General features: G+C 44.0%; 4 protein-coding genes and 2 pseudogenes across 5 annotated transcripts; 4 read left to right on the top strand and 2 right to left on the bottom strand.

Moving 5' to 3' along the window:
• The first annotated feature begins 7199 nt into the window (after window positions 1-7199).
• LOC120025620 (soluble lamin-associated protein of 75 kDa-like) lies at window positions 7200-23207 on the top strand. Its single transcript, XM_038970167.1, has 13 exons — window positions 7200-7334; window positions 8903-9002; window positions 9326-9411; window positions 17891-18062; window positions 19187-19366; window positions 19888-20010; window positions 20380-20477; window positions 20706-20748; window positions 20892-21003; window positions 21304-21442; window positions 21722-21880; window positions 22107-22301; window positions 22440-23207. Exons 1-13 carry the CDS (start codon window positions 7200-7202, stop codon window positions 23205-23207), a joined length of 2310 nt encoding a protein of 769 aa, XP_038826095.1.
• A 114898-nt stretch (window positions 23208-138105) lies between these two features.
• LOC120025491 (LIM/homeobox protein Lhx5) lies at window positions 138106-154093 on the top strand. The gene is made up of 5 exons (XM_038970055.1): window positions 138106-138278; window positions 140595-140818; window positions 142520-142797; window positions 151811-151976; window positions 153747-154093. Exons 1-5 carry the CDS (start codon window positions 138106-138108, stop codon window positions 154091-154093), a joined length of 1188 nt encoding a protein of 395 aa, XP_038825983.1.
• Window positions 154094-176964: 22871 nt separating this feature from the next.
• Window positions 176965-194094, top strand: LOC120026434 (annotated as a pseudogene).
• LOC120025619 lies at window positions 193037-198172 on the bottom strand (annotated as a pseudogene).
• Window positions 198173-207286: 9114 nt separating this feature from the next.
• srek1ip1 (SREK1-interacting protein 1) lies at window positions 207287-214769 on the bottom strand. Its single transcript, XM_038970546.1, has 5 exons — window positions 214464-214769; window positions 212918-212965; window positions 212566-212724; window positions 207662-207734; window positions 207287-207571 (listed from the first exon to the last, which is right to left on the bottom strand). The coding sequence occupies exons 1-5, from the start codon at window positions 214474-214476 to the stop codon at window positions 207397-207399; spliced, it is 468 nt and encodes a 155-aa protein (XP_038826474.1). The 5' UTR covers window positions 214477-214769; the 3' UTR covers window positions 207287-207396.
• Window positions 214770-215017: 248 nt separating this feature from the next.
• Window positions 215018-271096, top strand: cwc27 (CWC27 spliceosome associated cyclophilin). Of its 2 annotated transcripts, XM_038971120.1 has the most exons (14): window positions 215021-215262; window positions 215409-215505; window positions 215731-215843; window positions 216040-216183; window positions 216281-216379; window positions 216512-216615; window positions 216732-216801; window positions 216915-216994; window positions 217110-217146; window positions 217297-217472; window positions 234437-234543; window positions 254172-254281; window positions 254625-254737; window positions 270377-271096. In XM_038971120.1, exons 1-14 carry the CDS (start codon window positions 215221-215223, stop codon window positions 270537-270539), a joined length of 1455 nt encoding a protein of 484 aa, XP_038827048.1. In that variant the 5' UTR covers window positions 215021-215220; the 3' UTR covers window positions 270540-271096. The 2 variants fall into 2 exon arrangements, with proteins under 2 accessions (XP_038827050.1, XP_038827048.1); XM_038971122.1 differs by lacking the exon at window positions 254625-254737 and having other exon boundaries at window positions 215018-215262; window positions 270377-270511.
• The last annotated feature ends 17262 nt before the right edge of the window (window positions 271097-288358 follow it).

Below are 288358 nucleotides of genomic sequence, written 5' to 3'. Positions count from 1 at the left end.
TTGGCCTAGCATTGTCCGGGTTAGGGAGGGTTTGGCCGGTAGGGATATCCTTGTCTCATCGCGCACCAGCGACTCCTGTGGTGGGCCGGGCGCAGTGCGCGCTAACCAAGGGAGCCGGGTGCACGGTGTTTCCTCCGACACATTGGTGCGGCTGGCTTCCGGGTTGGAGGCGCGCTGTGTTAAGAAGCAGTGCGGCTTGGTTGGGTTGTGTTTCGGAGGACGCATGGCTTTCGACCTTCGTCTCCCGTACGGGAGTTGTAGCGATGAGACAAGATAGTAATTACTAGCAATTGGATACCACGAAAATTGGGGAGAAAAGGGGGTAAAATTTAAAATAAAAAAAATATTTAAAAAAACATAGTGGCATTGTGATACAAGTGGCTAGTGATACATGTATTACATCAAGATGGCAAGATGCAGTAGATGGTATCGAGTACAGTATATACATATGAGATGAGTAATGTAGGGTATGTAAACATGATATTAAGTGGCATTGTTTAAAGTGGCTAGTGATACATTTTTTACATTCATTATTAAAGTGGCTAGAGTTGAGTCAGTATGTTGGCAGCAGCCACTCAATGTTACTGGTGGCTGTTTAACAGTCTGATGGCTTTGAGATAGAAGCTGTTTTTCAGTCTCGGTCCCTGCTTTGATGCACCTGTACTGACCTCGCCTTCTGGATGATAGCGGGGTGAACAGGCAGTGCCTCGGGTGGTTGTTGTCCTTGATGATCTTTATGGCCTTCCTGTGACATCGGGTGGTGTAGGTGTCCTGGAGGGCAGGTAGTTTGCCCCCGGTGATGCGTTGTGCAGACCTCACTACCCTCTGGAGAGCCTTACGGTTGTGGGTGGAGCAGTTGCCGTACCAGTCGGAGATACAGCCCGACAGGATGCTCTCGATTGTGCATCTGTAAAAGTGTGAGTGCTTTTGGTGACGAGCCAAATTTCCTCAGCCTCCTGAGGTTGAAGAGGCGCTGCTGCACCTTCTTCACCACGCTGTCTGTGTGGGTGGACCAATTCAGTTTGTCCGTGATGTGTACGCCGAGGAACTTAAAACTTTCCACCTTCTCCACTGTCCCGTTGATGTGGATCGGGGAGTGCTCCCTCTGCTGTTTCCTGAAGTCCACGATCATCTCCTTTGTTTTGTTGAGTGTGAGGTTATTTTCCTGACACCACACTCCGAGGGCCCTCATCTCCTCCCCGTAGGCCGTCTCGTCGTTGTTGGTAATCAAGCCTACCACTGTAGTGTCGTCTGTAAACTTGATGATTGAGTTGGAGGTGTGCATGGCCACGCAGTCGTGGGTGAACAGGGAGTACAGGAGAGGGCTCAATGCACCCTTGTGGGGCCCCAGTGTTGAGGATCAGCGGCGTGGAGATGTTACCACCTGGGGGCGGCCCGTCAGGAAGTCCAGTACCCAGTTGCACAGGGCGGGGTCGAGACCCAGGGTCTCGAGCTTGATGACGAGTTTGGAGGGTACTATGGTATTAAATGCTGAATAACCTACTATAGTTACGCTGAGATTAACTCCCCCTGCGTATTAACTCCCCCTGCTTATTAACTCCCCCTGCTTATTAACTCCCATTTCCCCAGTGTGACAGGAGTGTGTAACATGTGAGCAACCATAAATGGTTCACAGGAGCAGCACAAAATGTCAGCAGGGACCAGGGCAGGTTTTTTTAACACCACACCCCCACCCTGGCCTAATGGAGCACACAGCAAAGCTCTGGAATGCCATGGTAAAGTTATGTGGGTGGGGGGGCTATTCAGAGTGTGTTTATGATGTTGATGTGTGTGTCTGTGCGAGAGAGAAAGAGACCTACCCCAAACCTGGATCATATTTTTATTTGACCTTTATTTAACTAGGCACGTCTGTTAAGAACAAATTCTTAGTTAACCCACTGTTCCCTGGTAGGCCGTCATTGTAACGGCCTTGTTTAGAGGCAGAACGACAGATTTTTACCTTGTCAGCTCGGGGATTCGATCCAGCAAACGTTCGGTTACTGGCCCAGCGCTCTAACCACTAGGCTACCTGCTGCCCCATGTAGGCGGGGCGCTGAGCCCCCCGAGGTTATAGGTGTAGTGACCCGTGCCAGCACAACCCCAACATGTTCGGCTGAAGCCAGTTGGAACCAAATCATTCTGGTCAAGAAAAGGGCTAACATGCTGACCAGACTGCATGCAAGTTGATTTTGTCCACCCAGATCAGGACACGCAGGTTGAAATATCAAAACAAACTCTGAACCAATTATACTAATATGGGGACAGGTCCAAAAGCATTAAACATATATGGCAATTTAGCCAGCTAGCTTGCTGCTAGCTCACTTGTCCTGGGATATAAACATTGGGTTGTTTATTTTACCTGAAATGCACAAGGTCTTCTACTCCGACAATTAACGGTAAACCGAATTTGTTTCCTTTCGTCTCCTCTTTCCTTCAGGCTTCATCTTTATATGGCAGTTGGCAACCAACTTTAGGTCCATTACCACAACTGACTGGAGTGTGGACCTCAGTTTCTTTCAATCATGCTCCTAAAAATGAGGAGATGGGAGAGGCGGGACTTGCAGCTTGTGGCGCGTCACAAATGGAACCAAGTTCTAATTTAGCGCCTGGCCACGCAGACGCTGGCTGACCCATGCAATGATTGAATAACATGTATGTGTAAATGTATTTTGCAACGCGAGCGTGGTCAGCATGTGAGGGGGAGCACAGTTGTAGTGCTAGCTTCAAGAAGAAAGGCAGTAGGGGGCTGCCTCAAGTTGAGGGATGCCTATAGGGAAACGCACTCACCCAAAGTAACTAACATGTCATAAGGGCTGTAATTACATGAGGACCCCAAGGTCTGGACCTCTGTAAAAAATTGTTTTATATATATATATATATAATTTGAGAAAAAAAAGGATAAATGTGGACACAATCAATTACGGGTCAACATCTACAAATATTACACCCAGAGTTGATCAGAACCCAGAAAGCTTATATTCTTGATCGGACTGAGTTTTAATTGCGTCTGCCTCTTTGCAAATGAGTGGAATCATGAACAGTGGTTTGTTTCGCCTGCATCCCCCGGATTTGCCTCAGCAGCACATTCACCATTCTCCCAAATGGCTAACTCCGCTCTCTAGTGGCACAGGCTGAGTGCCTGAGACATGAAACGAACTACCCCAGCTCGGGATGGCTCAATTGGGCAACTAGAGACGCTGCTGACTGTCTGTTGGCGAGATGCCAGACAAAAGGCCATTTTAAAACAGTCCCAAGACTCCTGCAGTGTCTACAGCAGTGGCGATTTTAGCGTTGTAGTATGCATGCCAGCAAAGCCACAATGCATTAATTGCACTATAACGGTGACGAACGGTGCCCACAAACGGCCTACATAAAGCTGTCCCAACATCTTACCACTGCTACACCTGGCTATCAGCAGAGCCTTGTCTGTCAGAGAAATAGTTCATTCAACCTCATTTACTACCTTTAAAACAAAAAAAATGGCTGACTTGCTTAAACAAATGTGGTTTCTAATGGTAATTGAGATGTACAAACTATTGCATAAGGGGACAACAAGCGGATAAGGGGCAATCCGTAATTTCAATTAAGACATTAATGAGCGAGCCAGGACAGACGTAGTCACCTATTTTAACCCTTTTGAAATGTAAACCAAAATAATTCAGAACATGGGACATTCTTACTGTGTTCTCCTTGTACTCCAAGGATAAATAAAGGGGGCGTATAAGCAGACAATTAATGCTCAATGACTACATTTCCCTAAAACAGGGTATAGGCTACATGGGCTACTAACATCTTACTACACAACATGGACTGAGTATTACTTTCTTAGCTACAGTATGCATATTACATCATTTATAAAGCAGCATACAATACATTTTTGGATTCACCTTGTTGTGCTGTGCTTTCTTGAACATGATCAGTCCAATCAAAGCTACTGTAGACATAACGTGATTTGACGCCGTTTTATTTGTGGCCAATGACCTTGAGCCTTCTTTGATGGGAACTTCTAATGTAACTCTATGGCAGCACCCAAGGGGCTAGAATTTTCTAGCTCTTCCCTTGGACTTGGCAGTGACGTAGTGTCCCCATGAGTGACAGAACGCTGAGCCAATGACGGCGCAGCACTCTATTTTCTGCTGGCTGGCCCCACCACCACAAAGCACTGAGCTAGGCTGAAACAGCTGCATTTTAGAGCCGCCTTACAAACGTGTTCTCCTTTTCATTTTCTTGAGTATGTGGCTTTAACTTAATTATATATATATTTTTTTTACATTGTTTGCAAACTGATATGTAACACGTATCATTGCCAAAATAAAATGCAAAACAGGCAAGCCCCCCAAAAATAGAAAAAAATACACATTTGACTGGTCGCCGCCGGTCTACAGATATCCCCCAAACAAAAAAAGAGAAGAGTGCACAACTGGTAAATAGTCGCTCATACAGTGCCTTCAGAAAGTATTCGCACTCCTTGACTTTTTCCACATTTTGTTGTTACAAAGTGGAATTAAAAGGGATTTAATATTCATTTTTGTCAACGATTTACACATTGCTCTGTCAAAGTATTCAACCCCCTGAGTCAATACATGTTAGTACCACCTTTGGCAGCAATTACAGCTGTGAGTCTTTTAGAATTTTGCAAACTTCAAGCTCTGTCAAGTTGTTGATCATTGCTAGACAACCATTTATAAGACTTGCCATAGATTTAAGTAAAAACTAACTAGACCACTCAGGAACATTAATTGTTGTCTAGGTAAGCAGCTCCAGGGTATATTTGGCCTTGTGATTTCGGTTATTGTCCTGCTGAAAGGTGAATTTGTCTCTGTCTGTTGGAAAGCAGATTGAACCAGGTTTTCCTCTGGGACTTTGCCTGTGCTTAGTGCTATTCTGTTTCGTTTTATCCCCCACAAAAAACTCTAGTCCTTGCTGATGACAAGCATACCCATAACATGATGTAGTCACCATCATGCTTAAAAATATGGGACGTGGTACTCTGTGATGTGTTGGATTTGCCAACATAATGCTTTGTATTCGTGACAAAGTGAATTTCTTTGCAGTATCACTTTAGTGCTTTTAGTGCATGTTTTGGAGTATTTGTATTCTGTTCAGGCTTCCTCCTTTTCACCCTGTCAATTAGGTCAGTATTTGTGGAGTAACTACAATGTTGATCCATCCTCAGTTTTCTATCACAGCCATTTAACTCTAACTGGTTTCAAATCCCCATTTGCCTCTTAGTGAAATCCCTACGCGTTTTCCTTCCTCTACATCAACTGAGTTAGGAAGGACGCCTGTATCTTTGTAGTGACTGGTTCTATTGATACACCATCCAAAGTGTAATTAATAACTTCACCATGCTCAAAGGGATATTCAATGTCCGCTTTTATTTTATTTTTTTACCCATCTTCTAATAGGTCCCCTTCTTTGCTAGACATTGGAAAACCTCCCTGGTCTTTATTGTTGAATCTGTGCTTGAAATTCACTGCTCGACTGAGGGAACTTACTGTGGTATGCAGAGATGGGGTAGTCATTCAAAAATCATGATAAACACCATTGTTGTACACAGAGTTAGTCTCTGCAATCTCAGACTTGTTAAGCTCATTTTAACTCCTGAACTTATTTAGGCCTGCCATAACAAAGGGGTTGAATACTTATTGACTCAAAACATTTTATCTTTTTATTAAGTTGTAAAAAGTCAAGCGATGTGAATACTTTCTGAAGGCACTCCGGTCAATCGGGTGTCTAGCAGCAGTGATTCTTGTTGAGTGTGAACCTGAAACTGGGGGAAACAAAAACATGAAAAAACAACTAAATGGAATATGTGGAAAAAAACAAAACAGAATCAGGCAACAAAGTGTCTGAATGGGGGTTCTAGTAGCCTGTTGGTTGTGTGACTCCTCCTTTTAGTTCTCAGTCTTCTGTCCTCTTTTTCTGTCGTTTTTCTGTGTCGTCCTGGTAGTGTGAGGCTGACAGATCGGGGGTGACAGACAGCCACAGAACATCTCAGGATGGCTGGGACTACTGCCAACTCTCTGGGACGGGGGGAACCTGTGTGTGTGTGTAGGCTAGTGTACGTGTGTCCGAGAGAGAGTGTTTGCCTGTACACAAATTTGTGTGGTTGTCTGCACCCCTTGAAAGCCTCTGGTGTGTGTCTCTGGTGTGCGCCTCTGAGTTGTGACAGTGTGTGAGGGGTCAGTCTGTAAACTGGCAACAGGCCAGCGTCACAGAAGACATGAACTGGTTTTCATTAGTGCTGATGTGTGTGTCTGCTTCGGCTCACGGGAACAGGCCCCGAGCCCGACTGTAAAGTCTCCTCCGGTGGACGTGGTCCTTCCAGTGTCTAATAGGAAACCGGTGAAACAGCATTGGTAGAAAGCACACACACACTCTCTTTTGCTCGTAAAACCTACTGTGCAGTAATATCTAACTTATCCTGAAGGGGAAATATTGCCTCATAACTTTTAGCACAATGGACCCATTTGTTTTCAATTTCCATATCTGATTATTTGAATGTTCTTTTGTTTGTCCCTTTAATTCAATAGCTGCTGACTATTCATCTATAACATATAGTCTTGATCTCCTTCATATTAATAATCATCATGTGAGGGACCTTTCTGCAATAAGACCGTGGTGACTGTCATTTCTAGATACTATAAATAGTACGATTAATTTGCTGACAAAATGTCAGTGTTTTTCCTCCATCCTCTTCAGTGTGCATGTGGTTGGTTGTGTAGTGGCCAGATGGAAGTAGCCTGTTCTCTATTGTAGTCCATGTTGAGGGTTCTATACACAGGTGTTTTGTCCTTCAAGGGAGGGCAGCATTGGAAGTGTGTCACTGAAATAAGCATTTGACTGTTAGTCTGCACCTGTTTACGAAGCATGTGATGAGTAAAATAACAATTGATGTCATGGTAACATCAGAATAGCATGTATTTTATTGTGCAGGCCTTGTCTGATGACTGAGCCACAGAGTTTGTATTTCAGCACTTTATGCATTGTGCGACTCCATTTTCATTGATTTGGGTTTATTTTGGATATGAAGAGGTGGTTTTACGTTGGGCCTAGGGGAAGACAGAATACAGGTGTAAAGTTAGGCTTGTTTTAAAATAATCCATTCCCAGTGCGTTCATCAATGGGACCAGACATTGTATATTTTATTTGGCATGATGAGTGACCCTGTGACTCCTGACCTTTGCCCTGTAGGGATGGAGTTCCCTGTGGACGTGTTGGATTCAGTGAGGCAAGAGGAGGAGGAGCAGGCAGCAGAGGGCTACATGACCCAGCTGCGATACGTCACCCTCGACAAGACCGAGAGCTTTACCCTGCCCAGCCACAGAAAGGTGTGTACTGGAGGTCAACCGATTATGATTTTTTCCACACCGATACTGATTATTGGAGGACCAAAAAAAGCCGATACCGATTCATTTTTTACATTTTATTTATTTGTAATAATGACAATTACAACAATACTGAATGAACACTTATTTTAACTTAATAGAATACATCAATAAAATCAATTTAGCCTCAAGTAAATAATGAAACATGTTCAATTTGGTTTAAATAATGCAAAAACAAAGTGTTGGAGAAGAAAGTGCGATATGTGCCATGTAAGAAAGCTAACGTTTCAGTTCCTTGCTGAGAACATATGAAAGCTGGTGGTTCCTTTTTAATATGAGTCTTCAATATTCCCAGGTAAGAAGTTGTAGGAATTACAGGACTGTTTCTCTCTCTACGATTTGTATTTCATATACCTTTTGACTATTGGATCTTCTTATAGGCACTTTAGTATTGCCAGTGTAACTGTATAGCTTCCATCCCTCTCTCCTCGCTCCTACCTGGGCTCGAACGAGGAACACATCGACAACAGCCACCCTCGAAGCAGCGTTACCCAGGCAAGGGGAACAACTACTCCAAGTCTCAGAGCGAGTGACGTTTGAAACGCTATTAGCGCGCACCCCGCTAACTAGCTAGCAATTTCACATCGGTTACACCAGCCTAATCTCGGGAGTTGATAGGCTTGAAGTCATAAACAGCGCAATGCTTGAAGCATTGCGAAGAGCTGCTGGGCTTTTTTCGCAAATGCTCTTTTGTTAAATCATCCCCCGTTTGGTGAAGTTGGCTGTCTTTGTTAGGAAGAAATAGTCTTCAGAGTTCGCAACGAGCCAGGCGGACCAAACTGCTGCATATACCCTGACTCTGTTGCAAGAGAAGTGACACAATTTCCCTAGTTAAAAGAAATTCAAGTTAGCAGGCAATATTAACTAAATATGCAGGTTTAAAAATGTATACTTGTTTATTGATTTTAAGAAAGGCATTGATGTTTATGGTTAGGTACACGTTGGAGCAACGACAGTCCTGTTTCGCGAATGCGCACCGCATCGATTATATGCAACGCAGAACACGCTAGATATCATCAACCATGTGTAGTTAACTAGTGATTATGATTGATTGTTTTTTTATAAGATAAGTTTAATGCTAGCTAGCAACTTACCGTGGCTTCTTACTGCATTCGCGTAACAGGCAGGCTCTTCGGAGTGCAATGTAAAGCAGGTGGTTAGAGCGTTGGACTAGTTAACCGTAAGGTTGCAAGATTGAATCTCCGAGCTGACAAGGTAAAAATCTGTCGTTCTGCCCCTGAACAAGGCAGTTAACCCACCGTTCCTAGGCCGTCATTGAAAATAAGAATGTGTTCTTAACTGACTTGCCTAGTTAAATAAAGGTGTAAAAAATAATAATTTAAAAAGAAATTGTTAATCGGTGTCCAAAAATACAGATTTCTGATTGTTAACTTGAAATCGGCCCTAATTAATCGGCCATTCCGATTAATCGGTTGACCTCTAGTGTGTCTACACACACTGTTAGTTTAGTCAACTCTAACACCATGTCACTCTCTCTCTCCCTCTGTCAGATCAGTATCGGTCTGTGTAACGTTGGTTTTGTTCCCATCTATGGAGGAGACCTGAAGCACAAGGTTATGGCCCTGTTCTCCCCAGATGATCAGCTCACAGGTACACAACACTATTACCCCCCCCCCCCCCCCCCCCCCCCCCCCCCCCCCCCCCACACACACAACATCGGCACAGTCTGAAAACCCATCCCGAGCCCCCCTGTCCCTATCCTTTGACACAGTCAGAGTGTAAGCTGATAGTTTCCACCACATTGATACTGTAGGTGTAAGCTATTTTGTTTGAAACGACCAGCCTACACACATCCGATCCCTTCAGATCTGCTAGAGTTTAGGTTATGGTCTGGGGGTTTATATTTCCTACAGCGTAAGTTTGGATTCTAACCATATGTCATACTCATCGAACTCTATTCTCAATGTCTCCAGCGGTAGCTCTGTACCTGGCAGGACAGTGGTGGTCAGTAGAGGACATCCTCAGAACCTCAGACCCCTCCAGAACTGGCCTGGTCAAGGTACACACACACTACAACACAAGATTAATGTAAAGCTAGCACATTGAAACACACAAATGCACTCTGTGGAGGTAGGATATTGGTTTTGTCTGGTGTAAGGAGAAGCTCAATCTGACACAATGTGAGAGGACACACAGGATTAGGGCTGTCCCCGACAAAAAAAAAACCTTGGTCGACCGAAAGTTGTCTGTCCAATCAATTGGTCAAAATTTTTAAACGTGAATTTTAACCTTTTTATATAGACCCACAATGTTTTTAATAAAATCAACTATAGGCCTATGTATTGAGATTGTCTGGTGCGTTAAGTGCACTGTTTGATTAAATGAGACACAAATGACTCAAGAGGGAGCCAGAGATCAAGATAACCAGAAGACCAATAACAAAACTCAGTTTCCTGTGCCAGTGAGCTTGGGACAGACACAGCTGTAGGCTATTTGCGCAAGGGATAAGAAATCATCAGGTAGGCCTTTTTTTATGACGTTTTCACTGGATCAGAGCATGACATTTCTCCCTTTCACGCAGAGTGGGAAAGGAAGAGAACTGGTAAGTTTTTTTTTTTTTTTTCCAAATACATTGAGGAACTATTGTCATTCTCAATGGATGTAAAACAGACTTAGTTTGTTTGATGGGAAGAACACATTACTTTGAAGCTCCACAGCTCATTAGTGGTGGTGCGTTAAGCCAATCCAAAATACTATCAGATTCCCAAATAAGCACATTCTATATGCAGGCCAGGTAGCCTATAGGCCTAATTCTATCCATAGTCATGTGCGTGTCGTTAATTGACATGAGCGCTCCAAACAAAAGATGATGACTAAATTGACAAAGGTCGTACAGTGCATTCGGAAGGTATTCAGGCCCCTTGACTTCTTACACATTTTCTTACGTTAGTCTTATTCTAAAATGGATAACATTCTTTTTTCCCTCATCCATGTACACACAATATCCCATAATGACAAGCCAAAAACAGGTTTTTAGAAATGTTTACCCCAAAAATATCAAATTTAATTAAGTATTCAGACCCTTTACTCAGTAATTTGTAGATGCACCTTTTTGCAGCGATTACAGCCTTGAGTCTTCTTGGGTATGACACTACAAGCTAGGAACACCTGTATTTGGGGAGTTTCTCCCATTCTTCTCTGCAGATCCTCTCAAGCTCCGTCAGGTTGGATGGGGAGTGTTGCTGCACAGCTATTTTCAGGTCTCTTCAGAGAGGGTTGATTGGGTTCAGGTCCGGGCTCTGGCTGGGCCACTCAAGGACATTCAGAGATTTGTCCTGAAGCCACTCCTGCATTGTCTTTGCTGTGTGCTTATGGTCGTTGTCCTGTTGGAAGGTGAACCTTTGCCCCAGTCTGATGTCCTGAGTGCTCTGGTGCAGGTATTCATCAAGGATCTCTCTGTACTTTGCTCCGTTCATCTTTCCCTTGATCCTGACTACTCTCCCAGTCCCTGCCGCTGAAACCATCCCCACAGCATGATGCTGCCACCACCATGCTTCACTGTAGGAATGGTGAACGTTTCCTCCAGATGTGAAACTTGGCATTCAGGCCAAAGAGTTCAATCTTGGTTTCATCAGACCAGATAATCTTGTTTCTCATGGTCTGAGTCCTTTAGGTGTCTTTTGGCAAACTCCAAGCGGGCTGTCATGTGTCTTTTACTGAGGAGTGGCTTTTGTCTGGCCTCTACAATAATGGCCTGATTGGTGGAGTGCTGCAGATGGTTGTCCTTCTGGAAGGTTCTCCCATCTCCACAGAGGAACTCTGGAGCTCTGTCAGAGTGACCATCGGGGTCTTGGTCACCTCCCTGACCAAGATCCTTCTCCCCCGATTGATTAGTTTGTCCGGACGGCCAGCTCTGAGAAGAGTCTTCGTGGTTTCAAAATTCTTCCATTTAAGAATGATGGAGGCCACTGTTTTTGTGGACCTTCAATGCTGCCAGAATTTTTTTTTTGTACCCTTATCCAGATTTTATACCTCGAAACAATCTCGTCTCGGAGCTCTACAGTCAATTCCTTCGACCTCATGTCTTGGTTTTTGCTCTGATGTGCACTGTCAACTGTGGGACCTAATATAGACAGGTGTCTTAACAAATCATGTCCAATCAATTGAATTTACCACAGGTGGACTCCAAGCAAGTTGTAGAAACATCTCAAGGATGATCAATGGAAACCGGATGCGATGCATCTGATCTAAATTTTGAGTCTCAGCGGTTGGAACCAAAAATCTCCAATTTGTACTCATCAGACCAAAGGACAGATTTCCACCGGTCTAATATCCATTGCTCGTTTCTTGGCTCAAGCAAGTCTCTTCTTATTATTGATGCCTTTTTAGTCAAGGTTTCTTTGCAGCAATTCGACCATGAAGGCTTGATTCTCCTCTGAACAGTTGATGTTGAAATGTGTCTGTTACTTAAACTCTGACGCATTTATTTGGGAAGCAATCTGAGGTGCAGTGAACGTTTTAACAAGGCACACCTGTTAATTGAAATGCATTCCAGGTGACTACCTCATGAAGCTGGTTGAGAGAATGCCAAGAGTGTGTAAAGCTGTCAAGGCAAAGGGTGGCTACTTTGAAGAATCTAAAATATATATTTTTAATTTAACCCCTTTTTTGGTTACTACGTGAATCCATATGTGTGTTCATATTTTTGATGTCTTCACTATTATTCTACAATGTAGAAAATAGTAAAAATAAATAAAGAACCCTTGAATGAGTAGGTGTCAACTTTTGACTGGTTGTGTGTACAGTTGAAGTTGGAAGTTTACGTACACTTAGTTTGGAGTCATTAAAACTAGTTTTTCAACCACTCCACACATTTCTTGTTAACAAACTATAGTTTTGGCAAGTGGGTTAGGACATCTACTTTGTGCATGATACAAGTAATTTTTCCAACAATTGTTTACATACAGTAAATTTAAAGTGAAATAATCTGTATCACAATTCCAGTGCGTCAGAAGTGTACATATGCTAAGTTGACTGTGCCTTTTAAACAGCTTGGAAAATTCCAGAAAATTATGTCATGGCTTTAGTAGATTCTGATAGGCTAATTGACATAATTTGAGTCAATTGGAGGTGTACCTGTGGATGTATTTCAAGGCCTACCTTCAAACTTTGCTTGACATCATGGGAAAATCAAAAGAAATTAGCCAAGACCTCAGAAAACAAAAGGTAGACCTCCACAAGTCTGGTTCATCCCTGGGAGCAATTTCCAAATGCCTGAAAGTATCATGTTTGTACAGATGAACAACAGTAGACAAGTATAAACACCATGGGACCATGCAGCCGTCATACCGCTTAGGAAGGAGACGCGTTCTGTCTCCTAGAGATGAACGTACTTTGGTGCGAAAAGTGCAACTCAATCCCAGAACAACAGCAAAGGACCCTGTGAAGATGCTGGAGGAAACGGGTACAAAGTATCTATATCCACAGTAAAATGAGTCCTATATTGACATACCCTGAAAGGCCGCTCAGCAAGGAAGAAGCCACTGCTCCAAAACCACCATGGAAAAAAAGCCAGACTACGGTTTGCAACTGCACATGGGGACAAGATCGTACTTTTTGGAGAAATGTCCTCTGGTCTGATGAAACAAAAATAGAACTGTTTGGCCATAATATACATTTATGTTTGGAGGAAAAAGGGGGAGGCTTGCAAGCCGAAGAACAACATCCCAACTGAAGCACGGTAGTGGCAGCATGTTGTGGGGGTGCTTTGCTGCAGGAGGGACTGGTGCACTTCACAAAATAGATGGCATTATGAGGCAGGAAAATTGTGGATATATTGAAGCAACATCTCCAGACATCAGTCAGGAAGATAAAGCTTGGTCGCAAATGGGTCTTCCAAATGGACAATGACCCCAAGCATACTTCCAAAGTTGTGGCAAAATGGCTTAAGGACAACAAAGTCAAGGTATTGGAGTGGCCATCACAAAGCCCTGACCTCAATCCCATAAATTTGTGGGTAGAACTGAAAAAGCGTGTGCGAGCAAGGAGGCCTACAAACCTGACTCAGTTACACCAGCTCTCAAGAGGAATGGGCCAAAATTCACCCAATTTATTGTGGGAAGCTTGTGGAAGGCTACCAGAAACGTTTGACCCAAGTTAAACAATTTAAAGGCAATGCTACCAAATACTAATTGGTTGTATGTGAACTTCTGACCCACTGGGAATGTGATGAAAGAAATTAAATAATTCTCTCTACTATTATTGTGACATTTCACATTCTTAGGATCACCACTTTATTTTAACTGACCTAAGACAGGGACTTTTTACTAGGATTAAATGTCAGGAATTGTGAAACTTAGTTTAAATGTATTTGGCTATGGTGTATGTGGACTTCAACTGTGTATATATATCACTTGACCTACATCCTATCGATCAAACAATCGACCAGTCAACTACAGTCGTGGCCAAAAGTTTTGAGACATTTTCCACAGTTTGCTGCTTTAGTGTCTTTAGATATTTTTGTCAGATGTTACTATGGAATACTTAAGTATAATTATAAGCATTTCATACGTGACAAAGGCTGTTATTGACAATTACATGAAGTTGATGCAAAGAGTCAATATTTGCAGTGTTGACCCTTCTCTTTCAAGACCTCTGCAATCCGCCCTGGCATGCTGTCAATTAACTTCTGGGACACATCCTGACTGATGGCAGCCCATTCTTGCATAATCAATGCTTGGAGTTTGTCAGAATTTGTGGGGTTTTGTTTGTCCACCCGCCTCTTGAGGATTGACCAAGTTCTCAATGGGATTAAGGTCTGGGGAGTTTCCTGGCCATGGACCCAAAATATCGATGTTTTGTTCCCCAAGCCACTTAGTTATCACTTTTGCCTTATGGCAAGGTGCTCCATCATGCTGGAAAAGGTATTGTTCGTCACCAAACTGTTCCTGGATGGTTGTGAGAAGTTGCTCTCGGAGGATGTGTTGGTACCATTCTTTATTCATGGCTGTGTTCTTAGGAAAAATTGTGAGTGAGCCCACTCCCTTGGCTGAGAAGCAACCCCACACATGAATGGTCTCAGGATGCTTTACTGTTGGCATGACACAGGACTGATGGTAGCGCTCACCTTGTCTTCTCCGGACAAGCTTTGTTTGGGGCATCCAGAAAAAATCAGAAAGGGGATTCATCAGAGAAAATGACTACCCCAGTCCTCAGCAGTCCAATCCCTGTACCGTTTGCAGAATATCAGTCTGTTCCTGATGTTGTTCCTGGAGAGAAGTGGCTTCTTTGCTGCCCTTCTTGACACCAGGCCATCCTCCAAGTCTTCGCCTCACTGTGCGTGCAGATGCACTCACACCTGCCTGCTGCCATTCCTGAGCACTGGTGGTGCCCCGATCCCGCAGCTGAATCAACTTTAGGAGACAGTCCTGGCACTTGCTGGACTTTCTTGGTCGCCCTGAAGCCTTCTTCACAACAATTGAACCGCTCTCCTTGAAGTTCTTGATGATCCGATTTAAATGGTTGATTTAGGTAAAATCATACTGGCAGCAATATCCTTGCCTGTGAAGCCCTTTTTGTGCAAAGCAATGATGACGGCATGTGTTTCCTTGCAGGTTGACCATGGTTGACAGAGGAAGAAGAATGATTCCAAGCACCGCTCTCCTTTTGAAGCTTCCAGTCTGTTATTCGAACTCAATCAGCATGACAGAGTGATCTCCAGCCTTGTCCTCATCAACACTCACACCTGTGTTAACGAGAGAGACACTGACATGTCAGCTGGTCCTTTTGTGGCAGGGCTGAAATGCAGTGGAAATGTTTTGGGGATTCAGTTCATTTGCATGGCAAATGAACACCATTTTAAAGATAAAATGCTCGTTAATCCAACCAGTGTCCGATTTTCAAAAACGCTTGTCGGCGAAAGCAGAACATATTATGTTAGTTCAGCAACTAGTCACAGAAAGCATACAGCGATTAGTTATTTTATTTTTTATTTTTTTTCCCAACCAAAGAGAGGAGTCACAAAAAGCAGAAATATTGATCAAATTAGTCACTAACCTTTGATATTCTTCATCAGATGACACTCCCGGGACATGTTACACAAAACATGTATGTTTTGTTCGATCAAGTTCATATTTATATCCAAAAACCTCAGTTTACATTTGGCTTTGCCTCCAAAACATCTTGTGAATTTGCACAGAGCCACATCAAATCACAGAAATACTCATAATAAACATTGATAAAAGATACAAGTGTAATTCACAGATCTAAAGATATACTTCTCCTTAATCCAACCGCTGTGTCAGATTTCAAAAAAACTTTACGGAAAAAGCAAACCATGCAATAATCTGAGTACGCCGCTCAGAGACCAACACAACGCAAGAAGATATCCGCCATGTTGGAGTCAACATTAGTCAGAAATAGCGTTATAAATATTCACTTACCTTTGATCTTCATCAGAATGCACTCCCAGGGATCCCAGTTCCACAATAAATTACTCCTTTTGGTTTGTGCATTCAGTACACAATCTAAACTCACGACGCGTGGGCAGGACCAAGCAAAAGTTCAGACAGAGTCATATTACAGTCTGTAGAAACATGTCAAACGAAGTATAGAATCAATCTTTAGGATGTTTTTGACAAATCTTCAATAATGTTCCAACCGGAGAATTCCTTTGTCTTCAGAAATGCGATGGAACAGAGCTCGCTCTCACGTGAACGCGCATGTTCAGCTCATGGCAGACCTTACTCAATCCCCTCCCATTCGGCCCCACTTCACAGTAGAAGCATCAAACAAGGTTCTAAAGACTTGACATCTAGTGGAAGACTTAGGAAGTGCAAAATGACCCCATAGACACTGTATTCGATAGGCCAAGAGTTGAAAACCTACAAACCTCAGATTTCCCACTTCCTGGTTGGATTTTTCTCAGGTTTTCGCCTGCCATATGAGTTCTGTTATACTCAGACATCATTCAAACAGTTTTAGAAACTTCAGTGTTTTCTATCCAGATCTACTAATAATATGCATATATTAGCAACTGGGACTGAGTAGCAGGCAGTTTACTCTGGGCACGCTTTTCATCCAAACGTGAAAACGCTACCCCCCTATCCATAACAAGATAACATTCTGGAGTATATGCAAATTGCCATCATACAAACTGAGGCAGCAGACTTTGTGAAAATGTATATTTGTGTCATTCTCAAAACTTTTGGCCACGACTGTACTTGGGTTCGGCCCTACCCAGGATACTACAACATGATGGATGGCACACACACATTACCCTTGGCATGTTTATCTACCCCATCAGATGCATAATAACGTTGTTTTGGACAGAATGCCAAGCACTGCATTTCTGGTGTGTTTGTGTAGAGGACCGAGCACAAAGACACCAGTCAGAACAAACTCATGGCTCGCTGCCTGGCTTTGCCCTGCAACTTGTTATGATTAGCATGGAACAATGGAGAAACACACAGCGTGCGTGCGTGCGCACACACACACACACACACACACACACAACCTAGGGTTGGGCAAAATCAACTTTGGTTCTAGCGTGATTCTATACTTATAAAATCGCCCATTACACAATGTGGCCAGACCATTTTTTTTTTTTGACGTTTTTTTGGTCGTTATTATCTTGGTCGTTATTAGCTCAGGCCTACCATGTTTGAGGTTATTCAAAAACAACTGAACTTTCAGCCAATTTAAATTCTGTTCGATTAACGTCATTGTTTAATCATGAAATGGCACGGCGGGAGAAATCCAGGGTGCATAAAACCTGAAAGAGAAGCTTAATATGTCAAGTCATCCTCCTATCAAATGGAGAGAAGAGGAAGGTAGGCAATTAGACTGTGTCTGCTATAAAAAAAAAAATGTCTTTGGCTTTTAGGCCCAGATCATCCGATAGTCAAGGGAGAAAAAAATTATAAAAATCCTGACTTGACATTTTGCTCTGCATTGGTGAATCTCTCGGCTCCGTCTACATTGTTCGTGTGCATTCTGTAAATGGTTTATAATATACATATATTTTAAATATGTTATGCAGGCTATTGCAAAGGAATAGGCCATTCATCATGGCCCTGCTGTGCACTGCCCAACTCCGCTCTTTACTTAAAGTTGCCAGTCAAGTTCAAATAGGCTAGGCTATTGTCTGTCACATCACAATGTCGTCACCGCCGACAATGGCTGTCAATCATCCTCGATAGACGATGCTGTCTTAACCCTAAGAGAGACACACACATTTGAAACTAGGAGCAGTACACTGTTCAGGGCCATGATTTAAACCCAACAGTTAAATGTTATTTCTATGTTTACAAGGGGTTAGCAGAGCTACGGAGCAGTAAATACTGTCACACAACCATTTTAGTGGGAGGTGAAAGACGACGATGCCATGTACTGAACCAAGTCCCTTCTGAATCTTGTGTCCTACTACAGTGTATGTAGATTGAGTAGTGAGGAACGTTTGTGCATTGTGTTGCTGTCAAACTCCTGGGGAGAGGTGTGTGTGTGTGTTAAGTGTCATTCTGTCTCTGTCCCCACCCCAGGCGAGGAGTCTTGGTGAGCGGATCGTCTTGTACATTCTGAACCGTATCGTGTACCGCGTGGGTGAGATGGACAAACCTGAGGTGCCTTTCCTGTGCCACGGCCAGCATGACTTCGCCAAGCTCCTCTGGAAGGACGGAAACGCTGTCGGGTTCTACTCGGTCAAACCCAAAGGTGAGCGATCTCTGTCTGGTCAAACTGTCAAGGTTTTGTTTCAACCAAAACCGCTCTTATTTGATTGGTGACGTTAGCTAGTTAGTGGAGACTGGACAGTACCCCAAACTTACACAAGGCTATTCGTTAGCTTCAACCTCCTGAAGATGATTGGCCAAGATATAGACTTTATAGTATACCAGAAATATAGTAGCACCTAGTTTAAATTGTTCCGTTTTATAAGTCAGAACCCATCACAATGTTCAGTCTTTTGGGTACAAAGTATCGTTCCCTGTGTTTGAAAGGGTTTTTAGTGTTGCTCAGTGAAGACACAGGATCCACTGCAGAGCAGGACATCAGATGAGCTGGAATTAATTTGTCCAACGTTCATTAGATCCACATTGAGGCGGGCAGATCGCCAGAAGATGACTTTAATGTTTGACTTTAATGTTCTCTAATCGGATAAGTGTTCCAGCAGTGTATTAAGAATCCAGACTTCAGTTTTGAATTCAGACTTCAGTTTACTGACTTTATTGTCCCCATGGGGACATTTTGTTGCAGTGTCATATACACGTTTAAATACAAAACAAATTTGTCAATACAACTTTCATAAGTTACATACCAATAAAAAGAGACTAGCCCACTGGCCTTCCTGGGTCGATAGGAACATTTAGCCCAAGCTATTTAGGAAGGATATCACACCTGGCACAAATTATTTAGTTCTGTTTTTCCTGCCAAGGGGAGTCGTTCAAAGTCCGGGTACAGGGGGTGGCTTGGGTCTAAAATGATTTTGTGAGCCTTGCGGAGGGCCCTGACCTTAAAAATCTCATCCAGGCCTGTCTGTTTGACTCCAAGTAACTTGCTTGCTGTGGTGATAATCCTTCTCAGCATATTTCTCTGGCTGACAGTTGCATTGCCAAACCAACAAACAATACAAAAAGTTAAAATACTCTCAATAAAAGATTTGTAAAACCGAGTCAGTATATTAGTCAACATTAAAAGATCCCAGCTTTTTGAGAAAGACTTCAGTTTTGATCTCTTGCAATGTCTCTTGTTTGATTTTCCTGTGTTTTAAATGACAATCAATTATAGCATACCTTACAGACATGAACTAACAGTAAATCTCTCTTCCTCTCACTCTCCAGACAGCTTGTGTAATAACTTTGTGACCCAGCGCTACCAGCTTCCTGTCATGGACTCCATATTTGTCAGGAAGTGTCACCGTGGAAACGGCCATGGCCTGCAGATGCTGGAGGACTTTGTGGACTCTTTCAAAGACCACCAGCTTGGCCTGAAGTACCCTCTCTCTCTAACCATGTATAAAGGTTGTATTACTCTCTTTCTCTAACCATCTATAAAGGGTTGTAGTAGTCTCTTTCTATAACCATGTATAAAGGTTGGTGGTGGTAGTAGTAGTTGTACTCTCTCTCTCTCTCTCTCTCTCTCTCTCTCTCACCAGGTAGAAAGGGTAGTAGTATTACTCTCTCTCTCTCACCAGGTAGAAAGGGTAGTAGTATTACTCTCTTTCTCTCTCTCTCTCTCACCAGGTAGAAAGGGTAGTAGTATTACTCTCTTTCTCTCTCTCTCTCTAACCAGGTAGAAAGGGTAGTAGTATTACTCTCTCTCTCTCTCTCTAACCAGGTAGAGAGGGTAGTAGTATTACTCTCTCTCTCTCTCTAACCAGGTAGAAAGGGTAGTAGTATTTCTCTCTCTCTCTAACCAGGTAGAAAGGGTAGTACTCTTTTTCTCTAACCAGGTATAAAGGGTGGTAGTATTTCTCCACTACACTCTAGAGCTGTACAACTTTCCGTCCCCAAAATAAAGTGTATCTCTCCCCGACCTGCAGTGTGTAGCCAGTACCTGTGTCGGTACCCAGCTGACCAGGATCTGCTGTGGGTGGTAGAGGGAGTGGGAGGACCCTACCAGAGAGAGAATGTGGCCAGCAAGATGAAAGCCCTAGCACTGAAAGGTACTGGCACAGTAGCAGGAGGTATACAGGGATGCACTTTCAACACCATGCTCTAACACCAACGGCCTGTTCAGGATGATGTAAAGTTACAGTACCTTGAGATAGAAATTTGTAATGTAGGACCGATAGGATTGTCATATAGAGTAGCGAATCGCGACGACAGCTCTATTCATCACATTTCTAATCCGCTACATTTCTATCTGCGACCTCACTGAATAAATCCCAGCTGATCCATCGGGAACATAGCAGGAGACCCAGATTAGCTCCGCTGTAATGTGGGCTGGGGACTTGGTGACATCAGACACAGTGGTCAGACTCACATGACTGGTAGCTAATTGACTTATGATTGTTGTGCTGATTCCCATAAAGCGGTGCTCCACGCGGTGACTTCTAACGGAGACCAACGAGCAGCCTCCCTGGACCACACAGACGTCAGCATGGAGGAGGACAACTTTCTGGACATCACCGTACGTCTCCGGCGCTATCTCTATCTATCCAATTTGGTCTCTTGTTTCGTTCTTTTTTTTAATCTCCTCCTTTGCTATGCTTTCTCTTCTTTCGTCTCCTCCAACCGCTCTTTGAATGTATTTGTTTATAATTTAAGAATATCTTCAAACCTCAGTTCTGTAGTGTAGGGACATTATAATTAAGTAATGAGGAGGAGTTGATTTGGGTCTTGATTTCTTGTTTTATAGGAGGATGTTTTGGTGGTAAATACTCCCCTGAAGTTAATAGAAGGTAAGTAGCTCAGAAGTCTTTAGGATCTCCATGTAGTCCTGAAATAAATAACCAATAAGAACAATTTGAGATTTTCTGAATACAGAGAATTGTATTTTTTTTGTGACTACACATTGGAATGAAAATGGCTGTTCTTTCTCTAGCCCTGGATGGCACACCAGTGGCAACGCGTAGCAGGTGTAGCGGACATAAAAAGCGTGGCAGAGAAGAGACAGAAGACTCCACGAAGGAGAGCCAGCCTCTGAAGATGAGCAGGTTAGACAAGGAGTCTCAGTGAAATAGAAACCTACATTAAAGTATTAATGAAACGTGTAGAATTCAATGTATACAGTCTTTTTTTCCCAGGGCAGTAGTGCTCCTTAATTCTCATACATTCAGTGACTATTTTACTTATCAGGCATCTGTCAATCAATAGACTCATACCCATAGTATTTTCAACACTGAAATGTGACCTTTTCTGTCAGGTTGTAGCCCAACCTATATATGGTTTTCAAGTATGAAAGCTTCCTTTTGGTTCTAAATTATAATAATACCGCTGGTCTATTGTGCGTTCAGATTGGAGGATGCAAAGTCCGAGCCCACCAACACGGCTGTAGAGGACGGAGGACAGGAGGCGGAAGGAAGAGAGGGGGAGGAGTCTGGAGAGGCAGAGGCTGCTGTGGCCCCTGAGGAGGAGAAGATGACCAAAGCTCAGGTGAGAAGATATGGGGGAGGGGGGGTCAATATATGAATACAGCATTAGAAAACAACGGTTAATTTGGCTGTTCTGTTTTGCTTGTCATCATTGTGTTGTGTTACTATGGTTACTGTTAGAGAATAACCAGTCACTCATAGATTGTCACACTTGTTGTGTCAAATGGCACCCTATTCCCTATGGCCCCTGGCCAAAAGTAGTGCACTATATAGTGAATAGGGTCCAATTTCAGACCCTAATTCTTAATTCTATTTTCCCATAAAACACATTGAATAACAGATTCATACATGGGGAAAACGGATAGTCAAGATGAACGGAGAACTGACTGATGGCCAGAGAGAGGAGGAAGAGGGAGAGGCTGTGCTGGAGAACAGAACGACAGAGGAAGACGTGGAAATAGAGGCGGCAGCAAAGGAGGAAGAGTCCATCGAGGCTGAAGTATGTGGCTCAATTCCTCAGGAGGATTAATCTTGTAAGAAAGTTGGAATGTGTGGGATGGGGCCATTTATTGGAGCAAGGGGTTCACAGATGAGACGATGGGAGCCTTTCATTGTTGTACAGTTCATGTTTGTACTGTGGACATGTTTCTTTCTATGGTATGTGTTAGAAAGGGAATTGGGTAGTTAACAAGTGCACGTTTTTCTGTCTTTTTGGTCCTCTGCAGGACATATTAGAAGCAGCTCCTGTGGTGCCAGAGGGATTGGCTGAAGCTGTGGAGGAGGAGGATCCTCTCCCGTTAGTAGAAGAACCAGCGTCTGTTTCAGAGGAGGCCCCCTCGTCTGCTGAACCATCCCCAGCAGAGCCCTCACTCTCTGGGGATGTGCGTGAGGAGGCTACACCCATGGAAGAAGGAGAGGAGGTAGAGGGAGAAAAGCTGGAGAAAGCAGTGGATTTGTACTGTGGACATGTTTCTTTCTTCCGTATGCATTAGAAATGGAATTTGGGAATACGTTTTTAACACATGCACATTTTTCTCTTTTTGTCCGCTACGGTGCAGGACACTGTCGTAGCAACTCCTGTGGCGTCGGAGGGGTTGGCTGTGGTGAAGGAGGCGGCTTCTCTCCCATTAGTGAATGAGCCAGCCTCCACTCCAGAGGAGGCCCCCTCACCCATGGAAGGAGAGGAGGTAAAGAGAGAAAAGGAGGAGGCGGCGGAGAGCGCAGTGGAGGAACCAGAGGTGAAGGAGAAATCCGTGGAGGTCATTGCGGTGGACCGCAGTAGCAAGGAAACGTTGGTCCAGGTGCGGGTAGCAGACCTGTCCTACCAGCCTCTGGAGGAAGGAGAGACCCAGCCTCCTGCAGAGGAAGGAGAGGAGGAGGAGGCGGCGGCGGCGGCGAAGGAAAAGGTCCTGGTCGCGAATGACGAAAATAAAGGGGTAGAGGAGATGGAGAATGCTACGACTACAGAGGAGGGAAGTGAGAGCTCAGACGAGGGAGGCAAGGGTCAGGCCCTTTGGAGTAGAGTTAGCGGCAGTGGCCCGGCGGCGCCGAAACGTACATCTAAGAGACTGAACAGAGTGGTCATCGAGCAGGACAGGGAGCAGCCAGAGGTCACAGTGGAAGAGGAGGAAAAAGCTACAACTACAGAGGAGGAGGAGGAGGAGGAGGAAGAAGGTGCTGTAGAGAAGAGTTGGGCTGAGGAAGAGGTGGAGGTGGAGGAGGAAGAGGAGCAGCCACCAGTGATTGACCAGAGGGCATTGAGAAGGAAGAGCAGACCGGTCCAGACTCCAAATAAAGCCAGAGGGAAACAACATGGCAAGATCTGAACACACAAGAAGGCATGCACAACACACACACACACACACACACACACACACACACGGTAATGTTTTCTGTCTGGTTTTAGGGTTTGTAAGGGGTCTAAAGTTGACTTGTATTATCTCAGTATGATGTTTAGATGCGTTTACTTTAGGTAGTTCATTTTTTTTTTTTTTTTTTACAGAAAACGACAAAAAAAGTGTTTGTACAGGGAAACGCAGTACTCACTGTTGTTAGTCAATGTGAAGTCTTTTAATGTTGTTCATATGTCATTGTATTCTTGTTTTTACTGCCTTGTTCTTTAGGAACTGACTGATATTGAGTTTAACAAGCCTGTTGTGGTTTGAATGTGATTGTCGCTCAAAGATTTTCACTATCAAACCCAGTTCCATGTTCTCCTATAGCCTGGTCCCATACTAGTCTTGAGGTGCCACTCTTATATTTATACTAGTTACAATATTTAAATGGTTTGGATCGAAAGGCACCTCTTTAGTTTAGTTCTTGCAGGAGTTATTTTATTCCAATGAAAGCCAGCAGACCCGTTAGCTTTCGAAGACCAGTTTTGCTAATAAACCTTTTTTTATGACAATATGGAACTCGTATTAAGGAAGGAAACGTTCCAAAAATGCCTTCCGTTTTCTCCGTGGTGCGCACCACCTAGCTATCATATCTCTTGGAGTGATGAGATTATATCTTCCGATGTGCCTTTAGAAAAGCTGTGAATGAACGTCAATCGTGATCTTTAGGTTGCACGGCACATACTCACGCACACATATGCATATTGATATATATATATATACACACAAATACTATAGTGAATATATCCATAAACTGTATTTTGAATAGGAAGAATAGATTTGGACATTATTGATCTTAATTTAGCAATAAAATAAAACGTTTCTGATATCGTATTTGTCTTTCCCATGTGTAATTTAAGATGGTGATTTATACTTTATAATATAATTAATAGCATGTTTAATTGCAATTGGATAAAATATGTATATTACAATAACTAGATTAAACCAGAATTTTGAAGTAACTGAGTTTATGTACCACTGATATTTTTGATAAACATTTGTAAAATGACAACTTTCACTATTGGGGTGAAAAAAATGTGCAAATTCAGTTATTTCCATGTGAATTATATGCTGTCGTTGATTCACTAGTAGAGGGTACATTGAGCCAAAGACGTGAAGCAGAATGCATCAAATGGGCTATTGAGGTACCATGGTTATAGGTCAATGTATAGCACCTAAACTAGGGCCATATTCACTAGGCACCAAACGGACTACCTGAAGTTGTTCAATAAAAAAACACCCCCGCTGTGCACTAATGAATATGACCCGTGCTAAGGGATTGGATGTGGCTCCCCAGTGTTTACGAGATGGTGCTAGCCAGTTGCATTGACTGTAAAGGTGTTTTCCTCTGTATGGAAGGAAACCTGTTCTAGCCTTGGTAGATCGTGTCAATGCAACTGTTTGATGTGAACCGTAGACATATAATTAGTCATTGACTTGAATAGGGTTTCCGCATTTCTAGTAATTATGTTTCTATAATGTAAACCTTGATGTCAGTCTTTCACAGATGGGGTGTTGGGCGACATTAGTTTTTGGTTTCTCCCTACTACAAAAAAAATCACTGCCGCTGCCTCTATTGTTAATCTAATTGCCTTCATAACATCTATGTAAAAGGCAGAAATATATCCATCTTTGTATGACTGATGTTTGTTAGCTGTGTCCAGGATATGTCAAATACAAGGAGCTACAGCGTACAACACCTGGTGGAGCTGCTTCCTCTCCTCGTCTCTCCTTAATCTGCACTGATCTGAAAACTAGGGGTACGTGAAGGCAATATGGCAGAAACCTACCAGGGGATTTTGCTTTCACCTCCACTTCCAGATCAGTGCAGGGGAAGGAAAGGAGACGAGGAGAGGATGCCACTCTATACTATTGAGATGCTCACCATGTGCTCGTTGCGGAAATACCCGTTCTTTCAACCACTGCTATTCTTGTGGATGGGTTCCATTAGGTCTTGTTGCTACTGTATTTTGGTTCCCCCAAAGTGTTTAAAGGCTTATTATGAAACTGATGTACAGAATATTACACAGCCATGTTAGTTCTGGTAGTTTTCTGTTGGAATGTATTCTGGATATACTGCAACAGCAGAGGGAGCCAGAGTATGTGTCATTGAGCTGCAGTATATAGCCTGTCTTGGCCCTGTTGTACCGTTTCAGATTTGGGTTAAAAATGGAAGTCACCACTTGGTGGCGCTCACATTCTGCCACATTCGGCAGCTGTGGTTCCCACTGTGTTCTGTGTCTGGTGGTTTTATACATGCTTCGTAGATATGTCTGACTGGGTTTGTGCTGGGGCTATCCAAAAATGAAGGCTGGCTTACCCCAGGGCCGTGTTCAGTAGGGTGCAGCGTTAGAAATAGTTTGTTACCCGGGTACAAGACACTCCTGTTTGCAACGTTCAGAACATTGCACCTTCCTGAATGTACCTCTAACTACTCTAAATCAGGCATCCTCATTGGCCTCATTCACAACCAATAGACTTTAGACTGTCCTGAATGGCAGATGATGCCCTATATAGTGCACGCTTTTGGCCAAAGCCCTATTGGCGCTGGTCAAAGAGAGTACAGGGTGCCGTTTAGGGTAGTGTTCTGTTGATTTGTTTGCACTGTAACGTGTACGGTTTGTGGTTGGAGAGATGAACCGTTTCAGCGCTGACACCTACGTTTAGTCACGGGTACTATCAGGGTCTCAATTCAGGAGATGAATCAAAATTAAATGAATTGGAAAGATGTCTATTTCAAAACAAAGAAAAATGTGTGCCTTTTTTGAATGGTCCCTGCCTGTGTAAGGGACACCCCCCCCCCCCCAATGAGTTTTACATGTGATATTTTTCAACTAATAAATAGGATTTCAAATCACCTGAATTCACTGAGTTATAGTAGATTACAACTCATTCCTGCATCTTGTCACTTCCACATAAATCTGCCTCTTGTGATGTTACTGGACCTATCCTGTTGGTTTCTCAGCTGTTTTATCACAGGCTACTCTTTATCTTATCTCTCGCAGAACGTATTTCAACTTATGATTTCCTTGTTCTTAATAAAAAAAAGTTTTTCTGGAATTACACTTTGGATTTGTTTGGTGTGTATCTAGCAGCCTGAGTGGCTTGACTGTGAAATCTGACTGGCAAACACTTACCTTTTCCCCCTTAGTTTTTTATCGTATGCATCATTTGATTGTATCTGTATATCAAGTAAACCTTGTAGAGTAGCGTGTGTTAAAAATAAATAAAAATAAAATAAATCTGTGTGCCAGAGTGATGGCTCCAGATCTGTCTTGTCCCTGTAGTGTTGGACCTGCATCTGAGTGATCTCAACTCTGCTTCCTCTCCCCGCAGCCTGTCCTATTCCCCACTGGAGCACAGCCCTGTCTGTGTGTGTTTGCCATCAGATAAGCCCAGCAGAGCCTTATCGTCAGCTGTCTAGAGTGCAGCAGCGAGAGGGATGTCCGTGTGCACCACAGGAGGTTGGTGACACCTTAATTGGGGAGGACTGGCTTATTGGTAATGGCTGGAGCGGAATAGATGGAATGGTATCAAACACATGGTTTCTGTGTGTTTTGATGCCATTCGCTTCGTTCCAGACATTATGAGCCCGTCCTCCCCTCAGCAGCCTCCACTGGTGTGTACGTGATGTGTGTTTGTGTGCGAGCCAAGCTGCAGGTCTTCTGTGTGGCCGTTTTTCTCCTGTTTGTGTTCCTGCCTCTCTCACCTACTCCGCTTCCCCCTCTCCCAGCCTCTCTCTCTTCATTGATGGTCTGGTGTGTGTAATTGATAGCACCATATTGCTGTGGTATAGCTGGTTTAATGGGGCTTGACACAGCAAGGGAAAGCTGCATGCAGCCAGGGAGAGAACTTAACCCTTTAACCTACCACTCTGTATACACACCCGCACACACACATGCAGTATACAAATTCACACTTCTTTCATTCTCCTTTTTTTTCCCTTTATCTCTCACCACACACACCATGATGGTAGTAACATCAATGTGTTGTTTTCTTATACTGTTATCAGTAGACAGAAAAATAGCATATTAGGTGTGTGTGATTGAGACACCGAGGCCCCTCTCGCTCGCTCTCTCTGACTCAAAGGGAACACAGATAGTTCTTCCAGGCAGCGGTAGCTATTGTCCACTGTTTTGCTCGACTGAGTCTAAGTGTGTCTGACGGAGGTAAATGACTAGGAGTGTTTCCCAACCCTCTGTGGGGGTCTCAGCTGTAGTTCCTGCTCCAACCAGAAGGGGCCAGTGTGGTTCCAAGGTCCCAGAACACAACACAGCCCAGTGGGTAGTTAGCTTGGCTTCCCTCAGGCATCCACCCTGGCAGTCAATGTGTGTTTATTTTATGTGTGGATTTCTCTGGCATACTGTATGAGACTATCAATAGATGGGGAGTGTTATCCCACCCTTCCGCACACTCTCACGCACACACACACACGTGCACACACCATTAATCAGTTGAGGCAATAAAAGTACGCTATTGTGTAAGGCAAAGCAGACGGATTATTAAAGAATGAACAAGTCAACTATAGGATCGTGAATGTCTGCTGTTCCCAGGTGACGAGACCATGGAGAGGTCCTATTTTAAGATCCCATCTCATACCATTCCTGTTTTACCTATCACCTATTTTATTTTCTCTCTCTCTGTGTGGGGGGGGGGGGGGGGGGTTGTTGGAAAGATTTTCTTTGCCTTTTCATTCTCTCTCTTTCTCTGCTATTCTTCTCTCCTTCACTGTGCTGTTCATTCTTTGTCCACATCTTCTCTGTAGATTTATTGCCCATCTCTCTCTTGCTGTCTGCTCTCCCTCATCCCTCTCTCTATCGCCCTCCTTGCCAGGCACGCAGTAGATTGGCTGTTTGCTGCACGCGCCCAGTAGAGCTCTTATCGGAGAGTGAGTGCTGATTGTTGCGTTGTCTGTCAGTGTGACTGGCAGTTCAGGCTCGCACACTGAAATGGCTGATTTGGTCAATGTTTGTCTGCAGGACCTTATCTTCAAACCTTATATTAACTGTCTTGACAGTCTATGCAGGCAGTCTCTCTCCATCTCTATACCCCCCCTCCCCCTCGATCTTCATTTTTCACTCTCTTTTTCGCTCTCTCTCCTCCCCTCTCTGGCCCCACTCTCATCCGAACCCACCACCCATCCCTCATCCTCCTCTCTCTGTCGTTTCTCTCGACCTTCGGAACCTGCTCGAGACTAACCCACACACACACACACAGTGTTATTGCTACAGTTGTTTCTCTCTCTCTCTCTAAAACTGCTCGTTTTATCTAAACCGTATATTATCTTGAAAGAATGCTCTATAGAAAAACTGTTAGGTATTTAGACTTATTGATAACTATCAGTGATTGATTTTGACTTCACTCACGGCAATATGGTTAATATGATAGGGAAGAATAAACAAATGCTAATCTGACAATCTTGTTGCTAATGTGTTCTGTTCACTGCTAGGGAGGGAACAGTATAGCCAATGTATAAGCAAGAGGATTTGGTGAACAATGTTTTGGTGTTGAGTAACTTCACCTTAGATTTGTGTTAGCTCTACCAGAGCTAATGCCTGGGAATCCGTTCAGTGGGCTAATGTACTATTGAGTCTCGAATGACCCTTGTGTGGTTTTGGGGTGACACAGCTCTACCCATACTCAAACTCTGTCTCCTCATCAGTGACATTGGTGCTCATTTGCAGCTTTCGATCGGAGAGCATCGATAAACGTCGACTGGCGAGGTAAACACGCCGTCTTAAGCGGTATTTATTTATTCTCTTTATTAGCAGGAAGCTGTTGGTTCCGTCTGCTGTCTGCAGCTGTGGTGTACACAGAGTTCACACTCACTGAGATCCCTGCCGTGTGGCGGGCTGTCAGGTTACACACATACACACAAGCATGTGTTTTTCCATTAATGTGGCACCTAGCTGCCTGCCTCGTTTGGATTTAGAATTTGCTTGAATGTCACGTAAAGAAGGTGTCTGTCTGTCACCGTCTATCTGACTTTATCCACCTTGTATACTGTTTTCCGTGGGTTACTGTTTGTGGAAGGTAGGATATTAGTGAGTAGAATTTACTTTTCCAATTAAAATACATTTCAAAAGGTGTGAGTGCATATCTACGGGTGTGCATGTTCAATTACCTGAGTGAGATTTTATAAATTCACCTTTTTTCAGAAAACAGGCCTTTTGTGGGATTTAATTACATTGTGTGTCTGTAACAAACTTTCAGTTGTGGTGCAGTAGAGGGTAAACTTGTGAGCTTGTGAAGCCTTTAAATTCCTTTGTTTCATAGTTCATTTCAATAATCCACTTCTTTATGGAGAACAAATTAACCAGCACTAAAGAAAAATACTGATTTTAAAAACAACGTGTACTATTTAGTTACGAATGCTGTGTGTAGGTGAGGCAAGACAGCGGTCTGTCAGGATCGTATCCTCTTGAGAAATGCAGTGTGTGTTAAGTCCCTGTCCTGAGCTTCTGTGTCTTGTGTGTTACAGTACATACAGAGGGTTATGTTTTGTCAGCATGCTCAATGTGTGTTGGATCTGTGCACAAACACGGGGAAGCTCTGCTCACCCATTGTCTGGACTCATGTCCACACACACACACACACTGCTTGCTGGAGATATGCCAACCGAGCTCCACATTGTGCCCACTCAATAGAACAGACACACACAGGCCTGCCTACCTGACGGTCTAACCACGCTGATCTACAAGAGATACATGCAGAAACTCACTAGTTAGAATCGCTGCTTTGGAAATCAATATACAGTACATAGGTCATTTGATTATTTTATAAAAGGTACAGTGCCTTCGGAAAGTATTCAGAAAGATATAGGTGTCCTTCGTAACTCGGTTGCCGGAGAGGAAGGAAACCGCTCAGAGATTTCACCATGAGGCCAATAGTGATTTTAAACCAGTTACCGAGTTAAATGGCTGTGAAAGAAAACTGAGGATGGATCAACAACATTGTAAGTTATTCCACGATACTAACCTAAATGAAGGAAGCCTGTACAGAATGCAAATATTCCAAAACATGCATCCTGTTTGCAATAAGGCACTAAAGTAATACTGCAAAAAATGTGGCAAAGAAATTAACTCTGTGTCCTGAATACAAAACTTTGTTTGGGGCAAATCCAACACAACATCACTGAGTACCGCTCTTAATAAAATATTCAAGTTTGGTGGTGGCTGCAATATGGGTATGCTTGTCATCAGCAAGGTTTCCCAGAGGAAACCCTGGTTCAGTCTGGTTTCCAAACACTGGGAGACAAATCCACCTTTCAGCAGAACAATAACCTAAATCACAAGGCCAAATATACACTGGAGTTACTTACAAAGATGACTTGAATGTTCCTAAGTTACAATTTTGACTTAAATCAGTTTGAAAATATATGGCAAGACTTGAAAATGCCTGTCTAGCAATGGTCAACAACCAACTTGACAAAGCTTGAAGGATTTCAAAAAGAATGGGCAAATATTGTACAATCCAGGTTTGCAAAGTTCTGAGAGACTCACAGCTGTAATTGCTGCCAAAGGTGGTTCTAACATGTATTGACTCAGGGGGTTGAATACTACAATTTGAATCCCACTTTGTAACACAGAATGTGGAAAAAGTCAAGGGGGTGGATACTTTCTGAAGACTGTGTGTAAGAACAAGACAATGTTTTCAGCTTTTCACCTAACAATTAAATACTTGAAGACAAACAGTAGATCAGGTTTCCTCACAAACAAAGAAAAATCAACTGGTAGAGGTCCGAGTAGAGGTCCACCCCTCAGGGCACCCTACAGTATCAGCCTCCTCCCATGGTACATCACTCTGGGGAAAAATCCTAACTTTCAGTTTCGCTTAGTCATGCGTTTATCAATAGGTGGTACTGTAGTATTTGAATACCCCGGCTGCGTCTAAAATGACACACTATTCCCTATATTGGCCATTCTACAGAAGTGGTGTAAATTGGGGTTTGGAATAAAATTCACATTTGTATTCTGTTTTTCCCCAATCTTTCAGCACACGTCTTCCTACGTATGTCATGATACATAAAGTGCTTTCATTTCTAAGCAGTAAAACAGATGGGTATAAAAATCTGTAAATAAAAAAGTGTCATTCTGTACTGTTGCCTCATATGAAAAATTGTATCTTAAATCCAATGCTGGAGTATAGAGCGAAATTAACAAATGTTGTTTCACTGTCCAAATACAATGTCTAGGGAGCATAGTGCACTACTTTGGATCAGATCCTATGGGGTTCTGGTCAAAGGTAGTGCACTATATACTGCAGGGGTGCCATTTCAGATGCAGCCCCAGGCAACAAGCATCTGATACAGGTTCTACACTCTGTGTGGATACTGAACAACCAACAGACTGAAATACTGCACATTCCTGCTGACTTATTGTCACATCTAATTGTTATTGAAAACTGTGGACCCATTACTCTATCAGCGTTTCCATTTGGAATGCTTATTCCATGCCAAGGGGGATCTGGGAAGAGGTTGATAGGTAAGCAGTGCCTGGCCTGACGGGGTGGGATCTCTACCAGGAACTGTTTCTGTTTATTTTTCCTGTGTTAGAGGAGAAGACTCACCTGATCGACTGTTTTATCTTTAAATCTTTTCTTGTATTTCGATATGTTGAGCACAGTGGCGGTCGGTGCCGTTTTAAGATGAAGGAGGACGATCGTTTTTTTGTTGTGGTCATGGCCTTATTTCTATTACAGCATATTGGATGACTGTCATTCATATTCTGTTCATCCAGCTCAATGTCACATTGATAGGTTTAGGCTACTACATGATACTCAAATTTTCCCTATGCCCATCATGACGTTGCTACAACCTAGCCTATGAATGGAAGTTTACAACGTAGGTGCACAAGGCAACTAGCTGATCTACTCTGTAATCATTAGTCCAACAATTGCAAAAAAAAGTTTCTATAGGACAAATTCAGGTATGATTTTCACTGTTCCGTTTGCCTCCGTTTTAAGACACGTTTTTCAACAGAATCGGCAGAATGAACACACCCCTGATCACACGCAAACACAGTTCACTTTCATAGCAGCCACATACAAGCATCATGATCACTTTTCTCACTAATTCCTTCTAGCATCTATGCACTCTCCTCCTCTCACCATTTCCTTTCGCTTGTGGACTTCAGTGCACAACACATCAGCTGTCTGTGACCAGGTGAGAACCTTTCCAAGCCAAACCTTCATATCATAACCGCTAACCGCTACACACAGCCTACATCGTTGTCACCATATTAGTTGATGTCATGGTTAACATAGCTACTAGAACTAATGCGTTACTAAACCCACTACAATCATGCAGTACAGTGTACAGCAAGCAGTTTAGCAGTTACACCGGCAGGCCCTGATGGCAATAAATTAATAAAACCAAAAGCTTACCTTGACTTAGAAAAGTTCCAGTGCTGGATAGCCATAGCCAGCTAGCTAACATGGCATCCCTCTCTGTTTTGAGCCGGGTATTTGAGTAGGCTAAACTAGCTAGCTGCATTCACTAGCTAAGTGACAGTTAGCTCTCTCTCTCTCGCTGCTCCTTAATTTCTTAAACTGTTCAACTATTGTCTATCTTTGAGTCTACTCACCACATTTTATGCACTGAACTGCAGTGCTAGCTAGCTGTAGCTTATGCTTTCAGTACTAGATTTATTTACTCTGATTGGGTGGTCAACATGTCAGTTTATAATGCAAGAGCTCTGACGGGTCCTCCGGAGGTTGTCATAATTACTGTGTAAGTCTATGGAAGGGGTGATAACCATGAGCCTCCTAGGTTTTGTATTGAAGTCAATCTACCAAGAGGAGGACGGAAGCTAGCTGTCCTCCGGCTACAACATGGTGCTACCCTACAGAGTGCTGTTTTATCTTTTTTAATGTTTCGCAATATTTTTATGAAATTCACTGAGGAGGACGGTCCTCCCCTTCGTCTGAGCAGTCTCCACTGGTTGAGCAAATTTTTACCAAAACCTGATCTTGTGATTTATTAAACATTATTGACATTTTGCTCTTTTCATAAGATATTTTGGCCTACATTTGAAAAAATGTCATAACATTATAATTGACATTACTGTCAATCTTTGGTTGTCATATGGTTTCATTTGGGTTAATGTTAGAAAAAATGTCCAATGCAGCTGTTTTTATCTCTATCAAATTATTTCTGGGTAACAATTAAGTACCTTACTGTGATTGATTTCAATTAAAATTGTCAATAATAAAAAATTTAAAAATGCTTCTTAGAAAAGAGCAATTTCTTAAGCAAGAAATTTGCTAGAACTGTCTGGGAGGGGAAAACAGAAAACTAGCTGTTATTGGCAGAGGTTTTGGAACTATTAACTAACTGGTGATGTCACCAGGCAGGCCAAAACTTCTTCCCGCTGAAATTTCAGGCCGTCTTTTCAAACAGCTCTTACATTAAAATTTCATTATCATAATTTTCACAATTTCACAGTCTTATTCCAACCTCCATAGTATGGAAATATATAAAACACGGGCAAATCATATTTTTGATGGCACTGGGCCTTTACGACAAGAATAACAAGTCATGTTATTTAGTTTGGGTCAGATATGTGGTCCTAAAGGGCCGGTTCAGAGCTGATATTAGCAACTCTTGACTTTCATGTTAATCATTCATAAATGTCAATGGGAGACTGTGACAAATATATGGCAGTGTTCTGTTTTTCTCTTCAACTGTAATAAAAATAACAAGATACATGATTAGCCCGAGTACATATTTGTATAGGTAAATACACACAGAGAGCGTGAGGTGTGTGTGTGTGTGTAAGGGGTGTGGCAGTTGGCTGCAGATAGGGAGGATGAAACGCCACCATAGAAAGTAGAGGACATCCAACTATGTCTCCGCAAAGGTTCAGAAACTCCATCCTAGTCAGCTATCAACCCGAAACCTCCATCCTCAAACTCTGACGTAAGTTTGCCTTTAATTGAACTATAGTCTACTCTACCTGGCAGGTGCAGGTGCCTGAATCTGAATATTTCACTGTCTTTTATTGATAATGAATGAACAATTGTGTTTTCTATGTGCTGTAGTAAAGAATGAAGACCATGAGTGTGTTACTGCTGTTGGCCCTGCTGGGTGTCCTGTTAGCAAGTCCGTCCATTGACCGCCTGCAGTTCTGCTACTCCTATCTATCTTACATCTCTCTGTCTGTCATATCTATCGATTATATATCTTTCATCGATCTATCTACAGTGAATTCAGAAAGTATTCAGACCCCTTGTCGTTTTCCACATTTTGTTACAAGACAGCCTTTTTCTAAAATGGATTAAATAGTTGTTTTCCCTCATAAATCTACACACAATACCCCATAATGACAAAGCAAAAACAGGTTTTTAGAAATGTTAGTTTTATGTTAAATACATTTGCTATCACATTTACATACTGTAAGTATTCTGACCCTTTACTCAGTACTTTGTTGAAGCATCTTTTGGCAGTGATTTCAGCCTCGAGTCTTCTTGGGTATGATGCTACAAGCTTGGCACACCTGGAATTTGGGGAGTTTCTCCCATTCTTCTCTGCAGATCCTCTCAAGCTCTGTCAGGTTGGATGGGGATCGTCGCTGCGTAGCTATTTTCAGGTCTCTCCTGAGATGTTCGATCGGTTTCAAGTCCGGGCTTTGGCTGGGCCACTCGAGGACAATCAGAGATTTGTCCCGAAGCCATTCCTGCGTTGTCTTGGCTGTGTGCTTAGGGTTGTTGTCCTGTTAGAAGGTGAACTTTCACCCCAGTGAGGTCCTAAACCTGTTCCAGAGCGCTTTCATCAAAGATCCTCTGTACTTTGCTCCATTCATCTTTCACTTGATCCTCACTAGTCTCCCAGTTCCTGCCGCTGAAAAACATCCTCACAGCATGATACTGCCATCACCATGCTTCACCGTAGGGATGGTGCCAGGTTTCCTCCAGATGTGACACTTGGCATTCAGGCCAAAGAGTCTGGAAGGTTCTCCCATTTTTAAAAAAAAATTTAAAACTTTGTTTAACTAGGCAAGTCAGTTAAGAACAAATTCTTATTTACAATGACAGCCTACCCTGGCCAAACCCAAACCCAGACGACGTACCCAATCATAGCCGGTTGTGATACAGCCTGGAATTGAACAAGGGTCTGTAATTCCTGAGACCGCTGCGCCAACTGGGAACTCTGGAGCAATGTCAGAGTGACCATCAGGTTCTTGGTCACCTCCCTGACCAAGGCCCTTCTCCCCCGATTGCTCAGTTTGGCCGGGCAGCCAGCTCTAGGAAGAGTCTTGGTGGTTCCAAACTTTTCCATTTAAGAATGATGGAGGCCACTGTGTTCTTGGGGACTTTCAATGCTGCACACTTTTTTTTTGGTACCCTTCCCCAGATCTGTGCCTTGACACAGTCCTGTCTTGGAGCTCTATGGACAATTCCGACCTCTTGGCTTGGTTTTTGCTCTGACATGCACTGTCAACTGTGGGACCTTTATTTAGACAGGTGTGTGCCTTTCCAAATCATGTCCAATCAATTGAATTTACCACAGGTGGGCTCCAATGAAGTTGTGGAAACATCTTAAGGATGATCAATGGAAACTCAATTTCGAGTCTCAAAGCAAAGGGTCTGAATACTTATGTAAATAAGGTATTACTGTTTACTGTTTATTATTTGTCATTTGTATTGTGTGTAGATTGATGGGGGAAAAAATAAGGCTGTAACAAAATGTGGAAAAAGTCAAGGGGTCTGAATAATTTCCGAATGCACTGCATCTATCTATCACATATCTATCTGCCTGTCTGTTAGAGATATATTTATGTGTTGTCAGATGCTAAACAACAGGAGGCTGAAGAGGACCAAGGACCAGCCTCTTCAAATGATGTATAGAATGCTTTGTAGCTGGAGTTGTTTGCCTCATTATGAAAAAGTAACAAGAAACGGACATTGCTATTGTGGAAAGAAAACATATCCTGTAAAGGAAGGAACTTATCATAAGGGATGAGCTATTGTAAGTCCTATTCTATTTCTGGTTTGAGCTGTGTGTGAGTGCTTGCGTGGTGTGTACAAAACAATCATGGACTATAAACATACAAGGCCAACAACGTAAAAACATAATAAATATACAAGGCCAACAATAAACCCAGATAATGAGAAAACAATTGGTGAAAAGAAAAACAAGAATCCGTCTTACAACTCACAAAACAAGCAACAATCTAAACATGGGCTGAAATATGTCCTAAATTTATACAACGGGTGGGTCTTATCCTGAATGCTGATTGGTGTCTATTCCACAAGTTACCACCGGCTAAATCTATGACGTTAAAATGCCTATTTACTCTGTTCCATCTGACTGCGCAATCCACTTTCTCATCAGCCCAGCCAGGCAATTTATAAACTTGATCTCCACTATAAAAAGCATCTAGACATTATCTCACATTTCTTTTAGACTAACATTTAGTTTTCAACAGTGGAGATTTGTATAAACCTTGCCGTCTGTCTCGCAGACGTTTGCAACATTGTTTCATTATTCAAATTCGTCTCCAGCTGTCCCATAGTAATGAACGTATCGGGGGACGAGACAGACAGGCAGCATTTCTTATCCAATCGAAATCATGAATCAGCTAGCATTTTTATGGATATATACACACATGCCAATTGAAAAGAAAACGTACCACGAAACAAAGTGCAGCTAGTTTACAGTCTTTCCAGCTTCAGTTTGAAGTGATTGTGTTAGCTGTGTTGTTGGCTAGTTCCTCTGAACAACGGTGTCCTGACGAATGAGCACATATTCTATGCCAGGCAAAAATCGCGCCTCATTATCCCATTGTTATGGATGCATCCAAATAAATGTCACTAGAAAACAGCTTAAACAAAGGCAAATGCAGCTACTTTGCTGTTAATCTTGCTGCCCTTTTTTACGTAGTTGGGTAGCTTGCAAGCAAGGGATAAGAACGTTGCCAGCCAGTATGGCAATGGAACATTTAATGAAAATATGTCAATCATTATTTGAATATGTTGGTAACCCGTTGTATAAAAGTTACAATGCCCTCGAAGCTGGTGTTTGGAGGATATATTGGCACGGTTTGCCGCCGCTCGACTTCGTCTCAGACCTTACACCACCGGTGCCAATATATCCTCCAAACACTGGCTTCGAGGGCATTATCACTTAAATATATCCTTCATATGGTTGTGTGTGTGTGTGTGTGTGTGTGTGTGTGTGTAGACTTTGAAGACGCAGACATTGAGGATCCTCTCCCGTCACCTGATGGAATGGAACACACTTCACCTTTCATCACCAACACATACGTGACCATAACGCTATCCACATGTATTTACAACTATAAAGTAGATAATAGTAGTGGTGGTAGTAGTAATAGGTGTAGTGGTAGTAGTAATATTTTTGTATTTATTATGGATCCCCATTAACCAAGGCAGCAGCTACTCTTCCTGGGGTCCAGGAAAAATGAAAGCAGCTATACAAATGATTAACATTACAATACACAACAGATTTCACAACACATAACTACTACACCTACTCTACCACCACATATCTACAACACAAAATCCATGTGTACATGTGTGTATGTTATTGTGTGTTTGTATGCATGTGTCTGTGCCTGTTTGTGTTGCTTCACAGTCCCCGCTATTCCATAAGGTGTATATTTATCTGTTTTTTAAAAATCCGATTTGACTGCTTGCATCAGTTACTTCATGTGGAAAAGAGTTTGATGTTGCCATGGCTCTGTGGTACTATATGTAGTAGTAATGGTGGTAGTAGTAGTAGCATAATTTCTTTGCTGCTGTATGATTGATCATTTCCTTGTGTAATTTACTTTTGAACTTGCTGTAGTGATGTCATGTTTATAATTGTTCTTTTCTTATATTTCGGGTGTCCTTGGGTATCTTGAAAGTGAATTCTAACTTTGGAACAATGATGATTACGACAATGATGAATACGATGATGTAATGCTGCATGGCTTTATGTGTTGTATTGTGATCCTACAATAAACAAGCAGAATACATTACTAGGCCTGATTCTTGACTAGTACAGGCATCAGCTCTGTTTTCATATCTGACTTCACCACATATCTATGTTTTGGATGCCTTCTGTCTTCTCGTTTGTCTCTCTCCCTTTAACTTTACATCCATGCCCCTCTTTCTCTCTCCATCTCTCCTCTCACCCTTTTATTTGACTCCCTACTACCCTCCCTCTCCCCCCTCTTTGCCTCTGTCTTTCACCCCTGCTCTCTTCCCTCCCCCTCACTTTCTCTCCCCTTTCCCCTTGCTGTCCCACTCGCTTTCTCTTTCTCTGGCTCCCTCTTGCCCTCCCTCCCTCCCGCTCCCTCTCTTTTCCCGCGGTAGTCTGGTGATTGACACTTACAGATTGCCCTGCGGTGGAAGCAGTGTGTGTGTGTGTGTGACCCCCTCTCTCTCATCTCCAGCCGACACCGTTTTGTCATCTAATTACTGTGAATCCCTGGCCTGCTCCCCAGCGCTGCATTTATAATGGGTCTGCCAGCCTGCCTGGCTCCCCCAGCACGCACGCACACAGACACACACACAGTCCATGCCTATGTGCTGCCCTTGTGAACCCCATGCTGTACTGTGTGTCCAGAGCTTCCAGTGGAGGGAGGATGGACGACTAGGATGGGACAGGCTGCACACATACTGTAGGAACTGAACATGATCAGAGGGAAACGGTAACACCACAAACCTCTCAAATGTTTACTCTCTCTCCCCTTACTCTTAATCTGTCTGTCTGTGTGCAGACTCCACGGCTCAGCTGCCCCCAGTCAGACTGAGCTCCCCCGCAGCTCAACATCTCACAGCTAGAACTCAACAGAGCATAGCAGACCATGACGGAGGGAGGGAGGGAGAAATAAATAAATAAAATACATAGGAGGATGGAAGGGGGAGAGAGAGAGGTAGGAGAGAGGGGTTGGGAACTGGGAAGGAGAGAACGAAAGCATGACAGACTAGAGCTTTGGCCCAAGGTACGATTGTGAACATATTGCCTGTTAAAGCAGGCTTTTCAGTGATGACAGCACACCGTGATTACTGTTAGTTGAGAGTGGGTGACATATGTCACAGCAGCACCTTTACACACACACACACACACACACACACACACACACACACACACACACACACACAGAAGAAAGGAGTGCCCTGCCCCTCAGCCCTTTGCTAGCCCCAGGGCATGGCTGGACTTACTATGGGCTCATTATCATGTCAGCAGTTAGGATAAATATTAGTCCCCAGGGAGAGAGAGTGAAATAGAGAGTGGGAGAGTAAAGAGGGAGAGAGGCTCAGGTACAGGGATACTGAGGGAGAGGTACAGGGAGACTGAGGGAAAAACAGAGCATGAGGAGAGGTAACAAAATCATGGATGGAGAGAGAAAGAGGGAAGGTGACTGCGGAGGGATGGAGAGAGAAAAGAGGGGAGGGAGGGGGAGTGGCGAAACTAATGGTTCTGGTCAGGAGAGATAGCAGTCAATCAATCATGCTTAAACAAAAGCATTGGGCCCAGGAGGACTCTTAAGAAGTGCTTATTTAATTAAATGTCCCTTTGCTCATATTTATGGGCTATCCCTCCTTCAAATTTTCACCTTCCAGCCAGTCCACCGATGGTTGGGGTGGGGGAGAGGGGAGGTTTGGGGCTGGGCTTTTCCATGTATTATTATTATTAATATTATTGTTATTTGAAGGAGGGTTGGCTTTTGATAGCCCCAACTTGTGAATCCGACTTCATTGTGTTTGCTTTTAAAATGTGGACGTTGTATTCCGTCACTGAAGGCATACATATAATCTGGAAGACGGCCTAGACGTTCTAGCCGGATTGTAAAATGTGTGACCGTCTCGAAAATATATGTTGAAATCAGATTTTTCTACTTAGTCACTCACTTATTTGCTCATTTCAGTGTCTCGTTTAGGGCACATAACGAATTAACAAAATATGCTAAACATGTCTGAGATATGGAAAGCAACAACACAGCTCCATAGGTGGTAAATCTAACACATTCCCACAGGCTGGGCTGCAGCCACATCTGGTGTTCCATCACAGCACGGCGCTGTTCTGTGGTTAATTGGCAAACATCAATGGTGTGTTCTCACCTCACACGCACTCAGAAGTATGGCTAGCACATACTCTACTGCAGGGGTATTCAACTCATACCTCGAGAGTGCATGGAATGTTTCCAAGAGACCATTACCTTCATGTCAATTAGAATTGACCCAGAATGTGGTTGCCATGTCCTCACAATATAAGACATTCACGTGAATACGAATTCATTGTGTTTGCTTTTAAAATGTGGACGTTGCATTCCGTCACTGAAGGCATACATATAATCTGGAACGCCTATATGTTCTAGCCGGATTGTAAAATTTGTGAACGTCTCGAAAATATATGCTGAAATAAAAAAAAATCCTACTCAGTCACTCACTTATTTGCAAGGGGTACTCACACACAAGGCTCTGAACTTACATATTTGATATAGGCGATTGCTTTGTACAGACATTATTATGCAACATGTCTTTACTTGGGATTTGAACTCACAGCCTCCTGGTTCACAGTACTCTGCTCTACCTGCTCCACCCCCATGTCAGGTACCAGTTCATCTGACTCTTCTCATCATTGACTGGATTGACTTATTTCACCAATTTAATAAGCTATTTCTGTACCGTTGTCTAATGTTGGTGGATCACGTTAACGTGTTTAAATGATACTCCGGAATTTTCATGTGTACTGTTAACAGCGCTGGGATTTACTTCAAAGTGCATTCACCCTATTTCTTACAGCCTTACGCCTACCAAGTTGTTTCACATCTACACTCGTGCCAAGGGAGGAGGGGTTAGGGTTTATTCTGGACAAGGCCTAACTATGCTGACCCAATAAGCACATGCCACAGAGGTATCCCTTATTGGGACAGTTGTTAGGGTGTTTGGGATTCCCCTGGCGGGTCTTGAACCCAGGCCACTCGCACTAATGACAAACCCCCTAGCCACTGTCCCAATAAGGGACATCACTTAGACATGCTTATTGGGTCAGTATAGTAAGGCCCTGTCCTGCCCAGAAGAAACCCTCTTCCCTAGGCACCAGTGTAGATCTGACACAACTGGATAGGTGGAAGCCTGTAAGCAATAGGTTGAATGCACTTTGAAGTAAATCTCAGCTCTGTTAAAAGTACATTCAAGAAAAAAACATGGATTATGGATTCAGGAGTATCATTGAAACAGGTTTAACATGCCTCAACAACAGACAACTATACCGAAAGCCCTTAAATTGCTGAGATAAGTCGATCAAATCAATGATGACAATAGTCAGATGAACCAGTACATGGCGTGGACTTGGTGGTGTAGCAGGAAGATGAATGTACAGTGAACCAAGAGGTTGTGAGTTCAAATCTCAGGTGAGGACTGTTGAATAATAATTACTGTGTAAGTGAACATGCACAATGTAATCGTGTGTGTCAGGCATGTAAGTAGAAAATGCTGTGTGTTAAAGTGTCTCTAACCTTGTCAACGGACAAAGAGCTAGGGCCTTCATTGGCTGGGCGACAGTAACAAGGTGTGATGTGTAGTGGAACTGTTTATTGGAAGGGGCAAACGTTCAATTAGTTCCAACTGATACACATAAATGTTTGTGCAATGTTCTCATGAAACGTGTCTAGAACATTCATGTCTTATATCCTGAGAACATGGCAACCATGTTCTGTGTGTGGTCGGTGGGACGTTGATGGAATATTCTCCTAACCCACAGAAGACTGGGCATATGAATGTTCTTGCCGCATCCCATGAAATGTTCTTCTACCTTCAATGCCAAAACATGCTACAAACGGTTCTCTGAAGGTTTTTGCTAACATAGATAGAATGTTTCTCTGACTAACGGACAACTGGACACGCAAACATTAGAGGAACTTTATTGGGAACATTACAAAAATGTTCTCTCTCCCTGGAGTTGTTAGCTGGGTAGTCACAGATGCTGACACATACACACACACACGTTCACACACACCGACACACACCGACACACACACAAAAACACACAACAGGCTGTGGGAAGCGTCGCCACTTAAGAATCCTCTTAGTATCTAATGAGAATGTGATCCCTAATGCTCACCTAATACCTTCACAGAGATTCACTTTAAACAATTACTGCAGACGTGTCTGTAGAACCACCATAGATATAGAACTACTGTAGACGGCTCTGTGGTGCTACTGTAGACAGGTCTGTGGTGCTACTGTAGACAGGTCTGTGGTGCTACTGTAGACAGGTCTGTGGTGCTACTGTAGACAGGTCTGTGGTGCTACTGTAGATGGCTCTGTGGTGCTACTGTAGACAGCTCTGTGGTGCTACTGTAGACGGCTCTGTGGTGCTACTGTAGACAGCTCTGTGGTGCTACTGTAGACAGCTCTGTAGAACTACTGTAGACAGCTCTGTAGAACTACTGTAGACAGCTCTGTAGAACTACTGTAGACAGCTCTGTAGAACTACTGTAGACAGCTCTGTAAAACTACTGTAGACAGCTCTGTAGAACTACTGTAGAACGGTTTGGAGATCTACTGTAGACAGCTCTGTGGAATTACTGCAGAACGGCCTGTAGAACTACTGTAGACAGCTCTGTAGATCTACTGTAGACAGCTCTGTAGAACTACTGTAGACAGCTCTGTAGAACTACTGTAGACAGCTCTGTAGATCTACTGTAGACAGCTCTGTGGAACTACTGCAGAACGGTCTGTAGATCTACTGTAGACAGCTCTGTGGAACTACTGTAGAACGGTCTGTAGATCTACTGTAGACAGCTCTGTGGAACTACTGTAGACAGCTCTGTGGAACTACTGCAGAACGGTCTGTAGATCTACTGTAGACAGCTCTGTGGAACTACTGTAGACAGCTCTGTAGAACTACTGTAGACAGCTCTGTAGAACTACTGTAGACAGCTCTATAGAACTACTGTAGACAGCTCTGTAGAACTACTGTAGACAGCTCTGTAGAACTACTGTAGACAGCTCTGTAGAACTACTGTAGTCAGCTCTGTAGAACTACTGTAGACAGCTCTGTAGAACTACTGTAGACAGCTCTGTAGAACTACTGTAGTCAGCTCTGTAGAACTACTGTAGACAGCTCTGTAGAACTACTGTAGACAGCTCTGTAGAACTACTGTAGATGGCTCTGTAGAACTACTGTAGACAGCTCTGTAGAACTACTGTAGACAGCTCTGTAGAACTACTGTAGTCAGCTCTGTAGACCTACTGTAGACAGCTCTATAACTAATGTAGACAGTTCTGTAGAACTACTGTAGACAGCTCTGTAGAACTACTGTAGACAGCTCTGTAGAACTACTGTAGAACGGTCTGTAGATCTACTGTAGACAGCTCTGTGGAACTACTGCAGAACGGTCTGTAGATCTACTGTAGACAGCTCTGTGGAACTACTGTAGAACGGTCTGTAGATCTACTGTAGACAGCTCTGTGGAACTACTGCAGAACGGTCTGTAGATCTACAGTAGACAGCTCTGCGGAACTGCTGTAGATATCTCTGCTCACTTCCTGGGTATAGTCAAAACGATCCAACTGTATATTCAGTCATTTTGTATCATTGATACTGCACAGAGAATGTGTTTCTCTTGTATTTCTTGGGTAAGAGTATAATCATGCTGTAACGGCTGTCCTCGCTGACAGAAGGAGAGGACCAAAACGCAGAGTGGTTAGTGTTCATTATTTTAATGAAAGTAAACTGAACACTTCAAGATACAAAAACAACAAACGAGAATCAAACCGAAAGCAGTCCCGTGTGGCACGAACACTGACACGAAATACAAACACCCACAAACACACGTGAACCCCGGCTGCCTAAGTATGATTCTCAATCAGGGACAACGATTGACAGCTACCTCTGATTGAGAATCATACCAGGCCGAACGCACAAAACCCCAACATAGAAAACAACACATAGACAACCCACCCAACTCACGCCCTGACCATACTAAATAAATACAAAACAAGAGAAAACAGGTCAGGAACGTGACACATGCTCTCTGTGCACTCCAGTACAATTTTGTTTTATACACTGAACAAAAATATAAAACGCAACATGCAGCAATTTTAAAGATTTAACAGAGTTACAGTTCATGTAAGGAAATCAGTTAATTGAAATAAATTCATTAGGCGCCAATGTATGGATTGCACATGAATGGGAATACAGATATGCATCTGTTGGTCAAAGATATCTTTTTTTTTTTAAAGGTAGGGGTGTCGATCAGAAAACGTGTCAATATCTGGTGTGACCACCATCTGCCTCATGCAGCGCGAAACATCTACTTTGCATAGAGTTTATCAGGTTGTTAATTGTGGCGAAAGGAGAAAGGAGAAATGCTCACTAACAGGGATGTAAAAAATGTGTACAGAGAATGTGAGAGAAATAAGCTTTTTTTTTTGCATATGAAACATTTCTGAGATCTTTTATTACAGCTCATGAAAAATGAGACTTTACATGTTGCATTTATATTTTTGTTCAGTATACAGTACCAGTCAAAATATTGGACACACCTACTCATTCCAAGGTTTTTCTTTATTTGAACTATTTTCTACATTGTAGAAGTAGCCTCTCAACCAACTTCATGAGGTAGTCACCTGGAATGCATTTCAATTAACAGGTGTGCCTTGTTAAAAGTTAATTGTGGAATTTCTTTCCTTCTGAATGCGTTTGAGCCAATGAGTTGTGTTGTGACAAGGTATGGGTGGTATACAGAAGATAGCCTTATTTGTTAAAAGACTGAGTCCATGTTATGGCAAGAACAGCTCAAATAAGCAAAGAGAAACGACAGTCCATTATTATTTTAATAAATAAGAAATATTTCAAGAACTTTGAACGTGTCTTCAAGTGCAGTTGCAAAAACCATCAAGCGCTATGATGAAACTGGCTCTCATGAGGAACGCCACAGGACATGAAGACCCAGAGTTACCTCTGCTGCAGAGGATAAGTTCATTAGAGTTACCAGCCTCAGAAATTGCAGCCCAAATAAATGCTTCACAGAGTTCAAGTAACAGACACATCTCAACATCAACTGTTCAGAGGAGACTGCGTGAATCAGGCCTTCGTGGTTGAATTTCTGCAAAGAAACCACTACTAAAGGACAACAATAATAAGAAGAGACTAGCTTGGGCCAAGAAACACAAGCAATGGACATTAGACCGGTTGAAATCTGTCTTTTGGTCTGAGATTTTTGGTTCCAACCGCCGTGACTTTGTGAGACGCAGAGTGCTGTAGGTGAAGGGATGATCTCCGCATGTGTGGTCAGTGATTTATTTAGAATTCAAGGCACACTTAACTTCTTAAGACTAGGGGGCGATATTTTCGTTTTTGGCTAAAAACACGTACCCATTTGAAACTGCCTATTTCTCAGCCCCCGAAACTAGAATATGCATATAATTAACCAGCATGGCTATCACAGCAGTCTGCAGCGAAACGCCATCCCATCTGGTCTGCGCCTAGTGGGACTATCATTTTGTTTTTCAACAGGACAATGACCCAACACACCTCCAGGCTGTGTAAGGGCTATTTGACCAAGAAGGAGAGTGATGGAGTTCTGCATCAGATGACCTGGCATCCATGATTACCCGACCTCACCCCAATTAAAATGGTTTGGGATGAGTTGGAACGCAGGGTGAAGGAAAAGCAGCCAACAAGTGCTCAGCATATGTGGGAACTCCTTCAAGACTGTTGGAAAAGCATTCCAGGTGAAGCTGGTTGAGAGAATGCCAAGAGTGTGCAAAGCTGTCATCAAGGCAAAGGGTGGCTGCTTTGAATATATTTACAGTTGAAGTCGGAAGTTTGCATACACTTAGGTTGGAGTCATTAAAACTTGTTTTTCAACCACTCCACACATTTCTTGTTAACAAACTATAGTTTTGGCAAGTCAGTTAGGACATGAAAAGTAATTTTTACAACAATTGTTTACAGACAGATTATTTCACTGTATGATCCAGATTGATGGAGGTCTTGGCTGATTTCTTTTGATTTTCCCATGATATCAAGCATAGAGGCACTGAGTTTGAAGGTAGGCCTTGAAATACATCCACAGGTACACCTCCAATAGGCTAATTGACATAATTTGAGTCAATCAGAAGCTTCTAAAGCCATGACATAATTTTCTGGAATTTTCCAATCTGTTTAAAGGCACAGTCAACTTAGTGATGTAAACTTCTGACCCACTGGAATTGTGATACAGTGAATTATAAGTGAAATAATCTGTCTGTAAACAATTGTTGGAAAAATGACTTGTCATGCACAAAGTCGATGTCCTAACCGACTTGCCAAAACTATAGTTTGTTTACAAGAAATTTGTGGAGTGGTTGAAAAACGAGTTTTAACGACTCCAACCTAAGTGAATGTAAACATCCGACTTCAACTGTTAGCAGACTCTAAGGCGCAGGGTTGAGTAACCGGGTGGTAGCCGGCTAGTGATGGCTATTTAACAGTCTGATGGCCTTGAGATAGAAGCAGTCTCTCGGTCCCAGTTTTGTTGCACCTGTACTGACCTCGCCTTCTGGATGGTAGCGGGGTGAACAGGCCGTGGCTTGGGTGGTCGATGTCCTTGATGATCTTTTTGGCCTTCCTGTGACATCAGAAGGAGCCTGTTTGTTGAAATGCACTCATGACATTGTATACACACCAAAATGACAATCTGCTTCTCTGACTTGCCTTCTGAAAGCCTAACACTAAGATCGTATTTGATCATTTAGCTAGTAGTCATGTTGGCTATACTGCAAGGTTTCAAATGATGCCCACCTGACCCAGAATGCGATTTATAATGGACTGTTTTTGGATTGCGTAAACAAGAGTAATTGCGTGATGACGGGGATGCAGGGCTGTGTTCCAACCAAAACAACTACAAGTGTACTTGCTCTAGTTCCTCAACGGCACAGCTAGGAGAGCTCAATAAAGCACCTTATAGTTGAAGACTCTTTGAGTTATGAAAGTGCATTGCATTTACTTAGGAACTGTGTACACTTTGGAGAGGTGTGTGGCCACTTGTAGACACCAGTTCGACCTCTCACCTCGTCATTATTTTTGTCTTGTGTTCCACCTACCCCAAAAATAAAAAATAATATTCTAATCATGTTACTGAATGTATGCAGAGTATTTGCCGATTTTGTTATCAACAAATGCGACAAAAAGTACAGGAAATGTCAAATGCACATACAGTCAATAGTATAATGTTTGGATTCAGTCTTGTGTCAGGTGAACTGTTGCGTCCTCACCTTTAGTCTAATAATTGACCCATAGTCTCCAAACCTAATCAAATATTTATGTAGTTAGTGCTGTATATTAATTTGTATACATGGGTTCTGACTTGAAAAATGATATGTTAGTTTAAACAATTGTACAATTTATGCTCCCTGCATATAATGAAGATTGCCGGAAAGCCCCAAACGCAAGCTGGGATTTCCTATGACTCACACGGCGTAGGAGTATATTGCCTGTAACCTACTATACATGCTAATTTGGTCTACAGTAAGTGGCACATCACTTGTTAGAATGGAAATCATCTGTGATGATTTTACTACAATATTCACAACATATTGACACAATTACAATCTTTATAGAATAAAAATCTAATTTGAGTGAACATTAGCAAGCCAGCAGCGGATGAAACATAAAGTTAATTATCTTTTCCCTCTCTCCCACGTTTTAGCTTGCGACGATCACTGTCTAACGGACTAGGTTTAGGATATTTACAAGCCCGTATCAGTGACAAACTTAGCTATGTTATCGACATACAGCAGACAAACAAAATCGAGCTCACTTATTTATCCAGCTAGAAAGAAATAGCCACAAATTCATTTGGAAATGGAGGAAGAAGATAGCTAGCTATAGCAAGCTAACCTTATCCACTGCCTCTTCAACCAGAAGCAACTGTGACCACATTGATCCTAAATTATATTTTAAAAAACTTGTAGCAAAATCCACAATCCACCCCTCCCAAGAAAGCATGGCTCCGGGGTTCTCCAAAATGCCACCCGATTAGCGATCTGTACCATGGCCAAAGCGTCACATTTCAGTTTAGCCAGGCCGTTTAGAAAGCTCCCCCAAAGCCACATAACGACCGAATTACCAGAGCGCGCAGCCTCCACAAACACCTTAAAAACTACTCTTTCCCAAACGCTTGTACTATCAATGTCAACATCAGCAGTTAGCTACTAACAGCTGGCAGACATATTTACATTTAGTTAATCTTATCAGTATTATTTAGATAGAAGACATGAGCTAGATGCGATAGCTCTATAGATAGCTAATATTAACATAGCTAGCTCTTTCATTTACCCAGTTCACTTCCATGCCAGTGGAATTGTTTTAAGATGATCATACCATGGATGATTTTCCTATTTGATTTTGAATTGTAGGACCCCTGTAGTTATACAAATGAGGCCTTACTGCTATTAGCCCATAGAAACACAATTAATAACATATTCATACATGGCAAACAGTCCCCAAAAAAATAAAAAGGGAGTTTGTTTTGAAGAGTCTGTCCTATATCTGAGAGATATAAGAAAGATTAGGATTTTTTTTATTATTACCCATATTTAACCCCTTTTTTGGGCACTAAACTACTTCCATATATACTTCCAAAATATTTTTTAACTGGTACCGGGCTAACTTCAGACGAGACTTCCCTTTTCCACATTTTGTTATGTTACAGCCATCTTCTAAAATGTATTAAATACACAATTTTTCCTCATCAATCTACACACAATACCATAATGACAAAGCGAAAACAGGATATTAGACATTTTTGCAAATGTATAAGGAATAAAAAAAATGAAATACCTTATTTACATAAGTATTCAGACCCTTTGCTATGAGACTCGAAATTGAGCTCAGGTGCATCCTGTTTCCATTGATTATCCTTGATGTTTCTACAACTTGATTGGAGTCCACTTGTAGTAAATTCAATTGATTGGACATGATTTGGAAAGGCACACACCTGTCTAAATAAGGTCCCACAGTTGACAGTGCATGTCAGAGCAAAAACCAAGCCAAGAGGTCAAAGGGAATTGTAGAGCTCTGAGACAGGATTGTATTGAGGCACAGATCTGGGGAAGAGTACCAAAACATGTCTGCAGCGAGGTCCCCAAGTACACAGTGGCCTCCATAATTCTTAAATGGAAGAAATTTGGAACCACCAAGACTCTTCCTAGAGCTGGCCGCCCGGCCAAACTGAGCAGTCGGGGAGAAGGGCCTTGGTCAAGGAGGTGACCAAGAACCGATGGTCACTCTGACAGAGCTCCAGAGTTCCTCTGTGGAGATGGGAGAACCTTTCAGAAGGACAACCATCTCTGCAGCACTCCACCAATCAGGCCTTTATGGTAGACGGAAGCCACTCCTCAGTAAAACGTACATGACAGCCCCAAAGGCACCTAAAGGACTCTCAGACCATGAGACACAAGATTTTCTGGTCTGATGAAACCAAGATTGAATTCTTTGGCCTGAATGCCAAGCATCACATCTGGAGGAAACCTGGCACCATCCCTACGGTGAAGCATGGTGGTGGCAGCATCATGCTGTGAGGATGTTTTTCAGTGGCAAGAACTGGGAGACTAGTCAGGATCGAGTGAAAGATGAACGGAGCAAAGTACAGAGAGATCCTTGATGAAAACCTGCCCTATCTATATAGGCCAATTCCCATGAGTATAAAGCATTAAACAGAACCATTGCGAAACCTGCAGAAAACGTTAGTCTTAAGTATTGAAATTCCCACAGAAGAACGTTGTTTCTTCACGTTCTCGACTGTTTTGAGAACATTATTTTAAATAGAAACATGAGGAAACATGTAGGAAACGTTATGCTGAAACACTGACATTCCCAACTAAGAAACATATGGTTCTCAGAACATTATGTGCTAGCTGGGTATCCTGCACCATTCCCAGAACTTTGTGGGATGGTTGTATGCACAATAACCATGGGACAACCACACTCTCACCAAGCACTAAGAAACATATGGTTCTAAGAATGTTATACACTAGCTGGGTAGGATACTATATATACACAAAAGTATGTGGAAAACCCCTTCAAATTAATGGATTCGGCTATTTCAGCCACACCCGTACCTGACAGGTGTATAAAATCGAGCACACAGCCATGCAATCTCCTTAGACATACATTGGCAGTAGAATGGCCTTACTGAAGAGCTCAGTAACTTTCAACGAGGCACCGTCATAGGATGCCACCTTTCCGACAAGTCAGTTCATCAAATTTCTGCCCTGCTAGAGCTGCCCTGGTCATCTGTAAGTGCTGTTATTATGAAGTGGAAACGTTTAGGAGCAACAACGGCTCAGCTGCAAAGTGGTAGTACAAACAAGCACACAAAACGGGACCGCTGAGTGCTGAAGTGCATAACGCGTAACAATTGTCTGTCCATGTCGTGTACATTATACATACAGTGAGCATTAAACATGTGTAGATAGTCGTTCCCATGTTCTACCATATGGCCTGTCTTTCACACTTCTATCTGTGCAAACCTTTTCTCTTTTACAGTGAGATCCTGTCAGCGCCTTTTAGGGAATGTACATTTTGTCTTCACTCAATCACTCACTTTCCCTCTTTTTCTGAAAACATTCAGACACACACACGCACGCAATTGCAAGCGCGCGCACACACACAGGGTGTGTGTGTGTGTGTGTATTTGCACGCAAGTTTGTACTGTATCTTAGAGAGAGAGAATCGGACAGAGAAATGAAGTGAGAGAGAGGGAGAGAGAGGCAGAGTGAGAAATGAAGTGAGATATAGAGTGAGAGACAACAGTGTTTGAACGTGAGAGACAGTGACCGAGAGAATACAAGAAAGAGAGGAGGCGAGAGGGAGTGATAGATAGAAGGAAAGAGAGTAAGAGAGAGAGGCGTGGAGGTTATCAATAGAGAGCGTGAAGACAATAATGTAAACTGACACTTTAGAAATGAGCTGCTTGTTGCCTTGGCGACAATCCTGGGTTGGAAGGGGGGAGGGAGATCCCATGGGAGAAGGGTGAGGGGGGTAGGCGAGGAGGGGAGCGAGATACAGACTAAATTATGTTTGATTAGAAATGAAATCTGTGTATTTCAGAGTTCTATAGAATATAGTAGGATTATATTATATATACTGGTGCAGTTGAATGTACTAGTAAACACCAGCTAGGCTGGCCTTACCAATATCACTATCCTTTCTGCAGGGAAATTCTGTTTGCCATTAAAGAGAAAACTACCCATCTAACAGTGCTAGGGAGAGAGAACATTGTTGTAATGTTACCCATAAGGTTGCTTAATATTAACTAGAACACGGTTACCATGTTCTCAAAATATACGATATTAAAGTTCTATACACGTTTCATGGGATGTTGCAAAAACATTAATGTGTCTCGTGTTCTGAGGGTTTCGGAGAATATTCAAACCCAGGCCACCAGCAACAATGTCAAACCCCCTAACCAATGTCCCAATAAGGGGTATCTCTGGAGCATGTGCTTATTGGGTCAGTATAGCTAGGCCCTATGCTGAAGACAGCCTAATATTCCCCGCCAACATTAGACAACTATGTAGAAAGCCCATCAATAGCTGAAGTTAGTAAATCAAATCAATGATGAGAGAAGAGTCAGCTTAACTAACACCTGACAAAGGACATGGTTGCGTAGCAGGAAGATGTGAGTATTGTGAACCAACAGGTTGTAAGTTCAAATCCCAGACGAGGAGATGTTGAATAATAATTACTGTATAAATGAACATGCACAATGTAATTGTGTGTCAAATCGGTGGCTTGATTTATTTATTTTTACACAATTGTTTTTGCAATGTTCCCATAAAACATGTCTTGAACATTAATATCTTATGTTCTGAGAACATGGCAAGCATGCTCTGTGTATGTTTGGTGGGACGTTGATGGAATATTCTCCTAACCAACAGAAAACTGGACACTAGAATATTTTTTGCAATGTTCCCATTAAACGTGTCTAGATCACAAATATGTTAAGTTCTGAGAACACGGTAACGTCGTCTTTGGTAAGTTCTACAGAAAGTATTCAGACCCTTGACCTTTTCCACATTGTGTTAGGTTACAGCCTTATCCTAAAATTGATTACATTGATTTTCCTCCTTATCAATCGACACACAACATGCCATACTGACAAAGCAAAAACAGGGTTTTAGAAATGTTGGCTAATTCATCAAAATAAAAATATCACATTTACATAAGTATTCAGACCCTTTACTCAGTACTTTGTTGAAGCACCTTTGGCAGCGATTACAGCCTCGAGTCTTCTTGGGTATGACGCTACAAGCTTGGCACAGCTGTATTTGGGGAGTTTCCCCCATTCTTCTCTGCAAATCATCTCAAGCTCTGTCAGGTTGGATGGGGAGAGCTGCTGCACAGATATTTTTAGGTCTCTCCAGAGATGTTCGATCGGGTTCAAGTCTGGGCTCTGGCTAGACCACTCAAGGACATTCAGAGACTTGTCCTGTCCTGTTGGAAGGTGAACCTTCACCCTAGTCTGAGGTACTGAGCGCTCTGGAGCAGGTTTTCATCAAGGATCTCTCTGTACTTTGCTCCATTCCTCTTTGCCTCGATCCTGACTGGTATCCCAGTCCCTGCCACTGAAAAACCTCCCCACAGCATGATGCTGCCACCACCATGCTTCACCGTAGGGATGGTGCCAGGTTTCCTTCTGACGTAATGCTTGGCATTCAGGCCAAAGAGTTCAATCTTGGTTTCATCAGACCAGAGAATATTGTTTGTCATGGTCAGAGTTCTTTAGGTGCCTTTTGGCAAACTCCAAGCAAGCTGTTGTGTGCCTTTTACTGAGGAGTGGCTTCCGTCTGGCCATTCTACCATAAAGGTCTGATTGGTAGAGTGCTGCAGAGATGGTTGTCCTTCTGGAAGGTTCTCCCATCTCCACAGAGGAACTCTAGAGCTCTGTCAGAACCATTGAACCATTGGGTTCTTGGTCACCTCCCTGACCAAGGCCCTTCTCCCCTGATTGCTCAGTTTGGCCGGGTGGCCAGCTCTAGGAAGAGTCTTGTGGTTCCAAATTTCTTCCATTTAAGAATGTTGGAGGCCACTGTGTTCTTGTGGACCTTCAATGCTGCAGACATTTTTTGGTACCCTTCCCCAGATCTGTGCCTCGACAAAATACTGTCTCTGAGCTCTACGGACAATTCCTTCGACCCCGTGGCTTGGTCTTTGCTCTGACATGCACCGTCAACTGTGGGACCTTATTTAGACAGGTGTGTGTCTTTCCAAATTATGTCCAATCAATTGAATTTACCACAGGTGGACTCCAATCAAGTTGTAGAAACATCTCAAGGATGATAAATGGAAACATGATGCACCTGATCTCAATTTCGAGCCTCATAGCAAAGAGTCTGAATACTTATGTAAATATTGTATTTCTGTTTTTTATTTTTAATACATTCACAAAAAAAATCTAAAACCTGTTTATGCTTTGTCATTATGGTATTGTGTGTAGATTGATAAGGATGCCTTCAGAAAGTATTCACACCCCTTGACTTTTCCCACAATTGTTGTGTTACAGCCTGAATTTAAAATGGATTTAATTGAGATTTTGTGTCACTGGCCTACACACAATACCCCATCGTGTCAAAGTGAAATTAGGTTTTTAGAAATGTAGGGGAAAAAAAGAAATTTAAAGCTGAAATTTCTTAAGTCACTAAGTATTCAACTCCTTTTTTATGGCAAGCCTAAATAAGTTCAGGAGTAAAATGTGCTTAACAAGTCACAGAAGTTGCATGGACTCACTCTGTGTGCAATAATAGTGTTTAACATGATTTTTTTTAATGATTACCTCCTCAGTAGAGCAGTGAATTTCAAACACAGATTTAACCACAAAGACCAGGGATGTTTTCCAATGCCTCACAAAGAAGGGCATCTATTGGTAGATGGGTAAAAAAAAAAAGCAGACATTGAATATCAGTTTGAGCATGGTGAGGTTACTATTTACACTTTGCATGGTGTATCAATACACCCAATCACTACAAAGATACAGGCATCCTTCGTAACTCATTTGCCGGAGAGGAAGGAAACCGCTCAGGCCATGAGGCGAATGGTGACTTTAAAACAGTTAGAGTTTAATGGCTATGATGACAGAGTGAAAAGAAGAAAGCCTGTACATAATACAAATATTCCAAAAGATGCATCCTGTTTGCAACAAGAAACTAATGTAAAACTGCAAAAAAATGTGGTCATGAACTTAACTTTATGTCCTGAATACAAAGCATCATGTTTGGTGCAAATCCAGCACAACACATCACTGAGTACCACTCATCACTGAGTACCACTGAGTACCACGGTGGTGGCTATTTTCATGTTATGGGTTTGCTTGTCATCGGCAAGTACTAGGGAGTTTTTAAGGATAAAAAGAAGCTAAGCACAAGCAAAATCCTAGACGACATTGAATATTCTTGAGTGACCTAGTTACAGTTTTGTCTTCAGTTTTGACTTTGAAAATCTATGGTAAGTCTTGAAAATCACTGTCTAGCAATGATTAACAACCAACTTAAAAGAGCTTGAAGAATTTAAAAAAGAATGATGTGCAAATATTGTACAATCCAGGTGTGCAAAGCTCTAAGAGACTTACTCAGAAAGACTCACAGCTGTAATCACACAATCAGGGGATTCTAACATGTTTTGATTCAGGGGTGTTAATTCACATGTCAATTAGCTATTTCTGTATTTCATTTACAATAAATACATAAAAAATCTAAACATGTTTTCACTGTCATTATGGGGTATTGTGTCTAGATGGGTGAGAACAAATATATATTTAATCAATTTTGAATTCAGGCTGTAACACAATAAAATGTGGAATAAGTCAAGGGGTTTGAATACTTTCTAAAGGCACTGTATATATAAATAATTTACGCTCAAATTGACAATCATTAAACAAAATCATAAGGATTCTATCAGTGTCACGCCTGCTCCCGCTCTCCCGCTCTGGCACTCGAGGGCGCCTGAATGCCCTGCATTACGCACTCCTGCCACCATCATTACGCACACCTGCCTTCCCTCGTCACACGCATCAGCGAATTATTGGACTCACCTGGACTCAATCACCTGTTTTATTACCTCCCCTATATCTGTCTGTTCCCCGGCTCCGTTCCCCGCTTCTGCATTAATTGTCTTCCGTCTGTGTATTACTCGGTTCTGACACTGTTTCTGTCCTGTTCCATGTCTGTTCCAATTAAATGTTGACTCACCTTACCTGCTTCTCTACTCCAGCGTCGGTCCTTACAATCAGCCTAATCGAGCTGTAGATTATATTTCACATTCCAGTGTTCGAACTTGTAAACAAGGCTGCATGAGATTTCTCCTACTGCGACTCCACGCAGCCAATGGCAATGTCCGATTTAGGTATTATGCCTTGATTTGACAGATCTAACGCAGTTCCACATCCCACACTGCCAAAACAACCACTCTGCGGATGCCGGCTAAAGCGGATCTGATTGAATAGATGCAACCAATGACTGTGCTGTGTAGGCCTATGGTGGCAGTTAAGGAGGAGAGGCAAAGGCTTCCCCGAAAATCTTTTTTGGTTAGGCCTAGTGAATTTTTGGGACTATCTTACACTATGCTCTGTTCGAGAAGGAGAGCAAGAAGATGAGGAGGATTGGAGGTCAACTTTGATAGCTTGCTACTACAACAATTGATTTTATTAAAAATATATGTTTCTTGACCATGATATATTTATCAGAGTCATTGACCTCACAAAAAGCCTGATTCGAGTAACTTACATTGTGGTGCTAAAACTTGATGCAGCTGTCGAGGCACAATCAATCAGAAATGGACAGCTCATGGTGCTGAATGTAACCAAAATCGAGTAGGCATAATTTTAACCCTGTTCATTTTAATTAGACTTTACTAAACAACAAGAGTGCTTTGTGTTGGAGACTATTTCTTCCTATTTAAGAAATAAGAGGTAGTCCTACCTGTTTGACAGACGAAATTAGGCTATAGGCTGCGATATTCCTCTACCCACCGTGCACTCTTTAAATAGCCTACCTCTGTGCCAGTGAAGGGCTGTTAAGTTAAAACCAAGACTCAAATTGAAGGGGTACCCAGTGGGCAAAACCTGGTTCTGACATCTTTTTATGACATCTTATTTTGGTCGCAAACTGTATTTTTTACGTATTTTTACTGACTACAATATGACGTCTTTTTCTGTCCAATATATGACCAGTGGGTAAAACTTGAAAGTTCTGTCTTATTCTGGTCGCAAACTGGTTGAAAAAAGACCTATTGTTTTTCATATTTTCACCGACCAGAATATAACGTATTTTTCTTACTGCCATACGATCAGTTGGTCATGATTCTGACCACTATATTATGTGCTATATTATGTAGCCTTCTTGTCATAGTTAAGACCTCAGCATAACCTGGTAATGACCTTTTATGAAAGAAAATGGCAAAAAGAACAGTCCTACCCCTTATTAGCATTAGATTTTAATAGAAAAAGCTGTAAATTACCCGTGAAAGACGTGACTCCGAAGCATATGGGAATATCATTGTTTCGTGTCTTTGACATTCACAGGCTGAGCTACAACCTTCCATAGCTGAGGAGACAAAAAAATTCCTTTGCTTGGGAAGTAATCAAATTCTGTCACTATCAATTGATTAAGGTATTAACTTTCTGTACAATAGAAGATGTTTAAACCCAGACAGCTTTAAGGAAAACACGTGTGACCTCGGGTTAAGCCACGGAAGAAGAGTAAGCCAGCAGCTGTTAAAGCTACATTTTTCTGTGTCAGTAGGCCTACTCTGTCTGAGGTGGATAGGCAGGCCTAACTTTTGAAAGTACCATGCTCAGATTCCCAATGATGTCTCAGATTTAATTATTTGCAAACAGTTTCGTTGCAAACAAGACACTGATTTGGCGTTGGACAAATATGATAAGATGAACACATAGGCCTCTCTCTCTGTCCATTCTTAGCTTGTCATTTCGGTAATTTGTGTGGTATTAAAAAAGACTCTGCTAATATTTAAATGTAATATCGGACCTTCATATACGATGATACATTCATGCAATGCCTTTACTATAACGGAGATCTTTCCACTCCTACTCTTATCCACGGTGGTCTGCGAACCCACAACCTTCTGCACCGCAGCCCTGTGCGCTTTCACTGCGCTATCGACATTCCTGCATTTCCGTGAATGATGAAAAGTTTATAAAATTGCGTATCTAAGACTCTGGTCTGTCCAATAAGTGAGGGTAAACGGTAGACATGTTCTCTGCTATCCACTTTATTTTAATAGTTGTTTTCGGTATAGGCGAGGGTCACTAAGCGTTCAGGGAGGATTTAGGTCGAATCTATTTTGCTGAAGGGAGGGCCATCCATTTTCATTTCAGAGAGGTACGATTTTCTCCATGTAACCCTTATTATACATAACTAAGCATCCCTAAGCATTGTCATTCTTGCCTTTCCACCGGCACTGTAGACAGCCGAAATAAATCTGCACCGTTGGAAAGCTGGGATTCCCCTCTATTAAACAATAGCCATGCAATTGCGACAACGTAAAAAATATTCTAAGGGCAGCCTAATTGACAAATAACTTGCTGTGCATAGATCTCGCCTGAAACATTGCTATTTGAGCCTTATATATAAACATGTCTAGTTAGATACCTTGCTTAGAAGTAGTCTACCTTATCCATTTAAACCCTGATTCATTGAATGGGGAAATAATTGTACAAAAACAAAAGTATTTGGTTGTAATTTTGCAATATTTTATATCAAGTGTGGCAACCATTCTCCAGCTTTTATTCCAGCCCTGGTCTAACTACATTGTAGCCTAAACATCAGCTGCTCGACAGGATCTTGATAAGCAGACTTGGGTGTTTCAGGGTTGGATCAAAAGCCAAGTCTGAACACCCAGGAGCTCTCCAGATGGAGGGTTGACCACATGTTGACAACATGTGACTAACAGTACAGTTCTGCTTTGTGGGGTGGTAAGATGGTAGGCCTACATGGGATCAGGCACAACAGCCTTCCAGTGTTAATAATGCTTACTTTTTCATATAGGCATTAATAATAGTGAATAGGGAATAATCAGAGGTCTCTGTAGCATAATGTCATTTGTGAATTTTGGTGAACATAGTCTAATGGACCGACTTGAAAAAAGACAGCTCCTGCACTTCTTTCATCCAATGTCAAGCACTGGGTGTTTTTTTTAATCATGTTTGACTTTGGATTTATTAACTACAAAAAAGTAAGACGTGCTTTTTAATTCTGGTGCCTCTCTGCACACACAAGCTTGTTAGCTAGATAGCTCAAAGGACATTCACATTTCTTCCATAGAAGCCGCTCCTACTAATTCAAATTCTGTGGACCTAATTCAGATAATGCATGTCATAATAAGATTCCCAGTGCTTCAAGCCTCCTCCTCAACCCTCTCCCGCTCTCTCCCCACCTGCAAAACTTCCGTCGCATCTTGCGCCATAGGCTACACTTGTCTGTCCATCACACATAAAAACAACTAGCTTGCCTGCTCTATCCGCACTGATTGGTGAAGGAATATAACGATTTCACTGGTTATAAAATGAACAATAGAAACTGATACTTTGTTTGGGTTCGAACCGGTTCGGAACTTTATCTTGCTGGTCGGAACAGTGGAAATGGAATCAAAAAATTGGTGGTTCTGTTCAGAATGAAACGATTGGAAAATAATTTCAGTTCCAACCCCTGGTTTGGTGTGAGTGACATTGATGAAATATTCTCCTAACCCTCAGAAAACTGGACACATGAATGTTCTTGCAACGTTCCCATGAAACATGTCTACAACATTAATATATTTTATTCTGAGAACAAGGAAACCATGTACTGTGTGTGGTTGGTGTGACGTTGATGGAATATTTTCCTAACCCTCAGCAAACTGGACACGAAATGTGTCTAGAACATTACTTTTGAATATTCTGAGAAAATGGTAACCACCATTTCAGATGAGGGAGGACAATTTTTTTTTTCATGAGCATGGCCTTCTATTACAGCATATTAGATGACTGTCATTCATATTCCATTCACTCGGTTAAATGTAACAGCGATAGGTTTTGGCTACTACATGATACTAGAATTTTCCGTATGCCCATCATAAGGTTGCTACAACCTAGCCTATGAATGAAAGTTTACAACGTAGGTGCACACAGGTTGAGAGACAAACTTGATGTGACTGACAGTGGCAGATGGACAGACAGTGACTTTCAATAGCGCCTTGCACACTCTTGCCTGAATCTAGCTGATAGTGGCTGTAATCATTAGTCCAACAGTCGCAAACGAGAGTTTCATTTGAACAAATTCAGTTATGTTTATCCCAGTTTTGTTCCGTTTACTTCTATTTAAGAATCAACAGAATCGGCGGAATGACTACACCCCTGATCACGCGTAAACACAGTTCACAGTTTTATAGCAGCCATGTTGTATTGCTTCTCGCATCTACCTTATGCGCTCTCCTGCTTTCACCTCTTCCCTTCGCTTGTGGACTTCAATGCTCAACACATCAGCTGTATGTGACCAGGCTAAAAAACCTTTCCAAGCCAAACTGCTACACACAGGCTTCTTCGTTGTCACCATATTAGCTAAAGTAACGTCAAAGTCAGCATAGCTGATAGAACTAATGCGTTAGTAAACACACTACAATCGTGCAGTAATGTTAAAGTGTACAGTCAGTAAGCAGTTACACCTGCGGGCCCCGGGGGCAATAAATTAGTAAAACCAAAATCTTACCTTGACTTGGAAGAGTTCCAGTGTTGTGTTGGATAGTCATAGCCAGCTAGCTAACATAGCATCCCTCTGTTTGAGCAGGGTGTTTCAGTAGGCTAAACTAGCTCTCTGCATTTGCTAGCTAAGTAAGTGAAACTGGAAAAAATGACAGTCTCTCTCTCTTGCTTCTCCTTCATTTAGAAAGAAATTAATTTGTTCAAAACTGTTCAACTATTTTCTGTCTCTCTCTTTGAGTCAACTACTCACCACATTTTATGCACTGCAGTGCTAGCTAGCTGTAGCTAGATTAATTATCTGATCCTTTGATTGGGGGGACAACATGTTGTTTCATGCTGCAAGAGCTTTGATAGCTTGAAGGACGTCCTCCGGAAGTTGTCATAATTACTGTGCAAGTTTGTGGAAGTGGGTGAGAACCATGAGCCTCCTAGGTTTTCTATTGAAGTCACTGTACTCAGAGGAGGACGAAAGCTAGCTGTCCTCCGGCTACAACATGGTGCTATCCTACAGAGTGCTGTTGAGGCTCAATTATTTGGTGACGTGACTATATTTAGTATTGTTCTATCTAAAAAGGATCACTTTTGAAATGTTTTAAAATTTTACCTTATGAAATTCACTGAGGAGGATGGTCCTCCCTTTCCTCCTCTGAGGAGCCTCCACTCATAATCACGTTCTGGGTAAGTTCTGTTTGACATTAAGGGAATGGTCTCTTGGAGACAGTCCTTGCACATCACTGGAACATTCCTGTGAAAACTTTAGATCATGACCTAATGAGACTCTCAAGGAAACATTCTCTAAAGTTGTGGGAACGTTTGTTGTTAGCTAGGTAGATAATAACATTATGACCATGGCTTGAAGAATAGCTTTGCTTTATTATATACTATACTTTTTAAATGCATTGGCTCTTTGCATGATTACCAACACACAACCATGCGCTTGCACACAGACACACATACACACACACAGACACACAAACATTCACATATAGCTCACACACATTTTCACAGACACACACACATGCACAAATATACATGCACATGCTGTCAAACACACAAACACACACATCATTTTATTTAGGTAAACAAACAAGCAAACACTCATGCACACAAGTTCATGTGCACTCCCACACACAGACACTCTCACTCACTCATACACACTCACGCACCCACACACACAACCCCCCCCCCCCCCCCCACACACACACACACCCATACACAAATACCCTTCCCCCTCGCAGACACATAGTCACAAACACAGTTACACACACACACACACACAGGCAGCAGCAGCAGAATTGAATGCGATAGGGAAGTGAAAAATGATTAACCTAGGGTCAGCTCTCAGCCTCAATCTCGGCGGCGCTCAAAGAACATCCGCGGCTGATTTAGAGTCGTCATGTTCCACAGCACACATTTGCATATATTTATTAAATTCGCATTGGAGAATAAAATATAACAGAGGGGGAGGGAAGGATGGAGGGGTGAGAGCAGAGGGGAGAAAGGGAACGAATGGGGGGGTATTTAAAGGAGGCGTGTTTCTGATAGATTTGTCTTTCATTCATATTCTCTCTCTCTCTCTCAGCTATACCTCCATCCAATTTAGTTATGTTACATTTTTAGCAGGGAAACAATATCATGATGCACAAAGTATTTAATTGTAAAAGTGAAAAATATATTGATTAGAACACTGGAGTTTTAAACATGAAGATCCATATCAAGTTGTAATCTGTGTACCTATATATAATTTGTAACTCTCATGTGTCTGATGTGTCAAACTATGTCAGCTGAGATCTATAGGGCTGAGACCTGTCCGAAGCATCCATCTATCAGAGCTAATGTAGTAGAGGAAACCATTATTCAGACACAGCCCCAGGCCGCTATTCAATCAAAGCTAATAACCAGCCTTCCGGTAAAAAGTCTCAAACAACATTCTTCTTGTGCTGCAAGAGAGCATCTCTGATTCATTCAAACTGAAACATTAACAAAGCGCCTACCCCGCCTCTGTTTTGGTAAAAAGTTGAGGGATGGGCCTGGAGAAATGCAACCACTCAAACTCATAGACAGAGCTATGGATGCAAGGACTGAACATCCATGATATCAACATTTTAGTATTAACCATGTTTGGTGGCTATACCGTGTAGGTCCATACTTAAAATCGTAATTGCACGTAATATAACGCTACATGTTAACTGTTCCCATCAGTTCTCATATCGAGGCAAAGTTGAGTTTTGATAACTGGACGCGTCGATACTTGTAAAAATGTAAATTCCAAAAACACTTACCTGTACATATGTTTGTCCTGTACAACCGCGGTCATACTTTTAATAAAAACGTTTGTCAAAAACCAACGAGCCGAGCAGCACAAATTAGGCAAAAGTTGGTGGTTTTGCTCTATAAAAGTTTGTCTTAAAAAGTATGAATTTCAGTACCATGCAGAAGGACCACGGTTGTATAGGACAAACATGATAAGGGTTTGTCAAAATGTTTTCAAATTAATAAAAAATAAATGGCTTGAGTCAATAAGTATTCAACCACTTTGTTATGGCAAGCCTAAATAAGTTCAGGAGTAATTTTTTCTCTCAAAAAGTCACATAATAAGTGGAATGGACTCAATCTGTGCAATAATAGTGTTTAACATGATTTTTGAATGACTACCTCATCTCTGCGCCCCACAAATACAATTATCTGTAAGGTCCCTCAGTCGAGCAGTGAATTTCAAACATAGATTCAACCACAAAGTCCAGGGAGGTTTTCCAGTGCCTCGCAAAGAAGATCACCTATTGGTAGATGGGTAAAAAAAAAGCAGACATTGAATATCCCTTTGAGCATGGTGAAGTTATTAATGACACTTTGGATGGTGAATCAATACACCCAGTCACCACAAAGATACAAGCGTCCTTCCTAACTCAGTTGCCGGAGAGGAAGGAAACCGCTCAGAGATTTTACCGTGAGGTCAATGGTGACTTTAAAACAGTTACTGAGTTTATTGGCTGTGATAGGAGAACTGAGGAGGGATCAACAACATTGTACTTACTCCACAAATACTAACCTAATTGACAGAGTGAAAAGAAGGAAGCCTGTACATAATGCAAATATTCCACAACATGCATCCTGTTTGCTACAAGACACTAAAGTAATACTGCAAAAAATATGGTAAAGCAATTCACTTTTTGTCCTGTTTTGGGTAAATCCAATAGAACACATTACTGAGTACCACTCTCGATACTTTCAAGCATAGTGGTGACTGCATTATGTTATGGCTATGCTTGTAATCGTTAAGGACTGGGGAGTTTTCAGGATAAAAAAGAAACGGAGTAGAGCTAAGCACAGACAAAATCCTAGAGGAAAACCTGGTTCAGTTAGACACTGGGAGATGAATTCACCTTTCAGCAGGACAGTAACCTAAAACACAAGGCCAAATCTACACTGGAGTTGCTTACCAAGAAGACAGTGAATGTTCCTGAGTGGCCAAGTTACAGTTTTGACAGAAATCTGCTTGAAAATCTATGGCAAGACTTGAAAATGGTTGTCTAGCAATGCTCAACAACCAATTTGAAAGAGCTTGAAGAATTTTGAAAAGAATAATGGGCAAATATTGTACAATCCAGGTGTGCAAAGCTCTTAGAGACATATCCATAAAGACAAATCGCTGCCAAAGGTGATTCTAACATGTATGGTGGACTCAGGGGTGTGAATACCTATGTGTTTTAGATATTTATGTATTTAATTTTCAATAAATAAGCAGTCATTTCTAAAAACATGTTTTCACTTTGTCATTATGGGTTATTGTGTGTAGACGGGTGAGAGAAAAAAAGATTGAATCAATTTTGAATTCAGTCTGTAACAACAATAAAATGTGAAATAAGTCAAGGTGTCACGCGGGACTAGGTTGGCGAAAGAACCAGACGCAGAGAGAGAGAGCCGCTTGGAAAAAATATTCCTTATATTTTTTCTTAACAAAAACTGAATAAGCCCGAACATACAGGGCGCAGAGAGAACACTTGCCAAACACCCAAAAATACACACACGTAACAAAAACAATCCCGCACAAAACAAGGGCGGGTCAAACTCCTAATTATAGGGAAGCTAATTACGAAACAAAAAACAGGTGCAACTAATAAGACAAAACAAACAGACAAACGAAAAAGGGATCGGTGGCGGCTAGTAGGACGGTGACGACGACCGCCGAGCACCGCCCGAACAGGCAGGGGAGTCAACTTCGGCGGAAGTCGTGACAGTACCCCCCTCCTGACGCGCGGCTCCCGCAGCGCGCCGCCACCGGCCTAGAGGACGACCCGGAGGGCGAGGTGCCGGGCGATCCGGGTGGAGGCGGTGGAAGTCTCTCAGTAGAGTAGGATCTAAAATGTCCCCCACCGGAACCCAGCATCTCTCCTCCGGACCGTACCCCTCCCAGTCCACGAGGTACTGTAGGCCCCTCACCCGGCGTCTCGAGTCCAGAATGTCACGTACTGTGTACGCCGGGGACCCCTCGATCTCCAGGGGGGGTGGAGGGACCTCAGGCACCTCACCTTCTTGCAGGGGACCAGCCACCACCGGCCTGAGGAGAGACACATGAAACGAGGGGTTAATACGGTAATACCTAGGGAGTTGTAACCTATAACACACCTCGTTTATTCTCCTCAGGACTTTAAACGGCCCCACACACTGCGGCCCCAGCTTCCGACAGGGCAGGCGGAGAGGCAGGTTTCGGGTCGAGAGCCAGACCCTGTCCCCCGGTGTGAACACGGGGGCCTCACTGCGGTGCTGGTCAGCGCTCCTCTTCTGCCGTTGTCCTGCTAACTTTAGCGATTCCTGGACGGCTTTCCAGGTGTCCTTGGAGCGCTGTACCCATTCCTCTACCGCAGGAGCCTCGGTCTGACTCTGGTGCCATGGGGCCAGGACCGGCTGGTAACCTAACACACACTCAAATGGGGACATGTTCGTTGAGGAGTGGCGGAGGGAGTTCTGAGCGAGCTCAGCCCAAGGAACATACCTCGCCCACTCACCAGGCCGGTCCCGGCAATATGACCGCAGAAACCTGCCCACTTCCTGATTTACGCGCTCCACCTGCCCATTACTCTCGGGGTGAAAACCCGAGGTCAAGCTGACCGAGACCCCCAGTCTTTCCATAAACGCCCTCCAAACTCTGGACGTGAATTGGGGACCCCGATCAGAAACGATGTCCTCAGGCACCCCATAGTGCCGGAAGACATGGGTAAACAAGGCTTCCGCAGTCTGCAGAGCCGTAGGGAGACCGGGCAACGGGATGAGACGGCAGGACTTGGAAAACCGATCCACAACGACCAAAATCGTAGTACTTCCCTGGGACGGGGGAAGATCGGTAAGAAAGTCCACCGATAAGTGTGTCCACGGCCGTTGTGGAACGGGGAGGGGCTGTAACTTCCCTCTAGGCAAGTGCCGAGGAGCCTTGCTCTGAGCGCACACCGAGCAGGAGGAGACATAAAATCTCACGTCCTTAGCCAACGTGGGCCACCAGTATCTCCCTCTAAGACTCCGCACTGTCCTCTCGATGCCAGGATGACCCGAGGAGGGGAGAGTATGAGCCCAACGGATTAGCTTATCCCGGACCCCTCCCGGCACGTACTGAACCCCCGCTGGACAGTTAGGAGGGGTCTGCTCTAACCGTGAGGCTCTCTCTATCTCCGCGTCCACCTCCCATACCACCGGTGCCACGAGACATGAGGGTGGAATGATGGGAGTTGGCTCAACGGACCTCTCCTCGGTATCATAGAGACGGGACAGCGCGTCGGCCTTGGTGTTTTGGGAGCCTGGTCGGTACGAGATGGTGAACTGAAACCGGGTGAAAAACATGGCCCATCTAGCCTGACGCGGATTTAGTCTCCTCGCTTCCCGGATGTACTCGAGATTACGATGGTCAGTCCAGATGAGAAAAGGGTGTTTCGCCCCCTCAAGCCAATGTCTCCACACTTTCAGCGCCTTGACTACAGCTAACAACTCCCGGTCCCCCACATCATAGTTTCGCTCCGCCGGACCGAGCTTCCTCGAAAAGAAGGCACAAGGGCGGAGCTTGGGTGGCTCGCCCGAGCGCTGGGACAGCACGGCCCCGACCCCCGCCTCGGACGCGTCCACCTCCACTATGAACGCTAAAGAGGGGTCCGGATGCGCCAACACGGGCGCATCGGTAAACAGCTCCTTCAGACGACTGAAAGCTCTGTCCGCCTCTGCTGACCAACGCAAGCGCACCGGTCCTCCCTTCAGCAGTGAGGTAATGGGAGCAGCCACCTGACCAAAACCCCGGATAAACCTCCGGTAGTAATTGGCAAACCCTAAAAACCGCTGCACCTCTTTCACCGTGGTCGGAGTCGGCCAATTACGCACGGCTGTAACGCGGTCATCCTCCATCACCACCCCGTAGGTGGAAATACGATAACCCAGGAAGGAAACGGCCTGTTTGAAGAACTCACATTTCTCCGCCTTGCAATACAGGTCATGCTCCAGCAGTCGCCCAAGTACCTTACGCACCAGAGACACATGCGCCGCGCGGGTGGCAGAGTAGATCAAGATGTCATCAATGTACACTACCACTCCCTGCCCGAGCAGGTCTCGGAGAATCTCATCTACGAAGGATTGAAAGACAGCTGGAGCATTTTTCAACCCATATGGCATGACGCGGTACTCATAATGGCCAGATGTAGTACTAAATGCGGTTTTCCACTCATCTCCTCCCCGGATACGCACCAGATTATACGCACTCCTCAGGTCCAATTTTGTGAAGAAGCGTGCCCCGTGAAATGATTCCACCGCCGTAGCGATGAGAGGTAGTGGGTAACTAAACCCCACTGTGATGGAATTTAGACCTCGATAATCAATGCACGGGCGTAAACCGCCATCCTTCTTCTTCACAAAAAAGAAGCTCGAGGAGACAGGTGATGCGGAGGGCCGAATGTATCCCTGTCCCAGTGATTCAGTAACATACGTCTCCATAGCCGCTGTCTCCTCCTGGGACAAAGGATACACGTGACTCCTAGGAAGTGCAGCGTTCTCCAGGAGGTTTATCGCGCAGTCCCCTCGTCGATGGGGTGGTAATTGAGTCGCCTTCTTTTTACTGAAGGCGATAGCCAAATCGGCATATTCAGAGGGAATGCGCACGGTGGAAACCTGGTCTGGACTCTCCACCGTAGTCGCACCAACGGCAACTCCTAGACACCTGCCTGAACACTCCTCTGACCACCCCTTAAGAGCCCCCTGTTTCCAGGAAATCACCGGGTTGTGCTGAGCTAGCCAGGGAATTCCCAATACCACTGGAAACGCAGGTGAGTCGATAAGGAACAGACTAATCTGCTCCTTATGACTACCCTGCGTTACCATGTCCAGTGGTACCGTGGCCTCCCTGACCATTCCTGACCCTAATGGTCGGCTATCTAAGGAGTGCACGGGGAAAGGTAGGTCTAACGACACAAGGGGAATCCCTAGCCTTAATGCGAGCCCCCGATCAATGAAATTCCCAGCTGCACCTGAATCGACTAGCGCCTTATGCTGTAGAGAGGGAGAAAACCCGGGGAAATAGGTTAACACATACATATGGCTAACAGGAAGCTCTGGGTGAGTCTGGTGCTGACTCACCTGGGGTGATCGCGTAGTGTTCCGCCTGCCCTCCCGACTCCCAGAAGAGTTCCTCCAGCACCGGTCGGCCGTGTGCCCTCGCCGACCACAACTGGTGCAGGAGGACACTCCTCCTCCGGTCCCCCTTGACGCTGCCCCCCCTAACTCCATAGGGATAGGAGCAGGAGGGCTGGGAGGTGGAAACGACAGGACCTGTTCCGAACGCCCGCGGGCAGCCAGCAGGTTGTCGAGACGGATGGCCATGTCAATAAGTTCGTCCAGCGTGAGTGTGGTGTCCCGACACACTAACTCCCTGCGGACGTCCTCCCTAAGGCTACATCGGAAATGGTCTATTAAGGCCCTGTCGTTCCACCCTGCTCCTGCAGCCAAGGTCCTGAACTCCAGGGCAAAGTCCTGTACGCTCCTCGTCTCCTGACGCAGGTGGAACAGCCGTTCACCCGCCGCACGACCCTCTGGTGGGTGGTCAAACACAGCTCGGAATCGGCGGGTGAACTCAGGGTAATGATCCCTCGCCGAGTCTGGGCCATTCCACACTGCGTTGGCCCATTCAAGAGCTCGTCCAGTCAAACAGGAGACGAGGGCGCTCACGCTCTCCTCTCCGGAGGGAGTAGGACGAACGGTCGCCAGGTAAAGCTCCAGCTGGAGAAGAAACCCCTGACACCCGGCCGCCGTTCCATCATACTCCCGTGGGAGCGCCAGCCGAAGAGCCCCGGAGCCGGATGCTGAAACAGGAACAGGAGGTGTTGGAGGAGGGGGTGCTGGAGATGAGGTGGGAAGGCCACTCCTCTCCCATCGATCCATCCTCTCCATCATTTGGTCCATAGCCGACCCAATTCTGTGGAGAACACTGGTGTGATGGAGGACCCTTTCCTCCATCGATGGGAGAGGAGACGCGGCTGCTCCTGCTGGTTCCATTTTGTTTGGTGCGGGATTCTGTCCCGCGGGACTAGGTTGGCGAAAGAACCAGACGCAGAGAGAGAGAGCCGCTTGGAAAAAATATTCCTTATATTTTTTCTTAACAAAAACTGAATAAGCCCGAACATACAGGGCGCAGAGAGAACACTTGCCAAACACCCAAAAATACACACACGTAACAAAAACAATCCCGCACAAAACAAGGGCGGGTCAAACTCCTAATTATAGGGAAGCTAATTACGAAACAAAAAACAGGTGCAACTAATAAGACAAAACAAACAGACAAACGAAAAAGGGATCGGTGGCGGCTAGTAGGACGGTGACGACGACCGCCGAGCACCGCCCGAACAGGCAGGGGAGTCAACTTTGGCGGAAGTCGTGACACAAGGGGTATAAATACTTACTGAAGTCACTGTAAGAGGACAGAGTTGAGTGTTCCTCAGCTAATAACCTGGCAGATTTAGCCCTATGCTAACCTGACCAGCTGGACATGATTATTCCCGGTAACAAATTCCTTAACAGATGTTGACGTAGGTGGACGTGTCAGAGCACTTTTTCATGAAAACTTTCTTAAACAGAAGTCAAAATTGGCTTTTTAACTTGATGAATAGCTCTTAGTGTTGTGAGCCTGTTAATTGTTGCAGTTTGTGGCAAGTTCAAATCCCAGGTGAGATATATTTTTTTTCCCCTTCGAAATGTATAATTACACGTATTGTGATAGTGTTGCAAAGGGAAGTGCAATTGTTGTAAATTAAGATTACAAATATATTTAATGAGGAGCTTCTTGGAGTATCTCTTGCAGACCGACACATAGGCTACTGCTACAGAGGCGTAACATCAGTGCTGCTCCTCCACCTCTCAAAATGTCTTACTTAACAAAATAGCTTGAAACGAGGGGGCTTCAAACCAACGTTTTCTGTACCCCGCAAAGTCACAGTTAACAAGTTTAGCGGTATGCCACCTGGCATCCATTGTAATGGATGTACATGACAGCTATTTGACAAGACCATAAGGCCTAACTTAAATGTTACACTATAGACCTTATCTTTTTATCGTAGAAGCACATGGATGTGTGTGAAACGATAAGCAAAAACTTGGGATTTTGAAGTCGGAAGTTTACATACACCTTAGCCAAATACATCTAAACTCAGTTTTTTACAATTCCTGTCATTTAATCCTAGTAAAAATTCCCTGTCTTAGGTTAGTTAGGATCACCACTTTATTTTAAGAATGTGAAATATCAGAATAATAGTAGAGAATGATTTATTTCAGCTTTTATTTATTTCATCACATTCCCAGTGGGTCAGAAGTTTATGTCCACTCAATTAGTATTTGGTAGCATTGCCTTTCAATTGTTTCACTTGGGTCAAACGTTTCAGGTAGCCTTCCACAAGCTTCCCACAATAAGTTGGGTGAATTTTGGCCCATTCCTCTTGACAGAGCTGGTGTAACTGAGTCAGGTTTGTAGGCCTCCTTGCTCGCACACGCTTTTTCAGTTCTGCCCACAAATTTTCTATGGGATTGAGGTCAGGGCTTGTGATGGCCACTCTAATACTTTGACTTTGTTGTTCTTAAGCCATTATCACAAGGTCCTTTGCTGTTGTTCTGGAATTTATTTGCACTTTTCGCACCAAAGTACGTTCATCTCTAGGAGACAGAACACGTCTCCTTCCTGAGCGGTATGACGGCTGCATGATCCCATGGTGTTTATACTTGCGTACTATTGTTTGTACAGATGAACGTGGTACCTTCAGGCGTTTGGAAATTGCTCCCAAGGATGAACCAGACTTGTGGAGGTCTACCATTTTTTTCTGAGGTCTTGGCTGATTTCTTTTGATTTTCCCATGATGTTAAGCAAAGAGGCACTGAGTTTGAAGGTAGGCCTTGAAATACATCCACATGTACACCTCCAATTGACTCAAATTATGTCAATTAGCCTATCAGAAGCTTCTAAAGCCATGACATAATTTTCTGGAATTTTCCAAGCTGTTTAAAAGGCACAGTCAACTTAGTGATGTAAACTTCTGACCCACTGGAATTGTGATACAGTGAATTATAAGTGAAATAATCTGTCTGTGTCACGTTCCTGACCTATTGTTCCTTTTTCTTTTCTTTATTTAGTTGGTCAGGGCGTGAGTTGGGGTGGGTTGTCTTTGTGTGTTTTGTCTAGTCTAGGGGTGTTGTATGTGTATGGGGCAGAGAAGAGTGTAGTTGTCTAGTTATGTCTATGGCTGCCTAGATTGGTTCTCAATCAGAGACAGCTGTCATTCATTGTCTCTGATTGGGAGCCATATTTAAGGCAGCCATAGGCAGTAGGCTTTTGTGGGTAGTTGTCTATGTTGTACGTTTGTAGCTTGTTATTGCACTTACGTCTTTAGCTTCACGATCGTTTGATGTTTTGTTTCGTTTTGTAATTGTGTTCGTTACGTGTTTTTTCCTTCTCTAAAATAAAAGAGATGTATTTTGCACACGCTGCGCCTTGGTCCACTCTCTCACACGAAGACGATCGTGACAGAACTACCCACCAACCATGGATCAAGCAGCGTGAGAGGAACCAACAACAGCGGCAAAGAAACCAGGACTCGTGGACATGGGAGGAAATATTGGACGGAAAAGGACCCTGGGCTCAGACAGGGGAATATCGCCGCTCTGTTGAAGAGAGGGAGGCAGCTAAAGCCCAGGAGCGGTGGTATGAGGAGGCAGCAAGGAGACGTGGCTGGAAACCCGAAAAGCCTGTAAGTCAAACCCAAAAATTACTTGGGGGCTCTCGGGTAGTTTAGTTGGGTCAGTCGGGAGACGTGAGCCAACTCCTCCTGTTTACCGTAAGGAGCCGGTGAGGGCGGATTTGGAGGTGAGTGACGCAGAGACAGTAAAGGAGTTAATGGAAAAATTGGAGGAGAGAGTTATGAGGGATGTATTGGTTTGGTGCATGAGGCACGGCATCCGTCCGAATGAACGTGTTGGTGAGTTAATGTCACCGGGAACAGCTCTCCATACTCGTCCTGAGGTGCGTGCTAGCCGTCTGGTTAAGACAGTGCCTACAGCACGCACAAAGCCTCCTGTGCGTCTCCAGAGTCCTGTGCGTCCTGTTACTGCTCCTCGCACTAGCCCTGTGGTGCGTGTCTCCAGCCCAGTACCACCAGTGCCTACACCACGCACCAGGCTTCCAGTGCGTCTCCAGAACCCTGTTCCTCCTCCACGCACTCTCCCTGTGGTGCGTGTCTCCAGCCCAGTGCCTCCAGTCCCGGCACCACGCACCAAGCCTCCTGTGCGTATCCAGAGCCCTGTACGCACTGATCTTTCTCCCCGCACTCGTCCTGAGGTGCGTGCCCTCAGCCCGGTACCACAAGTCCCGGTACCACGCACCAGTCCTATAGTGCGCCTCGAGAACTCAGTGTGCCCTGTTCCTGCTCTCCGCACTAGCCTTGAGGTGCGTGTCTCCAGTCCGGTACCACCAGTTCCGGCACCACGCACCAAGCCTCATGTGCGTCTCCAGAGCCCTGTACGCACTGTTCCTTCTCCCCGTACTCGCCCTGATGTGCGTGCCCTCAGCCCGGTACCTCCAGTTCCGGCACCACGCACCAGGCCTACAGTGCGTCTCAGCCGGCCAGAGTCTGCCGTCTGCCCAGCGGCGCCTGAACTGCCCGTCTGCACAACGGCGCCTGAACTGCCCGTCTGCCCAACGGCGCCTGAACTGCCCGTCTGCCCAACGGCGCCTGAACTGCCCGTCTGCCCAACGCCGTCTGAACTGTCCGTCTGCCAAGCGCCGCATGAACTGCCCGTCTGTACTGAGCCTGCAAAGCCGCCCGTCTGCCATGAGCCTGCAAAGCCGCCCGTCTGCCATGAGCCTACAGAGCCGTCCGCCAGACAGGAGCCGCTAGAGCCTTCCGCCAGACAGGAGCCGCTAGAGCCTTCCGCCAGACAGGAGCAGCCAAAGCCTTCTGCCAGACAGGATCAGCAAGAGCCTTCCGCCAGACAGGATCAGCCAGAGCCTTCCGCCCGACAGGATCAGCCAGAGCCTTCCGTCAGACAGGATCAGCCAGAGCCTTCCGTCAGACAGGATCAGCCAGAGCCGTCAGCGAGCCATGACCAGCCAGAGCCGTCAGCGAGCCATGACCAGCCAGAGCCGTCAGCGAGCCATGACCAGCCAGAGCCGTCAGCGAGCCATGACCAGCCAGAGCCGTCATCCAGCCATGACCAGCCAGAGCCGTCATCCAGCCATGACCAGCCAGAGCCGTCATCCAGCCATGACCAGCCAGAGCCGTCATCCAGCCATGACCAGCCAGAGCCGTCATCCAGCCATGACCAGCCAGAGCCGTCATCCAGCCATGACCAGCCAGAGCCGTCATCCAGCCAGGATCCGCCAGAGCCGTCATCCAGCATCCGCCAGCCAGCCAGGATCCGCCAGCCAGCCAGGATCCGCCAGCCAGCCAGGATCCGCCAGCCAGCCAGGATCCGCCCCTCAGTCCGGAGCTGCCCCTCAGTCCGGAGCTGCCCCTCAGTCCGGAGCTGCCCCTCAGTCCGGAGCTGCCCCTCAGTCCGGTGCTGCCCCTCAGTCCGGTGATGCCCCTCAGTCCGGTGCTGCCCCTCAGTCCGGTGCTGCCCCTCAGTCCAGTGCTGCCCCTCAGTCCGGTGCTGCCCCTCAGTCCGGTGCTGCCCCTCAGTCCGGTGCTGCCCCTCAGTCCGGTGCTGCCCCTCAATCCGGTGCTGCCCCTTAGTCCGGTGCTGCCCCTTAATCCAGTGGGGTTAATTTGGAGGGTGGCCATTTGGAGGAGGCTACGAAAGCGGGTACTGACTATGGTGGGGTGGGGACCACGACCAGCGCCAGAGCCGCCACCGTGGACAGACGCCCACCCAGACCCTCCCCTAGACTTTATGCTGGTGCGCCCGGAGTTCGCACCTTAAGGGGGGGGTTATGTCACGTTCCTGACCTATTGTTCCTTTTTCTTTTCTTTATTTAGTTGGTCAGGGCGTGAGTTGGGGTGGGTTGTCTTTGTGTGTTTTGTCTAGTCTAGGGGTGTTGTATGTGTATGGGGCAGAGAAGAGTGTAGTTGTCTAGTTATGTCTATGGCTGCCTAGATTGGTTCTCAATCAGAGACAGCTGTCATTCATTGTCTCTGATTGGGAGCCATATTTAAGGCAGCCATAGGCAGTAGGCTTTTGTGGGTAGTTGTCTATGTTGTACGTTTGTAGCTTGTTATTGCACTTACGTCTTTAGCTTCACGATCGTTTGATGTTTTGTTTCGTTTTGTAATTGTGTTCGTTACGTGTTTTTTCCTTCTCTAAAATAAAAGAGATGTATTTTGCACACGCTGCGCCTTGGTCCACTCTCTCACACGAAGACGATCGTGACAGTCTGTAAACAATTGTTAGAACAATTACTTGTGTCATGCACAAAGTAGATGTCCTAACCGATTTGCCAAATCTATAGTTTGTTAACAAGAAATTTGTGGAGTGGTTGAAAAACGAGTTTTAATGACTCCAACCTAAGTGAATGTAAACTTCCGACTTCAACTGTATGTGAAAATGTGCCTCTTGAATTTTTCTAACATTAGTAGCTAGTAGCCTAGTCAAGGATGCATCATGCAATATTGGCACACAACATTTGTGACAGACCAAGTAGAACAAAAGTAAACCTTGAATTTGGAGGTTTAAAATATCCCTCTGGTGGCCAAGTTGACCTATTTTAAGAAATGCCATTGGTTGGTGAATATAAAGTCTAAGATCATTGATTGGCTGATGAAGAATTTGTTACAGGAAATAATCACTGGCCAGCTGGTCAGGTTTGCATAGGGATAAATGTTCATCTTATTTTATGGGATTCGCTGTACATGTAGCATTGTATCACATGAAACTACGTCAACGATTTGAATTGGTTGATGCGCATCTTGAGACAGAGAAAAAGTTTAATCTTAGACTTCTTCTAATATTCGCAAGTATGGACCCAGTGATCAAAGGCTACATGTTGGCTGTTAGCTTTACATATTCTGGCAAATGTAGTTCTGTTCTAACCTCACCAGATGACTGTGATTATATCCGGTTCAAATTCCATGTCAGCCAATTAAAATCGTTGATGTAGTTGGACTTGATAGAACACTTTTTTCATGAGTGCATCCTTTACAGCAATCAAATGGCACCCTCGGCTAATCAAAGTTAATAAAACACAGTCTTTTTTTACTGGACGTTTTACTCACAGTAGCTATGTTTCCATTAACGTGTCTGGGGATTTTTGGACAATTACAAAGTTTGCCTAGAAAATAGATGGGACAATTGCACGGTATGGTAAGTTTCCATTTAACCATCTTGTGTCGATTTAAAAACAGCTGGACGTAATGATGTCACACCAAAAAGTTTACTTTTCCACAAAAAAACCTACAGTGTCGAATAAGAAAGAAGTGGTTGAGATTGAAGTGTTTCATTACCCATTTAGGCTAATTGTGGATTAGGCGTAATAAGTTAGCGACAGCCTGTAGTCGATGACCTTCCACCTATCTGTTTCATGTCTCAGGTAGCCCGCGAAAGCCAGCATGGATAGAATTCAATCATTTACTAATATTTGGCATATTCTAATCATTCTCATGTGCCAGTGTATCGCCACGGAACGTGCCATGGTGAAACTTACACGCCTGTAGACCTTAAATAATTGAATGGGGAAATTGCCAGCCAACCAGAAAAGCAAGGCGAAGCATCTCAGGCGGGCATTAAAGTCAAGAGAATACTTGTCCTGCAAAGAAACACAATTTTTATAGTTGACCAAAGAATTATTATGCAAGCAGTAGACATTTAACATTAAATGTGGAGTGGAACTTTATAGTTACATGATGACATTGCGTACCCCACGTACATAAAAAAAATATTTGCCATTATCATTTATTTGAAAAATAAAAAAACACTGTTTCCATCATCATCATTTGTCACGATAAAGAAAAATCCACCCCTGTCGAGCGGATAAAACTGTTGGCGATCTTTAGAAAAGTTATCATATCTGCGTTTTCCATTACAATGATTTTGATTTACTAAACCTGGATCAATGGAAACCCGCCTAGTGTTCAAGCCTTGCTCCTGGTCATTTTCGCCATTTGCAAGTTTCAACCTCCTTTCAGAGACAACCAGGTTTTTGGCTCAAATGTTCTGGTACTGGGTTCATGATGCCGTTGACCTTAACAAGGGCCCCAAGACCAGTGGAAGCAAAATAGCCCCATAACATCAAAGATCCACCACCATATTTTACAGTAGGTATGGGGTTATTTTCTGCTTATGCATTCTCATTTTGGCGATAATCCCGTCACTGGCGTGGTGACCAAAGAGCTCTATGTTCATGTCATCTGATCAAAGCACTGGTTCCAATCCAACTGCCAATGTTGTTTAGCCAACTCCAGACGTTTACATTTGTTGAATGACATGAAAATTGAGCTCTTTGGCCACGCACACCAGTAGTGGGTTTGGCGTTGAAATGTGAATATTAGTTTCTAACTTTGAGCTAGAAACGAATATGCCATCACCATCGAAACACCAGCCTCGAAAACTGGGACTCTCACGAAGACGAGGGTATCGGTTGTTTTGCTCTACGACAACCGTAAGCTGATGTCGCTGACGCGGACGTCCCAAGTCCGAACCGTTTGAGCTAGAAACTAACATGACACCAGCATCAAAAGGTAAGACTCTCACATACACGCGGGTGTCTGGTTCGCATGCTTCTCGGGAGCCTTCTGAAGGACACCCAGTACCGGTCAGTAAAAAGTGCAATCCTGAGTTTCTCATGTCACTCAAAACATAGGACACACTTCAAAACATACTTCCTTTTGCTAATTATTTTTGACTATCTGTTTTACCATCTATGAATGTGTTATTCAATGCGTTTCCATGGCCTATACTAGTAAAGAACATATGCAAATTTTCATGAAATATTTGTCAAATACATTTTTGTTATGCCTACAGGGGTCCTATAATTCTAAATCAAATAGCTAAATGATCCATGGTATGACCATCTGATAAGAGAATTTTGTTCTCCAGGTTCATAACCCAATTTAATTATATTACTCAGTCTGCAAACCAGAATTTGTAAGATCCTGGTCGAATGAAACAGACGGAGGCCCAGCTAAATAGTCAAAAAGGTTAATTCACGGAACGTTCTAAAGTCAGGAATACAAAACAATTCATTTTATACTGACTTCTCACGCCCACACATTCACACAACCATACGCACACACACACAAACACATGCATACAAACAGACGCACACACACACACACACAGACGCACACACATGTCCTGCTACCCAGCCGCCAGAGATTAGTGACCTTGTCCTTGAGACATACTCCCTGTTCTCTCCCAAATCTCTAGTCAGGTCGGCACCAAGCTCAGACAGTCTGTGTTTATAGTACCGTAAAGACATATTGTCTTTACCCTAATTCTGACTAGACTACACATTTATTGATTATGATGATATACATTCTAATCACTTCCATACAATTATATGTTTCAGGGCGGAATATTCTAATCATTCAATTAACCGATAATTCTCACCTAACACCATCTTAAAACAATTCCATATGTTAGTTTAGTAGAACATTGCCATCTAAGGGCTTAGACCTACAGGGGTTAAGTGACAAAGGAAGAAACACCCTCTCAGACACACACACACACACACACACACACACACACACACACACACACACACACACACACACATACAGCCACACTCCAGCACTCTCCTGGGCTGCATGCCATCCATTCTGTCTCTGTGGAAGGCACTGTTGGTGATAGGTGGCATATAGGATGCCAGGCGAGCTGTGTGTGCCACACAACACACACACACATAGGCGGGCTGCGATGGCATGGGACCAGTAGTGAGCTGCCAGCTGGGCGGGCTGTGACCAGTCTCTGGGGCAAGACTGGGTGAGATACAGCTGCAACCAACCTCACACACACACACACATACACACACAAGCACACACACACAAATGCATGCACACACATGCACACCTCTCTCTCTCTGTCGCTCGCTCTCTCTCTCTCCAGTCTGGTTCTGTGCCATGTGTCTCAGCTGTGCCAGCCCTGCCGGACCCCTAGGCCCAGACCCCTGTACGCCTCTTCCCCTCTCCTCTCTTACACTCCTTTCCCTCCTCCCCCTTCCCCTCCTCCAACTCTCTCTTGTCCCACTGTCCCCCCTTCTCCCCCCACTGGTCGCCTTTGTAAGCTAATTTGCGGAGAAATTGGTGAATTGCAGGCTCGGGCACATACACGTGCGCACAAACACACACACACACACAGTTGGTGAATTGCAGGATGTGGCACATTGGCAGAGACACTTCAGACTCTCCAAGCGCCACTCAGCCCCTGAAAGCCCCTGAAAGGCACACACTACACAAAGAGAGAAGGGAGAGAGGGATGGAGAAAAGGTAAAGAAGAAAGGAAAGAACCCTTTTCATCCCCTATACACCTTTACGTTACAATGTTGGTTTTGCATGGTTTAATATTGACACTTTTTTAGCTGTTCCTAAATGTGACTGTCTGTCTGTGCATCTACCACTGAGTGTGTCTATGTGTGATAGAGTGATGAGGATCGTGAGTTCCCAGTACTTAGTGATTTGTTTGATGGGAGGACACCCGTTCCATCATCCCTTCATCACCTCCTCCGTCCATCCTTCCATCCCCCACCCATATGTTAGCTCCCATATTAACGGTCTGTATTCAAATCATGCAAGGCGTTAAGGCCCTGATTTAAAATGAATAAGAGGTAATTATGGAGGACGAGAATCTGCTGGAAGGAAGGAGAGAGACCTGGCAGAGCTTTACTCTTACTGGAACAGAGGAGAGAATGAATAGAGAAAATCAGGTAGAGGTACAGTAAATAGGCATTCTGAATATATCAGTTCTCGGGTATATTTGTTTTTTTAATTTTTTAAAACTTTTTTTGGTGCATTTCAGCTCATGTACTTTGTGAAACCATGCCAAAGTAAAATATATCAGTACCTGTGGAGGTATTCACCTGTTTATGGTACTGTGGTACGGTGTTTAGAGTAAGAACACAACTGCATTCTTCTGGTGATTTTATGGTATCATTCTCACTCCTCCTCAATCCCAGAATCCCTCTGAAACTCATCTGTCTGTTAACGCTTTGTCATCATCACAAAGTAAATGAACCTTACCGCAGTCTTGAAAACAATACTAATCAATACACAGACAAAGGGGGAGGGGTGGAGAGAGAGACAGGGAAAGACGGATAGACAGAGGAAGAGAAAGAGAGACATGGAAAGAGGGATAGACAGAGGAAGAGAAAGAGAGACATGGAAAGAGGGATAGACAGAGGAAGAGAGAGAGAGACAGGGAAAGAGGGATAGACAGAGGAAGAGAAAGAGAGACATGGAAAGAGGGATAGACAGAGGAAGAGAGAGAGAGACAGGGAAAGAGGGATAAACAGAGGAAGAGAAAGAGAGACAGGGAAAGAGGGATAAACAGAGGAAGAGAGAGAGAGACAGGGAAAGAGGGATAGACAGAGGAAGAGAAAGAGAGACATGGAAAGAGGGATAGACAGAGGAAGAGAGAGAGAGACAGGGAAAGAGGGATAAACAGAGGAAGAGAAAGAGAGAGAGAGACAGGGAAAGAGGGATAGACAGAGGAAGAGAAAGAGAGAAAGAGACAGGGAAAGAGGGATAAACAGGAAGAGAAAGAGAGAGAGACAGGGAAAGAGGGATAAACAGAGGAAGAGAAAGAGAGAGAGAGACAGGGAAAGAGGGATAGACAGAGGAAGAGAAAGAGAGAGAGAGAGAGAGAGACAGGGAAAGAGGGAGACAGAGGAAGAGAAAGAGAGAGAGAGACGGGGAAAGAGGGATAGACAGAGGAAGAGAGAGAGAGAGAGGGAAAGAGGGATAGACAGAGGAAGATAAAGAGAGAGAGAGTAATAGAGAGAGGGAAAAAGGGATAAACAGAGGAAGAGAAAGAGAGAGGGAGTAATACAGAGAGGGAAAGAGGCAGAGAGAAATAATGATAGAAGGATAGAGAGAGGGGAAGAGGGAGATAGAGAGAGAGACGATTGGAGAGAGAGACGGATATAGAGATGGATGGATAGAGAGATGGGATGGACAAAGAGAAAAAGTGTGTGCCTGTGCATACGTGAGTACCTCATGAGTTTGTCTCTGTGTGTGTGTGTGACAACAGAGACATCTGTGTCTTGGTTAACACTCTGCAGAAGTCAAACTTGTCACCAAAGCAGAGTCAAAGGGGGACAGTCAACATAAAACGCACGTGGGGGGTATTTAAAGGAGACGTGTTTCTGATAGATTTGCCTTTCATTCACATTAATTTACTCTCTCTCTCTCTCTCTGTCTAAACCTAGTCATCCCCCCCCAAGTCTCATTCCAATGTCTGGCACCTCTGTCCAAGCATAGAGGGGGAAGGAGGGATGTTAAGGAGGATGGAAAGAATGGAGGGAGGGGTGTGGAGAGTGGCAGTGGGTGATGAGAGGTGGAGAGGTAGAGCGGGAGAGAAGGGGAGGGAGGGAAGAAGGGATGAAGGAAGGTGCGGTAAAAAGTAGTAGAGGGTGATGACACTCTTCTCAACACCATGCAGGCCCTCAATCAGCCCTAACACAGGGAACCCGCTAATTAGAGGGAGGGTGGTGTGGGTGGGTATGTGTGTGGGAGTGTGTGTGTGTGTGTGTGTGTGTGTGTGTGTGTGTGTGTGTGTGTGTGTGTGTGTGTGTGTGTGTGTGTGTGTGTGTGTGTGTGTGTGTGTGTGTGTGTGTGTGTGTGTGTGTGTGTGTGTGTGTGTGTGTGTGTGTGTTTTATGTCATTCAGGGGATACCCTTTGCCATGTTGAGGTTGAAGACGAGACCGGTGGTGTTGGTTTTAACAAAGTATGGAACTGTAGTAATTGTTCTAGGCATAGTGCCCTTAGTCCTTAGTCCCCTTAGTCTAGACCTGCTCTCCTTCTCCCATGTACATGCATTGGTAAACGACAAAAAGCTGAACATGTACTGTTGCATCGCTGACATAGTTGTCTTATTCCAATGCTCCACTCCTTGATTTAAAGAAGCTGTGTTGTGTTTTAATTTAGTCCCAAGGACCTCACCTCGCGTATAACAAAATGGCTACATGAATAGATATGTATGTGTAAATACGTTACATGTGTGTCTGTGTCGAAAGAATAGTTCTAGGATCCCACGGCAAACACAACCACAGAGACGGGTAAGTACAATCAAAAGGCTCTTGATTACAGATTTCTGAATGACAAAGTGACAATATCTTAAAGGGTAGGAAGCATGAGGTTTTTCTCACCAATGTAACAGCACAGTGTGGTCAAAGACTTAGTAACTTAGTTGTAGTCATGATCTGAGCTTGAGAAGATCTGCAGAGAATAATGTGAGAAACTCCCCAAATACAGGCTCAATTGGCACAGCAGTCTAAGGCACTGCATCTCGTTAGCTGGTTAGCTAGCTTTCTGGATACGAGAGGTATATGCAGTTAACATTCTTTTGATAACTGGTACAATGAGAAGAAAGAAGAAACCTGCACACTGCTCTTGCTAGTATCACTGCTCTTTAATAAGCTTTACGTATCGGCCTCAAGCAGTGATACTAAAATTAATAAAACAGAAAGCTTACCTTGACTTGGAAGTTTTGCAGTGTTGAATAACTTTAGCATGCTAGTTAACATAAATAGCATGCCTCTCTGTTTGAGTCAGGTTGTTGAGTAGGCTAAAATCATTGCATTAGCTTGTTATGGTAAGTAAGTGGGGAGAAAAATACAGCAAAATATAACTCTCTCTGCTGCTTCTCCATAATTTTTGAAGAAACTAATTTGTTCAACTATTGTCTTTCTTTTAGTCAACTACTCACCACATTTTATGCAATGCAGTACCAGCTAGCTAGCTGTAGATTCATTATCTGATCCTTTGATTGGATGAACAACATGTCAGTTCATGCTGCATCAGCTCTGATAGGTTGGAGGACGTCCTCTGGAAGTCATCATAATTACTGTGTAGGTCTATGGAAGGGGGTGAGAACCATGAGCCTCCTAGGTTTTGTATTGAAGTCAATGTACACAGAGGAGGATGGAAACTAGCTGTCCTCCGGCTACACCATGGTGCTACCCTACGGAGTGCTGTTGAGGCTACAGTATCAAGTATAATTTTCTCCCTCTCCATCTCGCTCTTTCTCTGACCCTCTCTCTTTCGTTCTCTCGCTATCTCTGCTCCCTCACTTCTATCATAGCGACAAAATCTTTTAATTTTCAATGTGTGTGCGTGAATTTATGTTGGGGAGGTGAAATCCATGTTGATAAATCATGTGGTCAATGGCTCAGGCCTGTGTTTATCTCCCTCTGTCAGGGGAGTGTGAGGGGCTGAGATACCGCTCAAACACACACTGGTCCCTGGTACCTGAGATGCCTCAGTATTCCTAACACCGTTTTTCCTTCCCATCTTCTCCTCCCTCCCTCCCTCCCTCCCTCCCTCCCTCCCTCCCTCCCTCCCTCCCTCCCTCCCTCCCTCCCTCCAACTCTCTCCCTTACTCCCTCTTCAATCTCTTAGTGAAATGTGCTGATTACCACTACAGCTGACTAATGGACATTAGGGTGGGACACAAACACACAAATTCCCACTCACATGCAGCCTTTCACACAGATAATGAAACGTTTCAGTATGTGTTTATTTGTCCTTCTGCTAGGTTTCACACATTATGCAGAGTGTGTGCATTTACATGTGTGTGTTGACACGTGATCATGAGTGTGTGCTTCAACGCTACTGGTGACAGTTGGGAGTGCCACCGCATGACATTGTGGCCTCATTGAAAAGAGTGTGCATATGCGTGCGTGTGTGTCACTGACTGAATGGGCCGGTGGGTAAGGAGACAGATTGTGTTTTAACAGCCATCACTGTCATCTAAAACACCTGTCCTCTTCCCGTTTCCTTTGAAAAGACTGCCTCTGCTTTGTCTCTCTTTCAAGACCAAGAGAGAGAGGGAGAGAGAGAGAAGTTGAGGGGGGGGGGGGGTGAGAGTGGGAGTGGGAGAGAGAAGGTAAGAGGAGAGAGAAACTGACTGTCTGACAGACGAAGGTGTTTGAGGGAGAATAGATAGAAAAATGCAAATAGAGGTTAAGGGAAGGGAGAGGTAGGAGAGGAGAGATAGATTGATAGATAACAAAGGAGCAAGACAAGCTCCACACACACTCTCCTCTCCTCTTCTTTCCTTGTCTCTTACCTTCCTGTCTCCTCTATATCCTCCCTCTATCGTCCCTGCTCCTCTATCCCCATCTCTTTCCTCTCTCCCTCACCCACCCTCTCTTCTCCCTCTCTTTCCCCTTTCTTCCCCTCCCCCTCATCCCTCCTCTCTCCCCTCTCTCCCTGCCTCTCATCCCTCCTCCCTCCCCCTCTCTACCATGTTGGGTGTTATCAGTCAGAGAAGAGATAAGGCTGTTATCTCAGTGTGCCAGGGCTTTGACACCACGCTCTAATGCATATTAACGTCACTCATCTTCTCATCAATTCACACAAATTAAGAATTTGGTGAAGGGTTAACAGTCAGTCATTGGTTGGATTCAAACTGACAACACACAGAAAGTCTGCTACCAAAAGGTGGATGCTTAGATTATGTTCTTCTTCCAAAAGACCGGTCTGCAAATCACATGTACAGTGCTGGCAGAAAGTATCCACACCCCTTCACTTTTTCCACATTTTGTTGTGTTGCAAAGTGGGATTCAAATGGATTTGTCATTTTTTTTGTCAAGGATCTACACAAAATACTGTAATGCCAAAGTGGAAGAAAAATTCGAACATTTGTTAATTAAATAAAACAATGTGTACAACAAAACACAAATATATCTTGATTAGATAAGTATTAAACCCCCTGAGTCAATACACGTTAGAATCATCTTTGGCAGTGATTATAGATGTGAATCGTTCTGGGTAAGTCTCTAAGAGCTTTGCATACCTGGATAGTACAATATTTGCACATTGTTATTTTTTTTCATTTGTCAAGCTCTGGTTTTCGATCATTGCTAGACAACCATTTAAGTCTTGCCATAGATTGTCAAGTCAAACTGTAACTAGGCCACTCAATGTTCAGTGTTGTCTTGGTAAGCAATTCCAGTGTATACTGTATTTGTGTTTTAAGTTATTGTCCTGCTGAAGGGTGAATTTGTCTTCCAGTGTCTGATGGAAAGCAGACTGAACCAGGTTTTCCACTAGGATTTTGCCTCTGCTTTGTTCTGTTCCGTTTATTTTTATCCCAAAAAACTCCCTAGTCCTTGCCAATGACAAACATACCCCTAACATGACGCACGCATGGCCTCATGGTGAAAACCCTGAGCAGTTCCCTTCCTCTCTGGCAAATTAGTTAGCAAGGATGCCTGTATCTTTGTAGTGACTGGGTGTATTGATACACCATCCAAAGTGTAATTAATAACTTCACCACGCTCAAAGTAATATTGAATGTCTGCTTTTTTTTTTTACACACATCTAAACCTCTGTGGTCTTTCTGGTTGAATCTGTGTTTGAAATGCTCTTCTCAACTGAGGGACATTACAGATAATTGTATGTGTGGGGTAGAGAGATGAGGTAGTCATTACAAAATCATGTTAAACACTATTGTTGCACAAAAGTTCATTCAACTTATGTGACTTCTTCAGATTTGTACTCCTGAACTTATTTTGGCTTGCCATGACGAAGAGGTTAAATATTTATTGATTCAAGACATTTCAGCTTAAAACCTGTTGAGGATAGAGGGCGCTATTTACACTTTGGGGGAAAAACGTGCCCAATTTAAACGGCCTCGTACTCTATTCTTGCTCGTACAATATGCATATTATTATTACTATTGGATAGAAAACACTCTCTAGTTTCTAAAACCGTTTGAATTTTGTCTGTGAGTAAAACAGAACTCATTTGGCAGCACACTTTCTGACCAGGAAGTGGAAAGTCTGAAAATTATGCTCTGTTCAAGGGCCTGCCTATAAATGGGCATGACACGTATGCGTATACATGCACGTCATACACCTTCCCCAGGATGTCAAGATGCAGTGAGAGAAGAAATGGAGTGATTATCTTGGTCTGAGATGGAATACGTCCTCTTGGAATGACGTGTCACCCATTTTATGTTTTCAGGAAGGCGCGAAGTTGGTCCTGGATTTGCCATCAGAATAGCTGTCGTTATAGGCGATTACTATCTCCGGCTTTGATTTTATTTGATACAAGTGACCATATCATCGTAAAGTATGTTTTTTCAATATAGTTTTATTAGATTTTTGAAATTTATTCGGGACGTTAGGCGTGTTGCGTTGTGTGCCTTTGTTCAGAAAGGAGAGCTTCGAGCCACTTGGCCAGTGTGCTTGCTAAATCAGGAGGGAAAAACGATGTTCTAAATCCAAACAACGACTGTTCTGGACAAAGGACCCCTTGTCCAACATTCTGATGGAAGATCACCAAAAGTAGGACCCATTTTGTGATGCTATTTCATATATCTGTCGAACTGTATACTAGTAGTTTTGCGCCCAGATTTTGGGCACTCTCTCGCTATAACGTAAGGTGGATGTCGTAATGAAGATATTTTTAGAATTCTAACACTGCGATTGCATTAAGAACTAGTGTTACTATCATTTCCTATACAACATGTATTTTTTTGTAATGTTTATGAATAGCTATTTGGTCAGAATAGGTGAGAGTCTAATAGAAATATCCGCACATTCTGGGAAAAAGAAGCAACATTAGCATAATGGATAACCACTGATTTCAGCTCTAAATATGCACATTTTTGAACAAAACATAAGTGTATGTATAACCTGATGTTATAGGACTGTCATCTGAGGAAGGTTTATGAAGGTTAGTGAAAATTGATATCTTTTGCTGGTTTATTCGCTAACACTAACGTGCCTATTGCTATCGCTAACGTGCCTTGATGAATGAATGCGGTTGTGTGTAGGCTATTGTAGTAAGCTAATATAATGCTATATTGTGTTTTCGCTGTAAAAAAAATTAAAAAATCTGAAATATTGGCTGGATTCACAAGATGCTTGTCTTTCATTTCTGTACACGATGCATTTTTCAGAAATGTTTTATGATGAGTATTTAGGTATTCCACGTTGGTCTCTATAATTACTCTGGCTGCTTCGGTGCTATTTTTGAAGGTAGCTGTGATGGTAGCTGCAATGTAAAACTGATTTATACCTCAAATATGCACATTTTTCGAACAAAACATAGATTTATTGTGTAACATGTTATAAGACTGTCATCTGATGAAGTTGTTTCTTGGTTAGTTTGGTTGGTTCTTGGTTAGTTAGGTTGGCTTTGTGCATGCTACCTGTGCTGTGAAAAATGTCTGTCCTTCTTTGTATTTGGTGGTGAGCTAACATAAATATACGTGCTGTTTTCGCTGTAAAACATTTAAAAAATCAGACATGTTGACTGGATTCACAAGATATGTATCTTTCATTTGCTGTATTGGACTTGTTAATGTGTGAAAGTTAAATATTTCAAAAAAATATTTTTTGAATTTCGCGCTCTGCCTTTTCAGTGGAATGTGGGAGGAGTTCCGCTAGCGGAACGCCTGGGCGAGACAGGTTAAAAAAAAGTATTAATTTGTAAAAATGTCAAAAAACTTTTTCCACTTTGACATTATGGGGTATTGTGTGTAGGCCAGTGACACAAAATCTCTATTTAATCGATTTTTAATTAATGTGATCAACAAAATGTGGTAAAAGTCAAGGGGTGTGAATACTTTCTGAAGACACTGTAGTTGTCAGATTTGTACAGTAGTTTTTTTCTGGTGTTTCTCACGAAATTGTAGGTTTAGACTCATTCGTATGGAAAGCTGTTTGGGTCTTTGCGTGTTAAAAAAGATACAGGTCAAATAACACAATTGGACGTGTGAAATACGCTTGTTGACCAATCAGGACCTGAATATGACTGCACGTCACATAATAATTTAGTGCGTACATCATTTTTTTAGATAGTTATTACACATTGATTACACTATCACTCGTATTTCATATGTCACAACGATTAATCGATACGTTGCTATGATGCTGGTAAAATTGTCTCGCGCACCTACAGTGCTGGTCATAAAAAAAGCTAGCTAACTGATGAATGCAAACAAAGTTCTTCCCAAAGTTCTTTGGGGAATAACTTTGTTTGCATCCATCAGTTAACTAGCTGTTTTTATGGCCAGCACTGTAGGTGCGCGAGACAAGTTTACCAGCATCATAGCAAGGTATCGATTAATCGATTACCAATGGATTGTGGATCAACGACATAAGGTATCAGTCTACTCAGTGACACCCAGAGAACATTAGCGTCGTAGCTCTTATTGCGAGACTCTGAAACAACTGTGAATTGAAACACATTTATTGTCAACCTGTGTATTGAACACTATTCCCGGGAAAAACAATACTTTTACATTTTTGTAATTTTATTTAACTAGGCAAGTCAGTTAAGAACAAATTCTTATTTACAATGACAGCCTACCGGGGAACAGTAGGTTAACTGCCTTGTTCAGGGGCAGAATGACAGATTTTACCTTGTCAGCTCGGGGATTCGATCCAGTTACTGGCCCAACGAGGCAGGTAGCCCAGCAGCTACCTGCCGCCCCGGCAATACTGCGTGGATGTTTTGGAGTCTGATAACTCTGTGGAGGACGTTGGGAAAAAAATATTGAGTGATACCCCATTTCATTGATCCCCAATCCTTAGGTAAAGCTGCACAGCGCAATGTATCAATACACACAATAGGCTGACTGGGGAGGTGATTTCACACTGTCACAGTCCCACGATAAGAGCTACAATGCTAATATTTGCGTAAACTCTAAACAGTTGTGTTCTGTGGGTGTCACGGAGTAGACTGATCCCCCATTTCATTGCTTCACATTCCAACCTTGTTAAACATTATCTAGTCTAAATATGGCATGATTCCACCAATTGTAACCTTCTGCATCACTTTCAAATAGGTACTTTTATTTTGAAGGCAAACTGCAAATTCCACTATTGTGCCTAATCCTTATTGTGGCTAGCTTCACAACACATAAATCGAGCCTCACTAGCCAGATGAAGCTAGCTGGCTGCCTATAACGTTAGCTTTGGGCAACAGGGTTAAGTAGCTGGCTAGCTATTTATTTTCATAAACTGAAGTTCAATTCCAGTAGGCGAACAACAAGTGGATTCCTAGCTAATACTTACTCACAAGTATTCCTAAATCATTGCTAAGAATAATGAAAATGACTGCAAGTTTCTACTGGTCATTGTTTTCAGGCTGATTGTATTGGTGCTAGCTAGGTACCAAGCTAAAGCTAACTAACTACCCCAGAAGTTAGAAGTTTCTGTCGAACAAATAATGCCTTATTACCGACGCGGTATTGTAAACACATCTTTCACGGCTGGTGTGTGCTTGTTTGCAGACTGATTAAACAACCTACTGTTACACTGTAACTATGGTTACGGAACTGATTAAACAACCTACTGTTACACTGTAACTATGGTTACGGAACTGATTAAACAACCTACTGTTACACTGTAACTATGGTTACGGAACTGATTAAACAACCTACTGTTACACTGTAACTATGGTTACGGAACTGATTAAACAACCTACTGTTACACTGTAACTATGGTTACGGAACTGATTAAACAACCTACTGTTACACTAAGTATGGTTGAAAGTATGTGTACCTGGAGTCCATGTTAGGTGTGTATGTGTGGGGTCCATGTTAGGTGTGTATGTGTGGGGTCCATGTTAGGTGTGTATGTGTGGGGTCCATGTTAGGTGTGTATGTGTGGGGTCCATGTTAGGTGTGTATGTGTGGGGTCCATGTTAGGTGTGTATGTGTGGGGTCCATGTTAGGTGTGTATGTGTGGGGTCCATGTTAGGTGTGTATGTGTGGGGTCCATGTTAGGTGTGTATGTGTGGGGTCCGTGTTGGGTGTGTATGTGTGGGGTCTGTTAGGTGTGTATGTGTGGGGTCCGTGTTGGGTGTGTATGTGTGGGGTCCATGTTAGGTGTGTATGTGTGGGGTCCGTGTTGGGTGTGTATGTGTGGGGTCCATGTTGGGTGTGTATGTGTGGGGTCCGTGTTGGGTGTGTATGTGTGGGGTCCATGTTAGGTGTGTATGTGTGGGGTCCATGTTAGGTGTGTATGTGTGGGGTCCATGTTAGGTGTGTATGTGTGGGGTCCGTGTTGGGTGTGTATGTGTGGGGTCCATGTTGGGTGTGTATGTGTGGGGTCCATGTTAGGTGTGTATGTGTGGTGTCCATGTTGGGTGTGTATGTGTGGGGTCCATGTTAGGTGTGTATGTGTGGGGTCCATGTTAGGTGTGTATGTGTGGGGTCCATGTTAGGTGTGTATGTGTGGGGTCCATGTTAGGTGTGTATGTGTGGGGTCCATGTTAGGTGTGTATGTGTGGGGTCCGTGTTGGGTGTGTATGTGTGGGGTCCATGTTAGGTGTGTATGTGTGGGGTCCGTGTTGGGTGTGTATGTGTGGGGTCCATGTTAGGTGTGTATGTGTGGGGTCCGTGTTGGGTGTGTATGTGTGGGGTCTATGTTGGGTGTGTATGTGTGGGGTCCGTGTTGGGTGTGTATGTGTGGGGTCCATGTTAGGTGTGTATGTGTGGGGTCCATGTTAGGTGTGTATGTGTGGGGTCCATGTTAGGTGTGTATGTGTGGGGTCCGTGTTGGGTGTGTATGTGTGGGGTCCATGTTAGGTGTGTATGTGTGGGGTCCGTGTTGGGTGTGTATGTGTGGGGTCCATGTTGGGTGTGTATGTGTGGGGTCCATGTTAGGTGTGTATGTGTGGTGTCCATGTTGGGTGTGTATGTGTGGGGTCCATGTTAGGTGTGTATGTGTGGGGTCCATGTTAGGTGTGTATGTGTGGGGTCCATGTTAGGTGTGTATGTGTGGGGTCCATGTTAGGTGTGTATGTGTGGGGTCCATGTTGGGTGTGTATGTGTGGGATCCATGTTAGGTGTGTATGTGTGGGGTCCGTGTTGGGTGTGTATGTGTGGGGTCCGTGTTGGGTGTGTATGTGTGGGGTCCATGTTAGGTGTGTATGTGTGGGGTCCATGTTAGGTGTGTATGTGTGGGGTCCATGTTGGGTGTGTATGTGTGGGGTCCATGTTAGGTGTGTATGTGTGGGGTCCATGTTAGGTGTGTATGTGTGGGGTCCGTGTTGGGTGTGTATGTGTGGGGTCCATGTTGGGTGTGTATGTGTGGGGTCCATGTTGGGTGTGTGTGCCTGGTGTCCATGTTGGGTGTGTGTGTGTGGGGGGGGTCCATGTTGGGTGTGTGTGTGTGTGGGGGGTCCATGTTGGGTGTGTGTGTGTGTGGGGGGTCCATGTTGGGTGTGTGTGGGGGGTCCATGTTGGGTGTGTGTGTGTGTGTGGGGTCCATGTTGGGTGTGCGCCTGGGGTCCATTTTGTGTGTGTGTGGGGGGTCCATGTTGGGTGTGTGTGTGTGTGGGGGGTCCATGCTGGGTGTGTGTGGGTCCATGTTGGGTGTGTGTGCCTGGGGTCTGTGTTGGGTGTGTGTGCCTGGGGACAGTGGGTTCGCTTACCAGGGATCTAGGGGGACAGCTCTGGTGTGACTCCATGTTCGGGTCAGTAAAAGCGGGTTGTTGATGTTTAAGCGGGTTGTTGATGTTGGTGAAAAACAATAAATAAAAACACAAAAACAAAACTCCAAAAGGGCAGGTCAAATGAAAGATACAAAATCATGAGCCCCGCTTTTCGGGAGATCATACTCGTTTAGCTGATTAGCTCTGTAATCCATCCCACCTGTGCAAACCACAGAACCTCTGACTAACTGTGGCCTACCCTACTTACCTATTTACTGCATAACAGTATGCCTAATGCTTATTACAATCTATTGCTCTCCTCTAAAATCTAGACCTCAAGATCTACAGCATTGCTGATTTTCCTATTCCCCCGTTCCTGGGACTGATTCAGACCTGGGACAGCAGATGAGTGGACTCTATGGCCAATTAGTGGCAATTAACTACCAGACAGAAAAAACCTGCAGCATTAGTGCAGACCTAGTGCAGACATAGTGTTCAATGGGTTTGACTGGACTTCCATAATGATTCACCCTCACACACTAACACCATGTATGAACACTTCATTCATTGTTTTCTTATTTGACATTTATTGAAACATATTTTATGCTGTTTCGCATTTTATGCTGTTTCGCATTTAAGCTGAGGTCCATGATAGATGCTTCTCATTTCTGAACACCTCAACCTCATTTGGCAAGGTCAAGTCCAAAGCACAGACCCAATGAACCAGAGGTGAGACAGACCACCTCTTCCTCATCCTTTCTATTCCTCCTCTACCCCTCTCTCTTTCTCCCTCTCTCCCTCCCTCTCTCTGTCTCTCCCCCCTGCCACCTCTCCTTCCCTCCCTATCTTTCTGTGGCTGGTTCATGGGTCAGCAGGCGACAGGGCCTGAGCGGGGAGATAAGAGGGGACAGAATAGCATTACTACACCCAGCCCTCAGTGGTTTGACACTGGGATGACGGACAGACAGGAGGCTGGATGGGGGCTGGAGGGATGGAGGAAGAGGGGGCTGGAGGGGGTACTAATCTGCCTTCGTTTGAAACTCATAATACAGCATTGATAATCATCTTTACACGCTCACACACACACCCACACAGTACATTGCCCCCACACACACACCACACACACACACACACACACACACATACATACAGCCTCCTCCTCCCCTCCACCCCCATGTGGATATCAGGCCAGTGCAGAGGGGCTCAGCCCGCTGATAGCAGCTCCTTTGGGGGTTAGGGCTGGTGAGGAGAGCCCTGGGAGAGGCAGACATGGAGAGAAGCTTACCCTGCCTGTCCACCCTGATACAGAGGGCAGGGGTTACACAGGGTAGGGGGGGTCGCTGGGGGATTGGACAGGGGGTAAGGGGGACTGGGGGAGATTTGTAAAGTCTTACTGGCTGGATACTGAAGGAGTTGGGGACATGCTGTCGAAGTCCGTACAGCCAATGGGATTTTCAGTGCATCGCACAGACAGGAATTAACATCTCTCCGGTAAGAAGAAGGGTGGGGGTGTATGTTTCATGATTAACGACTCATGGTGTAATTGTAACAACATACAAGAACTCAAGTCCTTTTGGTCACCTGACCTAGAATTCCTCACAATCAAATGCTGACCGTATTATCTCCCAAGAGAACTCTCCTGGGTTATCGTCACAGCAGTGTATATCCCCCGCAAGCGGATACCAAGACGGCCATCAAGGCCAACTTCGCTGGACTTTATGCAAACTGGAAACCAAATACCCTGAGGCTGCATTTATTGTAGCTGGGGATTTTAACAAAGCTAATTTGAGAACAAGGCTACCTACATTCTATCAGCATATCAATTGCAGTACACGAGCGAGTAACACGCTCGACCATTGCTACTCTAACTTCCGCGGTGCATACAAGGCCCTCGCCCGCCCTCCTTTTGGCAAATCCAACCATGGCTCCATCTTGTTGCTCCCCTCCTATAGGCAGGAACTTAAACAGGCAGTGCCCGTGCTTAGGTCTATCCAACGCTGGTCTGACCAATCAGATTCCAACGCTGGTCTGACCAATCAGACATCGACGTCTTGCTTCCAGACAAATTAAACAACTTCTTTGCGCACTTTGAGGACAATACAGTGCCACCCACGCGGCCCACTACCAAAGACTGTGGGCTCTCCTTCTCCGTGGCCGACATGAGTAAAACATTTAAACGTATTAACCCTCGCAAGCCAGACGACATCCCGAGCCGCGTCCTCAGAGCATGCGCAGACCAGCTGGCTGGTTTGTTTACGGACATATTCAATCAATCCCCATCCCCGTCTGCTGTCCCCACATGCTTCAAGATGGCCACCTGTTACGGCTCTCGTTAGTGGTAGGAAGAGTGGACCAAAGCGCAGCGTGGAAAGTGTTCATGATTATTTTATTTTAAAAAACACTCAAACAAAATAACAAACGTGAAAACGAAAGCGCACAGTTCTGTCAGGCAGAAACACTAAACAAAAAACAAGATCCCACAACCTAATGGTGGGAAAAAGGGCTGCCTAAGTATGATCCCCAATCAGAGACAACGATAGCCAGCTGCCTCTGATTGGGAACCACACTTGGCCAAAAACAAAGAAACAGAAAACATAGAATGCCCTCCCAAATCACACCCTGACCTAACCAAATAGAGAAATAAAAAGGCTCAGGGCGTGACAGTACCCCCCCCAAAGGTGCAGACTCCGGCCGCAAAACCTGACTCTATAGGGGAGGGTCCAGGTGGGCATCTATCCTCGGTGGCGGCTCCGGTTCGGGACGTAGCCCCCGCTCCACACGCTGATCCCTCCGCTTCCGTGGAACTGGACCGTGGATCGTCGCCGGAGACTCCGGACCGTGAATCGATGCCGGAGGAACCGGACCGTGGATCATCGCCGGAGCCTCTGGACTGCAGACCGCCGCTGGAGACTCTGGACTGCACACCGCCGCTGGAGACTCTGGACTGCAGACCGCCGCTGGAGACTCTGGACTGCAGACCGCCGCTGGAGACTCTGGACTGCAGACCGCCGCTGGAGACTCTGGACTGCAGACCGCCGCTGGAGACTCTGGACTGCAGACCGCCGCTGGAGACTCTGGACTGCAGACCGCCGCTGGAGACTCCGGACTGCAGACCGCCGCAGGACACTCCAGACTGCGGACCGCCGCTGGAGACTCCGGACTGGGTACTGTCGCTGGAGGCTCCGAACTCCGAACCAAATAGAGAAATAGAAAGGCTCTCTAAGGTCAGGGCGTGACACCACCATTGTTCCTGTTACCAAGAAAGCTAAGGTAGCTGAACTAAATTACTATCGCCCCGTAACACTCACTGTCATCATAAAGTGCTTTGAGAGACTAGTCAAGGATCATATCACCTCCACCCTACCTGTCACCCTAGACCCACTCTAATTTGCTTACCGCCCCAATAGGTCCCCAGACGATGCAATCGCCATCACACTGCCCTATTCCATATGGACAAGAGGATCCATCTGGACAAAATACCTATGTAAGAATGCTGTTCATTGACAACAGCTCAGCATTCAACACCATAATACCCTCCAAACTCATCATTAAGCTTGAGACCCTTGGTCTCGACCCCACCCTGTGCAACTGGGTTCTGGACTTCCTGAAGGGCCGCCCCCAGGTGGTGAAGGTAGAAAACAACATCTCCACTCCGCTGATCCTCAACACTGGGGTCCCACAAGGGTGCGTTCTCAGCCCCCTCCTGTATTCCCTGTTCACCCACAACTGCGTGGCCATGCACGCCTCCAACTCAATCATCAAGTTTGCAGAAGACACAACAGTGGTAGGCTTGATTACCAACAACGACGAGACAGCCTACAGAGAGGAAGTGAGGGCCCTCGGAGTGTGGTGTCAGGAAAATAACCTCTCACTCAATGTCAGCAAAACAAAAGAGATGATCGTGGACTTCAGGAAACAGCAAAGGGAGCACCCCCCTATCCACATCAGCCGGACAGCAGTGGAGAAGGTGGAAAGTTTTAAGTTCCTCGGTGTACATATCACTGACAAACTGAAATGGTCCACACACACAGACAGTGTGGTGAAGAAGGCGCAACAGTGCCTCTTCAACCCTGTTGCCCAAATTTGGCATGTCACCGAAATCCCTCACTAACTTTTACAGGTGCACAATTGAGAGCATCCTGTCGGGCTGTACCACCGCCTGTACGGCAACTGCACCACCCACAACCACAGGGCTCTCCAGAGGGTGGTGCGGTCTGCACAACGCATCACCGGGGGCAAACTACCTGCCCTCCAGGACACCTACAACACTCGATGTCACAGGAAGGCAAAAAAAGATCATCAAGGACAATAATCACCCAAGCCACTGCCTGTTCACCCCGCTTCCATCCAGAAGGCGCAGTCAGTACAGGTGCATCAAAGCTGGGACTTAGAGAGTGAAAGACAGCTTCTATCTCAAGGCCATCAGATTGTTAAACAGCCACCACTAACATTGAGAGGCCTGTGGAACAGGGGAACCCAAGAGTAGACTCAGACGAGGAAACTGGGATAAAGTAACCAAGGTATTTATTGAAATACAGGGGGAAGATGGAGTGCAGGCCAGGGAAACTCGGGTGGGTTGCAGGGAACCAGGTGCGGAGGCTGGGGCGAGAGGGGTTGGGACAGGGTAAGCAGGTCCGGAGGGGAATCCAAGAGAGTAGTAGAGTGGGGAATCCAGGACAGAGTAGCAGGATGACGAGACGTAGAACTGCAGACTGGGACCAGAGTCGAAGCGGGCGGAACTGCAGCGGAGACAAAAACAGTGTCAGGCAAGGAAAACAGGAAAAACAGGATAAGAGGTTCCAACAGTAACAAACGGCTAGAAGCTGACTGACTGAGCAGAGATTACGATGCGGCAGCGTGGAAGTGGCAGGGCTGAGTATTTGTAGAGGTCTTGATTATGGAACAGGTTGTAGCTGGTGGGGATCTGCTCTGACTCCAGCACACCTGTCTTCGCCCACACAATCATACACACAGAGAGAGATAGAGAGAGAGACAGGGGGAGGGAGAGAGTACTGGGGGGAGTGGCGGCAGGTCAAGGAGACAGAGGATGAGCAGTAGAGGGCGTTGCAGGAGCAGATGTGACACTGCCTACCTACAGACTTGATATCATTGGCCACTTTAATAAATGGAACACTAGTCACTTTAATAATGCCACTTTAAGAATGTTTACATTACTCATCTAATATGTATAAACTGTATACTGTATCCTTCAATATCTATTCTTTACTATCTATTGCATCTTAGCCGCTCTGTCACTGCTCATCCATATATTTTATACTTATATATTCTTATCCCATTCCTTTACTAGATTGTGTGTGTTTGGTTATGTTGTGGAATTTGTTAGATATTAGGTTTTGTTGTGGAATTTGTTAGATATTACCTGTTAGATACTGCTGCACTGTCAGATCTAGAGACGAAGCATTTCGCTACACTCGCAATAACATCTGCTAACCATGTGTATGTGACCAATACAATTTTATTTTATTTTATTTGGTCTGGGTGTGGGTTTTTTCTTGGTATGGGGTGTTTTGGGGTCTTACGGTGAGGACGGTTGTAGTTTTAATTGCAGATGGACATTACAATAAATTAAAAGTGATTTGTCTGCAGAGGTGAAATTCTAATTGAAATTGAGGTTTGGGCCATTGATACGATTTCTGTTTTTAAGTAACCATAATAACCAATTATGGAGACACTTTCATCATCAACCCAATCTCAATTTACACTCCTGCTGTTAGGTAATGTGGAGCATATGTGTGTGTGAAGGTATCACTGTGTTTAGAGAGAAACGTTGTGTGAGTGTGAGTGTGTGTGAGCTCTTCCTCAAACTAACTAGTCTTCAAGAATCACGTTTTTTCTCTATTTCTGCCGGCTCCTTCTTACCATGGCAGAAATCATTTATTTTATTTTCACTTAACTTTCCTGGTCCCACTCCCTCCCCTGACCAATCTCTCTATCACTCTCCCTTCCTCTCCTCCTGCCTCCTTCTCTCCTCTCTCCCCCCGTCCTTGTCTTATCCTCTTCCACCTCTCTCATTCCTTTTCCCTCTACCTTCTTTCTCCCCACTCGTCTCCCCTTTTTTCTCCCACCTTCCCCCTCTCCTTCCCCATTACCTCTTCCCTTCCTCCCCCTGCCTCCTCCCCCCTACTCTCCATCTCAGCTCCTGCCTTCTTATCTCAGCACCGCCTTTCTCAGTAATTATTATTACGTGCGGCAGAGATAATTTGAAAGCTGTGAGGAGAAAGAGGAGAGAAAAGAGAGGGATGAAAGAAAGAGTGGTGGAGGCTTCCTGGGCTGTGCAGCTCTTATCTGACCTTGGCCAGAACAACTTATTGTTAGGCAAATCTCATGTGTGGAAAAATGGAGCGGGAGAGGCACGTTGGGATAGCGGGAGGGGAAACTGGGTGTTTTATGGAGCGATAGCAGAGACAGCGAGAGAAAGAGAGGGATAGAGGCATAAAAGAGAACGGAGGGGTGAAACCAGTCAGACAGAGAGCGAGGAAGGGAGGGAGCGAGGCGGGAGAGGACTAGGAAGAAAATAAGTGGGGGGGCAAGAGTGAGGTATGGGGGAGGTGTATATTTTTTTAACAGCGTACTGGAGTAGACACTCTTTGCAGTGTGTCAATAAATCCCAGTGTTGAAGAGGGGTAATATATAATCAATTCACACTGTCTGGGGAAAGGAGCGTGCTCAAATTCATCAATGCAACATTTGTCATTTTCTCCCTTCTGTGTGTGTGTGTTTGGTTTTGCTATTCTTGTGGGGACCAGAAGTCCTCACAAGGTTTGTAAAGCAAGGACAATTCGGACAAGTGGGGACATTTTGCTGGTCCCCACAAGGAAAAAGGCTATTTTAGGCTTACGAGTTAGGATTTTGATCAGGAATCTTTTTAATTTAACCCTTATTTTACCAGGTAAATTCACTGAGAACACATTCTCATCTACAGCAACAACCTGGGGAATATTTACAGGGGAGAGGATGAATGAGCCAATTAGAAGCTGGGGATGATTAGGTGGCCATGATGGTATGAGAGCCAGATTGGGAATTTAGCCAGGACACTGGGGTTAACACCCCTACTCTTACAATAAGTGCCATGGGATCTTTAGTGACCACAGAGAGTCAGGACACCCATTTATCATCCCTTCCCGAAAGACAGCACCCTACACAGGGCAGTCACTGTCCTGGGGCATTTTTTTAGACCAGAGGAAAGAGTGCCTCCTACTAGCCCTCCAACACCACTTCCAGCAGCATCTGGTCTCCCATCCAGGAACTGACCAGGACCAACCCTGCTTAGCTTCAGAGGCAAAGCAGCAGTGGGATGCAGGGTGGTATGCTGCTGGCTGAATCAATTGTTTGGTCCCCACAAGGATAGTAAAACAACAGTAAAACAGAAATATGGCTAAATTCAAGTATTTTCTTTCAGTCACTGATCCGGAGAAAGTTATACATGGTTTTTAGTTCCTCACGCCTAGATTACTGTAACTCTTTGTACACGTCTCAGTCAGTAATCACTCCATCGCCTATAGTTAGTTCAAAATGCTGCATCTCGGCTTTTAACAGGCACCAGGAAAGGTAACCATATCACACCTATTTTAGCTTCTCAACGCTAGACACCAGTCACTTAATCACGTGTAAGGCTAGCCTTGATTTAGCCCCATCCTATATATCGGATATTTTATCTCCCTACGAGCTGGGCCGCAGCCTGAGATCCTCTGGCAGGGCACTGTTGAACATTCCAAAGTCGAGGTTGAAAACGACAGGAGACCAGGCATTTGCCATTAGAGCCATTAGACTCTGGAATGGTCTGCCAGAGACGATCAGGCTTGGAAACTCAGTACCTTTTTAAACTCCTGCTAATGACACACTTACAAAGATGCTTCCAATGTACAGTATGATTTCAATGTATGATTTTAATTAGCTATCTGTTTTCATTCTCCTTCCTCCTCTCTTTGTTTTTTTGAGTTAGTACTTTTATTTTATTATTTTATGATGTGAAGCACTTTGTTACCTGGATTGAAAAGCGTTATACAAATAAAGTTAGTATTATTAATATTATTATTAGTGTTATTCAATACAGCACACAACTGTAATAAATAGGACACTTGTCCTTCAAAAAGTCTCTCTCCCTCTGTCTCCCTATTTCTCTCGCTCTCTTGTACGAGTTTGTATCTGTCTGTCTGTCTGTCTGTCTGTCTGTCTGTCTGTGTGTGTGTGTGTGTGTGTGTGTGTGTGTGTGTGTGTGTGTGTGTGTGTGTGTGTGTGTGTGTGTGTGTGTGTGTGTGTGTGTGTGTGTGTGTGTGTGTGTGTGTGTGTGTGTGTGACAACAGAAACATCTGTGTCCTGGTTAGCACTCTGCAGAAGTCAAACTTGTCACCAAAGCAGAGTCAGAGGGGGACAGTCAACACAACACACACATGAAGTAAACAAACTGAACTATGTCATTCACTGCTGTAGCTCTCTCTCTCTATCTCTCTCTCTCTCCCTCTGTCCCTCTCCCCAATGTTCCTCTGTCACCACCAGAGCTCCTCAAACCCCCATGTGAATGGCCCAAGGCCCTGGCAGCCTACTAACCTCCAGGATAAAGGGCTTGCCCGGGCCCCCATTGAGCCAGAGCTCTGATGTTCTCAATGACACTGGTCTGGGCAGGTATTGAGCGCAGGCCTCATTGTGAGTCCAGAGACAAAGGCAGGAGGTGAATGGGCAAGCGGCAGGGCTGACACCAACCAACCTAATAGACCCAGGGTTACTCGGTCTGTCGCCACACGCACGCACACGCACACACACACACACACAGTTGTATTCACAGGTTCTACACGCACACACACACACAAACACACACACACACACACAGACATAAACACACACACACACACAATCACTCTCCCACACTCCTCATCAACCCTCTGAAACCCTCTGCCCTTTGATTGCTGCTCCATCCACTCAACTACCTTCTCAGGACCAAAAAACCCTGGGCCCTTACCCTCCTTCACCCCCTGGTTCACCCCCTGGCCCTCATTCCTCCACCTACCCCGCAGCCCACCATAGACCAGCCCACCCCAGCCCAGCCTTCCCCAGCCACAACACCACCCCAGCCCACCCCTGCCTCAAGCCCACCCACATGCTCCCCAGCCCTCCACCCAAGCCCGCCCCCCAGCCCATTCCACCCCACCCTGCACCCAGCTCAGCCCACTCCAGCCCTCCACCCAAATATTGTCTTCTTCTTGAACTGCACTGTTGGTTAAGGGCTCATAAGTAAGCATTTCAAGGTAAAGTCTACACTTGTTGTATTCGGCACATGTGACAAATAAAGCTTGGTTTGATTTGAAGCCCTCCACCCACCCCCCAGCCCATCCCTGCCACCCCCAGTCTACCCCTTCTCAGCCCACCCCAGTCCACCCCTGTCACCCCCCCAGCCCATCCCTTCCGCCCCCAGTCTACCCCTTTTCAGTCGACCCCAGCCCACCCCTGCCTCCTGCCCCATTCAGTTCCTTTCCACAGGGGAACAAACAAACAGAGCTGCCAGGGGTAATGAAGATGCCCCTGGGAATGGACATGGTGAAAGGAGCCCTACTACTTATTGATGTGGGATTGACTGGTTATTGAGAGAAACACAGAGAGTGAGAGAAAGAGATGGAGTGAGAGCGAGAGCGAGAACAGAGAGAAGAGGTGTGATCTGATGCGATGTGCTGTCTGTCCAGCACTGCTCAAGCAAAAAGGTGCCAAACCCCCCATCAGATCAGTGAATCTCAGAGAGAACATGAAATTACCAACAGGATCTTTTGTTGTCTGAGTAGTGGTTCTTCACATTGATGTGTTAGACCTCTGGCTGGACTTTAGACTGGACTTTCCCACACTGTGGACTGAGGAGGACTGGTCAATAACCAATAGGTGCTATCACCAAGGTGACCTGTAGCCAAACAACATAGAACTCTCACATCACAGGGTTAACAGTGCTGATGGGTTAACTCAACGAATAACTATTTGTTTGCACATATAAGGAGATATAGAATGTAACAAGAATGAAGCATTGAATAAAAAAAGTGATAAGCCAGGAATGATGTACTCTTCTTTCTGATTAGATTTGTGTATGCCACAAATGTGACAACTTGGTCTGTGATTTATCAATGAATTGCCTTTGTATGTACTGTAGGCTACATCCAATATATTTCAGATGTATGGCATTCTAAATCTGTCAAACATCTACAGTAGTCTGCACGTTGCTATTTTTATTCTAAAACAGTGTACTAAAACTGTCTTTACTCTTTACATTGTAATTTATTTTTCAGAAACATACACTCTTTGGAATAGACATGTTGGTAATAGCATGTCTTAGTAATAGCATAGTCTTTGGCAGTCTTTGAAACAGGCAAACTATTGAATGTTGACCAGTTGAAGAATGCTGTCTTGAACTAGTGGGTAGCTTGAATATTGGCTTGACTTGGCTATTTTGTTACTACAAATACATATTCTGTAATGTTATATTGAACCTGTTTTGAGGTTACAAAATAACACAAACTATCAGGAATAGGCGACATGAGCAGTCGTTTAGGGCCCCCGGCCGCTAGAGGGCCCCGACTATTGAGAGTAAGAATAGTAGAATACACCAGGTGCAATTTTGAAATTTGGTTGTGCATCAGCAATTTTTCTCTTATGTCACTCACTGACAATCACTCAATTAGCAATGTCAGCTCCAATTTTTAGATTGGTAAATTAGTCTAGCCAGCTATCTAAACTTGTAATCATGGCCGAATGCTGACTGGCCATGCAGGGCACGTGCCCAGGGGCCCAGACCTCCAGGGGGCTCCCATTGATTTTGTCAGTCATTCTCACTCAGATCATATTAGCACGGCATAAATCAATACAAAATGTGTAGAATTTCAGGAAATTATCTTTAAAATTGCAAAAATGTCTCTCCGCTCCTGGGCAAAAATGTGTAGAATTGCAGGAAATTAACTTTAAAACTTAAATTCTCTATACTGTCAAGAGGGTGGCCACAATTTTTCCCCCCCACAAGGTGGGGTGCCCCACATTCAAATCTCGCTTAGGACCCCCAAAAGGCTAGAACAGGCCCTGCAAACCATAGAGCTACAATGGAGTGTTCTTGGTCCTTATTTCAAAGAACTGAACACAATCGACTCCAACCTGGCATCTTAATGGTGTTTGTTTTAATCCCCAAAAAACAAAAGAGTGATTATTAGGTTATTACCACGTAATTAAAATATTTACCATGCCAGGCAGCTAGACGACTGTCAAGTGGGCCAACAGTAGGATAGCCACACCAGTGGCGGTTGGTGACGTTTGAGATGAGGGAGGACAATATTTTTCATGAGCATGGCCTTATTTCTATTACAGCATCTTGGATGGCTGTCATTCATATTCCATTTACCCAGCTCAATGTAACATTGATAGGTTTAGGCTACTACGTGATACTCAAATTTTCCCTATACCTGTCATGAGGTTGCTATAGCCTAGCCTATGAATTACCGTTTAAAACAGGCCGAGAGAAAAATTTGAGTAATCAAGGTGACAGACAGTGACACATTTAATACCACCTTGCACACTCTTGCCTGCATCTAGCTGATCTAGGGCGTAATAATTCGTCCAACAGTTGCAAACGAGTTTCTACATTCAGTTATGTTTATCCCCGTTTGCTTCCATTTAAGAAACTTTTTCAACAGAATCGGCGGAATTAATGCACACATTCCTGATCACACGCAAACACAGTTCGCTTTCATAGCAGCCACATACAAACAACATGATCCCTTTGCTCATTTTATTCCTTTTTGCATCTACGAGCTCTCCTCCTTTCACCATTTCCCTTCGCTTGTGGACTTTAGTGCACAACACATCAGCTGTCTGTGACCAGGCGAGAAAACCTTTCCAAACCAAACCTTCATATCATAACCGCAAACCGCTACATACAGCCTACATCATTGTCACTATATTAGCTAATGTCATAGCTAGTCAACATAGCTACTAGAACTAACGCATTAGTAAACCCACTACAATCATGCAGTACAGTGTACAGTAAGCAAGCAGTTTAGCAGTTACACAGGTGGGCCCCGGTGGCAATAAATTAATAAAACTAAAAGCTTGCCTTGACTTGGAAGAGTTCTAGTGTTGGATAGCCATAGCCAGCTAGCTAACATAGCATCCCTGTCTGTTTGAGATGGTTGTTTGAGTAGGCTAAACTAGATAGCTGCATTTGCTAGCTAAGTAAGTGAAAGTGAAAAACAAGAAATATACAACAAGAAATATAGCTAGCTCTCTCTCTTGTTCAAAACTGTTGAACTATTGTTTTTCTCTGTCTTTGTGTCAACTACTCACCACATTTTATGCACTCTGTAGTGATAGCTAGCTGTAGTTTATGCTTTCAGTACAATATTAATTCTCTGATCCTTGATTGGTTAGACAACATGTCAGTTCATGCTGCAAGAGCTCTGATAGGTTGGAGGACGTCCTCCGGAAGTTTACATAATTACTTTGTAAGTCTATGGAAGGGGGTGAGAACCATGAGCCTCCTAGGTTTTGTATTGAAGTCAATGTACACAGAGGAGGACAGAAACGAGCTGTTCTCTGGCTACACCATGGTGCTACCCTACAGAGTGCTGTTGAGGCTACTGTAGACCTTCATAGCAAAACAGTGTGTTTTAATAAATTCTTTGGTGTGATGTGAATATAGTTTTATCAAAAAATTATAACTTTTTTCATGTTTCACTATTTTATTTTAGGAAATTCACTGAGGTGGATGGTTCTTCCCTTCCCCCTCTGAGGAGCCTCCACTGCTCCACACCTACACACGTACAAACATACACACCTTCACAAATACAAACCTACACACATACACACCTACGCAAACACAGACCAGAAAAAAATGACAGCTAGCAAGGCTTCATGATTTTGTCAGAATAATTTGTCACTATTGACTGTCTAAAAGCGTCGGGTGATAGTGAAGGGCAGCTGCCAGCGGTGGACCTCTCTGTCTCTCTGGTAAATGACTGTCCCGATCGGCTCCTCTGTAGTAATTACCTAAATGGGCTCATTCAAAACCTCTTCATTGTCGAATCAGTTAATTAATTAGATGTTTCACTGACAGGATAATGGTGAGAGCATGCTAAATAGATTAGTCTGGAACTTGATTTATTGTTGCAAGCCACCCCTTCTTTTTTTGTTTATCTCCTCCTCTCAATCTCCCTTTCCCTTTCTCTTATGCCTCTCTCTCTATTCTCTCTCTGTCTCTCTCTCTTCCTTCCTTCTTTATTTCTTTCTCTCTCTCTTGTGTTTTACCATCTGTATGTATTTTACTATCTATCAGCCACACTCCTCTCTGAAACCACCCTCACAGACATGAAACTCAACATCTGATAAGACAAAGATATTTTCCTGCTTCAGATGCACCTACTCTGACTTTTAGAGAGACTATGAGGTACAGTGTGAGAGCTGTACAGATTGCACTTATGACACTACTGTAGTCAGTTAAAAGTAATGTTTTCCTATGTAACGCTGTATGCTATAGGCTCTCTTATACTGTAGTTGTAACCAGGTGCAGGTGCATAAATGTAACTGTTAAATCAGGCCAAAGTAAGGAGAAACCTGCTTGTCATTTCAAAGGATCGAAAGAGTGTGTCAGAGACACGAAGATAGAGCGGTGTGTTATTGAGAGAACTGGAATCACTTGATTAATCAACAAAGAGAAACAGGTCTCCCCTCTCTCTCTCTCTTTCTCTCTTTCTCTCTCTCTCTCTCTCTCAAAGCCCAATCAAAAAAGTGGTGGTGGCTCAGGGCTGTAGCTCCGCAGGGCCAAATCCTCTTGTTGCTCTGGTGGGAGCATGAAAAGCCAGGAGGGGAGTCTCCTTTTGTCCCCACAGAACAAGCCTAACACGCTTTCACAGAGACAAGGAATGGGAGAGCTGTTTTGGGGGAGCTGAGAAACAGCCAACAAGAGGTGCGAATGAGACGTCCATTCATCTCCTGAGCTTTACACTAATTCCCCCACCGTCGCCTTTTCTTCCCTCTCGTCTGCGCCGCCACAAAACAACAAACAGGGATAAAGGAGTGAAAAGAGGGGGATCCGGGGGGCTTAGGGTCACGTTGTAATCCCTCGCCACTTCTGACCCCTCAACACCCTGTAAGTCCCTGACCTCTTCATTGAAGGGCTGAGGTTTGCATCTATAGGACCGGTGAACCTCCCACACACACATTTACACACACACATAATCAGACACACACAATCACACACACACTCCAAGTCCCCTTTAAAAAGCCTAGCCAAGGAATTTGTTCTTTGGAGCCGCTCGCGGGCGAAGGGAAGGAGGGTGGTGTAAAGAGGTATTCTGTGAGGAGTCTATAAGTAGGGCTAGCTCTGATCGTGTTTCTTTTCTCCCACCATTTAATTTGTCTTTAGAGGCCATCTCGTTAATATGATCTTCCCTCGCTTTTTTCATCATCCCCTCCCCAACTCCAAGACTCGAGACCCCATCTCGCCCCCAAACTTCAAAGACCCTCGTCTGCCCGAAAGAGAAAGTCACCTCTTTCTTTCATTCTCTCTTCTCTTGCTCACTCCTTTTTTCTTACCAAGGCTTTCTTTCTCTCCTCCTCTCCTCCTCTCCACCTCCCCTCCTCTCCTCCTCTCCTCCTCTCCTCCTCTCCCCTCCTCTAAGCAGCCATGAAGAAATCATCATCTCACTTTCTGAGACTGCTTTGCATCTGAAAAAAAGAATAATTCGCTGAATGCTGGGGAGGAACGGACCGAGGGAGGGAGGGAGGGAGGGAGGGAAATGATGGAGGGAGGACAGATCCTTCTCCCACACTGCGTTGCTGTCCCCCATCAGATCCAGAGGCCTGGCTCTGAACTGAACACAGCCTAATATATCACGTTATGCATCTAGAAGAGTAATCTCCATTGCAAGTTTATTTGTAATTCCTTGAAATTGATCATGTTAGATTTTTCCCAAATGACCCTTGCGGGTGTGAGTGCCCTCGTGCAGACACGCACGCACAAGCGCGCACACACACATGCACGCCCACACACCCACACGCACGCACGCACACGCACACAAAACATAAAAATAATGAATTTGTTAATTCACTAAGCAACTGATGGTTAACAATGGCTCCCATGCACACTCACTTCCACTCAGTTTATTCCAGGTGAAATTATCAATTCTATCTCACTAATCTACGGCGGTGCACATAACCGGGAGGCGGAGACAGACAGGCTGAGCTATGGCATGTCTGAAGGTGCAGTGTGTAATCCTGTAATATTCAGAGAGAGCAGTCGGGAGAATTCATTCCTCTCTCCCCCTCTGCTCCCTCACCCTCCAGGACCCCGGCCTTCGATACACAGATAACACTCCCCTGTTATCTCCATGGAACAGAGGCCTTTAATACACTGACCCACCACCAACGCACAAACACACGCAGAAACGCACACACAGAAATGCACACACAGAGACGCACACAGAAACACAAACACACACAGAAACACAGACACACACAGAGAAATTGCTCACACACACACACACACACACACAGAAGCGCACACACACAGACACACACACACACAGAGACTCACACACAAATACAGACACATACATACACACACAAACAGGCACACAGAAACGCAGACAAACATATTGAAACACGCAGAATAGCAGACACACATGAAAGTACACCCTATAGACTGGAGGATCGCCCCTTTAGGACCACCACATTAAAATGCGTGCGTGTGAACGTATATAATTCTATTGGTTTAGTCTGCAGCAGCCTAGATTGTGTGTTTAGTCTGGTTCTGGAGGTGCTGTGTGCAGAGGAGGCAGACATTTGTTAGGTCTGGTGGGAATTAGGACAGGTTTTTGATTTGATCTTTGATTCAATTCTGGCTTGTATCATGACTTGATCTGGCTTGATGGCAATTCTTTATCCCTGTACATTTTGATTATAGTCTTGTTTCTGGTGTTGTGTCTATTGTTAGATACTGGTGTTAATTGTGGCCTGTTGTGCATACTGTAGCTGTAATGTTAATAATTCCAGTCTTGAGTTGATTCCTTGCCCCTGTATACATCATATTCCACTAGCTGCACTGTGGATTTTGTTGTGATGATTGTTTGCTCTAGATTCTGACCTGTTGTACTGGAGATCTTGGCCATTGTGTTGATTCTGGTATTGTGTTGATTCTGGTATTGTGTTGATTCTGGTATTCTAGTGTTGATTCTGGTATTCTAGTGTTGATTCTGGTATTGTGTTGATTCTGGTATTGTGTTGATTCTGGTATTGTGTTGATTCTGGTATTCTAGTGTTGATTCTGGTATTCTAGTGTTGATTCTGGTATTGTGTTGATTCTGGTATTGTGTTGATTCTGGTATTCTAGTGTTGATTCTGGTATTCTAGTGTTGATTCTGGTATTGTGTTGATTCTGGTATTGTGTTGATTCTGGTATTGTGTTGATTCTGGTATTCTAGTGTTGATTCTGGTATTGTGTTGATTCTGGTATTCTAGTGTTGATTCTGGTATTGTGTTGATTCTGGTATTCTAGTGTTGATTCTGGTATTGTGTTGATTCTGGTATTCTAGTGTTGATTCTGGTATTGTGTTGATTCTGGTATTGTGTTGATTCTGGTATTGTGTTGATTCTGGTATTCTAGTGTTGATTCTGGTATTCTAGTGTTGATTCTGGTATTGTGTTGATTCTGGTATTCTAGTGTTGATTCTGGTATTCTAGTGTTGATTCTGGTATTCTAGTGTTGATTCTGGTATTCTAGTGTTGATTCTGGTATTCTAGTGTTGATTCTGGTATTCTAGTGTTGATTCTGGTATTGTGTTGATTCTGGTATTCTAGTGTTGATTCTGGTATTCTAGTGTTGATTCTGGTATTCTAGTGTTGATTCTGGTATTGTGTTGATTCTGGTATTCTAGTGTTGATTCTGGTATTGTGTTGATTCTGGTATTCTAGTGTTGATTCTGGTATTCTAGTGTTGATTCTGGTATTCTAGTGTTGATTCTGGTATTCTAGTGTTGATTCTGGTATTCTAGTGTTGATTCTGGTATTGTGTTGATTCTGGTATTCTAGTGTTGATTCTGGTATTCTAGTGTTGATTCTGGTATTCTAGTGTTGATTCTGGTATTCTAGTGTTGATTCTGGTATTGTGTTGATTCTGGTATTCTAGTGTTGATTCTGGTATTCTAGTGTTGATTCTGGTATTCTAGTGTTGATTCTGGTATTGTGTTGATTCTGGTATTCTAGTGTTGATTCTGGTATTGTGTTGATTCTGGTATTCTAGTGTTGATTCTGGTATTCTAGTGTTGATTCTGGTATTCTAGTGTTGATTCTGGTATTCTAGTGTTGATTCTGGTATTGTGTTGATTCTGGTATTCTAGTGTTGATTCTGGTATTCTAGTGTTGATTCTGGTATTGTGTTGATTCTGGTATTCTAGTGTTGATTCTGGTATTGTGTTGATTCTGGTATTCTAGTGTTGATTCTGGTATTCTAGTGTTGATTCTGGTATTGTGTTGATTCTGGTATTCTAGTGTTGATTCTGGTATTCTAGTGTTGATTCTGGTATTCTAGTGTTGATTCTGGTATTCTAGTGTTGATTCTGGTATTCTAGTGTTGATTCTGGTATTGTGTTGATTCTGGTATTCTAGTGTTGATTCTGGTATTCTAGTGTTGATTCTGGTATTGTGTTGATTCTGGTATTCTAGTGTTGATTCTGGTATTCTAGTGTTGATTCTGGTATTCTAGTGTTGATTCTGGTATTCTAGTGTTGACTCTGGTATTCTAATGTTGATTCTGGTATTCTAGTGTTGATTCTGGTATTCTAGTGTTGATTCTGGTATTCTAGTGTTGATTCTGGTATTCTAGTGTTGATTCTGGTATTGTGTTGATTCTGGTATTCTAGTGTTGATTCTGGTATTCTAGTGTTGATTCTGGTATTCTAGTGTTGATTCTGGTATTCTAGTGTTGATTCTGGTATTGTGTTGATTCTGGTATTCTAGTGTTGATTCTGGTATTCTAGTGTTGATTCTGGTATTCTAGTGTTGATTCTGGTATTCTAGTGTTGACTCTGGTATTCTAGTGTTGATTCTGGTATTCTAGTGTTGATTCTGGTATTCTAGTGTTGATTCTGGTATTCTAGTGTTGATTCTGGTATTCTAGTGTTGATTCTGGTATTCTAGTGTTGATTCTGGTATTCTAGTGTTGATTCTGGTATTCTAGTGTTGATTCTGGTATTCTAGTGTTGATTCTGGTATTCTAGTGTTGACTGTGGATGCAGCGCTAGCGGATTCTGGTTTTGTTTTCCTTCTTTCTCAGCCCTGTATCTGTGCTGTTGATTCTGGTACAGTGTCTAGTGTTGACTCTGGTGAATGTCTAGCTGCTGCTAGCTGTTGATTCTGCTGTGTACATCTGCTGTCAGCTCTCCCAGCGGTCGCCTGCTAAACGGGAAGTGTCTGGCTGGCGAAGGAGGGCTGTTTGTCCGCTTCCAAACATATTGATCTCCTGCAGAAGGGAAAACGTTTGTAATGGCGTCTGACGCGACTAGGATGAGGGGAGAGGGGAGGCCGGCCCTGAGGTGGGTAAGTAGCTTTGTCAAGTCTGGCGAGGCAAACTTCCTCTCCTGCAGAGTAGAGAGAGAGAGAGAGAGAGAGAGAGAGAGAGTGTGTATGTGTGTGTGTGTCGGGCGAGGCGAGGCGAACCTCCTTTGCCGTGGAACAGAGGAATAGCAGTTGTATTTGCTGAGTGTTCAGAAAGAGGGAATCTCCTGCAAGGCCGACACGACAGACACAAACACAGGACATCAGAGCCGCACCAGCCTGACTGCTCTGATGTGTGTGTGTGTGTGTGTGTGTGTGTGTGTGTGTGTGTGTGTGTGTGTGTGTGTGTGTGTGTGTGTGTGTGTGTGTGTGTGTGTGTGTGTGTGTGTGTGTGTGTGTGTGTGTGTGTGTGTGTGTGTGTGTGTGTGTGTGCCCACCCCAGAAGCCTGTCCCTATTCGACTCGGCTGTGATATGTGCTCAAAGTAACAGATTTTGGACTGCTGTGTGTTGTGTGTGGAGAAGTCGGTGAGTTTGTTTGTTTGTTTGTGTGTGATTTCATCTTAACAGGAGGTGAAATTGCTGGGAATGGCCAAATTGCTTCAGTCCTTTCAGTTGGCCAATCACTAGTAGCTTTCTCAGAAAATGAACAAATATCCACATTTTGAGAGAGAGAGAGAGAGAGAGAGAGAGAGAGAGAGAGAGAGAGAGAGAGAGAGAGAGAGAGAGAGAGAGAGAGAGAGAGAGAGAGAGAGAGAGAGAGAGAGAGAGAGAGAGAGAGAGAGAGAGAGAGAGAGAGAGAGAGAGAGAGAGAGAGAGAGAGAGAGAGAGAGAGAGAGAGAGAGAGAGAGAGAGAGAGAGAGAGAGAGAGAGAGAGAGAGAGAGAGTATATATTAGATGTGGCTGCCCTATATGGGAAAGGGGGTTATCTTATCCGTCAAATGTCCACCCCCATATTTCCCAGACACCACCTTTCCCCCACCTACCTCACACCTACTGACACACACACACACACACACAGACCCCACACAAGCACACACTCCAACACCCCACACAAACTCCACATACACACACACGTCACACAAACAACCTCACAGCCTCACGGCCAGGATATGAATATTGAACAGTAGCCTCTGTCTTCATGGCGAGCCTGCCAGTCATTGTCAAATAGGACTTAATCTTTTCAATTTCTGGGTGCAAATATTCACACTGGCTGCTGTTTGTCCCTCAGATTAATGAGCCTCTCTCCCATAATCCTCGGCTGCTAATTCAAGTGGCTGCCGGACCGGTTAGCCAGGGGAGCAGGGGACGCTGGAGCACATACGCAACCAAGATTATTCACTCTCTGGTTTGGGATTCGGCATCCCACCACCCACCCACATGCACACACACACCCATGCACACACACACCCATGCACACACACACCCATGCACACACACACCCATGCACACACACACCCTGCCCCCCGACCGACTACTTTCCTCCCCAATTCTCTCTCTCTGGAAGTGTGAGGCTTGTCTGATACTCTGAAGTTGGTGTTGCTGAGGTGAATTAGAAAATATTGTGATGAGATTTTGGCTTGTAGTAGGATTTTGTGAACACTGGTTAGAGGTGTTTCAGCTCTGTTGGTGGAGACTACAGCAGGACGATAATGAACTAGATTCATGTTACAGACCTGATGAAAACATGTACATCATGAGAAAGAGACAATCGACCTCTATCCTTATTTATTTCTCTATCTCCTGTCTGTCGCTTTCTTTCTTTCACACACACGTCCTCTCTCACCTAAAGAAAATCTCTTTCAAACCCCACACACACCTACACACATTTTTCTCTCTCTCCCTCCTCTCTTTCTCTTAGCCCCCTCCCCGCCCTCTCTCTCGCTCTCGCTCTGTCCCTCCCTCTCTCTCTCTCTGGGAGATGGATGGTGGTGCCACTGTCCTTCATTCTGCCTGCCTATATAAATGCCTGTCATGGTCCCAACCTGCAGCTATAGATAGCCAGCTGAAGCCTGACCCCTCTCTACAGGGTCACTGTGAGGTCAAAGGTCACCCGGACACACTCAGAACACACCCCGTCATAAAGGAGGGAGGCTTACTTTCCTCATCGTTTCTGTTTTATCTGTTTTTCAGCAACATGGTTGTCTCCTCCCATCTTCTTTCTTTTTCTCTGCTTTCCTCTCTCGACGCTCTTCTGTCTTCTCTTCATTTACTCACCCCTCTCCTCTCTTCTCCTCTCCTCTCCTCACCTCCCCACACTAACCACGACAGAGCTCTTTAACTAAAAGCACCTTCCATCCCTCGGTCATTCCATTAGCACCACCAGATGGGGGAGGTTGTGTGGTGGCTGCTGTCTGTGACCCCAGCCTGATTAATGGAGTAGGTGAGGGCAGAGGTGCGGCGCACACCCCCGCTCATTAGCTCATTAGTATGGGCCGGTGGCGGGAGGTGATATCCCTCATTAGGGGTCAATAACAGGGGCGGAAACGCTGAGCCTTGCAGGGTGACATCCACTCACGCTCTCCCTCACACCTCCATCTCAGCCACTTTTCTTTTTCTTTTCTTCTTATTTCATCCCTCTGCATCTCCCAGGTATTACTGAGGTGGAATGGCGAGGATTGTGTCTCTTTTCAAATCTTTATTTGGCCGCCAGGTACGTTATTGAGAACAAGCGATCTATCACAATAACAACATGGTTACTGATTGTTAGTGAACTATGACATACGAAACGTGTGATAGGCAAGATTGTTTAGCCTTGTTCCCTTCGCCTGTAACAGTAAAGCAAAGCTATCACGACTCACATGGCTCAAGTACAACTGACTCAACTGAACTCCTGTTCTGTGCGTGCTCCTGTATGCATGTCAACGTGGGATTGTGTGTGCGTGCATATCGACATGTATATACTATATGTGTGTGTGTGTCCTAATGTTTGAGTATCTGCGTGTGTGTGATGAGATTCCCCCAGGCGTGTGTGCGATGAGATTCCCCCAGGCGTGTGTGCGATGAGATTCCCCCAGGTGTGTGTGTGTGAGATTCCCCCAGGTGTGTGTGTGTGTGAGATTCCCCCAGGTGTGTGTGCGATGAGATTCCCCCAGGCGTGTGTGTGATGAGATTCCCCCAGGTGTGTGTGTGATGAGATTCCCCTAGGCGTGTGTGTGAGAGATTCCCCCAGGCGTGTGTGTGAGAGATTCCCCCAGGCGTGTGTGTGAGATTCCCCCAGGCGTGTGTGTGAGATTCCCCCAGGCGTGTGTGTGATGAGATTCCCCCAGGCGTGTGTGTGATGAGATTCCCCCAGGCGTGTGTACGATGAGGTTCCCCCAGGCGTGTGTACGATGAGGTTCCCCCAGGTGTATGTATGTGAGATTCCCCCAGGTGTGTGTGTGTGTGAGATTCCCCCAGGTGTGTGTGTGTGAGATTCCCCCAGGCGTGTGTGTGATGAGATTCCCCCAGGTGTGTGTGTGATGAGTTTCCCCCAGGTGTGTGTGTGTGATGAGATTCCCCCAGGCGTGTGTACGATGAGGTTCCCCCAGGTGTATGTATGTGAGATTCCCCCAGGTGTGTGTGTGTGTGAGATTCCCCCAGGTGTGTGTGTGTGAGATTCCCCCAGGCGTGTGTGTGATGAGATTCCCCCAGGTGTGTGTGTGATGAGTTTCCCCCAGGTGTGTGTGTGTGAGATTCCCCCAGGTGTGTGTGTGATGAGTTTCCCCCAGGTGTGTGTGTGATGAGTTTCCCCCAGGTGTGTGTGTGATGAGTTTCCCTCAGGTGTGTGTGTGATGAGTTTCACCCAGGTGTATGTGTGATGAGTTTCCCCCAGGTGTGTGTGTGTGAGACGCTGGTCTCTCTCCCCCCAGGTGTGTGTGTGTGAGATTCCCCCAGGTGTGTGTGTGATGAGTTTCCCCCAGGTGTGTGTGTGATGAGTTTCCCACAGGTGTGTGTGTGATGAGTTTCCCTCAGGTGTGTGTGTGATGAGTTTCCCCCAGGTGTGTGTGTGATGAGTTTCCCCCAGGTGTGTGTGTGTGATGAGTTTCCCTCAGGTGTGTGTGTGATGAGTTTCCCCCAGGTGTATGTGTGATGAGTTTCCCCCAGGTGTGTGTGTGTGAGATCCCCCCCCCAGGTGTGTGTGAGATTCCCCCAGGTGTGTGTGTGATGAGTTTCCCCCAGGTGTGTGTGTGATGAGTTTCCCACAGGTGTGTGTGTGATGAGTTTCCCTCAGGTGTGTGTGTGATGAGTTTCCCCCAGGTGTATGTGTGATGAGTTTCCCCCAGGTGTGTGTGTGTGAGATTCCCCCAGGTGTGTGTGTGTGTGTGTGTGTGTGTGTGTGTGTGTGTGTGTGTGTGTGTGTGTGTGTGTGTGTGTGTGTGTGTGTGAGATTCCTCCAGGTGTGTGTGTGATGCGTTTCCCCCAGGTGTATGTGTGATGAGTTTCCCCCAGGTGTGTGTGTGATGAGTTTCCCCCAGGTGTGTGTGTGTGTGTGAGATTCCCCCAGGTGTGTGTGTGATGAGTTTCCCCCAGGTGTGTGTGTGATGAGTTTCCCCCAGGTGTATGTGTTTACATCATTAATTTGTCCCAGTGCTTTCATATTATGGATGCATACATTTATTTAGACTTGTGCAAATATCTGCAGAGAGTGTGAGTGAGTGTTTATATGCGTGTAGTTATCTGTGGATAATAAATGTTTATATACTTTGGGCTAAATGCTGCGTATTCAAAGTAATCAATCAAATAAACTGATTACTGATTGGGTGGTCGTCACCTGGTTTTCACTTTACTCTGAGGATGGCATGTCATTTCAATAAAGATTTGTTTAATGTTGCAGTCAATATTTTGTTACTTTACCAGTGTCTTGACCTTTTGCATGAACCATGTCCACACAAGTTTAGCATTCTAAGTTCTGCCATTTTCATGTACTTTATTTATTTTTTATTTTTTTTACAGCTGAACAAAAATATAAATACAATGTTTAAAGTGTTGGTGCCATGTTTCATGAGCTGAAATAAACGATCCCAGACACTTTCCATTCCCACAAAAAGCGCAAATTTGTTTACATCCCTGTTATTTCTTCTTTGCCAAGATAATCCATCAACCTGACAGGTGTGGCATATCAAGAAGCTGATTAAACAGCATGATCGTTACATAGTTGCACCTTGTGCGGGGGGTAATAAAAGGCCACTAAAATGTGCAGTTTTGTCACAGAACACAATGCCACAGATCTCTAACGTTTTTGAGGGAGCGTGCAATTGACAGGCTGACTGCAGGAATGTCCACCAGAGCTGTTGCCAGAGAATTGAATGTTCATTTCTCTACCATAAACTGCATTCAATATCGTTTTAGAGAATTTGACAGTACGTCCAACTGGCCTAACAACCACAGACCACGTGTAATCACACCAGCCCAGGACCTTCACATCCGGCTTCTTCACCTGCGGGATCATCTGAGACCAGCCACCTGGACAGCTGCTGAAACTGTGGGTTTGCACAATCGAAGAACTTCTGTACAAACTGTCAGAAACCATCTCAGGGAAGGTCATATGCGTGCTCGTCATCCTTACTAGGGTCTTGACCTGCAGGTCGGCGTTGTCACAGACTTCAGTGGGTAAATGCTCACCTTCGATGGCCACTGCCACGCTGGAGAAGTGTGCTATTCACAGATGAATCTCGGTTTCAACATGTACCGGGCAGATGGCGAGCGGTTTGCTGATGTCAACGTTGTGAACAGAGTGCCCCATGGTGGCGTGGGGGTTATGGTATGCGTAGGCATAAGTTACTTTGCACAGTCATTGAAGAGGAGTAGGACAACATCAACAGCCTGATCAACAGGCCCCAATCAACAGCCTGATCAACAGGCCCCAATTAACAGCCGGATCAACTCTATCCAAAGGAGATGTCTCAAGCTACATGAGGCAAATGGTGGTCACACCAGATACTGACTGGTATTTTTTAAGGTATCTGGGATTAACAGATGCATATCTGTATGTCATGTGAAATGCATAGATGTATTTATTTAAATTGACTGATTTCCTTATATGAACTGTAACTTTTTTGTGTGTAGCGTTTATATATTTTTTCAGTGTATATTTCAGGGATTTAAAAAGGAACGGAAAGGAACGATATAAAATGGTACTTTGTTTTGGTTTGAACCGGTTCCCAACTTTCTTTTGCTGGCCAGAACAGTGGAACGGAACATGTGTTCTGTTCAGATCGAAAGAATTGGAAAATAATTTTGGTTCTAATCCAGGCTGTCGTTGCCATACCTCCAAAATCAAGTCGCTGTCACACCTCCCTTGGAGGCCTGGATAATTTTGTATTGCTCCCTGTGTCAAGATTTTGATTGGATGTTACATTTCAAGAACCCTCCCCCCCACATGTCCGTTGGTGCTACGTGTTATGTTCGACACATTTTTCAGAGAGTTGTTCTGTATGGTAGTTTTGCAACATTGCAGAAAATGGAAGAAAACCTGCAGGAAAAACTGCATTCTGTTTTGTCAGAAATCTATACAAAACTAAACTCGACATACCGTGCCTTCAGAAAGTATTCACACCCTCTGACTTTTTTCACATTTTGTTGTGTTACAAAGTGGGATTCAAATTTATTTAATGATCTTTTTTTTTTACTATCTACACAAAATACTCTGTCAAACTGCAAGAAAAATTTTAACAAAACATTTGTCAGTGATTACAGCTGGGAGGCTTTCTGGGTAAGTCTATAAGAGCTTTGCACCCCTGGATAATATTTGCCCATTATTCTTAAAACAATTATTCAAGCTCTAGTTGGTTGTTGATCATTGCTGGACAGCCATTTTCAAGTCTTGCCATAGGTGTTCAAGCCAATTTAAGTCAAAACTGTAACTAGGCCACTCAGGAACATTCAATATCATCTTGGTAAGCAACTCCAGTGTATATTTGGCCTTGTGTATTAGGTTATTTTCCTGCTGAAAGCTGAATTTGTCTCCTAGTGTCTGTTGGAAAGCAGACTGAACCAAGGTTTCCTCTAGGATTTTGCCTGTGCTTAGCTCTATTCCATTTCTTTTTATTATAAAAAACTCCCTAGTCCTTGCCGATGACAAGCATACCCATAACATGATGCAGACACCACGCTTGAAAATATAAAGAGTGGTACTCAATGATGTCTTGTGTTGGATTTGCCCCAAACATAACGCTTCGTACTCTTTGCCACATTTTATGCAGTATTACTTTATTGTCTTATTGCAAACAGAATGCATGTTTGGAATATTTTTTAACTGTACAGGCTTTCTTCTTCTCACTCTGTAATATAAGTTAGTACTATGGAGTTATTCCAATGTTGATGATTCATCCTCAATTATCTCCTGTCACAGCCATTAAACTGTAACTGTTTTAAAATCACCATTGGCCTCATTGTGAAATCCCTAAGGCGGTTTCCTTCCTCTCCGGCAACTGAGTTAAGAAGGACACCTGAATTTTGTTACTTTACAGCCTTATTCTAAAATTGATTAAATTGTTTTTTCCCTCATCAATCTACTGTACACACAATACCCCATAATTACTATATTTATGTCAAAAAACGGAAATATCACATTTACATAAGTGTTCAGACCCTTTACTCAGTACTTTGTTGAGGCACCTTTGGCAGCAATTACAGCCTCAAGCCTTCTTGGGTATGATGCTACAAGCTTGGCACACCTGTATTTGGGAGTTTCTCCCATTCTTCTCTGCAGAAAAAACTCTGGAGCTCTGTCAGAGTTACCATCGGGTTCTTGGTCACCAACTTGACCAATGCCCTCCTTCCCCGATTGCTCAGTTTGGCCGGGCGGCCAGCTCTAGGAAGAGTCTTGGTGGTTCCGAACTTATTATATTTAATAATTATGGTGGCCACTGTGTTCTTGGGGACCTTCAATGCTGCAGACATTTTTTGGTACCCTTCCCCAACCTGTGCCTCGACACAATCCTGTCTCGGACCTCTACGGACAACTCCTTCAACCTCATGGCTTGGTTTTTGCTCTGACATGCATTGCCAACTGTGGGACCTTATATAGACAGTTGTGTGCTTTTCCAAATCATGTCCAATCAATTGAATTTACCACAGGTGGACTCCAATTAAGTTGTAGAAACATGTCAAGGATGGTCAATGGAAACAGGATGCACCTGAGCTCAATTTAGATTTTTATAGCAAAGGGTCTAAATACTTATGTAAATAAGGTATTTCTGTTTTCAAACATTTAAAGAAACAACTGTTTTGTGGTATTGTTAGCAGATTGATGAAAAATATACTTTTAGAATAAGGGTGTAACTTAACAAAATGTGGAAAAAGTCAAGGTGTCTGAATACTTTCCGAATGCACTGTATGCAAATAACCTCATACTTGGTGGATCTTTGATGTTATGAGGCTGTTTTGTTTCCACTGGTCCTGGGGCCATTGTTAAGGCCAACGGCATCATGAACCAGGACGTTTTAGTCAAAAACCTTGTTGCCTTTGCCAGGAGGCTGAAACTTGGCCATAAGTGGATCTTCCAGCAAGACAATGACCCCAAGCAGACATCAAAATCCACAAAGAAATTGTTAATTGACCACAAAATCAACATTTTGCAAAAGCCATCTCAGTCTCCAGACTTGAACCCTGTTAAAAAACTGCTGTTTGAATTGAAGAGGACAGTCCATAAGCGCAGGCCGAGGGATATTAAGGATCTGGAAAGATTATGTATGGAGGAATGGTATAAGATCCTTCCCACTGTGTTCTCCAATCTCATGAAACATTAAAGAAAAAGGCTAAGCACCATTATCCTCGCAAGGGGATTGTGCACAAAGTATTGAAAACAGGGGTGCCAATCATTTGTACACCTATCTTTCTTAGATTTGTTTCATTATACTTGCTAAACAAAACATTTTTCTCTGAGCAATTGTACTACTATAAAATAGAATGTTCAATAGCTCAGTGTCACACCCTGGCCTTAGTTATCTTTGTTTTCATTATTATTTTAGTTAGGTCAGGGTGTGACATGGTGAAGTATGTGTTTTTGTATTGTCTAGGGCAGGGGTGTCAAACTCATTCCACGGAGGGCCTAGTGTCTGCAGGTTTTTGGTTTTTCCTTTCAATAAAGCCCTAGACAACCAGGTGTGGGGAGTTCCTAACTAATTAGTGATGTTAATTCATCAATCAAGTACAAGGGAGGAGCGAAAACCCGCAGACACTCGGCCCTCCGTGGAATGAGTTTGACACCTGTGGTCTAGGGTGTTGTATGGTTTAGGGGGTTAAGTAGAGTAGATGGTTTAGTGTTCAGTGTAGGTGTCTAGGAAAGTCTATGGTTGCCTGAATTGGTTCTCAATTAGAGACAGCTGGTTATTGTTGTCTCTGATTGGGAGCCATATTTAAGGCAGCCATAGGCTTTAGCTGGTTGTGGGTAATTGTCTATGTGTAGTGTTTGTGTCAGCACTATTTATATGTATAGCTTCACGGTCGTCATTTTGTTAGTTTGTGTATAGTTGTTCGTTTCTTGTTTTTTCTCTCTTCTTTAATAAAAGAAGATGTATTTTGCACACGCTGCGCCTTGGTCCTCTCTCTCACCCAAAGACGATCGTGACACTCAGTTCTTTTATATGGTCTTTTTTTGCTCATCTTTATAAAGGGTGCTTGTCATTTGGGAGGTGACTGTACAGTGGGCAGGCCTTTCTGTTCTCTTCGAGAAGGCTGGAACTCCTCAGCAAGAAAGGTGTCACCACTACAAGCCCAAAAGACGCATGGTGAAACCAAGTATCCGTTTTTTTCTGACTTCCATTCAGTCTATTTAAGCAGGTCTTAAACACTGAGTGGACAAATCATTAAGAACGCCTGCTCTTTCTACGACATAGACCGACCAGGTGAATCCAGGTGAAAGATATGATCCCTTATTGATGTCACTGGTTAAATCCACTTCAGTCAGTGTAGATGAAGGGGAGGAGACGGGTTAAAGAAGGATTTGTAAGCTTTGAGATAGTTGAGACATGGATTGCGTATGTGTGCCATTCAGAGAGTGAATGGGCAAGACAAAAGATTGAAGTGCCTTTGAACGGGGAATGGTAGTAGGTGCCGACACTGCTGGGGTTTTCATGCTCGACAGTTTCCCATGTGCATCAAGAATGGTCACCCACCCAAAGGACATCCAGCCCAACTTCACTAAACTGCATTGGAGTCAACATAGGCCAGCATCCCTGTGAAACACTTTCAACACCTTGTAGAGTCCATGCCCTGACGAATTGAGGCTGTTCTGAGGGCAAAAGGGGATGCAACTCAATATTAGGAAGATGTTCCTAATGTTTTGTACACTCAGTGTATGTGTTCTCTTATTTATGTAGATGTGTTTTTCTCCATGTCATTTCAATTTCAATTCAATAAATCTTTGTCCCCGAAGGCCAATTTAATTTAAAATAGTAAAATAAAACACTTAAATGCAGGACATTGTGAAGCAGTAGACACACAATACACTGAAGGGAGCATACTAAATAGAGACTGGGGGAGTGTAACATAATATAGAATTTCTCTTTGTATCTTTCAAATTGGTAGGATTTTTATGTGCCTCAATGGAAAGAGTGGGTGTATTGTCTGCTTGTGAATAAAATGTGAAGAAGTTGCTACGCTTTGTGTGTAGGTTTATGAAGACGGCAAGTCTGCAGGCTATGTCAAGACAGGCATGTTTATGTTTCATATTGCTGTCTATATCTACGGTGATAGCAAGACTATTTTATGTTGGTGTGTGTATAAGGCTTGAAAGTCTCTCTCCCTCCCTCCATCCATCCATCCCTCCCTCCAGAGCTCCAGTAGTGGGTTCAGGAGGCCAAAACAAGGCTCGGTAAAGGAAAGCAAGTGAGGGAACGGAGAGAGAGGCAAGGGAAAGAGAGTGAGAGGGAAGGGAAGGGAATAGAAAGCAAGGGAAGGCAAGGGAAGGTAGAGAGGCAGCCCCTCAGGCGTGTCCACGTGGTGATGGCTCCCCTGACAGCCTCCCCAGTAATGGCCTCCCTCTCTCTGAGTGCTGTGAAATTGCAGGCCTGGTCTGTGCAGCTGAGGACTCGCAGGAGACAAACGGCCTTTTAATTCAGAGCGTGGAGGGGTGGAGGGAGAGGTGGAGAGGTGACGGAGAGAGAGGCCCTAAGGGAGGGCTACCAATCACACATCCATCACACTAACCTCTCCCCTGAGAGCCACCCTGATGGAGAGGGTACCTGGGGGGCTGGAGGGGTGTATGGGGTATGGGGTATGGGAAGGGGGGTTCGGGGACATGCATATACCTGCCAGAGAGGGAACCTGCCTGGGGTGGGGGGCTGGAGGGATGCTGAGAGGGTGTATGCTGGTGTGTGATGGTGGTGTGTGTGGGGTGTGTTGTGTGTATTCTGCTGTGTGTGATGTGTGTGGTTGGAGGGGAGGTGTTTTTCCCCTCAGGTGTCTCGGCTGTCGCGCCGTGAGGTATAGGGAGCAGAAGGGAGAGAGAGAGAGAGAGAGGGAGGGAAATTAAAGAGTAAAGGTGCTCTGCTCAGTACTGCCCCCCGGGAGACAGAGAGACGTCTGAATCAGGCCTTCCGTCACCTCCCTGTGTTATTCTCTCGCTCACTCCATTTCCATCCCCCGCTTTCTCTCTCCCCCTCAATCTCCATCTTTCCCTTCTCTCTGCTTTCTCTCTACCTCCATCAATAGCCGCAGGAAATAGTTCGGGGGTGGGGGTGGGGGGGTGAGGGGTGAGGGGGGGGTTAGTATGGCAAAGTGGGGTGTGTAGAAATATACCCGCCAGTTGAAGCTGATTTACTGTACTTCTACACCATTTTAAAACTCCAAAATGCTATTTGGAGAACAGCAAAAACAAACAATAACGTCCCCCGGACATTATCACCTCAATATTAAGTTTATATTAGGTTTGGAGTGTACAATGTAGAATGGCTGTACAATGAACTCCTCAACCTCATCATACATGGGCTACATTGACTCATTTAGCCTACCTGTGGAGCAGCGCATACAGTGCTACATATAATAGATGCATAATGCACGCTATCAAAGCCGACTTCAAATACCAACATCAATGTGAAAGTAACAGGAGCATAAAACAGCTAACTGCAAAATGCAAACTATGCCAGATAAATCCTACACATGCATTTAAATCAAATGAATACATCAAAGGAATGACTTAGGCCTACAATCGGCTAGGACCCATAAAGACAAACAAACTCCACCAGGGAATGAAGAAAAATCTACACTTTAGGGCCGCGCCCGTGATTCAGCACCACTGAATGGACAGCGCATCCTTACAGGTAGGCATAGTGGAGCTCAGTGGGGTGTGGTTGAATGGACAGTGTATTTGTCTAGTAGCCACCTAGAATTAGGCTATTCAGTTTGTGGCCAGTTAGACATTGTCTGGGCACAGTTGAGATAGCCTATAATGCTTATATGAAAATCATAATTCGCATGCAGCTCTTCGCATGCAGATCAATTGTAAATTGTCACTCATATGAAAAAGGTTGCCGACTCCCTGCTATAGGCTATATGAAGTCACCCTTGTGGCTCAATATAGTGTCATTGTCTCGTGCTCTTCCTTCATTCAGAGATGTTCCCTATAATGTGTGAGCCCAGCTCTCTTTTGTATTTGACTGTGCATTATTCGCCAGGGATGGGAAACATTCTGCGAATATTCAAGCATTGCATCAACAACGAAAGAGGCGGCTCGTAAAATGTTGACAAATGTTGTATCAACAAGACCGCTTAGAGAATATTCATATTGCAGCGTAGTAGCCAACACTATAGCTAAATAATTTAGGAATATTTAAAGAAGCAAGATTGCCAGCCAGATTGATCCATTAGGATATCTCATTTTAATTCAGGAAGATGGACACGCAAGTCTGATAGAGTGAGAGGTGGAAATGCAATATACCAGAGTCAGGTAGGCTACAGGTAGGGATGCAGGCCGAGGATGATGATGATGATGAAGGCCTACAGCAAGAAGTTAAAAAAGTTAGCCCAACTAGGTAATCATTCATTATTTCCATGATCTCAATTATCATTATGTCACTGCATGACAATGCACATTTGTTAAAGCCTCCAAGTGTTATTGTCTTTGAAGCCAAAAACAAGACGTATTTTGGGAAATGTTTGACTGTTTACCAGCATCTGTAACCTGAGTCTGATAATTATCTGTAGAAAACAGTTATTCTAATAATACTTGTGGATTATACAAATAGTAGCTTGACATGTTTTCCAGTTTCTTGAAATACTTTGCAAATGCAACTTATTTTTATGTGAAAACTGAAACGGTCTATTCATTCCTTAATCCATTTTAGTAGACACTCTTGCCCGGAGCAACTTACAAATCAAATCAAATCAAACTTTATTTGCCACATGCGCCGAATACAACAAGTGTAGACTTTACTGTGAGATGCTTACTTACAAGCCCTTAACCAACAGTGCAGTTCAAGAAGAAGAAAATATTTACCAAGTAGGCTAAAATAAAAAGTAAAAATAAAAAGTAACACAATAAGAATAACAATAACGAGGCTATATACAGCGGGCACCGGTACCGAGTCAGTGTGCAGGGGTACAGGCTAGTTGAGGTAATCTGTACATGTAGGTGGGGGTGAAGTGACTATGCATAGGTAACAAACAAACAGCGAGTAACAGCAGTGTACAAGAGGGGGGGTCAATGTAAATTGTCTGGTGGCGATTTTTATGAATTGTTCAGCAGTCTAATGGCTTGGGGGTAAAAGCTGTTGAGGTGCCTTTTGGTCCTAGACTTGGCGCTCCGGTGCCGCTTGCCGTGCGGTAGCAGAGAAAACAGTCTATAACTTGGGTGACTGGAGTCCCTGATCATTTTATGGGCTTTCCTCTGACACCACCTAGTATATAGGTCCTGGATGGCAGGAAGCTTGGCCCCAGTGATGTACTGGGCCGTTCGCACTACCTTCTGTAGCGCCTTACGGTCAGATGCCGAGCAGTTGCCATACCAGGCGGTGATGCAACCTGGTCAGGATGCTCTCGATGGTGCAGCCGTAGAACCTTTTGAGGATCTGGGGGCCCATACCAAATTGTTTCAGTCTCCTGAGGGGGAAAAGGTTTTGTCGTGCCCTCTTCACGACTGTCTTGGTATGTTTGGACCATGATAGTTCGTTGGTGATGTGGACACCAAAGAACTTGAAACTCTCGACCCGCTCCATTACAGCTCCGTCAATGTTAATGGACGCCTGTTCGGCCCGCCTTTTCCTGTAGTCCACGATCAGCTCCTTTGTCTTGCTCACATTGAAGGAGAGTTTGTTGTCCTGGCACCACACTGCCAGGTCTCTGACCTCCTGCCTATAGGCCGTCTCATCATTGTCGATGATTAGGCCTACCACTGTTGTGTTGTCAACAAACTTAATGATGGTGTTGGAGTCGTGTTTGGCCACGCAGTCGTGGGTGAACAGAGAATATAGGAGGGGACTAAGTACACAACCCTGAGGGGCCCCAGTGTTAAGGATCAGCATGGCAGACGTATTGTTGCTTACTCTTACCACCTGGGGGCGGCCCGTCAGGAAGTCCAGGATCCAGTTGCAGAGGGAGGTGTTTAGTCCTAGTCCTTAGCTTAGTGATGAGCTTTGTGGGCACTATGGTGTTGAACGCTGAGCTGTAGTCGATGAACAGCATTCTCACATAGGTGTTCCTTTTGTCCAGGTGAGAAAGTGCGGTGTGGAGTCCGATTGAGATTGCGTAATCTATGGATCTGTTGGGGCGGTTTGCGAATTGGAGTGTGTCTAGGGTGTCCGGGAGGATGCTGTTGATGTGAGCCATGACCAGCCTTTCAAAGTACTTCATGGCTTCCAACGTGAGTGCTACGTGATGTTAATAATTTAGGCAGGTTACCTTTGCTTCCTTGGGCACAGGGACTATGGTGGTCTGCTTGAAACATGTAGGTATTACAGACTCGGTCAGGGAGAGGTTGAAAATGTCAGTGAAGACACTTGACAGTTGGTCCGCGCTGCTTTCAGTACACATCCTGGTAATCCGTCTGGTCCAGCGGCTTTGTGAATGTTGACCTGTTTAAAGGTTTTCTTCACATCGGCTACCGAAAGCGTTATCACACAGGCATCCAGAACAGCTGGTGCTCTCATGCATGCTTCATTGTTGCTTGCCTCGAAGCGAGCATAAAAGCCATTTAGCTCGTCTGGTAGGCTTGCGTCACTGGGCAGCTCGCGTCTGGGTTTCCCTTTGTAGTCCGTAATAGTTTTCAAGCCCTGCCACATCCGACGAGCGTCAGAGCTGGTGTAGTAGGATTCAATCTTAATCCTGTCATGACGCTTTGCTTGTTTGATGGTTCGTCTGAGGGCATAGCGGGATTTTTTATAAGCGTCCAGATTAGTCTCCCCATCCTTGAAAGCGGCAGCTCTAGCCTTTAGCTCGATGCAGATGTTGCCTGTAATCCATGGCTTCTGGTTGGGATATGGACGTACAGTCACTGTGGGAACGATGTCATCGATGCACTTATTGATGAAGCCAATGACTGAGGTGGTGTATTCCTCAATGCCATTGGATGAATTGCGGAACATATTACGGTCTGTGCTAGCAAAACAGTCCTGTAGTGTAGCATCCACGTCATCTGACCACTTCCATATTGAGTGAGTCACTGGTACTTCCTGCTTTAGTTTTTGCTTGTAAGCAGGAGTCAGGAGAATAGATTTGCCAAATGGAGGGCGGGGGAGAGATTTGTATGCATCTCTGTGTATGGAGTAAAGGGGTCCAGGATTTTTCCCCCCTGGTTGCACACGTGACATGCTCGTAAAAATTTGATAAAACTGATTTAAGTTTGCCTGCATTAAAGGCCCCAGCCATTAGGAGCTCCTCTTCTGGGTGAGCATTTTCTTCTTCGCTTATGGCCTTATAGAGTTGGTTGAGAGCGGTCTTAGTGCCAGCTTCATTTTGTGGTGGTAAATAGATGGCTACGAAAAATGCAGATGAGAACTCTCTTGGTAGATAGTGTGGTCGACAACCTATCATACGGTACTCTACCTCAGGCAAGCAATACCTCGAGACTTCTTTAATATTAGACATCGCGCACCAGCAGTTATTGACAAAAAGACACACACCCCCACCCCTTCGTCTTACCAGAGGTAGCGTCTCTGTTCTGCTGGTGCATGGAAAATCCCACCAGCTCTATATTGTTCATTTCTTCGTTCAGCCATGTCTCGGTGAAACATAAGATGTTACCGTTTTTAATGTCCTGTTTGTAGGATAATCTTAATAATAAGTTATCAATTTTATTTTCTAATGATTGCACGTTAGCAAGGAGAATGGAAGGCATTGGGAGTTTACTCGCCCGCCTACGGCTTCTCAGAAGAATCCCCAATCTGCGTCCCCTTTTCCGGTGTCTTTTCTTCACGCAAAATGTGTGGATCTGGGCCTGTTCCAGTGAAAACAGGATATCCTTCTCGTCGGACTCGTTAATAAATCTTCTTCGGGATCGGTGTCCCTTCCAAGGGACGGTTGAGCCAACATAGGCTAATGCGATTAGCATGAGGTTGTAAGTAACAAGAACATTTCCCAGGACATAGAAATATCTGATATTGGCTTAAATTCTTGTTAATCTAACTGCACTGTCCAATTTACAGTAGCTATTACAGTGAAATAATACCATGCTATTGTTTAAAGAGATTGCAGTTTTGAACATGAAAGGTTATTCATAAACAAATTAGGCACATTTGGGCAGTCTTGATGCAACATTTTGAACAGAAATGCAATGGTTCATTGGAGCAGTCTAAAACTTTGCACATACATTGCTGCCATCTAGTGGCCAAAATCTAAATTGCAGCGGTGCTGGAATAATACATTTTGGCCTTTCTCTTGCATTTCAAAGATATAAATAAATAAATGCAAAAGAATGGTTGGTTTTTTCTTTGTATTATCTTTTACCAGATCTATTGTGTTATATTCTCCTACATTCCTTTCACATTCACACAAACTTCAAAGTGTTTCCTTTCAAATGTTACCAAGAATATGCATATCCTTGCTTCAGGGCCTGAGTTACAGGCAGTTAGATTTGGGTATCGCTTTTCTGATGTCCAGAAGTTATTTTCGGTCATAAGAGACGGTAGCAGCAACATTATGTACACAATAAGTTAAAAAATAAGTTACACAAAACGTAAACAAATAACAAAATTGCACAATTGATTGGGAGAATGTAAAACGTCAGCGACGCTCTTCGGCACCATCTTAAGTCAGTAGTGAGAGCATACATTTTAATATTTTTTGTACTGGTCCCCCATGGGAATTGAACCCACAACCCTAGCATTGCAAGCACCATGCTCTACTAACTGAGCCACATCATCACAAACCACTTGAGATCTCAATGCACTCACTGACTTTATTGTGCATTGTTTTCCTTCATAGTGATGGAAAGTCTACAGGTACAAACCTAGATGACCAGCCTATGTACAATAAAATAATGTACATTTACATTAAGTGGTTAGTTCTTTCTGGATTCCATTAGAATTACAATCACAGAGAAAGGGACAGGGCAACAACTCTTACAATTCCAACTATTGAATCCTGCAAGATACTGTTCTGAATTATACAATTACCTTTTTTGCCAAAGTGGAGATGCTGAAAACATATTTTGCCCGCTGTACAGACTTCTATATTGGTCCGCTAATACTAGTAAAATGCCCAGTGCAGCACCCCCTGAAATATATACTTTTTTAAATTCAGATTTTTCAGGGGATGCTGCAGCACCCTCTGCACCCCTTGTTCCCGTGGATATGCCTGCATCTCCATCCCTCCCTCTTGTCACTTCCTCTCCTTACTTCCTTCCTTTTTAATCATAGTTTTCTTTATCTGCAACAGTTACAATACACAAGTCAGCAGCAAGGTGTAAATATTCATTAAAAATGTACTGTATCTAATTACATTCACATCTGCTTGGCCCTGTGAACAAAAAGTGTTTTCCATTTGATGTTTTGATTAGTGAATGACAATTAAACCACAGCAGTTTCAACAGTAATATTCACACAGACATTCTACTATTCTACCTCAGTTGTAGGTATCTCAAAAAGACTTTGGCACAATATCCTCTCTTCTCATGACTCAAATAAAATCAAACTTTATTTGAGTTCATATTAACAAAGGAAATAAAGGAACTCATGGTGCAGATAGATAGCAATAAATACTGTACCATATGGGCACAGAATAAGTTAAAGAAAAAACAAACATAATTGGAGGGATTTATTCAAGAAAGATCAAGTGTAATATATTTTTATGAATAAATTAAGTGAACTGGATGGAATATGGGGGACAATGCACCAAATTATTTTTTAATCTTCAACATAGAAATGCTACCAAAAATGATTTACTGAAACTTGTTACAAATGACGTAGTCATCCATAATTCACCAAACTATATTTTTAAAGAAGAAGCATATGTTTTCGTTTCAGTCACCTCCATCTCCACTAACCAAAGTTAATTGTAAGGATTATTTTTATATTAATAATGTAAAATTAACAGCTGTACAGAAATACTTACAGAAGAGGAACATATTGATGAAATGAAAGCCTTAAAGTCTGGGAAAACTCCAGGGCTGGATGACATATCAGTTGAGGTATACCAAACCTTTTTTGATATACTCAGAGGACCGTTATTAGCATGTTTTAACCACTCCTATAAAAATAGTTGATTATCAGATACTCAACAAGAAGGTCTGATTTCATTATTACTGAAACAGGACCCAAGTGGTAAATATAAAGATTGAGTCAATTTTTTAAAAATTGGAGGCCCCTTACACTTCAGTGTTGTGATGCAAAAATTCTAGCAAAATGCATAGTGCATAGAATTTTAAAAAATATTATTCATCCTAATCAGACATTTTTTTTTTACTTGGAACGATACATTGGAGATAATATAAGACAAGTTCTGGAAACAATAGAATACTATGAAAAATCTGGCAAACCAGGCCTGGTGTAACGGCGGCCTTCCCTCTCTTCACTAGAAGAGGGGGTGAAACATGGATCGGACCAACACGCAGCGTAGCCAGTGCTCAACATGTTTGATTAACAAAAACTACAGTGAACACTAAACAAATACAAAATAACAAAAGTGGCAAACCGATACAGACCTATCTGGTGCAGAATACAAACACAGAGACAGGAAACAACCACCCACAATCCCCAACACAAAACAAGCCACCTATATATGATTCTCAATCAGGGACAACGATTGACAGCTGTCTCTGATTGAGAACCATATTAGGCTGAACACAGAAACAGACGAACTAGACACACAACATAGAATTCCCACCCAGCTCACGTCCTGACCAACACTAAACAAGCAAAACACATAAGAACTCTGGTCAGGACGTTACAGTACCCCCCCCCCCCCCCCCCCCCCCCCCCTGAGGTGCGGACTCCGAACGCACCCCTAAAACTCAAGGGGAGGGTCTGGGTGGGCATCTGTCCGCGGTGGCGGCTCCGGCGGTGGACGAGGACACCACTCCACCACTGTCTTTGTCCCCCTCCTTAGCGTCCTTTGAGTGGCGACCCTCGCCCACGACCTTGGCCTAAGAATCCTCCCCAAGGCCCCCACATGATTTAGGAGGTAGCTCAGGACAGAGAGGCAGCTCAGGACAGAGAGGTAGCTCAGGACAGAGAGGTAGCTCAGGACAGAGAGGTAGCTCAGGACAGAGAGGTAGCTCCGGACTGAGTGGCAGCTCCGGACTGAGTGGCAGCTCCGGACTGAGTGGCAGCTCCGGACTGAGTGGCAGCTCATGACTGAGTGGCAGCTCATGACTGAGTGGCAGCTCATGACTGTAGGGCAGCTCATGACTGTAGGGCAGCTCATGACTGTAGGGCAGCTCATGACTGGAAGGCAGCTCATGACTGGAAGGCAGCTCATGACTGGAGGGCAGCTCATGACTGTAGGGCAGCTCATGACTGTAGGGCAGCTCATGACTGGAAGGCCGCTCATGACTGGAAGGCCGCTCATGACTGGAAGGCAGCTCATGACTGGAAGGCAGCTCATGACTGGAGGGCAGCTCATGACTGAGTGGCAGCTCAGGACTGAGTGGCAGCTCATGACTGGAGTGCAGCTCTGGCAGCTCCTGACTGGCTGGCGGCTCTGGCGGCTCCTGACTGGCTGGCGGCTCTGGCGGCTCCTGACTGGCTGGCGGCTCTGGCGGCTCCTGACTGGCTGGCGGCTCTGGCGGCTCCTGACTGGCTGGCGGCTCTGGCAGCTCCTGACTGGCTGGCGGCTCTGGCGGCTCCTGACTGGCTGGCGGCTCTGGCGGCTCCTGACTGACGGACGGCTCTAGCGGCTCCTGACTGACGGACGGCTCTAGCGGCTCCTGATTGACGGACGGCTCTAGCGGCTCCTGACTGACGGACGGACGGCTCTAGCGGCTCGGGGCAGACGGGCGGCTCTGAAGGCTCGTGGCAGACGGGCGGCTCTGAAGGCGCTGGGCAGACGGGCGGCTCTGAAGGCGCTGGGCAGACGGATGGCTCAGATGGCGCTGGGCAGACGGATGGCTCAGATGGCGCTGGGCAGACGGATGGCTCAGATGGCGCTGGGCAGACGGATGGCTCAGATGGCGCTGGGCAGACGGATGGCTCAGATGGCGCTGGGCAGACGGATGGCTCAGATGGTGCTGGGCAGGCAGGCAGCTCAGACGGCGCTGGGCAGACGAGCAGTGCAGGCGGCGTTGGGCAGACGGCCGACTCTGACCTGCTGAGGCGCACAGTAGGCCTGGTGCGTGGTGCCGGAACTGGTGGTACCGGACTGGAGACACGCACCTCAAGGCTAGTGCGGGGAACAGGAACAGGGCACACTGGACTCTCGAGGCGAACTATAGGCCTGGTGCGTGGTACCGGAACTGGAGGTACCGGGCTGAGGGCACGCACCTCAGGGCGAGTGCGTGGAGGAGGAACAGGCCTCTGGAGACGCACTGGAAGCCTGGTGCGTGGTGTAGGCACTGGTGGTACTGGGCTGGGGCCACGCACCATAAGGCGAGTGCGGGGTGCTGGAACTGGAGGAAATGGGCTGGGGCGGGAAGGTGGCGCCGGATATACCGGACCGTGCAGGCGTACTGGCTCCCTTGAGCACCGAGCCTGCCCAACCTTACCTGGTTGAATGCTCCCCGTAGCCCGTCCAGTGCGGGGAGGTGGAATAACCCGCACTGGGCTGTGTTGGTGAACCGGGGACACCATGCGTAAGGTTGGTGCCATGTACACCGGCCCGAGGAGACGTACTGGAGGCCAGATATGTAGAGCCGGCTTCATGGCACTTGGCTCAATGCTCAATCTAGCCCGGCCAGTGCGGGGAGGTGGAATAACCCGCACCGGGCTATGCACACGTACAGGAGACACCGTGCGCTCTTCCGCATAACACGGTGTCTGCCCATACTCCCGCTCTCCACGGTAAGCATGGGAAGTGAACGCAGGTCTCCTACCTGACTTCGCCACACTATCCTTTAGCCCCCCCCCCCCCCAAGAAATGTTTGGGGTTTCTTCACGGGCTTCTTACCGCGTCGTCGTGCTAACCTCATTCGCCGGTATCCCTCTGCACATTGCTCCATTGAATCCCAGGCGGGCTCCGGCACTCTCCCTGGGTCAACCGACCACCTGTCTATTTCCTCCCAAGTGGTGTAACCCAGATCCGGCTCCTGCTGCCGAGCTAGCTCCTCGAAACGCCGCCTCTCTGCTTTTGCTGCCTCCAGCTCTGCTTTGGGGCGGCGATACTCCTCTGGCTCTGCCCAGGGTCCTTTTCCGTCCAGCTCGTCCTCCCATGTCCATTTCTCCTGGTCCCGCTGCTGCTGCTGCTGCCACTGCTGCCCGTTGCTACGCTGCTTGGTCCGAGATTGGTGGGTGGTTCTGTAACGGCGGCCTTCCCTCTCTTCACTAGAAGAGGGGGTGAAACAGGGATCGGACCAACACGCAGCGTAGCCAGTGCTCAACATGTTTAATTAACAAAAACTACAGTGAACACTAAACAAATACAAAATAACAAAAGTGGCAAACCGATACAGACCTATCTGGTGCAGAATACAAACACAGAGACAGGAAACAACCACTCACAATCCCCAACACAAAACAAGCCACCTATATATGATTCTCAATCAGGGACAACGATTGACAGCTGTCTCTGATTGAGAACCATATTAGGCTGAACACAGAAACAGACGAACTAGACATACAACATAGAATTCCCACCCAGCTCACGTCCTGACCAACACTAAACAAGCAAAACACATAAGAACTCAGGTCAGGACGTTACACCTGGTATTCATAGCTGACTTTGAAAAGGTTTTTATATATAAACGCCTGGAATATTTCAATTTTGGAGAATCTCTTATACAATGGGTTAAAGTTATGTATAGTAACCCTAGGTGTAAAATAGTAAATAATGGCTACTTCTCAGAAAGTATTAAACTGTCAAGAGGACTAAAACAAGGTTGTCCACTATCGGCATATCTATTTATTATTGACATCGAAATGTTAGCTATTAAAATCAGATCTAACAATAATATTAAGGGGTTAGAAATCCAGGGCTTAAAAACAAAGGTGTCTTTGTACACTGATGATTCATGTTTTCTTTTAAATCCACAATTTCGATCCCTCCTAAGCCTCATAAAGGATCTAGATCATTTTTCTAACCTCTCTGATTTACAACCAAATTATGTGTACTATATAGTGTACTATATTATGTATTGGATCACAAAAAAAATTACTTTTACTTTACCGTGTAGTAAACCAATAAAATGGTCTGGCGGTGAAGTGGACATACTCGGTAATCATATCCTGAAAGAAAGTAAGTATCTCACTACAATACATTTTAATAGAAAGATAGCAAAAATAGATAAGATCTTGCTACCATGGAAAGGAAAATACATGGCTATTTGTGGAAAAATCACCATGATTAACTCTTTAGTCATATCCCAGTTTACTTATTTGCTTATGGCCTAGCAATTTGTTTTATAAATTACATGAGCAAAAAATATTCAATTTTATTTGTAACGGCAAGCCAGACAAAATTCAACGGGCCTATTTATAAAATATATATGAATTCGGACGACAGAAATTATTAAATATTAAAGCATTAGACATCTCACTAAAGGCTTCTCTAGCAGAGTAGTAAGAATGTCTCACCCCATGTTCAGGAATGGCCTTCATCCCTTTATTCAGACTGCAAAACTCTCACTTTCGGTTATTTGAAAATGAAATAATCTCCAAAATATCGTTCTTTTTCAAACAAGCCTTAGAAAGTTGATTGCAATTTCAATTTAATCCACCAGAAAAGACAAACAATATTACAACAAATATGGTTAAACTCAAATATACTAATAAAAGACATACAGTACCAGTTTGGACACACCTACTGTACTCATTCAAGGGTTTTTCATTATTTTATCACATGGAATGTATTTCAACTAACAGGTGTGCCTTGTTAAAAGTTAATTTGTGGAATTTCTTTCCTTCTTAATGCGTTTGAGCCAATCTGTTGTGTTGTGACAAGGTAAGGGTGGTATACAGAACATAGCCCTATTTGGTAAAATACCAAGTCCATATTATGGCAAGAACAGCTCAAATAAGCAAAGAGAAACGACAGTCTATCATTACTTTAAGATATGAAGGTCAGTCAATCCGGAAAATTGTGCAGTCGCAAAAATCATCAAGGGCTATGAAGAAACTGGCTCTCATGAGGACCACCACAGGAAAGGAAGACCCAGAGTTATCACTGCTGCAGCCTCAGAAATTGCAGCCCAAATAAATGCTTCACAGAGTTCAAATAACAGACTCATCTCAACATCAACTGTTCAGAGGAGACTGTGTGAATCAGGCCTTCATGGTCGAATTGCTGCAAAGAAGAAGAGACTTGCTTGGACCAAGAAATACAAGCAATGGACATTAGACCGTTGGAAATGTGTCCTTTGTTCTGGAGTACAAATTTGTGAGACGCGGTGTGGGTGAACGGATGATCTCCGAATGTCTATTTTTCACCGTAAAGCATGGAGGAGGTGTTATGGTGTGGGGGTGCTTTTCTGGTGACACTGTCCGTGATTTATTTTGAATTCAAGGCACATTTAACCAGCATGGCTACCACAGCATTCTGCAGCGATACACCATCCCATGGTTTGGGCTTAGTGGGACTATCATTTGTTTTTCAACAGGACAATGACCCAACACACCTCCAGGCTGTGTAAGGGCTATTTTACCAAGAAGGAGAGTGATGGATTGCTGCATCAGATGACCTGGACTCCATAATCCCCCAACCTCAACCGAATTGAGTGCTCAGCATATGTGGGAACTCCGTCAAGACTGTTGAAAAAGCATTCCAGGTGAAGCTGGTTGAGAGGATGCCAAGAGTGTGCAAAGCTGTCATCAAGGCAAAGGGTGGCTACTTTGAAGAATCTCAAATATAAAATGCATTTTATTTATGATTCCATATCTGTTATTTCATAGTTTTAATGTCTTCAATATTATTCTACAATGTAGAAAATAGTAAAAATAAATAAAAACCCTTGAATGAGTAGGTGTTCTAAAACTTTTGACCGGTAGTGTATGTATAAGCTGGAAGTAGAAGACTAAGTGTGCTTCTACATCTGCATTGCTTGCTGTTTGGTATTTTAGGATGGGTTTCTGTACAGCACTTTGTGACATCGGCTGATATAATAAGGGATTTATAAATACATTTGATTGATTCATTGTTTTCCATTAGTTTACTCCAATTAGGGGAGGTAGGGTTAGGGAAAAATAATAAAGGAAAATATGTATATTTTTTAAATTATATATATACTGTATATATATTTACAAAACATTATATGGGGGATTGGAAATGATGCAGACAATTACCTTGATGGAAGCCACAATCTATCTGCATTATTAAAGCTGATCTACCCGATAAAAATAAAAAATGTACTTGATTTGACACCTGCACAGGATACAGCAGGTACTGAGCTACAGAAATAGGGCTGAAGGATGAAGGCTAGAGAGGTCAGAGTGGCTCTGAAAGAGATGCAATTTTCCCTCCAACTCCTTACAACACAACAGAAAAGAGGAGAGTGGACACAGACACAGAGTAAAGCTTGGGTTGTGTGTTGTGTAGGACTAAGGCCACATTGGACAAAGGGGACGGCTGCTCAAACTGCCATGGATGGGAGGTTGCAGCTGGAGGAATAAAGTCCTAGAAAAGTGTGTGTGTGTGTGTGTGTGTGTGTGTGTGTGTGTGTGTGTGTGTGTGTGTGTGTGTGTGTGCGTGTGTGTGTGTGTGTGTGTGTGTGTGTGTGTGTGTGTGTGTGTGTGTGTGTGTGTGTGTGTGTGTGTATTTGCACGCTTGTGTACAGTATGTGCAGTATTTTGTACTGTGTAATACCACCTGTCATGTAAATACATTGGTATTAGGGACAAAATGTAAAATGTTTCTAGAGTTTTGTTCCCATTGTGTAGTCCAGTGAGTAGCTGACAGTTAAATCGTTCCTCTCTCACATAGAATACTTTTGTTTTTAAAGATACAGTTTATTTTACACATAATTTATCTTGTAAAGATAACCTATTGCATTTGATTTGGCCATAAGCGCCTCTTCAAGAAATATTGGTGCATGACGCCTCACCAGATTCAGAGTATGACGCCTCAACAGCGTTGTAGGAATGTGTTGGTGTTGCACAGATATACAGCCCATGAATCATCATACCACACCTGGAAAATCATACTAGAAGAGCATAATGACAGAGCAACCCCTGTAAGTTGTTTACTTCTGTCAAGTCATTACCACACCTAATCACATGTTGATATTCCGAAAATTGCCATAAAAGAATCTTGTGCAAGCCAATGCGTTTTTGATTGATGATGAAAACAAAGTGTGACTGTACAGGCCTATTCAGAATCAACGCGTAGCCTACTGTTTTTAGAACAGTACTATGCTGAACAAGAAATCGGAAGGCATGCATGTTCAGGGCCACATTAATTTAGCTTGTAGGCTTTGAACCACAACCCCCATTTATAAGACCACAGGGTTTCAAATAGTGGCGTTATGGCTTAATAAACAGACTTGTTCCTGTATAATGTCTGCAATGTGTGTTGTTTCTCTGTTGCATGGGTGCTTTCTAATGTACATATAGATGTAGGATTTTAATTTGAGCCAGTTTGCTACAACAGGAAAATATTCCAGGAAATGTGAATTATTATGTGTATTATAATCAATATACATTTTTTGTAGGGGTTTATATTTTTCGTTAGGGCAAATCAAGTCTGACATTTTAAAGTGGAATTTACAAACTTTAGAAGCCTTTTTAAACCTTGAATACACTACAATTTAGCAAAATTCCCAGCGACAAAAGAGTGATCAAATTAAGATCCTACATCTGTATATTCAATTAGGCTAGCAAGAGCGAAGAAGAAATAAAAACCCGGCCCCTGCAGCGAGTTGTCTAGTTTCAGCACCTTGATCACTTCCGCTCTCTTCGATAGTTCCTAGTAGCAGGTGCGTCCCGCACTCTATGTGGCTCTGCTAGGCACGGCGCTGGACTGTTTGGCTTGCAGCAGAGAGCTGGGGACAGGCAGAACATTAAAGGTGGTGGGATAAACGAGAGAACACAGCTACCCAATGAAATGTTTCCCTATACAATGAAATATGGGACTCAAACAAGAGGCGAGAAGCTGTAGACAGAGGTCTCTTTACCCAACATGTTCTCTTCCCACGTACAGGGTGATAACGCTTTGTCCCCAAAATAGATAATATTCTCTAAAAGCACCGTTTGTATTATTATTTGGAAAGGCCTATATGACTCTACGCACACCCTTATCATAGTATACGTGAATGCTACCTGGTTGTATTAATAATAGGGTATTATCATAGGCCTAAAGGAAAATATGAGGCAGGCAAGTACTATAGGCTACAAACCCATGTTGACTACTCATCAACAGTTGGCAGGTTGAATTTGAGCAATTTAACAGTTTCAGATATGTAAATTAGTAGGCACACCAAGTGCGCGTGTCGTCTATTTTCGCGCCTTATTTACTTGTTGTTGACGGGGAGTAGCCTATATGTCTATGTTCATTGGTGCTAACAACATACGAACTGAAATGTTTAGGAGTTCTTAAACGGAGAGTCAAGAAAATAAGATTTGGTGAGAAAAATAAATAGCAAGCCCCGATAGCTTTGGGATTAAAACCGAGAACGAGTCCAAGCTTTGCTGCCACTTTCGCCTGCCAAGAGCGGCGGGGGTCCCCTTGGTGGCCCGGGCTCTCCCCCTTTCTCTCCCAACAAGCTGAACGGCCTCCCCTGGCTACATAAATTGCTGCTTTATTATCATGTAGAGTCACCATTTAATACCAACCATTTCACATTCTACAATCTACGGTTGGATATGGATGGATAATCCTACTGCTCCAAAATTGATGCATGCATGCACGCGCTACAACCTCACTCTGGTTATCACATGTTTTTTTGTTGCTCTATGTAAGGTTAGCTAATTGCTATAGGCCTTGTTTTATCCGTGCAAGTATGCTTTTGGTTGAAAACATTGATTAGGATGATGGTGGCGGTGGTGGTAATGGTGAAAAATGGTAAGGAGTAGGATATAATAATAACAATACATAATACATATTAATACATCATTCGTAAAACAGAATGATAAATAATAATAATATTGATAGGCCTATAAAACTCATACAAACTCATACAAATATGACAGTCATGTATTTTACGTAAAACTTGAAATATTGTCAGTTTCTTGCCATAAAGCAGGCTATTTTCACATTTATCATAAACAACACGTTTCTTAGTTATTTATGTTGGCCTACAGCAACAATGTGCAATTGAAATGATTATTATTATGAATGCATAAAGTTGCCAATCCATGTTGTTGATGAGGTTGTTGTTGTTCTGATTAAAACGTTATCTTAAATGAGAATGCGTAATGGGCCCAAATTAACACCTGCTTAACCAACTCATTATAGCCCTATACTACAAATGCTCAAACGCAGTTTTAAACCAGCCTCACATTTCCACTAACAACCATTAGCGTCTGCATGATGTTTGCAATGCCGCAACTAACTAAATGATGATCTGGGTAAATATTGAAATTCCCTTCGATTGGTAGCTACTCTGTTAAAGCGGCGGGCGACTCGGCTTTCCCTATTGATGAGGCCCCGCTATCTTAATCCTGTGCATTTCCCTGTAAATAGCTTTCTGCATGAGAAAGGGCCTGCCTAGGTCCCCCTACCCTCCCGTCCCCTCCACTCCACACACACACAGAGGGAGAGACAGATGATAATGCAGGGAGGGTTTTGTAGCATTAGCTCTTGTTCAGCTACTCCCATCGCATCCCATTCAGGGTCATTTAAGGCGGGTATCATGTCATGTAAAGACGGCCCCCTCACTTTGTAGGCCGCTTTAGAAAGGTGTTGGCTAATAGGCATCAACTCCATTAGGTCATCTTGTCAAAGACCGAAGACGAAGAAGAGGTGAAAAGAAGAAAGAAAATGGAAGATGATCCGCAGGTTTTTGTTTTGTGCCTTGGTGTCTATAGAAGCTTCATTTAGCTTTCAATTTGTGGGGATTCAATTAAACCAATCAAAACTTGAATTTCCCCTAAATAACATGTCTTAATTGGCCCAATTGTAACAGAGAAAGATCTTGTTGATTGGTGATATTAGACAAAATGCATGTTTGGTTTTTTATATGGCCCAGGTAGTTTAGTCTATGTAATTCGTCGGCTGGTGCTCCATTTCTTGAAACGTCGGGTGGGGATAGTCCCTAAAATCCATTCACCCCAAGAGCTTGATCGTTGAGCTACAGTTGACAAATAGAAAATGGCAGATTGTAGACCTATTTACACTGTTTAGGTCCATTCTATAACAGGGCAGTAACAAAACAAGTGACCAGTGAGTGATATGTTTGCCAAAATATCATGTCCCTCTCCGCAAAGTTAAAGTTTATTAGCCTATTTCTGCAAGCATGGTTTATGTTTTGGGTCAACCTGAAGGTAGGCTACCGACCATTATTTAAAGGGGTAACCATGACAACTTGAGTCCTGATTGGCCACCCAGGCACGGGAATTAAGGAGAGCGTCACCCAATCTGAATACGGATGCGCCTGGCGCCCGCAGAGCCGGGCACAGTGATGCGAAAAGTGTCGACGTGAGGTGAGCGGAGGCGAAGAAGTGGAACCTAAAAACAAAAAATGACAACAACAACAAAATAATAATAATAGGCTACAGCCCATGTAACATATTCTCTACAGCGGGGACGAACAGGCTTTCCACGTGTCAATTTTTACGCAGCCCGTCAATGAAGAAGAGGACTATAGGTGCTTTTTAAATTCATATTTTTTCTTTTGGATTCTGGATTGTGACAAGTGCTAGGACAGAACAGGACAGGGGCTTCCAGACCCAGGAGTACAGTAGAGGAACTTCGGGGAGTGTTCGCCTATAGCCTGCCTTTAAACGGTAGTGGAGAGGGGCTTCTCCCCACCCATCCACCCACCTGACAGAACATTCGCGCCTGCTTTGTCCACAACCCCGGAGCCAAGACGTTGCTGCGCGGAGAGCCGCGTGGCCCCAGACCCAGCACCGGAGTCCGCGTGGGAAGGTCGGCCCTCGTTATCCTCCAGACGGGTGGGATGATGGTCCACTGCGCGGGGTGCGACAGGCCCATCCTGGACCGGTTCCTGCTCAACGTGTTGGACCGAGCCTGGCACGCCAAGTGCGTCCAATGCTGCGAGTGCCACTGTAACCTGACGGAGAAGTGCTTCTCGCGTGATGGGAAGCTTTATTGTAAAATTGACTTTTTCAGGTAAGGATTCAGATTGGGGATTTATGCGAAAAAGCAGGTATGCCAAAAACTCTGTGAACTCACCAGGGAGAATTATAACCCTGCTGCTTCTGAAGATTTGTTTGTCTGTTTTTTGTTAGTAAGTGTCTTAAAATGCTGAAATTGATTGAATGTCACACAATGATCAAAATAGCGCTCGTTATAGCGTCACTCACATAATGAATTAACCATCATGATATTATTCTGTAGGCCTACACATTGTTTCGTGGAAATGGATATGGTTCGCCAAGGCCTACTTCACATGATGGCCTATAATTCACCTATAGGCGAGATAGCCTATCAGTTATTAGAATTGTTTTAGAATGTCACTTCAAATTATTCAATTTCAAGCCTTGCAGAAATAATATTGTAACCACAAAAAAATCATATCATTATTAGGCCTATATAAATGTATATCATTTCAGAGTTATAAGTTCATTCTAGAGCTCTGAATATCACAAATATATTTAGCATGTTGACAGAACTAATTAATCATAGCCTGAGATGTCCACGTTATCACTCTTTGTCCGCTTGAGTTTTACATGAAGAGGGTGTTTTTTAGAGACACAAAGTGTGTTTTCTGAAAATATGAATCATAACCTTTATTCCTAATATTTATTATGACAAATAATATCACTTTTATTTATAAATCAATATTATTGGTGGGGTTGAATATTATGTCGGCTTGAATATTCACTTCTCTTAATTCTCTTCTCTCCATGCACATGGAGGCAGTTGAAATCTATTTATAATATGCATTTTCCTCTCACCTGTACTCTCTGTTTCCACTATTGTTTGGTCCAATAGATTTTAAAACTTAACCATTAGGCCTACACCAGCCGCTCAGTTCTTCAAAGTGGTAATTCAGTGATAAGTGTAGGCCCTTGTTTGTGTACGCGCACTCTCATAGCATCATACCAATTAGTTATGTGTCAGCTTTTTTCCCCCTCCTGTACAAATTGTTTAATGACATGTGAGGCCCAGTATTTAAGCTTTTGTGAAGGCAATGTTGGCCTCAAACGGCCTTGACCATCATATTAGCCGGCTTCCATCCGTGGATTTAAATGGCCGAACAATTAGCCAGGCGAAACAGTAATCACCCTAATGTGGCCATTTGTTGTGTAAGTAGTGCTGTGTCCTCGCCGAGCCGTGCATGTGAAAGGGTACAGTGGAGCGATACTATTGCAAATGGCTGGAGAGAGAGACAGAGAAAGAGAGAGGGATTCTGATAAAAATAAAGGGGGCTTGCCTCGACCGCTCGCCCCCGTCCTCCCACCCCCCACACACACCCTCAAACACACACTACCTCCAATAATCGTATTATAATTGAAATATTTTCAATTCCTGTATTTGTTTCGTCCTGAGGCGACGCCATGTTGATGAGAGAGATTACCAAATCACCATGAGAGGCGCGTGATGAGGTTTCTGGCTCGTGATGAGGTGGATTAGGCCTATTTATTTCACATCGGAGAGGGAAACACTAAAGTACAATGCATGGTGGGAGAAAAACATAATAAGGTTTCCCATTCCCCATCACTATATGTAGCACATATTTTTTCTTCCAGTGAAACACTTCATTTTCAACTGATTTACCTTGTCGACTTATCCCCGGAAACGATGAGACGTTGAGTTAGGCTGTTATATACTCGCCTGTCTATCCAAATAATACAAGTATATCCACTATGCTTTTTTTGCACGTGAAGAGGGTGAATGTGGATTAACAGGAGATTTCACGCTAAAATGTTCCTAGTCCGTTTAATCCTCGGATATCTCTGTAGTCACAATGTGATGACTGTCACTAATACGTTCTGCGTGGGTTTATTGTTAAAAACAAGAATTATGGTTTTTCTCAGTCTAGCGCAGGTGCTACATTTTAGACTATATTATGTATCAAGAGTAGTCTGTTAGATTTTAACGAAAATTATTTCGAAATAGCCTACCCCTTCTTCAATCATGGCAAATATGTAATACAATGAAACAAATGTATAAAATAAAAACAATACATTATAACTACTATAGAATATGTTTAGTCATTGTTGTAAGTGTTTTGTCATTGCGATTTCGTAATTTTCTTGGAACAAACACTTCAAATCAGGCTACGCGCCAAACCTTCTGCATTGCCCACAGTTGCAAAATTCGCTATGGGTCTACATGTCTAATAGGCATATACATTTTTTATTTAAAAAAAAAAGTTAGAACAGTTAAATGTACATCTCAAATTCATATTTTTTTTTAATGTATTTCTGTGTCGTGGGGATTTCACATCAACCCCCCTCTCCTCTCTTCCTTTATTTTCAGGAGGTTTGGGACGAAGTGCGCGGGCTGCCTCCAAGGCATCTCTCCCAGCGATCTTGTGCGCAAGGCGCGCAGCAAGGTGTTCCATCTCAACTGCTTCACGTGCATGGTGTGCAACAAGCAGCTGTCCACGGGCGAGGAGCTCTATGTCATCGACGAAAATAAGTTTGTGTGCAAAGAAGACTACCTAAGCTCAGGGGCTATCAAGGAAGTCAATTTGAATTCAGGTAGCCTAATTATAGCTAAGGGTTTCAAAAGTGCGTCTACAGTAGACATTCTACAGTAGACATTCTAGACGGTCTACTAATGTTAGGCTAGTGCATGGATACGAAAATATCAATGGTCTGTTGGTCTTGTTCTTGGAAAAATTCTACACGGTTGTCTGAAAATAATGGACCTTTCTTTCTTAGTAGCCTAAGCCTATTCCCCCCCCCCCCCCCCCTCAAAAATGTAAGTGGTATATTATAGTCTGCATTTGTATTTGAAAGCAACGAGCATCATTTAAAGCGGGTTGTTTTTTGGAAGACTGTTTTGGCCACCTACGTTAACTGATTAATTTGTGTGTATTTATTTACTGATCGTTTCAACGTGGGATCCCATCCCATACACGGGGGAATGGTGGAGCATTAAGACTATTTGTGCACGATGAGAAACGCCTTAAACTACTACACGGTTGTATTTGTTGGATTCCTAAAATAGGATAGGCCCAAACCACATATTCACATATGATTTACCGAACTAAAATGCATGAATTCGAAATCATATTGTGTTACTATGCCATTTAAATTGTTTTATCCAGAGCCATAACCTAGGCCTATATCAAGTCCTACAATAGGCCTCCGTCAGGTAATTCAAAACCATGGACATGCATGTCTGCGTGTTAGCTCTGGCTCTGCATTCGTTGGAGTATCGTCTGCGTCCAATCTGAAGTAGCCTAGTCTTGTAGATGTATATGAATTTGGGGATTCTATTCTATATTCTAGTTTACTTTCCCATTTTAGCTGCAGTGCCGTAGGCCTACATGGTCCAACATGTGTAGCCTATGGAGAATGCAAATTACTTCCTCGCCTAATAAATACATATCTCTAAAATGTCGTTATTCAACATGGCCTTGATATTGTTAAAATATTAGACCTACACATTGGAGTGTTTGGAACTAAAATGTGCAAGTCAACAACTTTCAGAAAAGCTTGTGTTTATGGGGTTCTCAGGCTCCCATCACTGCCATTCGATTTTGTCTTTAGATCAACAAGGTGAGGAATAACATTTGTATCCTGGAAAGACGTGACATTGAATTTGACCCCTCGTTGGGTGTCTGTAGCTGCAAATGTGAACATACTGACATTCTCGCCGCCGCAATGGGCCGTGTATAGGGCATGTGTAGCCTAGCGTTTGATGATGTTCCCCAACAAAGCATCTCCGCTTCGCTGAATGCATCTGACCATAGCTCAGTCTTATCAACGCTATAAATTCCTGTCAGATGAATGGCTCAAACAGCCCTCCCCTCGGACAATGACATGCTGTTATCGTGCGACGCAGCGGGTCCTTGGGGATCAGCCTAGCCCCCTTTTTTTGTTTCACATTACATGCATAATTTCTCTTTCATTATCTCGATCGCTTAGGTCACACGCGGGCAGTGTCGAGATGGTTACACCTGTTTTATTTGTGAAGATTTAAACTGGTAAATCCAGGTATTTAGTCTGTTTCATATTGGTTACATTGGCAAAGTGTAGGCTATTTTATATATGTATATATATATATTATATATATATAAGGAAGTGAAAAGGGCTTCCATATTTGTATTTTGTGAGGCGTCATTGTTCCACATATTCTAGTTTATTTGTGATTAGATAGGCTACAGCAATAATCTAGTAGTAGGCCCCATGACACCTCCGATTGAAACCTTTCCATTCTCTCCGGTCCCCCAGTGTCATCATGCACAGACAGAAGTTTATCGCCGGACCTCCAGGACCCGATACAGGACGACACAAAAGAGACGGACAATTCCATGTCCTCAGATAAGGACATGAACAATAACGAGAATGAGGAGCAGAATTCGGGCACGAAGCGGCGAGGCCCGCGGACCACCATCAAAGCCAAGCAGCTGGAGACGCTGAAGGCTGCCTTCGTGGCCACGCCGAAACCCACACGACACATTCGGGAACAGTTGGCCCAGGAGACGGGACTCAACATGCGGGTTATACAGGTAGGAGAGCAGGCTAACTTGAGCATATTCATTGCTGGTTGATGCAGAGCCTGGTTTTTATTTGGACAAGTTAGAATTCGTATTATAAATAGAACAGAACTCGATCAAATAGAATAGATTAGAAGCTCTGGGTTGATAATGTTGAGTTTTCAGGTCAAATTGAGAAATAACGTTCTGTGGTTTTTCTCTTTGCTTGTTTGATGAGCACTGCTGAGTTTTGGTAGGCTACATGGTGTAGACAACATGGGCCTGCCTGCTGTATTCACCATTCGTGATGAATTAGTTAGAATAGATCGAGATTTAATTAAAGACGTACTTGACAAAGTGAGAGTGAAAAGAATGTCACAACACAATGTAGGTTATTAACAGTCCGGAAGCCAAAAGTTATTTGAATGAAGTAGACCTATCTTTGGAGGGAAAACGTCTTTGGTAAAAATAAATATCAGAACAATAACAAGACACGTTCAAGTGAAATGCTGATTGATAAATCCATAAAATCAGCTCGAGAGTTAATGGACCTCCCTCCCCGGGAAATGGAATTGGGTCTAGAAACTACATTATGTATTTTTTGTTTGTGATATTTTTTGTAATATTTTGCTGCACTATCAACTGATCAATTAATATCATTAAGCTTACTATTTCTTAAGATTGAGTTGTGGTTTTCTTTATCTCTTATCAATTTAAGATTTTGAATAATCAGACATTAAATTGGCAATTTGACCAGTCTATTTATTGTCTATTGTAGCCTATTTGGACTCCTGTTTGATAGGTTTGGTTTTTTAATTAAAGCAAAAGATAAATTATGATTTGAATGAATTTGAATGAAAGATGGAAGACATTCGTTTCTTAATATGACATATTGTATTTGCTGTTGATTTCTAATTTATTATTGAAGCAAGTATAGTACCCGGATTGCCTGCACAGTATGTGCATGTTTAAATATGTAGCATATCTGTAGCCATAGGCCTTCACATTTTAGAAATGTAATGCACTGTTAATGCTTTTAACAGCCAATAATTGAACAATAGTGTCATTACAAAAAAAGCCCACAGCACTGCACACAAATACTGTAAACAGTTGTATGTTAACAGGTGCACATGCCAACCAAGACAATTTAGAGGTTTAAATGAGCAGTTCTGGTCAGTCAAGGAAGTTTCAGGATTTTTCACTTCCTGAATTGACAAATTAAAACTGAATTGACCTCAAACCCTGTTAGGGAGATCTGATGGGCCTGTGACAACATGTGAGATCATAGTCATTGCTAATGAGAGAGTAATAACATTACTGTTTACCTTCTTGAAGTGGAATATATCCTCACTGCTACTAACCACACTCAGATCTCTAGCCTTTATGTCATAACCACACACATGCACACACACAAACACACACTCTCGGTGTCTGGGTTTAGACTGTGTTAGGGTGATTAGCACCGTCACTGCCAGCTGAGATGTGGCTTTTTGTGTGCTTACAGTAATTACCACTGATTTCACAGATTTACATGCTGTATACCGTACACCCCCCTCGCTCCTCTGTCCTCACTCGTTTACTGCCAGACAATCTCTCCTCTCAGACCAGGCCTTGTAGCATCTTCTCACTTTCATGTCTCCACAACACTGTATCGATCCCATTTATCTCTGATTAGCAACAACATAATGCACTGTGGTATACTGTACAGTGCATTCGGAAAGTATTCGGACCCCTAGACTTTTTCCACATTTTGTTACGTTTACAACCTTATTCTAAAATGTATTAAATTGTTTTCTCCCCCCTTATCAATCTACACACAATACCCCATAATGACAAAGCAAAAACAAGTTTTTGATTTTTTTGCAGATGTATAAAAAAAAAATATATATATATATATATATATATTACATTTACATAAGTATTCAGACCCTTTACTAAGTACTTTGTTGAAGCACCTTTGGCAGCGATTACAGCCTTGAGTCTTCTTGGGTATGACGCTACAAGCTTGGCACACCTGTATTTGGGGAGTTTCTCTCATTCCTCTCTGCAGATCCTCTCAAGCTCTGTCAATTCGCTGCACAGCTATTTTCAGGGCTCTGGCTGGATCACTCAAGCACATTCAGAGACTTGTCCCGAAGCCACTCCTGCGTTGTCTTGGCTGTGTGCTTAGGGTCACTGTCCTGTTGGAAGGTGAACCTTCGCCCCAGTCTGAGGCCCTGAGAGCTCTGGAGCAGGTTTTCATCAAGGATATCTCTGTACTTTGCTCCGTTCATCTTTGCCTCGATCCTGACTAGTCTCCCAGTCCCTGCCTCTGAAAAAAATCCCCACGGCATGATGCTGCCACCACTATGCTTCACCGTAGGGATGGTACCAGGTTTCCTCCTCAGGCCAAAGAGTTCAATCTTGGTTTCCTCAGAACAGAGAATTTTGTTTCTCATGGTCTGAGAGTCTTTAGGTGTCAACTGGCAAACTCCAAGCGGGCTGTCATGTCCCATTTACTGAGTCACTCTACCATAAAGGCCTGATTGGTGGAGTGCTGCAGAGATGGTTGTCCTTCTGGAAGGTTCTCCCATGTCCACAGAGGAAGTAGAGCCGTGTCAAGGGCCTTGGTCACCTCCCTGACCAAGGCCCTTCTCCCCCGATTACTCAGTTTGGCCGGGTGGCCAGCTCTAGGAAGAGTCTTGGTGGTTCCAAACTTCTTCCATTTAAGAATGATGGAGGCCACTATGTTCTTGGGGACCTTCAATGCTGCAGAAATTATTTGGTACCCTTCCCCAGATCTGTGCCTCGACACAATCCTGTCTCGGGGCTCTACGGACAATTCCTTCGATCTTATGGCTTGGTATTTGCTCTGACATGCATTGCCAACTGTGGGACCTTATATATTTTTGCTTTGTCATTATGGGGTATTGTGTGTAGATATCTGAGGAAATGTTTGTATTTAATCCATTTTAGAATAAGGCTGTAACGTAACAAAATGTGGAAAAAGTCAAGGGGTCTGAATACTTTCCGAAGGCACTGTATATAGAACCAAGATGGTGGACAGTTACATCACCCCCCCAAATGTTTTTTTGTTTTTGTTTTTTGAATTCTCTAAATACTTTCAATATTATTAATTTCCATGTCGGCTCTATGCCTGGAAATGCCCTTGTTCGGAGCAAAAGTATACCGTATTTCAAAATTTCCAAAAAAGTATTTGAAATTCTGGAAATTCTGGATATTGTTGTTAATTTAAATGTAGTGATATCTGACACTTCGGTCTATAAAAATACACATTTCATATTTTGTTAATATTAATAAGATAAATATTCTTTAAGCCTCAAGGCAAAATATGTAAAAAAAAAGCATGAGAGTAGCTATAAAACTGCAGGGGGCCCCTGTGAAACTCCTCTACGCCACTGACAACCGCAAGTCAACATTTGCTGCAACCAGCTACTGTCAACAACAAGGTGGAACTCTCAGAATCAAATTATTACATCAGTTCTCAATGCGTATGAAGACAAGCTTGACACACTGCCTGTCACCAAGCTATCCATGCATGAGTATGTCCTTTCTGATGCTATGGACATCCAGTTGAGCTTCAGTTAGTTTTCAGACTTGATTTACTCGTTTTTATTTCGTTCGAATTTTATCAAATCATTTCTATTTCGTTTCAGTTTTAGTTTTAGTTTTCGTGTTAGAGACAGAAAGTAGCCTATGTGTGGGAGGTTAGGAGCCATTTATGTCTTGAGGCCTATAGTTTGCGTTATTGTGGAATGTTACTTCTTGCCACTGGGGGGCAGTAATACCTAAAGTGAGGGGTCAGGTCATAGGTTTGGGTATGTTTTAAATCAATCTTAATGTGACTTAGATTAAAAAATATAATTATTGGTTGTCTGACTCAGATTCAGACATTTCTGCCGCACCGTTCAAAGCTATGGCCATCTCTGGTTGTTGTTGGTCAAGGGTATTCACTTGCCTGTTCTGTAATAACTTGATAGTCTTGACTATGTTCGCCCCATTCAGTTACGACGAGTAGAATCTTCTCCTCTGGTATGTCCCATGCTTCCAATGTCCAGTCAATTACCTCTCTGGTGTGTGGATGCTAAATCCGATGGAGCTTGAGCAGCGCATGCTGTGCCTTCTTGGAGGAGGGGTGATAGAAGCAGGTGATAGAAGCAGGTTGATATGTACAGAAGCAAAAGCCGGCAATCCTTTCTTTATCCATCCGTCTACACACAGGGTTATTTTCTATGCCTCTTTCAGAATCTCCTTCACTTTCTGGGTTGCTGTATCCATTTGCAAAGCAATCAACACGTTTACTCTAGCAGCGCCAGGAGTTCTAAATTTGGGATCAAGTGTTTGGTTGAACTTTCTGAAGGCTGGCTCATCGTACAGTCTCATAGACGTGCCAGACTGGATCAATAAACTAACCAGTGCTTCTTTCTTTTTTTTTACTCCTTTGAATTCGGTTGCCATGTTTCTGCTCTTTTTCATTCCAACTGCTAAAGTTGATTGTCCTACCGTTGCAATTTGCGTGCAGCTACTAAGAGCTGGTGGCTGTCTCACGTTGTCTTAATCCTGAAATGGTTTGTGTGATTCTTTGTGGCCGCTGTTCAGTTTAACTTTGAGGTTGGGTTTTCCTTTTTACACTGCACAACAATATAAATGCAACAATTTGAATGATTTTACTGAGCTACAGTTCATATAAGGAAATCAGTCAATTTAAATAAGTTCATTTGGGCCTAATCTATGGATTTCACATGACTGGGAATACAAATATGCATCTGTTGGTCACTGATAGCTTTAAAAAAAAAAGTAGGGGTGTGGATCAGAAAATCAGTCAGTATCTGGTGTGACAAATTTGATTGTGTCCTGTGAAATGTTGTTCCACTCCTCTTCAATGGCTGTGCAAAGTTGCTGGACATTGGAGGGAACTGGAACACAGTTTCGTACACGTCGATCCAGAGCATCCCAAACATGCTCCATGGGTGACATGTCTGGTGAGTATGCAGGCCATGGAAGAACTGGGACATTTTCAGCTTCCAGGAATTGTGTATAGATCCTTGCGACATGGGACTGGCCATTATCATGCTGAAACGTGAGGTGATGGCGGTTGATGAATGGATCTCACCAACTGTACATTTTAGAGTGGACTTTTATTGTCCCCAGCACAAGGTGCACCTGTGTAATGATCATACTGTTTAATCAGATTCTTAATATGCCACACTTGTCAGGTGAATGGATTATCTTGTCAAAGGAGAAATGCTTGCTAACAGGGATGTAAACAAATTTGTGCACATAATTTGAGAGAAATAAGCTTTTTGTGTGTATGGAAAATTTCTATGACCTTTTATTTATTTCAGCTCATGAAACATGGGAACAGCTACATGTTGCATTTATATTTTTGTTCAGTGTATCTCTGTTCCACACACGCTGCTGACACTACAATACACTTACTTTTGTCCTTTCCAGCAATGTACTCAAGACAATCCCATACAGGGCTTTACCTTTTGCTGTCGCCAATGTTCACGCACACGCTCCACGCTCGCCCTCTTATTTCTTCCCTGTTAGCTATTGATAGCTAGTGATAGCTAGTGATAGCTAGTGATAGCTAGTGATAGCTAGTGATAGCTAGTGATAGTGATGCACAAGCTAGTCCTATTTGAAACCGGCATCTCTTGGCAGCATTAACCCACCAGTTTCAGAAGCATGAAAACCCCATTAGGAAAAAAGCTTGAAAAACCCATTACCTTTTTTAGCCCGAAGTTTAGAATTTAAAAAACTAAAACTAAACGTAATTTGATGTTTTTTATTTTAGTTAGTTTTGCAATCAAAGATAATAGTTTCAGTGTAGTTTTTGTTTTTTAAATGTTTGTTTTAGTTTCAGTTTTAGTTTACTATAATAACCTTGAGGAGTACCTCATCACCCCATATCTTCCACCAACTACTGATCCTCTGACATTCTGCAAGAAACACAGTCACACATATCCAACACCGCACATCAAATCAAATCAAAAATCAAATCAAGTTTATTTTATATAGCCCTTCGTACATCAGCTAATATCTCGAAGTGCTGTACAGAAACCCAGCCTAAAACCCCAAACAGCAAGCAATGCAGGTGTAGAAGCACGGTGGCTAGGAAAAACTCCCTAGAAAGGCCAAAACTTGGAAGAAACCTAGAGAGGAACCAGGCTATGAGGGGTGGCCAGTCCTCTTCTGGCTGTGCCGGGTGGAGATTATAACAGAACATGGCCAAGATGTTCAAAATGTTCATAAATGACAAGCATGGTCAAATAATAATCAGGAATAAATGTCAGTTGGCTTTTCATAGCCGATCATTAAGAGTTGAAAACAGCAGGTCTGGGACAGGTAGGGGTTCCATAACCGCAGGCAGAACAGTTGAAACTGGAACAGCAGCAAGGCCAGGTGGACTGGGGACAGCAAGGAGTCATCATGCCCGGTAGTCCTGACGTATGGTCCTAGGGCTCAGGTCCTCCGAGAGAGAGAAAGAAAGAGAGAAGGAGAGAATTAGAGAGAGCCAAGATGTTCAAAATGTTCATAAATGACAAGCATGGTCAAATAATAATCAGGAATAAATGCAACATAGTTGCTGCTGAGTACCTATATACATGTCCCAGCATCCTCCGCAGCTGTGGAGCAGCTTTTCAGCATTGCAGAGCATATCTTCAGACCAGATCGCTGCTCAATGTCTGACGAGCATTTTGAAACCCTGATGTTTTATTATTAAATGTAACATGGCATCTTGTCATCTTTCATGAGGCACCGATGTAAAGCTTAAGCTGCATATTTGGAATTAAAAAGTGAAATGATATGTTTGGTAATTCAAATTAAACGAATAAGTACATTCAAAACTTTTTTCAAATACGCCCGAATAATAATACTTTTTGTTGTTGTTGAAAATACTGTCTTTCAAATACTTCCAAGGATATGTATTTGTAGTACTGGCAATTACATGCTAATGCTTTCCAAATGGTATTTTCAAATACATTCCAATATTCAACTACTTTTTTTTCTAAAAAAATCTAAACACTTGTTGTGAAATGTATTGAAATACCTGAAACAGTATTTGAACCCAGGTCTGGTATGTGTGTGTGTAGTAATCCCTAAGCAACGCTCTCTCAAGGGGAGCGAAAGCATTTCCATAAAAATGTACCCTACAGTTAGACTATTGTTCTCAATAGGCAGGTGTCGTCTTTGCTAGGAAAAGCATGGAGAGGAATGCCTAAGTGGTTTTAGGTGTTTTTCTCTGTGTTTTTTTGTTAATCTCCGACACAGTGGGAATTGTGCCTCTGGTGTAGCCTAGCTGGTGTTAACATGTATTATTATGCAGCGCCGATGCAGAGACAACGAGCAATGTGTTATGTTTTTAGAATGCAAAGTAAGTCCTCCATATGTTGACATATTTCCTCTTCTCCTTTGTTCCTGTACAAAGACAGTTTATTTGACTCCAAGGAGGAGTGACGACTGTGTTTAATGTCTCTGCTGTCTCAGTTGTGTTGTTGTACTGAGGCCTGTTGAGGCACATGGGAAATAGGGACCTATAGAAATGAATGTGTTGCTCTGTGCGTGTTCCTTTGTGTTGCTGACTGATTCCTTGTTTTTATTGGATCATTTCAACATATACTGGCATCCATATCACTGGTTACAAAACAGCTCCAGTGTGATTTCTGTTTCTTGGACATGGCTGAGTGTTTGTTGATGGCTATGGTGTCTCTCTAACGCCTGAGTCCTGGTTGGAAGTGAACCTCCACTCTGCCTCTCACATACAGCCATAGTCCTCAAAGTGGAGAGGCTGAATATCTTATTTGAATGTGTCTGGGTTGGACGTTGAGGTAGAGACAGTGTCCATCCACGTTTGTTAGTTTACCCCCACTGCCTCCACCCCACATGATCCATATTCCTTATATCTAAGCAGAGCCTTTTAATTCTATTAACTTATTTCTACAGGCGATGTGCCTAAGAAGAGCTCTTTTCTATACCGGTCTCAAGACAGCAAAAATAATATATATATATTTTTTTTTAAATGTTGTGGCAGAGCATCAGGGACCACTTTTGAGATAGCAAATTCATCAGGGACCGACCGGTCATAATATCAGAACACAACTCCTACTTTACAGTGCGATACAAAAAGCTGACACGCAGTTTTACTATGACTTCTGTGGTGCATGGCCGAACTAATCAAGTTCGGTGCACTGGAAAACATTTTAAAGGCCTCCCTCTTGTCATCAAAGTGAACATTTGGCAGTTTTATTAGCCAATTTCCTGCAACTCTACACATTTTGCCTTTGGGCAGAGAGAAGATTCTGTAGTTTTAAATCTTAAAATTACAGTGCATTATGTTCAAAATAAACATTTTGAGGAGTACAAGAAGAATTGAGTGGAAAAAAATGTATCATTGATGTTGTACAGTCCCTGTGAAATGCATTTGGCACATCCAAGGGCTAAGAACACACACTGTGAATGATTAACATTACATTGTATTGCACTCCCTAAACTTTTCCCACAGATCCCTTGTCCAAAATTCATTTCATCTGTTGTAGCTAGCAATACTCATTACACTACAGAATTCAAACTCCTGTATGAGCATAACAAGCCCAGTTAAATAGCACTCCAAGTCTGTGAAATGAACAAAGTAAAAATGGACAAAAACAATTAAGGTGGATTTAATTTGATGGTGATTTGATTTAGATGATGATTAGGAGTGGGCCTTGTCATTTTAACTACCTTGTAGTTTTTCCATTTGCTTTTTGTGTTGTAACACTTAATGTGAAATGGATAATGAATACATCTGGTGATCGTTACTGTCCATTGTAGACAAGTAATGGACTAGAAATTAAGTTAGATTAGATATGACTTTGATTGCGACACTCTGTGTGCTTGACAAGCTTGTGTAAAAAGCAGTATAAACAACTGTTTTTTTTTCCGTCCATCATTAAAATAGTTTCACTTACTTTGATCTGATAACAATCTTAGATGCTTCTCTGGGTCCTAGGTCCTTATAGACGTGATGTGATCTGATAACTCACTATCTCTTTCTCTATAGGTATGGTTCCAGAACCGTCGGTCTAAGGAGAGGAGGATGAAGCAGCTGAGTGCTTTGGGGGCCCGGCGGCACGCCTTCTTCAGAGGGCCCCGGAGGATGAGGCCCCTGGGAGGACGACTGGAGGACCCAGACATACTGGGGCCTGGGGCCTATGGATACTACACAGGTAAGATTATATACTGTTTGATTATATAGTGTTAAAATACACTCGCCGTCAATTGCCTTACGTCAGATAGCACGAGGACTCGGTTGAGGACTGTGCAATGCGTAGTAACGCCGTCACCTGTCGCTACGCACCGCTCACTGTTAAAGCTCACAAGTGATCTCTGGTGAAGATTTTAGTGACATGGTTTTCGTCAGGCCATTGCTCGCCTCTGTGCTGCCCAGCTCTGTCTAAACTGCAGGGAGACAAGGGTGTTGACTGCTCGTCAAGTGGCTTACTGGAACAACATAGACGATTCTGAAATATAGAAAAGTCAAATGTTGAAATCAAGACATAGAGCATTCCGGAATGGGCTGAAGTGAACAACCACAGAATTCTAAAAACAAAAGCATTTGTCAGTTGATTATCCCAGTAGTACAAAGCTGAAGAGAGATGTTGCTGAGGAATCAGTCATACACTGGACCATAGCAGCCTCCATCCACAGTAATAAAAGGGAGCCTTGAAGGATAGAACGGGGAGGGAGGGAAGGAGGGGAGAGGAGGACAAAACCTTAATCTCTTGCTTCTGGCTCCCTCCGTTCTCAGCATGCCTCTTTTCACACCCTTTTGTGCCTTGGTGGAGCCGGGGAGCCTGCTCTACTGTATTAGCAGGACTACTCCTTCCATCCTTCTGTTCCTCTACTACTGCTGCTGCTTAGAGAGGAGGCTGTGTGTGTGTGTGTGTGTGTGTGTGTGTGTGTGTGTGTGTGTGTGTGTGTGTGTGTGTGTGTGTGTGTGTGTGTGTGTGTGTGTGTGTGTGTGTGTGTGTGTGTGTGTGTGTGTCTATGCGTGTGCATGCGTACACATGTGTGTCTCTCTCTGCCCCTCCCCGTTCCTTCCCCCGGCCGCCCCAGGAGCAGGTTGATTCTCAAGGTCTGTCGTAGCTAGCAGGGTTCTGTTTGTGCGACTCAATAATTAGCTTGTTTATTGTTTTGGGTTTTTTTTGTTGAAAAAAATGTGGATTTCATTGCATTGAAAGTGGATTTATCCTTCCCCTCATTAGCACAATTTGTAACATAAGGTTGGCGCGTTGCTGATTTAGTTATGTAGAGGGGAAACGTTTCTTTGTCAAGTTAGGAACAAAGCATGATGAAATGTTGATTGTCTGTCTGACTACATTTAGCTGATCTTGAAACAACGTGTGTGCTTCCCAGATTGTTGATTTGGGTTGGATTAGTAAGAATGGTTGTTTAACATCAAACCGTACACTAAACAAGACATTATTGAATTTGTGTTTGCTTAGTTATTTTTGCTCTTTCCCTCTGTAGTACTGAAATAAGAACCCGCTCACACTTAAAGCTAATGTGTGTGGCGTATAACTGAAATGTAGACTCGAAAGTGTGATTTTCATTTCCTTTTTAAAAGTTTAGGCGCTTTGAACAATAAAATAAGAAAAACCCTTCAAATGAACTCACAAACGGATGTGTTAGGACTCAAAATTGTATAAATGTGGGACAAAAAAGGAGTTCCCGGGTGAATGTTAGAAGTTTAGCTGTGTTTTGCTCTTTCACTTTTCAGCTATAACAGGGAACTAAACCATTCTCCTCCCCTCCTTGAAATGTTACTTGAGTCTTTATGCAGGTCCGTTTTGTAAAAGTGTGTGAAATTCCATTTCAGTGATTTTGAATGTAGCTATATAGATTGTTTTGTCTGTGTGCTGCACAATGAATTAGATGATTTGTTTTCTATTTGAATAATCGTATCTCCCCCCCCCCCCCACCCCACCCCCCCACAGAGTACCAGGGCGACTACTACGGAGGAGGGGGAAACTATGACTTCTTCCCCCACGGCCCTCCCTCCTCTCAGGCTCAGTCTCCAGCAGAATCCCCCTATATCCATGGAGGTGCCATGGAGGGCTCTGTGTCAGCCCACCACCCCTCTGATGACCAGAGGTTCACAGACATGATCTCCCATGCAGACACCCCCAGCCCCGAGCCCGGCCTGCCCAGCTCCCTGCAGCCCGTCCCTGGGGAGGTGTATGGAGGAGGGCCCAGCCCACCCTTCTCCCTGGCTAGTAACTCTAGCTACAGCGCCCCCATGTCCCACCCCGGACAGGAGATGGGAGAGACCACCGTCTGGTAGACTAGAGGGGGGGGCGTCTGGATCTGGGATCAGGGTTTGGGGGGTGGGGTGGGTGGGTGTGAACTTCCCAGTCAATTCAGGAGATGAATTTGAAGACGTTATGAATGAGTTATTATGAATTGAAAAGTGCCGTTTATGTATTTGTTCATTGGGATTTTGAATTGGCTTGCTGAATTGATGGAATGTCCCCCCCCCCCCCCCCCCCCTCGACTCTGAAGGACTCTGAAGGACTGAGGATCCGGGAAGGTCGGCTTTGCTGGAAAAATATGAACTTTGTGGTACTATTCGCCGCCCCATTCAGCCCTGGATTGTAGTAGAAATACACCCCCACCCACCTCTGGGAACCATGAACTGGGATTGAAAAGAAAAAAAAAACATGCTTAGGCGGTCCCTCTCGCCCCCATATCTTCCCCTCTCACTCCGAGAAGCAGTGGAGGTATCCATTGCTGGAGACTAAGGACACTTGATATTGAAGAGAGAGATCCAGAAAGAATACAAGCCAAAAGGGACGTTTGATGTATTTTATTTTTTGGTTTCAGAACTGTCTTGGTTTTTCATTCTACTGTTTCTTAAAAGGCACAATGTTGTAGGCCTAACTGGTCAGTTCCTCTTCTGCGTAATGTTTGACTCGTTCTCCTATTGTAATATTGCTTCCAATACAATGCTCAAATACAGACAAATACAATTTTCTGTGTTTTAACTGTTGCTATGTACAACCTCCTTTGCTTTTAGCTTCACTGCCACTAAAATAGAGCAAAGCCGATATCGTCAGGGGATTCATTTGTGGCAGCCATGAAACATTCTGTTATTAGATAAAGAAATGCTCATTGACAACATTTATGGTGACCCTCCGATAGACTCTGAGCCACTGTACTGCAGATCTAAAAGCCTCATAGTGATATACATTACTCCTTCTGGAATTCTACCCAATACACACGGCACATTTTCACCCACACATTCGTCATCATTTTGACCGTCAGTTCTAGTGATGTGTTCTCGATAGATGCTCTTGCTGTTCTCGTACATGGTTATTCAGAACACACACATACACAAGCCACTCATACATATACACACACAAACCTCTCTAAATCAAGGCCCCCTTTATATCCCTCACTCCCATCCAGGCACCCCTTGTCAGTCCCTCTCTCCTCTACTTTTCCTGGCCTTCCCTTTGTTACTGTCCCTTTAAAAAAAAAAAAAGCATGTTTTAATGGAAATTATTTTCAAAAGAACATTGATGCCATAATGGAGAATGTCCTTCAGCAGCTGAGGTCTCCTTCTTCAATAGGCAGAAAACAAAAGGAGGGGCCAGACAACATCTGTGACTTGCTACCGTGTCTGTCTGCTTGGCAGCCTGGCAACCATCGCCACCTAGTGGCCAGATAGGAACACAGTGTCTCCGCCAGCCGTCTGTGTGTGTGTGTATGTGTTTGTGTGTGTGTGTGTGAGAGAGAGAGACAGAGAGAGAGAGAGAGAGAGAGAGAGAGAGAGAGAGAGAGAGAGAGAGAGAGAGAGAGAGAGAGAGAGAGAGAGAGAGAGAGAGAGAGAGAGAGAGAGAGAGAGAGAGAGAGAGAGAGAGAGAGAGAGAGAGAGAGAGAGAGAGAGAGAGAGAGAGAGAGAGAGAGAGAGAGAGATCCTTAGCACTTGGTTTCAGGCACACATGCAGCCAAAATGAAGGACAACAACTTTGCCAAAAATGACAAGTACACTATCTGGGCAAATACCACACACACACACACACACACACACACACACACACACACACACACACACACACACACACACACACACACACACACACACACACACACAGAGAGTAGAGATATCAACAAATGAAGTTATTTTCTAACTGTTTCTATACAGTAGGTGAGCCTAGTTGGCAATGCAAGGCTAAGTATGAGGAGGATAGATAATAATACAATGCCGTTATATTTCAGGAATACCTTTCACAACCTGTGTTTTAAAGATGAAATGCTAAAGGTTTGTATGCAGGGCCATGATGTTTACCACTTCAGCATCTACCTGAATACTGTGTTTCTGTCTAGGTCTCTCACTGAAGAACATGCCCTTGTAGGAGTAGGAGTTTTACCGCTGTAAAGACTTCACGGTCATACCACGCTATTCCAACATGGCCTTTGGTACAAACAGAGAAACACAGTCAAGGTCAGTTCATTCCATTCAGGCATGACAGTCAGATGTATTCGCCTGTTATTATTTCCTGAATTCAGCTCTGTACCCATCCAGCTATCTCTTGGCTTTGCAGAGGTACAGACCACACCGTTACGGACTTCCAACAACGTAACGCATACCATCTGTTCCCTACGAGCTATCACTCCTATCCTGTTACTGAAGTCATATTTTAGTCGCCCTCTCCCTTTGGACTTTGTATGGGACGAAAAACAAGGAGGGAGTGTCTTGTTTCTGTGAGAGAGAGCGAGAGTGACAGCGTTGGGTTGTGGGGGTTTTGTGCCAATGTAAATACTACTGATAATAAAACACATCTTCTCTTGCACTATGTTCTCTCTTGCTTTATCAAACCTCTGTTTGATACAAGGAATGGAGTCGCCCAAGTATTACTCACTGACCCGAGGGGATTTGATTCTGTTTGGCCCATGGATTCTACCATTCCCATTGAAAGAATAGTAGCCCCACCTTTGCCCTATTACTAACACCTATCCAATCCTTTCGGATCCACATAATTGCATAGGGGGTAGGGGGTAGTTTGTGGACGGGGCCTGAGTCTTACCAGATTTATCATCAACCGAATTCTCTTCCACCTGCTCAGGGTACAACTTGTTCCTAAAGGTACAGGTCTAGTAGGATCGGTGTACCCTCCCCAAATCGTCACCTGATCTATTAGGGGGAAAACCACAAACCTGGCCTAAGTCAGCATCTAGAGGGTATTCCATCCCACTCTTAATGGGCTCCGATCTTATCCTCCTCCCCCTCCTTCCTCTCTTCCACATCTTTATCCCTTCCTCCGGCTTCATCCCTCTCTCCATGGGCCCAGGTGGACAGGGTGGCCCAGGTCTGCAGTCATTTTCCCCCTGACTGGTTTTAATGTAAGGGGTAATGTGAGAGGAGACAGGCTCCGCACACACACATATACACACACATATACACACACACACACAACTCCCCCCTGTGGGAGTCTGGAGCAAGCCGCGATCTACACACACACACACACCACAGCAGTGAACGTGGTCCTCACCCTCCGCTGGTACATTACCAGCATCCCTCCGTTCTCTTTATTTATTCCTCCTTCACTCCTCTGTTTTCTCCCCTGAGCCTCTCCCCTCCTCTGCCTAGAACACAAGCCTGTATCACTCCATCGCTCAGAAAGGGAGGGGGAGAGAGAGAGCTGAGGGGGGAGTGTGGGAGAGAGCAGAGGGGGGTGGGGTCGTGTGAGAGAACTAGAGAGGAGAGAGGGGGGATGGAGAGAAAAGAGATGGATAGAGGGTGCATAGGAGCCAATAGGAAGCAGCTGATTATATAGGAGCACAAACACAAACAGTGCTGTATATACACACACACACACACACACACACACACACACACACACACACACACACACACACACACACACACACACACACACACACACACACACACACACACACACACACACACACACACACACACACACACACACACACACACACACACACACACACACGGGGCGTAGAGGCTGACCTGCTGCACAGAAACAAACACCTCGAATAACCTTCACCTTTCTTTCACCCAAACATCAATTGTTTACCATGAACACACACACACACCAAAGCCCATTAACACAGTACTTCATTTGTAATGGATTTCCTTGCTCTGCTGTTTTGGGAGAGAGCAGAGGAGGTGGCCTGGTGGAACTGCTATAAATCACCTGCTTGTTCCCTTCCTCCACCCAACTTTCCCTCCCACCCCTCCCCCTCTTCAGCCCCCATCAACACGGCTACACTGGGGTTCCCTGTCCCTAACCCCTCTCTCCCATCAGCATACACACACGCCGGTGGATGTACCCTTCTCTTACTCCCCTCTCTCATCTCTGCCGCCTGGAATGGGGAAATCCAATTACCCTATGAAGAGAGACACATCATTAATTACACACACAACTTATATACACACACACACACACACACACACACACACACACACACACACACACACACACACACACACACACACACACACACACACACATATACAATAAAAATGTGTCTCACTGAAACACAAATATGTGTAAACAAACAAACCAACACTACTTCCTCATACACAGACAACAAAATGTAGATTCAAAGTAACGGTCAGTGTAAAGTCTGATGGTGTATCTAGCACCATCGTTCTGAGACCTGACCAACCCTTTCAGGAGACTGATCATGAAGTCACAAAGGTACAGAATGTTCAGATAGAAATATATTGTGTGGAATGATTGTCATGTAAAATAGGCAAATGTGTTGGCTACCGCATCTGCAATGTTCTGAACGTTTTATCTCATTGAATACTCCCTAGATCTACATAATATGCTTAGGGGGATAGGGGCTAGCTAGCGGTCCATTTGGGATGGGGTGTAAGCAGGGACGGACATTAAGCTAGACCGCAGCTGGTACTTTTCAGAATGGGCTAGTAGAAAATGTGTTTAGCTAAAGTTTGGCTTTGACAATATCGCATGGCACAGAATACCAGCCGGGCTAGTAGATATTGCGGTCTATGAGCCCGGCTGGCCACTGCCCAGAATCTTTACATTCCATCGCTGGGTGTAAGTGGGCTGGATGATTGGGCAGTGGCACGCCCCATGATTGTAGTGTGCCTTCAGTTCCCCCTGGAGGCCACAGAAAAAACAACAACTTAGAGACATCTCAGTAAATGCTAGAATCTCTCCCCGAGAGAGAGAAGGTAACACACAGGCTTCCATTGTCACACCACGCCAGCCGTGAAGGACAATAAGGTCATAAGGTCACCACGTATCTTACACTCTTAACTCAATAACAGGCTGTGTTCTGCGGCATTGAACAGACACATGAAACAGACAATGTCGAACTGGCAAAGTCCTTTTTACAGTCAAATAGTCGATGAACAGTTTGCATACTGCCCCATTGAAAGGCTGGTTATGGCACACAACTCCATCACCTCAGACACCCTAGACCCAGTACAATTTGCATACTGCCCCAACAGATCCATCTTAATTGCACTCCATACTGCCCTGACCCATTTAGATAAGAGGAATACCAGCTCAGTCGTTCAACACCATTGTCCCCTCTAAGCTCATCACCGAGCTAGGGACCCTGGGCCCGAACTCCTCCCTCTGCAACTGGATCCTGGACTTCCTGACGGGCCGATCCCAGGTGGTGAGGTTAGGCAACATCACCTCCGCCACGCTGACCTCGAACACGGGGGCCTCACAGAGGTGTGTACTTAGTCCACTCCTGTACTCCCTGTTCACCCGCGACTGCGTCGCCAACCACGACTCCAACACCATCATCAAGTTTGCTGACGACACGACGGGGGTAGGCCTGATCACCGGCGAGAGCCAGCCTACAGGGAGGAGGTCAGTGACTTGGCAGTATGGTGCCAGGACAACAACCTCTCACTCAATGTCAGTAAGACCATGGAGCTGATCGTGGACTACAGGAAATAGTGGGGAGGGGGGCGAGCACGTCCCCCATTGACATCGACGAGGCAGAAGTGGAGCAGGTAGTAGATAGCTTCAAGTTCCTCTGTGTCCAAATCACCAAGGACTTCAAATGGTCCACACGCGCGACAGCGCCTCTTGGCCCTCCGGAGGTTGAAATGATTTGGCATGAGCCCTCAAATCATCAAAAAGTTTTACAGCTGCACCATTGAGAGCATCTTGACTGGCTGCATCACTGCTTGGTATGGCAACTGCACCGCCCTCGATCCCATGGTGCTACAGAGGGTGTGCGGACAGTCCAACACATCACTGGGGCCGAGCTCCTTGCCATCCAGGACCTCTATATCAGGCGGTGTGAAAGGAAAGCCTGGAAAATTGTAAAAGACTCCAGCCACCCAAGCCATTGACTGCGACCTCTGCGACCTCTGCTTTCCGCACTGTACCGGAGCTACAAGTCTGACACCAACAAGCTCCTGAACAGCATCTATCCCCAAGCCATAAGAGCGCTAAATAGCTACACAAACTATCTGCATTATCACACACACACACACTCATACTGACTATACACACATACCATATACGCTGCTGCTACTCTGTTTATCATATATCCTGATGCCTAGCCACCTGACCCCTGTACAGATCTACCTCCATCCCTCCAGTAAGCCTACACATTGTATATATAGTATTGGAACTGACCCTGTATATAGCTTACTTACTTACTTTCTCGTGTTCTTCTCATTTCTACTTCTCGTTTGTTTTTGTTAGACTTGACTTAAAAAATATAATTATAATGATAGTACTAGTGATATTGATTGCTGTATTGCTGGGAAAGAGCAAGCAAGAAAGGCATTTCACTGTACTTGTGCACGTGACAAAAACTGTAGGGTGCTCTGCTCTGTCTCTTCACAGCTGAAGCATCACCGTAGACAGGACAGGAATGAACTCACTCAAAGCCCACCACTCCAATGTACTTTACTCACGATCTCCTAGGAACACACATACTGTAATGAAACAGTATTTTGTTCACACCGAATCGTGTTGATTTCAATATGGCGGACAGAGAAAATAACCCGCAACAGCTTGTAGAGCTCTCAAGTGTTACTGTGACAATATTTTGGAACAAGAGACTGCAGTCTAGGCTCCTTCACTCACTTTTTTCCTCTTTGGCATCAGGCAGAATAAACAGCAGACTACACTGAGTGTACAAAACATTTCGAACATCTTCCTAATATTTAGTTGCACCGCCTTTTTCTCTCAGAATAGCCTCAGTTCTTCAGGGGGATGGGACTCTACAAGGTGTCGAAAGCGTTCCACAGGGATGTTGGCCCATGTTGACTCCAATGCTTCCCACAGTTGTGTCAAGTTGGCTGGGTGTCCTTTGGGTGGTGGCCCATTCTTGATACACAGCGCGAAGCTGTTGAATGTGGAAAAACCCTGCAGCGTTGCAGTTCATCCCACACTCAAACCAGTGCGCCTGGCACCGACTACCCCTCCCCGTTCAAAGGCACTTCGCTCAAAGGCACATCTTGTCTTACCCATTCACCCTCTGAATGGCACACATACACAATCCATGTCTTAATTGTTTCTTAAAAATCACTCTTTAACTGGTCTCCCCCCCTTCATCTACACTGATTGAAGTGGATTTAACAGGTGACATCAATAAGGGATCATAGCTTTCACCTGGATTCACCCGTTCAGTCTATGTCACGGAAAGAGCAGGTGTTCCTAATGTTTTGAACTCATAGTGTATATCGTGTTGGATTTCAACATGATGGACAAGAGAGGCAACCGAATTGGCTGTACTCTAGTAACTCTCTCCAAGCCAAAAGAATAGGAAACACACAAAGGACACAGTATTGTGTTGGATTTCAGCATGGTGGACATAAACATCCAACACACACACACAGAGCTTTTATGGACGTCCCAAAAGAGAGTGCAAACATTTCTAGTTTCACAAGTGCTGTGATGGTGAGCACTTCAGACCTTCACTCCTTGTTGCTGTGTTCATGGTAGAAAACAACTATTTCAATACTGTTAGTTGAAAATTATCTGTATTAAATTGGGTTATGTACCTGGAGAACATAATTGTCCTATCAAATACATATCAATATTATACATTAGTATTAGCAGATGACAGCCCTGGTTTATACCCTGTCTAAAGTACGAGCGCATGGTACTGTTCTAGGATCAGTTTCTGGTGACCCAAAACCTAAACTCAACCTTTATACTCTAACATATCCCAACTGACTCTGGACCAGTTCTAACAGGCAATTCTCCCAGCCTTTTGGCAGGTCGAAAATCAGCACTGGTGACCAAGAGGTAAGCATTAGTGGTCACACGGATTAGGAATCAGAATCTCAATACTGTGGTTTAAACAAGGTACCTCCTCTCCTCATTTGCGCTGATGTGGAAGCATAGTAGAGGTGAAAGCCACATGGCGGACTAGGTACATTCTTTCACTCTTATATTCATTCACCTTTATTCAACTGAGTAGGAGAGGAGATGAATTAGCCATCAATGCAGATGAAGGAAAGAAGACGAGTTGAGGAAGCATCTTAAGACTTGCCAGGTGGCCCATCAGTCCTTAGTCTTGTGTGGGTCTAGTTAGTGGTAGTTGGGGTGATCTGTGAGAAGGAACTGCTACTTTCTGCCCCCTGGTGGCCCTGGGCTGGAATGGCACCCTCTGGCTGGAACCGTCTCTGCTCTTCTCTCTGCCCGCTTTTCTACACACTGCACATACAGAGAAGGGTGAGAGGGACGGCAGGCAGTGTGTGTGTGTGTGTGTGTGTGTGTGTGTGTGTGTGTGTGTAGCTGTCATGCAAGCCAAAAAGGCAGTGTTTGGGGCAGGATAAGAACATGCAGATGAGGGACCAATGAGACACTTATGAGAGCATGACTGACAGCAATGAAGATGGAACACAGTATTCAGTTCCCCTACAGGGTAAATCCCTTCCCCTCAACTAGGGCTGGGCGATATGACCTAAAACTCACATCTCAATTTTTTATGGTGTGATTCACAATATACATCTCGATTTTTTGCCGTTTTCTCGAAATAAGCTTTGTTGCGCAATTAAAAAGGTCAATACACTGCATTTCAAAAAATCAGGAATAATCTAATGAATTCAGGGCTTATAAAATTATACCTAAGCTAAATATAAGCCTTCCACAACCTGAAGACCCACTAATAATTGACAAAAATATAAACGCAACATGCGACAATTTCAACGATTTTACTGAGTTACAGTTCATATAAAGAAATAAGTCAATTGAAATAAATTCATTAGACCCCAATCTATGGATTTCACTTAACTGGGCAGGGGCGGAGCCATGGGTGGGCCTGGGAGGGCATAGTCCCACCCACTCGGGAGCCAGGCCCAGCCAATCGGAATTAGTTTTTCCCCACAAAAGGACTTTAATACGACAGAATTACTCCTCAGCATCTTGTCTTGTTGAATCAACTAGCAGAACTTTAAGTTGGGATTTTGCGTTGCAATGAGGACACTGGCATTCAACATTTGAATTTGACTGGCTTTGAGTAGAAATTACATTCCCCTCAGTTGTCTGTCTCTCCCTTTTCCTACCCTATCAGACAACGTTTTTGTAGCCTATACATCTTATGCATGCAGGCTTGTTGCAAGTTGGAACATTTTTCTGAAACACAACCTCTGTTTGGAGCTCCACCCATGCTAAATATTTCATATGGTGTCAATATAATCCATACTCGGCCCTTTTTCATCATCTTCCTGAGAGGAACTTCCCCAGATTTTTTTTTAGAAGATCGTGAGAAGCCTAGGCTTCCGAGGCTGTAAAAACATTAACCCTCTTCTCTGTCTGTCCCTACCCGAGAGACATGTACTGTTATGGTAGAGGAAACAATGACCTATATACTCTGGCTGGACTACCAGTGAGAAAGCAATATTGTTGAGGAAAGGGAAACCACAAACTCTCTTCTCTAGCTCCCTCAGCCCCTGATATTGGACATTGACAGACCTCTGGGTTCTGTGGAGGCTGAGGAGGCTGTGGTGGTGGTGTCGGGGTAGGAGGCTGTGGAGGAGTCTCCCATGGAGGTGTCAGCAGTCCTCTGGCCAGCACACATGGCCTTCAGGTTCTGGAACACAGCCAGTGGAGCCACGTTCATCTACAACAGGCCCACAATGATCCCATAGGAGAAGACAGGACAGAGATTAAACTAAGAGTACAGTGTACACTCAGGTAGAAAGACAGGGGATGTTGAGCTGCAGAATGAGGACCCAAAAGCGACGTAATAGTAACAGAGTCTTTATTCCAGAATAAAACAAATAATGATTCTCCTGGATACTATCCTCTCGTCAACAGAGAGGAACGACTGGAGACGCGACCACAGACTGCAGGTCGCTTCAGGAAGGCACTGGCCGTAGCTGACATTGACACCTGCTCACACGCAGCATCTGAAGAAGGCAAAGAACACGACAGGGCGGAACAAGGACACAGGAACAGCAAACGTCAAACAAGAATCCGACAAGGACAGAAGCGGAAAACAGAGGGAGAAATAGGGACTCTAATCAGAGGGCAAAATAGGGGACAGGTGTGAAAGAGTAAATGAGGTCGTTAGGAGAATGAGAAACAGCTGGGAGCAGGAACGGAACGATAGAGAGAGAGAAAGAGGGAAAGAACCTAATAAGACCAGCAGAGGGAAGCACAGGGACAAGACATGATGAAAGACAAAACATGACAGTACCCCCCCACTCACCGAGCGCCTCCTGGCGCACTCGAGGAGGAACCCTGGCGGCAACGAAGGAAATCATTAATCAACGAACGGTCCAGCACGTCCCGAGATGGAACCCAACTCCTCTCCTCAGGACCGTAACCCTCCCAATCCACTAAGTACTGGTGACCACGTCCCCGAGAACGCATGTCCATGATCTTCCGTACCCTGTAAATAGGAGCGCCCTCGACAAGGACGGGGGGGGGGGAGGGAAGACGAATGGGGGCGCGAAGAAAAGGCTTGACACAAGAGACATGGAAGACAGGGTGGACGCGACGAAGATGTCGCGGAAGAAGCAGTCGCACAGCGACAGGATTGACGACCTGAGAGACACGGAACGGACCAATGAACCGCGGAGTCAACTTGCGAGAAGCTGTCGTAAGGGGAAGGTTACGAGTGGAAAGCCACACTCTCTGACCGCGACAATACCTAGGACTCTTAATCCTACGTTTATTGGCGGCTCTCACAGTCTGCGCCCTGTAACGGCAAAGTGCAGACCTGACCCTCCTCCAGGTGCGCTCACAACGTTGGACAAAAGCCTGAGCGGAGGGAACGCTGGACTCGGCGAGCTGGGACGAGAACAGAGGAGGCTGGTACCCAAGACTACTCTGAAACGGAGATAGCCCGGTAGCAGACGAAGGAAGCGAGTTGTGAGCGTACTCAGCCCAGGGGAGCTGTTCTGCCCAAGACGCAGGGTTTCGAAACGAAAGGCTGCGTAATATGCGACCAATCGACTGATTGGCCCTTTCTGCTTGACCGTTAGACTGGGGATGAAACCCGGAAGAGAGACTGACGGAAGCACCAATCAAACGACAGAACTCCCTCCAAAACTGTGACGTGAATTGCGGACCTCTGTCTGAAACGGCGTCTAACGGGAGGCCATGAATTCTGAACACATTCTCAATGATGATTTGTGCCGTCTCCTTAGCGGAAGGAAGCTTAGCGAGGGGAATGAAATGTGCCGCCTTAGAGAACCTATCGATAACCGTAAGAATCACAGTCTTCCCCGCAGACGAAGGCAGACCGGTAATAAAGTCTAAGGCGATGTGAGACCATGGTCGAGAAGGAATGGGAAGCGGTCTGAGACGACCGGCAGGAGGAGAGTTACCTGACTTAGTCTGCGCGCAGTCCGAGCAAGCAGCCACGAAACGGCGCGTGTCCCGCTCCTGAGTAGGCCACCAAAACCGCTGGCGAATAGAAGCAAGCGTACCCCGAACGCCGGGGTGGCCAGCTAACTTGGCAGAGTGAGCCCACTGAAGAACAGCCAGACGAGTAGAGACAGGAACGAACAGAAGGTTACTAGGACAAGCGCGCGGCGACGCAGTGTGAGTGAGTGCTTGCTTTACCTGTCTCTCAATTCCCCAGACAGTCAACCCGACAACACGCCCCTCAGGGAGAATCCCCTCGGGGTCGGTAGAAGCCACAGAAGAACTAAAGAGACGGGATAAGGCATCAGGCTTGGTGTTCTTATTTCCCGGACGATAGGAAATCACGAACTCGAAACGAGCGAAAAACAACGCCCAACGAGCCTGACGTGCATTAAGTCGTTTGGCAGAACGGATGTACTCAAGGTTCTTATGGTCAGTCCAAACGACAAAAGGAACGGTCGCCCCCTCCAACCACTGTCGCCATTCGCCTATGGCTAAGCGGATGGCGAGCAGTTCGCGGTTACCCACATCATAGTTGCGTTCCGATGGCGACAGGCGATGAGAAAAGTAAGCGCAAGGATGGACCTTATCATCAGACTGGGAGCGCTGAGACAGAATGGCTCCCACGCCCACCTCTGAAGCGTCAACCTCGACAATGAATTGTTTAGTGACGTCAGGAGTAACAAGGATAGGGGCGGATGTAAAACGCTTCTTGAGGAGATCAAAAGCTCCCTGGGCGGAACCGGACCACTTAAAGCAAGTCTTGACAGAAGTCAGAGCTGTGAGAGGGGCAGCCACTTGACCGAAATTACGAATGAAACGCCGATAGAAATTAGCGAAACCGAGAAAGCGCTGCAACTCGACACGTGACTTAGGAACGGGCCAATCGCTGACAGCCTGGACCTTAGCGGGATCCATCTGAATGCCTTCAGCGGAAATAACAGAACCGAGAAATGTGACAGAGGAGACATGAAAGGCGCACTTCTCAGCCTTCACGTAGAGACAATTCTCTAAAAGGCGCTGGAGTACACGTCGAACGTGCTGAACATGAATCTCGAGTGACGGTGAAAAAATCAGGATATCGTCAAGGTAAACGAAAACAAAAATGTTCAGCATGTCTCTCAGTACATCATTAACTAATGCCTGAAAGACAGCTGGAGCATTAGCGAGACCGAACGGCAGAACCCGGTATTCAAAATGCCCTAACGGAGTGTTAAACGCCGTTTTCCACTCGTCCCCCTCTCTGATGCGTACGAGATGGTAAGCGTTACGAAGGTCCAACTTAGTAAAGAACCTGGCTCCCTGCAAAATCTCGAAGGCTGACGACATAAGGGGAAGCGGATAACGATTCTTAACCGTTATGTCATTCAGCCCTCGATAATCCACGCAGGGGCGCAGAGTACCGTCCTTCTTCTTAACAAAGAAAAATCCCGCTCCGGCGGGAGAGGAAGAAGGCACCACGGTACCGGCGTTGAGAGAAACAGACAGATAATCCTCGAGAGCCTTACGTTCGGGAGCCGACAGAGAGTATAGTCTACCCCGAGGGGGAGTGGTCCCCGGAAGGAGATCAATACAACAATCATACGACCGGTGAGGAGGAAGGGAGCTGGCTCTGGACCGACTGAAGACCGTGCGCAGATCATGATATTCCTCCGGCACTCCTGTCAAATCACCAGGTTCCTCCTGAGTAGAGGGGACAGAAGACACAGGAGGGATAGCAGACATTAAACACTTCACATGACAAGAAACGTTCCAGGATAGGATAGAATTACTAGACCAATCAATAGAAGGATTATGACATACTAGCCAGGGATGACCCAAAACAACAGGTGTAAAAGGTGAACGAAAAATCAAAAAGGAAATGGTCTCACTGTGGTTACCAGATACTGTGAGGGTTAAAGGTAGTGTCTCACATCTGATACTGGGGAGAAGACTACCATCTAAGGCGAACATGGGCGTGGGCTTCCCTAACTGTCTGAGAGGAATGTCATGTTTCCGAGCCCATGCTTCGTCCATAAAACAACCCTCAGCCCCAGAGTCTATCAAGGCACTGCAGGAAGCAGCTGAACCGGTCCAGCGTAGATGGACCGACAAGGTAGTACAGGATCTTGATGGAGAGACAGGAGTAGTAGCGCTCACCAGTAGCCCTCCGCTTACTGATGAGCTCTGGCTTTTACTGGACATGACATGACAAAATGTCCCGCAGAACCGCAATAGAGGCAAAGGCGGTTGGTGATTCTCCGTTCCCTCTCCTTAGTCGAGATGCGAATACCTCCCAGCTGCATGGGCTCAGTCTCTGAGCCGGTGGGAGGAGATGGTTGAGATGCGGAGAGGGGAAACACCGTTAACGCGAGCTCTCTTCCACGAGCTCGGTGACGAAGATCTACCCGTCGTTCTATGCGGATGGCGAGTGCAATCAAAGAGTCCACGCTGGAGGGAACCTCCCGGGAGAGAATCTCATCCTTAACCTCAGCGTGGAGTCCCTCCAGAAAACGAGCGAGCAACGCCGGCTCGTTCCAGTCACTGGATGCAGCAAGAGTGCGAAACTCTATAGAGTAATCCGTTATGGATCGATCACCTTGACATAGGGAAGCCAGGGCCCTGGAAGCCTCTTTCCCAAAAACTGAACGATCAAAAACCCGTATCATCTCCTCTTTAAAGTTCTGATAAACGTTAGAACACTCAGCCCTTGCCTCCCAGATAGCTGTGCCCCACTCCCGAGCCCGACCAGTAAGGAGTGATATGACGTAAGCGATCCGAGCTCTCTCTCTTGAGTATGTGTTGGGCTGGAGAGAGAACACAATATCACACTGGGTGAGAAAGGAGCGACACTCAGTGGGCTGCCCAGAGTAACATGGTGGGTTATTAACCCTAGGTTCCGGAGACTCGGAAGACCAGGAAGTAGCTGGTGGCACGAGACGACGACTCTGAAACTGTCCTGAGAGATCGGAGACCTGAGCGGACAGGGTCTCAACGGCATGACGAGCAGCAGACAATTCCTGCTCGTGTCTGCCGAGCATTGCTCCCTGGATCTCGACGGCAGTGTTGCGAGAATCCGTAGTCGCTGGGTCCATTCTTGGTCGGATTCTTCTGTTGAGCTGCAGAATGAGGACCCAAAAGCGACGTAATAGTAACAGAGTCTTTATTCCAGAATAAAACAAATAATGATTCTCCTGGATACTATCCTCTCGTCAACAGAGAGGAACGACTGGAGACGCGACCACAGACTGCAGGTCGCTTCAGGAAGGCACTGGCCGTAGCTGACATTGACACCTGCTCACACGCAGCATCTGAAGAAGGCAAAGAACACGACAGGGCGGAACAAGGACACAGGAACAGCAAACGTCAAACAAGAATCCGACAAGGACAGAAGCGGAAAACAGAGGGAGAAATAGGGACTCTAATCAGAGGGCAAAATAGGGGACAGGTGTGAAAGAGTAAATGAGGTCGTTAGGAGAATGAGAAACAGCTGGGAGCAGGAACGGAACGATAGAGAGAGAGAAAGAGGGAAAGAACCTAATAAGACCAGCAGAGGGAAGCACAGGGACAAGACATGATGAAAGACAAAACATGACAGGGGATTGTGTTATCAGAGAAGAAGGAGAGGAGGGATGAAGAAAGGAAGCTCCAACCTCTCTGTGTATGTCTGTGTGTCTCGGAGGGGTTTGGATAAAGCAACAAACAAAAAAACGAATCACTGTCTTCATGGAGAATGACCTTTTAATTGCCAGTTCATCTTCTACTAAAAACGGGACCAACTGCAATATAACATCACAAACATATACTTCATAGCAAAAAGAAGACCAGCATGCACTTTAAGAAAGTATAATTATACCCTGAACAAAACATCAACACATAAGATGTAGTACAAACTCTATTGCTTGCGATTCCCATCAACTGATATAGCATCCATTTCCTGTGAGCAGGCAGGACAATGGAAGAGATCGCTTCCACAAAACGTGTCTACTTCAAACTGCCCGTACATCCACTCGAGGGACGCCTTCTGGAATGTGTCGCCACATATCTTTCTACTCTAATAACATGCAAAACATACAGGGGTAGGGTACAATTTTTATATTAGGGACAAATATTAACCACTAATTAATTGAAATTATCATTTGATTAGTATATACACACTTACCCTGCCAAAGTGCTTTGTTCTTCCATCAAGCATTCCCACAAAGGCTTGAGGGCAGCTGCCTGGGGCCAACACCTTCATGTCTTCAAAGGACTTGAAGAGGTCCACTGTGAAGATGGTCTGGTGTGTCACGGTGGCTGGCCAGTAGCCACTCTTTACAAGTTCCTCCAGCCCAACTCTCCAATGTCTCAGACACCCGGAGCAGTTCAGAGCAGGAACGGACAGGTTGTAGCACCCTGAGTCAGGAGTAATTACTAGGAAGTAATTCATTACTTTCTTTAAAAACATGTGAATAGAAGTAAAGTCCTTAAAAACCACATATTTACTTTTTATTCCAATCAGGATAGCACCACACAACCGCATCCTCCCTGTTGCAATACTGACAATGGCCCATCACAGTACCTTCAGCAGAGCGCATGCTGTCCATCATCACCATTGCCACTTTTGTGTACACTGCCTCTCTGCCCAAGTCACTTTTGTAGGTCCTGTAGGTCCTGCATCAGGTAGTCTTGTGGAGGTAAAAAAAAAAAAAATTGAATGACAGAATTCATGAAAGGAAATGTTATACAGCCAAGCTATTTTTAAGTTTGGCATGGAATTTGTTTCGCATTCTGTACCTGTATCTTGTGGGGATAGGTGCAGGAGCATGGCTACTGCAGGAGGATGGGTACAGGTAATGGAAACTATTAAATCAAATTGTGTTTTCTATATATAATGTAACCTAAAGGCATTAGTATAACTGTGTTTTTTGGGAGTAGAAACGAGAATCCACTATGACAGATATACATTGCATTCGGAAACAATTCAGACCCATTCCCTTTTTTCACATTTTTTATATGTTACCGCCTAATTTTAAAATGGATTAAATGCATTTTTCCCCTCAACAACCGACACACAATATCCCATAAAGCGAAAACAGGTTTTTCAACATTTTTGCAAATATATTAAAAATAAAAAACAGAAATACCTTATTTACATAAGTATTGCTATGAGACTCGAAATTGAGATCAGGTGCATCCTGTTTCCATTGATTATCGTTGAGATGTTTCTACAACTTGATTGGAGTCCACCTGTGGTAAATTCCATTCATTGGATCTATAAGTCTCTATAAGGCCCCACAGTTGACAGTGCATGTCAGACCAAAAACCAAGCCATGAGGTCGAAGGAATTGTCCGTGGAGCTCCGACACAGGATTGTGTCGGGGCATAGATCTGGGTAAGGATACAAAACATTTCTGCAGCATTGAAGGTCCCCAAGAACACAGTAGCCTCGTTCTTAAACTGAAGAAGTTTGGAACCACCAAGACTCTTCCTAGAGCTGGCCGCCCAGCCAAACTGAGCAACCGGGGGAGAAGGTCCTTGGTCAGGGAGGTGACCAAGAACCCGATGGTCATTCTGACAGAGCTCCAGAGTGGAAATGGGAGAACCTTCCAGAAGGACAACCATCTCTCCAGCACTCCTAATCAGGCCTTTATGGTAGAGTGGCCAGAAGGAAGCCACTCCTCAGCCCGCCTGGAGATTGCCAAAAGACACCTAAATGACTCAGACCATGAGAAACAAGATTCTCTGGTCTGATGAAACCAAGATTGAAGTCTTTGGCCTGAATGCCAAGCGTCACGGCTGAAAGAAACCTGGCACCATCTCTACAGTGAAGCATGGTGGTGGCAGCATCATGCTGTGGGGATGTTTTTCAGTGGCAGGGACTGGGAGACTAGTCAGGATCGAGGGAAACATGAACGGAGAAAAGTACAGAAAGATCCTTGATGAAAACCTGCTCCAGAGCTCTCAGGACTTCAGACTGGGGTGAAGGTTCACCTTTCAACAGGATAATGACCATAAGCACAGAGCCAAGACAACGCAGGAGTGGCTTTGGGACAAGTCTCTGAATGTCCTTGAGTGCCCCAGCCAGAGCCCCGGACTTGAACCCGATCTAATATTTCTGGAGAGACCTAACAATAGCTGTGCAGCGACGCTACCCATCCAACCTGACAGAGCTTGAGAGGATCTACAGAGAAGAACTGGAGAAACTCCCCAAATACAGGTGTGCCAAGCTTGTAGCATCATACCCAAGAAGACTCATAGCTGTAATTGCTGCCAATTGTGCTTCAACAAAGTACTGAGTAAAGGGTCTGAATACTTATGTAAATGTGATATTTTTAATTTTCATAAATTTGTCATTATGGGGTATTGTGTGTAGATTGATGAGGGGAAAAAACTATTGAATCAATTTTAGAAAACGGCTGTAATGTAACGTGGAAAAAGTCAAGGGGTTTGAATACATTCCGAATGCACTGTATGTCATAAAATGATGATATACTGTAGGTCATTATATTAGATATGTTATTCAATTACATGTACATAACTATGTGGTTTTAATGTACATTCGCAGTGTTTTCTCTTAATTTCGGAGTAATATAACACTTTGAATCTATTGTCAATACATGCAATCTAAGAGTTCATGCCTGCAAGACAGAGGCTTAGGTTACAGTCAATCGGTCTGAGGATTTGAACGTTTCATAGCACCACTTTGTATTTAATCCAACATTGAAATGAAAGCCAGTGAGACAGCTAAAACTACATTTAGTACTAGTTAGAAATGTCCTAACAAGGTAGTCATGCTGCCTGACAAGTTGAACGATGCTAGCCTTGATGAGGCCCTTACTCTCTTGGGGTTGTTGTTTGTAGCGTGATTTCCGTAGGGCGACTTGGCTTCAAGCCTACCTCTGGTCAATACCCCCTCCTACCATTTGCTACTCTGATGTGCAGAAGTAGGATAGTGCATGGTGGTCAAAAGCATGTCCTGTTAAGGCGTGAGGGATTTGTGATAGAGAAGCACAGGTTATGTTTTCTGAACCGAGGGAGTAGTGTAACGATCCTATCATTGATAAGTCTGTTAAGAAATCCCCCAAGGGAGATCTCACTCTGGACATTTCCCTTGGGGTACATTGTGGATGACTGATTTTCATTACTGTGGGGACTGCGTTATATTGTGCAAAAGCAAAAAGCAAAGCCTCCACAGTTAACACTCAAACGTTTTTGAGCTGCTTTAATTCATTAATCACAGGTGAGTAATGCTGATATTACTATTTATGAAGTGTACTTGAATATTCACATGTACACAATTGGTATACAAACAGCAAAAAGAGAATTACAGTTTAACATGTGCAGACACCAGCGTAGCTAGTTTATTTATGGCCTGTATGTGTCCCATAGAAATATGATTCATATTTCTATGGATCACATACAGGCAATAAATTAACTAACTACACCATCGAAGATCTAATTAAAATGCTAAATAGTTTCTTCTGTTTATTATATGTTATGTATTATATGCAGAGTAATTGCTTATTTTAAGTTGTGTGAGGTATCAACAGAACCACTGAGGTATACTAAGAACAAACACAACACGGTCAGTTACCGTACCCTGCAAATCATTATCTGAAGAAACTCAAAAAATACAATAACATTAACTGTAGTTTTTGCGTTGAGCAAACAGAAACAGTTTTACATTTATTTTGGCATTGTCTACATGGAAAGAAATTGTGGCAAGATATTTATAGTTTTATAATTGTTAATATTCTAGATGACTTTTGTTTATTATGTGAGAATGTGCTGCTTGGTTTCCTTAACTATGATAAGGACAAGGAAAACATTTGACCTCTTAAATCTAATTATGCTAATAAAAAATGTAATATTCATAAATGTAAATTCACTAACAAAAAAAACACTCTCCATGTTTTCTATAAGGAGTTTGAGCAGTACATTAAGACCATACTACATTCTTCCAATAAGAAACATGTTAAAACAAGGCCTTTGTATAATCTGTCATTTGTTGTACCCCCTAGCATATGTTATGATTGTCTGTTTGTGTCAATTCCGGTACTACGGAATCATGGGAGATTAAGTTTCACAGTCCGTCACTCATGAAATGAAGTCATGAAATGAATAGCTCAATAATTCACAGAAAAAAACATTTTCATGTGCTTCCACGACTGATATTGTGTTTTTACATAATAACAGCGAGCAGCTAGCTAAAAAGGCCCAATGTTCACTGGCTCATGGCGGGAACCAAAAAGCATACATCCTCCACATCCTCCTGTGCGCGCGCACATCCCTGGGTCGCTCTTCTTTTCAGTTCGCTGCAGCTAGCGACTGGACCTAGCTGCAAAAAAAAACAACACTTAAACTGGACAGTTTTATCTCCATCTCTTCATTCAAAGACTCAATCATGGACACTCTTACTGACAGTTGTGGCTGCTTCACGTGATGTATTGCTGTCTCTAACTTCTTGCCTTTGTGCTGTTGTCTGTGCCCAATACTGTTTGTAACATGTTTTGTGTCGCTGCCATATTGTTGTCATGTGGTGTTGCTACCATGCTGTGTTGTTGTCTTAGGTCTCTATGTAGTGTTGTGGTGTCTCTCTTGTCATGGTGTGTGTTTTGTCCTATATATACACACACAGTGGCGACTTCCGCATGTAAATCTTGGTGGGGCAAAATAAAAAAAGGTGGGACGCATACCAGCAAAGCCACAACACAACACTAAACAATACATTAATTGCACTATAACACTGCTACACCTGGCTATCAGCAGAGCCTTGTCTGGCAGCAAAACAGTTCATTTACTGCCTTTTTAAAAAACAGCTGATATGGCTGACTTGCTTAAACAAATGTGGTTTATACTGACAAGTGAGATGTACAAACTATGGCACAAGGGGACGACAAGAGGATGAGGCAATCCATAATTTCGATTAAGATATTAATGAGCGAGCTAGGATGGACGTAGTCAATATCATTATTTGTTCAGCACCTTTGAAATGTACAGCGACAGAATTCAAATCATGGGCTGTTCTTACAGTGTTATCCCTGTACACCAAGTCAGAACCATAGGATAAATAAAGGGGGCATATAAGCAGACAATGAAAGCTCTTACAATATTCAATGATTACATTTCTCAAAAACAGGTTAGAGCCTACATGTGCACCACCAAGTCAGAACAGTATGTGAAATTAAGAGGTGAATATAGACAAAATTAGGGTGAGGCACATTATTAGGGTGAGGCACATGGGCTACTACACAACATGCATTTAGTATTACTTTCTTAGCTACAGTATACATATCTCCCTTGCATATTACATAATTTATATAGCAGCAAACAAGACATGTTTGGACTCACCTTGTTGTGCTGTGCTCACTTGAACAGGAAGGTGGCGTGGCGGTCCATCGTGGGAAAATTTTGTCATCAAACTTTGTCATCGAAGTTTGTCATTCTCTGGATTTATGGTGCTTTCAAGACAACTGGGAACTCGAGAGAAAAAATAAGGTTAAATCATGATGACGTCAGTGATCTTCAGGGCGTAGCTCTAGAAAGAGGCCAGAGTTCCCGATTTACAATTCCGAGTTAGATAAAAGTTCAAAACGTGTTTTCCCAGTCGTAGCTCGTTTTCCCCAGAGTTCTCAGATGTCTTGAACTCACTAAAGTCAGATTTTGCAGTTACGAGTTAATAGTTGTTTTGAGCATGGCACAAATCATGCTTCATTGACCGCATGGCCAATGTTGAATGTTTATCATTTTGAACTAGGAAAAGAGACCCTTAATCTTAGACTTGGGACCACACAGCCACTCCACTTAATAGCATGCTAATGATTGACTTGCAATGCTTGCAGTTAGCCACTGATTCCTTCCAAACCACTCATTGTTGAATTTGCGATTTCCAACTTGTTGTGTAATGTTTGTCTAATGGCCGATGTGCACCGATACGTTTTATCTATAATTTCTCTTTATTATTTCTCTTCATATGACAAGGATTAAAACATATTTGCCAGTAGATTATCGACTTGATTCATGATGATGACTGCTAGCTAAGATTTTGAAAGTATGATGTTGGTTGACATGATCAGTCCAATCAAAGCTACTGTAGACATAACATGATTTGACGTCATTTTATCTGTGGCCAATGACCTTGAGCCTTCTTTGATGGGCACTTCTAATGTAACTCTATGGCAGCACCCAAGGGGCTAGAGTTTTAAAGCTCTACCCTTAGACTTGGCAGTGACAGTGTCCCCATGAGTGACAGAACACTGAGCAATCACTGCACAATGCTCCGTATTTTCTGCTGGCTTGCCCCACCACCACAGAAAGAGCTAGGTTGAAACACCTGCATTTTGGAGCTGCCTTACTCAAGAAAACAAAAAGGAGACCATGTTTGGCTTTATTAACTCAATGATATGTATTTTTCTTTTCATTGTTTGCAAACTGATATGTGACACATATTAATGGAAAAATAACATGCAAAACAGGCAAGCCCCCCCTCACAAATGTTTTAAAAACGTTTCTTATTTTTTATCCCCATCCCGCAGGAGGCATTTTGGTAGGCGGTCATTGTAAATTAGAATTTGTTCTTAATTGACTTGCCTAGTTAAACTTATAATTAAATAAAATACAAGATACTGTTGTCCAGAGCAAATAAATATCATGTCTTGTCTACAAGATAAACCAATATACATAACTGACTGAAATAAAATAAGAGTTTAGAGTTATGCGGGCTGAAATACAGAAAATTCTCGATTATTTCTCATTTCCTAAAAATGACTTACCTCGCGTTCTCACCATAAAATAGCTAGCTACATCCAAATAAACAGTTATGTTTATTTGTACTAATAACGCAAACTCAGGGCGCATCAAGTTTAAAGATATTAAGAAGTGGCGTGGCATCTGAAGTTATGGTTGTGATCGCAATGCATCATGAGTTTGTGCTATTAGTACATAAAAACATAGTGCTTATTTGTACATATAGTACATAGTTAGAGATACTTACCATTGTGCTTATTTGTACATATAGTACATAGTTAATGAGAGACTGGGTTGCGACAGTACAGGCAAAGACAGTAACAGCATGAAATTGTTTTACAGGTTTAAACTGAATTTAGTGTTGCAGAAAGAACGCAAGAGGGCGCTAAGTCCACAAACCGTGGAACTGACGGAAAAAGCTGACGGACTCTTCCATATCCATATTAGGGGTGATAGATAATCTCCAGTTTCATTATTGATTTTTAAAATGTAAATAACCAAACCTATTAGTTTTTTCTTATCGATACAAAACACCAAAGTTACATTTCATAATTACAACTTCTCAAATTCAGTTGGCGGTCTACAGATATTCCACACAGACATTTTCGGATTCACACTGACACCCTGGGAATGGTTTAGTCCTCGGATGGCGGTTGCTATGGGTGTGAACAAACCGGACAGCAGCAACGATGGACGTCTGTGTTCGGCACGGCAGAAGGGCCACAGGCAACACGGTGAAGGTTGGTTGAATACTTACACGTCTGAAGAAGCATATGAACAATGTTTGTGGGCGATAATACCGGTCGAATCCGGCGGTTTATTCAAACGGCCAGCAAGGGCGCTCAATTCTGCCTTCTTGGCTTCGTATGCTTCTGCGGCCGGGGCGTCACTGCAGTGTCAAACGATCGGCCTGCAGTTTTTTGTGTCTGCGTAGACATGAAATCCACAAAACCCAGATGGTGATTCTGTCTGCAATTAAGAGCCCCGACCACAGCTTTTTGTAAACCATGCAATTGCATCCGTTACCTTCACCTGTCACTTGGATGCATATATTAGCATAGCTTTATGTTAACATTAACTGTAGCTGGCTTGATGCTGCATAATTGATTCAGTTCTCGAACCAAAAACAAACTTTATTTGCCACATGCGCCGAATACAACAAGTGTAGACTTTACCGTGAATTGCTTACTTACAAGCCCTTAACCAACAGTGCAGTTAAAGAAGAAGAAGGTACAATGTGGGGGTAAAATGTGTTTTATATTGGATATTCGGTTCACGCTCCTCAATAACTATTAAACCAAGCCTGCCATGACTATGAAGATGGTATTTTCTGAATCGGGTGGATGGAGAAAAATCCAAACCTTTTTGTGTATTTCATAAGATTTTAATCTTCAATAGCTATTACCATTGATGTACAATGAACACAAATAAATGCAACATGCAACAATTTCTATGATTTTACTGAGTTACTTCATATAAGGAAATCAAATTCATTAGCGCCTAATCTATTGATTTCACATGACCGGGACTACAGATGCAAAAACATGTTTTGGAAAGTAGGTGTGTGGATCAGAAAAACAGTCAGTATCTGGTGTGACCACCATTTGTCTCATGTAGCTTGAGACATCTCCTTCGCATAGATATTGTAAATAAGAATTAGTTCTTAACTGACTTGCCTAGTTAAATAAATAAAAATAAGTGTTGATCAGGCTGATTGTGGCCTGTGGAACGTTATCCCACTCCTCTTCAATAGCTGTGCAAAGTTGCTGGATATTGGCGCGAACTGGAATACGCTGTCATACACGTCGATCCAGAGCATCCCAAACGTGCTCCATGGGTGACATGTCTGGTGAGTCTGCAGGCCATGGAAGAACTGGGACATTTTCAGCTTCCAGGAATTGTTTACAGATCCTTGCGACATGGGCCATGCATTATCATGCTGAAACATGAGGGGATGGTTGATGAATGGCACAACAATGGGCCTCAGGATCTCGTCACGGTATCTGTGCATTCAAATTGCCATTGATAAATGCATTTGTGTTCGTTTTCCGTAGCTTATGCCTGCCCATACCATAACCCCCCAAAGTTGACATCAGCAAACTGTTCGCCCACACGACGCCATACACGCTGTCTGCCATCTGCCCAGTACAGGTGAAACCAGGATTCATCCGTGAAGAGCACACTTCTCCAGCATGCCAGTGGTCATCGAAGGTGAGCATATGCCCACTGAAGTCGGTTACAACGCCGTACTGCAGTCAGGTCAATAGCCTGGTGAGGATGACGAGCACGCAGATGAGCTTCCGAGACAGTTTGTGCAGAAATTCTTCGGTTGTGCAAACCCACAGTTTCATCTGTCTGGGTGGCTGGTCGCAGACCATCCCGTAGGTGAAGAAGCTGAATGTGGAGATCCTGGGCTGGCGTGGTTACACGTGGTCTGCGGTTGTTAGGATGGTTGGGCATACTGCCAAATTCTCTAAAATGACATTGGAGGTGGCTTATGGTAGAGAAATTAACATTAAATTATCTGGCAACAGCTCTGGTGGACATTCCTGCAGTCATCATGCCAATTGCACACTCCCTAAAAACTTGAGACATCTGTGGGGTTGTTCAAGACAACACCACAGATGGCCTTTTATTGTCCCCAGCACAAGGTGCACCTGTCTAATGATCAAGCTGTTTAATCAGCTTCTTGATATGCCACACCTTACAGGGGGATGGATTATCTTGGCAAAGGAGAAATGCTCACTAACAAATTTGTGCACAAAGTTTCAGAGAAATAAGCTTTTTGTGCGTATGACATTTCTAGGATCTTTTATTTCAGCACATTAAACACGGGACCAACCCTTTACATGTTGCGTTTTATATTTTTGTTCAGTGTCTATAAACCCTGGATTGCTGATGCTATGTCTTGGCATTTGAAAGGCTTTGAAGCCACTGGTCTACCATATTGGCACTCCCCAGTAGGAGCATGAATGTGTATAAATGCATTTCTAGAGCTTCCAAAATATTTTTTACAATGGTGGGGAAGTGCCAAGATGGAGTAATGGTGGCAGTGCCCCTTATCAGTCATCCAGTGTATATACAGTACCAGTCAAAAGTTTGGACACACCTACTCATTCAAGGGTTTTTCTTTATTTTTTACTATTTTCTACATTGTGGAATAATAGTGAAGACATCAAAACTATGAAATAACACATATGGATTAATGTAGTAACCAAAGAAATGTTAAACAAATCAAAATATATTTAATATTTTTGATTCTTCAAAATAGCCACCCTTTGCCTTAATGACAGCTTTGCACACTCTTGGCATTCTCTCAGCCAGTTTCATGTGGAATGCTTTTCAAACTGTCTTAGAGTTCCCACATATGCTGAGCACTTATTGGCTGCTTTTCCTTAACTCTGTGGTCCAACTCATCCAAAACTATCTCAATTGAGGTTGGGTGATTGTGGAGGCCGACCTCCCTGCATCATCTAATGCAGCACTCCACCACCCTCCTTGGTCAAATAGGGCTTACACAACCTGGAGCTGTTTGTTGGGTCTTTGTCCTGTTGAAAAACAAGTCTCACTAAGCGCGAACCAGATGGGATGGCGTGTTTCTACAGAATGCTGTGGTAGCCATGCTGGTTAAGTGTGCCTTGAATTCTAAATATATCACTGACAGTGTCACCAGCAAAGCATCCCCACACCATCACACCACCACCTCCATGCTTCATCCATTCACCTGCTCTGCGTCTCACATAGACAGCGGTTGAAACCAAAAATCTCAGATTTGGACTCATCAAACCAAAGGAAAGATTTACACCGGTCTAATGTCCATTGCTCGTGTTTCTTGGCCCAAGCAAGTCTCTTCTTAATATTGGTGTCCTTTAGTAGTGGTTTCTTTCAAAATAAAAAAATACTTTTAACAAAGCACACCTGTTAATTGAAATGCATTCCAGGTGACTACCTCATGAAGCTGGTTGAGAGAATGCCAAGAGTGTGCAAAGCTGTCATCAAGGCAAAGGGTGGCTACTTTTGAAGAATCTCAAACAGAAAATATATTTTGATTTGTTCAACACTTTTTTTGGTTACTACATGATTCCATATGTGTAATTTCATAGTTTTGATGTCTTTACTATTTATAAAGAAAACCCCTTGAATTAGTAGCTGTCCAAACTTTTGACTGGTACTGTATAAATCATTGGCTCTCACACAAATTGTAACATGACTATGAAAATGACATTCTGAATCGGTGGAAGATGGACAAAAATCCACCGGTTAAAAAATACAGGTTTCATTATTCGATTTTATTGCTTTCAATCTTCAATAGCTCTTACACAAAGCATGCCATGACAATTATAGAGGCAGGAGGTGGACATTAATGTTGTAACCTTTAACTGTAAACATTAACTCTGTAACCCATTAAGTCATTGAGCTGTATCTAAAGATATTTTCTTCACAGTTATTTACACATTTAATTGTATTAGAGATTGAGAGAACTACATACAGTTGAAGTTTACATACACCTTAGCCAAATACATTTAAACTCAGTTTCTCACAATTCCTGACATTTAATCCTAATGTAAATTTCCTGTTTTAGGTCAGTTAGGATCACCACTTTATTTTAAGAATGTGAAATGGCCATTTGTGATGGCCACTCCAATACCTTGACTTTGTTATCCTTAAGCCATTTTGCCACAACTTTGGAAGTATGCTTGGGGTCATTGTCCATTTGGAAGACCCATTTGCGACTAAGCTTTAACTTCCTGACTGATGTCTTGAGATGTTGCTTCAATATATCCACATAATTTTCCTGCCTCATGATGCCATCTATTTTGTGAAGTGCACCAGTCCCTCCTGCAGCAAAGCACCCCCACAACATGATGCTGTGCACCCCCATGCTTCACGGTTGGGATGGTGTTCTTCAGCTTGCAAGCCTCCCCCTTTTTCCTCCAAACATAACGATGGTCATTATGGCCAAACAGTTCTATTTTTGTTTCATCAGACCAGAGGACATTTCTCCAAAAAGTACAATCTTTGTCCCCGTGTGCAGTTGCAAACCGTAGTCTGGCTTTTTTTCATAGTTGTTTTGGAGCAGTGGCGTCTTCCTTGCTGAGCGGCCTTTCAGGTTATTGTCGATATAGGATTTGTTTTACTGTGGATATAGATACTTTTGTACCTGTTTCCACCTGAATCTTCACAAGGCCCTTTGCTGTTGTTCTGGGATTGATTTGCACTTTTCGCACCAATGTACGTTAATCTCTAGGAGACAGAACGCGTCTCCCTTCCTGAGCGGTATGACGGCTGTGTGGTCCCATGGTGTTTATACTTGCGTACTATTGTTTGTACAGATGAACGTGGTACCTTCAGGCATTTGGACATTTCTCCCAAGGATGAACCAGACTTGTGGAGGTCTTGGCTGATTTCTTTTGATTTTCCCATGATATCAAGCAAAGCACAAAGTAGATGTCCTAACCGACTTGCCAAAACTATAGTTTGTTAACAAGAAATTTGTGGAGTGGTTGAAAAACGAGTTTTAATGACTTCAACCTAAGTGTATGTAAACTTCTGACTTCAACTGTACATAGTTCTGTTGTATTGGATTGCGCTATTGACTGCAAGTTCTAGAATGCCTTTACAACAGGTAGTAGGAAGAGGGGAGAACGCACCAGTTATGTACAAGTGACAAGTGATTATCCTGACTTTCGTTAGCAACTTTCTTTTATTGTTTTTGTTGAATCTAAAGTTGTTAAATGTAACATGAACAAGTAGTATTACTAAAAGAAGCTTTCATTTCAAACCCGACGTCTTGAGTCATTACTTTGAAGATAGTTATTCTATAATTAAGGCATATTCCTAATCTCAGTCCATGGAGAAATAAATACATTTTGAGATGATATGCAATGAAGAGTGATCCATTGAAGTTTACTCAACCTGTGTGTGGGTGTCTGACTAAACCTGTCTTTGTGTTGTTGTTGTGGTTCCCAGGTGTTGGAGTGTGGGGTGTGTGAGGATGTCTTCTCTCTCCAAGGGGACAAGGTCCCCCGGCTGCTGCTCTGCGGTCACACAGTCTGCCATGACTGTCTGACCCGGCTGCCCCTGCATGGTAGAGCCGTCCGCTGCCCCTTTGACAGACAGGTCACTGAACTGGGTGAGTTCTGTAGGGTTTAGTTTCTATACAGGCCAAACATTCAACCTCCTGCGTACCCCCTCTAGCACCAGGGTCAGCGCACTCTCAAATATTGTTTTTTGCAATTGTAAGCCTGCCACACACACACACTATACGATACATTTATTAAACATAAGAATGAGTGTGAGTTTTTGTCACAACCCGGCTCGTGGGAAGTGACAAAGAGCTCTTATAAGACCAGGGCAAAAATAATAATATAATAATAATCAATAATTTTGCTCTTTATTTAGCCATCTTACATATAAACCCTTATTTGTTCATTGAAAATTGTGAATAACTCATGAGAAGGGTGTGCTTGAAAGGATGCACATAACTCTGCAATGGTGAGTTGTATTGGAGAGAGTCTGTCTTTAATCATTTTCCACACACAGTCTGTGCCTGTATTTAGTTTTCATGCTAGTGAGGGCAGAGAATCCACTCTCACATAGGTACGTGGTTGCAAAGGGCATCAGTGTCTTAACAGAGCGATTTGCCAAGGCAGGATACTCTGAGCGCAGCCCAATCCAGAAATCTGGCAGTAGCTTCTGATTTTAAATTACATTTTCACAGAATCGCTTGTTGCAATTTTGATGAGGCTCTCTTGTTCAGATATCGGTAAGTGGATTGGAGGCAGGGTATGAAAGGGATAACAAATCCAGTTGTTTGTGTTTTTCGTTTCAGGTGCTTCGCTATATCACATTTGACATTGTCCGTAAGCTTGAGTTCAATTGCACACAAAAAAGTCATACAATGATGTAAAGATCTCTGTCAGCATTAACAAGGACAACACACAGAAGAGCTACAGCTCCTTAGTCATAGCCTCAATTTTGTCCCCCACATTGAATATAGTTACAGGGTCCCTGTAATCCTAGATTCAGATCATTCAGGCGAGAAAGAACATCACCCAGATAGGCCAATCATGTGAGAAACTCGTCATCATGCAAGCGGTCAGACAAGTGAAAATTATGGTCAGTAAAGAACTTTAAGCTCGTCTCTAAAAAAAAATGTATCTGTCAATACTTTGCCCATTGATAACCAGCGCACTTCTGTATGTTGTAAAAGCGTTACGTGGTCGCTGCCCATATCATTGCATAGTGCAGAAAATACACGAGAGTTCAGGGGCCTTGCTTTAACAAAGTTAACCATTTTCACTGTCGTGTCCAAAACGTCTTTCAAGCTGTCAGGCATTCCCTTGGCAACAAGAGCCTCTCTGTGGATGCTGCAGTGTACCCAAGTGGCGTTGGGAGCAACTGCTTGCACACGCGTATTACCACTTCACTATGCCTCCCTGTCATGGCTTTTGCGCCATCAGTACAGATACCACCATGAGCAGCAGCTACATTTGGCTACATACGGACCGTTAGTGGAATTCCCGTGTGAGAGATTTATGTTTAATGTGATTGGATGTTAATTATTTGACTAGGCTACATGTATTTGACATTGTTGTTATTTCACTGAACACTAGATTGTTTAATTTTATTTTTGGCAGTGAAACGAGGCTACTCAGGCGAGAAAAAAACCTCACCCGAATGTATAGCCCCTTTGGAAAATATAAATGGACTGTTTGAAAATGTGAAGGGGAAAAAAAAATATATATATATATATATATATACATACACACATACAGTTGAAGTCGGAAGTTTACATACACATAGGTTGGAGTCATTAACTCGTTTTTCAACCACTCCACAAATTTCTTGTTATAGTTTTGGCAAGTCTGTTAGGACATTAACTTTGTGCATGACACAAGTCATTTATCCAACAATTGTTTACAGACAGATTATTTCACTTATAATTCACTATATCACAATTCCAGTGGGTCAGGCGTTTACATACACTAACTAAATTCCAGAAAATTATGCCATGGCTTTAGAAGCTTCTGATAGGCTAATTGACATCATTGGAGGTGTACCTGTGGATGTATTTCAAGGCCTACCTTCAAACTCAGTGCCTCTTTGCTTGGGAAAATCAAAAGGAATCAGCCAAGACCTCAGAAAAACAATTGTAGACCTCCACAAGTCTGGTTCATCCTTGGGAGCAATTTCCAAACGCCTGAAGGTACCACGTTCATCTGTACAAACAATAGTACGCAAGTATAAACACCATGGGACCACACAGTCGTCATACTGCTCAGGAAGGGAGATGCGTTCTGTCTCCTAGAGATGAACTTACTTTGGTGTGAAAAGTGCAAATCAATCCCAGAACAGCAGCAAAGGACCTTGTGAAGATGCTGGAGGAAACAGGTACAAAAGTATCTATACCCACAGTAAAACGAGTCCTATATCGACATAACCTGAAAGGCCGCTCAGCAAGGAAGAAGCCACTGGTCCAAAACCGCCATAAAAAGCCAGACTACGGTTTACAACTGCACATGGGGACAAAGATCGTACTTTTTGGAGAAATGTCCTTTGTTCTGATGAAACAAAAATAGAACTGTTTGACCATAATGACCATCATTATGTTTGGAGGACAAAGGGGGAGGCTTGCAAGCCGGAGAGCACCATCCCAACCGGGAAGCATGGGGGTGGCAGCATCATGTTGTGGGGGTGCTTTGCTGCAGGAGGGACTGGTGCACTTCACAAAATAGATGGCATCATGAGGCAGGGAAATTATGTGGATATATTGAAGCAACATCTCAAGACATCAGTCAGGAAGTTAAAGCTTAGTCGCAAATGGGTCTTCCAAATGGACATTGACCTTCCAAAGTTGTGGCAAAATGGCTTAAGGACAACAAAGTCAAGGTATTGGAGTGGCCATCACAAAGCCCTGACCTCAGTCCTATAGACAAATTTGTGGGCAGAACTGAAAAAGTGTGTGCGAGCAAGGAGGCCTACAAACCTGACTCAGTTACACCAGCTCTGTCAGGAGGAATGGGCCAACATTCACCCAACTTATTGTGTGAAGCTTGTGGAAGGCTACCGGAAACGTTTGACCCAAGTTAAACAATTTAAAGGCAATGCTACCAAATACTAATTGAGTGTATGTAAACTTCTGACCCACTGGGAATGTGATGAAAGAAGTAAAAGCTTAAATAAATCATTCTCTCTACTATTATTCTGACATTTCACATTCTTAAAATAAAGTGGTGATCCTAACTGATCTAAGACAGGGAATTTTTACTAGGATTAAATGTCAGGAATTGTGAAAAGCTGAGTTTAAATGTATTTGGCTAAGGTGTATGTAAACTTCCGACTTCAACTGTATATATTTTTTAAAGTGAATCACATTTTTAACCCCCGACGGCGTTGCGCGTACCCCAGTTTGGGAATACCTGTGTTAGAGGATGTGAGCGAAGTGGAGCGTGTGTAATTTGGCTGTAATGGATCGATTCGGCCTTCTCTCCTGCTCCAATTTCACTCCGGTACTGCTCAGCCACAAGCTCTGTCCAGCATTTTTCATTTCACCACTGTTCTTTTAATAAGGCCTATTCTGTTGTATTTATTTAGCCTCCCCCACCACTAATGCGCAGAGATGTTATGAGTCAACAAAGCAATAGGTCACACAGCCTGTGTAATTGATAGCAAGACAACTAATGAGCCCACGCAGCACATTTTGATTTCTATATAGGCTATTGTTAAACAAAAAGGGGAGTCTAAGTTTGAGCTACATTTTTTATTTTATGTGAGCGCTGATCAAAAAAAAAATTTGCAGAGCAGGGGAATGGACGTTGAACCACAGAGCGGTGCGCAAAGACCGCTCCATGAGCAATGAGGGGGATTTCCAATGGCTCACATACTCTGGTCTGTGTGAAGGTGATGTGACATCCATCTCTCTCTCTCTCAGGGGACTCTGGTGTGTGGGGTCTGAAGAAGAACTTTGCCCTGCTGGAACTTCTGGAGAGGTTGCAGAATGGAGCGTCCAACCAGTTGGGCATGGCAGAGGAGTCCCTCAAAGGCATGGGAGAGGTAGGCAGTAGTTACCCCTGCCCTGGGTTCCCATCTTTCGTCTGCAATTATCTGAAAACATAGAGGATAGGTGAATGCAATATGGGACTGTGCTTTGATCTGCCTCGTTTTTTCATCATCCAGCCAAACATACATTTCATGTGTTGTCATTAAGTAAGTAACACTATCCTATGTTCTTCCCTTTCCTTCCAGAGTATAATCCGCTGTGACGAGGACGAGAGCCACACGGCATCTATGTACTGCACGGTGTGTGCCACCCACCTGTGTGCCAACTGCTCCCAGCTCACCCACTCCACCCGCACCCTGGCCAAGCACCGGCGGGTACCCCTGGCAGACAAGCCCCACGAGAAGACACTGTGCCCGCAGCACCAGGTCCACGCTATCGAATTTGTCTGTCAGGAGGAGATCTGCCAGCCTGGGCCACTCATGTGCTGCGTGTGCAAAGAGTACGGCAAGCACCAGGGACACAAGGTACTGGAAGGAGGATGAGTCAGCTTGGAGAATATCAGTATTGACTACTTACGTCAATCTCTCAAGCAACATTCCTAGCAACGAGACCCACTAGAGACATCAATATGTTTTTATTAGAACCCGACCTAAATGGAATTTTTTGATCCGATACATTCCGATTTTAGTGGCAATATTCACAGATAACCAATAAAACCTTTTCTGTATTGATTGTGCTAAAAACAGCCCTACAAAGAACATTAATGTAAGCACCACATACAGTTTAAGAGCACCAGAAAGACTATATTTTTTAGTAGAAGAACTGTGTTACTCTAGCGAATGGGAGGATAGACTGCAATGATTCCAGCAAACAAAATGCCTAGACTCTGAAGACTGAGCTTCCTCATGCTAGCCAGCTGGAACACAGCATTGGACACATTTAGAATGTATTGGTATTTTGTTGTCACTTGAAAGGAAAAACATCAATCACAAAATGTGGTGCTGGCACTCACCCTACATGTTTCCTCAGTAAACGGTCCTTGCAATCCGGGATCCTTGGGACATCCCTATCCCATTGAAGTTGACATTTTAAAATGGTTAAGGTTCAGGGTTACGGGATGGGTTAAGGTTAGTGTTTAGCCTAGGGATGTACCAAGGTTCCCAGATAGCACTAACCCTCAGTGAACTACATCAAGTACTCTCACACAGCTAGTTAGATGGGGGTGGCAAGTTGTTTGATCGGATTCAAGTCCGGGCTCTGGCTGGGCCACTCAAGGACATTCAGAGACTTGTTCCGAAGCCACTCCTGCGTTGCCTTGGCTATGTGCTTATGGTCGTTGTCCTGTTGGAAGGTGAACCTTCGCTCCAGTCTGTGGTCCTGAGCGTTCTGGAGCAGGTTCTCATCAAGGATCTCTCTGTACTTTGCTCCGTTCATCTTTCCCTCGATCCTGACTAGTGTCCCTGCCGCTGAACAACATCCCAACAGCATGATGCTGCCACCACCATTCTTCACCGTAGGGATGGTGTCAGGTTTCCTCCAGACGTGATGCTTGGCATTCAGGCCAAAGAGTTCAATCCTGGTTTCATCAGACCAGAGAATCATCTTGTTTCACATGGTCTGAGAGTCCTTTAGGTGCCTTTTGGCAAACTCCAAACAGGCTGTCATGTGCCTTTTACTGAGGAGTGGCTTCTGTCTGGCCACTCTGCCATAAAGGCGTGATTGGTGGACTGCTGCAGAGATGTTTGTCCTTCTGGAAGGTTCTTCCATCTCCACAGAGGAACTCTGGAGCTCTGTCAGAGTGACCATCGGGTTCTTTGTCACCTTCCTGACCAAGGCCCTTCTCCCCCGATTGCTCAGTTTGGCCGGACGGCCAGCTCTCGGAAGAGTCTTGGTGGTTCCAAACTTCTTCCATTTAAAAATGATGAAGGCCATTGTGTTCTTAGGAACCTCTACGGACAATTCCTTCAACCTCATTGCTTGGTTTTTGCTCTTACATGCACTGTCACCTGTGGAACCTTATATAGACAGGTGTGTACCTTTTCTAAATCATGTCCAATCAATTGAATTTGCCACAGGTGGACTCCAAGTTGTAGAAACAGCTCAAGAATGAAAGGGGAGAGGGAGACTCAACTCTGTAGCGGAGTAGTGTTGTTTCTTCTCCGGGACAATTTGGCCGGCTACAGTTTTATTTATCGCCGGCGTTTACCAGCTAACGGAAACACTGGTGCGTAGTCATGGGTGAACAGGGAGTAAAGGAGGGGGCTGAGCACTTACCCCTGTGGGGCTCCCGTGTTGAGGATCAGCGTGGCGGAGGATTTGTTGCCTACCTTCACCACATGGGGTCGGCCCGTCAGGAAGTCTAGGACCCAGTTGCACAGGAAGGGGTTCAGACCCAGGGCCCTGAGCTTAGTGAAGAGCTTGGCGGGTACTATGGTGTTGAGGCTGTTCAACTGCTATGATTTGATTAATTTCTCCTTGCTGATTGCTTCCTTCCTGTAGCATGCGGTTCTGGAGGCAGAAGCCAATCAGATCCGTGCATCCATCCTGGACATGGCCCACTGTATCCGGACGTTCACAGAGGAGGTGTCGGAGTATTCCAGGAAGCTGGTTGGGATCGTACAGCAGATCGAGGGAGGAGAACAGACAGTGGAGGACGGCATCAGCATGGCACACACTGAACATGTAAGAACAGCTGGCAGTGGATGACGTTTTGCGTACTATACAACAGAAGAACTTTAGTTGTCAAAGAGGATAGCTAGGCAATTGAGCTATGATCAATGTAAAGCTGTTACTGTGTTTACCAATTAACAATGGCTACATTTAAAAGTCCTCGGAAACGTTGTTTCCTTCCAAAAAGTCATGAAATAGCTTATGGTTTATCCTAGTGTATATTTCCTCATGCTGTGTGTGTTCCTGATAGACTCAGTCGTCTGTGGGTGTTTCCCAGGTCCCAGGCACGGCAGAGAGCGCCCGGTCCTGCGTACGGGCCTACTTCGCCGACCTCCACGAGACGCTGTGCAGACAGGAGGAGATGGCGCTCAGCGTAGTGGACGCCCACGTCAGAGAGAGACTCATCTGGCTCCGGCAGCAGCAGGAGGACATGGCCATCCTGCTTTCCCAGGTCTCCACTGCCTGCCTACATTGTGAGAAAACACTGCAGCAGGTAGGAGCCAAAATGGGGCCACCAATGGGGATAGCATCTAGAGCACACCGTAGGAACGCAATCTCTGCTTGCACCGGAAGGTGCCCGCCGTTTTCAATAAGCAGCTTTGCACCGCTATGTTCTTCCTGGGGTCTTCTGTATGCGTGTTCAATTGGACAGTCCCTCCTGGATTCTACGATAGCAAATGTTTTTTTCAAAATCAACAATGCCCTGCCCTGCATATTATCCGAGAGCTTGCAAATTTGGCTAATCACTGCACTATTTCAGTATAAAACAGTTAATTCATCTCAATATTATTGGACAAAACTAACTCATCCCCGCAGCACAAAAAGAGGGCTCGCATACTCAACCATTTACCGCATAATATGGTTCAATCAAGCCACATGTCAACCCACTTTCCCTCGTCAGCGCATTTGTGAAAAATTTGACAAAATCATTGCATATTGCCATATAAAATGTCTGAATTGTCACAGCAAGATCCCCTACAAGTATCACAAAACATCCCAGTAATCATGACTGATCTCTTTCCCGTCTCTCTCGGTAGGATGACTGCAGGGTGGTTCTGGCAAAGCAGGAGATCAACAGACTGTTGGAGACTCTGCAGAAACAGCAGCAGCAGTTCACTGAGCTGGCCGACCACATCCAGCTAGACGCTGGTATCCCCGTCACATTCACTAAGGTACAGCACTCTGCTCTACTCTGTAGGATTTCAAGACTTGGCACACTCTCCATTGAAAGATAATTAGTTACCTCATTTAGACGACATGGTTTTCTCTGTTCCAGGACAACCGGGTCCACATCGGTCCAAAGATGGAGATCAGGGTGGTGACCCTGGGACTGGATAGTGCAGGGAAAACCACCATCCTCTTCAAGCTGAAACAGGACGAGTTTATGCAGCCCATCCCTACCATAGGTAAACCCACAACAGTCTTTGTCATGTAGGCACGTGTCAAATTATACATTTTTACATTACATTTACCTGAATTGTATTGACACTAGCCATTCCTTCTTGTCATCTCTAGGTTTTAATGTGGAGACAGTAGAGTATAAGAATCTCAAGTTCACCATCTGGGATGTTGGTGGGAAACATAAGCTACGACCTCTCTGGAAGCACTATTACTTGAACACACAAGGTACACTACAATATCAAAAGTATGTGGACACCTCCTCGTTGAGCATTAATATGGAGTTGGTCCCCCCCTTTGCTGCTATAACAGCCTCCACTCTTCTGGATGTTGGAACATTGCTGCGGGGACTTGCTTCCATTCAGCCACAAGAGCATTTAGTGAGGTCGGGCTCTGATGTTGGGCGATTAGGCCTGGCTCGCAGTCGGCGTTCCAATTCATCCCAAAGGTGTTCGATGGGGTTTAGGTGCAGGCCAGTCAAGTTCTTCCACACCGACCTCGACAAACCATTTATGTATGGACCTTGCTTTGTGCATGGGGGCATTGTCATGCTGAAACAGGGAAGGGCCTTTCCCAAACTGTTGCAAGAAAGTTGGGAGCACAGAATCGTCTAGAATGACATTGTATGCTGTAGCATTAAGATTTCCCTTCACTGGAACTAAGGGGCTTAGCCTGAACCATGAAAAACAGCCCCAGACCATTATTCCTCCTCCAAACTTTACAGTTGCCACTATGCATTGGGGCAGATGGCGTTCTCCTGGCATCCGCCGAAACCAGATTCGTCCGTCGGACTGCCAGATGGTGAAGCGTGATTGATCCCTCTAGAGAACGCATTTCCACTGCTCCAGAGTTCAATGGCGGCAAGCTTGGCATTGCGGATGGTGATCTTAGGCTTGTGTGCGGCTGCTCGGCCATGGAAACCCATTTCATGAAGCTACCGACGAACAGTTCTTGTCTGACGTTGACTGACTTGTTGGAAAGGTGGCATCCTATGACGGTGTCACGTTGAAAGTCACTGAGCTTATCAGTACGGGCCATTCTACTGCCATTGTTTTCCTATGGAGATTGCATGGCCGTGTGCTTGATTTTATACACCTGTCAGCAACTGGTGTGGCTGAAATAGCCGAATCCACTCATTTGAAAGTTTCCACATACTTTTGTATAAATAATGTATCTGTCTATCCTCTTTCTTTCATAATACCTGCTTCCCTTACTGTATCAATAAATATGACAAATGTAAGATTTTGAAGAGAGAGAATTTGAAAATACAGTATGTTATACAACAACAAAAAATCTGTAAATTCGTTTTTTACTCATCCAGGAAACCTGCAAACAGGTTATGAATGAATAGGGCCCTGACTTTCTCAGTTTCTCTCTCCAGCGGTGGTGTTTGTGATTGACAGCTGTCACAGAGACAGGCTGATGGAGGCCCACAGTGAGCTGGCGAAACTGCTGACTGAGAAAGAGCTGAGAGACGCCCTGCTGCTCATCTTCGCCAACAAACAGGTACACACGCAGCCCCCTGGTCCAAGAAACAAGTATATACATACACACACACACACACACACACACAAAGATGATTTAAATCATTGATTCCTCTATCCTCACCTGCAGGATGTCCCCGGGGCTGTGTCAGTGGAGGAGATGACGGAGCTTCTGAGCCTTCACAAGCTGTGCTGTGGGAGGAGCTGGCACATCCAAGGCTGTGACGCCCGCAGCGGCACAGGGCTCCACGAGGGCCTGGACTGGCTGTCCCGACAGCTGGTGGCTGCAGGCGTACTGGACGTGGCCTAAACCTCCCCTGATGACTGACTTCTGTTACCCAGTCTCACCCCTTATCCTCTTACCCTAAAACTACCCCATAAACCATTGATACCCGAGAGACCAGTTTCACCAAATACCTACCTAAACTTCTTACCTGATGCTTGACTTAAAGGAGAAACAATTTGTTTGAGATTAAGATATATATCTCAAACTTATTTCAAATGGACCCAGTCCTACCACAGTATCATCCCATAACCTGCACCCAGTTCCACTTCAGTCCTACCTCAAAATCCCATACCCTTCACCCTCATACTCAGGCCCTAGTCCTATCTTATACCCATCTATACCCTACATCCCGGACCCCATAGCCTACATCTCTGTTCTACCTACCACACCCACTGTTCCCACCCCTAACCTGTGGATAAGCTTATAATCTAACCCATAGCCAGTGAAGCCATCATTAGTCTGAATGCTTTGTGCTCTGCTCTGTCTTGGCTAAAAGGTATGCTAATTAACCAGGCTAGGATATAGGGTTTCCGTCAAGCTTAACTAACTAGACTACACATTTCCATATCGCCTCAATGAAGATCGTATGAGGTGGTTAATTTCATGGCGAAACTCCATGTTGCAGATGTTTTTCCTTTGGCTAACCAGTGTGCAGTTTGATATACTAATCAAAGGTGAAATAATTGAGTAGATAAGTCACTTAAGCCCTGACAAAGTGAAAAGTATCTGTCTTATACTGTATTAGCAAATGTCTAACCAATAACCTGTTCAGTCTTGCGCAAAATATGAATATAAGTTGGAACAGCACGTTGACAACTGTCTGCCATTTAACGTCTCCCTAAGGAGCTGCTGTATTCTCTAAAACTAAAGCAGGTATTCACACCCTATAAGACATTTACACACAGGTCAATTAGTTTGGTCACAGGACTAAGTGTGTACATCCTGTGACTTTTCTACTCTTTAGGGCTTTACACACAAACGTTTTATTGAAACGAATGGTCCAATATCCTGAATTTTGCTTTATGGCACTGCCTTCATGTCATGTCTTAACAGGAATTGATGGCAACCTATTATGGTCTAGAATGTATTTATTTGGGGGGTGGTGTCATCTTCGGTACCAATGCACTTGACTGATTTGATGAAATGCAGCATCTGGTCTGAAAATGACACAAGCGGTTAAGGTTTGGGTTCAGCTATTATTCACTTTGGTTGAGAAGTGTCTGTTACATTAAATAATGCAGTTTACTGACATCTGTTTTGATCAATTTTGAGTTGACTGAAACAGACTTTGCTGAGATGTTGTATCTCTGGTGAAACATCTGAGTGATATTTTTGACTCCTGTTTTGTGGAGTGTTTTTTTGTGAAGAATGCATTGGTGCATGTGGGTTGTGTTCAGGACAGTGCAACGTTGCACTTGTTGCAGATAAATGTTTAGAGCTGACATGATTCCTTCATTAATTGAGAGGATGATTTTCACACAATATTTATCTGAATGTTCCATAATGTTGTGCCCTACTGAATGTGACCCTGGCTTAATTTGACACCAAATGAAAAATAATATCTGCTGTCGACTATAGGACTCCAGGTTTTGAGTTCTGTAATAACATTTATTAGATTTTCTCTTTTAGCACAGTCTGAATTTTTAGTAACATACTACATTACCCACCTGTAGTAACACCCTTTCAACGCCTCTTGTTGTATCGCAGAACCATCCTTTGGTTCGAATTAACTTTCCTTATTGCTATAGTGTTTACTACTTCTTGTATGTTAAAAAAAGGCACATGTGAAGAAGCCTTTCCCTCTACTCTTAACAGATCTCTTGATTTGCGAAATCTTCCATTTCTGATGTGATTTTGAAACGTTTAGAAGCACAGTGCACATTTGTTACTCGGACTTGATGTTTTTTGTAAATGATTCATAATGCGACGCTATTAAATAAAAACAAACTGATGAATGTCTGGATATGGTCTGACCCATCCAGAGAAGTTGTAGATAGAATCATGTTAGATACTTATAGCTGAACGTTCTGTAATGTTCCCCTGAATGGTCCCAAATAAGACCCTGGTTTATTCATTTCACACATCCAAGAAAAGATGACACATGGAATGGGAGACAGCAAGATGCGTTCTTCAATAATCCAAGACTTTACTTTGTAAAAAGGGATGTAATAATAGCACACAGACTGGTGAGATGGAAACCTGATGGTGATGTTAATGTCTTAAGGGTTGTCTGTTTTAGGGTTGACTTTGATGTTGGAGATCCTCTGAACTACCTCCATTCCCTTGGCACTCCTGCCAAACACTGTGTGCTTGTTGTCCAACCAGGGAGAGAAAGACGAGTAGGGAGAGCCATTAACTTAGGTCTAGATTTTTTTGAACATCTTTGTACATAATGCAGAAATATACATTGGTAAAATGCTTGATTAAAACAGACATAAAGTGCATTCCTTCAACTGAATGTAGAGAAAGTTAAATATCAGACTTAAGTAGCAAATTCATACCAACTCACAGCCCTTAGTTACCGTGGGAAAGACAGTGACCCGTTGCTTCCCCGATGGCCATACTGAGGGTGTAGGGCCGGTCGTGTCTCAGTGTGGCATGGAACTCATCCTCAAACTCCCCTTCCCAGCTACTCTCTCCTCCCATGCCTTGTCCCTGTAGGATCCCCTGTCTGGATAATGAAGCCCTGGGTGGAGAGGAAAGACAACACAGTCCGTCACATCCTGTGATTAAGTTCCTACTATAAGTCAAAACAATGAGCAATGATTAAATGTCCTACCTTGATGACGCGGTGGAATATGTGGCCATTGAAATAACCGTTCCTGCTGTGAACACAAAAGTTCTCCACTGTTTTGGGACACCTGAGATACATAAAATGGTCCATAAACATAAATCCAATCAAATGACAAACTAGGTTCTGAGGAAAGTTAACAGACAGAACCTTTGGCATTGCAAATGGAAAGGAAGCACTGAGGGAAGTACTTTAAAACAACAGAGGATGACCTACTCAACAGGGAAGAGTTTGATGTGGATGTCTCCCATGGTGGGGTGGATGATGGCTCTGTCTGACACCCTCTTGGGCTCCTCAGCCTGGGTAGCAGCCATCACCTCAGACGGCTTCTCGTTGAACACATCTCTGGCTCGCTCTTGGAGAACTACCAAGAGAAATGAAGTTGTAGTAACAGAAATTCTGAGGAAATTATAGAATATGCGGGTCAAAATATGTCAAAGAATAGGTCTGACTACAAGAGAGCAACAGTAATATACCATTTCTCTTTTACAGGGGCTACAATTGCCCTTCAAGGACAAAAAAAAGCTGACTGAATTTTCACCATGTAGAAGCGGTTCTTCTTGAAGGCAGTGCAGAAGATTGTGGGGTCTGGCATTGTGCTCTGCAGGGCCAGGTTGTCTGATGCCTTCATCTCGATGGTGGGAGCTGTGTTGCACGCCTTGGCAACCCACTGGAACAGGCTGAGCTTCACCACACGGCTGTTATCTAGTTTCCACAGGATATGCACACACCTGAACACACACAGGTGACAAATACATTTTGTTTCAGTCCAGCCTTAAAAACAACTGATTCAACTAATCAATTTATCATCAAGAGCTTGATAAGTTGACTTAGGGTTTTTAGTGCAGGGCTGGTACAAAAGCCTGCTCACTGTAGCTCTCCAGGGCTAACAACCACTGTGTTTAGAGGATATTACTGTGAAGCGCATTTTGACCATTCAAATGCTACATGTTGGTCTCCACATTGATGACCTTGATGCCTAGCATGGTTCCGTAGAGGACGAAGTGACCCGTCTTGTCAGAGATGATGTTGGTGAGCCTAATGCCGTCCACCTTCTCCAGTTCCCTCTCTACCGCCATACTCTGACCAAACTCCATGTCTGGTAGCTGCTGCTTCATTTGCTGCAGCTCTGTGGGCATCTAAAAGGACCAGGTCAGAGAAATTACCACAGTTCAGATAAATGCACTGGGAAATGTGGGAAACAGTGAATTGGCTACCAATTTGTCAGTATCTTGTGACTTAAAATGACAAATCTCTTGATTATAAGATATAGCACAGTTTATTAATAGCAATGTGAAATAAAGTAAAGACCCGATTGTGAAAGTTAGGAACTTACCGATAACGACTCATCAAACACCCTCATCAGTTTCCCTGTCGGGAAGCAGAAGATCCTGACTTTCCTGTCGGTGGCGATAGTAGACATCTTACCGTCGTGGGAGAAGGCCAGGCTGGTTGGGTAGGTTTTGTTTTTAGCAAACTCATACAAGTCTGTGTCAGTCTTGTACTCCCAATCCACGTGCCAGGGGAATTTGAACTCGCTGGGGAGGCCGGTTCAATACTCCAGCATTCCAGCCTTGTCTGCAGAAACGATGACCCTGTATCTGGGGTTGAAGCGGATCTGGGACAGCGGAGAGGAGTGTATCTTGTCGAAGGTATGAAGCTTCTCGTTGCTTCCCCGTCCGTCGTAGACGAAGATCTTCCCGGTGGATTTCTCTGAGCAGGCCGCGCAGCAGATAGCATCACCTGGTTGTAGATCCACTCACACTGGCGCGGGTGGAAACTACACAAGACACACAGAGCAGAGGAATGTCAGATCAACACTTTTGGAGAGAGAAGGGATAGCTTTTGGCTTTAAGGCAACAAGCTAAATTGCTAGACCTTTCACCTCTAAACTCACCCCAGCTTAAGCATGTTGATCATATCAAAGTTGACCACACCAAAGACTTTCATGGCCTGGTCGTCCCCAACAGAACAGAATAGAGCTCCATCAGCACTGACAGAAATACACTCCATCACTCATTTACATTACATTTAAGTCATTTAGCAGACGCTCTTATCCAGAGCGACTTACAAATTGGTGCATTCACCTTATGATATCCAGTGGAACAACCACTTTACAATAGTGCATCTAACTCTTTTAAGGGGGGGGGGGGGGGGGGGTTAGAAGGATTACTTTATCCTATCCTAGGTATTCCTTAAAGAGGTGGGGTTTCAGGTGTCTCCGGAAGGTGGTGATTGACTCCGCTGACCTGGCGTCGTGAGGGAGTTTGTTCCACCATTGGGGTGCCAGAGCAGCGAACAGTTTTGACTGGGCTGAGCGGGAACTGTACTTCCTCAGAGGTAGGGAGGCGAGCAGGCCAGAGGTGGATGAACGCAGTGCCCTTGTTTGGGTGTAGGGCCTGATCAGAGCCTGAAGGTACGGAGGTGCCGTTCCCCTCACAGCTCCGTAGGCAAGCACCATGGTCTTGTAGCGGATGCAAGCTTCAACTGGAAGCCAGTGGAGAGAGCGGAGGAGCGGGGTGACGTGAGAGAACTTGGGAAGGTTGAACACCAGACGGGCTGCGGCGTTCTGGATGAGTTGTAGGGGTTTAATGGCACAGGCAGGGAGCCCAGCCAACAGCGAGTTGCAGTAATCCAGACGGGAGATGACAAGTGCCTGGATTAGGACCTGCGCCGCTTCCTGTGTGAGGCAGGGTCGTACTCTGCGAATGTTGTAGAGCATGAACCTACAGGGTCACCGCCTTGATGTTAGTTGAGAACGACAGGGTGTTGTCCAGGATCACGCCAAGGTTCTTAGCGCTCTGGGAGGAGGACACAATGGAGTTGTCAACCGTGATGGCGAGATCATGGAACGGGCAGTCCTTCCCCGGGAGGAAGAGCAGCTCCGTCTTGCCGAGGTTCAGCTTGAGGTGGTGATCCGTCATCCACACTGATATGTCTGCCAGACATGCAGAGATGCGATTCGCCACCTGGTTATCAGAAGGGGGGAAAGGAGAAGATTAATTGTGTGTCGTCTGCATAGCTCCTGTAACATAACTCCTGTAACACGAAGGAGTGAATTCAAGCCCTGAATGATATTTCAGTCAGTCTAAAGGCCAGTGTGCGGTTGCATTAAGATACATCATACAGATGTATCATTCGTACCCAGATGACTGCGGAAGTGTTTGACAAACTTTTTTCAGAACTTCACATGGCTGTGATGATGAAATCTGTCCTGGAAATTAAAACACTTGAGTATGAAGAGGCAGACTGAGCACCATTGTTGTGTGCATGTGTGTTTCTAACCTGTATCATGGTCCTTTCTATCCGTCCAACTCTGACGTCACCCCATTGAAGTTAAAACAGTTAAAGAGTGACTGCCCCTAATAATCAACTAAACCCTTTGAAAATGGCCTATGTGGCATCGATATGAGTCAGAAACATTTATTCTAGAGTCAAAATTGACTACAAAGTGTAAATAGGATAATTTTGGTCAAAAAGTCAGTCTCATCGAAAACGGAGTTTGAAGCCTCAGTGCGCGCCCAACGAGTAAATGAAGGTTGGGTTTGGATTACTCCAAGTGTCAATACAGGATTAAGATTGAATCCTACTACACCAGCTCTGACGCTTGTCGGATGTGGCAGGACTTGAAAACTATTACGGACTACAAAGGGAAACCCAGCTGCGAGCTGCCCAGTGACGCGAGCCTACCAGACGAGCTAAATGCCTTTTATGCTCGCTTTGAGGCAAGCAACACTGAAACATGCATGAGAGCACTAGCTGTTCTGGACGACTGTGTGATAACACTCTCGGTAGCCGATGTGAGCAAGACCTTTAAACAACATTCACAAAGCCACGGGGCCAGATGGATTACCAGGACGTGTACTCAAAGCATGCGCGGACCACCTGGCAAGTGTCTTCACTGACATTTTCAACTTCTCCCTGACCGAGTCTGTAATATCTACATGTTTCAAGCAGACCACAATAGTCCCTGTGCCCAAGGAAGAGGAGGTAACCTGCCTAAATGATTACCGCCCCGAAGCACTCACGTAGGTAGCCATGAATTGCTTTGAAAGGCTCCCGGATACCATAGACCCACTCCAATTCGCATACCGTCCCAACAGATCCACAGATGACGCAATCTCAATCGCACTCCACACTGCCCTTTCCCACCTGGACAAAAGGAACAGCTATGTGAGAATGAGGTTCATTGTGTACAGCTCAGATTTCAACACCATAGTGCCCTCAAAGCTCATCACTAAGCTAAGGACACTGGGACTAAACACCTCCCTCTGCAACTGGACTTCCTGACGGGCCACCCCCAGGTGGTAAGGTTGGGCAACAACACGTCTGCTACGCTGATCCTCAACACTGGGGGCCCTCGGGGGGTGAGTGCTTAGTCCCCTCCTGTACTCCATGTTCACCCACGACTGCATGGCCAAACACGACTCCAACACCATCATTAAGTTTGCTGACGACACAACAGTGGTAGGCCTGATCACAACAACGATGAGACAGTCTATAGGGAGGAGGTCAGAGACCTGGCGGTCTGGTGCCAGGACAACAAACTCTCCCTCAATGTCAGCAAGACAAAGGAGCTGATCGTGGGCTACAGGAAAAGGTGAGCCGAACAGGCCCCCATTAACATTGACGGGGCTGTAGTGGAGCGGGTCGAGAGTTTCAAGTTCCTTGGTGTCCACATCACCAACAAACTATCATGGTCCAAACACACCAAGACAGTCGTGAAGAGTGCAGAACAACACCTTTTCCCCCTCGGGAGACTGAAAAGATTTGTCATGGGTCCCCAGATCCTCAAATAGTTTTACAGCTGCACCATCGAGGGCATCCTGACCGGTTGTATCACCGCCTGGTATGGTAAATGCTTGGCATCTGACCGTAAGGCACTACAGAGGGTAGTGCGTACCGCCCAGTACGTCACTGGGGCCAAGCTTCGTGCCATCCAGGACCTATATACTAGGCGGTGCCAGAGGAAAGACCAAAAAATTGTCAAAAACTCCAGTCACCCAAGTCATAGACTGTTCTCTCTGCTACCGCACGGCAAGCGGTACCGGAGCGCCAAGTCTAGGACCAAAAGGCTCCTTAACAGCTTCTACCCAAAAGCCATAAGACTGCTAACCAAATGGCCACAGGATTATTTACATTTCATGGTAAAGTCTACACATGTTGTATTTGGGCGCAGGTGACAAATAAAGTTTGATTTGATTTGAAAACATGCCCCCTTTTGCCAAGTTCCACATGCAAATCCACCCCTCCACTTCCCTACATTGAATGGGGCGCCGCTGTTTCATCGCCACCAACCACTGCGTTCAAAGGATCACGGCCGTTTGAGACTGAAAAGCCCTATATGGTTTGACCATTCTAGAAGGATGCACAGCCAACAACTATGGTTTGTATGCCCTGCCGAAGGATCCCATCACGCGGAATAGGTTGTTGGAGTTCATTGGTCCCCATAGGTGGTGAGTATACCGGTAGCGAGATCATCATTGTCCCTAGCATAGCAACCAACTAGCTAGCGAGCTGCCGACTAGCTAGCGAGCTACCAACTACCTAGCGAGAGCGAGGCGAGTAACGGCGTCACCGGCCTCAATCTAATCCAATCTGGAGCCAGTCAGTTTACATCTGTAAAGCATATAATAAGCTTCCAAATTAGATCATACGTTATTTCTCAAACTATGTTTATAATTGAAAGATGACAGTCGTTGACCCTGTTTTTCTGTTTAACAAAGTATACAGTTGGGTGCCAGACTGATTCCCTTGGTCATGAACGGATGCCGGGACCTACCAGAAGGAGCAAAGGTGGGTATCATAACATGTCCAGCAATGTGATTGCAATGGTTTAGCCACCTCCAAAAATCATTTCATTCACTCTTTACTTGCTATTTTCACAACTTGTCAGGCAAGACCTCAGAATAAAAGTGTCATGCGACACAAGTACCCTTGTGACACCTCCTCTGTTGTTGCCAGTCTCCCTCGACTCCTATGAAATGGACACGCCATCATGAGGCCTCTGATAATGACCCGAGTTATTGCCTTGATGACGCAGACGGCTTCATCAACAACAGGTAATGCGCGTTATGTGAAAATCACCCTGTCAAAGGCCCTTCCGGTCAACACCATCTCATAAGATTGCCTGCTGCAGTTGTTCGAGAGATGTTCGGTCTGCAGCCGAACATTGAGCAAAGGGGCCCTCATCCGCATCAATACTCACTGTGAGCATTCCTATGAATGGAACAGTCATCCACATGTTGGCAAGTATCCAGGCAGCAACCTTCATCCGTCAGCAACAACAGCTTTCACAGGCTCATCATTTTTACAAATACAGAAGGTAACCCACGTCATTACTTTGATACATTTGATAACCCAATTGTGAAACGTATTTTATGTAAACTGATATTATTTGTTGATTCATTTCCACTTCTTAGATGCAAATAACGTCATGGGTATAACCTATCCTGGTGGAGCAAGCTTATCGCTGTGTTCACCATTATGTTTCACTTCACATTTTATGATATGAAGTGAAATAGAAAGGCGATCAGGTTGGTTTCACCAGGCTATTCATAACCACCATTGATAATGTAATCAGTGCTCTGTGTGTGTATGTGTGTGACCGACTAGCATCTTTGATGAGGGGCCAGGAGCTGATCTATGCTGCTATACCCATCAATAGGGCTCTGGCAAAGACCTTACCTCCAGCCTCACCTCTTGCTTGCTCACCAACGGTCGTCGATGGGGAGAACATAATTATATAGGTTTAGTCTGACTTATTCAAACTTCAACAAAGTACCTGTTTGTGTCAGATATTACCTAATCCAATTGCCAATGGTATTAGAACTGTGACTGTGTTCACAGAAACATGTATGGAGCCAGCACATGGAGACTTGCAAGATGATGTGATGAAGTCCAGACTGACAGACGGCTTGATACTGATGTCTCTAAATAGAGAGAGACCTGCCATTCGGCATTAAACGTTTATTGTATCGTCTTTTTGTATAATTGAATTGAATGGTGTCAGTCAATATGGGGAGGGGAAAACCCTGTGTATTCTGCACCAGGATCACGGAACTCCTGTTGTATACCGAACACCACACAGGAATGTATGACCACTCTGTCATGTTTTCCAAGGTAGCCCCATTACCACCAGACAAAATCCCGATAGGCACAGTATCTGTATCGGCTGGGAATGAAAGGTGCACATTGTTATATTAGCAGACCACCGCTTCTATGGTATTATGTAAAGGGTTGTTTATTCTCCATGGACCCATTACTACTGTACATTTGAAAGTTAACAAAACATGCATTGTTGTCATATTACTCTGTAGGCTACTGATCTATTCAAATCTTCCGACGGCATCTCACAATCCATCTGCCTGTAGTTATTGAACGCAACCTGCGGGGGGTTTGTTTGTTGTGATTGAGTGGGGGGGAAACGGCTGCGTGCAAGACTGACAGGTGGGTGTGTCTTGGTGGTGGCAAGGAAACAACCGCATAAACCACACCCCCAAGCCAACTCACGTTTGGCTTCTGTCATGGCCGCTAGCATTTCTTGAGGAGCAACCCAAAAAACTAGGCCAAATTATCGGGTGCAGTTCCTCTTTAAGGTCAGGGTTTAACTCTCAGAAACCCTTCTCCGTATGTAGGGTTTTCAGTGCTTACATTCGCCCACTGATGCCTCCATGCGAACTACAATTCCCACGCTGTGTTTTAACGTTTAGAAACGGCAACAATCATTGCTTTCAAACTGGTTTTCGAAAAATACGCTGATATACACTGAACAAAAATATGAACGCAACGTGTAAAGTGTTGGTCCCATGTTTCATGAGCTGAAACAAAAGATCCCAGAAATTGTCCATACGCACAAAAAGCTTATTTCTCTCAAATTTTGTGCACAAATTTGTTTACATCCCTGTTCGTCAGCATTTCTCCTGTGCCAAGATAATCCATCCACCTGACAGGTGTGGCATATCAAGAAGCTGATTAAGCAGCATGATCATTACACAGGTGTACCTTGTGCTAGGAACAAAAGGCCACTAAAATGTGCAGTTTTCTCACGCAACACAATGCCACAGATGTCTCAAGTTGAGGGAGCGTGCAATTGGCATGTTGACTGCAGGAATGTCCACCAAAGCTGTTTCCAGATAATTGAATGTTCATTTTTCTACCTTAAGCCGACTCCAATGTCGTTTTAGAGAATTTGGCAGTACGTCCAACCGGCCACTCAACCGCAGACCACATCTGGCTTATTTACCTGCCAGATCATCTGAGGGGTGGGTAATTTATGAATTTATGTCAATTGACTGAATTCCTTATATTAACTGTACCTCAGTAAAATTGTTGCATGTTGCGTTTACATTTTTGTTCAGTATAAATCCCCCTTATCTTTCATATCAGTGACAAAGAATCTTTCAAATAAAAAAACATGCAGTTTTGCACAGATCACAAGCTGTGTGTGCCTCCAGTTGGCTTACACACACAGGTGTTCAGAGCACGCTAGATAGCTCATGAGCGCTGGTGGCAGTGTAGGCTCGGCCCTAATTTATGTGCTCTCTGTCACCTGGAGCTACATGGCAAATAGTCCAGGAACACAAGGAAAGCACAAAGGACAATGCCCAAGGACTAGTCAGCCATTCCCCCTCTGAGGGGCCAAACTATATCTCTGTTACCGTATCCAGAGGTCTGACTATTGAATGTGTGATAGAATAATACTATACCATCCCATGTCTGGTATCTACCTGAAACTTGTTCACAGAGGATAACGCTAATGCTATCTATATGTATGTACAATCACTGTGTGGTAACTTGTATCTGTACAGGGGGAACTCTGAATTACTCTATACAAAGGGGTTTCATGGTCCTCTCAGGAATTCTGCTGTGACAACCTGAGACAACCTGTGGAGATCGGGCCTGGTGGTCAGGTTACTGTCAACTTGTTATCGTTTGATTGGTCAACGGTTGTTGGTTTGGGGTTGAGAAGCTTACACCTTCAGATGTTATGAATGGAATTAAATGCCTTTGTTCTCTCTTATCCTGTATCCAGTCCATGGAGGAAGGTTGTATGACCAATTATCATTTCCTAGGCATCTCTTTGTTTATGCTTTGTCTTGTAAGCTAACCTTAGGACTTATATGCCTTGTTAATGCTTGTAACTTAGGCTGTATGCCTTGTATGTACAATGTTAATTAAATATCTGCCTTTGATATAGACAATTCTCAGACCAATTCTTGCTAGTCAACATCAATTAATTGCCTAATTCTTGTTTGTATATTTTAATTATCTTTATGGAGTCATACACATTTAAATAAGCTAATTGCTTAGTCTTAGTTGCATGCAAGGTGTGTATATATACACTGCTCAAAAAAATTAAGGGAACACTAAAATAACACATCCTAGATCTGAATGAATGAAATATTCTTATTAAATACTTTTTTCTTTACATAGTTGAATGTGCTGACAACAAAATCACACAAAAATTATCAATGGAAATCAAATTTATCAACCCATGGAGGTCTGGATTTGGAGTCACACTCAAAATTAAAGTGGAAAACCACACTACAGGCTGATCCAACTTTGATGTAATGTCCTTAAAACAAGTCAAAATGAGGCTCAGTAGTGTGTGTGGCCTCCACGTGCCTGTATGACCTCCCTACAACGCCTGGGCATGCTCCTGATGAGGTGGCGGATGGTCTCCTGAGGGATCTCCTCCCAGACCTGGACTAAAGCATCCGCCAACTCCTGGACAGTCTGTGGTGAAACGTGGTGTTGGTGGATGGAGCGAGACATGATGTCCCAGATGTGCTCAATTGGATTCAGGTCTGGGGAACGGGCGGGCCAGTCCATAGCATCAATGCCTTCCTCTTGCAGGAACTGCTGACACACTCCAGCCACATGAGGTCTAGCATTGTCTTGCATTAGGAGGAACCCAGGGCCAACCGCACCAGCAGATGGTCTCACAAGAGGTCTGAGGATCTCATCTCAGTACCTAATGGCAGTCAGGCTACCTCTGGCGAGCACATGGAGGGCTGTGCGGCCCCCCAAAGAAATGCCACCGCACACCATGACTGACCCAACGCCAAACCGGTCATGCTGGAGGATGTTGCAGGCAGCAGAACGTTCTCCACGGCGTCTCCAGACTCTGTCACGTCTGTCACGTGCTCAGTGTGAACCTGCTTTCATCTGTGAAGAGCACAGGGCGCCAGTGGCGAATTTGCCAATCTTGGTGTTCTCTGGCAAATGCCAAACGTCCTGCACGGTGTTGGGCTGTAAGCACAATCCCCACCTGTGGACGTCGGGCCCTCATACCACCCTCATGGAGTCTGTTTCTGACCGTTTGAGCAGACACATGCACATTTGTGGCCTGCTGGAGGTCATTTTGCAGGGCTCTGGCAGTGCTCCTCCTGCTACTCCTTGCACAAAGGCGGAGGTAGCGGTCCTGCTGCTGGGTTGTTGCCCTCCTCCACGTCTCCTGATGTACTGGCCTGTCTCCTGGTAGCGCCTCCATGCTCTGGACACTACGCTGACAGACACAGCAAACCTTCTTGCCACAGCTCGCATTGATGTGCCATCCTGGATGAGCTGCACTACCTGAGCCACTTGTGTGGGTTGTAGACTCCGTCTCATGCTACCACTAGAGTGAAAGCACCGCCAGCATTCAAAAGTGACCAAAACATCAGCCAGGAAGCATAGGAACTGAGAAGTGGTCTGTGGTCACCACCTGCAGAACCACTCCTTTATTGGGGGTGTCTTGCTAATTGCCTATAATTTCCACCTGTTGTCTATTCCATTTGCACAACAGCATGTGAAATTTATTGTCAATCAGTGTTGCTTCCTAAGTGGACAGTTTGATTTCACAGAAGTGTGATTGACTTGGAGTTACATTGTGTTGTTTAAGTGTTCCCTTTATTTTTTTGAGCAGTGTATATATATATACACGTATATATATATATATATATATATATATATATATATACACACACACACACTACCGTTCAAAAGTTTGGGCCACTTAGAAATGTCCTTGTTTTTGAAAGAAAAGCAAATTTTTTGTCCATTAAAATAACATCAAATTGATCAGAAATAGTGTAGACATTGTTAATGTTGTAAATGACTATTGCAGCTGGAAATTGCTGTTTTTTAATGGAATATCTACATAGGCGTACAGAGGCCCATTATCAGCAACCATCACTCCTGTGTTTCAATGGCATGTTGTGTTAGCTAATCCAAGTTTATCATTTTAAAAGGCTAATTGATCATCAGAAAACCCTTTTGCAAATGTTAGTACAGCTGAAAACTGTTATTCTGATTAAAGAAGCAATAAAACTGGCCGCCTTTAGACTAGTTGAAACATCAGCATTTGTGGGTTAAATTACAGGCACAAAATGGCCAGAAACAAAGACCTTTCTTCTGAAACTTGTCACTCTATTCTTGTTCTGAGAAATGAAGGATATTCCATGCGAGAAATTACTGAGAAATTGCCAAGAAACTGAAGATCTCGTACAAAGCTGTGTACTACTCCCTTCACAGAACAGCGCAAACTGGCTCTAACCAGAATAGAAAGAGGAGTGGGAGGCCCCTGTGCACAACTGAGCAAGAGGACAAGTACATTAGTGTCTAGTTTGAGAAACAGATGCCTCACAAGTCCTCAACTGGCAGCTTCATTAAATAGTACCCGCAAAACACCAGAGGTATTGTGTGTAGGATGGAGAGAGATACACTTCTGCACATCTTGCCTCCAAAAGCACATGCTATTGCCATTTCATGAATATCAGAAGATTGAAAACAAGTAAATTCCTCAATGTCTATGCATTTCTCAAACAGCAAAATATATTTTCCCATCATATATTGAAAATAATAATCACTTTCACTTCAAAGAGCTCAGACACAGAAATGTAATAGGATTGTTTTATTACAGTTTTCTACTAAATTAATGACATCAAATCTGGAAGCATTACCACCTTAATACCTTCCTAAAAATGGAAAATACAGAAATGACTTGCTTACTACATCTGCCTATCCCATTCTGGTAACTTGAAAGATCAACACTTGGAAAATAAAAAGGTCAGATGGTTCACTAATAAATTGTAAAATCTAGACGCTATCAATCTATATAATACCTTTAAAAACAAATTCCATCCAAACTTTTCAGTATTCACCAAAGTCAAACCAGTGACAGTAAATCTGGGTCCATTGTTTCATTTGTAGCAGAGGCTATATTGACCAGCCTTACAGATGGTCCTTGATTCTGTGACACACAAGGGCCAGATATACTCAGTGTCTGCACCTATTACTTTCCACAGGACATAAAAGAAAATCAAATCAAAGTTTAAGAAAAAGGAATAATATCTTAAAGGTAAAGTGGATCTAAATACAATCGTATGTCTTTAGCTCGATTCCTCCGTAAAATGACGAGTAGCAAACACTTAAGTAAATCTGTCCCTAAACGTTCCATCTTCTCAATCAGTGTCAGAGGACCCGCTGGAGCTGTCAGACGAGGAAGGTTCACCCTTCTTTCTCTGCTTCTTCTTGTGACGTTCCTTCTTTTCTTTCTTTTCCTTTCTTCCTTTTTTCTTGTGGCTTTTGTGTTTCTTGCTCTTCTTGCTCTCCTCTTCGTCACTCGATGAATAAGACCTACGGAAGATTGCGCCATCCACAGTTATTAAACATACACTACGCATAATTATTTCTCATACATACTGGAGTGAAAAGAATGTGACGTACCTCTTTCTTTCAGACTTTCTGTCTTTACTTTTCCTCCTCTTGTGTTTAACTTTCCTGGTGTCCTCCTGGGGACCTACAGCAATCAGGACAAATACACAAAACCATTCAGACAAAACACTTGAATAAAAGTGAGAGCAACACAGTTGATGGAAGCCAAGGATTGACAGACAACTAAGCAGGGACTCGGTCATATAACTTTGTTATAACATAGTAACACAGCAGAGCCTGTTATAACAGTGACCAGAGCAGTGCTAAGTAGTCTGTTATAAAATAACTATTGTCGGTTGTACTGTAGACCTTTTTTTTTGTGACCAAACTTTTATATAAAAAAAGATTTTCTAGTTTTGGGGGGGCCTAATGCACAATATACAAACTCATCTCATTTAAATGGTTAGCTCGCATCACAGAGCCAAAAAGTAACAAATGTAGTAAGTAAAGAGAAAAAGGGGGGGGAAACTATTGCCTCTACCCCCTTCCCCCAATCAACATGTCTCCCTCCAACCAACCACCTCCCGCTCCCCCACCCAGAAACCATGTTTTCCACACCTTCCCACCCCCACAGAAAAATCCTTCCCATACCATCCCTTCCCCATGTGCCTAAAAGCAAAGAAAGATGAAAATAGGTACATATCTACTGAGCAGACAAAACATTAAGAACACCTGCTCTTTCTATGACAGACTGACCAGGTGAATCCAGGTGAAAGCTATGATCCCTTATTGATGTCAATTGTTAAATCCACTTCAAATCACTTTAGATGAAAGGAAGGAGACAGGTTCAAGATTGATTTTTAAGCCTTGAGACAATTGAGACATGGATTGTGTATGTGTGCCATCCAGAGGGTGAATGGACAAGACAAAAGATTTAAGTGCGGTAGCAGGTGCCAGGCGCACCGGTTTGTGTCAAGAACTGACACACTGCTGGGTTTTTCATCCTCAACAGTTTCCCGTTAGTATCAAGAATGGTCCTCCACCCAAAGGACATCTAGCCAACTTGACACAACTGTGGGCAGCATTCGAGTCAACATTTCAAACTTTACAGTTGGCACTATGCATTCAGGCAGGTAGCGTTCTCCTGGCATCCACCAAACCCAGATTTGTCCGTCGGACTTCCAGATGGTGAAGCGTGATTCATCACTCCAGAGTCCAATGGCGGTGAGCTTTACACCACTCCCGCCGACGCTTGGCAGTGCGCATGGAGATCTTAGGCTTGTGTGCGCAAATGCTCGGCCATGGAAACCCATTTCATGAAGCTCCCGACAAACAGATATTGTGCCGAGGTTGCTTCCAGAGGCAGTTTGGAACTCGGTAGTGAGTGTTGCAACCAAGGACAGACGATTTTTATGCGTACGTGCTTCAGCACTCGGCAGTCCCGTTCTGTGAGCTTGTGGCCTACCACTTCGCAGCTGAGCCGTTGTTGCTCCTAGACGTTTCCACTTCACAATGACAGCACTTACAGTTAACCAGGGCAGCTCTATGGACAGTGCCACAATGAAAGCCACTGAGCCATTCTACTGACAATGTTTGTCTATGGAGATTGCATGGCTGTGTGCTTGAAAGTATACACCTGTCAGCAACAGGTGTGGCTGAAATACAGAATCCACTAAATTGAAGGGGTGCCCACATACTTTGTATATATAGTCTATCAGTGAAGAGCACCTCTTCCAGGGCAATAGGATACACTGTATTTCTCCATACTCAGCCAGGGGCGGGAAGAATCACATCTAAACCAATTTAGGATGGGATGAAATGCTAGTGCCTGGAAATACAATTTAAAGTTTTGTACGGATATTCCTCCAACGTCTTTCCCTCTTTGTAAGTTTGATCATTTTATCCGGGATCACTTACCTTGCCATATACATTTCGAAACCGCACTATGGATTTTTTCACAATAGCCAGTAGTGGGAGACAAGGGAAGCACTGAACTCCAGAAATTCTGGAGTTATATATTCATTTTGACAATAAGAGTAAGCAACAACACATCTACAACACTGATCCTCAACACGGGGGCCCCTCAGGGGTGCGTGCTTAGTCCCCTTCTGTACTCTCTGTTCACCCACGACTGTGTGGCCAAGCACGACTCCAACACCATCATTAACTTTGCTGACGACACAACAGTGGTAGGCTTGGTCACCGACAACGATGAGACAGCCTATAGGGAGGAGGTCAGAGACCTGGCAGTGTGGTGCCAGGACAACAACCTCTCCTGCAAGGTGAGCAAGACAAAGGAGCTGATCATGGACTACAGGAAAGGAGGGCCGAACACGCCACCATTCACATCGACGGGGCTGTAGTGGAGCGGGTCGAGAGTTAAGTTCCTTGCTGTCCACGTCACCAACAAACTATCATGGTCCAAACACACCAAGCCAGTCGTGAAGAGGGCACGACAACACCTTTTCCCCCTCAGGAGACTGAAAAGATTTGGCATGGGTCCTCAGATCCTCAAAAAGTTCTACAGCTGTACCATCGAGAGCATCCTGACCGGTTGCATCACTGTCCGGTATGGCAACTGCTCGGCATCCGACCGTAAGGCACTACAGAGGGTAGTGCGTACGGTCCAGTACACCACCCAAGTCATAGACTGTTCTCTCCGCTACCACACGGCAAGCGGTACCGGCGCTCCAAGTCTAGGTCCAAAAGGCTCCTTAACAGCTTCTACCCCCAAGCCATAAAACTGATGAACCAGTAATCAAATGGCCACCCGGACTATTTACATTGACACCCCTCCCCCCCGTTGTTTTGTACACTGCTGCTACTCACTGTTTATTATCCATGCATAGTCACTTTACCCTTACCTACATGTACAAATGACCTCGACTAACCTGTACCCCCGCACATTGACTCCCTGTATATAGCATCGTTATTTTGTGTTACTTTCCATTGAATTTTTTACTTTAGTTTATTTAGTAAATATTTTTTAACTGCATTGTTGGATAAGGGCTTGTAAGTAAGCATGTCACTGTAAGGTCTACTACACCTGTTGTATTCGGCGCATGTGACAAATACACATTTGATTTGCGATATTCTGCGGGTTAAAGAAACCGGGATGTTAGTCCATCTACTGAGGTCAGAATGAATTTATTTGAGCTTTCTGTTAAAGTTTCTGGCAATGGTTTTATCTAAGGAAGGAAATATATCTAAAACCAAATATTTAAAATGGGAAACAATAGTGATTCCATAAGTAGAGATGACATCCTCCATCGGGGTCTTGAGTGGCAGTAGGGCAGATTTGGTTAGATGTATTTTACTTGAGATGGAGCTGAATTTGTTTATGTTCTTCAAAGTGTTTGGGAGGGATTTGAAATACACTGTCGAGATAAAGTCGGCTCATTATGAGATGACGTGATCCGTAGAATTTAGAGATATTGGTGTAATTTCTTTAGATTGTCGAATTGCCTGGGCCAGGGGCTCCATAGACAAAAATAGCAGAGGTGAGATGGGATCACGTTGCCTGCAACTTCTAGTTATACTGAATAGAACAAAGCATGTATTGCTTGTTATTACTATGGCTGACGGATTGTCATTTAGTATTTTAGTCATATTAATGAAATTCGAGCCAAGTCACAAAGATATGACCATTCTAGTCTATCAAAATCTTTTTCTGCATCGAGAGATAAACCAAAGCTCCTTGGGCTGTTCTATGATGAAGCTTGTAAGATATGTAATAGACGACAGATGTTAACCTTAGGATAATATTTGGTCCGGATGTACCAATTTGGGTAAGGTGCAAGACAGGACGAGAGAATTTTGGGAAAAAGTTTCATATCTATGTTTAGCAAATGAGAAGACTGGGTGGCGTCCTTACCTTTTTTTTATATATATATATAGCACTAATTTCCCTTTTATTTATATATATATATATAAATAAAAGGGAAATTAGTGCTGTTCTTACATCCCTTACAAATGAATCTTTGTAAACGACTGTGTTAATCATTTCGAGCAACAGTGGACCTAATTGGTTCCAACATTTTTAATAGAGCTCAGGAGGAATACCATCCCAACCAGGTGATGTGCCTTTATTGATGTTATCTAATGCCCTTTTAAGTTCATGGAAAGAGATTGGGCTCCCAGCAAGCCCGGCTTCCTCAACTGAGAGAAGATGAGTTCTTAGATCCTTTAAACGGGAATCAATCTGGCTTGCTGTGGATTTACAAATCAGGTGTACAATTCTTTATAGAAACGGGAGATTCTTTAGTTGATTAATTTGGCTTCGGATAGTAATTCACCTGATTCAGATTCAATCGTTGCAATATCCAGATCATTACTGCAAAGCTTGTTAGCCAGTAGATGACTGGGTCAATTACCATGGATGTAATGGTTGAGTCTAACTCGATGGATGGCAAATTCAGATACAAACGCAGTTGTATTGTTTTTAATAACGCCTTTGATGGCGTCCCATAAAATGTGAGGATCCTCGACTGAATTTTTGTTAATAATTACGAATTCATTCAATTCAGTTTCAAATTGGTCACAGAAAATTTGGATTTTGTAGTTAGGAAATATTAAAGCGCCATCTTGTGGCTCTTGTAGGAGAATCTGGAATTTGTATCTGGCAGTAGTAAGCATGACGATTAGATACGCTCATGTCGAATTTCTATTTTCTTGAATAAAGAAAATAAAAGCGTAGGCACGTCATAGTACTGAATCGATTCGGGAGAATGTTTTGTGCCTGTTTGAATAGGAAGTGCACTCTTTTGCTTTAGGGTTATGAGCTCGCCAGGCATCAATGAGGTAGTAATCAGAGAGTACATGATGAGCCTTGGTTGCTTATGGATTGTAGTTGGTCTCATTAGATTTGTTCCATATGTCCAGAGTGGCATTCATGTCTGTACCAATAACCAGTTGGAATTCAGTTCATTCTAACAACATGCTGAGCAGAGATTCCAAAATGTAAAAAAAGTTTTGACCTTTTGAGTCTTTTCCATCCCGACCCAGCTTGTCATTAGGCAGATCCTCCTGCTCGTCCTCTGTACTCTCTTCGCTGCTTGTACTGCTTACGTCTAGGACAATGTCTTTCCGGGGGTCCACACGCACAAAGTTACGGCACTCGAACGTCAGGTGGCCCGCTGATAAAATGACCAGAGTACAAAAGTGAGTGAAGAAGGGAAGTACCTTAGAATGAAAGTGTATCTAGCACAGAATGATTATGGCACACTCAGGGGTCAGGGGACAACAACAAACATTCTGGAGCTGTATTCACAAGGCTTGAATATGTAGAGTTAGACTAGAGACATAATAAAAGCAATAAAGATGACTTACGGTAACCACATTTCTTGCACCCAGCTCTGATGTTGTCCTTATTGGGACCTGCAAATGAAGTGAAAAATGTAATCATTGTGAAATGGGACAATTTATTGCTTTGTTGAAGTCTCGCAAAAACGTAGGCCTGTATATTCTGATTCCTTCTTATACTGAACATAAATATAAACACATTATGAAAAACAAAATTAAGACTTTACTGAGTTACAGTTCATATAAAGAAATCAGTCAATTGAAAAAAAATTATTAGGCACTTATCTTTGGATTTCACATGACTGTTGGTCATAGATATCTTTAAAAAAAAGCTTAGGGGCATGGATCAGAAAACCAGTCAGTATCTGGTCTGACCACCATTGTCATCATGCAGCGCAACACATCTCCTTCGCATAGTGTTGATTGTGGCCTGTGGAATGTTGTCCCACTCTTTAATGGCTATGCGACGTTTCTTGATATTGGCGGGAACTGAAACACTCTGTCGTACACGTCAATCCAGAGCATCCCAAACATGCTCAATGGGTGACATGTCTGAGTATGCACAGGCCATGGTAGAACTGGGACATTTTCAGCTTCCAGGAATTGTGTACAGATCCTTGCTACGTGGGGCTGTGTATTATCATGCTGAAACATGAAGTGATGGCGGCGGATGAATGACACGACAATGGGCCTCAGGACCTCTGTGCATTCAAATTGCCATCGATAAAATGCCAATTGTGTTGTTTGTCCATAGCTTATGCCTGCCCATACCATAACCTCACCGACACCATGGAGCACTCTGTTCACAACGTTGATATTAGCAAACCGCTCACCCACACAATGCCATTCACGGGGGTTGTGAGGCTGGTTGGACAGACTACGAATGTATCTAAAACGGTGTCTTATGGTAGAGAAATGAACAATTCTCCGGCAACAGCTTTAGTGTGGGCATTCCTGCAGTCAGCATGCCAACTGCGAGCTCCCTCTAAACTTGAGACATCTGTGGCGTTGTGTGACAAAACTGCACATTTTAGAGTGCCCTTTTATTATCCCCAAAGGTGCACCTGTGTAATGATCATACTGTTCAATCTGCTTATTTATTATACCACACCTGTCAGATTGATGGATGACCTTGGCAAAGGAGAAATGCTCACTAACAGTGATGTAAACAAATTTGTGCACACAATTTGAGAGACATAACCTTTTTGTACGTACAGAACATTTTTGGGATATTTTATATCAGCTCATGGAACACGGGACCAACACTTTACATGTTGCGTTTATATTTTTGTTCAGTGTATATGATTCACATTGAGATAACATAACACAGCTGTTATCAGACGAATGGAGAGACTAAAATGCCATACACAGAATATGATCAAAATAACACTAGCTAGCTATTTAAAAACATTGAACACAATCATACTAGCCACTCGGATCATAGTCGCTCGGCTAGCTAACTAGCAGTCCATAAGTTCTGCCAAAAAGGCAACTATAAGATAGTTATAGCTAGCTACCTCCAATTTCCATTAAAATATTAATACCGAGGAGTCTTATGTTAGATCAAACATACCTGGTGCAGCCATTATCACACTTTATTGCAAAAAAAAAAAACCTTGTTGCGTTGATAAATTTCGAACCACTTCCCTGTGGGTCCTCTACAAAACAGGTCCGGTAGGAAACATAAAATGGTTAGTGGTAAGTATCATCTTTGGTAAAAATAATTATAATAATTAAACACATTTGGAGCTGATTTGACTGACTACTTGAGAAATAATTCGCTCATACTAATATTTCTGACGCTTATTTTTTCAGAAAACGTTCATAATTAGTGTTCTCTCGAGATAAATTCGTGAGCTTCCCTTTAGCTAGCTAGCTACTGTTCCGTATAACGTTTTAGGGGGGCGGGGAGGGGGTTGATCGCAATGTAACACACGGACCAAACCACACATTTTAGGGGTGTGTATGGAAATGATAATCCATCAATGTTTTAACATATGTATATTTACGACATATTTTCATACACATATTTAATAAGTTCATTGATATTTGACATATCACCCTTCAAACAAATATTAGGGAAACTGCTTCCACGCATCGACTTGGTAAATGCCGTTCACACCCCATTGCCTCGAGGTAAACAACGCATTCATGGTTTAACAACATGGCGGTTCAGTGAGCTGTGCGTGCGACACATTTAGATATTAATCTCTAATTTGCAGTCTTTGCGAAGTACTTAGTGTTGCATTTTCGGAAAAATATATTTTTTTATACTGCTGAAAAGATAACAGATTTTTGGTGTCGAGTTGTCCGTTAACGTCACCGACAAAATGAGCAACATTTACATTCAAGAGCCTCCAACAAACGGAAAGGTGAGCGCGAGCTTGCATGCCAGGGGTCCTGTAATTAGTTCCTCTGAAGATCACAGTCTGCACGAAGTACAGTACGCTGGCTAGCTAACGTTCTGCCAAGCAGGCATGTGGCCTTGGTATAAAGTGATATGCTTCTATCTTCTCAGGTTCTGATCAAGACCTCAGCTGGTGACATCGATATTGAGCTGTGGTCCAAAGAGGCACCCAAGGCCGCCAGAAACTTTGTCCAGTTATGCATGGAAGGTAAGGATTGAGTGCCTGATTTATATCTACTAGCAGGTTAAAATGCAAGGTCACTCAACAATACTAATGTACTTATAATGTATACTCAAAATCTTGGTTAACCCAGATCTGAAATCTTACGGAATTCTGTCCGATTTTGTTTAGTCTGTCCTCAAGAGATTAGTATACTCACCATTTCACATTGCACACCAGCTTATTGTAAATGTGTACTGTTCTCTTCCACAGGCTACTATGATGGAACACCATTCCATAGAGTGGTGCCAGAGTTTATTGTCCAAGGAGGAGATCCCACAGGATCCGGGACCGGGGGAGAGTCCGTCTATGGACGCCCATTCAAGGTTAACTTTCACTGTCTCCATCACCTTATTATCTCGCATCATGGTCACCCAGAAAATGTATAGGCTAGTTATAAACTCAACTTTTCTACATGAAACCTTTGTCAGCTCACCCATTATTACGGTTTCAGACTTCCACTAACAATGAGACAGTGGGGCTGATTCTTGTTTTGCTGTTGTTTCTGTCCCCCGTTCCCAGGATGAGTTCCACTCCAGACTGCGTTTCAACAGACGTGGTCTGGTTGCCATGGCCAACGCAGGGCCCCATGACAACGGCAGCCAGTTCTTCTTCACCCTGGGTCGGGCAGATGAGCTCAACAACAAACACACCATCTTTGGAAAGGTAAAACGCCAAAAGAAGATCAATGCATCTTTATGTTTGGAAAGCTTTTAGTATGCAGCATTTGTCCTGTAAGTTAATCTTCCTTTCCCCAATGCAGGTGACAGGTGACACAGTGTACAACATGCTCAGGTTATCCGAAGTGGAATGTGATCAGGAGGAAAGACCTTTAAATCCACACAAGATACGAACCACTGAGGTATGTATGTCTTGTTATGGGTTTACGTCACACAATAATCTTTTATCACTTTGACCATTCATTTGTTTTACATGTTTTTCCAATTCTGTCACACTCTTGTTACTTTATGTTTTTTTTAATGTCTCTCTGCAGGTGTTACATTCTCCCTTTGATGACATCATTCCACGTGAAAGAAAAAAATCCAAAAAGGATGAAGACAAAAAAGAGGGAAAGAAATCTCAGTCCAAAGCAACAAAGTAAGTGTTTAATTGACTATTATACACACTTTCTCTGCTCCTCAATCTGTTGCTGACTCGGAAGCGTGGTACTGTAGTTATGAACAGTCGGACTCTGGACCTATTTATTTTGTCAGGAACTTCAGTCTGTTGTCATTTGGAGAGGAAGCCGAGGAGGAAGAGGAAATGGTAACTCAAGTCAGCCAGGTAATTAGAACATGAGCAGTCTTATTGTTATTCTGCGCTTCAAATCAAACTCGCCATCTTTATGCCATCAGTGTCAATCAGATACATTACACACATTGTTTCTTTTCATCCAGACACTGAAGGGGAAAAGCAAAAGCAGTCATGACCTGCTGAAGGATGATCCGCTGCTGAGCTCTGTCCCAGCGGTCAACAAGTAAACACTAAGATACCGTAGAGACACCATGCTCTGCTGCCTCAATTTATCCTGTTTGGATGAATGAAAATATATTATTCATGTTTTTCTGAATCTATTTGTCTTGTGTTTGAAGGAAAAAAGCCAAAGGTGGAGCTGGAGAAGCAGCAGAGGTATGCTCTTATTCCTTCATGTGGTCTGTTCAATCAACACACCATGCACCACATTAATAATGCACTCCGTTCCACTTGTTGGGAACCACCTTTTCTCTTGAGTGTTCTTCATGCCTTCTTTCCTCTCTCTCATCTCTCTCTTGTATTCAGGGTGAGGATGATGAGGCTGCGGAGGGGGATGCGAATGGTGACGAAGAGGAGTATGACTCTGACGAGAGGCAGGAAATGAGAGAGAGGATCTCTAAGAAGCTGAAGAAGATGAAGGAGGATGAGAAGAAGAGTACCGACCCCAGCGAGGAGGACAGAGGAAAGAGGGCCAACCGCAGGTAGATTACACTAAAATGACATACCCTGCATTCCATACGGCCACTTTTGCACCTTTTTATTTGGGGAATGTTGTTTCATCTAATAGCGTTGTTTACGTTAATTGTTCGTCAGTGTTCTGAGTTTAGGCCCCTTTTTGTCTTTACCACAACATCTCTGATTAGAAATCTGACTTGGTGTCCAACAGGTGGCGGTAGCGTACAAGAGAAAGTGATGTCAAATCAGTGGTACAGTAGTTGTAATTCTTTAGACTGGCCATGGGGAGGCGATGTAGCACTGCATGGACAAGGGAGCTCAGTCTGTCTCTGCACTGGATATACTACTGCTTTAAAAGCCCCAACTCAATGTCCAGCTAGTTGACAGGTTGGTTCAGTTCACAAGGAAATCCGTGATAAAAGAGACAGAGCTTTTCGTTCAATCTGTTCCGATAGGTTTTCAAAGGTATCTTGTGATAATCGTGATGATGCAGTATGACTGAACATACCAAAGGACCTCGTCGTAGCGATAGAGCAGTGTGATTCAGCGGCTTTGAAGTAATGGCCATCATTAATCCTATGGACTGGCTATGTCGTAGGCGACATACCAACACTGAAAACTCAACAATGACTCCTTACTCCTTGCTCACTACTGTAGCTAAGTACAGTGTTAACAAGTGACAAGATAATTACAATGGCAAACGCCATCTCTGATTAAACACTGATTGTTGTAAAATACATTTTTATGGCAATTACTTTTGGTGACCATGAATGAATGAATCAGAGGGTCGGAGGTACTTATGCTGGGTGATTCCTCATGAAAATATAACAAAAAATATCATGATTCTTTACATTTTCAAGAAATGTAATCCATAGAAGAGTCCTTTGGAGGAAGGATTGTTGACATATATTTGACATTTGTATCTATAGCATAATTGTGGAAAAATGTATTAAAGTTGGTATATTTGTGACATGTTGGCATTACTCAGGCCTCCTTTTAAAGCTGCAATATGTAACATAGAAGTGTGTGTTATAGATCTGCCATTCTCGTTGAAAACAAGTCTAAGAAGCAGTGAATCTGTTTTATGTGTGCTATTTCTATGCTTCCCGTTCTTAAGTTTAAGTTTTGTGTCTTTTACCTACGGTTTTGAACACCAGCTGAAAGTACAATATTGTTGGTTATGGAAATTATATTTCACAGCTTTTTAGATGGTACAATGATTATCTACATTATACTTGCTTGTTTTGTCACAAAACTAAAATTAAGCGAACTGTTAGAATTTTTACAATCAGGAAATGGCATAGTGATTTCTGCAAAGTGCATCTTTAACGATTCCATAATGTTTCGTCTGCAGGTGCTACAAAGCAAACATTGGTGTCATATGAAACTTTACCTCTTGCTCTGTAATATGCGTAGCATTTTCATTTCAATAACAATTTTCTTACATGAATTAATTCATATTGAGAAATATTCACATGAATATTGAACATATACCATGAGCAATTTAGACATATGCCATTAGAGATTTAGGGAAAAAATGCTATATATTGTTGAACATAAAAGACTCTATTGGCATATCGAAGTTCCGGTGAGGGATCTCTGCTAGTTTTAAAGATGTGGCCCATTTTTATACAGAGAAATTGGCATAGTAGATAATGTAACCAATCCCAGCCCTCCTTTTACTTGTGTCATAGCACATCCTGTATCACCAGCAGAGGATGATCATTTTGACATTCACGCTGTTGTTAATGCTTACATATTGGATCTTAACTCTAAAAGTAGAAGAGATCCCACTGTGGAATGTTGATATGCCCATGGAGTATATTATGTTCAACAATGTATATAAAAAAATATAAAAATCCCAAATCTAAGATTTGGTGTTTTCGATTCATGTTTGTTTTTCAATATTCATAAATGCATGTAAGAAAATTGTTATTGAAGTCTAAATGCTACTCCTATTACAGTAAAGCTTCATATGACACCAATGTTTGCTTTGTAGCACCTACAGATTGAACATCATGGAATGTTTAAAGGAGGCCTGGGTAAGGCCAACATGTCACAAATGTTGTCACTAAACTTCAATTCATTCTTTCTCAATTAGGCTTTAAGATACAAATGCCAAATATGTCAACATTCCTTCCTCCAAGGACCATTCTATGGATTACATTTTGTGAAAATCCCCCAAATCATGGTCTTTTTTGTTGTTGTTCTAGTCTCATGAGGAATCACCATGCTAGGGTGTTGATGAGGACTAGTGACACCCTCTCAGCCAAGCAGAACCCCCTCACTGCTAACACACACTCGCCTCGGGCCACTGGCCCCACATCAATGAACTCAGCCTGTCCACTGCAGCCAGGTCCCGCTAGGTGGAAGAGAAATGCTGTCACCCGCACCACATGCCTTACTCCACTGTAGGAGAGGCAAACATCAGTCTGCCAACACTGTGAGAGAGAGCAAGCAAACAGGGCTGAAAGAGAGTCAGACAGACCGAGCCGGGCAGAGAAAACGGCTGTGACAGTTTTTGTAACATCAAGGTTGTTGTCCAAAATCAGTTACTGGTGGAGGAAACATAGTGTTTTTAAAAGCATGTGACATGGTTGTCTCAATGCCACTGCTGATTACCACACAGAACCAGCCTTATCATAAACTGTTATCTAGCATTGTGTTGTGTTACCTCTCAATTACCCAATGGGATAAGGACTCGGCCCCGGCCCCGGCCCAGCCAGTCAGCTGTGTGTGTGTGTGTGTGTGTGTGTGTGTGTGTGCGTGTGTGCATGTGACTGACAGGTAGGCCGATGCAGACAGACTGTAGTATATTAAACACAAGCGTAGATTGTTTGGCTGTAGGCCTGTACCCCAGCACCGTGGTTTGTGTTGGCACAGAGTCAAAGAGAAGGCTGGTAGGTAGAGTACAGTGTTGGGCCGGGACAAAGGGGGCATTGTTGAAGAATCTCTCCTCTCTGTCTCTCTCTCTCTTTCTTTCCTCCTTTCTCTCTGAGATATTGTTTCAGACCACAAGAGTGTATTTTTATTGTTTGGCCCGCTGAGTAATTCTTTTATGCTCAACTGCAGGGGATAAAACTGAAGGATGGTCGTGGGTGCTATCCAGCAGGCCTCAGGTGGAGACGTTAAAAGTCAAGTTTGAGACGACCGCGAAAATTAGGAATCTCACGGAAAAATATTTTTCACATCTACACAAAACTTCTTTACCATATTGCCAGGCAATTGTTTCCCGTTGTTGCCAAACGGCCAGACAACATTCCATTTTCCTCAGCATCAAGTGACGTAATCAGTCTGAGGTGTTTTCAGGAGAGATCTAAAATCATAATGTATATTTACTATGACAGGATGGGAATTGAAGAGGGAACTGTAATTTGGTCCCGTCCATTAAAGGAGAGGGTAATAAACCTGGAAATCTCTAGAAATACTCAGACTGTTTGGTTGGGTGCGGACAGTTTTTACAACACCGGTATATACTTACCACATCATTATCCATTATTGTATATCAACCCCATGATACAGCTATATATAGCTATATATCAATCCCTCTCACCTCCACAGCATTCACCAGAGAGAGATCTGAGCTCAACACCTCGTCACCATTCCTATTGATTAAATCCGGTCTCTATATGAAGTGCCTGGGGCCTCTTTGCGGGAGTTCATAAAAAAAAAAAAATATATATATTGAAGCGAGTCCCAAAAGCAGTGCATGTGGTAGCCGACTAGCCGCCACTTTTGTTAAACCCGACGGGGCATGACTGGGGAAGCAAAACGCTTCCATATGGCTCTGGGACACAGCCTTAGTTGACTGGCTCTGCCAACAAGACCCTGGCTCTCTTGCGCTCTTTCTCTTCTCTTTCTCTCAAGCGTGCACTCTCTCTGCCTTTCTCTCTCTCTCTATTTACACTGAGTCTACCAAAAAATTAGGAACACCTTCCTAATATTGAGTTTCACCCCCCCATTTTGTCCTCAGAATAGCCTCATTTCGTCAGGGTATGGACTCTACAAGGTGTCGAAAGCGTTCCACAGGGATGCTGGCCCATGTTGACTCCAATGCTTCCCACAGTTGTGTCAAGTTGGCTGGATGTCCTTTGTGTGGTGGACCATTCTTGATACACACGGGGAACTGTTGGGCGGGAAAAACCCAGCAGCGTTGTTGCAGTTCTTGACACAAACCGGTGCGCCTGGCACCTACTCAAAGGCACTTAAAAGGACAGGGGGTGCTGTTTTCACTTTTGGGGAAAATCGTATCCAATTTAAACGGCCTCGTACTCAATTCTTGCTCGTACAATATGCATATTATTATTAATATTGGATAGAAAACACTCTCTAGTTTCTAAAACCGTTCTAATTATTTCTCTAAGTGAAACAGAACTCTTTTTACAGCCCATTTCCTATCCGGAAGTGAGATTTCCAAAAGCGAGGTCTCTCTTCAAGAGCTTGTCTATAAAAGGGCATGTCACTTATGACTGTAGAAACACGTCATACACCTTCCCCTGGGTGTCATGCGGAAGTGAGAGCAGAAATGACTTGATTATCTCGTTCTGGGATTGAATACAACCTCTTGGAGTGAGAGGTCCGCCATTATTTTTTTTTGGAAGGCGCGAAGTTGGACCTGGAATCGCCTCCTGGAAAACCGTCGTTATAGGTGAATATGATCTCCGGCTTCGATTTTATTTGATACATGTCACAATATCATCCTAAAGTATGTTTTTTCAATATAGTTTAATTATATTATTGAAATTTATTCGGGACTTTAGACGTGATGCGTTGGAGGAATTTGTTCAAGAAGGAGAGGTTAGCGCCGCACGGCCAGTGTGCTTGCTAATTCAAGAGGGAAATAGTTCGTTCTGGATCCAAACAAAGACGGTTCTGAACAAAGGACCCCTTGTACAACATTCTGATGGAAGATCAACAAAGATAAGGACCCAATTTGGGATGCTATTTCATATATCTGTCGAACTGTGCTATCGCTACCGTTTGCCTTGAATCAATGCTGTTGTGTGATAGCTATTGTAGTAAGCTAATATAACGATATATTGTGTTTTCGCTGTAAAACACTTCAAAAATCGGAAATATTGGCTGTATTCACAAGATCTTTGTCTTTCATTTGCTATCCACCATATATTTCTCTGAAATGTTTTATGATGAGTAATTAGGTAGTTGACGTTGGTGTCTGTATTTACTCTGGCTACTCCCGTGCTATTTCTGACTGTAGCTATGATGGTAGCAGTAATGTAAAACTGATTTATAGCTCAAATATGCACATTTTTTGAACAAAACATAGATTTATTGTGTAACATGTTATAGGACTGTCATCTGAGGGAGTTGTTTCTAGGTTAGTTAGGTTGGTTCTAGGTTAGTTAGGTTGGCTTTGTGCATGCTACCTGCATGCTACCGGTGCTGTGAAAAATGTCTGTCTGTCTTTTGTATTTGGTGGTGAGCTAACATAAATATACGTGGTGTTTTCGCTGTAAAACATTTTAAAAATCGGAAATATTGGCTATATTCACAAGATCTTTGTCTTTCATTTGCTATCCACCATATATTTTTCTGAAATGTTTTATGATGTGTAATTAGGTAGTTGACGTTGGTGTCTGTATTTACTCTGGCTACTCCCGTGCTATTTCTGACTGTAGCTATGATGGTAGCAGTAATGTAAAACTGATTTATAGCTCAAATATGCACATTTTTTGAACAAAACATAGATTTATTGTGTAACATGTTATAGGACTGTCATCTGAGGGAGTTGTTTCTAGGTTAGTTAGGTTGGTTCTAGGTTAGTTAGGTTGGCTTTGTGCATGCTACCTGCATGCTACCGGTGCTGTGAAAAATGTCTGTCTGTCTTTTGTATTTGGTGGTGAGCTAACATAAATATACGTGGTGTTTTCGCTGTAAAACATTTTAAAAATCGGAAATATTGGCTATATTCACAAGATCTTTGTCTTTCATTTGCTATCCACCATATATTTTTCTGAAATGTTTTATGATGTGTAATTAGGTAGTTGACGTTGGTGTCTGTATTTACTCTGGCTACTCCCGTGCTATTTCTGACTGTAGCTATGATGGTAGCAGTAATGTAAAACTGATTTATAGCTCAAATATGCACATTTTTCGAACAAAACATTGATTTATTGTATAACATGTTATAAGACTGTCATCTGATTAAGTTGTTTCTTGGTTTCTTTGGTTTGTTCTAGGTTAGTTTGGTTGATTTTGATTTTGCTACCTGTGCTGTGAAAAATGTCTGTGCTTTTTTCTATTTGTTGGTGAGCTAACATAAATATATATTGTGTTTTCCCTGTAAAACATTTAAAAAATTGGACATGTTGGCTGGATTCACAAGATGTGTATCTTTCATTAGCTGTATTGGACTTGTTAATGTGTGAAAGTTAAATATTTCTAAAAAAATATTTTTTGAATTTCGCCTTTTCAGTGGAATGTGGGAGGAGTTCCGCTAGCGGAACGGGGGGCTAGACAGGTTAAATCTTTTGTCTTGCCCATTCACCCTCTGAATGGCACATATACACAATCCATGTTTTTAAAGAAGGCTTAAAAATCCTTCTTTAACAAGCCTCCTCCCCTTCATCTGTACTGATTGAATTGGATTTAACAAGTGACATCTATAAGGAATCATAGCTTTCACCTGGATTCAGCTTTTCAGTCTATGTCATGGAAAGAGCAGATGCTCTTCATCTTTTGTATACTCAGTGTATATCTCTATCTCTCCCCGTCTTTCCCCTCTTCTCACTACCTGGTCGTTCTTGAGAGATTAGCCCTGAATTCAACCCTGAATCAGGAAGAAACAACTCATGTCAGGCCCAACGTTTAACTTGTTTCTATGTACTCTGTTACTAGAGAATAACCATGACCAGTCTTTTTCCAATCTTAATCATGTTTTAACTGAGAAATATCTTTGTTTGGGCCTTTTTAAGGTCTAGGCCTGTCAGCCAGTCCAGGGGGTGGTCTGTCTCAGTGTGTGTGAAGAAAAGTCTGTAATGACTGTTGATCTTTAACAGATTGAGATGTGGCCTTTTCCTGACTGACTAGGTGACTGAAGACCTGGTCACCACGACGACCCAGTACCTCTCCTGGAGGAGGGCTGGCCAGACCGTTGTTGTTTCACTAGACGTTCCTTCAGCAGACAATGGAACTCGCAATTAACTGGGACAACAGACACCAATTATCTAAGCCCAAGTGGCCTTACCCTGGACACCAAACGCGCACACACAAGTGACACTGTGTGGCTAATTGGCTGCACCTGTTTGTTGTGATTGGTCATAACCCAGGGGTCTCTCAGAGAAAGGTAATGGGAATCAGGAAGCACTGGACTCTAGTGGAGAACCGCTGTAGATAATCCAGTTCCTGGCAGCAAGGTCCTGTGTGTTTTGGAACTGCCAGGTCTACACATCTCTGCTGGCCCGACCTTGCATGTCTATCCAGCACGGAGCACTCTCTCTGACTCTCTGTCTTTCTCTCGCTCTCTTCTCTTGCTTTCTCTGTCTTTCTCTCTCTGTCTCTCTCTTCCTTCTTTCTCCATCTGTCTGTCTGTCTCTCTCTCGGGAAATAGATCTGTGTGTTTAGGACTCTTTATGTGTTTGATGGGCTGAATGGAATGAGGAACCTGTGGGGAATTTAGCCTACTTGGTAGGAGAGGGATACACACATTGCTTCTCTCCTTCTCTGCACAGTCATGCAGATTCTTGTCTGTGCTGCTGCTGGTGCTGTGGTCAGATTCCTCCTCACCGTCCTGCTTGGCTTTGAACCAAGCCGAAGCTCGAATCCACTATATGGTGCTTGCCTACGGAGCAGCAAGGGGAACTGCCCCTCCCTACCTTCAGGCTATGCTCAAACCATACACCCCAACCCGAGCACTCCGTTCTGCCACCTCTTGGCCGTCCAACCCCTACTGGGGGGTCAGCTCCCGCTCAGGCCAGTCAAAGCTTTTCTCTGTCCTGGCACCCCAATGGTGGAAAGAGCTTTCCCCTGACACTAGGACAGCAGAGTCCCTGCCCGTGTTAAGGAGGTGTCTGAAGCCTTAAAAAAAAAAAAAAAAAAAAATCTTTGAAGAGTTAAGACATATTATGTACTTACTATGATATGTGGTTGTCCCACCTAGCTATCTGAAGATTAATGCACTAACTGTAAGTCGCTCTGGATAAGAGTGTCTGCCGAACAAGAGTGTCTGCCGAACAAGCGTGTCTGCTGAATAACTCAAATGTAAAGGTTTAGATATTTTTGTAATCCTACTGTTTGTCATCCCAATCTCTATGGTATACCAGAGGCCTGGTTTTGACTACTGCTCCGAGGGATTGGAATCCCTCCCTCTGTCTGTCTGAGCTGAGGGTTCCTCTTGGGAGCTGGCGGGGTTAAAGAGAGAGAGCGAGCGGCTGACTGGGCCGTAGCCAGTCACTTTGTGTGCTTTCTTTATGAAAAGTAAATCATCCACAGCACCCTGGGTTTCGCTTATTTGAATTGTCCGAATGAGCGACAATCGCTGGCAGCCCCTGAGAGGCCGAAAGCCGCCTGGCCCAGCAGAGAGGAATGACGAAAACCTGTTCCTACTTCAATCTGCTCAGAAAAGAGGAGAGGGAGGACGTTTAATGTAGATAGGCTAGTCCTAGACATGCGTCTCTCTCTCTTCTCTGTCTCTCTCTTTCTTTCCCCTCCTTCTCCTTCGTGTTGTGGGATGACAGTCCCAGTCCTTCCCTGCTGGCAGGTGGGGAGGTGCTGCTGAATGGCTGGCATTGTGCTCCGGTTGGGAAGGAGGGTTGAAGGAGGTGGAGTGGAGGGGATGGATGGATGTCTCTTGACTCCCCCACCCCCCCCTCGGCTGATAGATCTGAAGGAGGGAGGGAGTCAGAGAGAGAGAGAGGGCACACTCTGGCATCTCGTCAAAGCCTGGTCTCATTAACACAGAGTGTGTGAGAGAGAGGCTGGGATGGTCCTGCTAACAGAAGGCCACTGTATTCACTACTGTGTTATTTTTCATCTGGCTAAATGAATACCCATGGAGACCTCCCCTTGGGCTGGTTGAAACTAGTGCTCACCTTGTGGTGTTTCTGCTATTTTTAACTGTACGGCTCTGCTCTGGCTCATTCTCATTTGTTAGCAGGTCTGTTTTGGAGGACGTTTGTGACATCTTGCCACTTCTTGAAATCTGATTTTGCGTATTTACTCCGGCTATATACGCTTTTATATATACACTGCTCAAAAAATAAAGGGAACACTTAAACAACACAATGTAACTCCAAGTCAATCACACTTCTGTGAAATCAAACTGTCCACTTAGGAAGCAACACTGATTGACAATACATTTCACATGCTGTTGTGCAAATGGAATAGACAAAAGGTGGAAATTATAGGCAATTAGCAAGACACCCCCAATAAAGGAGTGATTCTGCAGGTGGTGACCACAGACCACTTCTCAGTTCCTATGCTTCCTGGCTGATGTTTTGGTCACTTTTGAATGCTGGCGGTGCTTTCACTCTAGTGGTAGCATGAGACGGAGTCTACAACCCACACAAGTGGCTCAGGTAGTGCAGCTCATCCAGGATGGCACATCAATGCGAGCTGTGGCAAGAAGGTTTGCTGTGTCTGTCAGCGTAGTGTCCAGAGCATGGAGGCGCTACCAGGAGACAGGCCAGTACATCAGGAGACGTGAAGGAGGCCGTAGGAGGGCAACTACCCAGCAGAAGGACCGCTACCTCCGCCTTTGTGCAAGGAGGAGCAAATACGTTTGCTTTGCATGACTTTTGTTGTTGTTGCAGTTTAACTAAGTTCCTGCATTTCTACACATTTTGTCATGGATTAGGGAGTAATTTTAAAAATGGATTTAATGCAATTCTACACATTCTGCCATGACTTAGGGCATGTTAATATGATATCTGAGTGAGCGTGACAAACAAAATCAATGGGGGCCCCTTGGAGGTTAGAGCCCCTGGGCATGTGCCTTGACTGCCCGGTCGGTAATTCGGCCATGATTACAAGTTTAGATAGCTGGCTAGACTAATTTAACAATCTAAAAAATCTTAACTGACATGGGCTAATTGAGTGACTGTCAGTGACTGACAAATAGCAAACTGCTGATGCACAACCATGTTTCTAAATTGCACCTTGTGTATTCTACTATTCTAACTTTTGGGGGGGGGGTCCTCATATGTAGCTACGGCCCTGATAAAAGTTACCGCCAAAATAAAGCAAGCACCGACATAGTGTCTGGATCTCTATTGGAGGGATGTGACACCATTCTTTCACGAGAAATTCCATCATTTGGTGGTTTGTTGATGGTGGTGAAAAAACGCTGTCTCAGGCACCGCCCCATAGGTGTTAAACTAGGTTGAGATCTGGTGACGGAGACACACAGGCAGCTCATTTCTGACCTTTTTTCCCACATCAGATCTTTTTCACGTCAAATCTTTTTCAGAGCTGATCTGATTGGTCAAAAGACCATTAGTGATAAAAAGATCAGAATTGGACTGCCTGTGTAAACACACGCACACACACACACACCAGTTAGCCTGGCGGGTAGGCGCATTGGGCCAGTAACCCAAAGGTTGCTGGATCGAATCCCAGAGCTGACAAGGTAAAAATCTTTTGTTCTGCCCCTGAGCAAGGCAGTTAACCCCAAGTTAAGTCCCCGGGCGCCGATGAGGTGGATGCCGATGAAGTCAGGGGGGTTTGGTTAAATGTGGAAGACACATTCAGTGGTGCCCCCCTTTACCTTACCCTTTAAACCCCCTATGCTCCTACCCTTTAAACCCCCTATGCTCCTACCCTTTAAACCCCCTATGCTCCTACCCTTTAAACCCCCTATGCTCCTACCCTTTAAACCCCCTATGCTCCTACCCTTTAAACCCCCTATGCTCCTTTGAGACCGCTGAGATCTCTTCTTCTAGCTGTGTGGAAGCACCTGCTTTCAATATACTTTGTGTTCACTCAAGTGTTTCCTTTATTTTGGCAGTTGCGTTTATGAGGCTATAGTATAGGCTAAGAAGTTTTACATTTATTTCTACTTCTCATAAAATAATATAGAATTAATTTCAAGTTTTATTACTCTCACATGGATTTCAGTTTGTATTGACTGCTATGAGTGTTAACCACAAATTTGAAGAAAAGAAGTCTCCAACGATCTTAACTCAAAGTGACTCATTAATCAAAGGACAGAAGTACGGGTGACCTCTTTTACCGATCCGTTCTTGACTTAGGTACTGTCAGTTGGTTTTGGCTATGGGTGTTCCTTCCTTGTTTCAGTCAGGGGAACGTTAAGGAGGCTGACAGCGAATTCGGTGCATCGCTGTGTCCTTCTTCCGTGAAGCCGTGGTAGGGACAGGGTCAGTAGTGCCTCTTTGTAACTGGAGTATCCTCTGGGCACTTTTATCTTATGACTCTCAATGCAGGTGGCTGTCAGATGAGAACAAATTCTTATTTTCAATTACGGCCTAGGAACAGTGGGTTAACTGCCTTGTTCAGGGGCAGAACGACAGATTTTTACCTTGTCAGCTCGGGGATTCAATCTTGCAACCTTTTGGTTACTAGTCCGACACGCTAACAACTAGGTTACCTGCCGCACCATGAACACTTTTATTTTAACTTAATATAATACATAAATGTAAAATATACCCTGACTGCTTACTCTGAACGCTAGAGAAGTGACACAATTTCAGGCACCGCATTGATTATATGCAACGCAGGACAAGCTAGTTAACTAGTAATATCATCAACCATGTGTAGTTAACTAGTGATTATGTTAAGATTGTTTTTTTTATAAGATACGTTTAATGCTAGCTAGCAACTTACCTTGGCTCCTTGCTGCCTGCAATTGCGCAACAGGTGGTCAGCCTGCCACGCAGTCTCCTGGTGGATTGCAATATAATCGGCGTCCAATAATGCAGATTACCGATTGTTATGAAAATTTGAAATCGGCCCTAATTAAATCGGCCATTCCGATTAATCGGTCGACCTCTAATGGTTATATTAGGTAAGAACAATGGTGCAGCACTGATAAAAATGATATTATTTTATAACGAATGCGCTTTCTCCCGCGTTGGATAGCGGTCGCTGTTCGCGATTCTGAAACACATCAGTACGCTATTGAATCGGTGCCTTTTCCTAGACCATGTTGCAATGTGCATAATAGCGAAGTTAACCCGCATATTGGTGTTGAGAACAATGCGGCGGAGGCAGCAGCAGAATGAAGAGAGGAGAAAACAGCCCCTTGCCTTAATTGTCTAAGAAAAGTGAGGCGAGAGGAAACCCCAACTTAATTAGGTCTATAATCAACAGCCTAACTCTTAAATGTGCCTTTCTTTATAAATCATCAATGTAAATCTACAGAACTTAGACAGATCCTGCTTCTGTTGCCTGTTTGAGTGTTTGTTTAATAGCCTACTGATTCCGTGAGCACCAAGCCTCACGCAACCACAGCACAACATGTCGGATAAACAATTTCACAAATTCAGCTGTTTTTAATCTTTGCTATACTGTAATAAAGGCTTTAATCTTTTGTTTGTTAGCACAGCCGCTCTGGTATTATTTGTAATTTATTAGTGTTATTTACCCTGTTCCAAATTGTCATGTCATATATATATATATATATATATATATAATAAAAACCCTCCTTTTTCTTGATTTCCTTCATATTGTTATTATGATCATCATTATAATAATAAGAAATGTCATTATCATTAGTAGGCTTAGTATAGCAGCCTTGTATAACCACCATTGAGCTGTAGGTCTGAGAGAACATCCTGTTTAGTCTTAATACTGTAACTTACTTAGGCCTACAGTATATTTCAATAGTTATATAGGCTACTGTATCAATCGTTCATGTCATCATCACACACCGTAGGAGACATTCAGGCATTGAAATGCAATCCAGCATTTTTGTTTAAAAAATTAATTAACTAAGCGAACCTTGAATAATTAGCGTAAATAATAGGCTAAACAAACCGCTCCATTTCGGATGTTTCATTCACAAATATATAAGGCTTTACAAAAAAAACATTACAACAGACTTTCTGGTAAGCTTATGATTTATTTTGTTTACATTGTTCCAAACGGTCAGAAAAATGATATTGAAACCAAACAGCACTTGTTTGGCACACACAATATGCACGCAGGGCTTGCTCCTTACCTTATTTGTCTTGATCTCCATTATTTTCCCTTTACCTCCTGAGAAGCCAGTAAACATTCCCCCATTTCAAGTTCATTTGTCACGTCTGCTGCATCCATTTTGCTGTCATGTGTTCAGAGTTTGTTTGTTTGTTTGTTTTGGGGCGGCAGGTAGCCTAGTGGTAAGGAGCAAGCATTGGGCCAGTAACCGAAAGGTTGCTGGATCGAATCCCCGAGCTGACAAGGTAAAAATCTGTCGTTCTGCCCCTGAACAAGGCAGTTAACCCACTAGTCCCCGGTAGGACGTCATTGTAAATAAGAATTTGTTCGTAACTGACTTGCCTAGTTAAATAAAAAAATATAAACATTGTTATAACCAATTTATTGATGTGATTATGCTATAGGTCAGGCCCTATTGGTCACGTGCATGTGATGCATACATGTGTCACGTAAAGAGCAATGGTTGAGGGAATAGGGAATGTTTTTCCTAAACAAATGAGGGATTTCGGTAACAGAACTTTTCAGTCAGAAATGGCTGTAATTATCTTCCAGCAACACGGACAGCGCTATAAACACTGATGTTCTGTGGTGGTCACTGCAGCAGGGAGGAGAGAGAGACAACGGGTGATAATCACACAGTCTGAGCCCGGCGCGGCACAATCAAATCAATTGCGGTCGGACTACCTCTAGTCATTTTGTGTCTTAATTATTTAATCGAACAGTGTGCTTAAAGCATCAGACAACCTCAGTGCATATAGTGCATAACTGCCTTAACAAGGCAGTTAACCCACTGTTCTTAGGCCGTCATTGTAAATGAGAATTTGTTCTTAACTGACTTGCCCAGTTAAATAAAATAAAAAGTTGATTTGATTAAAACACATAGGATGTGTCTATATATATTTTTTTAAATACACATTTTAAAATTGTGACCAATCGATTGGTTGAAAGAACAGACGACTGTTGGTCAAACAATTATTTTTTTTGTCGGGAACACGCCCTACAATACTGTCATCCCTACAGACAGGCGGATGGGGGCAGAGTAGTTAGTTTACCTGTTTGCTGCTGACAGAAACAATATAATCTCCAGTGTCAGTGTATCAGTGTGTTGCAGTGTTGGAGGGCTTTGTGTGGAATGTGCTGAGCCCCCAGGAGTGAATGAACAGGTGTTGCTGGCTGGCTCTCTTCCCTCCTCGTTCCTGTCCTCTCTGGCCCCTCTCCTTTATTGGCACGGGGGTCTGCCCGCGGCACCATTGTTTGGCAGTTGCCTTGGAGATGTCTCTTTTGTTTTGCAAATTGCAGCGTGTCAAGGCAAGCAGAAAATGATCACTCAGTCAGAAGTGTGTGTCCCCCTCCCTCCCAGTAGAATATATAGCCTATGGTCTGTCTTCATTTCAAACTCCATAGATCTCTGTGCTGATAAATCTGAGCTTGTGTAGTTACCGTATCAACAGCTAGCAGGCCCAGAGTTGTTTTGCCCAGTTAAGCTGACGGCTATCAAGGTGTACAAAACAAAGCAAATTTGAAAGGTTAACATGGTCAGCAAACATTATACTGTTTGTTCGTCTCCTCCATCTTGAGCTAATGTGATCTGACCTTACCCACTGCCTTAGCTACACATGTTTACATACAGTACTTTACCTTACCTAACTCCTCAGCTTTGACCTTACCTTACTTAACTCCTCATGTCGTAGTCCACTCAGCCCGGCTCCCCAAGACGAGCTCTGAGACACCGGGAGACACAGAGAGATGGATGTGAGACTGAGACGGGACACTGGGCAGGCGACAAAGGCCTCCGGCAGAGTTCCAGGATGTCTTCGGTCTACCACCTCAGCTCTGACAGTGTCTTTGCTGGATAGAGAGGGGAAACATACCAACAGCCCCATGCCTAGCTGTGTCTGAGGCTCACAGACCTCAAATACCTCCTATACCTGTGCCCCAAGAGAGGGAAAACATACCAGCGCCATGTCTGGCTGGCTGTGTGTCTGAGGCTCACATACCTAAGCCCCTAAAGAGGAGAAATAACATTGAACGAACCAACACCATGTCTAGCTGTGTCTGGTTCACGCATACTGTACCTTATAGGCCTCCTATACCTGAGCCCCTACTTAGAGACAGCAGGGAGCCCGACATGGAAGAGACACAGCGGGATCTAGACGACCACAATAATACATTTTACAAGGTCAACATATCAGACGTCGCTAAGTTTGATGCTAGTTTGATGCCCCCCCCCGAGAGCTTCTAAGGAGCAATGGAGGGGTGAAGGAGAGCTGGGGGAGTACAGAATGAGGAATAGAAGGTGGGGAGAGGGAGAGAGAGAGAGTAAAAAAAGGTGTTCAGAGAAACAAAGGCAGCCATTGTTTGGAGAGATGCTTCCTGGATGTGTTTCTGAGCTGGGGCCCAGCCAGGCTGAAGCTTACCTGTGTTACCTACCCGTGTTACCTGTGCTCTGCAAAAGGATCCAAACAGAGCTGTCAGGCTTTGTATAAATACTATTATCTCCCAACATCAGATAACTGGTCTGTACTTAGCAGCCTCTGTCTCAGTCAGTCATGTTAAAGGGAACAGTATGAGGAGGATTGTTGGCACGGGGAGTAGACTTCCTCTCTAGCCTCTCCTTTCCTCTCCCTCTCCTAGCTGGGCGTTGGGCAGCCAGCCAGCAGAGACCTCAGCTCACACCCAGGATTTCTGGACCTGGGTCCGGACCTGGGTCCGGACATGCCATGGCCTGACTTTATCACTGTTCCAGGTCGCCTCATTCAGGGTCAGTAAGACCGGACAATCACACTTGAACATTTGCAGTGTATGAATGTGCATTCGGGCTCAGCACAGTAATTGAGGCGTACTTTATTTATAGATCCACTACTTACCGCTGGTTATGTCTTGAAGTCTGTTCCTCTCTGTCTGAGGTCTGAGTATTTTGGGCTACTGTATCATTGGTAAGTGTCATTTCAGGTTTATAGCCTCCCATGAAATTGAAACATATTTGAGTCCATCTGAAGGTAACACCCCTTGGTGTTGTATTACTGTAATTGTAGTCTATATAAATAAATGTAGGAAGCAAGTTATGATAAAGGAAGCGACTCAAATAAATTATTATTTTGCGAAGGGTATGAATATAGCCAGCCAGCCACAGTTTTTACAAACCAACCGAGGACATGCCTTTTTAACTGGGAACAAATTGGAGGCAATTTGGTGCCAGTTTCCCCAGTCTCAAGCACTTCATCGAGTTCATTTGGTCCACGGCCGCAGTAGGGATCACTAACTTGTTACTCAGAGAGAGATGGACTTTTCTCTGCAGGGGTTTTATGGGGCTGTGTTGTACCCACTCAACCACAACATCCCTTCTAGTGGTGCCAGAACCCTGGCCTGCCTGGAAGGCCGCGTGAACACTCTTCATAATAAGGCGCCACTCGATTTATTGGAGCTCGTTTTTAGTGTACATATTTCAACCCTCAAACTGTATAGAAGCACTGCCTATGATCATTGTGTTTTTTTTTTTTTTTACTGTTCATTTTACGACGGCTCAGTGCTCTCGCACACACTCCACATGCTAATTGTATTGTGAGAAGCTTGAAGTAGGTAACTTGGAACAATAGGTGTTTGTTTGTCAAGACCCAGAACAGTGGACTGCTGTAGAAAGTTCTGGATAAATAAATTAGAATTTAAGCTATAACTTTTGACCACGTCACTGAAAAGTCAAATGCACCTGGGTTCCCCGATCGCAGTAGTGTTTGCTCTCTTCAGTCAGTCTGATTTGCTGTAGAGCCATCTGTAGATGACTTTCGTTTTTTCGGTACATTTTGATGCTGTCACCTGCGGTATACCTGATTTTGATCTGTGGTTTACCTGAATGTTAACTCCTCTGTTCCCTTTACAGCGACGAGCTTCGTCAAGAGGCTCGCCAGTTGAAGAAGGACCTACTGGCCATCAAAAAGAGGAGAGAAGACATCGCCAATCCTCCAAAGAAGGAGGAAGAAGGCGAGGGTATGTCACTACATCAATTACTGTTTTAAATACCTTGTAGGTACCACTTTATAAATGGTTTGTTAAATGGTTTATGAAAGGATTTTATACAAACTTTATAGACTGTTAAAAAAAACGACTTACTTACTCACCCTTTATACTCTTTATATGTGAAGTGTTACCCAAAGTAATTGTCTCTCTGTGATCTAACAGAGGATATCAACAATCTCCATGAGGTACAGTATTTCTTCTCTGGGCCACATTCTCCTCTAATGGCTATGTATGTAGCCAGACAGTCCTCTTGTCTCTGACAATTAAGGCGGACATCAACGTCTAGTTTATTCTACCCAAGGCTCTGCTTTTTTTGTGCGAAAAATTGCGTAAATTGCTTGAGCAACAAATTACTGAGTTGCCTACCCCGTTGGTTGAAAACCAAAGCCCTTGCCGTAGGTTGGTCTTCAGCTTTGCTTAAAGTGACAAGGCAACTAAGTGGTTGTTTTTTTCCTTCGTTACCACACAGTCCTGCAGCCTCCCATAATACCGCCGGTCTCCCGAGTGTTTGTCGGTACACCCGCCGATAAAGAAACATATATTTTTGGACAATCATGAAAACCACGTTGGCTCAGATTTAAGTACGACTGAGAAGCTGAAAACGTTGTTTTGCAACAAAACCAATGGTCCATGTGGTCTTGTGGTGGCATAAATGCCAAATGAACAGGGGGGTCACCGCAAGGCGCTTTTAAGTTCATGAGATGTTGAGATGCTCTCATCATCTCCTAGACACTGTTTGTCTTTTTTTCCCAACACTGCCTCTTACTCAGTGCTTACCACATGGTGGATACTAGACTCAGAACCCACTATTAGGTCTCAACTGAGACTGGATCCCAGCTAGAAACGTTTCTGTGTAGGCCTACTTGGCAGGTCACAGGGAGACACAAAAGCTTCAGTTCAGGTAAGTCACAACAGGTAGGTCAGTGTAGATGTGGTTATCCAGCCGGATGCTGTAACCGGGGTTAACCAGGAGGCATTTATGTGTGTCTCTGGCTGGGCAGCAGCCTCTTTGAACGTTCCTCTCATTACATAAATGTGTTGGACGTGAGGCTTCATTCAGTAGGATGGAATGTGTAGAAGAGAAGTCACGGGCCAGTGGACTCTGCAGGGGGCCAGATGTCTGCTTAAACACTGAATCCTGTGACTCAGCTGAGGGAGAGGAATGCACTGTTGCGTGGTGTGGTGGGTTAGATACTGAAGGAGGTGGTTTTTATCTCATTCTCATCATTCTGGATGGATGGTGACTTTGGGTTTAAAGCGGTAAAACAGCTACTGCTTCACATTTTGGCTGCACCCTACAGAGGTTGAAACCTAAATGAATTTCCAATAGTTTAGTTCTGAACCGAACCATATATATCCTGTTTCGACCAGCAAAATAGAGTTCTGAACCGGTTCGAAACCCCCCCCCCCCCCCCCCATAGCTTGCTTGCTATGGAGCAGGCAGGTTATAGCTCAGTGAGTTGTTTACATAATGGAAAGACAAGTGTAGGACGTGATATACAACTTACATTTTGCAGGTGTTGAGAGGGTGGAGGAGGAGGCTTGGCTTGAAGTGCTGGGAATCTTGTTATGCCATGCATTATCTGAATTAGGGCCACAGAGCTATACCTACGGAGGAGCGGCTTCTATGGAACTTTGAATGTCTTTGAACTTGAGAGTCGTTGGACCAGAGCTAGCTAGCAAGCTAGCTAACAAGCTTGTGTGTGCACAGCAGCACCAGAATCAATAACACGTGAAATGTGATAGCTATAGTATCCCTAACTAGCATTGAAAAAGTTAACCCTTTCTTCTCTAATTTAAAAATCTCTCCCTATATTCTGAATCAAACTTGTAACATTAGTAGGCTACAGCTGTGCTTCAGAGGGGGAGGGGCAGGTAGCCTACACACACACACGCACACACACACGCACACACACAGGCAAAGATGTTCAGCTGGCAGGCAGATACTGGATGAAGTTTCTGATTGACAGAGGCAGGACTTTGCATAGGTGCTTTGTTGCATTTTTTTGTTGTTGTGGAACTGGAAAAAATACCCGGAGCATAAAATAATGTCATTAACCGGATCCCATGCTTTCAAAAATAACGTTTATTTTCTGGAACGGTATAGATCACTTTCGTTCCCTGTTCTGGTTCTGTTCCTTGAAAAGTTATTATTTTCAGTTTTCTTTTTAACCGGTTCCGACCCCTGGCCCTATATGGTTTACTGACCTCTTTTGAACACCAGAGCCCTATTTGGTCTGATCAAAACTAGTGCACTATATATAGGGCGTAGGTTGCCATTTCGGATACAGATTTTGTTTTCACTTTAACTTTGCTGTTACTAAAAAAACTAAATCACTGTGACCCAGTAAAGGTCAGTAAGTCTTGTTTTATTAATAAATTCTACTCTCTCTAAAGCTGCCTGGTCAGGCAGGTTTCTGCCCTACTTTCTCTAAGGATTAGTGCTCAGGAAAACCTTTTGACCTTCAAACAGCTTTGAATAGGGAGGCTGTTGTACGTCACTGTCCTCACATTGAATGCCTCGATGGGGCCAAAAATCTGACCCCCCACAGCCTGACCTCTGAGCAGCGGTCTATTCCAAAGAAGCTCAGATGCAGCTGTGGTAGGTTTGACTGTAGTCTCTAGGGAAAGGGAATTTAGTGGGTAAACTTGCTGACTTTGTGGTTCTGTATCATCATTACCTCACCGGTCTGCTATTAAGACAAAGAGACATCACTTCCAAAACATACGTACATGGACGTGCACTTCAATACACTCAACATTCCTCACATTCATGTGGCAAATAAAATGGGTATTGTTCTTTTACGCTTTCAATAGAGAGAGGACATTTGGACAGGACCATTAGACCCATAGACGTTTTGAATTTCTGTTAGCAGAAGACTGGTGTTTGCAAAGCCGTTTGCCCTCCAAAATGTTTTCTAAGCACTTTTGATTAATTAAAGTGTGACCGAACGGTTTGCGAAAGAAAAAAAATGTCAAATCTAGATTGTTTTCTTAGCTTGCCAAACACACTATTGATAAATACACACAAGAAGACTGAAGTGCTCTAGATTCCTCTTTGTCCAATTTTTTATGAGAATGAAATTGCAGAGGATGGAATTCTGATCCTGCTTGTGCACATGTTGTGCTTGGACGGAGTCCTCCCCATCTGTGTCCCAAATGGCACCCTATACAGTGCACTACTTTTACCAGAGCCCATAGGGCTCTGGCCAAAAGTAGTGCACTATGTAGGGAATAGGGTGCCATTGGGACGCACACTCCCCTGCTACTTGGCCAAGACAGGTCATGGACCGTTTGGAGGAGGCATGTTCACCATGTACTCAGCAATCTCCAACGAAATACCAGGAAAAAACAAGAAAGGGGAGCTCCATCATATCTATCTGGGACGGTTAGGGTAATGTTAGTAGCAGACGAGAGCCTGAAGTTTAATCACTGAGTTTGTAATTGTCAGAATATAATAAAAATGTAAATTTTTCTGATCTGAAATGCCTTGCCTATTTCTAGCTGTAAGATTCCCATTTTAATCGGTTTTAACTTATCGCTGTCATTTATAATGGAAAATATTGTATATTAAATTAATGTTTACACAAAGTATTTGAAATTAGCTAAAAACCTATTGCCATGTATGGCATTGTCCTAAATTAGTTATTGTCCTAAATGAGTTATTGTCCTAAATTAGGTATTTTTCTAAGTATGAGTGGAAGCTATTTTGACAGGCTACTGATCTGATCCCAGGCACTAATCCTGCAAACAATAATGAGTCGTTAGGACATCAAGAAATTGTCAACAAAAGTTATCGGGACGTTGTGTCATGGTTCCCTGGAGGTTTTGTCTAGTTCCCGGTTGGTCCCGGGGATGTCCCAGAGTATGTTCTTGGGACGTTGTGTCATGGTCCGCTGAAGATTTTGCATAGTTCCCAGTTGGTCCCGGGAACTAACACTCCAGAGGTGCTTTTAACATAGTGTTTTCAACTTACATATATGACTCTCTTTGACATTCATGATTACATTGTATATGTTTATTCATACAGTAATTATTATTTAACATTCCCTCACATGGGATTTAAACTCACGTCTTGGTTCACGGGATTCTGATCTTCCTGCTATGCCACCACGTCTGTATCAATGACTGATTTCACCTGTAGGGCTTTTCCTACACTTTGTACTTCAAAGTAAATCTCAGCTCTGTTAAAAATGCACTGAAGAAAAATTATTATATTTATCATAGTGATTCAGGAGAAACATTAAAACTGAATAATATTTCCCCCACCAACATTAGACAACTATACAGAAAACCCTCAAATTGCTGAAATAAGTAAATTAAATCAATGAGAGAATAGTTGTAAATAACTGATAACAAGAGTGCCATCTGCACTGCTATTGTAATTAAGTGCTGTGATGGATTATAATTAATGAATGTGTAGGGGACTGCTGAATTATTGTAATTTTTTTGAATCTATATATTTTATTTATTTTTAACCCATTTCTCTCCCCAATTTTGTGGTATCCAATTGGTAGTTGCAGTCCTGTCCCATCACTGCGACTCCCGTACGGACTCGGGAAAGGCAAATGTCGAGAGCCGTGCGTCCTCCCAAACACAACCCAGCCAAGCCACACTGCTTCTTGACACAACGCCCGCTTAACCCGGAAGCCAGCCGCACCAATGTGTTGGAGGAAACACTGTACACTTGGCGACCGTGTCAGCTTGCATTGCGCCCGGCCCGCCACAGGAGTCCATGTGCGCGATGGGACAGGAACATCCCTGCCGGCCAAACCCTCCCCTAACCCGGACGACGCTGGGCCAATTGTGCGCCGCCCCATGGTTCTCCCGGTCGCGGCCGGCTGCGACAGCCTGGACCCAAACCAGGATCTCTAGTGGCACAGCTAGCACTGCGATGCAGTGCCTTAGACCACTGCGCCACTCGGGAGGCTGGGAAATTATACCGACTTTGTGGCACAACAGAAAGATCAGCATACCCCAAATCAAGAAGCAAATCCAAGTTGGGGTCATATTGAAAAGACCGTACTAAGTGTTTATGTCAAATGTAATCATATTGTCATTGATTAAATATCTTTAAATATCGTTTTAGCTGAACAGCATATCACTTACCTTAAAAACCCCATACCATTTCATTACTTTACTTATATTGGTTTGGGACACCTGGAATCATCATGTGACAAAAACCTCCAGGGACAATGACACAACGTACCAAGAATGTCCTAAAAGCATCCTTGGGCACGTCCACGAGACAAACAGGGAAGTAGACAAAACCATCAGGGGACCATGACACAAATTCCCAAGAACGTTCGCGGGACCTTCAGGGGACCATGACACAAATTCCCAAGAATGTTCGCGGGACCTTCAGGGGACCATGACGCAACGTCCTAAAAACGTCCCACGGACAAACCGGGAATTATGAAAAGGTTCCCCAGAAAATGTTCCCTAAGGACTAGTAAAAGGAAAGTCTTGAGAACGTCCTAAAAAGTTCCTGACATGGTCCTCAGTGATGTCCTGGTTACTTACAGGGAACTAGACAAAGGTCCACCAGAGAACGTTCCCCATGGGACCATCATGCAATGTTCTCAGAACGTCAGTGGGATAACGTCGCACCGAAACCCTTAAGGGACCTAATGGGAACGTCGCCGGATGTCCTCAGGACGTCCCTTGTTTGCTGGGAACTGATTTCATAATTTGGTTTCTTGCAGCAGGCCTTGAATCTGGTCCCCCTGGACTTCCTATGTCCACACAGGCTATACACATCTTTGTGCTCAGTGCCAGAAGCAAACATATTCCTCCTCCATGCGCTAACAACAGCAGCATCCACTACCCACTAACTTGGCATGCGGCAGCTTAATCAGGGGAAAAAGCCAATTGTCACCTCAGAACTCACCCAGTAGAGCGCTAAAAGAGACATTTGAGTTACCTTTTGAGTTATTATTTTCGACAGACATCGCTTCCATTTTCAAGACATAAATTATAGCATGTTCTTCTAGTCTGGTTTTCTCTTTCTTGGCATAAGTGTTGGTTCTGAGAGCCAAAAATAAGAAAGACAGGCTGAAAACACTGTCCATTTTATACCCACCCTCAATGATGTGGCAACATTCTTTCTACCACTCCAAGTTATTTATACAGGTTATGCCTGTGTGCACAGCGTGTTTTATTTCAATGGCGCCTTGTCAGTCAAATTGTTGATGTGGAAGAAACAAAGACTGATCTTTGAAACGTCAATTGACTTATGATTATATGTTGCAGTTAGGTTTATTTTTTTTCTCCAAAATATCAGTTCACGTTTCTGACAAAGGCAGTTCAGTTCGACATTTTATGAATCGTGTGGCTTCATTCGAGAATTTTTAATATTTAGGAATGGGATTCAATTTGGCTGTTGAGTCAAGGATTGTGTTGTAATTTCTTTTGGCCTTTTGAAGAATACATTCAAATGGAGATTTACACATTTATTTGGCAACGTTATTAAGCCAAATTATGTCAGAGGACATAGCTAATCGTTGAGCAAAAAGAAACTGACAGAAACCTTAATTTCCAAATTTCTGTTTGGAAGGAAATTAAGGTTCAACGACGATATAGTGGTGGTGTTGGGTTTCCCAGTTGTGACTTCTTTGGGAGGCAATATGTAGGAAACTCAGATCCACATCACTCAGTTCACAGCTGGAATCTGCATTATTTTATTGTTGTGACGGCAATGACTATGATGGATAGAAAGCGGGAGGAGTAGGCGGCCTCACAACACACATTTTCTGAACTATTTCTGATGAGTGTGCTGATCGATGAGAAACAGGGTTTCTTTTGACACGGCTTTGACTGCTCCAGGTCTTTGAAAGCGATTCGTCTTGAACAAGCGTTGATTGGTTAAAGAGGAAAAGAGAAATGGAGGGAGCTTCCGCCCCTAAAGAAGAGGAGTCTGTCATTCACAACAACCCCCCCCCCCCCCCCCCCCCCACGTTAACACATCAGGCCTGTGATTTGTAGCTCTCTCTGGCCCAGGTGATAGCTAGGGGGAAGAATGTAGTTAGAATGGCCATCAAACTCAAAGATAGTAGTTAGTGACAACAGCTGGAGAGGGCGACGTGTGTTCCTTGTGTTAGTGCCCAAGGGAATCATCATTCAGCATCCTGCAAGTCCCGGGCTGCTGTGAGGGGGCAGAGCGCAAGGGGTGAACGGGAAAGATGGAAAGGGATCACTTCTTGCTATCGTAAATCAAAGGGAAAGATTTGCACCTCGAGCAGCAGAGCAGACTTCCATGTTGACTCTGGGGAAGAGGCCTGGACTGTGGAGAGTGAGAGAGTGTGGCCCCAGTCTTTGCTAGGGGATTCCGATGATTGCTACAAATTTGGAGTATTTGTGGCCTAAATACCTTGTGAAATGAGTAATTGCATGGTTTTCTGGACTTATAATGATAGCCATCCAACCCCAAATACCCTGTGGGGCTTAAGCTTTTTGTTACTCTATTAGGTTCCTTATAAAGTGAACTGACAGCATTAAAAAAAGCCTTTTCACTCTAAACAGACAACATTATTACAGAATAATACTAAAGGCTAGTAGAGAACTATAGGTACCAGTGGACAGGATTCAGCCGCCACAGGGATGTCCGGCAAGAACAAGTCAGAAGTCTTCAGAACAGGTTTATTGCAGATATTGGTTTACCACACCAGGTTGAGTACTGACTTCTCACAGAGTAGTGAGAGTGTATAAAAGTGGTTCTACGCAGGAATCGAAAGAAATGACAAATACAGGGCATCTCCGGAATAGCAGTATAGGCAAGATATAATGTAGGTGACCTTGGGCGAATCGATGTAGTCGGAGATGAATTCCACAAAGCCTGTCCTCTGCTCAACTCCTTTGGTGGAGTTCATCAAACTTCCTTCACCATGGAGTTGAGTTTGGTCAGCTAGACATAATGCACATGCACATACTGCATAATGTTGTATGAGTGCTAGGGAATAGCTTATACCAGGTAGGATACAGTGATAACTTAAATCCTGTGCATTGCTATAAACACTATAATGACCAGAAAGTAATACCACAATTATAGGACTAGACACAATTCAGCATACAGGCCGAATGAATGTACACAACAGAGAATGACTGCTGATAAGCAACAATATAATGAGAAAGAAAGTAGCTGGACTAGCAACTGAAATGTGATTGCAATTTTAACTAGGATCTGCGCATGCGCACAAGACCACGACCAAGATGGAATAGTAACTGGCCACAAGGAAAGCTACAGGCTAAAAAGGGCTACATGTCCATAAACATGACTATGAGCATATACAGACCAGAGGAGGCTGGTAGGAGGAGCTATAGGAGGAAGGGCTCAGTGTAATCAATGGAACGTAGTCAAATGTGTTTGATGGGTTTGGTACCATTCCATTGATTCCATTCCAGCCATTACAATGAGCCCATCCTCCTATAGCTCCTCCCACCAGCCTCTACTAATACAGGCAATATGAACAGAATAATATGTGTGAGCTACACCAGACCTAACGAGCTAGCATTACTAACTAACATCTTGGCTGAACTGACTAGCAGTAGCATGACTCACATTAAAATGTATGACTCGTTACAAACATGGTAAATATCTGAACTGCCTTAGCAACACCCAACTAAATATGCAATGACATGTCAAATCAAATCAAATTTTATTAGTCACATGCGCCGAATACAACAGGTGTGGACCTTACAGTGAAATGTTATACGGATAAGAATAAGAAGTAAAGAGTTAAAAAAGAGAGACTATATACAGGGGGGGTACCAGTACAGGGTCAATGTGCAGGGGCACCGGTTAGTTGAGGTAATATGTACATGTGGGTAGAGTTATTAAAGTGACTATGCATAGATGATAACAACAGAGAGTAGCAGCAGTGTAAAAGAGGGGGAGGGGGAGCAATGCAAATAGTCTGGGTAGCCATTTGATTAGGTGTTCAGGAGTCTTATAGGGGTAGAAGCTGTTTAGAAGCCTCTTGGACCTAGACTTGGCACTCCGGTAACACTTGCCGTGCGGTAGAAGAGAGAGCAGTCTATGACTAGGGTGGCTGGAGTCTTTGACAATTTTTTGAGTCTTCTTCTGATGTTTCAGTGTTATTTGCCTCGAAGCGAGCATAGAAGTAGTTTAGCTCGTCTGGTAGGCTCGTGTCAATGGGCAGATCTCTGCTGTGCTTCCCTTTTGTAGTCTGTAATGGTTTGCAAGCCCTGCCACATCCGGCGAACATCAGAGCCGGTGTAGTACGATTCGATCTTAGTCCTGTATTGACGGTTTGCCTGTTTGATGGTTCGTCAGAGGGCATAGCGGGATTTCTTATAATCTTCCGAGTTAGAGTCCCGCTCCTTGAAAGCGGCAGCTCTAGCCTTTTAGCTCAGTGCGGATATTGCCTGTAATCCATGGCTTCTGGTTGGGATACGTGCGTACGGTCACTGTGGGGACGACGTCATCAATGCACTTATTGATGAAGCCAATGACTGATGTGGTGTACTCCTCAATGCTATCGGCGGAATCCCGGAACGTATTCCAGTCTGTGCTAGCAAAACAGTCCTGTAGCTTAGCATCTGCTTCCTCTGACCACTTTTGTATTGATCTAGTCACTGGTGCTTCCTGCTTTAATTTTTTAGCTTGTAAGCAGGAATCAGGAGGATAGAATTATGGTCAGATTTGCCAAATGGAGGGCGAGGGAGAGCTTTGTATGCGTCTGTGTGTGTGGAGAGTAAAGGTGCTCCGGAGTTTATTATTATTTTTACATTTTCTCCTTTGGTTGCACTTTTAACATGCTGATAGAAATTTGGTAAAACGGATTTAAGTTTCCCTGCATTAAAGTCCCCGGCTACTAGGAGCGCCGCCTCTGGGTGAGTTTTCTTGTTTGCTTATGGCGAAATACAGCTCATTCAATGCTGTCTTAGTGCCAGCCTCTGACTGTGGTGGTATGTAAACAGCTTATCATGAGATGCACTACCTCAGGCGAGCGATAGCTCGAGACTTCCTTTGATATCGTGCACCAGCTGTTATTTACAAAAATACATAGTCAGCCGCCCCTTGTCTTACCAGACGCCGCTATTCTATCCTGCCGATACAGCGTATAACCTCTTTGGGCTAGGGGGAAGTATTTTGACGTCCGGATGAAAAGCGTGCCCAAAGTAAACTGCCTGTTACTCAGGCCCAGAAGCTAGTATATGCATATAATTGGTAGATTTGGATAGAAAACACTCTAAAGTTTCTAAAACTGTTAAAATAATGTCTGTCAGTATAACAGAACTGATATGGCCAGCGAAACCCAGAGGACAAACCATCCCCCCCAAGTTTCACTTGTTTGGAGAAGTTTATTGGTAACGTTTGGGATTCATTTTGTATGCATTTTGAAGGAGGGAAACCGGTGGATTATTGAATGAAGCGTGCCAGCTAAACTGAGTTTTTGGGGACATAATGAAGGACTTTATCGAACAAAATAACCATTTGTGATGTAGCTGGGACCGTTTGGAGTGCCAACAGAAGAAGATCTTCAAAGGTAAGGCATTTATTAAATCGCTATTTCTGACTTTTGTGGCGCACCTGCCTGGTTGGGGGGTTTAAAATCATGCTTTTGTATGCGGGGCGCTGTCCTCAGATAATCGCATGGTGTGCTTTCGTCGTAAAGCCTTTTTGAAATCGGACACAGGCTGGATTTACAAGAAGTTAAGCTTTATTTTGATGTATGACATGTAATTTCATGAACGTTAAATATTTATATTTCTGTAATTTGAATTTCGCGCTCTGCAATTTCACAGGATGTTGTCGAGGTGGGTCGCTAGTGGAACACCTGCGCCAGAAAAGATAACCAGCCAGCTGTATGTTGATAGTGTCGTCGTTCAGCCACGACTCCATGAAGCTTAAGATATTACAGTTTTGAATGTCCCGTTGGTAATTTAACCTCTCTGGGGTAGGTGGGACGCAATCGTCCCACCTGGCCAATAGCCAGGGAAAATACAGAGCGCCATATTCAAATAAAATGATATAAAAATCTAACTTTCATTAAGTCACACATGTAAGATACCAAATTAAAGCTACACTCGTTGTGAATCCAGCCAACATGTCAGATTTCAAAAAGGCTTTTCGGCGAAAGCATAAGATGCTATTATCTGATGATAGCACAACAGTAAACAAAGAGAGTAGCATATTTCAACACTGCAGGCACGACACAAAACGCAGAAATAAAAACATAATTCATGCCTTACCTTTGACGAAATTCTTTTGTTGGCACTCCAATATGTCCCATAAACATCACAAATGGTCCTTTTGTTCGATTAATTCCGTCGATATATATCCAAAATGTCAATTTATTTGGCGCGTTTCATCCAGAAAAACACAGCTTCCAACTTGCGCAACGTCACTACAAAATATATCAAAAGTTACATGTAAACTTTACCAAAACATTTCAAACTACTTTTGTAATACAACGTTAGGTATTTTTAAACGTTAATAATCGATCAATTTGAAGACGGGATGATCTGTGTTCAATACAAAAAGAAAACAAACTGACACAACTTTTTTGGTAATGTGCCTCTCTCAAACAATTTACTTCAAGTGACCCTCCTTTACGATGGCTGTACTTCTTCATTACACAAAGGAATAACCTCAACCAATTTCCAAAGACTGGTGACATCCAGTGGAAGCGATAGGAACTGCAAACAAGTCCCTTAGAAATCTGGTGTCCCAATGAAAACTCATTGAAAAGACAGTGACCTCAAAAAAAAAAAAGAATTCTGAATGGTTTGTCCTCGGAGTTTTGCCTGCTACATAAGTTCTGTTATGCTCACAGACATGATTCAAACAGTTTTAGAAACTTCAGAGTGTTTTCTTTCCAAATCTACTAATAATATGCATATCTTATATTCTGGGGATGAGTAGAAGGAAGTTGAAATTGGGCACGCTATTTATCCAAAAGTGAAAATGCTACCCCGAAGAAGTTAATCTTGCGTGTAGGTCATCGTTTTTATTTTCCAAAGTTTGCGCATTTACTAGCAGAATGGAAGGAAGTGGGGGTTTATTCGATTACCTACGAATTCTCAGAAGGCAGCCTGCCCTCTGGCCCTTTTTTCTCTGCCTCCTCATCACGCGAATCACGGGGATCTGGGCATGTTCCTGAGAAAGCAGTGTATTGTTCGCGTCGTGGTCGTCAGCCTCGTTAAAGGAAAAAAAGGATTCTGCCAGTCCGTGGTGAGTAATCGCAGTCCTGATGTCCAGCAGTTATTTTCAGACGGTAGCGGCAACATTATGTACAAATAAAATAAATTTAAAAACAAGTTACAAACAATGCAAATAAACGGCGGGGGGGGGGGGCTTGCCTGTTTTGCATGTTATTTCGACATTAATACGTTTCACATATCAGTTTGCAAACAATGTAAAAAAATATATATATGTCATTGAGTTAATAAAGCCACATACAAACATGGTCTCTTTTTTTGCTTTCTTGATTAAGGCAGCTACAAAATGCAGGTGTTTCAGCCTAGCTCAGTGCTTTATGTGGTGGTGGGGCAAGCCAGCAGGAAATACGGAGCATTGCGCCGTGATTGGCTCAGTATTCTGTCACTCATGGGGACACTACTTCACCGTCAAGTCTAAGGGTAGAGCTCTAAAATTCTAGCCCCTTGGGTGCTGCCATAGAGTTACATTAGAAGTGCCCATCCAAGAAGGCTGAAGGTCATTGGCGACAGATAAAATGGCGTCATATCACGTTATTTGTACAGTAGCTTTGACTGATCATGTCAACATCATACTTTCAAAATCTTAGTTAGCAGTCATCATGAATCAAGTCTACTGGCAAATCCTTTTTAATCCTTGTCATATGAAGAGAAATAATGAAGAGAAATGATATATAAAACGTATCGGTGCTCATCAGCTATTGGACATAAACATTACACAACAAGTTGGAAATCGCAAATTCAACAATGAGTGGTTTGGAAGGAATCAGTGACAGTGGCTGTGTGGTCCCAAATCTGGGATTAAGGGGCTCTTTTCCTAATTTAAAATTATAAACGTTTAACATTGGCCTTGCGGTCAATGAAGCATGATTTGTGCAAACAAACAACTGTTAGCTCGGATCTGCGAAGTCTTGAACTCAATGAAGTCAAGTTAACTGGGAATTCCGGAAAAAACAAGCTCCAACAGGGAAATACGTTTCGAACAGTCATCCAACTCGGAATTGTAGATCGAGAACTCTGAGTCTTCTTCTGAAAATCACTGACGAGAACCTGAAAATCACTGACGTCATGATTCGACCTTGTTTTTGTCAGAGTTCCCAGTTGTCTTGAAAGCACCATAAATCCAGAGAATGCCAGACTTTTATTACACAATTTGCCCACGAAGGACTGACGTGCCACCTTCCTGTTCAAGTGAGCACAGCACAACAAGGTCCAAAAATGTCTTGTATGCTGAGGCATAAATGATGTAATATGCCAGGGAGGTATGTATATTGTAGCTAAGAAAGTAAATTAAGTGTATGTTGTGTAGTTAGATGTTAGTAGCCCATGTACCTCACCCACTTAATTTCGCCTACTGTTCTGACTTGGTTGTGCACATGTAGCCTATAACCTGTTTTAGAGAAATTCTGAATTCTGTTGCTGTACATTTCAAAAGTGCTAAATACATAGTTATATTGACTATGTCCGTCCTAGCTCGCTCATTAATGTCTTATTCGACTGTTTGTCTTAGCCACTGTTTGTCACCGTTATATAGCGCAATTAATTTATTGTTTAGTGTTGTGTAGTGGCTTTGCTGGCATGCATCCCACATGTTGTTTGTTTTGCCCCACCAAGATTTACATGCTAAAATCCCACTGGCCATACACACTAGAGGTCGACCGATTATGATATTTCAACGCCGATACCGATTATTGGAGGACCAAAAAAAGCCGATACCGATTAAACGGCCGATTTAAAAAATATATATCTTTTTTATCTTTTTTTAATTTTAAAAAATACTTACATTTTTTTTATATTTTTTTATTTGTAATAATGACAATTACAACAATACTGAATGAACACTTATTTGAACTTAATATAATACATCAATAAAATCAATTTAGCCTCAAATAAATAATGAAACATGTTCAATTTGGTTTAAATAATGCAAAAACAAAGTGTTGGAGAAGAAAGTGCAATATGTCCCATGTAAGAAAGCTAACGTTTAAGTTCCTTGCTCAGAACATGAGAACATATGAAAGCTGGTGGTTCCTTTTAACATGAGTCTTCGATATTCCCAGGTAAGAAGTTTTAGGTTGTAGTTATTATCGGAATTATAGGACTATTTATCTCTATACGATTGGTATTTCATATACCTTTGACTATTGGATGTTCTTATATGCACTTTAGTATTGCCAGTGTAACAGTATAGCTTCCATCCCTCTCCTCGCCGCTACCTGGGCTCGAACCAGGAACACATCGACAACAAGCATTGCGAAGAGCTGCTGGCAAAACGCACGAACGTGATGTTTGAATGAATGCTTACGAGCCTGCTAGTGCCTACCATCGCTCAGTCAGACTGCTCTATCAAATCATAGACTTAATTCTAACATAATAACACACAGAAATATGAGCCTTAGGTCATTAATATGGTCGAATCCGGAAACTATCATTTCGAAAACAAAACGTTTATTCTTTCAGTGAAATACGGAACCGTTCCGTATTTTATCAAACGGATGGCATCCCTAAGTAAATATTGCTGTTACATTGCACAACCTTCAATGTTATGTCATAATTACGTAAAATTCTGGCAAATTAGTTCGCAATGAGCCAGGCGGCCCAAACTGTTGCATATACCCTGACTCTGCGTGCAATGAACGCAAGAGAAGTGACACAATTTCACCTGGTTAATATTGCCTGCTAACCTGGATTTCTTTTAGCTAAATATGCAAGTTTAAAAATATATACTTCTGTGTATTGATTTTAAGAAAGGCATTGATGTTTATGGTTAGGTACACGTTGGAGCAACGACAGTCCTTTTTCGCGAATGCGCACTGCATCGATTATATGCAACGCAGGACACGCTGGATAAACTAGTAATATCATCAACCATGTGTAGTTATAACTAGTGATTATGATTGATAGATTTTTTTTATAAGATAAGTTTAATGCTAGCTAGCAACTTACCTTGGCTTCTTACTGCATTCGCGTAACAGGCGGGCTCCTCGTGAGGCAGGTGGTTAGAGCGTTGGGCTTGTTAACCGTAAGGTTGCAAGATTGAATCCCTGAGCTGACAAGGTAAAAATATGTCGTTCTGCCCCTGAACAAGGCAGTTAACCCACCGTTCCTAGGCCGTCATTGAAAATAAGAATGTGTTCTTAACTGACTTGCCTAGTTAAAAAAAGGTGTAAAAAAAATCGGCATCCAAAATTACCGATTTCCGATTGTTATGAAAACTTGAAATCGGCCCTAATTAATCGCCCATTCCGATTAATCGGTCGACCTCTAATACACACCAAGTAGTGAAAGGTGAAGTACAGTTACAGTATCATGATTTCAAGATGAGCTAGTTTTTTTAAAATTGCTCTGAAGAATAGGCCTCATACTTGTGTAATATGTGCTGAATACCATTTCTCCCCTCTGGATGATCAAGTCGCAAACATACCAGCCTCTCTCAGACAATGGCCCAGTGTTCCAGCCAGCAGCGTTCGTACAGTACTATGGCAGCTCTTAATAGATGACAGGCCCAGACGCAGGAGGTATGTCCGTGACGCGTTACGTTGTTTGTTTTGTCCCCTCTGTGTGTCCCGTCTTGTCGGGGCCTGGGGACATTACCCGCGAGTCAGAGTTACCATAACTCCAGAAGCCAGGTGACTGAGGCTGCCTGCCTGCCATCTCAGTCTGTGACATCAGAGGGCTGTTGTGGAAATAAGTGTGCAGATGAACTAGGTAGGGATGTTTTTATTTGCTCACCCATCTACACACAATACCCCATCATGACAAGGTGAAAACCTGTTTTTAGACATTTTTGCAAATTTCTTGAAAATGAAATGAAATGGAAATATCTCATTATTCACACCCCTGAGTCAATACTTTGTGGAAGCACCTTTGGCAGAGCCCTGCTTATGCTTGCCTTGCACTTCACCTCCCCAGTCAGTCACATAAGTCAGCAAAGCTTTCAAATTATTTCATGTCGGGAACGGTTCATTTCCACAAATATGTCAAAGCAAAGACATGAACCATTGGAAGAACAAATTAATGATATGTACCCATTTGATTATTGAAGAATTTAACTTATAGTACCCAATTGTCATACTTATTTAATGACACCAATATAAAAAATGACTCAGAAAAGGGAAAGTGACCCAGTAAAATACTACTTGAGTAAAAGTCTACAAGTATTTGGTTTTAAATATACTTAAGTATCAAAAGGAAAATGTAATCGCTAAAATGTACTGAAGTATCAAAAGTAAAAGTATAAATCATTTCAAATTCCTTATATTCCGCAAACCAGCCGGCACAATTGTCTTTTTTATTTGATTTACAATGAAGCATTTGTGTTTAGTGAGTCTGCCAGATCAGATGCAGGAGTGATGACCAGGGATGTGCTATTGAGAAGTAGTGCTTGAATTGTGTGTCAGGGAAAATGTATGGCGAAAAAGTAGATCATTTTCTTTAGGAATGTAGTGAAATAAAAGTAAAAGTTGTCAAATATATAAATAGTAAAGTACAGATACCCCCAAAAACTACTTAAGTAGTACACCACTGCTAAAGATAGTACTTAAGTACTTTACATCACTGCTAATAAATTCCTCATGAGCTTAGTTTAACTGTCGTACCCCATCAGAACCCCACATGTTTTTGTTTTATTCCAATGTTTGTCAATAAAGTAAATGTAAGCATACTATATAGCCTTAAAACATTGTTAAAAATATCATTTTGATATCATGGATGATCAGTCCTTGCATCCATAGCTTTGTATATGAATTTGAGAGTGGTTACATTTCTTCAGTCCCATCCCTCAGCTTATTGTTTCAACTGCAGATTGCCCACTTTAGCTTATAGAATTGCTTGGAGATTCTCCTTCACTCCCAAGGCCTGCATGTGGATTTTGACCTAGTATGGAAACAGTGTTGGAACGCTTTGATCCATGATCTACAGTCAGGTCCAAAATTATTGGCACCCTTGATAAAGATGAGCAAAAAAAATTGTATAAAATAAATAATACAAATACTAAGCTATATTGTATGCTTCAAAAAAATTGAAAATTATAATATTTTATTTTGTATGCCAGCAGCATACCACCCTGCATACCACTGCTGGCTAGCTTCTGAAGCTAAGCAGGGTTGGTCCTGGTCAGTCCCTGGATGGGAGACTAGATGCTGCTGGAAGTGGTGTTGGGAGGGCCAGTAGGAGGCACTCTTTCCTCTGGTCTAAAAATATCCCAAAGCCCCAGGGCAGTGATTGGGGACACTGCCCTGTGTAGGGTGCCGTCTTTCGGATGGGACGTTAAACGGGGTGTCCTGACTCTCTGAGGTCATTAAAGATCCCATGGCACTTATCGTAAGAGTAGGGGTGTTAACCCCGGTGTCCTGGCTAAATTCCCAATCTGGCCCTCAAACCATCACGGTCACCTAATAATCCCCAGTTTACAATTGGCTCTTTCATCCCCCTCCTCTGTAACTATTCCCCAGGTCGTTGCTGCAAATGAGAATGTGTTCTCAGTCAACTTACCTGGTAAAATAAAGGATAAATAAAATACTAATACAATTGCTCAGAGAAATAGATTTATTTTTAATAGGGGGGGTTATTGACACCCCTGTTTTCAATACCTAACCTTGCGACGATAACGGCACTGAGCCTTTTTAAAATGTTTCATGAGATTGGAGAACACATTGGGAGGGATCTTAGACCATTCCTCCATACATAATCTTTCCATATCCTTTGTCTGCGCTTATGGACTGCCCTCTTCAATTCCAACCACAGGTTTTCAATAGTGTTCAAGTCCGCAGACTGAGATTATCGCGACTCAGGAGATGACCCATATGTAGACATGGGAGGCGGATAGTACAGTTCTCAGATGATTTATTAGAAACACAGGGCAGGCAGAGGTTCGTGATCAGGTCAGAGTCAGGCAGGTACAGGATGGCAGGCAGGGTCAGGGCAGGTAGAAAGGTCAGAACCAGGAAAAACTAGGACATAACTAGGGAAACAGGAAGGCGGGAAAGAACGCTGGTAAGACCTGACAAGATAAGGCGAACTGGCAACAGACAAACAGAGAACACAGGTATAAAAACACAGGGGATAATGGGGAAGATGGGCGACACCTGTAGGGGGTGGAGACCAAGCACAAAGACAGGTGAAACAGATCAGGGTGTGATTTTGGGATCAATTAACCATTTCTTTAGGAATTGTGATATGTGCTTGGGGTTATTGCTGGAATATCCACTTGCGGCCAAGTTTCAGCCTCCAGGAAAAGGCAACCATGTTTCGGGCTAAAATGTGCTGTTACTGGTTAAAGCTCATGATGCCGTTGACCTTAACAAGGGCCCCAGGACATTAAAGATCTACCACCATATTGTACAGTATGTATGGGGTTCATTTCTGCTTATGCATGCTTATTTCAACCCCAAACCCACCACTGGTGTGCGTGGCCAAAAAACTCACTTTTCCTGTCATCCAGCAAATGTAAATGCCTGTAGTTTGCTAAAAGGCATTGGCACTTGGACTAGAAACGGTGATATGGTCATATGACATGAAATTAGTGCTCTTTGGTCACCACACTAGTGGTGGGTTTGGTGTCAAAATAAGGATGTAAATGTAAAATATGGTGGTGGATTAAGGGCACTACATTCTACAGTGTTTTGATGTTGTATTCTGTATCCTCACTTGGCAAATTACTAAGGTTAATTTCAGTGTACAGATAACGAATTAAAGTATTAAGTAGACCTACTACTGTGCCTTTGTAAGTATTGTTGTGCTTGAATAATACAAGGTATGTCCACTTATTTGAGGCAAAAATGTAGAGCCACTTGGTTTTCTCATTTAAACCCTCCTTGCCCAGAGGTGTACTTTCCCTGAGCAGTCTCCATCCAGTCTCAAGGCTGAAGTTGAAGAATTCAGACGTTTTCTTTTTTTTCTTTTTTCATTGGGAACATTTACACTATGTTGGATGTGGCTGGCTCTGACGCAGAGCAGAAAGAGAGGGGTCTCATGGCAGAAGAAAGGGGTTTCCTTGTTAAACTTGGAGCCCATCAGTCATCCTGCTGGATCTGTTAGCCATGCAGTAGTGGATCTTTCCCTCAAATCAGATCAATTGAGTTTGTGTTTGTCACTGTGACCCGATGACGGGTCCCTCTCTCTGAGCTATCTCTTACTAATGACGACGCAGAGCTTCAGATGGTTTTTACATGTTGGATGTTTTTTCCTCTGCATTGTGTCTGATAGTGTTTTTTGCTATTGTCACTGCTTAATGTGATACATTAACTAGGCTAACTGTAAATTAACTGCTAAATAACTAACTGTATTAACTTCCTGTAGAAGACAAAAAGTCAGACAGACAGCGGGGCAATGACTTAGTATATCAAAGTTTGCTAGCCGACTATTAACTAACAATTAACTGACGGTTAACTAACTAGTACCTTACTGTGTCCCTATAGAAGAGAAGAAGCCAGGCAGCGAAGCGGTGGCGGAGTACCTGGAGGGCAAGCAGAAATATGAAGACATGAGGAAACAGAAACTGAAGAAGGGATCCAGCAGAGAAGCACAGGTAACAGAGGAGTCATTACTCAAAACTGTGTCAGCTGTCATTTACTCTCTACACATATTACATTTTAGTTATTTAGCAGACGCTCTTATCCAGAGCGACTTTCAGTAGTTAGTGCGTACATTTTCATACTGGTCCTCATTGAGGTCAGTTGGAGCTCTGGGATTATAGTGTTGATGACATTAATGATGACATCAAACGCATATAAATGACCAGCAGTGCATTTTTTTCTTGATACAACGGGGTTGAGGTGAAAGTCTAAGACTTAGATGAGCGTTAGATCTTAAGATTTTGTTTTGTTAGTGACCCAGATCTCCCAGTGACCGTTAAGCTGATTGTCTTGTAGACAATGGCGCTGCTGGACCGATTCAAGTCCAAGCTGTCTTCAGCCATCACTGAGACCTCCGAGGCCCCTGAGGAGGCCCCAGAGGAGCTGGCAGAGGACGACGACAAAGGATGGTACGTTATGGTTAGCGTTCTGGCGGTCATGATATTTTGTCAGACGGTGATTGTCATGCAAATGACTGCCGGTCTCAAGGTAATTGACCGTTAATTAACATAAAATATCCCAGACATTTAGCATCTCCGGGCTTCCACACATAGCCTACAAGCCAATGATGTGAACCTTTGGAACATTTACATTTGAAAAAGTTCAATAAATCCATTTAATATAGCCAACACCATCACAATAAAACCATTATTTATTTTAGGCAGGTCTAAAGAAACATGATTTGAAGAAAATGTACCCTATTTCAGAAGAACAGAATAGCATATTCTGAGTCGTCCTTATGTTAGACCCTGCTCTGGCTATGCCATATGGCTGTGGGCTACACTAGTTAATTTAGCAGGCAATATTTGCTTATAATTCCTGTGGCATTATTTTATATTATTTTATGGTAAGAAGAATACAATTGAACATAGCTGAATAAATTAAGGATATTTTTCCCAAACGATTTACGAGGAAGTTCGCACAAGCGACTATTCTCTGTTGAGCGTTTAACAAAGAAACAGTTCCTCCTATATGCATAATTTAGAGTTATTTATGCAACTTTAGTTGCGATACAAACTCTCTTTAAGGGTTCATCTGAGCGTTCGGTCCTAACAACATCAGTCAAGCACCCAAGCTAACTGGCTAACGTTAGTGTACTTCCAGACACAAATGAGAGAATAGCTCACTGACCATTTTACTCACCCTAGCAGAGCTGGTTAGGCTGTTTTCATATTATCCAGAGCTTGCAACAATTGACGTTTTTTTTTGTCAACGTTTACTGACACCGGCCATATTTAACAGGTGTTGAGAGTTCGTAAATTTCGTCAGTTATTCTGCGCTCTCTCGGACGAGAGTGCTCTGAAATCGGAGTAGATAGCCAGAGCGAATTTACTAGCTACGTCTATCAACAGTTGTCGCAGTGACATTCTATTGAAATGGTTACTTGCAAACAGCTAGCTAGGTAAACAATGAACCATAATAGCTAGCTAGGTAAACAATGTACCATAATTCTAACTCATGATGTTACTACCCTGCATTAATCTGCAGGTAGCTAACCAACCAGGTTCAATGTTAGCTAGTTAACATTAGGCTATAACTAGCAAAGCAAATGGCTCTGAGATACGAATAATAAGATCATACACGTAACGTTAGCTAGCGAGCCAGCCAGCTAATGTTAGCTGGCTAGCTAACAGTACACTTTACACTTTAACTTGAAATGAAAATTACTTTCTGCCAAATTAGAAACGTGTAATATCTGAAAATGTAGCTAGCAGTGACATTCTATTGAAATTAATACTTGCATAGTGGAGTCTTTTGATAAGACATGTAGCTAGCTAAACAATGAACCATAATCCCAAATCATGATAATGGAGAGCAACACTTATGCAGTTCTACTACACAATATATATATATTTTTTTAAAGCAGGATTACCTACATATACTGACCAGCTTAAATAGACAGAAGAGTGCTATATGGCAGACCAATCCGAACTCATGTCTCGGCATGTCCAGCCATTCATTATCTCAGCCTATCATAGCTAGCGGGAAGGTTGCTTACTTTAGTGGCTAAACCAACTAGGCTCATAATTTAACAATTGTATTCGTATTTACAGATGGCATACACGTTTGTTATTAAGGCACATGAAAGTTCACATGTTCCAGAAGGCATTTCTGCCCAAAAAAACACATTTTGAAAAAAAAAAGTTTTAGTTCAAATGTGTTCCTGTGAAGTAGTGACCCGCGACATACGCCTAGTTTCCTGAAACTAGTCACAAATATCTACATAAATATGACAGATCTTGCTTCTTTTGCCTGTTTTGTTTGTTTAATATACAACAGCAATATGTTGGATAAAGCAATTTTACAGATTCGGCTATTTTTAGATTTTTGTTATGCTGTAATAAAGGCTTTACAAAGGTTTTTCGTTAGAACAGACTTGTATTACTTACAATTTATTTAGTGTTTACACTGTTCCCAACAGGCAGAAAAATAATACTGTCATCTAACAGCACCTGTTTGTCACACATAATATGCACGCAGGTCTCGCTACTATTTTTAACACAGTGTGACCATCGGGCTCTTTCTTGAGTCACTTTTGTGTCTCCATTATTTAATCAAACCGTGTGCTTAAAGCACCAAACAAGCTCAGTGCATATGTAGTTGATTTTATTCAAACACACATGATCTGTCAGGATGACTCTCGGTCAACCAAGATTTTTTTTTAGTCGGGAACAGCCTTACTTGCAATAAGTCCTAAGCAAAGTGTCCCACTGGGCACAGAAGTCAGTTCAACATCTAGTTTTGATTTACATTTGGATGAGTTGTCAAACTAACGTGAATTCAACTTGAAATCAACAAAAAATGGCACCGTGTCATTGGATTTAGATTAAAAGTTGGGGATGAAAAGACGGAAATGCCCTTACGTCGAGGACTTTTTGCAGATCCAACCAGTTTTCCACGTTGATTCAACGTCATGACATTGATGGAATAGGGTGCCATTCAGGACGAGCCCTACTGTTGTTACCAGTTCTAGTGTGCCAGCCAGAGCAGCCCATCCACCATCCATCCCCCCCCCCCCCCCCCCCCCTATCCTGTAACAGATATGTTATGTCTGTTAATGGCCAGTCATAACACAGGCCTGAGGAGCTGCTCCTTAACGACTTGACACACTGTTGAACTTTATACAGTGGATCAACACACTCTGACGGCTCTAGATTATATACAGTGCATTCGGAAAGTATTCAGACCCCTTTACTTTTTGGCTGGGGTCTTTGACAATTTTTAGGGCCTTCCTCTGACACCGCCTGGTGTAGAGGTCCTGGATGGCAGGAAGCTTAGCCCCAGTGATGTACTGGGCTCTACGCACTACGTACGCACTACGTACACACTATAAAATAAAAACTATCACATTTACATAAGTATTCAGACACTTTACTCAGTACTTTGTTGAAGCACCTTTGGCAGCGATTACAACCTCGAGTCTTCTTGGGTATGACGCTACAAGGTTGGCTCACCTGTATTTGGTGAGTTTCTCCCATTCTTCTCTGCAGATCCTCTCAAGCTCTGTCAGGTTGGATGGGGAGCGTTGCTGTACAGCTATTTTCAGGTCTCTCCAAAGATGTTCGATTGGGTTCAATGTCAGGCTCTGGCTGGGCCACTCAAGGATTCAGAGACTTGTCCCGCTGCCACAACTATGCTTCACTGTAGATAGAGATGGTGCCAGGTTTCCTCCAGACGTGACATTCAGGCCAAAGAGTTCAATCTTGGTTTCATTAAACCAGAGAATCTTGTTTCTCTTGGTCTGAGAGACTTTAGGTTCCTTTTGGCAAACTCCAAGCGGGCTATCATGTGCCTTTTACTCAGGAGTGGCTTCCGTCTGGCCACTATACCATAAAGGCCTGATTGGTGGAGTGCTGCAGAGATGGTTTTCCTTCTGGAAGTTTCTCCCATCTCCACAGAGGAACTCTAGAGCTCTGTCAGACTGACCATCGGTTTCTTGGTCACCCCCCAGACCAAGGCCCTTCTCCCCCGATTGTTCAGTTTGGCCCGGCGACCAGCTCTAGGAAGAGTCTTGGTGGTTCCAAACTTCTTTCATTTAAGAATGATGGAGGCCACTGTGTTCTTGGGGACCTTCAGAGCTGCAGAAATGTTTTGGTACCCTTCCCCATATCTGTGCCTTGTCACAATCCTGTCTCGGAGCTCTTTGACAATTCCTTTGACATGGCTTGGTTTTTGCTCTGATACGCACGGTCAGCTGTGGGACCTTATATAGACAGGTGTGTGCCTTTCCAAATCATGTCCAATCAATGGAATTTACCACAGGTGAACTACAATCGAGTTGTAGAAACATCTCAAGAATGATCAATAGAAACAGGATGCACCTGAGCTCAATTTTGAGTCTCATAGCAAAGAGTCTGAATACTTATGCAAATAAGGCATTTCTGTTTTTTATTTTGTTTCTACATTTGCAAACATTTCTGAACCTATTTTCGCTTTGTCATTATGGGGTATTGTGTGTAGATTGATGAGGGAAAAAATGTGTATAATCAATTGAACAAAGTCAAGGGGTCTGAATACTTTCCGAACGCACTGTAGATGTAGCTATGGCCTGGGTGCCAGCCTTAGGTTTTAGTTTCCGTACTCTCAGAAACACAGACTGCCAGCCAGGTGAAAGCATTGCTCTAACATGGGCATGTTTATTTCTCTCTACTTTGACATACTTTGTTTTGTCTTAGTAGGCTTGGCTCATTTTGTGTGTGTGTGTGTGTGGTGCGACTACCTGTGTGTGTCTTCATGAGTACAGATGTGTGTGTTGTAAAGGCCGTTCCCGACCCTCGGCACAGCTCTACAGTAATAGTGGATGCCACTTTCTCTACCATCTAGGCCTTATACCAGGAATGAAGGGTTTGTCTGTGTCCCTAATCTGTGTTTTACACAAGACAACATTGAGTTGCCACTGTGTAAGAAACTAGCACATTGGGAAGTATAGGGATGTTTCTCTAAGGTTTTAGTGTGTGCAGGCTGAAGCTATAGAATGTGATGTACACTACAGTTAGGAGGACACTGTTCAGTACTGTAGTCTGTTGGCTCGCACCGCTCCTTCTGTCAGACAAATCAGATGCATATGGAATTCCATTTTTTTCTCCCCCGGCCGGTCACATTTATGGTCTATTTCGGTTCTATTTTTCAATTTGATTACCTCCTCAAGATGGATTGTGTTTTGACGTTTCTCCTCTCTGCTGCTGATGTGTTTTCAACGTCCTGCTGTGTCCTGACCAGAACAGAGAGCCTCACCGCAGTACTGACGACTCACTGAGAGCGAGACGCAGAGACACGGAGGGAGAGGGAGGGAGGGCTCCAGCCTACAGGAAACAAGCTAGCTAACACATTGCCCTGTGGAGCGGCTCCTGCTGGGAGTTAAAACACGGCCGTGTGTCTGTGTATTGGCACCTGACGCCGTGCCAATACTTCAGATATACCAGTTTATTGAAGGCAATGAAGACAGCAGTGTGTGTGTGTTTGCAGAGCCTGGTCTCTCTGCCGTTTCCCTCAGTGGGCAGACAGAGCCACAGTCAGGAAATCAGCTTTTACATCGTGTTTTCCTCTCCCATTCTGATTTTCACCAACAGACCTCTGAGTCTCTCTCTCAGACCTCAATATATAGAGAGCGAGAGAGAGTCAGAGGGCTGAAATGAATCCCATGTGTTTGAACTTCGAGGAAAGTGTCTGTGTGAGAGATTTAGAATAACAAAACCTGTAGTTGCTATTAGTCTCAGCCAGCCAGGCCCCCAGCTCAGTCTCACTGTTTGGCCCCCGCCAGCCAGCTAGGTATGAGACAGGAGGAGGAGGAGGAGGAGGGAAGACAGGGGCACAGTAGCCTAGCAGTCCCAGGCTGTGTCCCAAAAGGCACCCCGGGTCCCAAATGGTGCCCAGGGCTCTGGTAAGAAGTAGTGCACTATATAGGGAATAGGGTGTCATTTGGGCTGCAGACCTAATCTAGAACAACACCCGCCAGCCACGCACTAGCGTAGGATGTCTGTGCCACTCTGCGAGCTCTGGTACAGGAACTATTGGGTTACTACAGGTCAGACTCCCCAAGTCAAGTCTGGGCCAGGGGACTGTAAACTACTCCGTCTGGGTCTACAAACGTTATACTTTCTAGATCGCTCTGCTAACACACACACACACACACACACACACACACACACACACACACACACACACACACACACACACTCTCACTCCAAGAAGCCAGCCATAGAGCCTCTGTCGCCCCACCCCCACCCCTCTTTCCTCCCTCTTTTCAGAAAGCGAAAGAAAAACAAATAGAGGAAAGGCTTCTGAGTTCTGAGGCTTCTGGGTAGAGAGTGGGTTTGATAAGCAGACTGGAGCGCTGAATGGTGGGAGCCCAGAGCCTGGCACACATACACATATACAGTGCCTTCAGAAAGTATTCACACCACTTCACTTTTTCCACATTTTGTTGTTACAAAGTGGAATAAATATGTATTTTAATTTTCACCTCTTTTCACTCTGTCATTTAGGTTAGTACTGTGGAGTAACTACAGTGTTGTTGATCCATCCTCATTTTTTTCCTATAACAGCCATTAAACTGTAACTGTTTTTAAGTCACCGTTGGCTTCATGGTGAAATCCCTGAGTGGTTTCCTTCCTCTCCGGCAACTGAGTTAGGAATAACACCTGTATCTTTGTAGTGACTGGGTGTATTGATTCACCATCCAAAGTGTAATTAATAACTTCACCATGCTCAAAGGGATATTTAATGTCTGCTTCTTTTCTTTTTTTTTTACCCATCTACCAATAGGTGCCCTTTGTGAGGCATTGGAAAACCTCCATGGTCTTTGGCGTTGCATCTGTGTTTGAAATTCACTGCTCAACTGAAGGACCTTACAGATACTTGTATGTGTGGGGTACAGAGATAGGGTAGTCTTTCAAAAATCTTGTTACTATTTTTGCACACAGTGTGTCTATGCAATTTATTATGTGACTTCTTAAGCACATTTTTACTCCTGAACTTATTTAGGCTTGCCATAACAAAGGTGTTGAATACTTATTGACTCAAGACATTTGAGCTTTTAATTTTTTATTAATTTGCAAACATTTAGAAAAACATCATACCACTTTGACACTATGGGGTGTTGTGTGTAGATTGACACAATCTCAATTTAATCCATTTTAAATTCCGGCTGTAACACAACAAAATGTGGAAAAGGTCAAGGGGTGTGAATACTTTCTGAAGTCACTGTGTGTATACATATACACACACACATACACACACTGTTCTGTAGTCTGGGCAATGAGGCTGTGTTCCTGTCATCACTGAGGCTGCTAGACAAATTATGGTAGCGGTCCGCCTCGCACTGCAGGACTCCTCAGTCTGCCAGAGTAGAGCCACCATGACATCCTGGATGAGCTGTCACTACCACTGCCCAGTTCACATGAACACAGGAGGGGGGACTGCAGAGCACACACACATGCTTTACCTATGTACCCAGGCAGACTAAAAGGCAGACAAACACATAAGGCTGCACGATTCTCCCTCCCTCTTTCTTAAGGCTGCTTCCCAATCCCACGCACTTCAAGCCTCGCCCCCATGTCACTCTCCTTGTGCTCGGGAATTCACTCTGCCTCCATTGACCAAACCACAGCGTGCAGTCTACAGATTTTTCCAAACAAGAACTGCAGTAGGCAGCGTTCCACTTTGCTTCTTAACATAAATCAACATTTCTATATTTGACTATTCGCTTGTGTAACTTGCTCTCTGCAAGCTACAAATGTGTCCGTATCTCACTGGATTTAGCTAGCTAGCTAACAATTAGCATTAGGAGCTGAAACACATTTTTGCTAGCTAAGGCCAGTGAGATACGGAAAATCTTGCTAGCAAACTTTTACTCTAATACAGGCCGGAACCCGTGGTGCAACAGCTTGTTTCTTAATCAGAGAGAACAAGGCGAAGAATGTTCTAACATCTTTGTCTGAACGTACATATCTATTTAAATCTAATTAGGGTCGCCTGGGAAACACTGACCAACACTTTGGTTCCTACTCTGTCACAACCATCTCCTCCCATATTTTTCTTCATTCGTTTTCATGCCAACCTAAACTGCATTCCAAGTGTCCACAGTATTCCAACCATGAAATTAGAATGATCATTCCATTTCTATGATTCCAACAGTTTTCCCAAGTGTTTTGATCTATATACGCAAGTAAAATTGCAGTATTTGGTACAAAAATTGCAATTAGATATGTTGCCCGTATTGTGCAGCCCTACACATACAAACACATACACTGAGTGTATAAAACATTATGAACACCTGCTCTTTCCATGACATAGACTGACCAGGTGAAAGCTGTTAAATGTCACTTGTTAAATCCACTTCAATCTGTGTAGATGAAAGGGAGGAGACAGGCCAAAGAAGGATTTTTAAGCATTGAGACAATTGAGACATTGATTGTGTGGGTGTGCCATTCAGAGGGTGAATGGGCAAGACAAAATAATCAAGTGCCTTTGAACGGGGTATGGTAGTAGGTGCCAGGCACACCGGTTTGTATCAAGCACTGCAACGCTGCTGGGTTTTTAACGCTCAACGGTTCCCCGTGTGTATTAAGAATGCTCCGCCACCCAAAGGACATCCAGCCTACTTGACACAACTGTGGAAAGCATTGGAGTCAACATGGGCCAGCATCCCTGTGGAACGCTTTCGACACCTTGTACAGTTCATACCCCGAGGAATTGAGGCTGTCTTGAGGGCAAAAGGGGGGGGGTGCAACTCAATATTAGGAAGGTGTTCTTAATGTTTTGTACACTCAGTGTATATATAATATGCCATTTAGCAGATGTTTTTATGCTCTACCAACTGAGCTACCAAGGACCGCTATATACACATGCTTCACCGAAGCACATGGGCAGACACACACACATAGACACACACAGACAAGCCATCTGACAAAAATACACTCATACTGTACACTTAGCTTCGCATACAGACTCAAGTGCACACTCAGACACACGCCATCCAACACACACATACAAGGAGGACACACATTTCAATGTGATCTTAGTGGCTGATTAAAGGGGATCTGTCCCTAGGACCATACAGCAGAACTCGTATGGCAATAAGTTGGCTTATATTCTATTACTATAGAACGTTCATTATGTAAGTAATACCCCAGCTTGTCTGTTTTTCCATTGTCCGATTCGGACGGGATTCGTTTTTATGAAATTGCCCCCTGTAAATCTTTTTTTTCTTCTTTTTATATACTGTTATGATGGAAGACTGGAGGCTGTTCTAGGCATGAACGGTGCAAAACGGCTGCCAGCTAAACTGGTTGAAATATGCAGGAATCGCTCCGCCATTTCCTGGTTGCTAAATTTCTAATAGTTTGCCTAATGTCAGTTTATATGACAAAACAAGCAATGTGTAGAGATTTATTGTACCATCTAAACCGCTATGAAATACACTATATATACAAAAGTATGTCGACACCCCTTCAAATTAGTGGGTTTGGCTATTTCAGCCACACCCGTTGCTGACAGGTGTATAAAATTGAGCACACAGCCATGCAATCGCCATAGACAAACATGGACAGTAGAATGGCCTTGCTGAAGAGCTCAGTGACTTTTAACCTGGCACCGTCATAGGATGCCACCTTTCCAACAAGTCAGTTTGTCAAATTTTTGCCCTGCTAGAGCTGCCCCAGTCAACTGTAAGTGCTGTTATTTTGAGGTGGCAACGTCTAGGAGCAACAACAGCTCAGCCGCGAAGTGGTAGGCCACACAAGCTCACAGAATGGGATCGCCGAGTGCTGAAGCGCACAGCGCGTAAAATTCATCTGTCCTCGGTTGCAAAACTCACTACCGAGTTCCAAACTGCCACTGGAAGCATTGTCAGCACAAGAAGTGTTCACCGGGAGCTTCATGAAATGGGTTTCCATGGCCGACCAGCCGCACGCAAGCCTAAGATCACCATGTGCATTGCCAAGCGTCGGCTGGAGTGGTGTAAAGCTTGCCCCCATTGGACTCTGGAGCAGTGGAAACGTGTTCTCTGGAGTGATGAATCACGCTTCACCATCTGGCAGTCCGACAAACAAATCTGGGTTTGGCGGATGCCAGGAGAACGCTACCTGCCCCAATGCATAGTTCCAACTGTAAAGTTTGGAGGAGGAGGAGTAATGGTCTGGGGCTGTTTTTCGTGGTTCGGGCTAAGCCCCTTAGTTCCAGTGAAGGGAAATCATAACGCTACAGCAGACAATGGCATTCTAGACGATTCTGTGCTTCCAACTTTGTGGCAACTGTTTAGGGAAGGCCCTTTCCTGTTTCAGCATGACAATACCCCTGTGCACAAAGCAAGGTCCATACAGAAATATTTTGTTGAGATCGGTGTGGAAGAACTTGACTGGCCTGCACAGAGCCCTGACCTCAACCCCATTGAACAGGGGGCCTAATCGCCGAACATCAGTGCCCTACCTCACTAATGCTCTTGTGGCTGAATGGAAGCAAGTCCCTGCAGCAATGTTCCAACATCTAGTGAACAGCCTTCCCAGAAGAGTGGAGGCTGTTATAGCAGCAAAGGGGGGACCAACTCCATATTAATGCCCTTGATTTTGGAATGAGATGTTTGACAAGCAGGTGTCCACATACTTTTGACCATGTAGTGTATTTAAACTTGTCTAGGAATAGCCTAATATTGGCTTTCAGTTAGGAGAAAGTATAAATAGTATCAATAAGAACCATGAACTGTATGCAGACATTTAGTTAACTGATGTATTCGGCAATTTATCAATTCATTGGCGCACTATCATTTACTTAATCTTTTAAAAAAGACAAATAGTCACTGGGAACGTTGATATATGACAAAACAGAACTCATCTGTAGGCTATGTGCATAGGACTTTGTTTGCATAACACTTTGTACATAGCTCTTGGCATCAATTTGTTCTCATGTTCTTGCCCAAACTGGGTGCAGCACTGTAAAACTCTGTAATATCCCTCAAAACACAGGGATTTTTTTTTTTTTTTTTTTTCACCTTTATTTAACCAGGTAGGCTAGTTGAGAACAAGTTCTCATTTGCAACTGCGACCTGGCCAAGATAAAGCATAGCAGTGAGAACAGACAACAACACAGAGTTACACATGGAGTAAACAATAAACAAGTCAATAACATGGTAGAAAAAAAGAGAATCTATATACAATGTGTGCAAAAGGCATGAGGAGGTAGGCAATAAATCGAATAATTACAATTTAGCAGATTAACACTGGAGTGATAAATCATCAGATGATCATGTGCAAGTAGAGATACTGATGTGCAAAAGAGCAGAAAAGTAAATAAATAAAAGCAGTATGGGGGGTGAGGTAGGTAAATTGGGTGGGCTATATACCGATGGACTATGTACAGCTGCAGCGATCGGTTAGCTGCTCGGATAGCAGATGTTTAAAGTTGTTGAGGGAGATAAAAGTCTCCAACTTCAGAGATTTTTGCAATTCGTTCCAGTCGCAGGCAGCAGAGAACTGGAAGGAAAGGCGTCCAAATGAGGTTTTGGCTTTAGGGATGATCAGTGAGATACACCTGCTGGAGCGCGTGCTACGGGTGGGTGTAGCCATCGTGACCAGTGAACTGAGATAAGGCGGCACTTTACCTAGCATAGCCTTGTAGATGACCTGGACCCAGTGGGTCTGACGACGAACATGTAGCGAGGGCCAGCCGACTAGGGCATACAGGTCGCAGTGGTGGGTCGTATAAGGTGCTTTAGTAACAAAACGGATGGCACTGTGATAAACTGCATCCAGTTTGCTGAGTAGAGTATTGGAAGCTATTTTGTAGATGACATCGCCGAAGTCGAGGATCGGTAGGATAGTCAGTTTTACTAGGGTAAGTTTGGCGGCGTGAGTGAAGGAGGCTTTGTTGCGAAATAGAAAGCCGACTCTAGATTTGATTTTGGATTGGAGATGTTTGATATGAGTCTGGAAGGAGAGTTTGCAGTCTAGCCAGACACCTAGGTACTTATAGATGTCCACATATTCTAGGTCGGAACCGTCCAGGGTGGTGATGCTAGTCGGGCATGCGGGTGCAGGCAGCGAACGGTTGAAAAGCATGCATTTGGTTTTACTAGCGTTTAAGAGCAGTTGGAGGCCACGGAAGGAGTGTTGTATGGCATTGAAGCTCGTTTGGAGGTTAGATAGCACAGTGTCCAAGGAAGGGCCAGAAGTATACAGAATGGTGTCGTCTGCGTAGAGGTGGATCAGGGAATCGCCCGCAGCAAGAGCAACATCATTGATATATACAGAGAACAGAGTCGGCCCGAGAATTGAACCCTGTGGTACCCCCATAGAGACTGCCAGAGGACCGGACAACATGCCCTCCGATTTGACACACTGAACTCTGTCTGCAAAGTAGTTGGTGAACCAGGCAAGGCAGTCATTAGAAAAACCGAGGCTACTGAGTCTGCCGATAAGAATATGGTGATTGACAGAGTCGAAAGCCTTGGCCAGGTCGATGAAGACGGCTGCACAGTAATGTCTTTTATCGATGGCGGTTATGATATCGTTTAGTACCTTGAGCGTGGCTGAGGTGCACCCGTGACCGGCTCGGAAACCGGATTGCACAGCGGAGAAGGTACGGTGGGATTCGAGATGGTCAGTGATCTGTTTGTTGACTTGGCTTTCGAAGACCTTAGATAGGCAGGGCAGGATGGATATAGGTCTGTAACAGTTTGGGTCCAGGGTGTCTCCCCCTTTGAAGAGGGGGATGACCGCGGCAGCTTTCCAATCCTTGGGGATCTCAGATGATACGAAGGAGAGGTTGAACAGGCTGGTAATAGGGGGTGCGACAATGGCGGCGGACAGTTTCAGAAATAGGGGGTCCAGATTGTCAAGCCCAGCTGATTTGTATGGGTCCAGGTTTTCCAGCTCTTTCAGAACATCTGCTATCTGGATATGGGTAAAGGAGAAGCTGGGGAGGCTTGGGCGAGTAGCAGCGGGGGGGGCGGGGCTGTTGGCCAAGGTTGGAGTCGCCAGGAGGAAGGCATGGCCAGCCATTGAGAAATGCTTGTTGAAGTTTTCGATTATCACGGATTTATCGGTGGTGACCGTGTTACCTAGCCTCAGTGCAGTGGGCAGCTGGGAGGAGGTGCTATTGTTCTCCATGGACTTTACAGTATCCCAGAACTTTTTGGAGTTAGAGCTACAGGATGCAAATTTCTGCTTGAAAAAGCTGGCCTTTGCTTTCCTGACTGACTGCGTGTATTGGTTCCTGACTTCCCTGAACAGTTGCATATCGCGGGGGCTCTTCGATGCTATTGCAGTTCGCCACAGGATGTTTTTGTGCTGGTCGAGGGCAGTCAGGTCTGGAGTGAACCAAGGGCTATATCTGTTCTTAGTTCTGCATTTTTTGAACGGAGCATGCTTGTCTAATATGGTGAGGAAGTAACTTTTAAAGAATGACCAGGCATCCTCAACTGACGGGATGAGGTCAATATCCTTCCAGGGTACCCGGGCCAGGTCGATTAGAAAGGCCTGCTCGCAGAAGTGTTTTAGGGAGCGTTTGACAGTGATGAGGGGTGGTCGTTTGACCGCGGACCCGTAGCGGATACAGGCAATGAGGCAGTGATCGCTGAGATCTTGATTGAAGACAGCAGAGGTGTATTTGGAGGGCAAGTTGGTCAGGATAATGTCTATTAGGGTGCCCATGTTTACGGATTTAGGGTTGTACCTGGTGGGTTCCTTGATGATTTGTGTGAGATTGAGGGCATCAAGCTTAGATTGTAGGACTGCCGGGGTGTTAAGCATATCCCAGTTTAGGTCACCTAACAGAACAAACTCTGAAGCTAGATGGGGAGCGATCAATTCACAGATGGTGTCCAGGGCACAGCTGGGAGCTGAGGGGGGTCGGTAGCAGGCGGCAACAGTGAGAGACTTATTTCTGGAGAGATTAATTTTTAAAATTAGAAGTTCGAACTGTTTGGGCATAGACCTGGAAAGTATGACAGAACTTTGCAGGCTATCTCTGCAGTAGATTGCAACTCCTCCCCCTTTGGCAGTTCTATCTTGACGGAAAGTATTATAGTTGGGTATGGAAATCTCAGAATTTTTGGTGGCCTTCCTAAGCCAGGATTCAGACACGGCAAGGACATCAGGGTTGGCAGAGTGTGCTAAAGCGGTGAGTAAGACAAACTTAGGGAGGAGGCTTCTGATGTTGACATGCATGAGGCCAAGGCTTTTTCGATCACAGAAGTCAACAAATGAGGGTGCCTGGGGACATGCAGGGCCTGGGTTTACCTTCACATCACCCGAGGAACAGAGGAGTAGTAGGATGAGGGTGCGGCTAAAGGCTATCAAAACTGGTCGCCTAGAGCGTTGGGGACAAGGAATAAAAGGAGCAGATTTATGGGCGTGGTAGAATAGATTCTGGGCATAATGTGCAGACAGGGGTATGGTGGGGCACGGGTACAGCGGAGGCAAGCCCAGGCACTGGGTGATGATAAGAGAGGTTGTATCTCTGGACATGCTGGTCTCAATGGGTGAGGTCACCGCATGTGTGGGAGGTGGGACAAAGGAGGTATCAGAGGTACGGAGAGTGGAACTACGGGGTCCATTGCAAACCAAAACAATGATAACTAGCCTGAACAACAGTATACAAGGCATATTGATATTTGAGAGAGACATACAGTAAGGCATAAAGTGATTGCAGGTCTTGATTGGGAGAGCTAGCTAAAACAACAGGTGAGATAACAGCAGCTAGTCAGCTAACACAGCAACAGCAGGTAAAAATGGCGACGACTAGGCCGAGAGGGTCGGATTAACTACACACAGAGCCTGAGTTAAAACACAGAGCCGACAGATAAAACACAAATAAACAGAATGGAGTACCGTGAATTAATGGACAGTCCGGCAGGCATCAGCTATGTAGCCAAGTGATCATAGGGATGACGATTCACACTAGATAAATATTATATATAGGACCTGGGAGTTTGTAAAAAAAAAAAAAAAAAAATGGTAGGTTTTTGGGGCTGGAATAATAACCTTCCCGCCAAGTAAAAATGATAGATATGGCAGATTCGGACAAGATAGGGCTTTAACTAACTACCTGTAATAGTAGTACATCACTGTAATAGCGCAAACAGTCAAAGAGATTTGGGCCTGAAGCTCTTCGTCTGGTTTGGCTTTGTCTCCGTCTCTCGGCTTCTGTGAATTGGTGATAGCATCTTCCCTTTTATCTTGTTTTTAATTCCCCGGGGGTTGCAGCTCCGTGACCCCTGGTAACGCATGGCCTTTATCAGAACCCTCCAAACAGGTGTGGTGTGTCAAGACACTGTCAGAGCGTTATGCATGTCGCGCAAATCCCTCTGCGCCAGGCAGATGTGTCTGCGTGATGGACACCGGTGACCTGCCTCACCCCTCTTGTCCTCTCTCTCCACTCTGCTGTCTCCCCGGGAATTCCTGCTCTCACTGTATCTATATACTGGGAGTTTGATCGATAACTGTTACACTGACGCGCTTGGCCTATTAGGTAACGTGTCAGGGGTTTTTCGTCAAAGTGTTGATAGAGGCTGAATCATGAAGACAGTTGCCTTTTCAAACCGAACAATCTCTTCAGATTCCGCCGTTCTCCCTTTTTCTCTGTTTTGCGGAGGTGCTGCTTGCTGCAAGTCCACAAAGGACAAAAGAACAGCCAAGGATGCTTCCACATGCATATCAGTCATCTTTCTTCTCTTATTCCTATTCCTCCTCATCACGTACCTCCTCCTCATCTTCCGCTCCATCCTCTTCCTGCTCCTCCCGAAGAGAACGGAACATTTCAACCCTGTATTTTGTACCATGTTTTTATTCTTACACTAATGTGATAAGGGCACGTGTTGCTGTGTTGTAGCCTGTTCCTTTACCATCAATACAATGCCATCACTCACCACCATGGCATCTTGATACCATAAATGCCTGTTGTGACAGAACACCGGCTTCAAAGGGAATGTGATTTTATTTGAACTGATGGAGAGGAACAGATGGAGAGTTCCATATCACTAGATGTGATTTACTGAGTTGACATCACAGTGCTGTATTTGCTGTTCTTTGAACCTCCTCTTTCTCTGATTTTAGGATGGCCCATGTTCTCCAGTTTGACGAGCAAACCAGGAAAGTCAAGGATGCCAACATGCAGGACGAAGACACGTTTGAGATCTCCGATCCACGAAACCCCGTCAACAAACGGCGGAGAGAGGAGAGCAAGAAGATCATGAAGGAGAAGAAGTCCAAGAGGTGAGGGGTCAGGGATTAGGCATGGAGATTAACCCCAGCCATGTGACTGACCAGGCCTCTCCTCTCTTCCTCTCTAACCTACCACTTCAAAAACAACTGTCTCTCCTGAGTGAACTTTGAACCTTGGAATGCCATGAACAACCAAAACAAAGCTATTTCTGAGAAGCTGTTGGAATCCATTCACATCTGAACTAAGGGAACGGCTAACACAGGGCTAATGTGACTTCAGCCCATCAGGGTTATCCCTCATAAAAGGGAAACGCACATGACCTGACAGCTATAGCTAATCTAAAACTATCCGTCATCAAGACATAGTATCATTTTGAACTGCAACGTGAACCCACATTTTCCAAGAATAGGTTCATTTTCTGTCATACAGTACTGTATGTTGTGATTGCGGGAGTTTTGGAAAGTAAAGGTGAAATGTTGAGAAATGCCCAGGTATCCAGGTAAAGTAGGGTGATGGATGATGGTCCAAGTCATTGATGTCAACATGTCTGATGACCAATGTTGTGAACATGTACTGATAATAAATGACCTTTGTCATAAGACATAAATTCCTTTTGATGTGTGCAGCTGTGTTTGTATTCCTCTCTGCGTTTGCTGTATTAAGAACTCCTCAACCATTGGCTTGGGCAGGTGAGCGCAACATGGAGGATACACACTGGGATGTCCAATTGTTTACTGTCCGTGGAGACGGGGAGAGGAACCCAACTTCGACTATTTACATTTGACATTTGACTCATTTAGCAGATGTTCTAATCCAGAGCGATTTACAGTTAGCGCATTCATCTTAAGGTAGCTAGGTGAGACAACCACACATCAAAGTTATAGTAAGCAACAGAAAGGTCCTTAGTAAAGCAGCTATCAGCAAAGTCAGCACTGGTAAGCAAAGACAAGTGTGACTGTTCATGCAAGAAGGGCAACTACTGAGATGGAGAGGAAACCAGCACGACACCGTATGCTTTTGAGATTAAGGAAAGAAGATTATGAGAGGAAGTTACTTTAAACTACTGAGAGAGATCCACCCAGAATGTGTTGTGAAAACCTTGACTATGGTGAGGAATGAGCAGTAAGCAGAAAGGGAGGAGAGACAATGGAACACAGTAGCTGCTGCAGTAGTTTCCCCTTTACGTTGATCTACGGTCAGTTTAGCGTTGTTCCCCTATAGTTAACATCAGTATCTGGAGAGGGTAAGCTGATCCTGTATCTGTGCCCAAAGCCAACTTTTCCTCATATCTGATATAACAGCAGCTGAGTAGACAGAGCCAGCCAGTGTGACTTCACATGACTGGAATCATAAAAACAGCTCTCCAGCAGAAGTTGTGAAAACTGGTATTAAAGCTCGATTAAGTCCCTGACTCTGTCTTTATTTAAGCACCATAGTTGTATTCCAAATGGCATCATTTTCCCCATATAGTGCATTACTTGTGACCAGGGCCAATATGGTTCTGGTCAAAAGTAGTGCACTGTATAGGGTGAAATTTGGGATGCACATTGAGTCAGTCTGTAGGGCTTCCTCTCCTCTCTGTTCCAACCCTGTCAGTTAAAACAGTCAGGCAGGATATGATCTGCCTTCACCCAGCCATTTCACAGTCATTTCACCAGATTGACGCAAGGAACACATAGCTGTGGTGAAATCGAACTAGTGACAATCGAACCTCCTTGCCTCTCTTTTTATGTATCGTTCCTTTCATACTCCATCAACTGAGAGCCATAGGCTCTGGTAAAATAGGGTGGTTCTGATCATATGTCATAGCGTACTATATGGGGACTGCAATAGGGTGGTTCTGGTCAAAAGTAGTGCACTACACAAAGATTAGGGTGGCATTTGAGACTAGACTAGCCTCTCTGCTTTAATGTAGTGGTTTTGTTAGGGTAAATGATGTAGATTTGCCATGTGTGTGACCAGGAGCAGAGTTTGGCCGGCAAGCCGCCTTTTACTGCTCTTCTGGGTTCATGCTTAACTTCTCATATGGAGCAGGAAGGAGAGTTAATGTTCCACTATGAGCCTGGTCGCCCAGCCACGGCCTGGCCCGAGTCTGAGCTGCTGCTAATGTAAAACAGGTGAGGCACCATGCTTCAGTTAGACTACCTACTGGAGCCATGCCAGTGGCTGCCCAATGGTGGGTCACAACCAGTGGTGTAAAGTACTTAAGTAAAAATACTTTAAAACTACATAAGTAGTTTTTGGGGGTTTCTGTACTTTACTATTTATATTTTTGACTACCTTTACTTCACTACATTCCTAAAGAAAATGATGTACTTTTTACTCCATACGTTTTCCTTGACACCTAAAAGTACTCGTTACGTTTTGAATGCTTAGCGGGACAGGAAAATTGTCCAATTCACACACTAATCAAGAGAACATCCCTGGTCATGGTCATCCCTACTGCCTCTTATCTGGTGGACTCACGAAAACACAAATGCTTAGTTTGTAAATTATATCTGAGTGTTGTAGCATGCCCCTGGCTATCTGTAAATTAAAACAAATATATATATAATTGTGACATCTGGTTTGCCTAATATAAAGAATTTGAACTGATTTATACTTTTATTTTTGATACTTCAGTATATTAAAAACCAAATACTTTTAGACTTTCACTGAAGTTGTATTTTACTGGGTGACTCACTTTTACATGAGTCATTTTCTATGAAGGTATTTTTACTTTTACTTAAGTATGACAATTGGGTACTTTTTCACCACTTGTCACAACCGATTCCTTACAACATAAATGGGTAGTTTTGCCAGTCAACTTTGGCTTGTGCGTGGCTGATATCAATATTGTCTCTTGGCTAGAAATAATTTCTGTTTACAAAAGCTCTCACAATTTTGTGCAGAACAAAAAAAACAAATAGACATGAAACAGTCAAGAAGTTAAATATAAGGAGCTAGCTACTGTATTAGCTTGATCGAATTATCAGCTGAGAATACAAAAACAGCTTAAGCGTAAATCTTTGTTCCCAGACGATGAGACGCGATTGTCTGCCGTCCCATTGTGACACACAATAGATACTGGCTCTGAGACCGCCATCCGCAGGGTACGCAAAGCCCGAACGCACACCTCACCACAATTCCCAACCAACGCGGCTCCGGTACGCGTCCTCTATTCATTTGAATGGGTCGACAGTTGAAGAAATTGCTTGAGTTGCACTGAGTATTCGAAAAGTATGAAATCCAACCGTCCTATATTCTAGAACATTGCTGTGCATACGTGTACCGGTTTGGGACTATGATTAAACCCTTTAGCCTTAACATGGAGACATCCTAGTGGCGGTTGGAGAGGGTACAAAGGACAAGACAATGCCACTCCTCTCTCCAGTCCAGCAACACCAGCAAAATACTTGACATTCCCTGTCATGACCTTGCTGTGGCTAGCTCTGGGCAGGAAATACCGCTCATGGTTGCTGCTGTCTGTCTGAACGTCCATCCATCTGTCACGTGACTGCTGGGGATGAGATTTGAGGTAATAACGTTATCATGCTCCACCACCGCCACCACTATCTTCTCTGCCCTTGTGGTCGGGCTGACGGACGTTACAAATAGCAGACTAATCCTTCTGCTCACCTAAAAACACAGTATGTGTGTGTTTGTGTGTGTCTGAGCTACATCAGGTTGGCTGGGAAGGATGGCTACTTTTACTATATTCTTTTTTGGGGGGGGGACGGATAACATTACAGTTTACCTTGGGCTCTACAGGGCTTTGATGCTGCTTCCCTCAACCCTTCAGATGAGTTTTCCTGCCCATATCCTACTGCATATAATGTAAATAACTTGTAACACACACACTCCTGCTCCATGGTTTTACTGCACATTTAGCATTCCAGTGACCTGTGACCCCCCTCCTCCTCCCAATACACACCCTTTCCAGTGACTTTGTAAAAGTATTTTAGTTTGATCTTGCTTCTGATCTACCCTCACCCCCACCCATTTGACATGATATGAAATACAGCCTCCTTGTGTGCTCTTACCCCTGTATGGCCGGGGAGGTGTGGAGCAGCATGGGAGGACCAGGATGTGGAGTGGGCCACGTGTCTGACCTCTAACCCCTAGCCATGAGTCCTCACAGCCTGGTCAAGTCCCCTGTGTGAGAGGGAGCAACGTGGCTGTATGGGGCAGGAGCTGTGTGTGTGCCTGTGTCCATGCCGAATTAGAAGGGATGGATAGCGCACCTAACCTAAAATCGCCCCTTTGCGACTGTGTCCTTCTCTTTTGCCCTATAGCAGGGTTTCCAAAACTCGGTCCTGGGGCTCCCCCTGTGTGCACGTTTAGTTTTTTGCCCTAGCACTACACAGCTGATTCAAATCATCAAACCTTGATGATTAGTTGGCTCTTTGAATCAGCTGTGTAGTGCTAGGGCAAAAACCAAGAGGTGCACCCGGGGGGGGGGCCCAGTACCGAGTTTGGGAAACCCTGCTATAGGGCATCGGAACAGGGTCACCAGAGCATGTCCATAAGAAGGGAGCCCATTTGTGTTGATATTAGGGTTATTCATGAGATGGAGAGAGTGAGCTCAAAGAGGAGAGAGCGAGATCTGAGGGGAAATGCCACTGTAGGTCTCTGTAGCCTATTATAAAGCAGTATGACCTTGGTGCAACATGCAGCACTATTATTTCAATAGCCTGAATTAAACTGTGAGTGCATTAGCTGAATCTGAGCCATGTGTACTGTGCTTTTACTACCTCTGTCTGTCTTTCTAGGTCTCTGTGACCCTCTCTGTCACAGTGCCCTGTTCCTTACTACCTGAGCTGTGTTGCTGACAGTCTATCTACTCATCTGAGTCTTCGTATTCTAATGGCCTCATGGTGAAAAAAAATGAGGGGGTAGTTAAAGTCAAACAGAGGTAGACAGGGCCCCTGTTCGTTAATAGGGTTAACCTGTATAAATGTCCTCGTGTCACAGATGATATTTCACTGCCACTTTCTGAGATTTATTTTTCAGCAGCAGGTTTTTCCTCTCTTCCCCTCCTTCGTCTTCTCCTCTCTGTAATGCAAATGTGATTCTTCAAATCACATTTGATTTGTCACATCCGCTGAATGCAACGGGTGTAGACTTTACCGTGAAATGCTTGCTTACCAGCCCTTCCCGACGATGCAGAGTTTAAAAATAAAATAGTAACACAAGAAATAAAATAAAATACACAAGAATGGAGCTACAGTATATAGAGGGAGTACCAATACCAGGTCAATGTGCAGAGGTACGAGGTGTTTGAGGTAGATACACTACATGGCCAAAAGTATGCTCGTCGAACATCTCATTCCAAAATCATGGGCATTAATATGGAGTTGGTCCCCTCTTTGCTGCTATAACAGCCTCCACTCTTCTGTAAAGGCTTTCCACTAGAGGTTGGAACGTTGCTGCGGGGACTTGCTTCCATTCAGCCACAAGAGCATTAGTGAGGTCGGGCAATGATGTTGGGCGATTAGGCCAGGTTTGCAGTCGCCGTTCCAATTCATCCCAAAGGTGTTTGATCGTGTTGAGGTCAGGGCTCTGTGCAGGCCAGTCAAGTTCTTCCACACCGATCGCGACAAACCATTTCTGTATGGACCTCGCTTTGTGCACGGGGTCATTGTCATGATGAAACAGGAAAGGGCCTGACCCAAACTGTTGCCACAAAGTTGGAAGCACAGAATCGTCTGGAATGCCATTGTATGCTGTAGCATTAAGATTTCCCTTCACTGGAACTAAGGGGCCTAGCCCAAACCATTATTCCTCCTCCACCAAACTTTACAGTTGACACTATGCATTCGGGCAGGTAACGTTCTCCTGACATCTGCCAAACCCAGATTTGTCCATCAGACTGCCAGATGGTGAAGCGTGATTCATCACTCCAGAGAACGCATTTCCACTGCTCCAGAGTCCAATGGCTGCGAGCTTTACTCCACTCCAGCTGACGCTTGGCATTGCACATGGTAATCTTAGGTTTGTGTGCAGTTGCTCGGCCATGGAAACCCATTTCATGAAGCTCCCAACAAACACTTCTTGTGAGGCAGTTTGAAACTTGGTAGTAGTGTTGCAACCCGAGGACAGACTATTTTTAAGTGCTACGTTCGTGCTTCAGCACTCGGCGGTCCCGTTCTGTGAGCTTGTGTGGCCTACCACTTTGCAACTGAGCCGTTGTTGCTCCTAGATGTTTCCACTTTACAATAACAGCACTTACAGTTGACCAGGGCAGCTCTCGCATTGCATATTTTTGACGAACTGACTTGTTGGAAAGGTGGCACTGACTTGTTGGATGGTGCCACATTGAAAGTCACTGAGCTCTTCAATAAGGCCATTCCACTGCAATGTTTGTCTATGGAGATTGCATGGTTGTGTGCTCAATTTTATACACCTGTCAGCAACGGGTGTAGCTGAATTAGCTGAATCCACTCACTCATTTCAAGGGGTCCACATACTTTTGTATATATAGTGTCGGCGGGGCATTTTGGTGGTGCATTTATCATACTAAGCGGTGATGCAGCCAGTCAAGATGCTCTCGATGGTGCAGCTGTAGAACTTTTTGAGGATCCGAGGGCCCATGCCAAATCTTTTCAGCCTCCTCAGGGGGAAGAGGCTGTGATGGGCCATCTTCACAACTGTGCGGGTGTGTGTGGACCATGTTAAGTCCTTAGAGATGTGGGCGCCAAGGAACTTGAAGCTCTCGACCCGCTCCACAACAGCCCCGTTGATGTGGATGGCGTTCTCTCCCCTCTTTCTCCTGTAGTCCACGATCAGCTCCTTGGTCTTACTGACGTTGAGGGAGAGGTTGTTGTCCTGGCACAACACTGCTAAGTCTCTGTAGACTAATTCATCATCATCGGTGATCTGGCTTACCACCATTGTGTAGTCAGCAAACTTGATAATGGTGTTGGAGTCGTGCGTGGCCACACAGTCGTGGGTGAACAGGGAGTACAGGAGAGGACTAAGCACACACCCCTGAGGGTCCCCCATGTTGAATGTTAGTGTGAAGGAGATGTAGTTGCCTACCCTCACCACTTGGGGCAGTCCTGTCAGGAAGTCCAGGATCCAGTTGCAGAGGGGAGGGGTTCAGTCCCAGGGTCCCTAGCTTGGTGATGAGCTTGGAGGGGACTATGGTGTTGAACGCTGAGCTGTAGTCTATGAACAACATTCTCACATAGTTACTTCCCCTCTTGTCCAGGTGGGAGTGGGCAGTGTGAAATGCAATTGAGACTCATGGCTGGGTTTCCCATTGTAATGGGTTATTGTCTGCAAACCCTGCCACATACGACGATCATCGGAGCCGGTGTAATAGGATTCCACCTTTGGTTCATGTTTGATTTCTTGTCAGAGGTCGTAGCGGGCTTTCTTGTATGCGTCCATGTCCCATTCCTTGTAAGTGGTTGCTCTAGCCTTTAGCCCAGTGCGACATTGCCTGTAATCCATGGTTTTTGGTTTGGATACGTTCTTATAGTCACTGTGGGGACTACGTCGTGTATGCACGTTTTTGATGAAACCCATGACTGTAAACTCCTCAATGCTATCGGAGGAATCCCAGAAAAAAAAAGATCCCAGGCTGTACTAGCAAAACAGTCTTGTAGCCTCGTGTCTGCGTCATCCGACCACTTCTGTATTGAGTGCATCATTTGTACTTCCTTTTTGAGCTTTTGTTTGTAAACAGGAAGCAAGGCAATGAAGTCATGGTCAGATTTGCCGAAGGGAGGACGAAGGGAGGGCCATGTATGCATTTCTGTGGGTAGAATTAAAGTGGTGTAGAGTTTTAGCGCCCCTAGTGGCACAGAGGCGTGTTGGTAGAAGTGAGGTGGAACGGTTTTAAGTCTCCCCGCGTTAAGATCTCCGCCTACCAGAAACGCTGCCTCTGGGTGAGCGGTTTCTTGTTTGTTTATGGCTCCATAAACTTTGTTGAGTGCCAGAGGGGTGTCGGCTTGTGGAGGGATGTAGACAGTGGTGATATTTACGGATGAGAACTCTCTTGGTAGATTAAAGGGTCTGCAGCTTACCATGAGGTACTCTATATCAGGTGAGCAAAAGCTCGAGATGTCCTTCACTTGAAGCAGCACACCAGTTGTTATTTATTTAAAAACACACTCCACCTCCTTTCGACTTCCCCGAAGCCACCGTCCGATCCTGCCGCTGCATGGAGAATCCACCAGAGTACTACGTGCACAGTGCCATCGTCCAACCACGTTTCAGTAAGACATATAATATGGCAGCTTTTCAAGTCTCTCTGATAGGAGAATGTTGAACGAATCTCATCCATCTTGTTCTCAAGTGACTGGACATTTGCCAATAGAACGGAGGGGAGTGCCGTTCGTTTTTCTCTTCGCCTCAATTTCACCAGGACTCCACCTCATCTCCCATGTCTACGCTTGCAGCGTTTTGGTAGCCCACAGAACAAGGAATAGGGTCCGGTATGAACAGTGGAACAGCTAAGTCGGAGTTGAAGTCGTATTTGAAGTCGAAATCGAGATTAGTAACTGTCGATCTGATGTCCAGAAGTGCTTGGCGGTCGTATGTGAAAATAGTATGAACTTTCTTTACTAAAGACAAACACAATCAAAGTCTCTATATAGCAGAGTTGAGTTCTTGCATTACAGTGGAGCCAAGGGAGCGTGTGCCGCTGGTAAAACTCTCTGGATGATGAAGTATTAGAAAGCAGTCACTGGCTTCTTCCACACGCCTGACTGGGCTACTGAGACCTGGGGTTTGTTGCTCCTGTGCTGCTTGTCCTTCCTCATCTTATAGGGCAAAAACGACCGCCTATTCTTTTTGTAGGGCACTACTATTGACCAGAGCCCACTATTTCTTGTAGTGCACATCATTTGGACCACATCCCCTATTGTAAATGCAGTACTTTTGAGCAGAGCCCTTAAAGGGACAATCCGTAGTTGAAACAATAACAAAGCAGCCCACTGCCTCTTTTCTGGTTAAAACCTGAGGGATGAGCATGGAGAAATATAACCACTGACCATCCAAGATATCAACATCATTTTTAAGCATGTTTTGAAGCTATAGTGTTTGTTTACATGTACAATGTTTACAAACATTGGGAGTAAAACAATCTTCTATTTGGGGTTCTGATGGGGTACGACAGTTAAACTAAGCGCATGAGGCATTTGTATGCTATATTCGTCAAGAATCAATGGGTAAATACTGTATAATTCATTTGTTAAGTCCAAGAATGTATTGTATCAACTTCAGATTGCCCCTATAAGGCTTATTTGACTACATGCACTATGAGGGGGATAGGGCTCAGAGGGTGTCATTTGACCCGAGACTCAGACACCTTGTTAAAGAAGTGCCACTGGAGGGGCATATGTCAGGAGAGATGCCAACCTGGGGAATGTGATATAGCATACGTTCCTCATTCGAAAGGGGGGTACTGGAGCATTAACAAAAAACACAGAGCTTCATTCCCCCTGCAAGGCCTTTCCAGACACTGGATCCAAGAGAGGCCAGGCTGCCTGCACACGAAAACCCCCACAACCAGAGGTATTGGACGAGACTGATCAGGAATGAAGACTATTTCCCCGAAATCTTAAAGCATAGAAAGGAACCAGTCAAAACAATAAATTAAGCCCAAGACTACAACCAAGACCAAGGTTAAACTCTAAAAAGGAAACCTCAGAAATATTCTACCTCAGACTGAATGAGCATTTTGCATTAAATTACACGCTGGACGGTTGTTATCTAACCCACCCATTGGAGACTGTAAAAATATTTCCATTTAAGGTACTGCATGAATTTATTCCATAAATCCGGGAGACGATTCTTGGAAAGGGGAATTTATATTTGAAATGACTATATTGGTGCTGTATTGTGAGGATGGTGTTGAACTCTGAAGGAAGTCTGTAGAAATGAGACCTGGCTGTTGGAATCTGAGTATGACTCTGGTCCCCAATGGAAAAGGAATCCTGCTCATTGAAAAGGATGACTCCTTCTTGTTCTGGGCTCCTTACAACGGCTGAACAGTTGATAAATTCATTGTATCATTGCATCGGTTCACACTATTGTGACCTTTAACAACAACAATCACCGTTGAGGACATTGTGTAACATAGGCCTAAATACTGCATTGAACATTTGATTGAATGAGATTGTGGACTTGGTGTGTTTGTACTGTGTGGGTGGTGGCGCCAGTAGACCTGTAATGCCTTACAGACTGACGGTCTGAATGAAGATCTCTCTCCACCCATGACTACTGCCTCAGGACTCAGAGAAAACCGTTCACCTGTAAAACCGTCTGTCCCGTCATGATTTTTATTTATTTTTTTATTTTATTTTTTTAATAAATTTTATCCCATTTTCTCCCCAATTTTCGTGGTATCCAATCGCTAGTAATTACTATCTTGTCTCATCGCTACAACTCCCGTACGGGCTCGGGAGAGACGAAGGTCGAAAGCCATGCGTCCTCCGAAGCACAACCCAACCAAGCCGCACTGCTTCTTAACACAGCGCGCCTCCAACCCGGAAGCCAGCCGCACCAATGTGTCGGAGGAAACACCGTGTACCTGGCCCCCTTGGTTAGCGCGCACTGCGCCCGGCCCGCCACAGGAGTCGCTGGAGCGCGATGAGACAAGGATATCCCTACCGGCCAAACCCTCCCTAACCCGGACGACGCTATGCCAATTGTGCGTCGCCCCACGGACCTCCCGGTCGCGGCCGGCTGCGACAGAGCCTGGGCGCGAACCCAGAGACTCTGGTGGCGCAGTTAGCACTGCGATGCAGTGCCCTAGACCACTGCGCCACCCGGGAGGCCCCTGATTTTTTCTTTTTATGACATTGGCCTTCTCTTTAACCTTTCAGACCACCAACCACGCTAATAATCAAGCATCTCTAAATACAGTATTGTGTTTCTCAACTTTCTCCTCTACTGTATCAGTGACTGTCCTGTTTATTGATGCTGGAACAGACCCTTTCATTGGAACAAATATAGATGACATGCCGGTACTGTAGGCTACACTCCCATCTTCACCTTTCCCTTAGCAGGACATCACCACCTTGTGACCCAACAAGATGGCTCTTCTCTCTAAAATGCTAATCGTTTGGGATTTCCATGAATGCAGGAAATGTCTGAAATGTCCATACGTTAGTGTTGTGTCATCGGCGCATCGCTTTGAGGGACTATCACTCTCCACTTAGCCAGCCAGGTGTCTTTGACCTTTCAGGTCCAAACATTGCTACAGCAGTGTGCTGTTATTTATTTTTCTCTCTAAAATGCAAATCGTTTTGTTTTTAGTAGGAAAAGCAGGGGTCTGGAATGGAGATGTCCATTCCACGTTAGTGTTGTGTCATGGGCCTATCACTCTGAAGTCCTTTCACTCTTACAAGAGCCAGCTGAAACGGTCCAGTCCAAACATTGCTAAAGGATATTTATGTTCTTTCTATGCACACCGGCCAGGGTCTCTCTATCTCTCTCACAGTCTCCCAGTGACTGGTCCCCGTCCAGATTAGAATCTAAGGTACGTAACCCTCGCAGACCTGGGCTGTCCTGTGCGGTGGACCAAGTCAGGTTATAAAAGATATTGATGTTCAGGAAGCGAGTGGATGCCTACGTGCTATTGGCTGTGACTGAACGCACACCTTCATTAGTGTGTGGCAGTGGTATTTTGGTCATGTTCATTCAGGTAGGTACTTCAAAGGAAAGGCTCTCTGTCTTCTCCCTCTTTCTTTTTCCGTCTCTCTCCATCTCTCTCTTTTTTTTTTTAAATCTTATGCATATTTATTGGTATTTTGCATAGTACCAAATGGTGTCAATGTCTGTAGTCCTGCTGTGATATGAATCCATTTGTGAACCTCGAGACCTAATGTCCTTTCAAGACACCACCAAACATCCTGCCACAGTCTTTGTCTCCACATCTAACGGAAGCAACAATCAGTAGGAGTCCAACAAGAGCAGACAATATCAACAAAGATGAGTTTGCCAGGTAGAGAAAGTACCTGCCAATGCACAATGCATTCCAGCTCCTGTGTATTTCATTTCCTTATTTACACCCACATGATAGCAGCAGGTCCATTCCCATATCCACCCCTGGAATAGTTAGGAGATAGTGTCATACAACCTCAGAGATGGTGAGAGACACTGATACTTCACCTCAGAAGACACATCTTTGAGGAATTATTTTAGGAATTTACCTTTTTGTACAGCATGACTGAAATGTACATAAGACTATTAGGGCTTAGTGAAGAGAAAATATAAAATAAACAGCAACAGGTACTTGGTTATCATTTTTTGCATGATAGTACTTAAAAAAACGGGAAATATTACGAGAATAAAGTGGCAATATTTCGGAAATAAATTCTCAATTTAATTTCGGGAATAAGTGTCAAACTGTTGAAAATAAAGTCTTAGTTATATCTCAAGATTAATGTAGAGGATTTGGTTAAATGCATGTCTTCCTGGCTCCCTGTTGCTGGCGCACGCCACCGTTGAAATGCCTGAGTTAAATGACCTGATTAAACTAAACTTTAGAATTGGCTTTAGTAAGAAGGAAATCCTTGCTCTTTTAACACATAATAACCATGTTATTATAAGTATTGGGACCTGGAATAGGTTGTGCCGCAGATTATTTTCAGAAAGAGGAACCGTGGTTGCATGCATAGGTCGAGACGGGCTGGTTAGGTGTGTTTGCAGGTGTGTGTGTGTGGGCGGTAAAAAGTAGGGGAAAAACAAACAAATGGACATCAATCTAATGATCTAATACGTTCCTTCAAACAGGCGTCACTGCACACTCACGCTTATCAATCTAATGATCTAATACGTTCCTTCAAACAGGCGTCACTGCGCACTCACACTTATCAATCTAATGATCTAATAACTCGCACGCGCACACACACACACCAAGTTTCCCCTTGGCAATGTCAGACTACAGGCATATACTCTTCTAATTGCCATGGTGTGTTATGAGCACAAACAGAAAACCTTCTTGGCACTGTCACTGAATGTGAAGAAAACTAGGGTCCCCTTTCGCTGCAACCTGGTCTCAGAGCATTTCGTAGGCTGGTCAGTCTGCCCGCCAAATTCGCTACAACGGTATGCTGCGTAGCCCAGGCAAACACCTTGCAAAAAAATGTGTGTATAATGGCAACTATTAACAATCTTATCCATGGTGCTTTACTAACAGTAGTGCTTCCCCCTTATGACAACTATCCTCCTAAAGACTATAGCCTAGTAGGCTACATGAACAAATTATCTTGGGATCCTGGAGACCGGGGGCTATGTGTGTGTCCCATGTCAAGCTGCTCTCCAAATTTTAGAATGGGCTACAACAGCCTATAGCGTCCCCTCCAGCCACCCAGCCTTAGCCTGTATGGATGTGGGTGCTCAGTGATTGATGACGTTGGCTTTATACACTCACCAGTGCAGTATGGCAACAAGGCCCGCACTCAGTTCCCCTTCCACATCACACGGCAGGGCACTAATATCTTAGGTCTAGACCTGTTCACCAGCCTGGGGTTCTCTCTGTTGGACAACAGTGGCTCAACAATCCTGCACGTCGCCTCCCCATGGCAAGAGCAATGGCCCACCCTCTTCAACGTTGTAGGTGCCCTGACAGCGTTCACACATAATCCCCTCCTCGACCCTACGGTGACTCCCGTCGTTCAACCTCTATGCCGTATTCCACTGACTTTACGTCAGGAGGTCACTAAGGATCTACAGAAGCAGCTGGAAGATGGATTCATCGAGCCGGTGGATGCCTTTCCATGGGCATCCAACTTGGTCATCGCTAAAAAGAAGTTTGGAGAGCTGCGGGTCTGCTTGGATCTGAGAGCGGCCAACAAGGCCATCATACCTGATCGGTACCCACTGCCGACCATGGAGGAACTGACCACTCACTTCTACGGGTCGACGGTCTTCACAAAGCTGGACTTTTGCAAGTTCCCCTACGCCCAGAGAGGGAGTTCCCCCTACACCTCAGTTCGGCCCCCACCTGTTTCCAGAAGATAATGTCCACCATCCTTGCCGGGGTCTCTGGAGTGGCTGTTTACTTGGACGACATCGTCATCCATGGCCCCAACACTGCCGTCCATGATGAACATCTGCAAGCAGCCTTCGCAGCGCTCAGCCAATACAACCTTGCACTCAACACTGAGAAGTGCCTGTTCTCAGTGCCAGAGATTGACTTTGTCAGGTTCCGCGTGTCAGCCCTAGGGCTCTCACCGCTGCAGTCAAGCGTGGAAGCCATCCATCATGTCCCAGAACCGACATCTGCTACACAACTTGCCTCATTTCTGCGAATGACGGGTTATTACATGCGCTTCCTGCCCCAGTACTTGGCCATCACTTCCCCTAAGCTTCAGCTGTTGAAGGAGGTGTACTGGGTCTGGACACCCGACTGTGCACAGGCTGTCCACTCTCTCAAATAACTGCTGACCACTTCACCTGTCCTGGCCCACTTTAAACTCACCTGGTCACCTATGACACGTCAGCCACAGCAGTGGGAGCGGTCCTCTCTCAGCTTCAGGACGGTGTTGCATCTTGCGCTTTGAGCCCCACTGAACAGAAGTACTCAGTTGGAGAGAAGGAGGCACTAACATGCGTCTGGGCCTGCGAGCGGTGGCACATTTACCTCTACGCACCGACCACCAGGCCCTCACAGCCTTGATATCTACCTCCGAGTCGGGTCACAAGCCCCTCCGCCTGTACCGCTGGTCAGACGGCCTCCAGCAGTATAACTTTAAGAGTGCAGTTGACGCTGGGCAGGGACAATGTGGTAGCCAACCTCCTTTCGCGCTCAGTTCCCCCAGACTCCACCTGTACTCAGGTTGACTCTGAGGAGGACCTCATCCAGCTCCCACACTCACCTCTCCCAGACACAGTGTCGCTCAAGATCTGACCCAAGAATCAGCCAACGACCCCATCTTCACGACCTTGTGGGAATACATCGCCAATCGCTGGCCGGCACAGCTCCCGTCGGAACTCCAACCGTATGTCAGGTTTGGAACATGAGCTGTCATGCTGGTATGAAACATGTCAGGCTCGCGGAAACTGCACCGTCATACCAAGCAGCCTCAGCGGACGAGTGTTGGCCATGGCTCATGAGGGCAACCTTGGCATTGGGAAGCAGAAGCAGAGAGGCTAGTACGTGACTGTGCTCCATGCCTTGTCAGTGGAAAGACCTCCGCCACCACTGCAGCCACTGGCCTGGCCCTCCCGTCCATGGGAACATATCCAACTGGACATCTGCGGTGAACTCTACAATGTGCCACATCACAAACGCTTCTTGGTGGTTGCGTATGACCTACATTCAAAATGGCCAGAGGTCACACCCATGGGTTCTGTCATATCAGGGGCCATCATAAACTCCCTGGATATGCTATTTTCTCGCTGGGGACTGCCTGCAACTCTGACCACGAACAATGGCTCTCAGCTGGTCTCAGCCGACTTCAGCTCTTACATCCAATGCAAGGGGATCAAGCAGTGGGGGTAGAGAGGTTCAATCAAACCCTGAAAAATGGACCTAGAGCTCACCTCAAGGTGGCTCCTACACTGAGTCCTTGTCGCAAACTCTGCTGCACTACAGAGCTGCTCACCACTCCACCACTGGAGTCTCTCCTGTCAAGCTGATGTTAGCACGTGAACTAGAGCTGCCCCTACACAGACTCTGTCCCTCTTGGCAACCCGACAGCCTCGACAGTCAAAGCAGCAGTGCAAAGCCAACAGCGTAAAAGTGAGGATGCATAGTGAGGATGCATAGATTTACCCAAAACAGGGTCATTGTCTCCTATGAGGCTACTTCATCGGAAGCGTAGTCTACATAAAACACCATGCCATGATGCATAACTGTCTAAGTTAACCTTTCGTTTTGACATAAAGGCTGCTGGTCTAGCTGTAACTATCTAAAATATACTACGCATGGTGCTGACATACACAAGAGATTGAGGATAACATTGTAGCAACTCCATGTCTCTTCACAGTCTGGCAACGCACCATGGCCGTTAGAATGGTTATCGCTTTGGGGATACCGTGTTTGTGTGTTTGTGTGACGCCTGTTTGAACAAGTGTATTAGACCCCCCCCCCCCACACACACACACACACACACATATCTGCATACACACACAACCCAGCTGTCTACCTACAGTGTGTATGTAACCACATGAACTTGGATGAAATACCTCATCCAAGACTAGTATGGTCCCTCCTGAAAATATTATGTGGCACAACCTCTTCCAGGTCCTAATAGGCCTACTTATAATAATATGGTTATTATCTGCTAAAATAGAAAGGATTTCCTTGTTAGACAATTCTAAAGTATCATTTCACCAGGTCATCTGACTGCAGGCATTTTTCATCTGTGGTGGCACAGCAACAGGGAGCCAGGGAGACATGCTGTTAACCAAATCTCCTACTTTAATCTTGAAATATAACTGCCACTTGACTTTATTCTCAAAATTACATTTTGAGTTTGTTCTCAAAATGTTCCTACTTTTTTAAAAGTACTATCATGCAAAAAATAAAACAATCCAAGTACCATAACCCTTTGCCATTTTTTTCTTCTTCACTTGGCCTATGTACGCACACGAACCAACAGACATAGTAACAATAATGGACAGCCCAATGGAATCCAAAAGGGCACACTGATACAAGTACTAATCAGTGGGAATAGGGGACAGGTGTGCGTAATGAAAGCACAACCACACCGGCCTCGATGATCACAGGAACGTAGTGCGGGTCGATCAGGACCCGATGCAGCTGCCGAAGTTGCGTCGTTGTCGGACGGGCCAGTTGCCGCTGCCGAAGTTTGTGGACCGGTTGTGGTGGCGTCTGACGGGCCAGCTGTAGCTGCTGAAGTTGCGTCGTCGGACGGACCTGTTGTGGCAACGTCGAACGTCCCAGTTGCAGCTGCCGAAGTTGCGCCGGACGGACCAGTCGCAGCGTCGTCGGACGGGCCATTCCCGCTGTCTCCCTTAATGGTCGATTATTCTGTCACGTCGGTATGAAGAATCAGGAGACAGGCGCAGGAATGCGTTATATGGGTTTTTATTAAGGCCAAATTATGGCGTGCCATGTAAAGGCACGGGGACGAAGACCAATCAAACACTTAACAAAACACAGGGTTGAAACCCAAACAAAAGAGCGAGGAGTACCTCGAATAAATAACACACGCGCACAATGATGAACACACAGGACGAGACCCGTAATCATCTGTGCAATCCACAATGGCACGAAATCCAAAACACAAAGCACAAGTACTCACACGAACCAACGGACATAGTAACAATAATCGACAAGACCATGGAAACCAAAGGGCAAATATACAATTCTAATCAGTGGAAATAGGGGACAGGTGTGCGTGATGAAAGTTCCGGAGGGATCCGTGACACTAATAAATCCACACTCCCAAACAGAATGTATATATCATAATTACAATGAAACAGAATTAACCAGAGAGACCTGGAGGACAGGTGTTATCACTAACACACAGTACTGAGGGCAACAGTCCACATGTACCCCATAAAATGTAGTGTTACTCCTCCAGTGCTATGTTTGAATCACTTAATCAGTTGATTACAATTAAATGGCCTGCTATATGGCCTCATTCACTTTGTCTAAGTGACAGTATTAGCCACAGTCATATATGGAGGCTATATTTGGCTCTTTTATTAGCCAATAGCATCAGCCTCATTCAAAGGACACCGATAAAGGAGATGGAAGTACTAAAAGGAGCCTCCAAAGTACGAAAACTTTCCTAGGACTCACTGCCTATGTATGGTGTCACTGCAGTGCTTATTCTATGATGTCATTTTGTTTTATCTATGCAGTCTCATCAAAACCATTTGAGACTCCCAGGACGGAAGAAAATACTACATTCTTCACTAAGCTGCAGCTTGGAGTAGACACAGATCAAGTACAGCATAAC

The sequence above is a fragment of the Salvelinus namaycush genome, chromosome 31 (genome assembly GCF_016432855.1).
Source record: "Salvelinus namaycush isolate Seneca chromosome 31, SaNama_1.0, whole genome shotgun sequence".
NCBI classification, from domain to species: Eukaryota; Metazoa; Chordata; class Actinopteri; order Salmoniformes; family Salmonidae; genus Salvelinus; species Salvelinus namaycush.
Note: the sequence above shows the minus strand (reverse complement) of the source record. Positions and strands in the feature narration are given on the sequence as shown.

What these genes read in the sequence shown, in the direction of transcription:
- LOC120025620 (XM_038970167.1), top strand. Translation starts at nt 7,200, where the DNA reads ATGGAGTTCCCTGTGGACGTGTTGGATTCAGTGAGGCAAGAGGAGGAG. An exon ending in TCCCCTGAAGTTAATAGAAG is followed by an intron (nt 20,749 to 20,891) that starts GTAAGTAGCTCA and finishes TTCTTTCTCTAG; the next exon opens with CCCTGGATGGCACACCAGTG. An exon ending in AGAAGATGACCAAAGCTCAG is followed by an intron (nt 21,443 to 21,721) that starts GTGAGAAGATAT and finishes ATTGAATAACAG; the next exon opens with ATTCATACATGGGGAAAACG.
- LOC120025491 (XM_038970055.1), top strand. Translation starts at nt 138,106, where the DNA reads ATGATGGTCCACTGCGCGGGGTGCGACAGGCCCATCCTGGACCGGTTC. An exon ending in TGTAAAATTGACTTTTTCAG is followed by an intron (nt 138,279 to 140,594) that starts GTAAGGATTCAG and finishes CTTTATTTTCAG; the next exon opens with GAGGTTTGGGACGAAGTGCG. An exon ending in TCAACATGCGGGTTATACAG is followed by an intron (nt 142,798 to 151,810) that starts GTAGGAGAGCAG and finishes CTTTCTCTATAG; the next exon opens with GTATGGTTCCAGAACCGTCG.
- srek1ip1 (XM_038970546.1), bottom strand. An exon ending in GTGCAAGAAATGTGGTTACC is followed by an intron (nt 212,725 to 212,917) that starts GTAAGTCATCTT and finishes TCATTTTATCAG; the next exon opens with CGGGCCACCTGACGTTCGAG. An exon ending in GGATGGAAAAGACTCAAAAG is followed by an intron (nt 207,735 to 212,565) that starts GTCAAAACTTTT and finishes TGATTGCTGTAG; the next exon opens with GTCCCCAGGAGGACACCAGG.
- cwc27 (XM_038971120.1), top strand. Translation starts at nt 215,221, where the DNA reads ATGAGCAACATTTACATTCAAGAGCCTCCAACAAACGGAAAG. An exon ending in GGAAAGAGGGCCAACCGCAG is followed by an intron (nt 217,473 to 234,436) that starts GTAGATTACACT and finishes TTCCCTTTACAG; the next exon opens with CGACGAGCTTCGTCAAGAGG. An exon ending in GAGGACGACGACAAAGGATG is followed by an intron (nt 254,738 to 270,376) that starts GTACGTTATGGT and finishes CTCTGATTTTAG; the next exon opens with GATGGCCCATGTTCTCCAGT.